Source organism: Macrosteles quadrilineatus, unplaced genomic scaffold (assembly GCF_028750875.1).
Source record: "Macrosteles quadrilineatus isolate MER2022 unplaced genomic scaffold, UCM_ALF_1.0 Scaffold_1__1_contigs__length_201487025, whole genome shotgun sequence".
Taxonomy (NCBI): Eukaryota; Metazoa; Arthropoda; class Insecta; order Hemiptera; family Cicadellidae; genus Macrosteles; species Macrosteles quadrilineatus.
In genome coordinates, this window is record NW_026542594.1 from 422,955 (window position 1) to 711,312 (window position 288,358).

Consider the following 288,358-nt stretch of genomic DNA (forward strand, 5'->3'; position numbering starts at 1 on the left):
GCATCCCCATCTCAATTATTGGTACAGGTTCATGGTTCAAAGATAAATTACGTATAACAATCGATTTTTGAATACTGAAGTGGACGTCTCACTATATGGACCAACTGAAGCAAATTTTTATACAGACATTAAACAGTTTAAAGAACCCCCCACAGATTGCACTATGTATTCATTATTGAAGCTATATTTCCCTTTCAGTTGTTGATACTACTATAGTTGGTAGTGAAGAAAAAGATACTTAAGGTTTCGATAAATTGGCTTTAATATTAGGTACGAACGTAAAGTCGGTGAATGAGTAAAGAAACGGCCTTTTACAATAGCGCATTGTAACATATGCATGTAACATTGTATGTATCATTGCAACAACACATTGTCTAAGACTGTAGCTCGTGACTCGATTGATCCAACGATTTTCTAATTATCAAATGCAACTCCAATATGGAAATAAATGTATCACCGTACTGTTTGGCTATAGCGCCGGAATCTGTGGTCTAAGATTACCAGTCATTTTCTAAGCAGGTATTTTATTAAAATGTGTATATGTAAAATTTTGTTTTCCTATTTTCGGGAATTTTCTCAACGGAACATAACGAACGCGTTTTCACTATCAACCGTAAGCCCCTTGTTCTATAGCGCAATTGTCATAATTTGCACAATTAACACGATTAATATCATAATTGATAGTGCCAATAATTTACATGAACAGTTTTACGATATTATAAATACGCAGCACATTATAAGCAAGCATTCTGATGATCGAACTTTATTTAAAAGGATACCAAGACAAATGAAAATAAATGTTAAAGTTAGGTTATTAGCATAAATTATTCCACCAGTCTATACCAGTTTTGTTTTTACAAGTTCCACTTAACGAGCCGCCAAAGCTGAGCTGTCAGTCAACTTATCTCATTACGTACTTCACATAGACTGTGACAAAAACCAGACTTGGCTATAATTCGAAGCACGTCCATACAGTACTTGTATACAGAGTACAAAGTACCACCCACATTGTCAGCACTCTGTATATTCATACACACTGAAACACATATCAAGCTAAACATATACAGCCATATGTTTTCTAGAAGGGTGGTTCTATTCTTCATTAAGGGCTTATGTCAGAGAAGTCTGCAGTTCCCAATTTGTTCTACAAGACTTTGTACATTGTAGTTGAGTATTACAAACAGCTGGATGGTACACACTTTACACTTTTAACATATTATCTATATCAACAATGTTTAAACCTACATTGCACCATCGATCTCTATTATTATAGAGATCTATGCATTGCACACATCAAAGCATATTGTATTACAAATCCTATAGTACATTCATAATTGTAATCAAATTGTTCCACCCTGAGTAAATGAAAAGAAACGCCACATCACAAATCAATTAAATGACTCAAAAACCTTATTAATTAAAAAATTAACTGACTACTGATATCATAAAAAAGTAAGGAATTACGAAACGTGTATGAACTAAGTGGTAACGGTGCTCACGGTAGATTTTATTTAAATGAATAGAAAGTAAGAGGCAAAGTAAATCGTTTTAGTAAGTGAAAGTCAGTCTATGTATATTCAAATTATAAGAAATTGTATTTTCAATATTTTAAGCCATCGAGGTAGACTTCTTTTAAACAAAATAAACAAACTTAAATTGTCCCAAATTCTGGAGATGACGTATTTAATTCCAAGTATACTGCATATTTTCAAACACCTCTGTGCTTGCAAATATAACGATCAGACACGGAGAAAACCAATATAAATACGCCCACTCATAAAGTTCATACATATTGACCTTATATCCCGAAATAAAATAAAGTTTTGATGGACTTCCGCGAAACAGATTTGATTAGTAATAAATGTAGCTAAACTGATCACAGTCACTGTACACTGTAAACGGTCCAGGGAGAGCGTGAACGCTGTTGTGGCTCAATTAGACCTGTGATTGGCGACTTAATGGGGTCCGGAATTGCAAATCACGGCGAGTGCGACAATTGGAGTGAGGACTTGGTTATAATAATGGTTGACACACGAGATATAACAAAGGGAATGTGACATCAAACACGAGTTACGTTTGTGACCAAATTGCGATCGTTATTCGACTCCAAGTGCATCAATCATTTGACTGTTTTTGGTTTAACATTGCTTGTTACTATTTCGGTTTTAGTGTAGATGTGTTACTCTAATTATTCAGATTTTGTACTAAAAATGTTAGTTCTATTACTAACTTCGCAATTTTTATTTCCCATTTGGCAAAGGCAAAGTTAATCCAAAAACCAACGCAAGTTACCTGCAATTGTATTATAACTTAAAAGACAACTGGACACTCGTTCTGGAATAATGATGTTCTACATTCTGGAACAAAACAAAAAGGTGTAAAACTAATTTGTAACTAAAGACGTAAAATTCTACATTCTTCAGGTGTAAAACAAAAAGGATTACAGGCATTTTTAAGAATGGTGCATTTTAATTTACTTTAATTTACTTGTAATTGGCAAAAGTTTGCTTGTAAAAGAGAACTTTGTATCTGATGTACGATGCATAAATAAATACGTTATTTATTGATTTATTTTACATTATAATTACAATTGATTTGAGACAGCTACACCACCTTTGCATGTTTTAAGCTGAGTGGGGAAAGGAATTTAGAATAGATGTGTATATTTGTTCTTGGATGAGGTTAGTTGCTTATTTAGCCAGTACTTTACTGAGATAGATTTTTAGTGCGTATTAGCAAATGGCAAGCTAAATGTAAATGAAGGATGAGTTTTTAATTGAGATGATCTTTGTGGCTTTTAACTGACTAAGACCAAGACCAGTCTTTTCCTTGTCAGGATCTTATTAAAAGTCCAATGATCAAGGAATGCTGGGTCCAGATACAAGCCAAGTGATTACCTTTCTTGGGATCAAGCTCGAACCGGAGAAGTCTTAATTGTCGGACTAGCAATAAAGCCACTACCCTACTCATCTTTATAATCAAAATTAATTCAACAGCGCTATTATTAGGCTCGAATTTCTATTGTTTTTAAAACAAAAAATAAATTATGGATATAGTCAATGGTTGAAATCTGTAGTTGTGTCAGGCAGGACAAAGGTTAAATTATATAATTCATTATTTCGTTATTTTTGATTAATTTAAACAGCATGAATAACCCCGCCACAGCAAACCTGAAGTATAAGCGAATTGAATTGGTCTGATTGGATTTTAACTAAAACATTTTCATATACAAGTCATACTCCTCACTTAAATCACTCGTTTTTACGAGTGCTTAGGTTTGCATCTACGGGGAAAGTAAAAAGTTGTTTTTATCAAATGTATATATCATAGGCTGAAATAAAAATAATTGACAAATTGTATCAAAACATAACCATAAATATGCAAATTACAACAGTTTACTTTCTTCCATGGTATGTGGGTTTTAAATGTACAGTTATTTTGGAATTTACTCAGTAACCTTAATTGTTCAACAATGCTTCAATATGCACAATTGTGTTTATTTAAAGCTGTACAATACAATCAAAGGCAATTCAGAATGCACACTCGTTCTCTAGCAAATAGCAAAGACCTAGTCCTAAACTTCACGTCATCAGATAAAAAATAAGTTTTAACTATATAAAACATGATGAAGATTTTTTATTTTTAAAGCATATCAATTTTATTTAAAAAATTACATAGAAAAGATTTTAATTTTAAAATACTAGCTACTTGGGATGTATAAAAAAATAAAATGAAAGCTCAATAGAGCAATGGGGGAATTGCGGCAACATCTTCAAATTGAATGCTTAGAATTTTACGTCTAGTTCCCCGTACTCGAATGATGGAAAGCTGGCTTTGGATCCTCAACCATCCGATAATTTGGGAGTATGGTTCTCTCCATTTTACAGCCAGTTTTCGCTTGTTCTCCTCCGAAACGCTTCATATTCTTTGTGGGGGACTCCTTCCGTGGAACATATTAATGGTGTGAAGCTTCCTCTGATGTCTTCGGCTGCTTTGTCATATTTATTGTGTTTCTGAACGGCATGGTTTCGAGATATTGTTCCCCATTCTTGGTCGGCGTAAGAGGGAGCGTCAGCATTAACAATGCGATTATCAAAAAACGCTACTCTCTCAGCCTCCCAAATACCATTAACTTTAAAATCAGCTTTTAAAGCAGGCACATTGTTTGCGGGGTCAGCTTCTCTCATAATAGGCTCGACTTCAACCCCTTTCCAGGCCATATTTGCTATCGCAGCACAGTGGTCTCGATGTTGATCATGCCCATGTTTGATCAATCCTCCTTTTTTACAATTTAAAGCATGTGTACGATTCATAGGTAGATCACAAAATGATTTGAAGATTTTTAAGCCAAGTTCTGCATTTTATCCAAAATTTGATAAATTTTTGTCTTTATGAATTCCTTGGATTTAGGTTATGTCAATGTATAATTTAATTTCTCTAAGCGATCCTAAGTAGTTCGCACATATTCATCACAATTGCCATTCGTCACCTGTCAACTTCCTGACCTTTCACCTTAACCTTCTCAACGAGTTGAGTCAACAAAATTTCCGTAATGGAAGTGGAGCCGGTAGAAAGTAGATTATCTCTGTGGCGGTGAGTGGTGGCGGTTGGCGGTATCTGAGGTGGTGATGGCAGTGGTGGCGCTCCACTGCCTGTAGTATCGTCAGTCCAGTGCTTGTCGACTCACTAGGTGGATCACAGCGAGATCAGGTAGGCAGATCTATCCGTACCTTGGTGTCGTTTGAGTCTGAATTCAATTGTTGATTTGAATGTACAAAACAATTTTACTAAATGAATTTTAAACTAAATGACGAATCTTTATTTTAAAATGAGTGTTTTGTGGTGCATCAAGGACTTGAGTCGTAAAAAGTAAAGTGTCAAAAATAACGTGGCAATTTTAGGTTATTCATTTACTAATAACATTATAATAGCTAATAAAATCCTGTGTTACTTTTCATGTAAATATAAATCATTGCTATGCATTAAATATTGAACTGGGTTAGAATGTTCTCGTTGTTTTAGGTTAGGCTTGCACTAATAGTGGTTTAACATTATTGTTTACTTTTGTGTGGTTCTCAAAAATCGTTCAAGTTGTCAAGATAAGACAAAACAGTACGACCATTATTCAGTTCAATGAGATGTTTTTCGTTGCGATGACATTTTCGAATGTTGAAACTTCATTAAACACATTAAATTAAATCACACACAAAACGGAACGTACATAGCCTACGTTAAACATTTAGATAGCGCTATCATGATACCGTAATGAGTCCGGTGCGGTAATATATTCTTTTTTGTGCTACGGTAATTTTTTTGTGTAAGCCAATTCAACTAAATTACCGTGGACTATTTGACCGAGATATTGCCAAACCTGTTTTTGTCTTAACAACAGATTCTAGGGACCAGAAGCATTAATTGATATAAAATATAATCCCCGTTGGGCTGTGTGAGGAAAATTTAATGGAATATATTTTTACTGAATGGAGCCATAGATTTATTTGCTAGATGTCAAAAACAGTAAAATAAATTTAATACGTTATGGTCATTGACAACATTTTTAATGGAGCTATTAAGTCCACAGAATCAATACATTTAAAATTCATTTTATACTGAGGTGTGGTAATAGTTTAAACTACTCAAAAAACCGTGTTTTTTTTTTAATTAATCTAAACTTAAAAATGTATCAACGAGTTCTGTAAAACCAATCACTAAATCAATTCAACACAATTTTTGTATTTGAATTACAACATCTAGTTTAATTGCTGTGCAAACAACGTGCATTGATAAGCTACTCAATGTAGTCTGTTTGTTGATCGCTACACTATAACTACGTGCTACGTTGTTTGTTGTTGCTAGTCGCTGATTTCAGTACTATGTTTGGTCAAGAGAAGATGAGGTAATTGGTGTCATTTCGCTGATTCACCAAAACACAGAATGTATCGAGTAAGTGAATTAATCCAGTGTCATGAGTGACATCAATTTGTGGGTTAATCGCTAAAACAAAACGATTTTCGCATTTAAAATACAACGTTTTGTGACCACATCCATGACCCAATATCCCCTAGAACATACTCTAGAATGGAGGCACTTTTTACACAAATACTTTAGACAGAATTAAAATTTATTATTAATCCATGCGAAAATTCATAAATTTCGTGTTATGCCTACCTAAGAAGTCTCCGTATACAATGTACGTTATCTATTCATGATTTGGAATACAATAGTGGCAACAGGTGTAGATATAATTGAAAAGAATGATTGTGGAAAAATAAAACCAAAAAACTTAAGTGAACATGTAACTAATAATTTATTTATATCAATTATTTCGAATAGAAATTATTCGAAAGTACGGTGTGAAAAAATAACCGCATAAGTATTTAAATACAAATACTTTCGACAAAATAAACATTACACCTAGACACTGTCTTTGTTACACTCAGTTAATGAGTAGGATGTTTACGATTGTTGATATAGAGAAATATGTTTGTATTGACCATACGTTTTAAACAAAATTTCTCTTTTAAAATATTACAGAAATATAGAGAACCAATGTACACATTAAGATATATATTTACATTTACCCATATATTAAACCAATGCTATTTATTTTAACGAAGTGTTAGTTTGTTTTCTTTTGAACGTTTAAAATAATAAACACCTAATTATAAAACAAAATTTAATAGGTCTATGATTAATTTTTGTAATTGTGATTTGTGTCATTGTAAAGTTAAAACTATTAGATCATCTAAATAAAAACTTGCTCATCAGCTTCTTGCCTCCCTTAAGGAAATTAGTTCTAGAACCAGTTTGATTTCGTGCCTGTACTTTTGTTGTTTTTGTTGGATTTTGCAAATTATCTAAACAACAATATCCACTAAACTATGATTATCGGACACCTAAATATATATATATACCACCTGCAAATCTTGGTTTGTAATTATTGTGCATGATTAAAGTACAAAGTGGAAAGTGCGCACACAAAATGTCGTGTGATAGAAGTTTGTCGGTGACGCAAGCAGTCTGTTCACTAAACACTGGTTTTACTGGTCACTCACTGATCATGTCGGAAGAGGCAACAACCAGTGAGTTATTTAAACCCGATAATAACAGAACAGGTGAAGGTGACCTTGGAAACTGCGGTGCGGCGTCTAGCAGGTCTGCTGCAGCAAATTATACGTCACTGCACAAACCAGGGTCTGGTCCACACATGTGACAGAACGGGCACGAGACTGATAGATAAATTGGCTAAAATTGCTAAACTCTTTGACATGATTATACAATTTACGAGTATTTTTACACATATCTGATCTGTATTATTCCTACCACACAAGTTTGGTCAAGTTAGGTAAGGATTGCATCGTTACATTGTAAAAAATGTATGGGTTAAGATAGCTTAAAAAGCACATTTTACCAGTAAAATTAAAATATAAAACTATTATGTAGTATACGTGGGATCCAGCTATCTGTAAAGTTTAAAGATTAATACATGTAATCATTGTATAATTATAGGAAGAGTAAGCACGCAGAATGTTGTAATACTGAATATTAAATATTTTACTCGACACAACACAAGATCTCTAATTATTTTTAAAAATCTTCCACGATTGTGGCGTTGACTTAAAACCGCAAAATCATGTCACAGCGTATATGTTTTTTTAACGAAATATTACAATATCCAACATCGATATTCGTGCTACTTTTAGAGCGCAAGATGTACGTCGGTTATCGTAGTACGTTTTCTGTGATCTAAGTTACATAAGTTATGATTTACGAAAGAGTGTCCATGATCTTTTTATCATTTCCATAAAACGGCTTTGTACAATATTCGTCAACAACAAAACGCATAAATTTTGTTTGGATTGTTTACAACGCAATTCAACGTTTACCTGTATGCGGTAAAAGAAGCAAGTAAGAATATACGATGAAGACTGTTCTAGAACTATTTCCATCAGGGTATTCACACTATAATTTACAAAGAATCGCTCCCTTGTGTAAAGAAAGCAGTAAGCTTGTTAATAACTACTGTATACCGAGCAAAGAAACAGAGCAAACCAGCTAGATATACATGACGTCACGGACTCGTCTTCAAAGAGTAGGTCTGAAACGTTGCTGATATACTTGACGCCGAAAATAAAACTGTTTGTGAGAGGAGTATAACCACAGCGGGTTTGTATGATCTGTTTGTGGTTCGTTTGTGTATTTGTGAAGAAATAATTCATGATACTGCGATTCTCTTTGACAATAGCGTTTAAATAATTCATAACAGAAATAGCATGTTCTGCTGGTGCCTCCAATACGAGCTAGTGTTTATACGGACGTTGATAAGAACTTGTACAAACAATGTCAGCACGAAATGTAAATCTAAGTATTTTATTTTTAAAATGTCAGGCAATGAGATATATGATGTATTTTATATTGTAACTAGTTAGTCTCAGTACGCCTTTAAATTTGTTTTTCATTTTTATAGGCATAGTTTTCTTGTATGACTGTTTATTATTTCATGTCTTCTCTTTTCACGTACCAGTATAAATAATATAGTCACATTAATTACCATTAATCGTAAAATTATTAATTCTTCTATGTCTTACATATATTTCTTTAGAACTTCTACGTCCGAAGTAACATGAAAAACATTTTTATATTCATTATACTTATTTCATATAATGTATACACAGACATTTGAGTTTCGTAGAACAAATTGTTTATCATCTTCACAGTAACTTATTTATTTTGTACATAAAGTATCTACAGTACATCCATATTAACGTACATAATGTTTTGTATACATGACCCCATAAGGTCGTCAAAAGGTACAGTTCAGTCACCGCCATCGCATATTAGCCTGGGCCCAGTAAATCTCAGATTGGCATTGTTCTTGTTCATCTTGGTACTGTATGTGAATCAAAATAAACGGATTAGATGATGGTAAAAAGGAAACACATGTGACGTCAAATTTTCGAAGGTTTTAGGGGGATTTACTCAGCTGTGGTTGTGAGTTCTGATTCGTGATTTCCTACCATACTGCATAACCGGTTCTTCCACGTTGCTTTACCACTGTACTACTGTACCTAGCAGCAACCCAACCACTGTGACTGTGGTCGTGGTCGTGGTGTTATGGTTATGGGAGTGAACGCCCGGATATCAAACAACCGGTTTAGTTTCGCAGCTATTATTCTGCAATACATTTGACAGAACCGGTCTATCACGTGACAGACGCCCTCCGACCGAGTCACCGTTAGTTTGTTAAGAAGGTCGTGAGTGATAAAGATGCAGCTGGGGTCGCTGCTGAAACTATTGAGTGGAGGTGGTCTCATTTCTAAGGGCACGGTATCTTCTAATGTAGAACGGCTAGGAGATAAATATATACAGTACCTACTATCTTACACATTGGCGAGACTGTACCCTGTACCTTAAGAATTGAAGATAATCTACTCTTAGGAAGCAGGTGCAGTCAATTAATACCATGTAATTAGAATTGCGGGTCTTGCACACAATCTTGAGGTATATTGCGGATTTCAGATTATCTGATGACTTGTAGGTTGGACTGGTTTGCATAGGTTTTGTGACGGTTTGTTGGGCTGGTTCAGTTCAGGAATTCGTCTACAATTTATTAAGTCTTATTCCGTAATTAACAACATCAAACTCATTTGGTTGGAGAACACGATGAATAGACGTTGGGAATAGCAGTCTAATTCGTAAGTTACTTCCATTCCCCAATGCAGTATCTTTAGAAGAAATACCATATATGTATAACATCAACTGCAACCGACCCACATCAAGCATCAAGGACGTGGACGTCACCTGTTTGTTCGGCTGTAGCGTCGCTAGAACGTAGATATAATACTCTCTAGTACAATACATGGTAGATTGAACGTTGACCTAGGCTATGTCCGCGGCCGCCGTCAGCGCCAGCGGTTGTTGAATAACGCAGCTTGTTCACACTTCAGGCGCGATTTACACGATTTACACCGTTACAGCAACGTTATATAACAATCCTCAGTTTTGGGACATTTGTTCAGTCACTTCAATATGAATTAATTGATACGGAATTATTCTCAAAATCTTAGAGTCGCCGACTCGAAACAAAAGACTTTGTCGAAATAACCCTAGACAGGTTGACTTAAATATGGTTAGCTGTTATTGCGTGATCCGATTACAACGTTTGCAGGTTCGGTCTCTTAGCTTCTGGTTCTGAGTTACCTCTCAGGAAGAAAATTATAAATTGCCAGTAGTGTCAATACACATCTAAGCAATATGTTTTAAAATGCATTACCATTCAAATTCCTGCTACCAAAATGCAAAGAACAATTAAATAAACTTCATGATTCCCATGTTTTATCGGGTCACCAAAAGTGTACGGTGGTCCCTCGCCGTGCATCTTGTGCTTTATAAAATTTATATTCGCACACTTGGCTTGTTCGGACCGGAATTTTACCGCTCTGGGTTTGTACCCTCTGGAATTCTATCACCTGCCAACATGAATCTATGTATGTACAGTTCCACCCCGTACATTGCCCAAATAAACGTTAGTTCTAGATGCAAAGGTGCCTTTCCCAGTATTGCACGTGAATACTTTTTCCTTCCGGTACTATGAATATTGTTACTTACCCCACCAAACTAAACAAGTAAATAAAGTGAAGTCAATTTAAATATTTGTAATTTTGTTTGTATTTTGCAACCATTTTGTACTTGTACTAATCCCAAATGTAAACTGCTTGAATGTTTAAGTCAAATGATAGCATTAGTTGTACGCCTATTTACATTTTAGGGATTGTGCTTTGATGTTTGTTTCAGTCATTGTAAATGTATCACAAATGGTTTATAACTAGATTAACGAAGTTTTCGTTATAAAGTAGTTCGGTATTTTTTTATAATGCATCTAAATTATTATATTTGTTCAAATAAGCGCTGTATTCCTGCTACACATGTAATAAGTGTAACCACCGTAAGTGATGCAGTGAAAGGTTCCAATTGACTTGAGGCGAGGAAAGTAAGTGCTTATTCATTATGCCAATTATTGCTCGGTACAGTTCAGTTCAGTTTATGATACGGCCATTGCATATCATTACGAGAGTCGAGAGTTATTCGTCCTGTAGCATTACTGGACTTGGATCATGGTTGCAAGTTACGAATCTCCATATCGCTTCATAAACTAATACATCTTCAAAATCCTTTATTTTCAAGGTTTCTACGATCACATTTATTTTGCTTTCCTCTTTCCCGAATTATCTGAGAAATTGAAGGACATCCTAGTTAATTTAAGTCCGAACATTAATTTTTATAAAAACTTTTAATCGCAAAATGCGTGCAACTTTACCATTCATTCTTGTTTTAAAGATAAACAACGATGTAGCCAAACTTGTTGGCGATGCGTTCATGTTGTGAAATAGTTATTTGTGCAACTAGTGAGAAAAGTGAGCAATTGACTCACTCGAGAGAAATCCTTACTCACGAGCCGTAGGCGAGTAAGGAATGGTTTCTCGAGTGAGACAATTGTACTTTGAACTCGAGTTGCACATTATACTTTTCCTACAATTACCATAAAACAAATAAATTGGTGAAGAAACATAACCTATTTTTACACAGAAGTGAACTTTTAATATAACATTTATTGTGAAGTGACAAATACAACAGTACAACAGCTGACCAGCTGATTTACAGCCAGTGCTGCCAACGTATTTCGCGCGCATACGACGTTGCCTGCTACGCGCTCACTTGCCTTTACGTTGAAAATCTGGAGTGAGACAAAGTAATTAGAGTGAGACAATGTTAACATTGTCTCACTGATGAGCGAATTGGCCACTTTGCTTTCTCAAATCAGTGAGAGAACATGTACATTGTTAGGTAACTGTAGGAAAAGATTCATTTCTGATCACTAATTAGTAAAACACAACTTTCAAGAGGATTCAGTATATCTGGTATCTTATTCAGCTTCAGGTGGTTCTGGAACATGAAAAGATTAGTACAGAAAAAGTTATGGACCTTGTGTTTAACATAACTCTCCCACAATTTGAGAGTGGTTATACAGTATTACGTGACGTGACCCAATGTATGGATCTCATTTGAACGTCACCGAGTCAATGGCTCCTTGGGGTCTAGTTTCTGGGGCTTCTCTGTTTGTTACCCAAATAATCAGCCCCAACCACAAGTTATCTCCAACTAATCAACTCTCACAGACTAATTAACTGGCCAACCACCCTAATTTACTCATACCATTGACTCACCGACGTATTTGACAATACACACACGCCGTTATCTTCACTATTAGGTTTCCAAACATTGTTATTAGTAATAGCGATTTAAAAGGTTATTATTTTTGCCAACTTTAATTTTACTCATATTCATACGTCCCTCCGCGTTACTTTTGTTGTGAACTTATGCACGTGCATGTTGTAAAGTTAATACTCGTATTGCAGTGGATGAATACGTTAAGTAACAAACCTATCCCTTCCAAATCCTTGATGAACCGAAACCATCATGGATTGGCAATCTACTCTCTTGTATAGAGAACACATTTCAGTGACAAGTGCCAATTAAGTGGCATTTACCAACTAATTTACAACAACATTTACCAATTAATTATACACTTTGTTTTTGGTCGTAAAATCAGAGCATGTTAATTAATCTACTTTGCTTACTTACATCCCACACGTACATGTTATTTATTTTTAGAATAATTACATATGCCACAACATAATTGATAGTTCTTTAACTAATATAAACGGTCATCGGGTTTCATGTGAGACACGTTAAATCAGTACTATGGATTTTACAGACTTTTTTTATCGGCCAAAAAGAATATGAGGGGTGGGTAGCACAGATTTGTTTCTTGTGCCACGGCAGGCTGTTGCCTATACACACCCGTGTTTCTTGTGCCACAGCAGGCTTTTGCCTATACACGCCCGTGTTTCTTTTGCCACGGCAGACTATTGCCGATACACGCCCGTATTTCTTGTGCCACGGCAGGCTATTGCCTATACACGCCCGTGTTTCTTGTGTCACAGTGTTGCCTATACACGCCCGTGTTGCGTGTGCCACAGTGTTGCCTATACACGCCCGTGTTGCGTGTGCCACGGCAGGCTATTGCCGATACACGCCCGTATTTCTTGTGCCACGGCAGGCTATTGCCTATATACGCCCGTGCGTTTTGCCTGTGCCACTGTAATGCCGACACTGGTCTCTCTAGGTCTCAAGGACCATATCCATGTGTGTTGCCAGTTTACGGATTGCTCCACATTCTTGGAGGATCAGGATTCTTAACTGCAGTTTCTCCTTATTACGATTAACCAGAACAGTCCATAGTTGCGTGTATCAATAAAAAATAAATATGTTACACTAGATGTTACCCACGGGCTTCACCCCGATTGACTTCATAAGTATTAATGAAATTATTGATTGGTTAAGTTAAGCTGAAATAAAAAAAAAAAACAGAATACAGTAATGAAACAGTATATTTCGTACCTAGGGCCAAAAATGAGGTATTGCCGACTCGAGACAGTTTTTAAGTTCGAGACGAAGTCGAGATATTATACTCTATTACCCCTATTCACCACAATATTAATGCACACTGATGTCAACACAACTAAAACTTTGAGGTTATGTGAAGAAATAATTTAAAGAATCAGCAAAAATAATAATAAATAGTTGCTAGGCAGCGGTGACAATAAAACAATTCTATTGCAATGCTATGGATTCTGATTGTGTATTTAAAGTAAGCGGGCAGCTGATTTTGCGGCCCTAGGGGGGTCGCCGGAATTGTACCCCCCGGTGATCGTTGACGTCATTTTGACGTCACGCCTAGGGGGGGTACAATTCCACCCCGTACACTTTGATTTTAACGAAATCTAATCTATTTAATGTGGGCAAGTGATCAGTGAACCGGATAATTATATTAAATATTAAAAAGAGCAGGAGATGTACGGCCCGGAATTGTACCCCCCTGGAATTGTACCCCCCGGAATTGTACCCCCTGCCAACATCTAAATATTTACGTACGGGGTGGAATTGTACCCCCCTGGAATTGTACCCCCCATCAGAAAGCCAAATGTGTACGAAGTGGAATTGTACCCCCCGGAATTGTACCCCCCTCTTGGACAGCTAGCTTGGCTTGTGCATGTACGGGCTGGAATTGTACCCCCCACCCACTCGATAAACTTAATTGGTATTATGAAAATGAAGTAGTAGAGAATGCCTTCTACAGTGACATATGTTTTATTTTCAAACCTGTACAGAATATAGTGATTGTACTAAGGAACTATAATTGTGAAGAGATTATCCAAAAATCTGGCTTCGCCACTTTACTTCGCCTCGGGCCATATGCCTATTTTATTAATTTTCTTTAAACCACGAACAACCTGATTAAATCTATCTATATATTTAATATGCGACATGAAACTTTGTATGGTTTTATATTTAATAAGGCTTTTTAAAACGTTTTTATTAGCTCGCTTTCTTGTCCGGTACAAACTTTGCAATCAATTTTATACTAACTTCCCGATGAGCTAGAGACTTGAAACTTGAAACATAGCTCACAAATGGAAGACAATGCAATATTATATAATTTAACTTTCATATTTCCCTTGGGCTACGCCCCATGGGCTTCCAAATGTTCCATAAATATATCAATTAATTTAAGTCAGCTGTAAATACTTAAATTTGACAGTTCGAAGACGAGAGGTTAAGAGGTAGAGGTTAGTCTAGTTAGGCCATAGTTAGTAGGTAGGCCATACATTCAATCTAATACATAATTACATGAAAAGAAACTCAAATAATCCTTAGATTTCCACATGCCTCTGTCTTAATCTGATATAGATGCTTGAAATAGATTTAACATCCGCACACATTAAAAACTAAAAAGTAGAAAATAATTTATAAATAAAAAACTTTTTCAAACAAACCGTTTTTAAACGCATTCAAAAGTAGAAAATAATTTTTAAATATGTGGAAAGTATAAATACTTGTAAGATTTAAAACGAAAAACGTGGGGTGCATGCAATTGATAATAATACATTAGTTCAATAGGTTAAGGTAATTGTAAATTATCAATTGCTGCACCCCACGTTTTTCGTTTTAAATCTTACAAGTATTTATACTCTCCACATATTTAAAAATTATTTCTACTTTTTAGTGAGTTTAAAAACGTTTTGTTTTAAAAAAGTTGTTTATTTATAAATTATTTATTTTAAGATTTAACCCCACATAGTATATACCAAAATGTTCGTCTAGGTGTGTAGATGTGCAAACAAGCTTTAGATTTTCGATATATATCTTTTTAAGGGCATGGGCTGCCCTCAAAGTTCCTTCCATAAGGATAACATTGTGATTGATTTGAATGTTATTATATTCTGAAACAGATGTCAGTAAATTAGTTTAAAGAAAAATAAATCCCAGCTGTTATGTTTGGTTTTGAAATGTTAACAGTTTGCATGTTTTTAAACATAATTATAAACCCTGCAAAGAAATTTTACCTATAGGACACGACGGGAGAAATGTTTTATTTTATAGTTTCTGTTATACATGCCAAGGACCCGACGGAAAAGAAATATTGCCGGTCGGACACGGCGAGTCAACATACGGCAAGCAATGCAAAACGCAAGGAGCCCAGACGAGGAGCTGGAACAGTTAGTGGCAACGTGTACTTACAAAATTGCACTGACTAATACAAGAATTCAGCAGCATTCACTTGGAGAGATGGCATTAAAATGTCAGAAATGTGGTGCGCTACATTTTAAAGAAGAAAAATGAGGACGAGGCGAAGGATTTTCATCCTGCTGCCATAAAGGAAAAGAGAATCTACCACCATACCGAGAAATCCGGTATATCCAGACAGGGTGTCCACCAGGCCAACCAAAAAAAAAATCATGAGTAATTCGTGAGTAAAAAAATCCAGTACCGGTAGTACAGAATACAGTTCGTACTTTTCAAACTAAAATTTCCAACGTGTTCTGCGCCAACTCTCGCATTGCTGTTTTAGCGCTAACACAGCTCGCTATTTTAGTTATCGGATAGAGCATTCTCAGTTAAAGAAACAAAATTGATGATTACTGTAATATTGCCTGACACAAGTATTCAACTTTTATATATTACTGTTTAAATCATCCGAAAATTAAAAACTAATGCTTAAACCTGCAATTAATCAATAACTTCTTAGAAATAGTGATATGTCGATATACAAAAATTATTTGAATCTCTGTACAGACACCTGAAAAATAGATTCTTAATACTGATCATTTCAATTTTACCAAATTTTCTGTAATGACTACTACACCAACCCCCCTGTCTTTAGATACTTTCATATAGTATGTAATCTTGGAGTTATAGGTTGTTTCTCAAGTGAACTACAGAAATAATTATCTCTGAATAATATAGTTTTAACGTAGCCGTTATTGTACAGAATGTCTTCTTCAAGTTTGTTTAGGAGTTTTTTTATTTATTATCCTGGCTTTCGTCCAAGTACACATCATACAGTTAATACTAGGCAGTAAACGCATCGTTGATTTAAGTATGCGTCCTTACTTCAGGAATAGACGTGGGTTTACATTTTGGATAGTTAACTTATTCAAAATATAATGTTAAGCTACGTTTTTACATGTTTACAGAGCCTCTTTGAAGACTGTGTTTTAAACAATATGGTCATATACGTTGTTTTAATGGCTTTGCTATTATACAGACATAGTTTTCACTGAAAAATTGCACCCAGCAAAGCCACAAACAACTTGTGTAAAACGAAACAGAGTCCGTCACGTACCACGGCCACCTTTAACTACAGGCCGCGGCCTGGTAGAATTGGTAACGTCGCAAGTGGTGTTGTTTAGTGACAGACGTCCCATAAGATAACATGGCGAACAGGTAACATCAGCTCATTAATTCGCGATTTATAGATTTAAATTTAAGAACATACAGTTATTAAAATATTGAAAATAAAACATACCCTACAGAATTGAAAAATGAAACAACATGAATAAAAAATCTATATCTGTACATTTTAAGCAGAGTCAATATTCTCATAGTCCAGTAATCAATATTTCGTAAAAACAAAAATACCATTAGCTGCTTCCAAACAAAACAGCTGTTATTGTTAATCCTAACAAACTTTGTTTTCAAGAGGAGTCGCAAGCAGCGAATTTCGGCTTAGTCATATATATTTGAAATACTTACCTTTTGATTACTGCACATAGGCCTAATAACTAAGCTAAACTAGTTTGTATACAATAACTATGCTATAAGAATGGAATGGTTATTTATTCACGTCGCTCTTTTCAACGTAATTTAATATGACCGCGAAAAGAAGTTAATGTATTTCATTTTTGTTCATTCAAACATATGCATTATTGTTCATTCGGTAACAAATTATGAACAGCTATTACTGGCAAAGGTGGACAAAATACCTGTTGTAAAATTTAGTTGTAGGTATCTGGTACAAAGTATTTCACGGTTTGTTATTAAGTTTTAACCTTTGTGAATTTAATCTAACCCATGAACAGCTAGTAGCCTTATTGGGAAGGTTAAGAAAATATTAATGAATAACGTACAAAGAAGTCTGTTAGGCCTCTCGCACTCGGAATGGCCTTAATTTGCAGTTTCTTAGAATATCCTTTCACAACAAGCAATTCATTAGGTGTCGGGTAACATGGTTCAGTTCACTTTCGTGTGATTCCCCTCTAATATCCAACATAACTATTGTTTTGATTTTGCTTGGTAATCATAATAGACAAGCTCCTGGGTGAAATGGGGGGTACAATTCCAGGGGGTACAATTCCGGGCCGTACATCTTCTTCTGCGGTCACCAGGGGGTACAATTCCAGGGGGGTACAATTCCGGTCCTATAAGAAGAGCTAGACTGCCGGGGGGTACAATTCCAGGGGGGTACAATTCCACCCCGTACACTAGCCAAATAAAAGTGAGTTCTAACTGAGGGGGTACAATTCCAGGGGGGTACAATTCCGGTCCGTACAGTTTTTTAGATGCCAGTGGATTTTATCAAACCACTCGTGCATAATAATATCAAAGTTTTATGAGGGGGGTACAATTCCAGCCCGTACACGCCGTTTTGGTAGAGAAAATGAGACGTCATCGTGACGTCACTAAACTGCAGGGGATACAATTCCAGGGGGGTACAATTCCGCCACCCCCCTAGGGATGTAAAAACCTTCGTTCCCAAATGACGATGACAGCTGGCATGGCCAGCAAAACGTAACTTTCAGCCACCAATTAAGTAAAACAGCTAAAAAAATCATAGTGTGGCGAAAACAAATAATCACACCTGAGTTTAATTAGGTAATTAAAATTAAAAGAATAACAAACAAATAAGTACGGCTGTGGTATTTTTAACATTAGGTAAATGGAAAGTTCACTTTAGAAATTAATTACGACCTTAAAGGTCAATTTATGAAAAAATGGATAGTTTTGCGCAAGGTTTCTCGTCATGACGAACATTTTAAGTATATGTTTTAGGAGGGTGTGGCTTGTAGTTTTCTCAAAAGTTCATGGGTACTTTGGGATTTATATATGGATATCGTTAAATACATATAACAAATTATATTTCAATTTGTCACAATGGATTGATCAATGACCCCTCGACTCAAACATTTCGATAAACAAATCATATTTTGGCTTGTTTATAAACTAAGTTTATACATGTATAGATAGCGTTTTTGGCCTCTGGGGATATCAAAATGGAAACAAAATTCAGATCCGGCTCTTGGTCTTTTCTTGCTGTATATGGTAATTTTCCCCCACTAACCGAAATTCCCTAAAAGAACAGTAGCCAAGCACATAACACTTGAAAATGTTATTCTTTTAACAAAACAGGTTAAAACTAAATTAAAACATACCTCGTCTTTCAGTTCAAATAAATAGTGTCTTTTTCAATCCACTACATGTTTCGCCATGTTGGCATTTTCAAGTGGTACACAGAAACATTGAGACTTGAAACATTATAATATCCGAATTGGACTCGTCAAATTGTAGAAATTTACATTTAAACACAAAACTGTACATACATTTGACACGTACGAACGAAACATTATCATGTAGGCCTACAACATTTATTGCAACCCGATCACGGCACTGACTGAGACAGAACAGAATCTAGAATATCTCTATCCGAATAAAAAATAACTAAAAACTAACATTTCGAACAGATTGTATAGTTACATTTTTAAATAGATTTTATACGTTAAAGAAATAGCTGAAAGTTAATCCCAATGAGTATAGCATTGGAACTTTAAAGGGCATCTCGGGCGCAACCCTTTGGCAAGACCAATTTGAAGACACTTAACTCATACTTAACTACAGAGGTATATAGCGATCCAGCCTTCTAGCGAGTCTGGAAGTTGGAGAATGAATAACAAAAAGAGTTATAAAGAAGAGGTGGTGTTTGTGTGTATGTATGAGATAAACTATAAGCTACTGAACCGATTGGACTCAAATTGGACAAAAATCAAGCTACCGCTCCGAGGCATATTAATGATAACATATTTATATTCATATAATAGGTTGCATATATTATATGAATGAGTCAGTGAGTGAGGCCATTGTTTTTTTGTGTTTACCTTTAGATTAAACAAAAATACTACATATAATAAATGAAATGTATTTTCAATGTCTTCATCGGTGCTTATAAACGTTTACAGCCAATAAAGCTCAGGTGACAGTCAACGCATGAAAAAGTTAGACAGTGCTTCTGACAGAGCCAACATGTATTACAGTAGTAAAGAACTCGGTTAATTCCTGATTAATTTATGAATGAATGAATGAATGAATGAATTGAATGAATGAATTATGAATTTATTCCACCACATATATAAAAATTACACAACCAAATGTACAACAGAAAAAAGTTCTTTATGCAAAACTAAACTAACTAACTATAACTAATTAACTATATACATGCGTAAAAGGTTGTTCCTATCTAATTAGTTCTGGAATTAGCAGACATAGGCTGTGCCTGTGCGTCTGCTAAGTTGCTATAAAGATTATGAAGTTAAGTGGCGCAATTTAGTTTTATTATTTTGTATGAGTGAAAAATAAAATTAAATGAAAAGTAAAATTAAATGAAAAATTAAATGAATTTCAGCAGTTAAGTAATACTGACTGAGTTATGTAATAAGTGACAGTACTCTACACGAAAAGAACATGCAATAGTAAAGAACATGCAATAAATATCAATATAAGCGTCGGAGAGAGAGCGCTAGGGTGTGCTGTCAACGTCGAGGTCAAAGTCAAGTCAATGGTCAAGTCAAGTCAATGGTCAAGTCAAAGGTCGCGGGCCGATCCCGTCGCGCCGGTAAGATGAAGTAATAATAAGATCAGCTTCGTCCGTATTTAAATTAAGTAGCCATTCTTTAACAAGACGTTTAAAAGAGACAATAGATGTGGCGTCAAATAAATTTAATTCAGAATAGTATTTACAAAAATTTCGAAACACTATGTGAGATATATAAAAAGAATTTGTTGTTGAAAAAGTGTTGTATACCTGAAGTGTAGTAATGTGGACTTGAGATGAGTATCTTGTGTTATGAGAATGTGAGGTTTCATTAAATATTCTAGTGCAATTCTTGAAAATGTTAATTAGTAAACATTTGATATATAGTTTGCGAACTGTAAGAATTGATGTTTCCTTAAATAGGGCGTCAGACGGAAATCGTTTAGATTTACCAAAACCAATCTTTAAAAGTGACCTATGAGCAATATTTAGAGGTTCCAGCAAACTTTTAAAACATCCTCCCCAGGCTATAATCCCAAATGAGAGCAAAGATTGTACGTAAGCAAAGTAGGCAATTTTAATTTCTTTTGAGGTTAGAATTCCATTCATTTGTCTAAAGGCAAACATGTATTTCCTGACCTTACTCCTTACACTTTGAATATGTTCAGCCCACTTCAGCCGACGGTCGAAAATTACTCCCAAGTATTTATATGAAGCTACCTCTTCAATAGCTTCGCAATTACAAGACAAGTTAAGGAAATCACTACAAGAATGAATTGTTAGGTTTTGTAAATTATAATCTGTGGTTTTACTAATAGAAATAGGCATAAATTTTGTTTTTGATATGTTTAGGGAAAGAATATTTTGGTCTAACCATTTTTTTATAACCATTAGATCATGTTGCGCTTTTTCTCGCACCTCGGGCCACGACTTCCCCTCCAGGAAAATTAGTGTATCGTCAGCAAACAAAAATAACTTTCCAAACATATTGATTCTCGATATATTATTAATATATATTAAGAAAAAGAATAGGCCCTAAATTACTACCCTGGACCACCCCATAATCGACAGGCATAGGATCACTGTCTGTACCACAAATTGTAACAAATTGAGCTCTGTTTGAAAGATAACTCTTGAACCATTCCAAAGCACTGCCGCAAACTCCAATTGTTTTTAACTTGTTGAGAAGTTTTAAACGATCTACAGAATCAAATGCTTTTTTAAGGTCAAGAAATATTAATATAGAACGTTTTTTGTTGGAAATGGTATCGTACAACTCTTTGTTTACATCAAAAAGAATATCTGAAATATTTTTGTCGTGACGGAAACCGTACTGATGCTCACTGAGAATGTTATTAGAATGAAGGTAGGCAACCAACTGATCTTTGACAGCCTTTTCAATTATCTTAGTAAAAATACTCAACAATGAGATTGGGCGAAAATTGTTTTTATTAGTGATTTCGTTGGATTTATATAATGGAAAGACTTTAGCCAATTTGTAACAATCAGGAAAAGTTCCTGAAGTTATGCTTAAATTAACAATGTGTAAAAGTGGAAAACAGAGGATATGAAAGTTTGCTTTAAGGACATCGGCCGATATACCATCGTAACCAGGCGCGGAACCACCCCGCAGGCCGCAGACGTAGCGTTGTAAGTCATGTGCAGTGATCGGTTGAAGCGTAAACGTCGTGTCGAGTTGATAGTCACAGTCGTCAACCAATAGGGCCCCACTTGGGTCTAGTTTACTGGCCACCTGGGACTTATGCAGTACCTGGGGACCGAGCTTTGCTCGGGAAAATCATTAGTTTGCTCTGAAAGCAGTCTTAGTATTGCAGAGATACATAAATCCATTCCCAAACACTGCTCGCCTTTACTACTTCCTTCAGCACTCCCTACGTCGTGGACCTGTTTCCCTCCCTTCCCATTGCATGTTAGATTGAAGACACATTAATGTAATTGCCACAGACAGTTCCCACGCTCAGCACTGCTAGCCTTACTACTTCCTTCACCACTTCCTACGTCGCGGACCTGTTTTCCTCCCTTCCCATTGCATTTAAAAATTGCAGATACCTTAACCTAATCGTCATAAACAGTTCCCACACTCCAGACAGCTCGGCTTGACTACTTCCTTCACCACTTCCTATGTCGCGAGCCTGTTTTTCTCCCTTCCCATAGCATTTTAGGATTGGAAATACCTTAATCTAATCGTCAAAAACAGTTCCCACACTCCGGACTACTCGCCTTGACTACTTCCTTCACCACTTCCTACATCGCGGACCTGTTTTCCTCCCTTCCCATAGCATTTTAGTATTGCCAATATCCTTAACTAATCGTCATAAACAGTTCCCACACTCCAGACAGCTCGCCTTGACTACTTCCTTCACCACTTCCCACGTCGCGGACCTGTTTTCATCCCTTCCCATAGCATTTTAGTATTGCCAATATCCTTATCTAATCGTCATAATCAGTTCCCACACTCCAGACAGCTCGCCTTGACTACTTCCTTCACCACTTCCTACGTCGCGGACCTGTTTTCCTCACTTTCCATAGCATTTTAGGATTGCAAATACCATAATCTAATCGTCATTAACAGTTCCCACACTCCAGACAGCTTGCCTTGACTACTTCCTTCACCACTTCCTACGTCGCGGACCTGTTTTCCTCCCTTCCCATAGAATTTTAGTATTGCCAATATCCTTATCTAATCGTCATAAACAGTTCCCACACTCCAGACAGCTCGCCTTGACTACTTCCTTCACCACTTCCTACGTCGCGGACCTGTTTTCCTCCCTTCCCATAGCATTTTTTGATTGCAAATACCTTAATCTAACTGTCATAAACAGATCCCACACTTCGTACTGCTTGCCTTTACTAGGCCTACAATGTATCGAGCAATCTTCAGTATAATCTTTGCTCAATAGTAGCAAGTGATACTTTCCCTTTTGTACTGTATTTGTAATTTGCTAGTATACTGTGGGTAGTTGGCTTATTATGAACACCTGCTACAACTTCAAGTCTTTTGTTTACTTTTTCCTTGTTATTTAATTCAACCAACATGGTTACTTAGCAACCCATAAGACTAATGTTAAAATACCCCCGCCGCAGCAAACCTGCAGACTTAGCGAATTTCCATCTGCCTGATTGGATTTTAACTAAAATGTCTCCTTAAAAATATCACCCCTATTTAAACAGAATTAGTTTAATGAGTACTTGGGTTTGCTGCAACAGGGAGGGTAAAAAAGTTTTTTTAATGTAAAATATTAACAGGTACTGTGGTTTAGTAAGAAATTAATGTATTTTCCAAATTTGATCAAAATATGTTCATAAACAAGCAAACTACAACAGTTGACTTATTCTCCATAAGAATAACATGGGAATTTTAAAATTACAATTTTTTTGAATTTTCTCTGTAACAATTAGGCACATAATAACGCTTCAATATACTAAATTATTTGTTTTTTTAAGCTCTACAAAATGATTTAAAAAGAAATTGTGAAATTTTGTGTTTTTAGGGTCAAAAATGGGAAAAACCTATTTTTACCCCATAAAACCCCCCATAAACCCCCGTTCCCATAGTCCGATCATGCTGGTTCGCAAACTCATTCAAGTTTATCCCGCCTTACACCTTCAAACCAAATTTCATCAAAATCGGACAAAAATTACTCAAGTTATCGTGCGGATGGACACATATATATATATATATCTATATATATATATATCTATATATAGATATATAAAAATTTGAACGAATGGTGTTTTTGGCCTCTGGGGACATCAAAATGAAAAAGTAAATCGGTCCCGGGCTTAGGTCTTACCATGAGACCTACGGTAATAGCTACTTCCCTATAGGGAAATTCGATAAAAATGTGACTTTCAGTTTCGTTTTTCTACGTAATTAGATTTTTGTTGGGAGTTCTTACTGCATGAAGCTCGTTTTTAGGCAAAAAATAAACTATTTACCAGATTTGAAGAAAATCGTCGGAGCCGTTTTCGAGATCTTTCTGCAAGCAAGCAAGCAAGCATACATACACGCAAACATTGCTCGTATTAGAGTATAGGATTATGCCAATTAACTTCCCAGACCCAGGTAGTTTACGAAACAACTTTCGTGGTGAGACGGGCGAATCACGATTATAATAAGTTTACATAATTAAGAGACTTGAGTCGTCATTATGTTGAATAACTACAGTAGAACCTTCATTTTTTGTTGACTACTAATTACCGAAGTTATCTGAGATTTATGAAGCCTAAACAATACTACTGATTCAGATATCGTGTAATGTTTATCAGCGCTTATCTGCCTGGCAGTGGCAGTGTGTTTACGTTTGGTTTATTGCGCTATTGCAACCTGCAGTGTGTAGCCACAATATAATGTACAGCACAGGAGTCGGTAGACGGTATCACTGTATCACTGGATTACCGAGATAATGGTGATAACAATGACGCATGTCTCTGCCCCCCGCGAAATATTCTCAAAATAACTTCGCGAACAAACGACTCTGGCGGCCTCGACTCAAAATACTCACTGACACGCCGCGCCGCGCCGGTAAACAACGCGCGACGCCGACCACTCCGCGTCCGTCGGGCCGTGCTAATTTATAAACTTGATAATTTATTATCATATAGGTACTAATTAATCATCATCTAATAATAATATGATCTATGTAGCATGATGTCGACAAAGTGTGTATCGTCAACGAAACCAGCACCATCTCGTGCAACAGTACCAGAAGGCAAGATGGTTTGTGAAGGTTTCACACACACGCACATTTCGCTCAAAAATCGTTTATAGTTCGGCCGCTTAGAAAGCGACCTCCTCCAGCATTGGTTTAGCATTAGCGCAGGTCGTTTTCTAAGCGGCCGAATTATAGAAGCCTTAGCTGGTTGGTTTACAAACATATGTTCAGCGAATTTTATCTTCAAACCATAAACATATGTATTCCATAATCCTTTTGGTCTTTTCCAACATAATATACTACGCAATAGCACAGACTTCTCTATGGCTATCTCCTAGATCTATCTATTTAATTATGACTGTTGTTCGTTTTGAAATAACACCTCTACCTACTTTGCAATTGCTCGAATTCGAGCAACAGTTGCACTAGTCCTTATGTATAATACATAAAGGCGATTTCTACGAAACACTACTCCTCCGTTAATAATTGACGGATTTTTACAAACAACGTGTCAAAATTAATTATTTATTGTGTAGACGCTCCCTTTCATAAATTCTTGTGATAAAAGTCTTCGGGCTTTGCCCCACAGGCCATCAAATCCCATTGTATTTTGTATTAAGAAAATATTTTGTTTACTTAAACAGACGAATAATATGTATTTCTATATATTAATAGGCAAGCATGTTTCTTTAAAACCTTTTTTCTCAGCTTGTGTGCATCGCAGGGAAAATCTACGCATACCGTTAGAAAGATATGTTCCTGTAGAAGTGCATAATCCCTTTAAAAAATAAAATATACTCAAATATAAGCACAAAAAATGATTTTTGAAATTTTAAAAATTTAACATGGGCTTTATGGGTTGCCATGCTGGTGACGAAATAACAACGAAATATAAACAGAAAATCAAAACAAATGGAAGAAACTCCAATCACATGTTTTATTTACAGTGTGGGGTGAAAATAGTGAAGTGAGTAACTACATTACATATTTTTGGTCGAGTTTCGACCACTGGACGACCTCTCGTATGTATTAATTACAGCTGTTCATAGTAAACACATGATACACAGAAGAGTGTTTTCAGAGTGAGTTCGTTTTCAGTTTCGTTAAATCTAAGGGAGTATGTTTTATCTATGGTTAAATGGAGTGGAGTGAGCGTTTGTTTTCAGAGTGAGTTCGTTTTCAGTTTTGATAACTGGAGTGGAGTGATTGATTACATTATCTTTGAGTTGACTCTTTTAAGTCAACGGAAATTGTGACTGTTATTCGTTAAAAAAACGCCTTTAATATTTTTTGCAATTGCTCGAATTCGAGCAACAGGTGCACTAGTAGATATATAAAATACGTAAATCCGTTTTATGTCATCACAACTCCTCCCTTTGTGGACCAATTTCAACGTTTAAGGTGTCAAAAGATTCGTCTCAATATGTAGTTTTGCAATAAGGTTTTAGATTTTAAAAACTGTGTTATAATCAGAGCAAGGAAGGCCACTTTTTTAGGGGACTGTTAGGAAAAAAGAATTTTAACTTTGAACAATTAGCATATTATCACAAATGATGGACCTAAAAAAAATAATAATAAATATCCAACAAGAAGAGCTATGTCTTATAAATGATACAGTCCCACCTTAGTCTATTAAATTTAAATAATATCTTCTTATGCCAGAAAAAAAACTCAGTTACACGGATTTCTTCCACTGTCACCGTTTTAATGCATTTTCTAACACATGGTCATAAACTTGGTACAATTTTTTGCACCTATTATCATTTTTGGACATTCCTATCGACTTTTTATCTATGAAAATAAGTTATCTGACAATGAAATCAGTTTCAGTATGTAGGCCTACTATTAGATTTGAGATACTGTAGAAAGTTCAGTTCAAAACGGCAGTTTACAAGGTCGTGGGTCTGTGATACTCTGCCAAGTGCGTTGTACACATAGTATCGTCTGTTTATTTGCGATGGTCGAGCCCCCGTCTCTGTTTCGCGAGTCCAGTAATAGATTCTGATTTGCCACTAGGGAACCGCGCCGCTTGCTCAACGACGCCGCTACGTTTCGCTACAGATACTGCGGACTTCCTCAAGTCAAGTGCGCAGGTAACTGACGTCGTCTTCTCGGTGAGAGGCTAACGTTATTTTTAAGGCTTTTTCTGTTCTATGTACTTGTACTGTACGGCAGTTAAACCTTTAGAAACGGAATGATTTCGAATTAAGTATTATTTACAATTAATGTCGACAAGTCATTTTTTCTGTTGGCCTTTTATAATAAAATTAAAATGGCAAGGTTTTTTGAAAAAATCGAAGTAAACCTAAGTATTAATGAATACATTTAGTACATTTGACAAATTCTATTCCAATACCTTTATAAATAGTCTAAAATATTTAGAGCTATTATTTTTGCGCTTAAATAAAACTATGGTTAAAAACGCGCTCGCAACACCAAAAATTGTAATCTAACGTTTGAAGCATATAGCTACTGGCTTTACAGTAGGTATACGACTAACTCATGTTAGAAGCATAGCAATGGCTTTACATAATACGACAAACTCACGTTTGAAGCATAGCAATGGCTTTACAGTATCCTACTAATATTATAAATGAGAAAGTTTGGATGGATGTATGGATGTATGTTTGTGACAAGTGAACGCATTAACCACTGGACGGATGTTGCTGAATTTTGGCATGATGATAGCTCACATTCCCGATTAACATATATAGGCATATTCTTATCTCAAAAATCCTTTCGGGCTCCGCCCCAGTGGCTCTATAGTTCCCCATGTTAACCTTATGAGTATCCATATTAAAAGGGAATTAACTAATTTAGTCAGCTGTTTCAACTAAAAAGTTGGTTCTATGATATGCAAAAGCATTAAAAACTTACAAGGATTACCAACAGGGTGCAGCACTATTATTTATTTATTTTTTTTTATTTATGACAACAGCTAATTTGCAACCAAAAAGTGAGTGAGCGTAGCGAACGAACTTCATCCTGGAGGCGAGTTAGCGTAGCGAACGAGCTAACCTGAAGGCAAGTGAGCGCAGCGAACGAGCTCCAACCTAAAGGTGAGTGAGCGTAGCGAACGAACTTCAACCAGGACGTGATTGAGCCATGCGAACGAGCTCACTTATGAAGTAAAACGGGGCAAAGCCCGCGGGTACAGCTAGTACTATATATATTAGAGCTATAGTTTTGTTTTATACGTTTTTGACGGGGCCAACACAAAACAACATAAAAATATATCTGCAAAGTGAGCCGCAATGGCATTTGCATCTCTTATAGGGTTGTTAATACTAGACTGTATTCTTTAGGACGTTGTAAGTACTTGCAAAATATGACTCTGACCACTTGTGGTATAAGAATGTCAAATGTCAGAATGAAAATTATTAGTTAATTCAATTCCATTGTCATTCATTGATGAAACTAAACTTATCATATCCAAATGTACTAAACATAGTTCTACCATAAATAATCCTTTTCAATCATATGACAAATTTTGGTTTAAAATGTATAACAAGTGGTAGAAATAAAGTAACACGGTCATTAATGACGATACAAATAATTGTACTGAAATGATTTGTTCCACTGTTTCTGTAGCCATAAGATCTGTCATTTCTCTGATAACAACAATAACATACACACAAACTATAATGTTTGGAGGATGACCTTTCTAGGTAAATACTGAAACGCATGCAAACTCTCCCAATCAAAACTCGTGTTTCTCACTCAATCACCTTTGGGCAGGGCTGCTCAGCGGGGACCTGCTACCAGTGCTAACGACAGACCTATTCATTCTGATACTTGACTTTTGCTGAAACATTAGCATTAGCAATGACAGTGACCCTGCCAGCAGTGCCACCGCCACGCCGCGGTCTGCTACACAGATGGGTCATCCCCTCTCTGCGTTGAAGGTTGCACTTTCAGCTTTCTTCAGACACGTTGCTTGTAAATGTCACAGACTCTCTTTACCGCAAACAACCCGAGAGTAAATACCAAAATATACAACAGAGGACGGTGTCACGAGTTGCTCTTTATCTTATCGTTCATAGAGTTTGACTATTCATGCGTCGTCAGAGATAAAATATCATTTTACAAGTTGTACCATACCCAACCCATCATGTATTATGGAGGATCGTGCCGTATCTCGCACCGCACAACAATGCTCAACACTGCGTCTCCGTCTCGGTGAGACACAAGCAACTCTCGCTGCAGTAATAAGTAGCCAATCAGTCACGCCGGAAGTTGTCGAAAACATTGCCTATTTGCGGAAACAGCTGTGCTGTGTCGTGGTCATTGATCATTCAGGCTGTGGCTCGGCTTGGACCACACTTCAGCCTTGACTTGACGTTGACAACGTGCTGTATTTTTAAACTGTGCGTGATGCTTACTGCAATTGCTGCTAGAGCGCTCCGCTGTCTTTGTGCTGTGCTAGCATTGACTATTGCTAGTGTGTAAGTGTACTACAGTCTATACTACAGAGTATTCAAATCCCTCCAAATCACCAATGGATTTAATCTAAGTCTAATACCGCAACCCCTAGGTCTAGCCTGAAGTAATGTGAAAAACTATCCCGGGCCAAAGCTTAGTGTCATAAAAAAAGTAGTGAAAACAAAATTTATTTCATCTCTTTAAAAGCCAAAAGCACATTTTCTACATAGATTGCAAGACAACTTAGGCATGAGGTCTTACTTTAGGATTATGTGTATTAGCGAATTTCCCCATAGGGAATGTATAGTTAGTACCGTAGGTGGCACGGTACGACCTAGACCCGGGACCTATATACTTAGTCATTTTTATGTCCCTAGAGGCCAAAAACACCATTCGTTCAAATTTGTATATATATATATATTCAATTCAATTCAATTTCATTCAATTCGATTATAAACGGCATAAACCAGTTTACAATATGACTTAAATTAATACAAGCAGTTTGCAATTGCCAGATATAAGATACATTTGACAGCAAGCAGGAGCAGTACAATAAAAAGAATTAAACCACTTGACTATTGCAGTATTTACAATCTGAAAATACAATCTGAGCAACATAGGAAGAGTTACATGAAGAGTGGCAAGAAAAACTAATACAGAGAGGAACAAAATTGCCTAAACTATTGGGCCAAACTATTCTTATGACTTATATACCGAGAACTATATAGATAACTTTTAAGTAATTTTTGTTCGATTTTGATGAAGTTTGGCTTGAAAGAGTAAGACCTGGAATGGGTTCGCGGGGACTGTGGTGTTATGGGTGGTTTTGTGAGGGAAAAATGGGTTTTCTCATTTTTGACCCTCAACACAAAAAATTTCCCGATTTCTCTTTACACTATTTTAACTAGGTGGCGTTCGCAGAGGCATCCACAAAATTGAGCGGAGTCATCAAGGGTTCATATTATATTGTTTTTGTCTTACTGCAGTAAAAACAGTATTTTTTCATGCATGCGCTGCGGGTCTAAAGTAGCATTTTTAATATTTAGGGAGTAAAAATTGTTTTTAGCCTCTATGGAGTAAAAATCAGCTGTTGTCAACTCAGTTGTAAATTTCGATTGTAAACGATTGCATGTATCGAAAATATGTATCGATTTGTGCTTCGTAATCATTTTAACATATTACAGTCTACAGTCTCTTCCCGTAGCATTTTAGCATCGCAGGTACATTAATCCATTCCCAAACTCAACACTGCTCACCTTTACTACTTCCTTCACCACACCCTACGTCGTGGACCTGTTTCCCTCTCTTCCCATAGCATTTTAGGATTGCAGATACATTAATTTAATTGCCAAAGACAGTTCCCACACTCTGCGCTGTTAGCCTTACTACTTCCTTCACCATTTACTACGTCATTGGCCTGTTTCCTTCCTTTCTCATAGCATTTAAGTATTACAAATTCATTTATCCATCTGCTCAAACGGTTCCCCCACTCTGCACTGCCAGCTTTTACTACTTCCTTCACCACTTACGTCGTGGACCTGTATTCATCGCTTTCCATAGCATTTTAGTATTTTAGATACGTTAATCTAATTGCAACAAACATCCCCACTGTCCGTACTGCTAGACTTTACTACTTCTTTCACAATTTCCTATGTCTTGGGCATGCTTCCATCCCTTCTCATAGCATTTCAGCATTGCAGATACATTAAAACTGCTACAAACGGTTTCCAGTTCCCACACTCCACACTGCTCACCTTACTACTTCTTTCACCTGTTTCTACGTCGCGGATCTGTTTCCCTCTCTTCCCATAGCATTTTAAGATTGCAGATACCTGAATCTAATCGTCATAAACAGATCCCACACTCCGAACAGCTCGCCTTTACTACTTCCTTCGCCACTTCCCACATCGCGGACCTGTTTCCCTCCCTTTCCGTAGCATTTTAGGAACGTTGTGACCTTAATCTAATCGTCATAAACAGTTTCCATACTCCAGACTGTTCACCTTTACTACTTCCTTAACCTCTTCATACGTCACGAACCTCAAGCTAGTGTCGTCATTTGATTATAGTACCTGGGGACCGAGCTTTGCTCGGGGAAAATCATTAATTCATTCTGAAAGCACCGTAGTATTGGAGATGCATAAATCCACACATCTACATCCTACACAATTTCCTACGTCATGGATCTGTTTCCCTCCATTCCATTGCATTTAAAGATTGCAGATACCTTAATCTAATTGTCATAAACAGTTCCCACACTCCAGACTACTCGCCTTGACTACTTCCTTCACCACTTCCTACGTCGCGGACCTGTTTTCCTCCCTTCCCATAGCATTTTAGGATTGCAAATACCTTAATCTAATCGTCATAAACAGTTCCCACACTCCGGACAGCTCACCTTGACTACTTCCTTCATCACTTCCTACGTTGCGGACCTGTTTTCCTCCCTTCCCGTAGCATTTTAGGTTTGCTGATACCATAATCTAATTGTCATAAACATTTCCAACACTCCGGACAACTCGCCTAGACTACTTCCTTCACCACTTCCTACGTCGCGGACCTATTTTCCTCCCTTTCCATAGCATTTTAGAATTGCAAATACCTTAATCTAATCGTCATAAACAGTCCCCACACTCCGGACAGCTCACCTTGACTACTTCCTTCATCACTTCCTACGTCGCGGACCTGTTTTCCTCCCTTCCCGTAGCATTTTAGGTTTGCTGATACCTTAATCTAATTTTCATAAACATTTCCAACACTCCGGACAACTCGCCTAGACTACTTCCTTCACCACTTCCTACGTCGCGGACCTATTTTCCTCCCTTTCCATAGCATTTTAGGATTGCAAATACCTTAATCTAATCATCATAAACAGTTCCCACGCTCCAGACAGCTCGCCTTGACTACTTCCTTCACCACTTCTTACGTCACGGACCTGTTTCCCTCCCTTCCCATAGCATTTTAGGATTGCCCATACCCTTATCTAATCGCCATAAACAGTTCCCTCACTCCTGACAGCTCGCCTTGACTACTTCCTTCACCACTTCCTACGTCGCGGACCTGTTTCCCTCCCTTCCTATTGTACTTAAAGATTGCAGATACCTTATTCTAATCGTCATAAACAGTTCCCGCACTCCGGACTACTCGCCTTGACTACTTCCTTCACCACTTCCTACGTCGCGGACCTGTTTTCCTCCCTTCCCATAGCATTTTAGGATTGCAGATACCCTAATCTTATCGTCATAAACAGTCCCCACACTCCGGACTGCTCGCATTTACTACTTCCTTCATCACTTCCTACGTCACGGACCTGTTTCCCTCTATTCCCATAGCATTTTATGATTGCCTATACTACTTCCTTCACTACTTCCTACGTCACGGACCTGTTTCCTTCCCTTCCCATAGCATTTTAGGATTGCAGATACCTTAATGTATTCGTCATAAACAGATCCTAGACTTCGCACTGCTACCCTTGACTACAATGTATCGAGTAATCTTAAGTATAATCTTCGCTCAATATTAACAAGTGATGTTTTTCCTTTTGTACTGTATTTGTAATTTCCTAGTATACTGTGGGTAGTTGGCTTATTATGAGCACACGCTAAAACTTCAAATCTTTTGTTTACTTTTTACTTGTTATTTAATTCAGCCAACATGGTTACCTAGCAACCCATAAGACTAATGTTAAAAAAATGTGATTTTCAGTTTCATTTTTCTACGGATTCCTGAGAGACTTTTTTAACGCTATATAGATGTTGGCACTCACCGATATGGTCTTTATCACCATGCAAAATTTGAAAACGATTGATTCAGCCGTCTAGGAGGAGTTTGCGTATTACGAAATGCATAAAAGTCGACGTATAAGAGCTTCGCTCGCTTCGCTCGCTCCGCTCAAAAAACCTCAAAAAATAAATAATTTAGCATATTGAAAACTTTTTACAGTTATTTTTTCAGAGAAAATTCAATAAATAATTGTAAATTTAACATTCCCACGTTATTCTTATGGAGAATAAGTAATCTCTATTGTAGTTTGCTTGTATATGGATATATCTTCATCAAACTTAGAAAATTTATTGATTTTATACCAAGCTATTTATAGTTTACTAAAAAACATGCGTTATCACCCTCCCTGTAGCAGCAAAACTAGGTACTTGTTAAACCTAATTTATTTAAATAGCTTTAATTTAAAATCCAATCAGTTAAATTAAATTCACCGAGACTATCTCTTAGGCTGGCGCCTAAGTCTACTTGACTCCCAAACCAACAATATTTAGGCGCGAGATTATCCCTGCACAAGTTAGGCGCGCGCCTTACTGATCCAGAGCTCACAAACCCGTTTTCAAGGCGGCAGCCTAAAATACCGGAAATATCCGGTTTTAGTCGCGGACTAGCGCTAATACCGAGCTCCCAAACCGCCCCTAATGTATTAGGGCTGTAATACCAAGTCTTTTGTATGTTGCAGAGTGTAACAGAAGAGGGAAGACTCTGTAGAACAAAATGGATGAGTCCAAAATAGGGATGAGTCACCAGACCCTAGTGTCCAACGCAGGTCAAGCCGCCAAATTTCCTCAATATCTCGCAGCAATCATTGGTATGTTAATGGCTCAATTTTGTTTGGATTGTTTATAGGAGTTTATCGAGAAGACAATGTACCTCTCCTGATAGTATTAGTTCTACAGGGAATTGAATGTACCACCCACAAGACCTTTAGCTCTCTGGTTCTAAGGTTGTCTAGAGCTCTCCTTAAGACCCTAGTTCCTTTTGAGTTCTTTTTGATTCCTTAGTGCAATTGTTTATTTAACATAGGACAGCAGATAGAAAAGTTGTAGTTTTTTAATATTATTGAAAAGAAAACCGATCAATATTTCCCACTCAAAGTCATACAATTTTGAAATCCCAGAATTTTGAATCCCAAGCGTAAATCTTTAAGTCCAGACATCAAAATGTCAACAGCCCCTTACACCATGTGCTATCTTTGTGTGAAATTGAAGTTTAGGCTGCTGCGGTTTTGTAGTAAAAATACAGATATTCATGTAAATACTAAACAATACAATGTTACTTAGTGACTATCGGTGGCTTCATCTCTGGCACTTGTCTTGGCTGGACCTCTCCCACCAGCAACCCACTGGTTGAAGAAAGCCAGTACAACTTCACCATCTCAAAGGATGACTTCTCATGGATCGGGTCCCTGATGCCAGTAGGAGCACTGGTTGCATGTCCGCTGGTGGGCTGGCTAGTGGACCGCATCGGACGCAAGAACACCATCCTCGTCCTGGTGTTCCCTGCGGTGGTAGGCTGGGCACTCATGATCTGGGCGGAGTCGGTGAGTAGCGGTTGTATTGGTATAAACTGTGTGGATGAGAATAAATGGTAGCTTTACATAAATCATAACATTCTGCTCATTGTTTTTAAACCTCCTGGTTAACAAATCTGGTTGTAGAAGACTGTATGGTCAATTATCTTAATTAGTTTAAAAGTTACATACAGAGTATCCCTATATTCTACTATTGAGGTTTTATGGCGAAGACAATAATGTTCCGTTCCTAGTTGGCTTTGCAGGGAAGTAATGCACTGCCACCTACAAGATCTACAGGGAGGTCCAAAAATAACTTACATAAGAGAAACGTTTATTTACTAAATTTTAACTACATGGTAACATTTACGTACAGATAGAAAAACTCAAATGCTTTTGGTGATATTCAATTAATCTCAATATGGCCACCGTTTAAGGACCTGCCGGCATTAAATAAAAATTTAGCACATTACACATCTTTGCTGCAGTTCTCGAGGTTGGAATTAACATTGCATGGGTAATTTTTTTATTGCCAGCTGTTATTCTCAGTTCTTAAATTAAATTGTTCAATCAGCTGTTTTTAAAATAGTGGTAAAAGTTGTTCTTTGGTAATTTATTGTTGTTTATATCGATCCATAACAATTCATCAGAGCTATGCATATGGCTATGTGGTTTACAGAATTTAGATCAATATAGTCTCAGTTCTAAGACATTTTAGATTTGAGTCTGTTGTTAATTACTCTCCTTTGCATAGCTAAATTAAGAACGGGTAAAGAAGTTTAAGGAAACAGACAGTGTTTTGAAGGGCAAGTCGTAAGGGAGGCCATGAACATCATAAGAGGACGTAGAGCGAATATGGCAGTCTGCTCTTTGAAGTCCAAAGAAGTCTGTAAGTAAACTGGCTTAGGGCTAGGACTTCCAAAAACGACAGTCCACAGGGTGTTACGTATGAGATTGTCTTTGCGTACAAAATTAGCTCTTACATGACATTAAACCATCAGATAAACCTAAAAGGGTAGAGTTTTGTAATGTTATGATAACAAACAATGAGGATGATGATTTCTGAAATAGTATATTTCGTACCTAGGGCCGAAAATGAGGTTTTGCCGGCTAGAGATAGTTTTTAAGTTCGAGACGAAGTCAAGAACTTAAATTGATCGAGAGCTGCAAAACCATTTCGGTCCATGGTACGAATGCTATTTTTCACCACACTATACCCTATTAACACTATTCACCACAATAATAATGTACACTGATAGTCAACACAACTACAACTTTAAGGTTATAGGAAGAAATAATTTGAGGAATCAGCAAAAATAATAATAAATAGTTGCTAGGCAGCGCTGACAATAAAACAATTCTATTGTAATGCTATGGATACTGATTGTGTATTTAATATGCATTCATATTTTAAAGAAAGTAAGCGGGCAGCTGATTTTGCGGCCCTAGGGATGTAAAAACCTGCTCGGTCCCCATCAAATGACGATGACAGCTGGCATGGCCAGCAAAACGTAACTTTCAGCCACCAATTAATGTTTGAAAAACAGGTTAAAATATCATAGTGTGGTGAAAAAGTTATTTTCAGATGAAGAAACCTTTCACATTAATGGTCATGTCAATCGTCATAACTGTAGGATTTTGGGGTCAGAACCTCCGTATAAGTTTGTTGAGCATGAACGCAACCATCCAAAAGCGATTGGTGTGTGTCAATGCACGATAGATGTTTTTGGACCATTTTTCTTTCCAGAAAATTCTGTACCGGTACGAGATATCTTGATATGCTGGAACTTTTTACATTCCCCCAAATAGACGAAATTGAAACTGAGGTAGGTCCAATCTACTTCCAGCAGGATGGTGCTCCACCACATTTCCACAACGGGATGTTACGGGATGTTCTGGATGACAGGTTTCAAGATTGATGGATTGGAAAGGGAGGACCGATACCATGGCCACCAAGGAGTCCAAACCTAGCTCCATTGAATTTTTTTTTGTCCTATATAAAGAACATTGTATATTCTCAGAAGATTAGAAACCTGAACCACCTGCGAGAGCGAATAAGAGATCCTATATTGCACATGTTACTCCAGAAATGCTGAGAAATGTTTGAGGGGGAGGTTGACTTTTGATTTGATGCTGGCAGAGCCTTGAATGGCACCATATTGAGATTTATTGATGAATGTCACCAAAAACTTTATAAGTTATTCTACCTATATGTAAATGTTACTATGTAGTTAAAATTTTGTCAATAAAAATTTATCTTAAAATGTGTCAGTTCTTTTTTTAGTTTATTTATCATTTAGCATATTTTATTTAGAATATGACCATTCAAGACATGCATCCTATCCTTATGCCCCAACAGTAGTGTAAGTAAGAGTCTATGGGAACACATGGTTGAGTTGAACTGACAGTAGAAAGCAACATAGAAAGTTGGGCTCTCTGTCGCACATTCTCACTGCAACCCGCACTGCAACCCTACCAGTTACACTTCCTAAATATATAGAGCGGTTCTGCAATCATCATTCACTCATATTCAGCTTTGTATACTATAATAACGAGGAGAGAATGTTACTAGCCAAAAGCAATCATCCAAATTGATACTACATTTTTTACAGCAGATTGTATCACTCAAACTTTAACCTAAACAGTAGTTTGTTTTTGTGTATTAAACAGTTGTTGTTGTACAGGTGACCATGTTCTGCATAGGAAGATTCATCTCTGGCATCGCAGGAGGTGGCTACACGATTGTCGTTCCTCTCTACACCAATGAATATGCTGAAACCAGCATCCGAGGCACTCTAGGCACATACTTCCAGCTGCAACTCAACCTTGGAATCTTGTTTACTTATGTCATTGGAACTATTGTAAGTAGTTTAGTTGCTGATTATCAATATTTTACAAATAACTTTTAACCTTATAGAAGTAACCACAGCTTCAAATTACATAAAATAAAACTTTATGTAACTTATTAAGTTCAATGAAGCGATGTTCTAACAGTCTTGCATTTGAATTATTTACTACATACATGTAAATGTTTGGTTAAAAGTAGCAAGTATAATAATAAGAATTATATTTATATAGTATACGTTTGTTAACTCGCCTTAAACACAAAATTTAAAAAAATTGTCTTTATCCTTAACTAAACGTTTTCCCCTTTTAGTCTAATGTAATACAATAAAAAATAAAAAAAAACAATTCCACATTTTTTGGTCAATGCATAAGAGTAAAAACAAAATGTAAACAAGGATGAATGAATTACAACCAAACTTGTTCACGGCAAAAATGGAAGAGGGAGTCTTGACAATCGTCAATGGAATGAGAATTAAGCAGCCCTTGGTTGTTGTAATTTGTACCACTATAGTGATGGATGAGTTTGTAACTAAGAATTACCTGTGATGTTGAGATTTACCTGTGAGTTCGTAACTGAGAAATTATATGTGTTGTTTATATTTTTGGTATACATTACATATTTCTCATGAACAACTATCTTCTTTAAAATGGTAATTTCCATGAGAAAAATAATAATGTTTTGACTCTTGGAGGATCAGAATTACAGTGATAACATTGTTGCAGACGACAGTATTCTGGTTGACAACAGCTTGTACCATTGTTCCGATTGTCTATGGAGGTATGGTTATGTTTCTGCCAGAGTCTCCCATCTACTACCTCAAAAACAAAAAAGTAGAAGAGGCACGCCAGGCCCTGCAGTGGTTCCGAGGAGGTAGCTACGACGTTGAGCCTGAGCTCTCTGGCATGCAGAAGAACATTGAGATTGTGAGTATGCATATACTGGTTATGAATCACAATATGCAGGTAATACCCTGTTGAAGCAATATAAAAATATATAAAAATATAATACACTAACTCAATTATTATTCTATGTTTAACTAAAGACTGTTTCATATGTTTATATAAGTTGTTGTTATGTTGGCATAGCAACTTCCTAGTTGGAGAAAACAATTTATGTGCTTATGAGTTGTACAAGTTTGTAAGTGTTCTGTTTTAAAGTTATAAAATAAAGTATTGTTTATTTGAAGAGTCAAGTATTATAATTTAAATAAGGTCCACAGATTTAACCTCAACAGGTTATGGGCCCAGACACTGATTGGTAAGCAATATTTTAATTTAAATTGATGAAAATGTCAGGTCATGTACTGTAGGACTAACAGCCTACTAAGTATATTGAAATGAAGGTTTGTGGTTGTGAAATATAGAGAAATGCATGTTGCATGTTTGATATCTTGCTAAACCAACGTTTATGCTTGATTAAATGTTAGTAATGGAGGCTACTCCTAATTGTGTTAAATTGTCCAACGACAATTGGAACATTTGGAAGTTTCAAACCACAGTAACCTTGAAAGCAAAAGGCTTGTACAATGTAGTAGTAAATGATGAGAAAATGCCTGAAGAAGGTGATGATAAGTATGATAAACTCCTTGCTGAGTATAATAGTAAAGATTGTAGAGCCCAAGACATAATAGTTTCTAGACTTGGTGAAAATGCCATATCCCATGTGTTAATGTGTAAAAACTCTTCTGAAATCTGGTCTAAACTTTTAACAGTATATGAAAGGAAAAGTGAGTTGAGTCTGCACCTTCTTCAACAGAAGTTTTTTAGTTTAAAATTTAATAGTAATGAAACTGTATCTCAGTACTTATCGAGAGTTGAAGAGATTGTCAATCAGATTAAACAGTTAGGTGAAGTTATTTCAGAAAATATGGTAATAACGAAAGTAATTATGTCCCTTCCTACGAATTATGCACATTTTGTAAGCGCTTGGGAATCTGTCCCAACTGAGAGTAAAACTTTAAGTAGGTAACTTAACTGCTAGGCTACTTGTAGAGGAAGAACGAATTGAATCCAAAACTAGTGACTTGGATAATGAAGCTAGTTCTGCATTTGCTGCAGGTAGTTTGAAGAGTGGGCGATTTTTAAATAAAAGTAGGTCTACACCTAAATGTTTTGAATGTGGTAAGATAGGTCATGTTAAATCTCAGTGTTTTAAATTGAAGTCTGCAGGAAGAGATATGTCAGAAATAAAATGTCATTTTTGTAACAAGACTGGACATATTAAGAAAAACTGCTATAGGTTCAAGGCTGAGCAAAATCAAAGGAGCAAAAGTGGTAAAAGTGATTCATCTAGAAAATCTGAAGCTTTTACAGTATTAGGCTTAAGTTCAACAGATTTTACTGATTTAGATTACAACACTTTTGAAGATTGGTTTCTTGATACAGGAGCATCAGAACATCTATGTTGTAATAAGGGATTGTTTGAAACTTTTAAATTACTCAAAGAAGACCGTTTTGTAATTTTTGGTGATGGAAAAATGTCCAAAGCTGAAGGTACCTATTGGTGATATTAAGTTGAAGTCAGTAATAAGTAATGAAGATAAAATTTCTGTAACTCTAAAAGATGTGTTATATGTACCGGAAATGAAAGTTAATCTCTTCTCTGTGAGCTCAACACTAGATAAGGGATATTTTATGAGCACAAATAAAATTGAAGCTAAAATCATGAACAAAGACAATGAAGTTTCTGCTGTGGCTAAACGTTATGGAAAACTGTATAAGATGCAATTTTCATTTGACAATAAGTCTGTACCTGCTTATGTACAATTAAGTGAAGATAACAGTCTAAAGTTATGGCATGAAAAAATGGCTCATCAAAATTGTCGTCAAGTAAAAGAAATACTGGAGGCAAGTAACGTTAAGGTTATAAATAAACCTAATGAAGAATTCTTTTGTGAACCGTGTGTCCTTGCTAAACAGAAACGCTCAAGTTTTAAGACTAGTCCAAACAAGTCAACAGAAATTGGACAGATAATTCATGCAGATCTTTGCGGACCAATGGAAGAAAATTCTATTGGTGGTTCCAAGTATTTTTTGTTGCTAAAAGATGATTTTTCACACTATCGATTTGTTTACTTTCTAAAGACAAAAGATGAGGTATTTGGCAAATTAAAAGAGTTAATTTGTCATGTTGAAAATCAAATAGGAAAAACATTCAAAGTGCTACGAACGGATTGTGGAACTGAGTTTGTAAATAGAGAAGTTGAAGATATGTTGTCAAGTTTAGGTATCAAGCATGAGAAGTCAGCTCCCTATTGTCCTGAACAAAATGGTTCTATTGAAAGAGAAATGCAAACCATAGTTAATTCTGCTAGGGCTATGATGTCAGCAAAAGGACTAAATAAGAAGTTTTGGGCAGAGGCAGTCAACACAGCTGTATACGTCCTAAACCGAGTTGGGAAGAGTAGTGTAAAGGACAGTACACCATATCAGTTGTGGATGGGCAGAGACTTTGACATCAAATCACTGAAGGTTTTTGGATGTGATGCATATATTCATGTGCCAAAACAAAAACGTAAGAAATGGGATCAAAAATCTAAGAAAGGTTTGTTTGTTGGATACTGTGAAACTACTAAAGGCTACCGTATATACATTCCTGAAGAAAACAAGGTTGAAATCAGCTGCAATGTTATATTCCATGAGCCTGTTGAAAATACAATGAAGACTAAAACTGACGCTGTATCGTCCCTGAAAGAAACAGAAGATACAGATTATCGACTTGATGTATTACATAATGATGAAGTAGACCAAAGTGAAAATGAATGTGAAGAAGACCTAGGTCCTGTAGAAGACAATCAAGAGCTTGAAGAAAATGTAAATATAGAAGAAAATACAACTAATATGAAACTAAGAAACCGAAACCAACTAAGAAGACCTGTAAAATTAGATAACTATGAAGTTAATTTTATGACTTCCGTAGAAGGAGATGAACCTGATTCATATGAAAGTGCAATGAATCGTGAAGATGCAGATAAATGGAAAGAAGCAATTAAGCAAGAGATTAATAATCTAAAAGAGCACAATACGTGGACTGAAGTTGAAGATCCTGGAAATATTTCAACCATAGATGCTAAATGGGTGTTTAAGTTAAAGAAAAATGATGATGGTCAACCAGTACAATATAAAGCAAGACTTGTTGCTCATGGATTTCAACAACAAGGATCTTTCGATACAACTGAAACCTATGCTTCAGTCGCTAAGATGACAACATTGCGAGTATTAATGGCTGTAGCTAATCAACAGAGTTTACCAGTACACCAAATGGATGTGACAGGTGCATTTTTACACGGTGACATGACAGAAGATGTATATTTATCTGTACCTCCTGGAATTGAACATATTGAAAGTAAAACTACTGTTTTAAAACTAAACAAGACAATCTACGGTTTGAAGAAATCTCCCAAAAATTGGAATGAAAAGTTCACTGAAATAATGACAAAAGAAGGTTTCTCAAGGTCTAATAGTGACTATTGTCTGTACACAAGACTGACTGATGAAAATAAACTGTATGTATTACTGTATGTGGATGATCTAATAATAGTGGGATCCTGTGAAAATGAAATTTTGAAATTCAAATCAAAACTGAGTCATTATTTCAAAATGAAGGATATGGGTCAAGTTTCAACTTACCTGGGAATAAAGATTGATCATGATTTGACAACCGGAGTAACAACGTTGAATCAAACAGCTTATTTAAAACAAGTGCTACAAAAATTTGGTATGCAGGATTGCAAACCAGTCTCTACTCCAATGGATCCTAATCTTAAAATAAATTTGAACAATTCAGTGTGTGACAAAGAACTAGAACACAAGTGCCGTAAACTAATAGGTTGTTTGATGTTTGCAATGATTGGGACAAGACCTGATCTTTGCTATCCGATTTCGTTTCTAAGTCGCTTCCAAAGTAATGCAAGCGAAGAATTGTGGACTGCTTTAAAACGAGTTTTACGATATGTCAAAGGTACAATTGACAAGAGTTTAACCTTCTATAAGAATAAAAGTGGAAACATTATATTGGAAGGTTTTGCGGATGCTGATTGGGCAGGCGATTTAACTGATCGTAAATCTACATCTGGCTATTTGTTTCTACTATCTGACTGTGTTGTATCCTGGACATCAAAGAAGCAAGTTTCAGTGGCGTTATCCTCAACCGAAGCAGAATATATTGCACTTAGTTTGGCAATAACAGAATCCCAATGTCTCAAACATCTGCTAGAAGATCTAAATGTATCAACCAGTGAAGCTGTGACCATCCATGAAGATAATCAATCAGCAATAGCTGTTGCAGGAAGTCTAGAAAACAAAAGACTTAAACACATTGATGTCAAATATCATTTTTTAAGGGAAGTTGTCAAAAAGGGAAGTGTTGTTTTAAAGTACATTAATTCTGAAAACCAATTGGCGGATATATTAACAAAAGCTCTGTGTAAACCAAAGTTCCAGACATTCAGAAATAAGATGAGTGTTGTTTAAAACTGTTTGTAAGAAGACAATATATTTTTATATTGAGGGAGGGTGTTGAAGCAATATAAAAATATATAAAAATATAATACACTAACTCAATTATTATTCTATGTTTAACTAAAGACTGTTTCATATGTTTATAAAAGTTGTTGTTATGTTGGCATAGCAACTTCCTAGTTGGAGAAAACAATTTATGTGCTTATGAGTTGTACAAGTTTGTAAGTGTTCTGTTTTAAAGTTATAAAATAAAGTATTGTTTATTTGAAGAGTCAAGTATTATAATTTAAATAAGGTCCACAGATTTAACCTCAATATACCCCCACCGCAGCAAACCTGCAGACCAAGCGAATTTCAACTTGTCTGATTACATTTTTACTCAAATATTTCCATAAATAAGACATATTTATTCCCAATTTAAATAACATTAGATTTAACAAGTGCTTAGGTTTGTTGCTACGGGTAAGGTAAAAAGTGTTTTTTGACCAAGTGTCAATAGTATAGGATGAAATAAATAAATTTGCCAAATGTTATCAACATATACGTTATCCATAAACAAGTAAACTACAACATCTTTTATTTTCTCCTTAAGAATAACATGGAAATTTAAAATTTACACTTTTTTGAATTTTTTTCATAACCATTAGACATAAAACAATGCTTCAATATACTAAATTACTTCTTTTTTTAAGCTCTACAAAGTTGTTGGAAAAGAAATTCTGAAATTTTATGTTTTAAGGGTCAAAAATGGGAAAAATCAATTTTTACCAAAAACCCCCCCATAAACCCCCGTTCCAATGGTCCAATCATACTGGTTTGCAAACTCGTTCGAATAAATGTAGGTTTACACGTTTATACTAACTTTCATCCAAATCAGATCATTTTTGTTTGAGTTGTTGTGCTAACGGACACACACACACACACACACACACACATATATATATATGAATTTGTACCGATGGTGTTTTGGCCTCTGAGGACCTCAAAACAAAAAGTAAATCGGTCCCGGGTACAGGTCTTATCATGAGACCTACGGTAATAGCTTATTCCCTATATGGGAAATTCGCTAAAAACAGCAATAGAGAATAACACACTCACACATTATGTGCTGCCAGAACTAAGAACTAAGGGGAGGACAAAGAATACACGTTTCTATTTACTATTGATCCCAGAACGCCGAATGTAGATCCACACTACCCTTGCTAGACACCAAAAACAATTGGCGGACTAAAACATTAAATGATGTCTTCAGATGGAGAGTGAGAGGGTTCCAATACTGGAGGCATTCTCCACAACACCAGCCAAGCGAGGACTCGTCATTGGTCTGGGAGTTATGGCCTTCCAACAGCTGAGCGGAGTCAACAGTGTCATCTTCTATGTCACGTCAATCTTTAAAGTGAGTATAACACTGCTCATTGCCAGCTCAATGTTCAACTATTCTAAATTCTCTTTTTACATCTGTGAATATTATTAGCAAAGTTTATTGTTTAGAGTCTTGATAATCTGATCTTTGGTTATCTATCCTTCCGTGTTATCTGGCCCTCCTTTTGGATGATCGAGTGCTGGGAAATCGTGCAATACAGTACCATTAATTGTGCAATATTGCACCATTTGGTATAACTGTATACTCTGTAGTGGGTAAGTTCATACAACCCCTTGTTTCACAGTCTGACTGTACACAGAACGTATACCTCAGGCTGTTTTAGTTGCGGCCTTGATGGCAACCTGTGCCTTGAAGAAGGTACAGAGGAAACACACTCATGGGTCAACCGTGCACTTTCAGCTCTGGTATGTTGGGGGGGAAATGTACCTGGTGACCAGCAAGGAAGAGCTGGAACGGTGAGCACTGTGTGCAAATTCCTGTAACACAGGGCTCAGGGTCATCCTCCACTGTGAGTGTTGTAGTACATGTGGGGGACAGTGCAGGACTTTGCCCTAGAAACAAGTACTAATGCCAAACACCACTTAAGTGCCCCCATATGCAGTGTATTCTCGGTTCCTTACTTCTCTGTGAGACCTGTGGCCATTGACTATTGGATACTGAAGTAGACATCCCATCTATATGGACCAGCTGTCGCCAAGCTTTTATTAAAAAAGAATGCAGTTGTGTGAGCCAGTCACATTATGCGCTATAGTGTCTATGTCTAAAATTCTATTTTCTACCTTATTTTTTGTTGCTGACAAAATTGATGGGTTATAACAGTTGCTATAGCTCATAATAAGTTGTTCCATAAGTTTGACTTGGTAAAAACATTGTGTATTAGAGATAAATTGGTCATTTAGATCAGCACAATCTGTCAGTGGCTCACATCAACTACGACAAATTTAATTTTAAAAACTGGTGACAACTTTAACATGGGGATGAAATGTCTAGTTGTATTAATAGTCAAAGCCTGTGACTTAGTGGAAGGGTACTGCTTTACTTCAAATATTACAGATGTTTTTGTTTGGTAGACGATGTCCTTTATTTACTCTAAAAGATTTAATTACGAAGGGTGATGTCGGGAAAACGTGAAATAAAGTATTTTGCCCAACTCATTGTAAACTGCATTGTATACTAGTTAAATTTTCAATTTAGGACACAATATCTATTCACAAGTACAAACTCGGCATATTAGTGAAAATACACTTTAGAATATGGCCGATACAACCAACACAGGTACAATACATCCTTTGTTGAAAAATAACAGTGTATGGCTAATGTATGAAACTGTACTAATCTTTTGTGGACACTGTGTGTTGCTAACAGGATGCTGGCAGCACGATGGACCCCAACATACAGACCATCATTGTGGGTGTTGTGGCCGTCGTGTTCACCTACATATCTACCCTGGTGGTGGATAGGATGGGTCGAAGACCACTACTACTGCTCTCTGACTTTGTCATGGCCATTTGTACTTTCTTCCTCGGTGTTTACTTCTACCTCAAGAACAAGACGGAGTTTGACACTGCCTCCATCAGCTGGCTTCCCATACTGTCTGTGTGTGCCTTCATGATTGTCTTTTCCCTCGGGTTTGGTCCCATCCCCTGGATGTTCATCAGTGAGGTGCTCCCACGCCAGATCTCTGGTTATGCGTCTTCTGTCTGCTGCTGTTTCAACTGGATCTGTGTGTTCTTAGTTACCAGATTCTTCGGAGACGTCAGTGCGGCCATCGGAGCTTATGGATCGTTCTGGCTGTTCACGGTCATATCGGGTATTGGAACAGCATTTGTATATTTTATTGTGCCAGAAACCAAAGGGAAAACTTTGGAAGAAGTACAGATTTTGCTCGGAGGTTCAACATAAACTAAAAATCAGTTATCTATTTGTATGATCAAACACATTCCTATTTCAGTAAATAGTTTTCTATTTTCACTCGGGTTTTATCGCTTGAATACTAGCAAAAGGTGTATAACAAATTAAGTTTGCACCTATGAAGGATTAGTAGGAGTTTCAAACTTATAAATGGTGTAAGTGAATGATTTGATTATTTTTGTTTACTTTATGATTTTGTTTCTAAAGAAATTTCTAGAGTATTTCCCTAGTCTTCATTATAACATTAAATATTGCACGAATATTCATATTCCAGTCATGAATTGAGAATAATCGTGTCTAGGCTGTGATTTAATAAACATTACTCACAATCATTCATAAATAACTGGCAAGCATTTACTTTTCTGTCGCATCATTGTACATATCCTATGTCATGTTGCATGAAGGTGTTTACTTGTAATTTCATCTTTCCTTACAAGTGGTAAACAAATGTTTTTAATTCCTAACTTTTAACTATTTGATTTAACAATCTCTCTAGGTGCAATACCAATTCTTTATAATTTTAAATAGGTAATTTATTAAACTGTAAATAGAGCATAGATGTTACAATTAATTGTAATTTAGCATTAAGTGTTGATATTTACTAAGATACGGTAGTTTAAGATTTGTTAAGGTGTTTAAATTGTAAGACAAAACCAGTTTAAAGTAAGTTTTGGAATATTAAAGTCGTTTTTAACAAGGTAAAAATGTTGAAAGTTTTCAATAGACATTTTAAAAAGTAGATAGGCCTACTGCACTGCATTTGTCTGGCATTTAAATACTTATATGCTTGTCTAGTTAAGGATCAAGCCATTATGCTCCATCGTGACAATAATAATTGATAAATTCATTTCTTAAACTATATAGTTTATAAACAAATACTAGATCAGATTTAAAATGGATTTACAGTTTTTTTTAAATTTTTTTAAATTAAGAGTAACAATTATAATTGTTACAAAAACCTCTAAAAAGATAAGCCAAATAGGAACGTACCATGTTCAACCACAATGTTCAAACAGGAATCCAAATTTCTATAAACAATAAATAATTAGTACCTATCATATTTCCAAAATTAAACTGGTTTTAAATAGTAGTTGTGTCAAAAAGCTTTAGTACAACTTTGTGATCATTGATATTTTGTATTATAATCATTGTTATATTAAACTTGTTTTTAAACTTTATTTATGTTTTTAACTCTTATTACCTGAAATTTGTTACGTCATATGCCTACAAGTCATGTTGTGTGTGTGCTAATTATACTTTTTTTTGTTATCTATGGTGACAAAAGCATGTGCCCATCCCCCAGGGTCAGAGGTGCAAAACCCCACCCCATTTCATACTGCCCCTTTATACAGCAATACATTGTCGGTCCCAAGCTCTCACAAAGACATCATCATCCTGTGATACGGACAATATCTTAACATTCCCCAAAAACGCAAAGATTTTGACATCCCTCCGAGGCCACAGAACATCATCGCCTCCTGTGACCTAGGAAATCCTTACGTATCACTGCGGTTGCAAATATACATCTTCATCACCCCCTGTGATCTTCGCAATCTTTAACTTTTTCCACGGCTATGAATACATCACCATCGCCTCCTATGATTGTGACAATATCTTGACATCCCTACACGGTCGTGAAGAAATCATCACCATCTCTTGGGATCACGGCATTATCTTGATATCCCTCCGTGGTTGTAGAGACATCACCATCATCTCTTGTGTTCGTGGCAGTAGCTTGACATTCTTCTGCGGTAGCAAAGATATCATCACCGCCTCCAGTAGTCGTGACAATTTCTTGACGTTTTCCCGCTGTCACAAAGACATATAGTTGTTGTGAAAAAAGATTTAAATAATAATAGCCAAATTAAGTGTAAATATGGCATAGGAATTCAACAAAAAATTATTTTAGGGGTACTCATAAAAAAACATAATTAATTAATAAAGTCAACATGAAAATAAAATCCTTTTAGAAATCCCCTCCTACGACGCCCCCTCCAAAATCCCAGTGGCGCCTCTCTGGGCACCCAGTAGACAACAGTAAATGTGTGAAGGTGAGGGTGTGAGGGTGGGAAGGTTCCCTCTCTGCTTCTTCTAAGAATCCTATTTATTAATCCTGAGCTCTATTCAGTTCTTAGTCCGCAGTGAGCGTTCAAAAAATGTATTACTTCACCACTGGTGTGAAACTTGGGACGAATCCAGCATCTGATAATATAAATATTTGTCAACTTCACTAACCTGGCATTTGTCTATGAAGGTATTTTACACTGACTAAGCCATCTGGGCGTCTGGAAGTGTTTGTGGACCATCAGTTGATGTTGGGGTAAAATATAAATGAAAATGTCATCAAAATCTCGGAATATTAGAAGAGATAGAGAACATAACAAGCCTTTATCAGCAGCAATAATACATCTGTTTATATCGTGAATGCATACAAAAAAGATTAACCCAACGTGGTCAAAAAAGGTCTGAGGTACTTTATCTGATATATATGTTTTTGAGTCGTGAACGGTGTGGGATTGGGGGGAGAGAGTGGTAGGGTAAGGTAAGGGGGGGGGGGCTTGATGGAGTGGAAGGGGGTAGGTGTTTGCTGAGTAAAATATTAAAAACCAGACCAAAAAAAAGCTTGCATTTTTTTTAAGTTGGAAAATAACAAATTTTTAATGTGCTCTAGCGGAGGTGATTTCTAATTGATTTTCAGGTGTGAATAGTGTGTTTTGAAGGAAATTTTGTCAACTTCCATTTTGTACAGGGGTTAGAATTCGCTATAATTTTATAGTTTTCGACTTATAACACGAAAACTGAAAAAAGTGCTAAGAATTTTCAATTCTTTGGGAATATCTTAGAATGATCAAGAAATTATTGTTGGACAACTTCAGATTTGGATTCAGCAACTCAAAAAACATAATTGCTAGACAAAATTCCTTTGAACGCCTTTTTTTGTCCCACAACAGATTGACGGGACTAATAGAATTTGTGTGAAACTTCCAAGATAGTATTGAGCCAACAGAAACTGTAATAGTAATCTGATTTTATCTTAAGTTCCTACATAAATATGATATGTTTCTGTAATTCTAACCACTATTTGTATTTGACATCTTCTGGAGTTTTTATGAAACTCCTAATACATAAGAAATAAACAATAATACTTCACTTAACTTACAAGTGACAGTGACATTTGAAATTAAAATCATAAAACAAACATCTGTCTGACACGTTATCATCTTGAAATGTTATCAAGGTGGAATGGCATAAAACTACAATTCCAACAACAGAGTCAGTAAGTTAATAATTATGAATTGGTTAGTTGCTGCTTCTTATTTGTTCGGTTTTTCAATGTTCGTACTCAATATTGATGGTTAGTTTATGTTTTGAAGACGTGTAAAACTTCATTAGTTTACTTTTTTTAGTTAGGTTAGTACCTACGTTTTTATATTTTTGAGGAAACTTTTCATTTACAATAGTGAGTGGTAAGTTGTCATATAATAAATGACAGTTATATTGTATATAAAAACACAATGGATGATCCTTATATTCACAAGGTAAGTAAAAAATTGTTTTAAAATTAATATGTATGTAAATTTAAAAATACGCCGCCGCAGCAAACCTGCAGACTAAGCAAATTTTGATTTGCCTGATTGGATGACACTAAATTCCGGACTAAGGAGATACCATGCAAACTCTTAGTAAAAAAACTTTATCTTTACTTGCATTGTAAAATGTCATCCATTGTTATATCAACTTTTCAAGTACCTGCATTAACAAGGGGTATCACTTGATGAGAACAACTCTTTGTCAGTGTAACCTCTCTCCATTCTTTGACTGGTAAATATTTTTATTGATCGAGTCTACAGTGATTTTTTAAGGTTTATGTTTGAGGTTTGTTTGAAAGGTATGTTTGAAAAGTTTGTTGCTTTGTAGCTAACAACGTTCTGATTATAGTACAGACACTGGACTATTTATTGCTATGACATAAATAATAATATGTATGTTGATGCCTTGAATGTTGCAAATGCTATTTTTTTATTCTGTTTGATTGTAATGTACCTGCCAATTATTGCAAAAATGCTAATAGTACCTAACTTTGTCATTGTAAATGGATTAAGCCGGAAATAAATTAATAATTTAATATCTGGTTTGTTAAAAGAACCCTATTTGTGTTTTTGAGTGCTGGCTTAAACCTTATTACTGAATATTCATATCAGCATCCAAGGCTAACCTGACATTGACATCAGTTAAACCTATTTATTACTCAGTCTCTCATACAGACTGCTTTCATTGAAGATTAGCTAAAAGTTCTAACAACTGTTTCTAAGTCTTAGATACCATACATAAGTGAAGTGCTTGCTTCAGTTTTATTAATCAACTGTAGTTTGATTTTATTCAATGTAATTTTACATTAAAACAGTGTAAAATGAAGGTAGGTCCCACAAATTCTATGACTATAAATTGTATTTTAAGATTTAAATTGTTAATTTATATCTAAATCTGAGTTTAAAATAACTGTGTTTCATTCTATTTTTTTCATTGCTGTTCACTGCTTCAATTGTATATTATTGTTACTTTTTTCATTGTTTATCAATAATATTGTTAAAATCTGTTAAATTCGGTGATAGTTTGTTATTTCGTTATATTATTATATTCTTATTATTATATTCAGCATATAATAATATAACTTTATAATATAACTAACTCATAGTTTATTCACAGAAAAATAAGGGAAACAAAAGACTGATTGAATAAAACAGCACTGTGAAAATAACTAAAATTCTAATAATTGCTGGAGACAAGCAATTAAACACCCTAAATGGCTTGTCTACCTAAATAGTATGAGTTTTGTGAAATTTTATTTTTGGAAATAAAAAAATTGTAAATCTTTTCACCACACTATGATGTTTTTAGCTGTTTTACATGTTAATTGGTGGCTGAAAGTTACGTTTTGCTGGCCAAGCCAGCTGTCATCGTCATTTGGGGACTGAGCAGATTTTTACATCCCTAGGGCCGCAATATCAGCTGCCCGCTTACTTTCTTAAAACATGAATGCATATTAAATACACAATCAGTATATATTTAAGTATATCCTATACTCTATATTACACAATAGTATGGCCATAGCATTGCAATAGAATTGTTTTATTGTCACCGCTGCCTAGCAACTATTTATTATTATTTTTGCTGATTCCTCAAATTATTTCTTCACACAACACCTTAAAGTTTAGTGTTGACTATCAATGTGCATTATTATTGTGGTGAAAATTGGCATTGACTTTCTACACTTTATATCTAGCATATAATTGGCATTGACTTTATATCTATCTGTGTATGTCAGTTCTCGACTTTGTCTCAAACTTAAAAACTATTTCGGACTGGCACTATTTAATTGTAATCGGGTTTAACCGCGTTATAGCTACATAAATATGCATGAACTTTAATATGATATGATTGATGATTATAAATTTTAAATCTTATGTTAACTTATAAACATTATGTCTCGCAATGAAAAGTTAAGGCCAGCAACTTAAATATATAAACTTAATAAATTTATAACTTTAAGCTTACAATAACACTGTTTTTGACTGTTTGCAGAGTCTTGATAGATTTTAGTTAGAAATAGGAATTAAGTCCCATAAAAGTTATAAGCTTTTTTAAGAACTGGTTATAAGTGCATGACAACAATTTAATAAAATACTAAATTATTGGTTTTTTAAGATCTACAAAATATGGTTTGGAAAAATAGCAAAATTTTATATTTGTAGGGTCAAAAATGAGGAAACCCCATTTTTTGCTCAATGAAATCACCCTTTAACCCCCTTTCCAATAGTCCAATCATGCTGGCTCGTGAACTCATTTGGATAAATAAAGGTTTACACGCTTATACCAAATTTCATTAAAATTGGACATGTATAATATATAGGCTACATATATATTAAATTTGAACGGATGGTGTTTTTGGCCTCTAGGGACATAACAAGGAAAAAGTAAATTATGGTCACGGGTCCAGGTCTTACTATGAGACCTACGGTAATAACTTAATCCCCATTGGAAATTAGCTAAAAGAACTTTTTCAAATTGAGCCATAGACAGAGTGGGCTTTATCCAGTGAAATACAGTTTTCATAATATTATACTAAGAGCCCCTAGGTTTTTAGTCATGCCAAACTGGAAGGGGCCTATGCAAACAGGTCCACTTTTTACATAGGCTGACTGGGCTAGAAAAGCATTTGGACTGTTTGCTTTCAAAACCTAAATGCCATTGGCGTAAAAACGCACAAAATTAAAAATAAGCCCAGAGAGACAAATTGTTTAGAGGCGCCGGCAAATAACAATTTTTGTCGCCACACTATGATGTTTCTGGCAGTATTACATATGTTAATTGGTGGCTGAAAGTTACGTTTTGCTGGCCATACCAGCTGTATTTTGGGGACCGAGCAGGTTTTTACATCCCGGGGCCGCAAAATCAGCTGTCCGCTTAATTTCTTAAAACATGAATGCATATGAAATACACAATTGAATTGTGTTTTATTGTCACCGCTGCCTAGCAACCATTTATTTTTTTTTTTGCTGATTCCTCAAATTATTTCTTCACAAAACCTTAAAAGTTGTAGTTCTGTTGACTATTAGTGTGCATTATTATTGTGTTGAATGTTAACAGTGTATAGTGTGGTGAAAAATTGTGTTCGTACCACGGACCGAAATGGTTTTGCAGCTCTCGATCATATTAAGTTCTCAACTTCGTCTCGAACTTAAAAACTATCTCGAGCCAGCAAAACATCATTTTCGGCCCTAGGTACAAAATATACTATTTCACAATATTTTTTTAATGGTTAACTAAAAATAAAATAAAAACACACAAATTATATCCAATTCATATGAAAATGTATACCTCCAAATAGCTTAAAATCTCGTTATCAACTAATTTATTTTGAACTTTATAGTAAAACAACTTACTTACAGCTTATTCAAACAAATTCTCTATGAGTACAGCAGTATAATCTTGCTAGGGCTGGTCTATGTAGATTCTCTACTTCAGTCCCTGAAATAAATTGGTCAAGTCTTAGTGAAAATAAATAGACAAATGGTGTTCAACCGTAGAAGAGCCATTAATTTGTACAATTTTTTCCAACCACACAAATGCGTATTAGGGTGCATCATCCCTCGCACAATTTTTTGTTCCCTGCTTATAAGGAAATGCAAAGAAAAAGTATTAATTTAAGTACAAATCAACAAAAATTGGATAGAAAACCTCAAAGAAAGGAATTACATTCAAATGTATGCCAAATCGGTGACACATGTGTATTGGTCATAATTAGCACTGGTTTGAACACCAGCAGTCCCCTCATACCAAGTGTGAACATTACATGTGTTTTGCAGTGCTATCTCTTTACAATACAACAACTTAATTAAACTTTGGATGGTTATAAAAATTACATTTTAACAATCAGTAAGTTAACTATTAAGTGGCTTAGAAAGAAATTTAAAAATTTGATTTTTTAAGGGTCTAAAATGGGAATATTCCTCCGTTGTAAACCTGTTAACTTAAGCCAATTTCCATTTGTCTGATAGGATTTTCACTAATATATTTCCTTAAAAATTTCAGATGTATTCCCTATTTAAATAACACTAGCAGGGTATCCGTTCTTCAAACGGGGTAAGCGTCTAAGTATAAAATGCTTATTTGCAGTTATACTCGTGCATTGCGTTTGCAATGGGGGAGGATAAGGTTTGAGAAAATTTGGTTCTTTATATTTACGGTATGATATAGTATTACACATCTACCATAGTCATATACTGTTCTACCACTGCACCTAAACAATAAAAAAAAGTACATTATTATCCAAACATTCGCACAATATCACAAATTATTTATTTAATTAAAAACATAAACATAACTGTAAACAATCCTACTTTGACAGTTATTTGTATATGCCAGCTTTTTGATGCTGCTTACTTCAAATTATACTCCGCGCCAAAGCTGGTGGCGGCTGAGGGATTAGGACGGCCAGGTAGGACTATATAGGTTGGACCTGCTCACCGACCTGGCCGTCCTAATCCCTCAGCCGCCACCAGCTTTGGCGCGGAGTATAGCTGTTATCATTATTGGAAAAAATTAATAGTTCTCCTTATAACTTTTTAATGCTATCGAATATTATCTTTGACTACCGTACTCATACAACTAGGCCCATGATAAAGTTGTCGCCAGTTTTTTAACAAAAATGGTTTTAGTAAAGACCCATTTACTCGACACCCAGTTATTTGACAGTCTGTGTAAATTGACAGTAAACAGCTGACAGGGAAGGTCAGCTGCCCCCCCCCCCCCCCCCCCAGTGGGTTCAACTTTTCAAGCATTTTTTTTTTTCAGAAAATTGAGTTTTAATTTTTGAATATTCATTAATATTAGACATTTCCTTGAAGAATATTTACTCAATTTATATAAAATACTCATGTAAGTAATAAATTTACATGTAAATCTGTACAATGTATTCATTTATTAAAACCCAATAAGTTTCAATGTTCTGGATAACTCCACAGGACAAGTCCACAAATTGTCGAGTTAGTGAGGTTTTACTGTATATGAATACCGTACAAGATATTTCATAAAATTTAAATTTTGTTGAATGACAGGAGATCTTTTGTTTACAGTTTGGTTTCAAGTGGTTTTTTGATGAATAGCTTACATATATCTTTACAATTGTAATCAATCGTAATCTACATAGCAATAAAGTGAAGCTCATCAAACTTGTTTACACGGGTTAAAGTGAGAAGGTCAAGAAGTTGTTACCTTTCATGTCATATTTTTCATGATTAGGTAGGTACTCACTTTTCCAAACATGTTCAAGTATACAACCGAAGAAATAATGAAATTTAAGTAGTGCTATGTCCACCCACAGGATTTAGATTTCCTAACCAAAGCAAAAGAATATTATGCAAAAAGTATCATATCTGGAAAATTTAAGGTATCGGTATAAGTGTATAACATATTTTACAAGATAATTTTGTTTGAGTTTTAAAAGTCCATGTATGGATATTTAAGTTTAAGTGCCATATAGGATTTTTTCTAAACCCTAGTTTTGTTATCTACCTCAACCCTTTGTTAGATAGCATCATTAACTGATAGCACATGACAGATAGCCTCGTAACTTTTTTATTTTTTGAGAACTAACGAAAACATTTGGGAACTATCGAGGACTAACGAAGAACTAACGATTGATATATAGATGTAAACATTTCTCATCAGAAAACGGCACGCGTTAGAACCCGGAAGTGTGAAGTTAGCGTACCCACTTATTATCGGCTATAACTTTTTTATTTTTTGAGAACTAACGAAAAAATTTGGGAACTATCGATGAACTAACGATTGGTATGATCAAAAGTGGATACGCTAATATGGGTACGCCAACTTCACGGACCTGCTTCTAAGAGTTGTGAGTAAGAAAGAGTGGCTACCCTAATGAATATTTTATATGATGTTACCTATACCAATTTCACTGAGGAAATAAAATCGATTTAAAGAAAACAATATTTAATGTGTTTATGTTTATTCAACACGAGGATTATTTCTTACTAGTGTACATGTTGCTCGAATTCGAGCAATTACAAAGTATTACAGGAGTTATTTAAGATTGAATAACAGTCATATTTACAATGAGTTTAAAAGAGTCAATTCAAATATTACCGTTGTGTAACTCAGACCCTGTTTATCTTCGTTATTGTTGATAAACCTAAAGCATTCCGGACGGTTCTCTCCTTCTCAAAATGCCTTGCTGTACAGGCAACACAGGTTATTAATAGAGGGCCAATTGAGAACGAAAAGTCGTTTTGGGGTAGTGTTAGGGCGCATTTGTAACCATCAAATAGTTGAAGTTGTCCAGGTTCAGGTTCAGACTGTGATGAGTTAAGCCTATTACGCGCCACTGTTCTGTAGCTGCGGTCGTTATCACGATTGCACCTCCTGTCTATGTTTCGTTGTCGTTGCGTCGGAGACATTTAAAAGAAATAAACCTAACCTAACAAATAATAAACAAATTATAGCTACACAAAACAACGATAAATGCACAAACTTAAGTTACAATCATGCTAACACAATCCATCATAGCGACACAAAACAACGATAAATACACAAATTTAAGATACAACCATACTAACAGAACACGATCCGTCTTGGGGGTTATGTTTACACAAACTCAAATAGTAAATAAATGTACTCAATGTGTTTCATTGAATTGAATAGTAAATAACAGCAATAAAATTATACAGCTGATCAAAATGTAAACAATTATGTTCTTCATAAGGATAACATGGGAACTTTCAAAGCCACTGGGGCAGAGCCCAAGGGACTTTAAAAAAAATGTAAGGTCAGTTTGCAAATCTACGCGACACGCTCTTTCCAATGAGACGTCAATGGATAAAATCGGTTAGGAAATGGCGGAGGAGTTCAACCGACAAACTTTCGTGTAGCGTATTAATTATATAGATTCTTTGTAAGAAAAATCAGTCAGCTGTTCATTCAAAAATCTTCTTAAGTGTGTAGCCCAAGGCCAGAGCCATCAAATTTGACAAGCAAAATGCTGTGAGTCTAAGAGATTCTTTCAAGTCTTATCAGTATACAGTTAAGTAGTTACTCATTTACACAGCTCTTGCTCCCATTGCCAAATCTTTATTGTTAAAGACTCTTAGATAACAAATGGGCTTGTTACTGACCTATATTTTTAAAGAATACAGAATACAGCCTGCTTTTATCACTAATAATGATCCAATGCTAACCAAGGACAATGCCATAATTTATTTTAATCAACTCATCCTGCGTTCATTTTCAACTTAAACCTATACTACATATTATCTGTATACTATACTATTATCAGTATATTATACTATTATCAGTATATAATACTAATCAGTATATTATACAGTACTATTATCGAATTTGTTGGCATTGGGGTAAGGTTTTGGTTCCTTGCTCAATAAACATGTAATTCTTAACATTTTAACACTTTTATTTAAACTTATAAATAATAGTTTACGACGCAACAATCGCTTAAATATAGAGTATTTACGACACAAAAGGCACGAAAAGTGCCTTAATCTTCTACAAGTTTCGTACACAAGCTGCTTACACTACTAACTTTAACTACGTTGGTTAGTAAGGTTTGTAAAATATTATAACCTATACTCTTTCTGTATAGGTTTATTTTCTTAGGGAATAGGTACTATGCTGGTAGAATTCTTACTATAAATGCTGTTTCAGGTACAAATAGACAAATGCAATACTGAATGTATAGTCATAGTCATAGTCATATTCATAGTTCTTTATTCATTTTTTTGTACATAGTTTATACAGTAAATAGCGTCATATATAATGCAATACTAAAACTAATGAAAATCTACTACGGTATTTACAATTTACCAAGCAAAAATGAAAAGTAATAATATTGGAACAGTTTTCTTACAAAATTTAAATCAAAACAAACAAAATTAAAGTCTCTCTTAACATATTACAAAGATTATTACAAACAGTTTAAGTCCTTACTTCTAAGTTTTCTTTTTCACTAGATCTGAGTTTCAAAAAACCTTCCTGGAACTGTTGGTTAGCAAATTGTTAGGTTCAATTTTTAGGTTAAGGAAAGAAAGTGTGTGTTTCCAGCAAAGTCAATGGGTCAAGAAATTAAGTTGGTCTTTATCAGCTGATAAGTTGACAGTTGAATCATTACAATTTTACTTATTTTCTCTCAATCCTTGAACCTCCTTTTGGTCCCTACTAATTTACTTCTTTACCTCACTAGTGCTGTGATGTAAAACAACAATGTGGTAAAGTAAGCAAACAATATGGAAAAATAATTGTTTTAATTCAAAAGAAACTGAATTAAAAAGGAGAGTTTAAAAAACATTTCTATGTCTTTACCTCCTCCTAGGTCTTAAATAATAACTTGCAACACTTCTCATATGCACGCAGCGCACACTGGTTGGTCTAATAATTGCTTGAATAATGCTGAAAAAAACACTAAGTAAGGTAAGAAATTCATCAGAATTTTCCCCAAATGGTCCTTATTCATAGATGATAATAGATTGTAGATTTTATTAATAGCTGAAAAAAATTATGTACCGGTATAGAAAACTTTGTTTGAATCAAAATAAATCATACTTTTTATTAATTAAAAGTTTAAAATTTGATGTTCTCCTCATTGAATTTGCACAGTTCATATTTCCAATAAATATTCCTTTGTAACAAATATGAGCGTTGGAATTGGACATGCTCAAAACATAGCACCAATCTATACTTATAAAAGGCAAAAATCACACTCTATAACTGATCATTATATCTCAAAAACTACAACCCATAACAACTCAGGGATTGGAATAGAGGTTCCATAATTAAGCTCTAGGCTGTAAAATAAGAAGTGTTTTTAAGAAATCCCACCAGGACCTGCCCCAGTGGCATTAAAAGTTCCAATGTCATCCTTATAGAGAAAACATTCAAAGATTTGTTTCCATTTGAACAGATAAATACATTTATTTCAATTCATCACTCTATTTTTTAAGGGAATAGCTGGTTTTATTAGATTGAAATGAAAATGTATGCATTATTTATGTGGCTTGAAGTTTGTGTTTTACTGCACAACAGTTTTTGTAAACGTTAATAGTAGTTTTCATCACTAGGAGCGAAAATGGCTTATTTAAGTACATAATTGCGCCTCGCTTGGAAATACGATTGAGTACTACCAAAAAGACACTTTTGCTCCGTGTGATGAACAACTATTTTCATCATATACCGTGGAAATAACCTTCTAATTGTTAAAAAATCAGACCACATAATTTGAGGTTATACAAAGTCGTCATTAATGTTTACATTTCTGTTGTCTTTTTACAAACATAAAACATAACTTTAAATTTTGTGTGATTAGCAGAGTTTTCATGTTGCACTGACAAGGTTTTGAGGTTAGCGAACCAAAGAATTTACCATATTATGTTTTTTGGGTTCCTTATTTGAAGTTAAGGGGGATTTCCTAGCTACGGGGTATACACCGTAGCGGGGTACGGCGTTCAATGCATTTTTAGACCGAACCGCAGACAATGACGGACTAGTGTTTTCCTAGACTTCGCGGAGTGTGGACTCGTTGCACAACAACACAAACTCCTTGCTATTCCGTTGCTGACTGTGACATAGACTCCTCTAGAATGAGTCAACGCGGCCCGCTGTCTGAAACCGCGCTGGCAGAGTGCAGTGAACGATTCCTAGGAAAACACTCTTATACGTATCACTGTGTATTGTGTGTTTTCTGCGGACTCCATAGGCTCAACACAGCACCCAGCTGCGGCCGTTACCCCGCAGCTAGGAAAACCCGTCTTTACCCAAAAATGATATTTTTGTGGAAGATTTAGAGAACTAAAAATTGCTGCTTTCCGAACAGAATGATGAAAATGATTTTAAAAATGAAGACATCTATAACTATAAAAGAGGAAGTATGTATGCATATACCCTATGGAATCGAAAACCACTCGACAGATATTGTAATGAAACCTTCAGGCATTATTAAACATTATTCAAGAATGGTTTGTGTGATGTTTGGTGTGGATCCGTCAAAAGCGCTCCGCCTCAGAGGGTGTTAAGGGTTCCAATGTTAGGCTTTTGGGACTACAATTTTACAAATAAATATAATTTAAAGGCAGATGTTTACTTTCACCAACTGTTTTTTAGGTTTGGTTTGAACAATCACAACATTCTGTATTAGTCATGATTTGAAATAGTAGGCTACAGAAAACTATTTTACTTTTGGATAAGTCCAACGATTTCTCTGTAACTAAATAACAATATATTATTAATGTGTTCTGAATATCAAGGTCAAAGGAACAATTATTTGCTATAGAGTTTCATATAATATTTTAAGGAATGGCACCTGCTGTCTCCTATCACTTTATGATTACCATATTTATAATAGAGAAGAGAAGAAGTTCTTGATGAGTACAATCCCCTCCACCCCAGGGACACTTTAAGTTAATGGTTAACAAAAAGATCGTAAGTTAAATGTAATAAGGTTCAACACCTCAACACAGTGATTTTATTGTGTGTACTAAGGTGTACCCTTCCTTTAAAACTACAAACATCCTTTAAAAAAAAATATCTTACTTTCAACATTAGTAACTTAAAACATCTCATTGGTAGTCTCCTAATTAAGAGACAGCAGTTTGTTGTTCACTTTAAGGTAGTCACTAGCCAATAACTTTGGTGTGTCATAGTTACTAGTTTTCCTTAGTTTTGTCTTCTTTGATTCCAGGCATTTATATTGGTGATAAGTTTAAAGGACAGCTAAGATGAGTTTTACAAATGTCCAAAGCACATCAAAGTGACAACATCTAGTAGAGGCAACATGGCAGCTTCACGGCTACCACAGTATATTGCTGCTCTTGTAGGTTGGTACTAATTCCTCATCTAACATAATATTAATTTATCTACTAACATGTATTTTATTCTAAACAGAGCAGACTAAAAATTTAATTTAATTGCAGCAAAAACAGCTGTTTTTAATACATGCGTTGAGGGTCTGAAGTAGCTCTTTTTAACACATTTTTAGTCCCTGAGGAGGTAAAAGTCAGCTGTTGTAAACACAGTTCTAAAAGTCATTTAAATGCAATCGCATGTTTCGAAAGTATACCTTATATTGCTAGTTTTAATTGGTTGTGGCTTATTGTTGCATTCTTGTTAACAGTTTTTTTTTTTTTTTTTGACATATCGGTATATCAAACAGTCGGGACCACGTAAGTTTTCAGTTGAGGGAGGAGCCTATTCACCATATGGATTTGAATGAACTAGAGAACTGCGCGGTATTGGTGTTGCCAAATCTAATAATACCAGCTGATTTGAAAATATTGCTTAGTATATTTTAATTAGTGTTGTCAACGGGCGATGTGGCAACGTCGCACTAGCCTTGTCTTGTGATTGGCTGCCACCAACTGCAAACTTACGTGGTCCCGACTTTTATATGATTGAATCACTTGCCAAACAGCTGCTGAGGTTATCTTTACATGACAGGTTCTTTTGTTTTCTAACTTTGTTTGCTTAAATAAATGCAATACGACAAAAAATATAGAGGTAGTTCTTTGCATGGGTAAAAATGTCATTTCAACCCTCATTAATTTTCCGACTTTGGCTTCGCTATGATCTCGGGTCAAAAAGATCCATTTTATGCTCTAGTGATGAAATATACTAGTATAGTATAGTACTACATAGTACTACCTTAACAATGAATACTAACTATCTAAATGCCATAAACGGTGAGAGCCCTGAGGGCTTAGGTCACATGTTGGCCTGACTTGAAGTAATGTGACAAAGAATTCCAGGTCTGTGTCCAACAGAGTAGAGGGGGTTTTTTAGTAAGTATACCCTAGTAGCACAAATATGTATTATATAAATATTTTATATATTTAAAGTTGTATTTGATAGAACTTCGAATAAAATATATAAATAATATATCTTTAATAATAGTTTGATATATTCAAATATATATTTTAAATATTACCAAAAAGTAATGCAAAATATAAATTAAATATAGGTTTTGAATATATAAAATAGATTCATAATATATATTAATAAAAAAAGTATAGAATCTATAATATACATATTTTATATGTATATTTGTCCTATTAAATATTAAAAAAAATTATGTGTTGAGAATATTTTAAATATATATATAAAATATTTTTCAAACTATATTATATATTTAAAGTATTTATAAATATATTTTGAAACACGTCAGATATTTTTAATAATAAAATAATAATATATTTGTAGAATATATAGCCTATAATCTATTATAATTAGCAAATAATTAATTGGCATCTTTTTGTTTTTTTTAGTGTCCATCAATTTATACATGCATTTTTTGTATGATAATTGCTATTGTGAAAGCGTTAAAATTAAGTAAATAATAATACAAACTCTGAATGGTGTCACTCTATCATGCACGTAAAGAAAAATTTAAGCATATAGTTAAGAGGCAGTATACATGTTCAACAGCTACATGTGGTCAAACGGAAAAAAAGTGTTGATGGGTTTTATTTTTTTAATTGCAATATGTGACAATGAATGTGATCATAGAAATCTCGAAAGATTGGCTAGAAAAGGGTGCTAGTGACTGGCGACCTTTTAAGAAACTAATTATTGTTGTATATGACGTTTTAAAAATTATAATTTGATTTACATATGCCATAAATTACATAATATTTGTCATAGTATTTAAATTAGTTTTTGTAGTTTACTGTATTTGTATTTGTGGAGACCACTCACTATTCACTACAGCACTATTTAACTCAACTAATTGATGTCAAAACAGATTAACAGAATCATATTATACTGTAGTACCGGTATCAAAAATATTTCAAGTATTGCAACCATTGCAACTGACGGCCAATCTTTCATCATTTGAAAACTTATTCTATCAACAGTCACAAATAGTTCAGAGGTAAGGTAAGAGGCTCATAAGGAGAAGGACCCAGGTTCGAGACCCATCCGAGCCGAAAAAATTGTATCCAGTAATTTTTTCAAAATTTGTTTTTGTGAACTATTTAATCAATTTACTCAACTGATAATTGTGCTTTTCATACTAAATCTTTATTATTTTGTGTTTTTATGTTTAGGCCCCATGGGATGTTTGGAAGTGATATTAAATACATTTTTTATTTTAATATTATTCACTAAAATATATTATTGGAACATATTTTTTTAATATTTAATATATTCAAAAACATATTTTTTATATATTTAATATATTTAAAATATTATATAAAATTGACAGTAATACACACTTGAGATATATAAAATAGATTTTTAATATATTGATTCATATGTATTTAATATATTTGTGCTACTAGGGAAGTCTGTGATAGTTTCAGGAGTCTCACACTACAGGCTGGCTACCTGTGTGCGTAAAAGCATTTTCCCTCCTCTCCCTTAAAAAATAAATAAATAAAAAAAACCTTAACAATGTACCGTACTACCTTCATTGTTTTATTGTAGCAAATTTCCCATATAGGGAGGCCAAAATCGATTTAATTTTTCGTTTTGAGGTCCCCAGAGGCCAAAAACACCCTCCATTCAAATTCATATATACAGGGTGACAAAAAAGTCTGGAAACGGTTTAATATCTTTTTAAACTAAATCCGTTATAAAATTCAAACCTTTCACATCAACTTACGTGTATGAAAACTACTTTTTCCAAGCATTGTAATTTTTTTACCTCTACCAGGGGACGACCCATGAGGAGTAGGTACATAATCTTTAATGTAAGCATAGGTTGATATGCACACCATTTTAAAGGGTTAGTCAAGTGGAGTTCATTGCCGGAAACCGCGTCCAAAAAGGTTCATCCGTTACAAAATGGCAGCTGTCCAAAGTTTTTGTGAAATATACCTGCACAGGCCTTAGTATGGGCAAATACTCGTATTAAACATTAGCTTGAGAGCTTAAACTGTATTTTAAAGTCAACTAGCTCATAGACTAATAGTATTCAATCATCAAAACAAATTTAACCGGGTTTCAGATTTCCCTGCTAATGTTGACTATGACTATGAGTATTTACCAATACTAAGGCCTCTGCAGGTATATTCCGCAAGAACTTTGAACTGCCGCCATTTTGTAACGGGTGAACCTTTTTTGACGCGGTTTCCGGTAATGAACTCCACTTAACCAGATCTTTAAAATTATGTGCATATGCATATCAACCTATGCTTACATTAAAGATTATGTACCTACTCCTCATGGGCCGTCCCCTGGTGAAGGTCAAATAATGGCAATGATTGCAAAAAGTAGTTTTCATACATATAAGTTGATATGTGAAAAGGTTTGAATTTTCTAACGAATTTAGTTAAAAAGATATTGAACCGTTTCCAGACTTTTTTGTCACCCTGTATATGTCCGTTAGCGCGATAACTCAAGCAAAAATGATCCGATTTTGATGAAATTTGGTAAAAACGTGTAAACCTACGTTTATTTAAAAGAGAACCAGCATGATCGGACTATGGGAACGGAGGTTTATGGGGGGGGTTTTATGGGGTAAAAGTTTGTTTTTTCCATTTTTGGTTTTTCCATACAATAAGGGTTTTCATGGGAAAATAACATAAGCAAAAATAACTTTTGAAACATACTTTTCACAGGAATCAGAGTAGTACCATTTTGTCCAGAATTTAAAGGACTATAACATACTAAATTTCTACCAAAAGCATCCATGCTGTTTTTGAGAAAATTTAATTTTTTAGTTATTTTATCGGTTTTTATGGAAAAAACTATTAAAAATCTAAATTTAAAAAATTTAAATTCACCTGGATGAATCATGGATTAGTAGTAAGTACCTACATACCAAATTTCATCAAAATCGCGGACTACAGGTGTGGTCTGCAGCTCTGTACACATCCATACATAGAGATAGACACACACACACACCAACACACGCACACACACACACACACACACACGGACAAATATCACTTCAAAAACAACATTTTGGGTTCAGGGTGACCCAAAACAGATACATCCACTCAAAACTCAAATTTTTGACAAAAACAATACTTTATCCATATAAGTTACTAGGAGAGAAAGTAAAAATGATAAACTAGAACAATTATTGGTACCGGTACCACAAGAAATTCAAAACAGTAACATATTTCAGGTTTTAATCTGGTGGCCGTGTTGTGATGATCTCTTAAATAACCAATACTCGCATTCACCAAAAGTGAAGGAAAAGTTTTCATTTTCTTACAAGTTTTACAGATTCTTAAAATGTTAAATATTTTCAGCGAACCTAGGAGCCCTAAACCTGGGTACCAATCTAGGCTGGACGTCCACAGCAGAGTATCATATCAAAAGGGAGCAGCAGTATGGGTTCCCAGTGTCAGACTCCCAGTTCTCTTGGGTCAGCTCGCTGATGCCCCTAGGAGCACTGATAGCTGCCCCAGCAGTAGGCTGGCTGGTCACCACCATCGGTCGCAAGTCATCCATGATTTTCCTGTGTGTTCCCTCTGTGATTGGCTATGGCCTCTTAGCCTGGGCTCAGAATGTAAGTTAAAGTAGGTAATCATGTATGACTAGATAGTTGCTTTATCAATGCTTCATAATATGATAAGAACATAACAGATACCGTAATATGTAGATCTTAAAATGAACCAGTAAACAATGATAAACCAACCACTTTTTATATTTTTGTTGCCATGGAGACCAATTGATGCTCACTTCCGGTAAACTTTGGACGGCCACAATGCATAGCCTGGGCTGGTATATTGAGGAGTTTCTTTACACAGCTACCTATGTGTTTAATATGCATATTTTTAATATACAATGTGTAAATCAAGTATTGAAACAAATCTTTATTTTTTAAACCGAAATAGATAGAAATATTCTGGTTGTAGCATTGATTCTTAACAAAGGTTCCGCAATGTTTTACACCAAAATAAGTTTTTAACCCCTTTCAAGGTAGGGGGTAGGGGTCGACTTATATTTTTTCAAATAGCAACCCCCTCATTTTGAAGGATTTGTGAAAAGAAACACAATGCAATGATGCAAATCCGAGGTAGATATTTCATCCCTAGCCTAAATGGTGGGTGTTCCAAAATTTGATTTATGTGAAAAAGCACCTATTTTGGAATACCTGCCATTTTAGCTAGGGGTGAGATATTCACTTCGGGTTTGCGTCATTGTGTTTCTTTTGACAAGCCCTTCAAAATGAGGGGTCACTCAATAGAGGTTGCTATTTGAAAAAAAAGTCACCCCCTACCCTGTAAAGGGTGGAAAATTTTGTTTTGTGTAAAGAATTGCGGAACCTTTGTAAGAATCGATGCTACAAACAGAATATTTCCTATCTATTTCGGTTTAAAAAATACAGATTTTTTACACACAGTATGAGATTACAAGTTGAGCATACAAATTTGCTGCTTTCAGTATAAAAATAAAGTAAACAATATGCTCGCAAGTCGCAATAATAATAGAACAATAATTTCTCAAACCTTTCAAGCAATGTTTTTTGTTTCTATTTTATTACGATCAGAACATGCTAACTTACCAGGACTTGCTGGTTTCTAAATGGAGTGTTTGTGCTCTGTATTGTTTGCAGGTTCCCATGCTGTATATAGGCAGACTACTGACAGGAATGAGTGGAGGAGGGTTTGGCATAGTTGTGCCTCTTTACGTTGGAGAGATTGCCGAGACCAACATTCGAGGAACTCTAGGAGTCTGCTTCCAACTGCTGTTAGATATTGGCATTTTGTTCACTTACATAATTGGAAGTCTTGTAAGTGTACTTTGGTTTTAGTTTTAAAACTCGAGGTAAATACAGCCTTAGAATAGGAATTTATATTAGTTTTAAAGATACAAGATTATATTAATATAATAAAGTTTCTTTATGAAGCTAATAAGGATCACAAACTTTTGAGAAAATCGTAAGCCCCATCTATCAACAACATACTAATGAAAGGTCTTAACTTCCAAAAATATTTGTTTTCTGATAAATCCTCTATACTAATGGCATGAACACCAAAAATAATTCTTAGGACGACTTTATAAATTTAAAACAAAGAGAGATATCACACAATAACTTGGCTTATCATTGTTGGTAATAATAGTAAGCTACTTTTTTTGTGTACATAGTGATCGGATGTCACCTATGGGGGACGGCCCATAGGGAGTAAGTTGAAAATCTTAAAGGGAAGCATAGGTTGATATGTACTGTACATCAAATTAAAGGTCTTTCTGAACTGAAAACAATGCCCCAAACCTGACCTCAAGTGGACAATCGAGTAAAAAAGACAGCTGTCCAAAGATTCATTGAATTTGCAATGCTTGTCGATTCCGCTAGAAAACGGAAGAAAATCATTTAAGCGTAAACATGAGTCGATATTCACATCAAATTAAAGGTAATTTATTAGTAGTAGAATACAATGTCACAATTTTGAGCTCAAAAGAACAACTGAGTAAATAATTGCAGCTGTTTAAGGCCGGCCACACACAGAACCAGGCAAGGCGGGGCGCGACAGGGCATTTTGCCCCGAGGCGTCTTGTGCGACGGGAATTGCACGGGCGCTTATGGAGCTCCACACACAGGACCGGGCGAGGCAGGGCACGTCGAAAAGACGCCCCCGGGCGCTCTCAAGGCAAAATGCGAAGGTCTCCAAAATTATGCCCCCGAGGCAAGACGCTGCTGGGCAGAACCTTCTGCGCATGCGCGGTCATGTGATTTATTCCCTTTCGGGCTAATTTTGATAAGGATTATTTTACAACTGATACAATTTACATACAAGACTGTAACAGTTTATACGACCAAATATTACACCCTTTGATAATACTATGCAGTGATGATATTACTACAGTGGTTGAATAACTAATAATTTATCTTGGTATTGATAACTGAGGAAAAAGAGGGCCAACGTTCATATCTTATGGGTTTCAAAAATCACTCCTCTGGAGGTATGACTTTGAATTTTGTTTTCTATTCTGCTTCCAAGTATAAAGTCAAATTTAAAAGTTGGCTAAATCGGCTCAAGGCTCAGAAATAAAAAAAATCCTATATTAATTTTCAGGTTTATGGGGGCTAAATATTTTACTTGACGTGCCCTGCCTCATTCTGTGTGTGACAGCAACAAGACAGGGCTTAAGTCAGGCGTCTCGTCGTGCCCTGTCGCGCCCCGACCCGCCTGGTTCTGTGTGTGGCCGGCCTAAAGATTCAAAATGACAGATTAAAAAATCTCCCTATGAGCCGCTCGCCATAGGTGACATCCATTTATCATCTACACAAAAATGCAGCTCACTATTACCAGTAATGATATGCCAAATTTGGTTGTGAGACCTCTTTTTGTTTTAAAAGTTATAAAGTCGTCCCAAGACTTAATTGACAATCTGAATATAGATTAAAGTTTTTCACATCTTAAAGTACTATAAAAGTGGTAGCTTTGACTAGTCAATGGTGCTAGGCTGTAGGAATAAAAAATTACAAACATTCTATTTTTGCAAAATTTTTAATTACATGTTTTTGCCAATTGCGCGGAATATGAACTCCGATTTCAAATTTTTTTCTCTTTTTTTTCCTATGTACCAATTGCAACATTTTCACACTATAGCAACTTAATTTTCACAACTTCAATACGCACCACCCTACACTCCACGTTCAGAAGTAATGATCAATGTTGATATTCTACCTCGGACTAGTTTAATGATAAGACATATCTTTGCAGGTGAGCGTGAAACTACTATCAATATTTTGTCTTTTGATTCCCGTAATTTGTGGTGTATCAGTGGTATTTATACCAGAATCTCCAATTTACTATCTGGAAAAGAGTAAAGACAGGGAAGCAGAAGAAGCCCTACAATGGTTCCGTGGAAGTGGGTACAACATTCAACACGACTTTACTGTCATGCAACAAAACATACAGGAGGTAGGAGCTTGAACTATTTGGTACGATATAGGCCTAAAGGTTAAATGACAGCAATAATTATAACCTTCAGTTAAACCAAAAAGTAATATAAATGACATCCATTTTGATTGAAACAAAAAAAAACGTTAATAGTATTTAACGTTTGATTTTTAGTTTACTTAATTAATTGTTGATGCGAGTTTTCCAATACAAATATTAACAGAGTATCAATGTTGTTAGATAGTTAATGTATTACTTAATAATATTAAATAGCCTACAGGCTATACAGTGTTAAAGAACCTAGTACAGTAGAAACCCCTCTTTTAAAACTGACCCTAATGGGACTGGACCAATGTCGGATAAGTCAAAAAGTCGGTTAAAACGGGCAATCCCTTAACTTAATAAAATTAAGTGCTATTTATTTGGAACTATTTAATCACTATTCTGAAGTCGTGCGTGCATTATTAACAAAATAAACTACACTCTTATCTAATTTTTTTTAAGTATTGACAATATAAATGTCACAAATAAACACAAAACACGGTAAAGTTAAATACTTTGACTTTCAGTGGAATAGATTGTAGTCTTAGGCAATAGTAATAGTCAATAAAAATTCTTATTTCAATACCCTTAGTAATATTAATAATTAATGTTCTCCAAATCCATTGTAATACACTACAGAACTTATTGTAGAAATTAAAGATACAAGCAAGCAACCATTGCGTAACAAGACAGGATGTTTATTTATAGCATGTAACATTCTGTAGAACTTAGCGTATTCCCTTAACTGAGCAAGAGAGTGGAAATGCCGTGCCGAGAGTCCTAGAAAGCGGCGGTTAAACCAAAGTGCTCACAAACTGTAATATTTTACGAGGGACGGCGGATAATCCCATTATTGGACAATGCAAGGTCGGTTAAGAGGTCTACTGTAATTTTTTTAAATAATCAAATTGAATTTTTTAAAAGATAAAATACAAAATGTTATTTACTTTCAGGTCAAAGATTCAAAGGTTACCTTTTTTGAAGCATTTTCATCAACAGCTGCCAAAAAAGGTTTGGTAATATGTTTAGGACTTATGTTATTCCAACAGTTTTGTGGAGTTAACAGCATTGTCTTCTACACAGATATCATTTTCAAGGTAAGTTTAATTACCGTACCTTAACAATGTGTAATAGTTTGGAAAGAAAATTTATCTTATTCAAAGTTAAATAGTATTTATGCATACAGTTTGAAGTAAGTTTAACAAAAGGGTGTTTTTTTTTATTTAGTAAGTGCCGTTTTTGTGTATAAATTGGTAAATCTATTTGTATGCCGCAATGAGGCTCCTCGCAACTTACTGGCATCATTTGTGAACAAAATGACATCATTTGCAGCTCTTTATCTGACATGTACAATTCGCTGTGATTTAAAAATTTTTTAAACTACAGAATCTCCCTCCGCATGCCTTATTTGAGATAAGGTCAGTGATAGGTTTATACCACAAGAAACACATATTCTATGCCGACATCCATCACCAGATGACTGAAATTTATGACCCTAATGTAATGATCGTGGTTGTGGTAGAGGGATTGATTATGATTCATGATACAGTAATACAAGTCTGAACAAGTCTCTTTGACTGAGGGATAAAGGGTAGATTGGCTTGCATGCTATATAGACGTTTAGCGCTACATGGCCAATCAGTATACTTGTCATTATGGTTGTTTCAAGTTGTGTAGAACATTATAAATTGTAACAATTTAAAAACTATTTTATTTACTTATTCAAGTATCTGGTATCTAGCTACTAGTGGCTAATATTCAGCCAGACACTAGATACAAATTGTCCAGATACCGGATTGTAAATGGATATACATTCCACCTCTAAAAAAATAGACAGAGTTTGAAAATATTTTGTCATCATACTGTCTGAAAAGCAGCCAATTTTTTTCTCTCAAAATAGTCAGTAAAATCATCGTTTTCAGGTAACTTCAAATAAGGAACAAAAAAAAAAACATATGGTAAATTTTTCAGTTCACATTTTACACATTTCAGAAGCACCTCAAAATGTTACCAGTGCATTATAAAAACAATGCTAAATGTACACAATATTTATACAACCCTAAAGTTATGTTTGCAAACAACAAAAATGTAAAAGTTGATGACGACTTTGTATTTGTTTTTCAACGAGAAGGTTATTTCCACAGTATGATGAAAATAGTTTTTTGATGAAAAGAGCCACTTTCGCCCCTGGTGATGAAAACTAAGTTATAAAATGCTTTATTCAAATTCAACCTCAACCTCAACCATCACTGGCGCCCCTGGGCATATGCCCAGTCTGCCCGTTTATAAAAGTGGGCCTGTGTCAATCCTATAAAAGCTCATTAGAAAAACAACTCTATAAAATATTTGGGAAACAAATACAATTTTATAAAAACAATAGCCTATATTATACTTTTACATATTAGTTGAAATATTTACATATATCTGGATCCGTTGTAAGCTGCTGATCCAAGGGATACACAATTTTATAATACATGATAATTTCTTAAGTTGTGTTTATCATAATGAGTGTAGTAACCCAAGCTGGTATGTGTTCAGGAGGCCGGCAGCAGCCTCGACTCTAACGTCCAGACCATAGTGACAGGTCTGGTGAATCTGGTCTTCACCTACGTGTCGTCCATTGCTGTGGACAGACTAGGACGCAGGCCCCTGCTGCTTGTCTCTGACATCGGGATGGCCATCTGCACATTCCTAATTGGGCTCTTCTTCTTCATGAAAGACAAAAGCTACGACATGGACTCTGTCACATGGGTTCCTATCACTGCAGTTTGTCTGTACCTAATCTCATTTGCCCTCGGTTATGGCCCATTACCTTGGGTGTTCCTAGCAGAAGTATTCCCTAGAAAGATTGCAGGATATGCGGCTTCGGTAGTTTGCATGTTCAACTACTTCTGTGTTTTTATCATAACAAACTTCTTTGATGATATCAGTTCGCTAGTGGGGAGAGGAGGTGCATTCTTCATTTTCACAGCATTTTCAATTGTCGGAACACTATTTGTAATCTTCATAGTGCCGGAAACAAAAAATAAGACCTTAGAGGAGATTTTAAAAGAGTTGGAAGATTGATAAGGAATAATTTGAATATGAAACCTGGACAATGTACTAAAACAAAATGAGTACAGTAGCTAAATTCTTAAAGTAAATAAATATATGACAGAAGAAATTTATGATTAGGAATTGGTGAGTGGGTTGTCATGAAAAGGATGAAAAACATTTTGAAGGCCAATTTAATAAAAGGACTTATCACTTTTGAATAAATTGAATATTATTATTATTTGTTTTTAATTTTTTTGATTTGATAAAAAAAAATACGACAATACCTTTTCAGAAGGAAAATAAGTTTCATGCAAATAAAACTATTTGCAACACAAAATGCCATGGAATTAGTAGTGCTAGATACATTTTTGAACAAATAAAATAAAAATAAGTTTGTTACTTTTTGTGCATGAACTGGACCTCGTCGACAAGTTTTACAAACTTGGCGAGGCCAAGCTGTAGTATTATTTTAAATAAATATATTTGAATTTTAGTTTTCAGATTTATAAATGTTATAATGTCAGTCCTCTAGTGTAAGATAGGTTAAGAAGTTAAAATATTGTAAAATGTGTTAGTATAAAATGCTGTCTAAATAATTAGTTTATGTATGTAAAAAGTGTTATTTGTTTATATTTTTTGTTATTATATTACTATCTATCTATATATTAATAGGCAAGCATGTTTCTTTGTAACCTTTTTTCTCAGGTCGTGTGCATTTCAGGGAAAATCTGCACATACTGTTAGAAAGATATTTGCCTGTAGATGTGCAAAATACCTCTATAAATTAAAATACAACAAAAATTAACACCAACAATTAATTTAAAATTCTAAAAAACTAACATGGGGCTTATGGGTTACCATGCTGACAAAAGAACAACGCAATATAAACAGAAGATCAAAACAAATGGAAGAATCAATTGTTCCAATCACATGTTTTATTAGCAACGCAGGGTGAAAATAGAGAAGTCTGTACACTACATATTTTTGGTTGAGTTTTCATTCACTAGACGACCTCTAGGTAGTTTTATTAAATTAAAACCGTACAGAGTAATGCAAACTGCCCTTTTATTAATACCTGGTATACCAAATAAAAATGTCCATTATTATAATTTGTAAACAATTTTATGTTTAAATCATTTGTTTATTGAGAGTTAAGTATATTACATGTTATAGTTGATTATATTATATTTGAGATGTTCATGTTTTAAATCAATACCCCTATGAAGAAAAGAAAATAGAGACCCAAACATATGACATCCACTCGCACTCTCATTACCTCTGTGGTAAACAATGTCTTCAACTCAACAATACTTGACTATTGTTTTAAGGTACCTATGTAATGAATGACAGACAGTTAAAGTATAAACAAAATATAAAAACTTCACTAGGACTGTTGTGATGAACCTAGTGCATACACTATCACCACATAAACAAGCATGAATAATAGAAATGCTATTGTTTTGCACTTTTGCATTGGTCTTTACTTTGGCAGTTAATTCATCAGCAAGTGAAGTTGTGAACCAGATCAGCTTTTGAAAAATAATAAGATATTTACAAGAAATGTGATTATATCGATCTGTTATGTACATCTTGAGTATTCCATTATCTTTGAGTCAAATCTTTTTTAAAGTCATCAAAAATTATGACTGTTATTCGTTTAAAATTAAAATAACGCCTGTAATACTTAGCAATTGCTCGATTTCGAGGAACAGGGACATTAGTTAATTTTATATCAAAACAGAATTTATACATTTTTTCAATTAAGCTTTAATTGTTGCTTTATCTGTGGATTATGAAAAAAGAGTATCTTTTCCTTACCATTTTCATTACTGTCCTTGAGACAAAAACTGTGTGGTGCTAAATCTCTGATACGGGATTAACACCTCTATTATAATAGTTATAAAATCATTTTTTAAAGAAATTAATTTATAAAAGCATTAAAAGTACAGTAACCAAAATTCTAGTTTCAACAGCTTTAACGTAAAAAGGTATGAACAAGTCCAGATTTCTTCATCAAGGCTTTATTTTCAATACAAAATAACTATTTATAAATGAAGCTACTTTTCATACACGAGACTCAGTTCAAAGCATAATATATTAGTCCTTAAAAAGATAACAAATATAGAACAAAACAGTTTTAAATTACATAATTATATTTAAATAATTCTATACACATTTGTATAACATCATGAGATTACAACTCTATGGATGGTCATTATTACAAATAATTGTTATTAATTGAAGTTAGAAAGGCAAGACAAGCATCAAGGATTAATATTTGTGAGTTTTACATCAATACCCATATTGTGGTACAAAAACACTGATAAATAGTACAATTAATTTTTAAATCTTATCTATAAAAGCAGTTGTTACTAACCAATTAGCAAACATTGTGGTAAAATTACAGTTTTAAAACTAAGTCAAAGTTATAAAAAAATAAAGTTTTTTTTTTTTACTTATGTAAAAGGGTTAATATCAAAAATTTGAAAAATAAATACATAAAAGTTATCGTTATAATATAAAAGACACGATGTTACTCTAAAATTTTCTTGTAAATAAACAGATAAGTATTAATTGGGTAATCAAAAAATCAAGAAAAAGGGGTAAATTATTTACAATAAACCATACTAAAGCATAACAGACAAATACCTAATGTGAATTTTAAATGTTATGCCTCAAGAAACAAAAACGACAGGTTGTAAAAAATAATTTATATACCAGACATACCACTTTATGAGCGATGCTTGTATCGCCTATTTTATAAGATTTATAATATGTCACAAGATTACCTTAGAAATACAACTTTAGGACTAGATAGGATAAAATTAGTGTAAACTTGCAACATAGTTACAGTAGAAAAATTTAACTTGCCAATTTTTCTGATACTCGTATTATAACCATCTCATACAAATAAATAAAATACAACTAAGGTTAAAAATGGACAGGTTGCATGACAAACTAAATGGCAGTGCACAAAAAACAAACTTGAGCAAATCCTCACTGACCCGAATGTTGATTCCAGCACCTACCAAGAGGAACAATGACTGGAGACAAAAATACCTCAGCAATCCTGTCAAACCTAAACACAACAGGAAATTTAAAATAAAAGTTTCTGAATAAAATTTAAGGAACAACTAAAGTGATTATTGATCATTAAAATACAGATGAATAATGTGAAGTTTGACTGTTTTAGTACATATCAATTTAAGCCAAATCATATACTTTTTGCGTTGGTTATAAGTTTCTTCCTTTTTTTATTAGTTAGACTGAAATAATGCTACACAATACATACTCTCTTATCAATACAATTAACTGTATGAAAACCAGTAGTTAAGCCTTAAATAGTTTAATCGAAAATATATTTATAAATTTAAAAGTTTGCTTTTTATGAAATTAATGTATGACACAATTTTAATACACATACACTACAGCTAATCTTCGGCTTTAAAAAATGGACATTAATAATATTGAATGATACAAATATGCAACTCTAATCAAAAGATACAATTTTATATGAAACATAATTTGTATACATATTAATACTTTCTTCAAAAACTTGTAGAATCATTCAATAACTCGCTATCTGAAAGTGTCCACCACAAAACATGATAAACTAAATAAAGCATAATACTAACACAAAAATAAAAAAGTAAAAAAAATATTTACTTAAAAGTAATGAATTACAGTCATAAGAGAATGTGTAACATTTATTGCTTCAACAAACATTACAAACGCAATACATAAGCCATTTTGGAGTGATGTACACACAGTAAATGACAATGAATCGTACAGCTACTACGTTCCAATCATACATAAAAAAGTATAAAACTTTGGTTACATCTTAAACATAAGTCAAAACATCAATAAACACATCCATATGATTTTGTTTGTTTTCACAGCCTATTCCTAACTCTTAAAGAGCCATTCAACAGAAGATGGTTACAATGTTGATTAAACGCCTCATTAAAAATTTACAAAAAAATATTTTATGAGAATGTTATTAGTTTTATAGTTATCTAACCAAAGCATAAGAGTTATAAATCTTAACATAAAATGGACCCATTGGATGTTCAAGTAGTAGAATGTCAATGTTAAAGTTATGATCATCTTAAGACTAAATTATATGTTTGTCATGTAGCTTAAAATAATAAGGTGTAAGATGAAGGGAAATAAGTTTTAGCCTGTTTTTTTTTTCAATAAACATAGCAAATGCCAGATCTTTAAATCTGCCTGACTTGGAGATGATTTAGCCAAGGAAACTACAGGAGAATCTTGATTATCTGGGGTGGATTAATAATGTGGTAGATTTACCAGGGGGGAAATGGTCAATAAATAATTATTCTAGAAAAGTTGTTGATACTATAAAACTTATGTTCACTATTAGATGTTATTAAGAAGGAATAAATTGTAAAAAAAAATGAAATTCATACCTTATAAATTCCAAAGACAGTAATAGGCCTAATCACCCTGTTTTTCATTAACTGTTTACGTACAGTCCATTAGATTGGCAGTGCTGGATTTAGGGTACTTGCGGCCTTAGGCCAAATTAATCCAAGTGGCACCCGCTCCTTGGATCGCGGCAAATTCGTTAAAATCTCCTTCAATCACAGAGACATCATCATTGTCATCCATGATTGCAGCTAAATCATGAAAATCGCCCACAATAGTTGAGAATTTATTAATGTTAAACTAAGCTTGATGCTAGTCAGCCTACAGGGAAATCCGGTACTGATGCTATTACAACACATGATTACCAAAACAACCTGCTGCGAGCATTGGGCACTGCACATTGTGAGGGCGGAGAGAAGAGAATGAGAACCACGGCAAAACTAAATGACTACAGAATATAACACAAACAAGTGAAATAGATAAGCCACCACACAAGTTTGCTTGGCACTTGATTTAGATTTAGGTAGTTTTATAATCAATGTTGCGCAAATTACCTGTTCTTTTATGTTCCCAAATTTAATTCTTTAACAGAATTTGCATTTCATGAAATTGTTTATTAAGCATTTGACCATATAATCCTTGCTTTAACTGTCTCTCCTTAGTGGGTTACATTTTGTTTTACTGGCACAGTATTATTTTCTTGATTCTGATTTACCGTGTTATCACTTAACTTAACAGCAATCCCTCTCCTAACGTTTACCTCAGATAATCAAGCTGCTACTGTACAACAAATCTAGGATAAATAAATTCATATAGTAACACATTTGGCAAGTGTGACCAGATGGTGTCTCATCTAGATAACAGATCAGTAGAGCGTTGGTGGGGCAGTAAAACTCAACTACATTACTGTTATTTGTGTTAGGAGGGATGGACAAGAACTTGATGATAACCTTATAGTATCTCAACATCCTAGCATATCCCTTCTATCTTCACAATCACCTTATGCTTATGTTAATTTGAAAAAAAAACCTATCATGTTGGTTAAAATAATAAATATATAGAATGGATAAATAAATGCTATGGAATTACAATAACCTTAAGTCCAAATAAATAAACTATCTTAATGAGAATTTCTTCAATTAGTACCTATAAGTTTTGACGATCTAACATAATAGATAAGAAAGTTTGAAATTCAGTCAACATCTTTCAAAAAACTTGAACAACAGAAACATATTGAGTCCTCTAACCTAAGCAAACAAATATGTTACAAAATAAATAATTATTTTACTTTTGAGATTCAACCTAAAATATAAAATTCTTAAATATCCATCAAATAAAGAGCTGCTCTTTTAACTGCTCTTTTATTTACAAATATTATTTTATATACAAAGGGAAGGAAACAACTATGTTGTGAAACGGACATTGTGTCTATGTATAAACACTGATGTTTGGTAAGAGCACAAAATGTATTTGGGTTTTGAAAAGCACTGGACACATTTATCCATAATTACTAGATTTACAAAAAAATATTAAAATATATGTAAAAAAGGTCACTTTTCTATAAAACAGTTAGAGAAAACATTTACTAAAAGCATAACAAAAAATGATTTGTTAATATCAAATGTAAATGCTCAAGGAGCATTCAGGGACATAATGAGTAATTAAATGCATAACAATGGTTCAGCATAGAGCTATTTATAAAATTTGTTATAGAACTAATTTGAATTATATTTTATCTAAGGCAAATACGTTATTAGCTAACTTGCTTATCTAGTCAACAAGATAAAAACTTGTACTTTAAATATATCTCTATATTATACCTGATCATTCATTAGAGTTATTGCAATACATATAATTTGTTCCATACCGTAAGGTTAATTTACAATTAAAATATATTATTATAATCATGGTGATAAAAGAGCCACAGTTAGCGTTTCAAAACTAATATGTTAATATCCAATAGTCGATGTTAATTCAAGTCTTCTATATTAAACTTGCAGACAAGCCACAGAAATCGTCAAATTAAATTTATTGGATTGCATAAAAACATAACGATTTATACTCAATTCTAGACAAATGCAAGATTTTATAAATTATTGAAAAAAAATATTTATATTCCAACACAAATAACAGGTATTGAAGATTTTTCACTTTATTTCTAAACAACAACATTTACAATAGAACAACTTAAACGTGTTGCAAAGCCGATTAAATATTTCCCAATGGAATCATTTTTGCAAGCATGTTTACAAAACTCAACCATCTAAAAAGTCAAAATAAAATTAAAAAACAAATGTTTAAATAAATGCATTTTTAGTGTCCAGTGCCTTTCTGCCCAACTAACTAGCTCTATTATATTTTATAAATGTACAACATATCGTACAGACTAGTATATACAAGGTTACATGCAACTGTCTGGGTGTTGACTGGAAAGTGATTTTCGACTTTTGGACTTGTCTGTCTTGGTTGTAGGATCTAGGCTTACTTTGCGAGGATTGCCTAGAGTCACTAGAGCAGAGGCGATCGCCAAACCAGCTGCTCAACACAACACAGAGGTTTAAAGAATGCAAAATCCTTGGCACTTAAACCCTTAAAGTTACAAAAGCTAATAAATATATCATAGTCCAGGCAACGAGGACATCCAAACAGAGGAAAAAACGCATGTATAAGCCAAATTTGTTATAGTTAAAGAATGGTCCTTAAACAACAAAAGTACTGACTGGTGGGAGTGGAGCTAAGGGGGCTAGGAGGCTCTAAAGGTCCAATTTTTTGTAAAAAACTGTGGGCTCCAGCAAAATATTTTTCATAATATGCTTAAATAATCTACGCAAGCTTATCTACAAGAAAGGTCTTATGCACTTAAACACGTCAATATAGCATGTAATGTTATATAGGCTACTCCCGCCACAGCAAACCTGCAGACTAAACAAATTTCCTATTGCCTGGTTGGATTTTCACAAAAACATTTCCTTGTCATATTTATTCCCTAATTAAATAATAGGGATGGACGAGATTGGATTTTTAGTTCAAGACGAGACGAGATTTTTTATTTCTCATAAAATTTCGAGACAAGATCGAGACGGGATTTCCCTTCTCATACACAACGGGAAATGCAAGTTCAAAATTTTTACCTGATTTTGTAACATTGTTAGATGACTGTTACAAAAATAATGATAATAGGCAAGAATATTTACAATCTTTTATTAAAAAACATCAGCATAACATTTTTTTATTAATCACGCCTAACTTATTAAAAATGCCTACGATTAGGAAACATAGTGATATCAGTTAGGATAGAGTTCAACTTATCCTAAAATAAAATAAATCATAAAATAAAAGCAATATTAATTTTTATAAAATAGTTAGGTACATTTTTTGACTTTTTATAGTAATAAAACATTCCTCACACTGCTTACACTTAAAAAAACTTCTCAAATGTTATTAAAGTAATATTATTAAAATAGTTAAAGTAATATTTACATTTAAAGAATTAATTAAATAAGAACGCCTTCGCAAAGGAAACACAACTACAACATGCTTCTGTATTGCGGGTATTGCATTGACTTTCTGCAGGCGTTTTTAATTTTTTTTTTTTTTTTTTTAATTCTCGTCTCGATAAAAATCTCGGCTAAAACAAAATCTCGTCTCCTGTAACGAGATTTAAAATTTCCCGAAATTTCGAGACTTGACCATCCCTATTAAATAACAATACATTTGATGAGTATCAAAGTCAGAAGGACGTCCAATACTCCTCCCCACCCCCCAAGACCACAGCAGGGCCCTATTCGGTTGTCAGGCACCACTGCGGCCAAGGGGGTGTTTACCGGATGATAGGACAGCCAGATTGCTGGTTAAGCTGACCCGGGACCCTGTACTATCCAGTGTTCTGGGATATGCAGGAAAACCCAGGTTTTAAGCTGTACCCTCTTCCTGAACGGATGTCCAACGCAGTGGGAGACAAAGGACAGGGAGCCATACACGAGAATAGACCAGAGTGATTTGGAAAAGACTGGTTTATTGAAATCAAACGGAAAATGATGGTATGTAGGGAGACGCTACAAGAATGGGTGCATTCCCCCCCCCCCCTCTTATGACAAGCAGGGGATACTGAGGTCTATTCTAAAGCCAGAGCCGCACGGTACAGTGTCTACTGTGTTGATGTTTCTTAAGTTAAAGATATTGTACAATAATTCTTTTAAATGTAAATCAATCCTGGGTCTTGATCTTTCTGTGCCACCTAGTTAATATGTACGTTAATAGGTTACCTGATTGGCCAGGTGGAGTGTACCTCTCCCCTCCAGTAGGCAGTCTCACCAGCAGTGACAACACAGCTGCTCTGTTACCACAACAAGGCTCTAGGGCGATGGGACTGGGCGAGTCCTATACATACAGAATAACAGTTTACCAGGACATCTAAGTTATACAGAATAAATGGTGTTGAATTATGTTAATTAATAACAGTGATTTATGTTATGCATCTTTAATGTAATTCCCAGTAATTATACATAATTATACAGGGTGTCTACCAGTCGGGAGTTCCGGGAAAGTCGGGAATTTTGAAATTTTGGGAAAAATTGTGAAAAAGTCAAGAGATTCGGCCGTAGGTCGGGAATAATCTAACTCTTAAAATTAGAGATGGATAGGGTCCTAAAAATGTAACACAATTTTTGGGATATTCTACTAATATTGTAAATGTGAAAGTATGGATGTTTGTGTATAACTCTGAAGTTTGATTATGTGAAAACTACTGGACCGATTGAGCTGACATTTAGCAGAGAGGTACTTGGTAGTCTTCAAAAACACACTGGCATATTTAAGATGTGAAAATCCTATAGGGCTATGCCCCACAGGGATCTAAGGACGGAATTCTTTAGGGACGGGATTCACTCCGATCATCAGTGATTTTACTGGGTCGCAAGTGACGATGATAATGTCTCTGTGATTGCAAGAGATGTTCACGACCCTTCTGCAAACACAGGAGACAATTATTATGTCTCCATGATCGCGGAGACACTTGCACCGTGACCGGGAAACAAGTTGCAAGATGGCGCCATGAACGTGGGACATGTTGACTGATGGTGCCGTGATCGCGGGAGATGTTCATGATAAGAGGTATATGAACTTGGGGAAGACAAATGATTAATCATATCTTTAGGTAATTGTTAACTGATATCACTAAAAATAGGCCTAAGCTTTGATGGAACTATGATTTCAGTAGAACTAGATATTTTTTCTAAAAACTACTGCCCCAACTACTCAACAAACAGTAACCATAGGAGTATGCAGGGGTTTTCTTGGGGCTTACACTAGAAGTAGTTAAAAAAAATTTTAAAGATAACTGGTCCAAAGTAGAGGTTTGGTAGCTCTGGTGTTCGGTTTAGTTCGGATACCATCCGTTAAATAGTCAACTTTTTCTGACATGCTGTATATTTTGAGTATTGGAGATATATTTTACATTTACCTCGGCTTCACACAATCATTAATTATTTAAATTACTTTTTATTCCCTATATTTTATAGGGAAATTGCTGATAAGCAATTTTGAAGCTTTTTATTGCATTACGGTTTCAGCTGCTACCGTAACGTTCCAAACACGGGGTAAAATTTGTTAAGTGCCCTATGTTTCTGATCTCTGTGAGAAACTATTAGTGATGGTCGGATCCGGATATCGGACTACCGGATCCGCCGGATCCGAGCTAGAACCGGCACCGGATCGGATCCAAAAAATTCCGGATCTTGGGCTGGATCCGGTTTTGATGGATCCGATTTTTTCAAATTTTTTTCCCGATTTTTTCCTAACACAAAGCTGTCTGTATCAATGTACAACACCGATTTTTTTACTAACACAAAGCTGTCTGTATCACTGTACAACACCGATTTTTTTACTAACACAATGCTGTCTGTATCACTCTACAACCCCGAATGTTTTTACTAGCATAAAGCTATCTGTATCACTGTACAACACCGATTTGTTTACTAAACACAAAGCTGTCTGTATCACTGTACAACACCGATTTTTTAACTAACACAAAGCTGTCTGTATCCCTGTACAACCCCGATTTTTTACTAAGACAAAAAGCTGTCTGTATCACTGTACAACACCGATTTGATTACTAAACACAAAGCTGTCTGTATCAATGTACAACACCGATTTTTTTACTAACACAAAGCTGTCTGTATCACTGTACAACACCGATTTTTTTACTAACACAAAGCTGTCTGTATCACTCTACAACCCCCGAATGTTTTTACTAGCATAAAGCTGTCTGTATCACTGTACAACACCGATTTGTTTATCTTCACACCTCTAGTTTTTAGTTTTGTACCTGGATGATAAGCTAACGGCCTATAATTTCGTCTCAAAAATATCCCGTTAGTATTTTAATCTCACCCGATGCTTCGTGATAAAAAATAATAAAAGTATGATTTAAATTGGCATTCTGTTAATTACGTTTTTTTTTAACCCGCCCTTATGACAGTGTGTATCTGGATCGGGATCCGAAGATCCGGATCCGAATTTTTCAAGATCCGGATCCGGATCCGGTACCGACATTTTCTTGGATCCGCCCATCACTGGAAACTATAATACTTTTTTAGAAACTATGTTGCTCCATACGTCTTTATAAGGTGTAGTACTTAAAGACATTACAAAATTGATTAAATAATTCAAAAAAGTAAAGTGAAAATTTAGTTAACTCTTAAAACTCTGTTTTATAGTAAAACTAGCCGCTATACCCGTGCTTTGCAGAATTCTGCGCCCACTGCGTGAGTTTGAGATGATGGACGATGTCCCACTCTTCACTCATGAGGAGCTGGAGACTGCCGTTTTATCCCTAAAAAACAACAAGGCTCCTGGACCTGATGGGGTACCTGGCGAGGCTCTTAAGAAGGTTTTTTCAATCAATCCCCTGATTCTTCTGAGCATGTACAACGCCTGCCTAGCAGAGGGGGTATTTCCGTTGTGCTGGAAAAAAGCTAGGCTCGTGCTCGTAGGGAAGGGGAAAGGAGACCCAGAATTGCCGTCCTCTTACAGACCCCTTTGCATGTTGGATACGGCTGGGAAAGTCCTAGAGAAGTTGATCCGTTCCCGACTGAATTCAGCTGTGGTTGCTGCGGGGGACCTGAGCCCTCGCCAATACGGCTTCAGGAAGGGGCGATCAACGGTCGACGCTATTGAGGAGGTGAAGCAAGCCGTGATGAGAGCTGAGGATTTTAATCACTACTCTCGTAGGGTTGTGCTGCTCGTTACACTCGATGTGCGAAACACATTTAATTCTGCAAGATGGTGCGATATGCTGGACGCTCTGGAGAACAACTTCCACGTCCCGGCATACCTCATGCGCATTATAGAGGATTACCTCCGGTTCCGCCTCCTCATGTATGATACTACAGAAGGCCCGCGGACGATGAGTGTCACTTCTGGTGCTGCCCAAGGTTCCATACTTGGCCCGGACCTCTGGAACGTTGCCTACGACAGCCTCCTTAGGTCTGAAATGCCTGAAGAAACCGTTTTAGTTGGGTACGCAGATGACATTGCAGCTTTAATAGCTGCTCGTAGTGTAGAGCTGGCCCAGCTAAAATTAAACCGAGTCATGCGAACTATAAACGCATGGATGGCAGATCACGGTCTCTCACTCGCGCTGAACAAAACTGAGATCGTGATTCTGACCAAAAAGCGGATTGACACCATTGTGCCGTTGAGGGTGGGGGACGTCGAAGTCCAGTCCGTTCGTGCCGCCAAGTATCTTGGTGTCATGGTGGACTCTAAGCTTAGCTGGCGGGACCAGATATTCCGAACAGCGGACAAGGCCGCTAAGGTGATCTCTTCTCTTAGCCGGTTAATGGCCAATGTCGGAGGTCCTCGTTCCAGTCGCAGAAGGCTGTTGATGTCTACAGTTCAGTCTGTGCTCCTGTATGGTGCGGAGGTGTGGGCAGACGCGCTCAATAAGGAGGTGTATAGGATGCGGCTTGCCAGAGTGCATCGTCAGGCAGCACTCAGGGTAGCATCCGCCTACCGAACAGTGTCTGAACCTGCCATCTTGGTGGTTGCTGGAGTAATCCCCGTCAAACTTTTGGCGGCGGAGAGGAAAGCGATTTATCAGCGGCGTGGAGAGGACCATGCAAAAATGGAGGAGCGCAACCGCACCTACCAGCTCTGGCAGGAGAGCTGGGAACAGGAGTCGCGGGGACGCTGGACCAGGAGACTGATTCAGCAAGTCCAACCATGGGTTGACCGACGGTATGGTGAGGTGGACTATTACCTTACCCAGTTTCTGACAGGTCACGGGTTTTTTCGGTCGTACCTGTTCAGGATGGGCAAAGCCGTGTCACCCGATTGCATCTACTGCCCAGGCACTCCCGACGACGCGGAGCACACCTTCTTCCGCTGCCAGCGTTGGGAAGGTTCCCGCCTGAAGGCTGAACAACATGTAGGGCAGTTGTTGGTGGACACGGTCATTCCGATGATGACGGAGGGTGAGGACAATTGGACCTGTATGTCACATTTCGTCCAGGATATTCTCCGCACAAAGAAGCTAGAGCTTGACCGAGATGCAGTCTAGGTCATAAAGAAATTGAATGCCAGAAACGGCGCGAGCCCTGAGGGCTTAGGTCACACGTTGACCTGACCTGAAGTAATGTGACAAACAATCCCAGGTCTGTGTCCAACAGAGTAGAGGGGGTTTTTTAGTGAGTAGTCTGACAAGCTCAGGAGTCTCACACTACAGGCTGGCTACCTGTGTGCGTAAAAGCATTTTTACCTCCTCTCCCTTATAAAAAAAAAAAAAAAAAAAAAAAATACCCGTGCTTTGCAACGAGGCTAGTATGCAAAAGAGACAATATTTGGTTCAGGTGAAAATATATTCAGGCAATTTACTTAGTCTGCACTCTGCAGGTTTGCTGTGGTTGGGGTGTTTTAACTGTTTCCACAAAAATATATGTAAAAATAATTGTCATAAAACAAAACTCAGGATAAAAGCCGAGGATACGGCGGTTATAGAATCAAAATTATTTCCTCAATGAATAATTTATTTTATCAATGACTTATTTAGCAGTATTGTGTTAGGTAGCAATATTCTTTAGACATGTCAAAATTTGGATTTATTAAGCTATACTGCTTTTCTAATCATAACCAATTCAGGCCATAAAACTCTACAGAGTTTTTTAAATGCAGTGAGTGATAGTCTGTTTCAATACCTCAATACCTGTAAGGTATTTTACTACGGGACTGATGTTTTACAGTTAAATTACACCAGATATGACACAACCTTTTTTCTATACCGTACCTGTAAATTTTTACCCATTATTGATTTTTTTGTCTGTTTGGTAACTGCAATACTCAATAGTTTTAAAACAAACCCTTTTTTGCACAAGAATAAAATCCTGTCCCGTCCCGTCCCGAACTGAAAATTCAATCCCGTCCATCCCTAGTACTAAGCCTTGGGAGTGAGCTGGCGTAGAGGTTAGAGCGCGGGACTTCGGTCTGAGGTCCCGGGTTTGATCCCGGCCAAGTCACCAATGGAAGTGATAATGCCGCAACCCCTAGGTCTAGCCTGAAGTAATGTGAAAAACAATCCCAGGCTCGTGCCTAGCGTCCTAGGAAAAAAAAGTACTAAGCCTTATGGTTTTTCTGTTTATAGGTATTATCTGTATGTCTTTTTACATCAAACACTATATATCACCTATAAACTCAGTTAATGGTTTGCACCTAACAAGTCAAACTTTACAATTAAGGAATTAAGTTCAAGTATAATAAGATTTTACCGTTTGGTGTACATTTTAATAAGTAAAAACATAGTTGTATAAAAATAATTTAATCTACTACATTACCAAAACGAAAACAATAATATAGAACCCTTACTAATTAATTAGATTGTATCTATGGTACTTGAATCAAATTCAAATTTAAATTCTAAAAACATGGACGTAGAAAAGGAAAACAACGCGAACAGCGCTGGTAGAATGTTTTTATAAAAGGGTAGTCCAACCAATGCCACAAAACTTTGGCTACGGAGGGAGATTGGTACCGCTTTCCCCCCGCACACACCGCTGGCAAACAAGTCGTATGCTTACAGTATGTATGATTATTGATTTTATATTTTTTATGAGTTATAAATTTGTTTATAATTAAAAATGATTTGTTTTCAGTTCAATGACTTAAAATTTCATGATTTCGCATAAATGCACTTTGTTGGTGTAAAATTAAAATCATGACATATATGTATATTTACACAGTACTACAGTGTTTTTATGGATTTGCTGCAAAATTTAAACTTATTAACCTTAACATGAATTTATTAAGTACCGGTACTTGAAGTCAAAACTATCCAAATGTGAAACTTTCATTATCAAATATAATCTGAACCAAGATTTAACTATCTGACCCAAATAGAAATTTTACCTCTAGTCCAAACTCCTTAAATTTTTGTGGATATGCCGGTTGATAAACCTTTTCCCCTCACAAAAACGTTTGAGACATTAACCACTAGGCAAGCAACACACTAAAGGGTTATATTGTGGCAAGTCTTTGTTGGTAGTGAAAGATCTTATTTCAACCTAATTCAGTAGCTAATATTTAACACTTACGATGTTTCCTTAAAAACAGTTTCCCTACATACTCATATCTGCAAAGGTGAAAACCTTCTGCATAACCATTACATTATAATTGTTTGTGGACTTCAAACTGAGGAAACATTTAGGTTGAGACTCATTACAACACTAAATAGGCCTAGTAATAAAAACCACAGACTTTCTAACTTACCTTTTTACGTCTTCTAAGAGTATTATTGACTGTGGTGCTTTCAGCAGAGGCATCCCTTTTCTCAATTTCAACTAGAACTTGAGAGAAAGGGCGACTTGCCATCTGTTCCATCTCCACAAACATTCTCTGAAAATTATTAGTTTTATCTGTTAATAAAAGATGTACATTAATAGAGTTTAGTATCAAACACCATCTGTAAACTCTGCTAAGCCTAAAAACTAAAACTAAAGCGGTTATTGGATATTTTATTTTACATCAAGTTCTCTGTCTGTCATTGTGTCTGTGATCCCAAAATACCAATTTACATGGCCTACTCCAAAAAAAATAAAGTACCGATCAAGATTTAAATAGTTTTCCTGTATTTATTGGACTGATGAGAATGTCTTTGCCCTTTTGAAATATAGCCTCACTACTTTGGAAACAAAATAACAAACATTAAAAAACAAGTTTTGTGCGATTACTGTCATATTTTTCCTACCTTTACTACCTATGTCATTTATCTCACACCAATCATCTGTTTAGTAGAGAATACGTTATCATCTATGAAATAAAAAACAAATATTTGGATTGGATACAGATTTTTTCTTAAAACTGTTACTGATATGTTTACATTAAAATTTGTTTACAAATACTGTAACTATTTCCGATAAAGTTTTGTAAACAAATCCAAAACCAAGTGTGATTAATACCTTTGGGACTAAAATAACGGTTTCAATTAATTAATTGCAAGTACAATAGTTTTTAATTTAACTGTTAATAGAGTAAAATGTACCATTTAGGTGGGGAAACAGAAGATTTCAAATTGTACTGTACTTTGATTAAAGGTGTTGATATTTTTATTTTTCAAAGTTGAATTACCTATATACTAACTGATATCTCCATGTTTCCTATGCCGAAGAGTTATCTATCTATATACTATTATAAAGAATAGGTGGTGTCTGTGTGTGTGTTTGTATGAGATAATCTCAAAAACTACTGGACCGACTGTGCTCAAATTGCACACAAATGAAGCTACAGCTTCGAGGATACATATAGAACTATTCCCGCTTCGATATTGTCCTAGGGCTCTGCCCCGTTGGCTTTCAAAAATTTGAGGTGAGAGATTTAAAAGTAAATATTGATTGATGGTATCCATAGTAACAAAGAACAAACCTACAATGTTTAAAAATGTAAAAAACCCTGTCAAAATGAATTTCGATTTCACAATTCCACACAGCTGGTTCAAACATCCTTATATATACAGTCCAACCTCAGTATAACGAATCTGAAGGGACCGAACTGAATATTCGTTATATCAAGGATTTCGTAAAAACGAGGTTCGTTATATAGAGGTTATGTTTGCAGGAATTTCGCTAAGACGAGGTTCAGAACCAGGGTCGGTCAATATAGGTCGGGATTAGTCATCATTAAAACACAATTAAAGTAGCATAGGCTACTATACTTTACAGTACAGTGTTTACATTGTACAGAAGAACCTAAATTATCCGGCATAATAAAGTGGAGGGATCTTGAATATTGCGCAATCATGACAATGGCATTGACCTTGGTACAGGTTAAGAAACTGTAAGTTTAAAATCATAGTCATAAATCATGTAAAGAATAAAACAAAACAGTAGTATGTAGAAAGTTTTGTAAGCTACTGCTCGTGATAGGCCAGTAGGCTACTTACAGTACAGTACCGGTACTGATTTATCACAACAGATGACAGGAATGTCAATAATAATCATTAACTATAGCATTGGTGTTGCTAGTTGAAACAAATCGTATTGAAAACAATACAGTAAATTATTAGATAAGTCATTATAAATGTGTATAATCAATAGCCAACTTAAAGATAATAAAAACACTCGAAAAAGGAATGTTAAAATAACGATGTTGCTATTCTTTCTCTTTGGTTTTGTTTTTATATTCTTTCTTAGGTTTCTCTTTATCCAAAAATTGTAAAATTCGCCATAGTTATCCCATATCGCCCAATCACAGCTTACTAAAACATTACGTCGTCATCAGTCCTCAGTGAATGAAATCAGTTCTCAGTTGCAACATAGCGCGCGCAGCGACAGCAGACAGCGATGTGTAAAACGGAGCAGACGAATGTTAGCGCAAGCAATGACGTCACCTTTCCATTGCATTTGATAAAGAAACAGATTTTTCAAAAACAATAATGGGGTGGGGGATTTGTTATATCGAGGGAAAGACGTAGACAATTCGTTATGCAGAGGTGAAATTCGCAATGTAGAGGTTCTGACAATGATAAATTCGCTATATTGAGGTGTCTTATTTTAGCCGAAATCACGAAAAATTCGTTAAATCAAGGTCGTTGTTATGGTTTGTTCGTTATGTAGAGGTAAAATATACATTGTGTCTTATGGAGAGTTCTAGGGGATTTAAAAAAATTCGTTATATCAAGGAATTCGTTGTATCGAGGTTCGTTATATCAAGGTTAGACTGTAATACGTGAAGGCGATTTCTACAAAACACTACTCCTCCGTTAATAATGGACGGATTTTTACAAACGACGTGTCAAAATAAAGTATTTTTTGTGTAGACGCCCCCTTTCACCAATTCATGTAATAAAAATCCTCGGGCTTTGCCCCACAGGCCATCAAAGTTGGAGTTTCTCCCATAAGATTAACATGGGGGAATCTAAATATTTAATTGGAAACTTTGTCCCCACTAATTTGAGAAAACGGCTGGGCGTAGAAACTTGGTAGAGGTGTCCAAAGAAAGGTCTTGGTCTGTAGATGAGTTATCAAAAGAAAAACTAACCAAAAGTCAATAGGACTCTGCCCCAGAAGCCTTTAAAGATCCCTCCACAGAGTTGTTTACATTTTGGCCATGTGAATAATACTTTTTAATGCAACAGCTGTTCATTTTTAAATTGTATTTCAAACAACACATATTTATTGGGAGTTACTGAATTCTACCAATAAGTATTTGCAATGTTTTGCAATATAACGTTCCATTACGAAATTAGTGGAAAATCCGTTTATCAAAGCAATTCTTAAAATATTTCTTATTGAACTATCATATATCTATTGTACGGGTTGGTGTCTGCCTTTTTCACCACTTTTGCCTACATTTTATCATATTATTCTTCACATATCAAATATTTATGCAGAAATATCTGCTCTTATCGTGTCTAATAAAATCCAAACACAGAAACCTTGACTAAAATGGTACCCATCTTGACAAATGATTTGCACCTGCCTATATTACGGACTTTGGCGCACTGGGTAGGTAACTTTATTGAAAATAACACAAAATTTTGGCTGTAAAAATTGGTACAAAGAGAAAATATTATTTAAGCAGCTATTGTCATGACAGAAAGGTCATATTCCTTTTAAACTAGATCACATAATCCTTTATAAGATACGTTGACTAACAATATGTAAACGTCAATATATACGTAACAGCAATAGTCAATGGTAACAGCCAATTTACAGTATTTTTGATTTTTGGAAATGTCCCATTGCTATGTCATTTGCATTATTTGTTGCCAATGAAGCCATAAGACCATATGAACTAGGAGGCCCCTAACAGTTCAAGAATAAAAGCCAACTTCACTTCAAGTATTCCACTACACCTAACATTCCGTAGAGATATTATATTGACAACTTTATTTTATTGATAAGGCTGAGACAACTAACTGACATCCCCCATGTCAAGGAATTCCAGCTTTAACAGTAACCCCACAATAAATTTCTCATAACTAGGCCTATGCTAGAGGGTTCATTCATTGGCACAGAAGTACGATATGAACTGACGCGACGTGACGAAGGAAAAATCAAACTTACACTGTAACAGGTATACCTCCCTTTGAAGTTAGAATATGTCTTCCCAAAAAATATTTTCTTTTCAAATAAAATCATATTACACTGATGAAATCGCGGAAGTGTTTAACTACAAAAGATCCACCAATACGATTTTAATACTATTAGAAGAACCTTTAGTTCTTCCAAAGGAAGAGATACCATATAACATACTAATAATAACTCCGATAACGTACGGTATAGGAATAGGAAATATTTTAATCATTGAATGATCAACCAAATTTGGCAACTAACGCAATTAATATCATAATTAATTTTACACTTATTACTCTTTAAACAATGCTAAATGCTCAAAATATGTATATTTCACCCAATTTATCGCAGTTACATGAATTAACGTAAGCCTTGAAAGTAACCGTCGATTTCGACGGGTTTCACCTAGTATTAAATACTAGCTGTAACCCGCGGGCTTTGCCCCGTTTAACTTCTTAATTTTCAAGATTATCTCGTTCGCATGGCTCAATCACGTCCTGGTTGAAGTTTGTTCGCTACGCTCACTCACCTTTAGGTTGGAGCTCGTTCGCTACGCTCACTCACCACAGCAACCCTACAGACTAAGCGAATTGCCATTTGCCTGATAATAATTTCAAAAATATGTTAGAACATTACACTATTGACAGGTTTGGAACAATTGTGATGGATTTTCGTTTACAGTACAAACCATTAAACATGTTATTTGACTGTACCTTAAAATCTATGATTGGTTTTGTATCCTAGGTAGCCCATGCCTAAAGTGTTCACAGTCTGAGTTAACAAAAACGTACTATTGTCAATGTAAACAGTTCAATTTCGTTTCTAATCAAATGGTAGGAGTGAAACCATTTATAAGGCATTTTCAAAGAACCAATATTGGCTCTTTTGCATACTGACCCCGTTGCAAGGCACGGTTATAGCTGCTAGTTTTTTATAAGTTAGGCCTTATTAATACTTTTTTTTATACTGATGTTTTTATAAATGTTTTTTTTAATTTTTTAATAAAAGAAATTTTTGTCTATTATTTAGGGATGGACGGGATTGAATTTTTAGTTCGGGACGGGACAGGACGGGATTTTTATTTCCTTCCCGATTTTCGTGACGGGACAGGACAGGATTTTTTTCTGTGCATAAAAAGAAAGTCTTGAGTATTGCAGTTACCAAAAACGACATACGAAATCAATTTTTACCATTTGTGGTACTGATCTACAAAAACCACAAAATGGGTAACAATTAACAGGTACCTATGACTTGTGACTTGCGGTCACGGTGTGATCGTCAAAATGACCGCGGTCACAGCATGATCGTTGGTATGACTCACGGTCACGGCGCGATCGTCGGTATGACCCCGCGGTCACGACGTGATTGTCGGTATGACTCGCAATCACAACACGATCGTCGGCATTACTCCGCGGTCACAGCGCGATCGTCAGTATGACTCGGGATCACGGCACCATTGTCGGCATGACTCCGCAGTCACGGCGTGATAGTCAGGATGACTCGTGATCACGGGGTGATCGTTGGTATGACTCGCCATCACGGCCTGATCGACTCCGCAGTCACGCCATGACTGACTGTATGACTCCGCGGTCACGGCGCAATCGTCGTAATGACTTTGTCTCCTGAGTTCGCGGACCTATCGCTCGCAATAGCGGCGTTATCGGCACTCGCGATGCGGAAAATATCGCCGACGATCGGACCAAATCCCGTCCAGAAAAATTCCCGAATCAAATGTAATCCCGTCTCGATAACCGAGAATATTTTTCTCCCAAAAATTCCCAAAATTTCGGGACTCGTCCATCCCTAATTATTATTTTTTTTGTATTTAACCAGTCTGTCATAAATCAGTAGGTATTTCAAAATGTTAAAAACAAATCTGGTTAAAATGTGGAACGTCCATTTCCCGTTATGTATGAGAAGTGAAATCCTGTCTCCATCTCGTCTCGAAATTTTATGAGAAATAAAAATTCCGTCTCGTCTTGTCTCGTACTAAAAATCCAATCTTGTCCATCCCTACTTTTCGGTTATGATCTCGTGCAACAAACTTTACGAAATTTGTGGAAAACCCATAGAGTTCTGTTATTGTGAACTTTCGAGTTTTACAGATATCGGCATAGACTTTTTTGACAAGTTCAGCAGTCACAATGCTGGGTCTTCCACTTCGCTCTTCGTCATGAATGTTAGTACGGCCATTTTTAATTTTGATGACCCACTGACGACTCCACCTTCAGTAATAATTTTTTCCCCATTAACTTCACAAAGTTGCCAATAGATTTATATCGGTTTAGTTTTTTGCAGTCAAAAACCTTATAACTGCACGCACTTTACAGTTCGCGGCATTTTCAATTAACACAGAAATTTTAAACTGTCACAGTAACTCAACGGAGAACAGCAAATACCTCTTACTAGCACGATGGTCACGCTAGCCCCGCCCCTAGTGGATACAGACAAAAACGTAATCTACTTTCTAGATGGATAGCTCTCGTACTTTCAAAAAGTTTGAATTTTAAGAATAAATAAGATTGCCAAAAGGTCTAAAATAATAGTCCTGCTATCTGTACATTGCTTAGAATCATCAAAAGTAAAACCAGAACTAAGCACAAGGTCTTTGTAACGAAACAACCAGGATATTAATATACTCACTTGTCTCCTGCGGTACATGTCATATCTTTGTTTTATTTTCCATAGTACAGCAGCCACAAGTAGCAATAATAAAAAGCACCTGTAACAAACCATTAAGAGTACAGATAGAGATAAGCTAGGATATAACAACACCATCAACTAATCATGCTAATCCATCTATCATATTATTTAATTATCCAGAAAGTAAATTAGTATGAAACTGGATAAGTATTCCACTCGGAGTACTACTCACCCTGTATGTTAGTTAGTTTAAATAAAATAATATGATGAACAAACTATCATCGGTTCTTTTTTAATACATTTATTTTCAACACCAAACCCAGCTGATCCAAAATTAATATTAAATTAGTTATAATCATTGTTCTATGCATAATTGATTTATATGACAGCTTAAAAAATCATACTATAAAAAAACTATATAACAGTATATATGAATGTTATGATGTTTAATTTTTTCCCCTTGTTGCACTGCTCACATCACGTTGGTGAGGTATGGCGCGGCGGTCTGGACCGTGCGAGGTCTCACAAAAATTGTTATATCAAAGTTGTTTATCAACCAATCTTTACAACTTAAATACCATTAGATTAGTAATAAAATTTCCTAAAAACGCATACTCTTGATAGTTTTTTGTATTATCACTTAGAAGTGATAGAAAGTTTTAAATGGCCGCCATTTTGGTTTAGTAAAATTAATAATTCTGATACTTTGTGCAAAGATTAGACTTACCTGTCACCAAGATTAATTACTAAGATTCAAGTTAATCACTCAAGGAGTTTGAAAGCTATGGATTTATTTGTGAAAATCGCATACAGACACACAGGCATTTTATACCCATGTATGATATTAGTGCACTGTTTTGACCTAAGGAACAAAATATACAAAATGGTTCCAGAGAGTTCCTGGATATCCCAGGATATAAAAATATATCTGTATGGGTATATTTTTATTGATAAAAATCTTTAAAATACTGTAAATTACAGCAATTTCAACAAAAACATTTAAAACTATTTGTTTGAAATATTTTTAATTAAAATAATGACCAAATAACTACCAATACAGCTACAACAACAAATGTTTTCTGGTTAGACTGAATTGTTTGTGTTTACATTTTATAGTTTTTAACATTGAGTGTATTACTTACGAAGAGAATGTGATGAAAAACTGTTGTAGGTTGAGTTTAGGATACTGAGAGAAGGAGATCTGAATCCACAGAGGTGGGTGAAAGTCATACACGTAGACATAGAATGTAGTGAGGGTCACATTGTCAGATACTCCAAAGTGGTGGTCAGTTTTGGTGAAACGGGATCGGAAGTTTGAACAGTTACCAGCAACCAGTAGTGGTCTCTCTGGGCTTGTTGCTGTGAAATAAATTTACACTTAACCTATAACCACCAAAAAGTTAAAACACAAAAGCCATAACAGTCTATAATTGGTTGACCAGCAACAATGGCAACTCGTTGAATGCACAATGCAAGCATGTAAGAATGAAGAGTAAGCATGACAATGGTTTTTGTCATTGTTATTCTTAAGTATGATTTAATCTTTCGGTATCTCATAGTTTTATATTTTTATATAGATTGTGTAATGCTTTTATCGTCTTTTGAGAAAAAAGTCAATAAACATATTTCATTTCATTTTATCAAGGGAAGGTAAAATTTAAGATCACTACCTCACTACTGAGTGAAGTGAGAGTAGCTTTCTTTTCCTCAATTTGTCACTTCATTGTAACGATATCATGCTGTGTAATGTCTTTATGGTTTAGTATGACATTTGACTGGCAGCTAGGTAATACTGAAGAAGACTGAAGACAAGGTTTGTTGATAGACCTTGGCAAAATTCCTCCTAAGCTATGCCCTACTGTTTTCAAGTTCACATGCAATTTCAATGGAATAAATATTGTATTGTTTTTATGTCAGAAAATGGCTTTAGCTGGCTTAATTTAAATGAAATAAACAGCTGTATAATTTGTTGAGATTGTTGCGGCTAGAGGGAGTAGGGTTCTCAAGTTGTCCACACACCTGAGAAACATAACCGTAATAGTTTAAATGTAAGTGGCAGTTTACCAGTTTTGATGGTGATGTTCATCTTAGCCATGACAGAGCAAGTGATGCTAAAGTCAGCATCTACATCAGGCTTGGGTGGACTGTTCTTGAAGTTGATCTGTGTGTAATGGCGGTCGTCCTTCTTGCTCAGGTTGAACGTGAACTGGTAGTCAATTGTCAAATCATCTACAATCACAATAATTGATAACTAATCAAAATAGTAAAAAAGCCACACAAAATAGCGGACCACACTTTGAGAAAGCCTGATTTGATATTGACACCTTTTTGTATGCCTAAGTAATGATTGACTCACAGAAACATTTTTAAAACTGTAAATTTAAAACTCATATTATTAGAATAAATAAACTGTTGTAGTTTTCCAGTTCTAAAGGATATCTTTTTGATCAAATTTGGCATATTTGTTTCTTTGAACTATGCTATTAACATTTAAATAATAAAACACATTTTATTACCTTTCCCGTAGCAGCAAACCTAAGTACAAATTAAAATTAATGTTATTTAAATAAAAACAAATCTGACCATTTTAAAGGAATATTTTAGTAAAACCCAAATAGGTAAATGGAGATTTGCTTTCTCCCCAGTTTCTGATTAACACAATTCTATTTTGCAAAACAGTTGGCCATTCTAAAAAAAAGTGCATAGCTTGCATTTTATGGTTTAAACTATTAAGACTGGGACGGGTGGCGTCGTCCTGTAATCCAGCTACTAGGAGGTCACGAATTGTGGATATTTATAGGCATGCACTGTGGATGCGATACTCCCTGGTGAGGATTAATGTCCGCATGAGTAAGTACTACGACTATCCGCAGTACTATCCTGATAATTAGACCAATTCGTATATACCAAGGCAAGAATGTGGTTCGGATTCCACAATAAACGGCAAGTCCCTTAGTTGCTTTTACAGGGTGGCTAGTGAAATCACATTGAAAAATTCCCTGACAATTCCATGATTTTTTTAAACTTTCCCTGATCGACAAATTAAAAATTACAATTTTAATACTATAGTCCTTCCATTTGGCTATGATACCCAGAGGATTAGGGACCTTCTCGGAACTCAACTCACCCTCTCGACCCACTGGTGTCTTCCATTTCGCGGTCAGTCCATTTACCGGTCAAGTGTGGGAGTGAGGAGGCTCTAGGGGGGGGGGGGAGGTTTTCCATTTTGCGGTCAGGTTTAGATTCCTAGAATACCTGACTATTTTGAATGAATAGGTTCCATGCACATAGAGCAGCAACTGCTTGATTGTTTGCAGATGTCGAGTTTAAGATCTTCACGAGGAGTTGTTGGCGGTGCCACTTTTATATTAACAGACAGATTCTTCTTAAATCACAAATCATGTCAGATGATATTATAAATGACCGTTTATTTCAACAAACTAGTCTATATTCAAACAAGTAGGCTATATACACATCAGTTAATCCCATCGTAGCACTTAATTAAAAACTCTTAAAAACAATAACACAAAATACAAAAATCCACTAACTATAAAATTCAAACTTAAATAATATAGTAATTATCCAACACGTAGGTGTTACCACCTTGCAGACAACAGGTAAACTAATTTTGCAGAAGAAATTTTTTAGTCAAAAATAAAGCAGGTGGGGGGGGGGGCATAGTTTTTGGTCACATACAATTGGTGCATTGGTGTACAACATACCGACACGTCAACGGGCCTGGCTTGCCGATCTGAGTAATCAACCTGGCTCACATGTTCTCGGGATTTCAGAAATATGTGACCGCAAAATGGAAAACTATTTTTGACCCACCCCTCTAGATTTTTGGGTTGACCGGTAAATGGACGATTTTACCCTTGACCGGTAAATGGACGACCGCAAAATGGACACAACCGACCCACTCGACGGGCTGGCCGGAGACAAACAGTGACTCACCCACTGTCACAGTCCCAAAGATCTGTAAGTAACTTTTTTTATTTTAAGTTCAAATACATTTTTCTTTGTATATTTGGGATTTGAGTTCTACATGAAATTCCAAAAATAATGAGACCAAACACGATGTGGATACTTAATATCTACGATCTGAAAGGAATCAAATTACTCTGTATCGTCACCAGCTTTGTCCGACTTTCAGATCGTAGATGATAAGTATACACATCGTGTTTGGACTCATTATTTTTGGAATTTCATGTAGAACTCAAATATACAAAGAAAAATTTATTTTAATTTAAAATTAAAAAGTTACAGATCTGTGGGACTGTGGCAGTAGGAAATCAGAAATCAGAAATCCTTTATTGTCCTTAAGCAAAACAATCTTGCAATAGACATAGTCACATATTATGGTAAAATAGGGTTACACAGTAACCCAGTCAGACTAGTTTAATACGTTTAGGTAAGTTAATTAAGTTTAGGTAGGTAAACTTTTTATCAACGGTCAGCCTGGCGATCGGGTCTGAAGGGTGAGTCGAGTTCCGAGAAGGTTCCTAATCCGCTGGGTATCATAGCCAAACGGACGGACTATAACTAATTCTTCAAAAGGACTAATCTTTATCTGAAGAATATATTATGTTTGTTTATATGAAAAACATACATAAAATCTATAGATACAGGCTAGCTTATATTCAAACTTTGCAACTTACCTTAATAAAATTAAACTGAGTTTGATAAGATATTTCTAAGTTTTCACCCACACGGCACACAAACTCTCACCAGATCGACCTTTCCTAACAATTATTAAAATTATTTTAAACCTTTTACAATTTTCCCTGACTTCTGACAAAATTCCCTGACTTTTCCAGATATTTAATATTCCCTGACATTTCCAGGTTTTCCAGGTCACTAGCCACCCTGCATTAGCTGTATGGGCTATTATCAAACTAGGGATGGACGAGATCGGATTTTTAGTTTGAGACGAGACGAGACGAGATTTTTTATTTCTCATAAAATTTTGAGACAAGATCGAGACGGGATTTCCCTTCTCATACACAACGGGAAATGCACGTGCGGAATTTTTACCAGATTTTGTAACATTGTTAGATGACTGTTTAAATACAAAAATAATGATAATAGGCAAGAATATTTACAATCTTTTATTAAAAAACATCAGCATAACATTTTTTTATTAATCACGCCTAACTTATTAAAAATGCCTACGATTAGGAAACATAGTGATATCAGTTAGGATAGAGTTCAACTCATCCTAAAATAAAATCAATCATAAAATAAAATATTAATTTTTATAAAATAGTTACTGGTTTTGACTTTTTTTATAGTAATAAAACATTCCTCACACTGCTAACAAACACTTAACAAAACTTCTCAAATGTTATTAAAATAATTAAAGTAATATTTACATTTGAAGAATTAATTCAATAAGAACGCCTTTGCAAAGGAAACGCAACTACAACACGCTCCTGTATTGCGGGTATTGCATTGACTTTCTGCAGGCGTTAATAATTTTTTTTTTTTTTTTTTTTTTTTTATTCTTGTCTCGATAAAAATCTCGGCCAAAAAGAAATCTCGTCTCGTGTAACGAAATTTAAAATTTCCCGAAAATTTCCCAAAATTTCGAGACTTGACCATCCCTACCAAACAGTGTTATGGTATGGGCTATTACCAACAGTGTTATGGCTATCATCAAACAGTGTTATGGCTATCATCAAACAGTGTTATGGCTATCATCAAATAGTGTTATGGCTATCATCAAACAGTGTTATGGCTATCATCAAACAGTGTTATGGCTATCATCAAACAGTGTTATGGCTATCATCAAACAGTGGTATGGGCTATTATCAATCACAGCTAATAACAGCTGTGTCTAAGGAATGTCGGCCTTAGTCACTAACAAGACTACAAGATCGCGCCACTCATATTACACTCATCTCCATTCATACTTGGCTTAAAATCCCTACTTTGTATGTTCGCCATTTAATAAGAAAGTATAAAAAAAGTATACACAGTATTATATGATCTTAACTAACCCTTCAAATTAGTTTAAAAAATGGTCTATCTGCAAGTTTTTTTTTTAAAGTAAGTTAATTTGATAAATTTGATTAAATTCCAATTAAATATAATCATAACTTAAGGACTTCAAATAAATGTTGCAACAGGGAGTGAATACTAAAAAAAGTAGTTAACTATTATGCACCACCTGTTGTGTAATTGTGCAAACAATAAAATTAATTTAAAAAATGACAGTTGCGGGGATGTGAGATTAATTTGTTAAAAATAACAATAATGAACTAATGAAAGTTACTAAGAGTAAAAGTTAAATACTTTGTTTTTCTTGTCTCAATACATGTTACATTAATTGTAAAGGTGATAACTCACAAAAACATGAGCCATGGTTGGTAGGGTCGCCATGGTAGTGGTTTTGTGCATCACAGCGCTCACAGTGATCTCCCACAATGCCCTTGGTCGTACAGTAGCACTTGCCTGTCTCATGGTCACAGAGGGAGCCGTGATCGTTGCACTCACACGCTGACAACAAACAACATTCGTCAGGCAACACTTATCACAACGCAAATGAGCCTGTAACTATTGGTTCCAAAATCACAATGAACTGTCTCTTTTTTAAATTGGGTTAGCTAATAGAAATAGAAATAGTAAACTTAAGAACAAGGAACAAGTAACTCTGAAAGATATCTTTATCCATTGTTTTGTTAAATTTGTTAAGAGATTTTCTCGAACCCAAAAGCAGAACGATTTTAAACTTTCTTCAGCGGACTTTAAAAAATCCAAAATTTTTCTTGATGTGATCCCCTCAGACAATGATTATGGCAACACGAACGAGGGAGATATTCAAGATTTTGCTGTGATCACCAAAGACCATGATGATGTCCACAAGACCGCAGGAGATATTCAAGATTTTGTCACAATCACGGATAATGATGATGATATTTCTGTAACCGCAGGAGATGATAATCATGTCTAATTGTTATTGCAACCATGACTGCGGTAGATGTTCACGATTTTGCGGCAATCCCAGCTTCTACCTTCTTAAATAACGATTGTTATTTTGTGCCTGTTATTATTAAAGTTTCAGGTTTTTAAAATTCTTTCTTAAACATTAATAAATAAATGGGCAAATGGTGATTCAGATAGTTGGAGTACTATTTTATTTAAGGTATTACTTTTCTATAGCATGAACTGGCCAAATCCAACCCTTAAAATGTTATGTTTATTACATGGAATAATATACTCACGTATGCAGCGGCCGCCGTTGACAGGGTTGCCATGGTAGCCAGGTACACATCTCTCACAGTGAGGACCTTGTGTGAGATTGGCGCAAGGCTGGTTACATACACTGCTGTTGTTTGAACATGTGCTGTGTCCGTTGCACTGGCAAGCTGAAACATAATACTCACTCAGTCACCTTCATCTTATACCTGAATTCATCTCATCAAATCATCCAAGAGCATTAGCTTTTAGCGAATTTCCCTATAGGGAAGTAGCTATTACCGTAGGTCTCATAGTAAGACCTAAGCCCGGGACCGATTTACTTTTTCATTTTGATGTCCCCGGAGGCCAAAAACACCATTCGATCAAATTTTTATATATCTATATATATATATTGTAAGAATATATATAGAGTCTTAAGTCTTATGTCTCATTAACCTAACACCTCTTCACTAAGCTAAGCGAGTGTAACATTTAGGAAACTTAAACTTAAAGTGAGGCATGGGACTCGCAATTAGGGATGGTCAAGTCTCGAAATTTCGGGAAATTTTCGGGAAATTTTAAATCTCGTTACACGAGACGAGATTTCTTTTTGGCCGAGATTTTTATCGAGACGAGAATAAAAAAAAATTAAAAAAATTAAAAACGCCTGCAGAAAGTCAATGCAATACCCGCAATACAGGAGCGTGTTGTAGTTGCGTTTCCTTTGCGAAGGCGTTCTTATATAACTAATTCTTTAAATGTAAATATTACTTTAATTATTTTAATAATATTACTTTAATAACATTTGAGAAGTTTTGTTAAGTGTAAGCAGTGTGAGGAATGTTTTATTACTATAAAAAGTCAAAACAAGTAATTATTTTATAAAAATTAATATTGCTTTTATTTTATGATTTATTTTATTTTAGGATAAGTTGAACTCTATCCTAACTGATATCACTATGTTTCCTAATCGTAGGCATTTTTAATAAGTTAGGCGTGATTAATAAAAAAATGTTATGCTGATGTTTTTTAATTAAAGATTGTAAATATTCTTGCCTATTATCATTATTTTTGTATTTAAACAGTCATCTAACAATGTTACAAAATCAGGTAAAAATTTTGAACGTGCATTTCCCGTTGTGTATGAGAAGGGAAATCCCGTCTCGATCTCGTCTCGAAATTTTATGAGAAATACAAAATCTCGTCTCGTCTCGTCTCGAACTAAAAATCCAATCTCGTCCATCCCTACTCGCAATATATATATATATATATATATATATATACACGGCCGCGCCCGGGAAGTCAGTCACATGGAATATACACTGGAAGTCAGTCAGTTGCACCCCCCAATATATTTCAAGACTATGATATATATATAATATATATTGGTAAATATCTTAAGCCTAGACATTTCTGAATGTATATATCTCTTTTTTTCTTAAAAATACTAAAATATAATTACGTAAAAACTGCTATGCTAATGCAGTCACCACCGCATTTGCACGGGAAAGCCAGTCACGTAAAATTTGTGCTGCTAAGCCAGTCACTATATATTTTACCGCATACCACTGGAATCCAGTCACTAAAAATCCACCGGGTATCCCGTCACTTCAGTCAATTTCACCCCTGACCTTCTACTTTGTAATATTTATTTGTTCTACAAGCTTGAAAATCCGCACCTCAAACAAACGGATAATGCTTCAAGCATTGAGCACTCTCATAACCCACCTTTCGCACTTCATTTTAATTAGTTGTCTTCCAGATTACTTAAAAATTACTATTCTACAGGTTAAATACCTAAATGCCAATGTAATCTTTAGTCGTCTTAATGGCGATCGTCCTGCCAACTGTGGATACAAATATGTACCGAGCTAATTAGCAAGCGCAAGGGGGGGAGTTATTGCTTTATAGTCGCACAAGTCGGCCTATTGTTGAGTCCTTGGAGACAAGCGGCCATCTTGGATAATTTCAAACAGTTGCAAAATTTATCGTCCAAAAATATTTTTTCAAACACCAAAGTGTTTATAATTTAAATATCTAGTATACTGTGGGATTAGAAATGTTCTGTGCAGTTTTGAATTATTCTCCAAGGGAGTGCATAAAAGCTAACGTTCACAGTTCTAATACGAAATCAATATCCTGTGTTGCGCGGGCCGTAGCACATAGATAGTTTTCCCGCCTCAAACAATCGAAGGCGGGGGGAACAAGGCAAAATTCTTGTCTCTCTTGCGGCGGGAGGCAGGGGCGAACCTAACGGGTTCCATTGATGGGCCGATACCGACCGACCTGGGGTAGCGACTAGCGAGCCACTATGGTTAAAGGTTCGGCCGGTTATTTCCAACTTATTGCTGGTTCTCGAGCTTTCTGAGCTCGTTGTACAGTGAAATCTTACTTCCCTATTATATATAGCCACAATCTAAGCGATTTTTACGTGAGAATGAAGATATAGACTCAGTGATGTGTGGTTACTTAATCAAATCATGTTTCGTGACTGTTTATCTCATAACGGCCAATAATCAATCAACTTATATTTTCTTTATTTTTCGATTTATTATCTATATAAATTCAAGAGGTAGCCCTGTACCTGGTTAACACATATAAAGATTTCTTTTAACGTGTTTTCTTTGAGTTACGCCCTATGGGATTTAAAATTTTCACAATGTTTACATTTTTGAAGAATGTAGATAACAGAATGATAAACGAAGTCAGCTGTAAATGCAGTGCTTTGATTTTACGGTCCAAAAGGTAAAAACTATTCGAATTGTGAAACTTTTAATTTTTGCTACGAGCCTGTTAATTGGAGATTGTGACTTTCTTAATTTAAGGAAGTAAACGTATTAACATGACGTGTTTGGAGTGGGATTTGATATATGTGACGTGTATCAAACTTTTTCTCTTCAAAATCCTCTCCGATGCAAAACACGGGTACAGCAGCTAGGTTTATTAGGATTCAAAAGTTTTTTATGATTAAAATTGTCCTCCAATGTTAAGAAATTGTTATCCGATCAAGTTGTTTAATGAATAAATAATTGTTTTGCCAAATTATGTTTCGAAACCAGGAACTCAAAATATATCAGAAAATAGATATTTTAGTTCAGAAAACAAGGCCAATCAAATAGGCCTACGTACTTTTTAAATAAAAACACTGGTCGGATGATTTGTAAATTGTTCTTTATTTACTTCAATAAATTTCTAATTAAAATCACCAGAGGTACAAATCTATATAAATAAAATTAAACTTTTGTCTGTACATTGCTCAGAATCATCAATTTTTAGGTTTTTTTTACGTTTTATACATTCAAGAATCCGAAACAAGTCTCATCTTAATTTCTGTCCTCTCATGAAAAACAAGAGTACCTATCAAAATCCAAATCATTTTAAGGTGTTAACTGGATTGGCGAAAGTGTCTACATATGGCCTCACTACTTTGTAAAAAAACTTACGGACGTTTAATAACCCAATTTTTCACCACACTATGATGTTTTTGGCTGTATTACATACGTAAATTGGTGGCTGAAAGTTACGTTTTGCTGGCAATGCCAGCTGTCGCCAATTTGGGGACCGAGCAGGTTTTTACAGGCCGGGGCCGCAAAATCAGTTGTCCGCTTACTTACTTAGAACATGAATGCGTTTTAAATACACAATCAAAATCCATAGCATTGCAATATAGAATTGTGTTATTGTCACCGTTGCCTAGCAACTATTTATTTATATTTTTGCTTATGCCTCAAGTTATTTCTTAACCTTAAAGTTGTAGTTGTGTTGACGATCAGTGTGCATTATTATAGTGGTGAATAGTGGTAATAGGGTATAGTGTGGTGAAAAATAGCGTTCGTACCACGGACCGAAATGGTTTTGCAGCTCTCGATCGATTTAAGTTCTCGACTTCGTCTCGAACTTAAAAACTGTCTCGAGCCGGCAAAACCTCATTTTCGGCCCTTGGTACGAAATATACTATTGTGTGATTTTTGTCAAGTTCTCTCACAATGTTTATCACATAATCATCTATGAAATAGCGAACAGCTGTTCGGATCAAGTTTAGTTTTCTATAGCTGTCACTGATATGTTTACATTGAATGTTGTTTACAAATACCGCAATTATTTCCGATCACGTTTCAAAAGCAAATCCAAACCAAGTTGGATTAAAACCGTCTTTCCTTACATAACGGATTTAATTAATCGCAAGTGCAATAATGTTTAGGGTAACCGTAAATGAAAAAATAGCTTCTTTGTGTATAACATTTTTATTGAGTTTTGATAACCGGGGAAAAGACCGTGAATCAGTGTTCTATATGGCTGGGAAACTTATATTTTTTACATAAGCGTTACCAATAGCTTACACAAAAGGTTTCAACTCATTGACGGCACTTGAATGGTGGTTGTGTAAAGTGTACAGTGGCAACTGCAGTGGGTGATTGTAACAGAGGTTTACGGATTATGCTCAAATCGCTTTTCCAATGTGTCTTCTCAACGCTATGTGCTGGTCGCTGGACAATACAGCCAATAGAGCAATTGCCCATCTCTTGGGTTTGTAGGCCTAAACAATTATTCATAAGTTGGTAGCGCATATTACTCAGTGTTCCGTACGGACAGGAAAAGAGCACCTTTGATAGTGAAATTTCCAACCTGAATGTTTAATGGCGAGGTTGAGGTATAGTTTTAACTTTATGTCGTTTGGTTAGGTTAACCTTACCTAACTAACCAAACGACATGTCAAATACAAATGATATATCGAATTAAACAATGGAATAATCATTTGGTTGTTTGTGCCGTCAGATATAACAGTGTACACCACATAGATCTATTACGCATTTTGTTTACTTGAAACTGTCAGATACTGTATTTGTTTCAATATAATGGTTTGGCCAGTATATCTGAAAATATGCAAACCAACTGCTGTTCTTTATATACTGTAGGAAGGTTTCTACTGACCACTATAAGATCCCCGTTCGTAGAACGGGCACACAGCTAGTAATCAATATTGAATTAATACATCTTATCTTACTAATCTTACTAATATTGTTTGTTTGAAGTTCAATTACGCATTAATTACTGGTCAGATTGAGCTGGAATTCGACATGAAGATAGCTCACATTCTAGATTAACATATATACATATTCTTATCTCAAAGATCCTTTCGGGCTCCACCCTAGTGGCACTGGGAATTCCCATGTTAACCTTATCAGTATTCATATTTGAAATCAATTAAAGAATTTTACCTGCTGTTTCAATTACACAAGTTGGTTCTATGATATTCAACAGCATAAAGGATTTATAGTGTTTACCATTAGAGTGCAGCACTATTATTATTTTTTTCATTTACGACAACAGCTAATTTGAACCAAGCCGCAACAAAAACCTTTGATACACAATTAGAAGAGACAAAATAGGATTGTTTACAGTTATGCTTATGTTTTTGATTTATAAATAATTTTTCATATTGTGCGAATCTTTGGTGATTTACTTTTTTCTGCTGTTTAGGTGCAGTGGTAGAACATTATTATGGATATGGTAGATGTTTATACTATAGCATACCGTAATCTAGTTTTCTCGGAATAGACAGCGTAAATTTACATTTTGTCGGTACATACAGAACGACAGAAAGACAGACAGACAGAAATTGAGATGATACTCGTTTCGGCTCTCTTAGGCTATGAAATGTAAAAATAACGAAAAACTGCATGATTCTACGCAATGGACATACAAAGCTGTAATTTTATTTCTATAGAAGATGACTGCTACTCTACTAGTCAAATTTGCACAGTTTCGAGCACTCGAACATTACACGAGCACACGACAAGCTGGTCGGTGTCTGACACCATTCATTGAATCACTGCAAGGGATGCGCAAAGGGGTAGACGAACATTCAGATGAGTTCTGAGAATTTCAACTTTCTCGTTTTGTAATGTGCCGTTATAGCCTTACTTGGAAGAGGGGGATTTTTGGGCCACAAATGAGTTTGTATTTGTTTAGTTTTAAATAAATCCGACCTGAATATAAAATAGCAAATGCAAGTCCGCAGTTTGCGTTTTTGATCAGTAACGTAATTAAAATAATTTTAATTATTTATATTTTAATTATTTTAATTAAATTATTTACCAAAATAAAGTAAAGTGTCTAAATCTAGTGCAACAAACCTAAATATTGACTACTGGTTTTGATTAACGTCAATTAGTAATACTTAACGTTATTTAAGGCTAATATTGTATGTTTGATAACTGACCTCCTGAATTTTATTTCAGTTCCTAAGTAGGCTACAATATTATTGTCAAACAATGCCATAATGTTATTTCATAAAATTTGTACCTGAGAAATTTAAAAATGGAAAATGTATTTCTCGTGTAAGAAAATCTTAAAACGATACGGTTCGTAATGATACGATCTTAAAACGAGCCATTCAGTATTCTTATTCAAAACACCAAACACCCGCCACTGGATAAAAATATGTCCGCTACAAAGCATTAAAACAGCAAAGTACAGTGTATGAAAGAGGTGTGATTTATTTCTTGGTACTAAATTAAGTCATTCTTCAAGTATAAGTAAAACTTCAGCATGGGCATACTCTCTAACGTACTATCATATGATGGATTAGCTGAAGGCAGATAAGTCCGATTCAAGCTTATTGCTTACTGTAAAGATTGTTGTAATACAATTATATTTAACTAGTGGTCGTCCAGTGGTCGAAAACTCGACCAAAAATATGTTATATACAGGTTTCAAATGATTTAGGCCCAAAATTCTTTAGCTGTTTGAGTAACTACGGACTTCTGGAAAATTTAAGTATGATATTTAGATATGTGCTTACTCAGGAACAATGCCGTTCCGGGACACTCTGTAAAAATGGATGTTAACGTGATTATAAATTTGCATTTTACATAGTCAAAATACAATAGGTATTGCGCAACCATGATATGTTATGTCATTAACCTTGGTTCAGTAATAAAAACTACACCGTGTGCTTTCTCAAACAAAACAAAACTTGCTTACTGTACAGCAATAAAACACGTAAAGAACAAAACAAAAGGAAATCTAGACTAGTAGACTACTGATACCGTAGTCATCATAGGCTACTACTACATGATGTTTCAGAACAAAAGTATGGTGATAAAAATATTAAATAACTCATAAAACATTATAAAATCATAGTACTGTACTTAAGTCTTTCTGGTAATAACAACAGTGATAAAAATAAGATAAAGATAACAATGTTGTAAAACACCTCTTATTATTTCTCTTTGTTCTATTCTTTCTTTGGTTTCTCTCCATCCACAAGTTGTCATGGTTACAATCACCCAACGACCCAACCACAAAATGTTGTAGTGTTGTGACAGCAGACAGGAACAGACGATTGTCAGTATGTCAGTGTCAGTGCAAGATTGTCAGTCTGTAGGTGCGAGCGTATAGCTTGACCTTGAAGCTACTGGTCAATATTTCTCCGTTTTGCTTCCATCTTATTTTTGTCAAATGAACTGTAATGTTTCAATAATGGGGAACCTACTGCAGATAAAAATTTCCGTAAATAGATATATAGTTCATATCGAAATATTAGACTGAAAAACACAATTCATAAAACATTTTCTTGGGATTTCTGAGGTTACCGTATATAATATATAGGCATCATATGATCCGATCCCAGTTGAGCGAGGTTCTAATGTATTTGCAAGTTAAAGTTACAAATAGAAAACCCCATTACATTATGGTTGGTATTCAATGACCGATGTATTATCAAAAAATAATTCATAACTTATTTTGATATTAATCAGAAGCATTCATTACAGCTTGCAGCACTTATTGGTATATATAAATATCCAAGTTACTATTACTAAAAAAAAAAATAAAACACGAAATTGTGAGGCCATTCAATTTTTATAAACACAGTGTTAAACATTTTACTCTGCAGGATACTGGATGGTAAAGAGTGTTTGTTTTCAAGAAAACAAAATAAAAAAATAGTTTAGCCAGCTTTACTATTTATTTTTAAAAAACAATAGAAAGGAAACCATAAGGATAGGTATAGGATTGAACTGAAATAATTGCAGGGAAACTTAAATAGTAAAGTCCACAAACTGTACATCGTTAGAGAGAGAGGGGGGGGAGTGAGAGAGAGAGAGGGGGGGGGGGAGTGAGAGAGAGAGAGGGGGGGGGGGAGGAAGAGAAAGAGAGAGAGAGATTTGATAAGGAATATGAAAAGTAAACAAATAATCGTTTCTGGCGTTTGTCATGGTTTACCCCCCCCCCCCCCCCCCCCCCCCGTATTTGTACTCGTGACCACTTTTTGTTGCTTCCTTATCTTTCATCCGTCCCAAAATAGAATTCCTGTAATGGTTTGTTTGTAAAATTAAAATTATTATAAACATCTTTATCTATCGAATGTAGTTTCGTGGTTATTCTTATCAGATAGATTAATATCGTTGCCACATGTAATAGTTCCTCCTTCGCGTTACGCAATAGAGTAAAAAAATAGTTTCCGTATCTCGCAGAAGATTCACGTGTATTTCCCGAGATAAAGAAAATCTGTATAATTCCCGATCTTCCCGGTCCGTGGACACACTGTAAATATTGTACGTCAATAAAGGAGATATTGACTAAAATTTCTACTGAAGGTGTAAAAAAGAAAACTTAAAATATGGGATGATGACCGGGTAGGTTTTTAAGATTCAACCATTTATAATTAATTAATATTCGTAGTTCCTTATTAGAGGTGCATTATCTTTATTTGGAATATGAACACGTTTAAACATTAACACGTAGTTAATGTTAATCACTATCCCAACATAAATAGTAACAAGGAGTAAGCGAAGGTTACCGACCGCTGGGTGTTACCGCTACAAAGTAGGCAAGGAGGGTGCCGTACTGGCTACACTACTCCACAATAGAACACACGATGAGACAGTCTCCGCATTGGTATTGCAGTTACGCTTATCGACACAGGCAGCAGCACCGGTTAAGCTGTTTTCAAACGTATAAAGTGCACGGGAAGCCATACCTGACTGGCTTATGGGAGAGCTGACTGGCTTTCGGGCGGGTGACTGCCACACCGAGTAAATTACCAGCGCAGTGACTGCCTCTCCGGGTGGGCACAAAAGTATATATGTCCATCCGCACGATAAATTGAGTAATTTTTGTCCGATTTTGATAAAATTTGGTTTGAAGGTGTAAGGCGGGATAAACTTGAATGAGTTTGCGAACCAGCATGATCGGACTATGGGAACGGGGGTTTATGGGGGGTTTTATGGGGTAAAAATAGGTTTTTCCCATTTTTGACCCTAAAAACACAAAAATTCACAATTTCTTTTTAAACCATTTTGTAGAGCTAAAAATAACAAATAATTTAGTATATTGAAGCATTATTATGCGCCTAATTGTTACGGAGAAAGAAAATAAAAAAACTCACTAGGACAGCAGGTGAAGAACCACTTGTCTGAGGGACAGGAGTGGGGTAGATGAGGTCCAGTGTTACCACCTGGTAGACAATCTCCTAGACCAGTACCACTTCCATCATCACACCATCCACACTCTGGGTCATCCCTACATTGGAAACATGTGCGAAAGAAGTTACACTGCGACCGACCTGAAACAATTACAAAATATTATACAACTGTTAATCCCCTAGATCTGTGATATTGCCTTCATTACATCATACACACTATTTGAATAATGTAGAGAGATAATATTTTGAATCAGTATGTTAAAAGAAATCGAATCGGGTACACTAGAACCAATTAGAAATAAAATGTGTGTATGGCTTTACAACAACCACCGACTGTACTTTACCTGCAGTTGCTCTGCACCGTGCCTGGTGGGTTGTCCATTCTCTACACTGTCCGTAGGGGAAGCTTGCAGTGTACGCTGTCTTGTCTACACATCTCTCTTCGTTCTGACACCAGATGCATTCCTCTACAGTACAGTTTAGACATGATGTTAGCTGGGCACAGCTACTGGGACAGATTGTTGGTTCCTACAATACAGTTAAACACAAATCAAACTAATTATTCCATGAATAAATTAGGAAATAAGATGTTTTTAGTTTTATTTAACCACATCTTGACCAGCTTAACACGTTCAATGCAAGGGGAGGGAATTCTCGCCCGCGGAACCGGCACCACTAGCGCGGGGCGGGAAATGTCGTCCTTCTCCAATGCCAAAAACCTTGCTTCAATGTGAGCTCAGCCATTGCCAGCGAATGTTATAATCGTTGCCAGCCTGTAGCTTAGAATGTAAGCTTTATTCTGGACATTCTGGTGTAGGTTAGTACTAAAATTTCCCGTCAAATCCCTTCTGGCAATGCTTTTGTCCTGTTTTCGGGGATTTTCTCTATTCGAGCCATATTACAAAGACTCTGGTTATTGATCCAGGCAGTGCTGCTACATTTGGGGGTTTCAGTGAACTACGTCCACTTTCGGGGTAACGCAGAACAACCACCACTGTTTTACTGTGATTCTTCACAACCATCACTGTGATTCGTCTTACTGAGATATTTCAATGCCAATAGCGATCAGATCACTGATTCAGTTAGCGCGCCGGGGCTCTGCCCGGGCCTCGCCGCAGTTTAGGAGCGCCTGTGTAAAGGTTTTCAGCAGTGAATGTGTTAAGCAAGAATAGTTTTACTGAAGTGAAGAATATTGCCTGAGGTGTTAACACTCAGGCTATATTAATTCTCTAAATACATACTAGATACTATTAATCTTCATGAATTTTATATTGATTTAATTATCTCATCTGTGACATTTTATAAAAACAATAGCCTTCATACCAAACAAAACTTTGCTAACAAGCTACGCTGGATGGGTAAAAAGTAGGAAACTGTCTAATCATAAGTATAACTCCCAAAGAATCTCCCCAGTTTGACAACTTCCGTCAGAGTCATCCTCCACTCAACTTAGGTCATCAACTCTGACACAGGCAAGTAAACTCCTCATGAGACGCACAACACTACTTTAGACTGAATTCAAACCTCAATTTTTAGAGTTGTCTCCTGGCTAGAGACAATGTCTTAACCTCATCCATCAGATATGTATAAGACACACTAGTGATTATTTATAGACATGTATCCTAGAATGCAGCACGAGTAAACCCTTTTGCTTTTAGCCATTTTGTTGGGTTTTGTTTGCATATAGTTAAGGGCTGGAGCTTTAGTACCTGTTGGTCCTCCAGGGTGAGGTTTGTCGCAGGTTTGCAAGGACCCCCGTAGTGCCAGTGACACAAAGGATGAGCTGCACAGGCCTGACAGGAGTGTAACTGACTACATATAGCCTCCTGGGACACAGCACCACACTCTTGCTCCGATGTCACCGGCTGAAATATTAACAGGAATCGAGTGTTGAGGAACAATCTGATCAAATTATTTTATCGGGAAAGAAACCACCAAAGCCAGATTTAAAATAGGGTCTGCAGGCCAGACATTTTTACTTTAAGTCAGGTCAACATTTTTGGCCCACTAATCTCAGGTCAAAATCGAGTAGTTTAGGAAATATTGATTAAAAAAATAATATTTGTAATATCAGTTTATACATTAAATCAGTTAATACATATAATCAGTTAATACATAAAATTGTACATTGTCTCTCCAATATTGCGGTAAAATCATGAACATCTTTTGAAGTCACAGAAAAATCGTGAACATCTTCCTTGGAGAAATCAAGTACATCTGCCACAGTCACAGCAAATTTGTGAACCTTTTTTCTTTTCATGCATTCAAAGCGAACTCATGAACATCATCTGTGGTCTTGACCAAAATCGTGAACATCTACCTCAGTCACGGCAAAATTGTGAACGTCTTCTGCGCTCACAGCAAAATTGTATGCATTACACGCAGTCGCTGAGGAATTGTCACTTTTTGAAAAATAAAGGCTCGACTTGACCCGGCCTGAGTTAAGCCCAAAAATTATTCCTGGCCCAAACCAATCCCTCGTGCTAACTGTTGGCTTGACCCCGACCTGAAAATATAAGGGTCCGTCAGATAGTTGGTTGACACATTAAGGTACCTAACATTTTAAAACTGGTCATAACTAAAAACCGATATTTCCAAGAAATAAGAGAAACAAAAGCGGACAGTGAAATATTCATACCCTAACAGTGGTGTATCCTGGGGTATTGGGGATGTGCTCTTTGCATCTCTCCTCATGAGTACAAGTGTTGGAGGCAGGGCACCAGCCACACATGAGGGAGGTGTGCACACAAGATGTACAATCACCCAGGGACTGACAGGTCAACAGTCCTGTGCGCACTGACTCTCTACCCACCTCTGGGCACTTGCTGTAACATTTCATACAAGATCATGAGTACAAGTGTTGGAGGCAGGGCACCAGCCACACATGAGGGAGGTGTGCACACAAGATGTACAATCACCCAGGGACTGACAGGTCAACAGTCCTGTGCGCACTGACTCTCTACCCACCTCTGGGCACTTGCTGTAACATTACATACCAGATCATGAGTACAAGTGTTGGAGGCAGGGCACCAGCCACACATGAGGGAGGTGTGCACACAAGATGTACAATCACCCAGGGACTGACAGGTCAACAGTCCTGTGCGCACTGACTCTCTACCCACCTCTGGGCACTTGCTGTAACATTACATACCAGATCATGAGTACAAGTGTTGGAGGCAGGGCATCAGCCACACATGAGGGAGGTGTGCACACAAGATGTACAATCACCCAGGGACTGACAGGTCAACAGTCCTGTGCGCACTGACTCTCTACCCACCTCTGGACACTTGCTGTAACATTACATACCAGATCATGAGTACAGAAGTAATATTAAGAAATCAGTAAGACATTTTAAAAGAGATAATACAATTTTAATTTAAGTAGCCACCCATTAACCTGGCATCTAATGATTAATTGAATACTTGGATGCTTTGTCTCTGACCATATAATATCAACACCACAGTGACCATACTACACAGCTTTCTAAGAAGGAAGACAACCCTTGACAGCTTCAGCCAACCTTGACAGGTTTGAGCTACGTGGTGGTCCCAGTTTAGCTTTTGATCCAACCAGGAATACAGCAGTTTTACCGGAAGGTTTTCTATGGATGAAATTCAACGTCCGAGAGTACAAATCAGGAGTTGAGTCTTGTTTTCAATTAGTTTTAACATCTTAGAAGCAAACCATTCAATTTTAGTTTCAAGCTGGGCACTTGTTTCTCTCTTTACATCCACTTGTCACCAATTTTGAGTCATCTGCGAATAGCAGCCCCTGACTATCAACCCCTACGTTATTGATGAGTATCAGGAAAAGTAGAGGCCCCCGACAAACACAGTGAATGGCCTCAATTCTTTCAGGATTTGCCCTTCCTCCCAGAGACACAATTCACCTTATGTTTAAAAGCTTAAACAATTTTTAAAAGCTCAATTCCTGTAACTCCATATGACTTCAGTTTACTGAGCAGGATGTCATGTGGACATAATCAAATGTGCAACTGAGATCACAGAAGGGAAGAGCGAATGATTTGCCAGATTTGAAACTAATTTCAAATTATCAGCCCTTATTGTTGCTTCCAACATTCTCAAAAATCTATGAGAGAGCCATGCACAAAAGGCTATTGGGATATTTTGAGACAAGGGGTTTGTTAGATGAATCTCAGCAGCAAAGGGAGATCAACTGGGACTGCAACAGCAGAATTTGTGGAAAACATTCTAAATTCAATAGATAAAGGTGAAACATGTATTGGCATCTTTATGGACCTTAAACAATCATTTGACAGTGTTTGCCACAGTAAGCTGTTGGAAATTCTAAAGAAAGTGGGAATTACCAAAATTGCTTATAATTGGTTTCTACTTTCAATCATATATAGAAAACAGAGCTCAATATGTAGAAATTACACACTCCCACAAAAACAGTACAACAAAAATAACAACATCAAAACTTAAATATAAAGAGGTGTACCTCAAGGGTCAATTTTGGGATCCTTATTGTTCACAATCTACATCAACGGTTTAAACCAAACACTAGTAATCAAAGGCATAGCAAAATAATTCTTTATGCAGATGACAAACTTAACCCTAGCAGTGGCCAATGTTAGAAGTGGGGAATGGCCAACCCATTTGGGCGATTTTGCAGACCGGTTGATGATCTTTACACCTAGCCAACCTCATATTCATTTTGTTCAGGAAGAACAGGATAATCTATAAATTAGTAATTAGGGATGGACGGGATTGAATTTTTAGTTCGGGACGGGACGGGACGGGATTTTTATTTCCTTCCCGATTTTCGGGACGGGACGGGACGGGATTTTTTCCTGTGCATAGAAAGAAAGTATTGAGTATTTCAGTTACCAAAAAAGACAAAAGAAATCAATTTTTACCGTTTGTGGCACTGATCATGAAAAACAAAAAAATGTTTGGTTACAACAATCTACAGGTACCTATAGAAACTTGTGACTCGCGGTCACGGTGCGATCGTCAAAATGACCGTGATCACAAGGTGATCGTCGGTATGACTCGCGGTCACAGCGCGATCATCGTTATAACTCCCCGCGGTCACGGCGTGATCGTCGGTATGACTCAGGGTCACGGCATGATCGTCGGTATGACGCCACGGCGCGATCGTCGTTTAGACTCCGCGGTCACGGGGTGATCGCCGGCATGACTCGCGATCACGGGGTAATCGTCAGTATGACTCAGCGGTCACGGCGCGATCGTCGGTATGACTCGCGATCACGGCATGAGCGTCGGTATGACTCCGCGGGCACGGCGCGATCGTCGTTTTGACTCCGCGGTCACGGGGTGATCGTCGGTATGACTCGCGATCACGGGGTAATCGTCGGTATGAATCGCGATCACAACATGATCGTCGGTATGACTCGCGATCACGGCATGACTCCGCGGTCACGGGGTAATCATCGGTATGACTCGCGATCACGGGGTAATCGTCGGTATGACTCGCGGCCACGGCGCGATCGTCGTGTAGACTCCGCGGTCACGGGGTGATCGTCGGTATGACTCGCGATCACGGGGTAATCGTCGGTATGAATCGCGTTCACGACATGATCATCGGTATGACTCGCGGCCACGGCGCGATCGTCGTTTAGACTCCGCGGTCACGGGGTGATCGTCGGTATGACTTGCGATCACGGCATGATCGTCGGCATGACTCCGCGGTCACAGCACGATTGTCGGTATGACTCCGCGGTCACGGGGTAATCGTCGGTATGACTCGCGATCACGGGGTAATCGTCGGTATGACTCGCGATCACGGGGTAATCGTCGGTATGACTCGCGATCACGGCATGATCGTCGGTATGACTCGCGATCACGGCATGATCGTCGGTATGACTCTCGATCACGGCATGATCGTCGGTATGACTCGCGATCACGGCATTATCGTCGGTATGACTCGCGATCACGGCATGATCGTCGGTATGACTCCGCGGTTACAGCACGATCGTCGGTATAACTCGCGGTCGCTGCGCGATCGTCGGTATGACTCCGCGGTCACGGCGCGATAGTCGGTATGACTCCGCGGTCACGGCGCGATCGTCGGTATGACTCCGCGGTCATGGCGCGATCGTCGGTATGACTACGCGGTCACGGCCCGATCGTCGAAATGACTTCGCCTCCTGCGTTCGCGGAACATCTCTCGCGATAGCGGCGTTATCGTCACTCGCGAAGCGGCAAAATCGCCGCCGATCGGACCAAATCCCGTTCCGAAAAATTCCCGAATCAAATGTAATCCCGTCCCGAAAATCGGGAATATTTTTTTCCCGAAAATTTCCCGAAATTTCGGGACCCGTCCATCCCTATTAGTAATAGAATAATGATTTAGATAGTGTATTTTTTCGGAAAAGTGAAAAAAATAAACTTTTTTTTTTAATTTCAAAAGCGGCCTCGGTATTTTTTTTTCTACAGATTTTTTATGGGAAATTCATTATATACATTTTGAAGACAATCTAATTGCCTACATAGAAAAATATAACATGTTAGGAAAATATTTTTTTTTATAAGTTTTTGGGGCAAATATAATAACAAACGGAGAACCGAAAAAATTTAAAACTGTACAGTATTAGTTTGTGTTGTAAAAAGTTATATAATATATGTGTATACTAGTGATGGGCGGATCCAAGAAAATGTCGGTACCGGATCCGGATCTTGAAAAATCCAGATACACACTGTCATAAGGGCTTGTTAAAAAAAATTTAATTAACAGAATGCCAATTTAAATCATACTGTTTAAAATTAAATTGGTAAAGTTTAAAGGTTAATATATCTTATATATAGAGTAATCTCCAGTTGAGCCAATAATCCCTAATTTTTAGGGACACTAAAACTTTTCCAAATCTTACAATAAAACTATTAGTTGATGATATTAGTTGGGCAATGTCACAGTACTATATATTACGACGTCAATAACCTGTATGGTGTCGAATCCGGATCTCGAATCAACCGAATCTTAAGTAAAGATTGGGATTTGAGAATATATTTTTTAGAATAGAATTATGAGGCATATACTGTAACATTGACTAACCATAGAGGTTATTGACGTCAATAACCTGTATGGATGGACAATGTCACAGTACTGTATATTAGGACGTCAATAACCTGTATGGTTAGGCAATGTCACAGTACTGTATATTACGACGTCAATAACCTGTATGGTTAGGCAATGTCACAGTACTGTATATTATGACGCCAATAACCTCTATGGTTGTGCAATATCACAGTACTGTATATTACGACATCAATAACCTGTATGGCTGGGCAATATCACAGTACTGTATATTATGACGTCAATAACCTGTATGGTTGGGCAATGTCACAGTACTGTATATTACAACGTCAATAACCTGTATGGATGGACAATGTCACAGTACTGTATATTACGATGTCAATAACCTCTATGGTTAGGCAATGTCACAGTACTGTATATTACGACGTCAATAACCTGTATGGTTAGGCAATGTCACAGTACTGTATATTACGACGTCAATAACCTGTATGGTTAGGCAATGTCACAGTACTGTATATTACGACATCAATTACCTGTTTGGTTAGGCAATGTCACAGTACTGTATATTATGATGTCAATAACCTCTATGGTTGGGCAATGTCACAGTACTATATATTACGACGTCAATAACCTGTATGGTTAGGCAATGTACCTGTATGGTTAGCATACAGGTTATTGACGTCGTAATATACAGTAGTAGAGTCCTGCAAACTCGGCGTAATGTGGACTGGAAGGATGCCGAGTTTGTGAAATGCCGGGTTATCAGGAACAAGGGTTTAAAATAAGAAAAATACAATTTTTTAAGCTTTTTAACCGCCTTTTTTATTTATATTTATAATACAAGTCAGTATTAAGTCATCAGATATAGTACAACAATTCCTTGGTATGAGTTGCGAATGATTTGCTTGAGCTGGCTTGAGTCCATTTTTAACACGGACTCAAAATATCACTAATTTTCTAAGCCAGGTGATGGCCGAGTTATCCAGACTGCCGGGTTATCGAGAGCCGAGTTTGCGGGACTCTACTGTACTGTGACATTGCCCAACCATACAGGTTATTAACGTCGAAATATACAGTACTGTGACATTGCCCAGCCATACAGGTTATTGATGTCGTAATATACAGTACTGTGACATTGCACAACCATAGAGGTTATTGGCGTCGTAATATACAGTACTGTGACATTGCCTAACTATAGAGGTTATTGACGTCGTAATATGCAGCACCGTGTTATTGAGTAAATAATTGGGAAAAAATCGGTATTTTACATGGATACAGACAGCTTTGTGTTAGTAAAAAAATCGGGGAAAATCGGAAAAAATCGGATCCATCGAAACCGGATCCAGCCCAAGATCCGGTATATTTTAAAATTAAAGTTTCTTTAATGTGGAGAAGATGCATTTGGGTACAAAGAAGAAAAAAAACTTTTTTTGAGAAGTTTATTTTCTGTTCACGCTATTGGAAAAAAACTTTTAAAAAGTAAAATCCAAGTTTTTTAAAAACCCTAAATTATTATCTTGATATTTTTAAAATTGTTATAGCAATATTCTTTTAATATGTAGTTTAAATTTAAGATTGTAAACAGAGCAACACCAACTATTTATCCTCTAGCAGTAATTTTTTGATCATTGTAGAATTATACTGGAACTGGAAGCTTCCCTCCCTACAACCTCTTGGATTTTGAATTTTGTAAAACCCTGGCTTATTGCATATCTACACCTTACGTGGACCCTTTATGTCAAATTTTATAATTCTAGGTTGTATATTTACTATTTAGTGAAATATAGTTCTTCTAGCCAGTCATTCAGTGAAAATTTGCAAATATATAATTGATTTACTAGATATTGCAATACAAAGCGGAATAAAACATCATTGGACCTCACTCATATCTTATTGATTTTGACCATACTTACATGATGATAGATTTGTCTAACTCATTGAGGATTAGTGGAGGGACAGAACTGAGAGGCACACAGCGGCTGTGCTCCTTGTGCCACACACACTTGACTCCCACAGTGGCCTTGACACACTGGGCAGGGTTGGTCAGAGCTGAGCACACTCCAGGGGTATACCTGTTAACAAAACCATACTCTTAGTTTGGGGTTTTTTGCTAAAAACCTGTAAAACAAGGGACTTTAAAAACTGACCCATACCTAAAAAAAAAGCTTTAACCTTTGTTATTATCTAACTACCATATTAATGCTAACCTAACCTTACCTCAACATATCATTCAGCATCTGTCCGTCGAACCCTCCGTAGATGTAGAGGCTGTTCTCAAATACAGCAGCAGACTGTCCGAACCTAGCCAGATCAGCCCTCAGCTCCGCAGGAACGGCCAGGGTGGACCATGAGTCACAGGTGACATCATACGCCAGGAAGTCATGGGAGTAACACTTGGCACCGTGGGAGTGAGCTGTGTCATTGTGTGTGTTGCCACCAAACACAAGCATGAGGCCATTGAGGAAACTGGCCGTGTGTAGGAACCTGGCACTAGTGGCTGGTGTCAGCATCCGCCTGAAAATATGAGCCTAATGGTTTAAATTCATTCCATTTTTAATTCTAGAATCAAAGATTGATTTCTCAATTAAAAATTACGTAAGGAGACAAAGGAATTAGCTGACTCTGGAACCTGCTAACTCGATTTTGTCCGGCGGCGGAATTCGCTAACACTGGAAGTCGCTAACCCGGCCGTGCCCACTGCACAGAGTGTTGCCAACCTTGTACGACAAAATAATCTTACACTAACTGCCGTATTTCAAAATGTCGGTGTCAATAAAGATATAGTAATTGTAATAGTTTTTTGTTATCAATTCCACTTTTAACAGCTACCTAGCCCAAAGTAATTAAAAGGTAATTACAAAATCATTAAAAGTGATTTTTTTATTTTTATTTAAGTCTACAATGGCCAATTGAATGTTTATGATTTCGATCTAAATATAAATGCCAGTAGGCGTATAGTGATTGAGGGAGAGCAGGTGTGGAGGAAGTCATATGCTACACCTCAATAAAAATATATTCTCCAACTGATACTGTAGTCTATTGCACTCACCAGACATGAGTGAAAGGTTCGTAGGCGTAGAGTGATTGCGAGAGAGCAGGTGTGGCATTGGAGTCATACACGAGACCTCCGTACACGTATATCCTCTGAGTGATAGAGTCCCAGGCTGCACTGTGTCCGTAGCCTCCCTTCACTGGGAACCCTGTAGTTTGTACGATGCTCCACACACGAGTACCTACATAATATAAGCGTTCAAAACATTGCTGATGTAGAGGGCCTTTATCCCAGAATAATGACATTTTTCCTAAACGAGAGTTTTCAAGCAATGCTTCTAAATTTTTGCACTTGACTTTAAGATAAATTACTTATGACTAACTAACACTCAGTATTGAGCAAAAATGAATCAGAGATAAAAATCTTAGTTAAAAAATAATTAATTACAAGTAAACAGATTGTAGTATAATATTTAATTAAAAGTAAGGTTTTGGAATTAAATTTTTTTAATAATATTGATGTAGTATAAATGTGATAACTTTCGATCAAACTCACCAAAGTGATATTCCTGCACAGTATTGAGGTAGCCGTAGATAGGAGAATGCCCAAAGATAACCACCATTCGCTCAGACTTCTTTTGTTTGTTTGTGACTAGAGTAGCTGTGTGACCAGCCGAATGCATGGGACCTGAAAAAAGTTTTCTTTAGTTGTAAATTTTACAAATATACAATGATTTAAATTAGCTAGCCGAAGAGTTATTTTTAATAAGTTAGGCCTTATTACTATTTTCTTTATATACTGATATTTTTATTAATGTTTTGAAATAAAAGATTTCAAATATTTTTGTCTGTTTTTTGCCAAGTTTTTAAAACTTGGTAAATATTTCTGAACTTAAAAAGTAGATATAAATTTTTTTTATAACTTTTCATAAAATCTCGTCTGAAAAAAATCCCGTCCCGCCGGAATTAAAAAAATCTTGTCTCGTCTTGAAGTGAAAAATCTAGTCTCGTCCATCACTAGAATTTTATTTCCTTCGCGATTTTCAGGACAGGATGATTTCTCCTTGCAAAAAACAGTTTGTTTCAAAAATCTTTCATAACATTATTGTAGATATACAATAAATAGCAAAAAATCAATTTTAAGCCTTTTTGGCACTGATTCACCAAAACCAATAATGGGTATAAAAAAAAACTTGTGACTATTAAGTTCTTATTTGGTGCATTTTAACTGTGAAAAATCAGTCCCATTATAAAATACATCTAACTATCCACTAACAGGTTTTTAAACGGACTATTAATGCATTAAGCTTGATAGAGTGTTAAGGCCTGACTTGGGTATCCATAGGAAAGCGGTTAAGCTTTAAAAAGCATACATTTTGTAATGTGTAAAACCTGTCCTGAGGTCACGACGCCATCGCTAACATGTCTCGCGGTCACGATTCCATCGTTGACATGTAATGCTTTCACAGCACCTTCTTATCATGTCATGCGTTTACAGCACCATCGCCGATATGACTCGCAATTTCCGAAGGGAAACTTTCGGGACCCATCCATTCCTAGTGCTCATTGTAGGAAATTACGGATTCTTATACCCTTTAGTGGTGAACAAGCAATGATACCCACCACACAGGTTGGTTGAGTTGGGTAGGCAGGGCTCAGCTTTCACTGTGATGTTCTCCCATGACTTGGCACTGACATCAAACGCCCAAAGCTCACGACACACTTCTCCTCCAAACTTCACTCCTCCATACATGTAGATCTTATCCTGAAACGCAATGCAGATTAAAGTGCATCATCAGCAATAGTATTTTTAAAAATGAACTTTTCAAGCTACAGTTTAACTCCTTATATTCAATTACAAGTATGTGCAGGGTGCAGGGAATCCAGTGTCCCATAAGAATAACATTTCAAGACAGGTAAAAAAGTTCTAGGACAAAACTTGTCGCTCAAAATAAGTAAACTTTATACAGAAAAAGTATAAGAAAGTACAGTGAAAACCATTCAACCATTTAATAAATAACTCAGATTGAAGAAGAAATGCATAAAACCATTTTAAAATAAGAAAGTTGATATGAATCAAACATACCTACTAAACAATAAAAAAAAATATATTAAACATGCTTCGTTATTTTATTTAATTGGATCCGGTATAAACAAAAAAAATTTACTAAAACCTAAACAATATTTTAAATAGTGTCATGAAGTAAGAGAAAGAAGTAAAATCCACCGATTACTATCCAATAACAAGAAAATAAATGTAAAATCTTTTATTTCTACCAAACGTTACAAATCTAGCAAAGTTGGGAAACATGTGAAATGGCCACAAACAATAAATATACATAACGGCTAGAATTTAAAATAAGCTAAGAAATCATACAAACACATAATTTAATAAATTGTTAACTTAAAAATACATTTTTTTAATAAGCAATTTTGTAAATTATTTTTGAATTTTTCAGAAGTTTCTTTTGACTTGATATCATTGAATAGTTTTTATGCATCTTTTTTCTAGACACTGTGGAAGCGTTTCAAGAGAGGCAAGCCTATGAATGGGCAGTTTTAAATCATTGTGAAGTCCCCTATAATCATTATTGTTACAGTTTTCATTCACAAAAAATTCAAGATTTTTGAAATTAAGAGTAATGTTTGCAAGGTGTGGTGTAAGTTGATGGGAGTGATAATATTTTTAGATCTTCAAAATAAATTGTCCGCTGTTTACCTCGTTTTGCATTATAAAATGGTGAGTTTTTAGTCAATTATTTTGCTTTTAGTTGGAAAAGCAAATAAAAATACAGAACAGATTATATCTTCAATCAAAAGTAATGTAAATAATGTCACACAAAGTACCTAGTATAAAATATGTGATTTAATCTTACATCTACTGCTCAGTAACATAGCTCATACCCCAAATAACACAGCTGAATGACCATAGCGAGGTCTTGGAATGTTTCGGCTTTCAAGATGTGGCGTCTCCCACACATTTCCTGGAAAATATTCATGATTTATTTCAAAGATTATAGATAATACCTCTTTATATTCCAATTATAGAATACCCTACCGCAGCAAACCTTTAGATTAAGCGAATTTCCAATCTTCTGATTGAATTTCCTGAAACATGTGAGACTTATTCCCATTTAAATATGATTAAGTTAAGTTTAACATTTACAATAAAAACCTCACTAACTCGACACCCAAAAATGTGAAAAACCAATTTTTACCTCATAAAACTTTGTTCCCAAGGTCCGATGATGCTGGTTTGCAAACTCGTTCTAACTTCTAATAAACGTAGGTTTACACAAATTTGATTAAAATCAGATAATTTTAACTCGAGTTATTGTTCTCACACACAAGTTTATGTACAGGGTTGGGCAAGAGTCTGGACTCCCCCTAATAATCTTTTAATTAGTTACACCAGAAAAGCCAAATTCTGCACACGTCTTATATGGCATGAAATTGCATTTTTTTATTACAATTTTCAATTTTGTCCGGAAAACCAAAATGGGGTATTTTGGGAGCAACTCAAAAATGTTTAACATTAAGACCCATCAAGTAACACTTAATTTTAAAGACCATAGTTAATCAAGACAAAACTATGCTGCTATTTGTTATAAGTTAGGGGATGAGTTATAAGTGTTTTGCAATCTTGTCTTTGTAGCTATAAGCCCTTCTCAGATAAGCTGACTCAACTCCTTTTTAATATGTTAGTCAAGAAAGCTACAAACAGATCTGACTTACTCCACACTCATCTCCCATTCATTTTTGGATTAAAATAAACCTTAGTAGTATCCCCATCTTATAAAAGTTATATAAATAATTAAAGAAAAACTCTTTTATCCAGGCCCGTTTTTGACCATGTCAGCGCCCTAGGCACAACTAAAATAGTAGCGCCCCTTTGCAATATACATATAACAGGGTGACCACCAACCGGGAAATCCGAGAATTAAGCGTGAAGTTTTTTGAACCGGGAATTATGTGTGAATTTTGTATTTCTATCTGGAATTGTCAATTTACCGCGATGGCGCATGACAACAGTGACGTTTCCGTGACCACGGGAGACGGGAGATGATAATATGTCTCCACAAGGCCGCGAGAGATGATCAGAACTTTGCCGCGATCGCATAAGACGACAATAATGTCTAAACGACCGCGGGATATGATCATGATTTTACTGCGATCGCGCAATACGATAATGAGATCTAAAGAGCCGTGAAGGATGATCAGAATATTGCATCGATCGCAAGAGACGATGATAATGTCTAAACGAACACGGGATATGATCATGATTTTACCGTGATCGACGTGATCGTGCGAGAGGATGATAATATCGACACGACCGCGGGATATAATCATGATTTTACCGCGATCGCGCAATACGACAATAAGAGCTACAGAGCAGCGAAGGATGATCAGAATATTGCCGCAATCACAGAAGACGAAGATAATGTCCACACAACCGCGGAAAATAGTCAGATATTTGCCGATAACGACGATAACGATCTCTACATCACTGCGGGATATTATTAACATTTTGCCGTAATAGCGGGAGACAATTACGATGTCTTCACGACCACGGGAGATGATTACGATGTCTTCACGACCGCGGGAGATGATTACGATGTCTTCATGACCGCGGGAGACGATTACGATGTCTCCACGACAGCGGGAGACGATTACGATCTCTTTACGACCGCGGGAGACGATTACGATGTCTTCACGACCGTGGTAGACTATTACTATGTCTACAGGATCGCGGGAGTTACAATAATGATGTCTACTCTACACGGCTGCGAGGGATGATCAGAATTTTACCGCAATCACAGAAGACGATGATAATGTCCACTCAACCACGGGAACGATAAGAATTTTTCCTCATTCGCGAAAGACAATGATGATCTCCAAACGACCGCGGGAGATGATTACCATTTGCCGCAATGGCGGGAGAGGATGACAATGCCTCACGACCGCAGGAGGCCATTATGTCTTCACGGCTGTGAGGGATTATCAGAATTTTATCGTGATCACGCAAGAAGATGATAATCTCATCACGACCTCGGGATGTGTTCATATATTGCCGCGATCAAGGAAGACGATAATTAATTATGTCCACACGTCCGCTGGAAATAGTCCGAATTTTGCCGCGATCGCAGGAGACGGACGATGATGACGTATACCTATACAACCGCAATTGTGGGGGACTGTTAAGCTGTCTACACGGCCGCAAGGGATTATCAGTTTACCGCGATTGCATGAAAAACGGCCACATTTTTTTCTTTTAACCCATTTTTTGGCGCCCCCAAAAAAAAACCAATTGCCTCGCGCCCTAGGCACGTGCCTACCTTGCCTATTCGGTAAATCGGCCCTGCTTTTATCAGTTAGAAGGTTTCCCTTCAAAGGTCAAATTTATTAGGACAGGCTTATTCAAATCTTGTACAATAACTTGATTTTTTACAGAAGTTTAAATTTTTTAAGAGGGTGGGAATCTTTTAGCAAGGAGTAGGGCAGAACAGTACAACATGAACTATACTGACAACTTTGATGCACAATAAGATTTGATTGACCTACCAGGACCCTGAGACATCTACTGACAGACTTTAGTCCTTATCGCTACCAAGTACCAACTGACCCATTGACTCACCACTAGACTACCACTAGATTGAGACTGTTCAGACTACTTTGGACACTCACCATTAAAATCGTATATATACATCATCTGCGAGCGGTTGTAAGATTCTCCTCCAACTATGTACAACGAGTCTCTCCACACAACGGCTGTATGAGAGGCAGAGCCGTCTGGTTGGAAGTCTTTAGGCTGGACCACTTCCCAGTAGCCAAACTCTGCTACCTGGCTGCAGTCTTCTCCTGCAATCAGCCAAAACCAGCCAGAAATTATTTCTAACTTGTTACCATAAAAGAAATAAATTGGTACAGAAATGTAACATATTTGTACACAGAAGTGAACTTTTAATATGACATTTAATGTGAAGTGACAAATACAACAGTACAACAGCTGACCAGCTGATTCACAGCCAGTGCTGCTAACGTATTTCGCGCGCATACGACACTGTCTGCATGTTACGTGCTCACTATTTCGTGCCTTAACGTTGCAAATCTGGAGTAAGACAAAGTAATTAGAGTGATAGACACTGATGAGCGAATTGGCAACTTTGCTTTCTCAAATCAGTGAGAGAACATTTACATTGTTAGGAAACTTAACTGTAGGAAAAATCATTTCTGATCTTTCAAAAGCAGTCTGGGTAAAATTTTTTCTACAGATTTTTTATGGGAAATTCATTGTATACATTTTGTAGACAATCTAATTCTCTACATAGAAATATATAACATGCTAGGAATTTTTTTTGTAAGTCTTTTGGGCGTAGTATACGAGCGTAATTAAGTATTACTTGACGGGGCTTAATGTTAAACAGCGGTGTTTTGGGCGTAAACGGAGAACCAAAAAAAATTGAAAATCGTACAGTGTTAGTTTGCATACTAACAATGATATTACATATTTGTAAAGCTAATGAAGTAAGGAACCCAAAAAAGTCATAAAGATTATGGTAAAAATAATTTTTATTTATAAATACTTGTAGGCTAAATAAATAAAATCATGTTTTTTATAATTTAGCAATTTGTGAAAAAAATCATAGTAGCCTTTAAAACTTTTGTACATATTTTTCAAACCATAATCATCTTGTAGTGTATTCATTACCTACATAAGTATAACACATTGGGTAACCATTTTTTTTTTTTTTGTAAATGTTAGGGGCATAATAATATAATAAGCAGAAAACCGCAAAAACAACCGCAAGAAAAATACAATCTTTTATAAACACTATTTCACACTATTCAGTAATATTCATGCATAATAAAATAATAATAACGAATTTAGTAATAGATAGCTAATAACACAAGAGCGAAAACTCATCAACAACAACACGCAATGGCGAATACAAGGCACTTAGTGTATGAGACCTTGACAGTAGTGACGCACTTCTGTCGTCTTCCTGAGAGCAACGGAAATAACCCTGAGGAAAGGGCTGCCACTCTCAATAGCTTTATTTTTATTTCTTCCTCCTCAAAATGACATATTATATGACTAGTAATAATAACTTACACTGTATATCATTCATATTTTCCGTACTATCATATTGTGATGATTGGCCATTTGTTATAAATTCCAAAAACAGCTGTTTTTATAAAATCATAACTGTTGTCCAATCAACATTTCTTTCTAAAAATCAATAACACAATGAAAATAAACTCAATGGCTATCCAGTGGTACCACATGTAATGTCCCAAGACGAAAATTGCCTGAGCAGGGTAATGCCAAACAAGTTGTGTTTTACATTTTCCGAGCGTTGACTGCAGGAATGGTGTAGCGACAAAATGTCATTGTAATTATAACCGTCGTGACATTGTTATACAACTTGTATACGGTTAATTTATGTAATAAAATTAAAGTTCAGAATGTGATCTTTTGAATGGTATAAATATTCTTCACTTCTGAGTTAATTATTAGTGGTTTTTTTACCATTACAAAAATTTTGGCCTGTTCTATCGCTTAACAATGGTGGCCATTATAGGCATCAGGGCAAACGATCGTATGAAGATCATTGGCCACTGCTAGGGTTAATTTTGATTCCCCAGAGGACAGAAACAAAATTTGTTCAAATTTGTATACATCTATAATATACGGTATATAGCTGAACACATTAACACTTAGTACTCTTTTAAAATTAATTTTTATTTATCAACAACTAGCTTCAACCTTTAGGTCATAATCATGTTGTCTTCATCATCTATTGTCTTCTTAAATTAATACGCCAACATGAAATTTGTCCTTTGAACTCCTCCGTAATTTCTTAACCGATTTTGACCATTCACGTCTTATTGGAAAGACCGTATCGTGAAGATTTGCAAACTGGCCTTAAATTTTTGAAAACGTCCCTCAAGCTATGCCCCAGTGGCTTTTCAAGTTCCCATGTTATCATTATGGAAAAAATGTTTACATTATGATCAACATGGACTAAACTTTGTGATCATTACAGAGGAAAAGCCTCTAAGGCTGAATAAAAATGGTACAGCCATGACATTAAACATATGTTACCAAAAACGTCGATTGATTTTAGAAGAGTGTATGACTACATCCAGTAAAAACTTAACTAAAACTTTCATTGAAGGATTAAATTATTATTCACAGTTAAGGGAAAAACATCAAGCCTTTTAACTTTAAATTTTCTCAGGTAAAAATTATTGACGTTATTACAGCAACTAACCAAAAGAATAGGAGTTGAAGATAATAAAATTGTGACAGGACTGAGAGTACTTTAAGATGGGTATGCAGGAAATCGGGTAGTTCTTAAGAAATGTGAAGAAATTTTATTGCTATAAAAAAAGACGAAATTTGAAAATATACTGGCAACAATGGTACCATGCATCATATTGCCTACATTATCAATGGCAAAACATGGAAAACCTAATGTGGTTATGAACCAAAATCAATTTATACTGTGCCATAATCATCCCAGTACTAGAGTATGGTTCAGAAAATTGGGTGTGCCCTATACACCAGCACTAGCGCTAGAAACCACCATTAAATGTTTCCTCTGTATCTTGCTTCACTGTGGGTAAGGTAAGACAAAATAGTATACAGAGGAAGGTGGTGTATACCTACTTAATACTAATACTTGAATACTTGATTCCCGTGCGTAGGACGAGACCACAGCTAGTTTTGAATTAATTGTTCATATAATTACGTACATTTTTTAAATAGGCTCTAGCACGGGATCGTTTTCATATTACTTCAGGCTAGGCATTATCACTTATATTTAAAATACATTGGTGATTGGCAGGATTTTAGCCTTAATACCTTAATACCTCCTTCTTTGTCTTTTACCCACAATGTGGGATTGACAGCGTCACTTTAAACACGATTACTAATACAAAAAAACAATATTTACAACTATTTACATACTTCCGGCAGGCAGTCTGGGACCTCAGAGACCGAACTCCTGTTCTCTACAACTAGACCGGCTCGCTACCTGAGTTTTTGGTATATTACCATTTGTTTTAAGTGACGAGTTGCCAACATTCATAATTTGTGACACAAGTTCAGCATTTGGAAAAATATTGTTTTTTATTTCATTTAGGCCCTACTATGCGTACTGACATAATTCATGTTATTTATTTTCGTCCGTTAAGAGGATGACCAATGATTTATATTTTTTAGATAGGCTAGATTTTTTACAAAAAAAATGGTAGTTAAACTACGCAAGCCTCTGCAACCTGGCAAATTGAAGAATAAAAGCAATTGACTAGTCACTTTACCTTTGTACTTGTCCTCACAGTCACAGCGGTGAGCCTCTCTGTTGCACACCCCATTGCTGTAGCTACAGTTGTTGGGACAGATCTCCTGGTCACAAGCCTCACCCATCCACATAGCATCACAAGTACACACTCCGTCTAGACACACCCCGTGACCCGAGCAGTTCACACTGGACTTGCTGCTGGGACACGAGTTAAGTCTGGAACACACAAACACACCAAATAAATAAAGTCAGTGACTTTGCAGTGAAAGAACAATTCTTTGTACTATGATTAATATTCATTTGTTTGTCTGTTTGTTTTATTTTTTTTTTTTTAGTTATGGCGGACTTTTATTTTGGATGAAAAAAATTAGGCTAGTGGCATTTTTGATTAGGCTATCATAAACTTTGTGAAGGAAATCAGTCTAAACACATGAAATTTGTTTGGATTTGCTAGGAATGAGCATCGTCTCTCTTCCACACTGATTACTAGGCTAGGATCAACCTAGTTAATTAACAATGTGTTCAAATTTTTATTGGTTTTCCTCTTGTAACAGCTTATAGCTAGCTAAGGAAATTTCACTATCAAATTTAATAGGGCCTAGCTGTATGTTACATTTTTTTTTATTTCAAGATTTATATAGGCTATTGATTTAGTGAAACTGACCTGTAGGATATATTGAAGCCAGTCATGTTATAAGCAACATCACTGTAGAAGTGCAGCAGAGCAGAGCCAGAATGCGCCACCACCTCTGGTATCCTACGAATTGCATATGAGTCCTTGTACATGAGTCCACTGTAACATTACAATAGTAGGTTAGAGGCAACTTACTGCACATCCTGCTGGTACAACAGATTGAACAATAGCAATGCATTTTAAAGCTTGTAATCGAGGGAACAGAACATTTAAAAGAATAAAATTATGAAAACAGAAGGAAAAGATCACTGATTTCCCAAACCTAAGAAGTGAAGCTAAATGTTAAACATGTCATTAAAATAACTGCTTATCTAAGGCCCACTCGATATTTTACAACACTATCGAGTTTGGAGTAAAGCAAGTATTTTAAACATTAAAATTAATTAGGCCTACTATTTATTATACATTATTGAAAGAGTATGGTTGTGACTTCATTGCACATAATTGTGTTGTTTGTAAAAATATATGCTACGAGCAGATGTGTGTGAAATTGTACATTTTAATAGAGTTAAAAACATGTTTTTGGGGGAAAACAAATAATGCAATAGGCCTACCCTTTTACCTTTCAAAGTGTATGTTTGTTTAACATAATAACAGTTATTAGGTGAATAAAACTGCTAATTGACAATGGACTAAATTTGGGTGGATCTATGCCTAACAGTTATTTGCCTACCTCAATAACGTTACAATTATCACAAAAAGTCATCGAACATTTTCATTTAGAGAAAATATAGATTTAGTTATGAATATAGATTTTTCAAAAAAGCCTAGGCTATTTAAAATCTATTTTCATGAACTGTTTCGTCTCTTGTCTACTACTCAACTGGAGGATCAGTTGTTATCAAATTACAATTCACATTTTAAACCGGTAAAAGGAAGATTGTTCAGCATCACTAGATCTTTGAAAGTGAACTTTAGAAATAAATCGAACACTATGGGGGGAAGCCCTGAATAAAATTATGCTTCAAGTTTTGTCCCTCCGTTAGTTCATAAGCTTTAAAATTACACCTAAATCGTAAAATTCAGTTCAGTAGGACAGGGAAAAAGGATGGGAGAAAACACTTAAGTTATTGTAGTAAGTACCCTATGTGGATATTTGGGTTTTCTATAAAATTGTCAGAGCAAGTTGTTTATAACAGGAAAATGAGAAAGGCAAAACCTGGAGAGAGATTAAATTGGAAAAGTGTTATATATTCCAAAAATATATCTTTGATTTTAATATTGATCATATGGCTGGAATAATTTCATATTGTAAATAATTCAATGTTTACCTTTTATTATTAAGAAATAAACATATATCAAGTTTTGCTCATATATTTTGTATAGTGCCTTGTTTTCCCCTTCGACAAAACTGGTGAGAACCTTTTCTGCGAAGGAGTGGGGGGCCTGACGTCACTCTACTCTTGAGGGAACACCATTACTATAACGTGACGTTTTGATTCCATCGGTGTTCGTGGCGTAGTTGATAGCGTCTCGGACTCGTGATCAAAGGGTCTGCATTTTGAATCTCGCCGGCGACACTAACTTTTTGTCCAAGATTTTGCTTATTTTTTTAATTTTAACTTTATTTTTTTAAGAACTATTTTTTTAAATTAGTAAACTTTCATTTGATATTCATCTTATATAGTTGTTATATTATTAGCAAGTTTGGTTGGTTCGGTTGGGTTATGTCAGTTTAATTTTATAATAAAAATTGTAAAATTAAGTTAATTTTATAATTAAAAATTATAAGTAGACCTTCATTAGATTTTTATCTTGTATCTTTTTATATCATCAGCAAGTTTAAATGGTTAGGATAGGTCATTACAGTTTAATTTTATAATTAAAATTTTTTAAATTAATTTTATATTAATATAAAACTGAACAGGCGCTGCCTAATCCTTGGAGGAAAGAAGAAGAAGATTAATTAAAAATTATAAGTAAACCTTCATTTGATTTTTATCTTATATCTTTTTTATATTATCAGCAAGTTTGGTTGGTTGGGTTAGGCTATGGCGGTTTAATTTTATGATTTAAAGATTTGCTTAAATTGACAAAATGGCTCTCCCACAATCCCCCACTCCGCGAGATTGTCCACCAGACCAAACAGAAAAAATTCATGAGTAAACAAAAAAATTCCAGGTAGTTCAGGTCGTACATCTATACTAAAATTTCCAACGTGTTTTGCGCCAACCCCCGCAATGCTGTTTTAGCGCTAACTTTATCAAACTCTGTACAGACACCTGAAAAATAGATTCTTAATACTGATAATTTCAATTTTACCAAATTTTCTGAAGGATTATCACACCAACCCCTGTCTTTATGTACTTTCATATAGTATTTAATTTTGGAGCTATAGGTTGTTTCTCAAGTGACCTACAGAAATAATTAATGTAGAAATTACAAAATTTCCACGTAGCCAATTTAAATTTTAAACCCTTATAAATAAATACCACGTTAAAGTTAAATGAAGATATTGCAAAATAAAAAAAAAACTTGTGCCATTTTGAATTGTTTGGTCAAGCCAAACTCGAGGTTATATCGTGATCATCTACCACTGTCATAGAGACTCCATCATCGTTTTCTGCAAAAATCCTGAATATTTCACTCAGTAACAGAAACATCACCACTGTCTTCCGTGGTCGTGACAAAATCCTGATATTGTTCTACGGTAACGGAAACATTATAATCGTCTCCCGCGATCACAGTAAAGTTATCATTATCTTTCTCGATCGTAGCTTAATTCAAATAATTTCCCGCGATCACCATCGTAAAGCAATATTTTTTGGACATCATCATCGTTTCCCGCGGTTGCGGAAACGTCATCGTCCGCATTCGCAAAGGTTTTTCTTTAATTCTGTTGTAAAAAATATTTACACATTCCCCTTTGGTTTTTCAGGAACATAACTCAATTGAAACTCTCAGTTTGAAAAAATATATTTCTTTAAGGCTAGGCAAACTTATAAGGCTACCTAGTGCGAAATGATCTACAGGAGTCAGTGGGATTAGCTAGTAAACATAAATGGAATGGAATAAAAAAGTGAGTAGTGTTTCACAATCAAAACTGTAGGTAAACTAGAATTGGTAAGGAATTAGATTGGTTTTAAACAAAATGACTAATATTTTTATCAACAGTAGATAGCCAATATATTTTTAAGTACATTCATTAATTACTTAAGTCAACACATTACAATGGTTTTAAAAAGCTAAACATATCAAACATTAGACCTACTATCAAACATAAAATTCTATTTATTTTTAACAAAAGAATAACCTAAACATACAATTTTATAATGCACAGTTACAAGGTGGGGAGGTGGACAGCGTAGGAGTTGCTTTTATTAGTATGCTAAGTGAGTGCCAAGGCCGATGTCATGATTTGTAATCATGCCGACACCTAATGAAGTCTTCAAGACTGCCCACCGTCTTACACCACCCTCTGCACGCTTCCGACCAAAACTTTACACTATACGTTTTACTCTTTTATTTCTATTTATACTGGAACTTATTTTCAGAAAATATTTTTGATGTCCTTCCTGAGAAGTGCATGAGTATAGAGTTAAAGCTAACGAAGAAAACTCAGCAAAGTTATGGATTACAAAAATGTTAAATTGTCCTTACATTTACATTATACTGTACTTACTTGATTAATTATATTAATATTACTTGCATTACCCCTTTTACCCCCCGTTATTATTCATTTAGCTATTTTCCCCCTCACATTTTGAAAACAAAAATTGTATCATTTTATCTGTAATTGGACTTACACACACAGTTATGGGTTACTTGGATAAAAAGAAACAATATGCCTGATATTCAGGTGCGTAAAAATTCCATCCGTTCTGTCACTTCCACTGGAGCCATTCACTTTTTATTTTAGGTGGACCTCCCCTACTAACTTTGCTATGGACACTGGACAGGTGAACTTAAGAGTTGCATAATAGATCTGACAAACAAAGAATACAGTAGACTCCCTTTATCTCAACTCATCGGGACCGAGGCCAGTCCAGATAACGGTTTTCCATTTAAACCAATATCCCATAATAACTCAAAAACTAACCTAAATATTTTATTTAAATTTGGGAGAGAATTGTATTTAGACAAGGATCAAGAGAAAAGTCATTTCAACACCCACTTAAAACAGTCTCCCACTTTCTTCCGATCCAGTCCGGTTAAACAGATGTGCTAATAAAAATTGTCTAAAGAGATGTCACTTCTGCTGAGTGTAGTCCAATTAAACGGTGTCTGCCTAAGAGGGAGTCTACTGTAGGCCTACTGGATAAACCCACAGGCCACAGAAGTTTCATACTTGACTCCCATGTAATACCATAATATATCAAATACAGCTTTAAGATGTAATCAACTTGTTTAAGTGAAGGTTTCCTTTGATGGCCGGATACAGTGAACTTAGAGGATACAAAGGTTAATATTTTTATAATAGTGTGTGACAAATCATAAGGGTAGTTTTGATTGTATCAGAACATTGTTATGTCTTTAAATTTAATTAAATATAATAGGTAGTAGTGGTGTGAGAGGGTAAATTGACCAGGCATTAATTATAAAAAGCCTACATCAGTAGTAAATCACCAGTAATGTCAAAGATAACAGTGACAAGCTCCAGCCATCTAGTACTAGTTAGTGATAAAACTGATGGAGGCCCTTAATAATGAACTGTTAATAAGTTTCCAACCTAACCTTCTAATTAAAATGCTATCATTTCTATCATTATCATCTCATAAGAAAATCACTCAAAATACTTGACTTTTAGTTGAGTACAATAATGTGAGAATTGTACACAGTTTATCAAAGAAAGCTATTTCACTGTGGTGTGAGTAGCCTCCGGATTGTGAATAATAACTAGTGAGAGTGGTTTAAATACCTTATTCTTGCAATCCGATTGTTGTCTTCAAAAATAAGTTTCGACCTGCTAGGAGGTCATCATCACGTGTGTACAAGGATGATACGAGGTGTGGCTAGAAAAAAACCTAACTGATGCTGAAAAATAAATGTATTTACAATTATTTACAATTTGATGTTATCTCCTTCAATGTACTCTCCTCCTTGGTCTCTACACCGCTCCATACGAATTTTCCACTGTTCATAGCAATGCTGCAGATCATTTTCGGTAAGTCCATACATTACTTCCGTCGCTTTTTCTTTTACTGCTTCAACACTCTCAAATCTAGTTCCTTTCAAAGCTGACTTGACTTTAGGGAAAAGAAAGAAGTCACAGGGGGCCAAATCAGGTGAGTAGGGTGGATGGTCCAAGATGGGAATGTTGTGATTGGCTAAAAACGTCTTCACTGACAACGCATTGTGAGCTGGGGCATTGTCTTGGTGCAGGATCCATGACTTTGTTTTCCACAAATTGTTCCGCTTTCTCCGTACTCGCTCACGTAAGGTAGTAAGGACACTAATGTAGTAATGCTGATTCACTGTTTGTCACTCTGGTACCCAATCAATGTGCACAATCCCTTTGATATCAAAAAAAACAATCATCATTGCCTTGAATTTTGATTTCGACATTCGTGCTTTTTTTTGTCGTGGAGAAGCAGGGGATTTCCAATGCATCGATTGGCGTTTGGTTTCGGGATCGTAAGTAAAAAACCACGATTCATCACAAGTAATAACATTTTGTAAGAATGTGGGATCACTTTCAATGTTTTCTAGGATGTCAGAACAAATCATTCTTCGGCGTTCTTTCTGTTCAATTGTGAGACACTTTGGAACCATTTTTGAACACACTTTGTTCATGTTGAAACTTTCATGAAGAATATGCCTAACACTTTCCTTGTCAATTCCTGTCAACTCAGACATTGCTCTGATTGTTAACCGGCGATCTTGTCGAACAAGTTTACCGATTTTTTCAATGTTTGCATCAGTTTTTGCTGACAATGGTCTGCCAGTACGAGTGTCGTCACTTGTGTCTTCGCGGCCATCTTTAAATCGCCTAAACCACTCAAACACTTGTGTTCGTGATAAACAATCATCGCCGTACACTTGTTGTAACATTACAAACGTTTCACTTGCAGATTTTCCAAGTTTGAAAAGAAATTTGATGTTATCACGCTGTTCTTTTTGTACACTCAACATTTTTCCGACGCACAGACAAAACGACAACTACTTAAAACAGACGCCACGGGCAGACTGAGTAAAGAAGGCGGATGAAACTCGAGCGGTAGGCGGGGCGAGAGTCACGTGACAGGCCACGCGACTTTCAGCCTTATTGCATTCGTTTTATTGTTGCACCGGGACTAGTCCGGTTTCTTTCTAGCCACACCTCGTATTACTTCATATGAAGGTCGTCAGTTTTTTACATTTACACAAACACATGACAAATAAACACATAGTGCACACACATATACGGCCGATAAAATATAACATCGAACTCGACAAGCGGACCCGTGTTGAAAATGCGGAAGTTGCGTCTAGACTGCGCTCTGAGTCTAGATGCAACTTCCGCATGGTGTGACCGTACTATTGAAATACACAAACATTGTGAATTATATCTCCTTATTTTTTAACACCATAGAAATTTGTAATGTAATGTTTACAAAAGTAACAATAAGAAGTGTCAACTTATTTACTAACAGCTGACTATTTAGAATAGAGTAGGCCTAATAAATCAAGATTATGACACCCTTCCTCACTTATTGAGAAGATCATAAACTATTTTTGAAGAACAAAAATGTGTTCTTGTGTGGATAGTAGACCTTGTGTCGAAGGTTAACCCTCCGAGTGTCATGCGTCGCTGCAGCGACTCACGAACACTGTTTACGGCGAAGGCTCTATGACTGACAAAATCGGATTGAACTGGATCGAGTTTGGTATCGTTCTTTTCATTATATTCTAAGCTTTCTCCAGAGGTCTGTCTCTAAGCGCTTTATGTTCTCCGAGCCGATCGTAATTGTAGCAGACAGCTTGACGTGCGTATTTGTAAACAGTTTAGTTAACCTCGGACCGATGACTGATGTGTTTTATTATGTTTATCATTGTTTTAGTGTTACAAATCAAAAGTAGTGATATACGTGGTGCATTATAAGAAGATTTAAGTGATTTTGAAGGGCTGGTTGATGATCCTGAAGAAGTAGGTAGTGATATTGATGTAAATTATCAGCCAGATTCCTAGCTATGGTTAGGCTATGCATTCTTAGCTAAACGCTATGTACTAAAATCTGTTTTTTGCCCATAACTTATTTATTTGCAAATCTACTTCCATATATTATTATATATTTGTAATCCTCATAAAATTTAGAATAAAGTGGCTATTTTCAAATATTTATAGGCCTATAATTTATACAACTTCATTGAGCGCGAACTTATTTTTTTGTTCAATTTTTCCAAAATAATTTTTATTTTTACCTAAAAAGTTTTTTTGAAACAAATATTCCTTAGGTTTTATGTATGATATTGAAGCCCATGATTTTCCAAACAAAATGGTATACCCTAGAACAGTAGAATTAACATTGTTTTAAGCTTTTCAGATCCGTTTTAATAAAACCTTGCAAATGCGCCAAAAATAGGCGGACATTAAGGCCTAAACTATGGACACTTGGAGGGTTGAAAAAAATGGGGAGGAGACGATGTTGTTGGAGAAGACCAGGCCTACAAATATTGTGGTAGAGGCGACAAACCATAAAAAAATCTGTCCTCAACACATTGTCAATTAGCAAAAAATTGTTCTAATAAAGAAACTGAGCTTACCTAAAAACAGCAAGAAGAGGGGAATGGACAGAATCACCATCAAATACGTATAAATGGTCCCAACCACATTCGGTGGCAAACTCCTCAATGTGCAGACGGATGGAAGCATTGTATGGCTTAGCATCCACCAACCAGCTGCACTTGACGTCGATGGAGTAGTTACCTGCTCCGTCATGGATGTGTCCAGAGAGCTGAGACAGTCTGCAACAAGGTAGGGCCTACCTAAGTTTACTGTACATTCTAGGTTAGGCATTTCGAGCTTGTTTACTATCATCAAATCACAAATATTTTAATGTGAATTTTATTTGGCACAACATTCTATGTTAAGTGACGGTTAGACTTAAAAGTTAAAAAAACAATAACCTCATCCCCCTGCATTGACAGTTGGTAGGCCTACAACTACAGCGGCCTTCATCGCTGTGTGCGCCACGCTGCTGCCTTTCCACCTATACCCACCAAACACCACTGAACACACCAGAAGCACAAAGCATTACACAGCAAACCGTGAATTTAGTCAAGTGGTTTCAGATAAAAAACTTATGTTGAGGACGGTCAACGCGATCGCCAAGAAAATAAACTGTTGACAAAGTGATTCTACTTTAAATTTGTTCACAATTTTATCAATAATTATTATCTATAGGCCTATTAATGTATTTTAAATTATTGTATCAATATGGTCGGCCAATCAATATAGGCCCCTAAATTAGAGACATTGATAGGCTTAAACCAGGTTTATCTAAGTTAATGTTCCAAAATTAATAAAAATATCTTACAATTTTAAATTGAAAAATATTCATTAAAAAAAAATATTAGCCGTTTCAGAAAATATGATCAGCCTACCTACCTACTGTTTTAATGGTAAACTAAAAATACCAGAACCAAAGATGAAAACAAAATAGTTTATCAGTTTGTTTATGTTTATTCGTATATCATGAATGATGATGAGGTCAAAGGACATTAGAGCAATCTGTTGTTGTGTAAGCTGTAAACATCAAATGTTAAAAAGGTATTATGTTGCTTATTGTCTCTATATCGTCCTTGTAAAGAAAAGCCTAACTTAAACAATTGTTTAAAATACCTACATTGATGGTTTGTAAACAAATCTTCATCACATTTTGTAAATTCATTTGTTTTACAAAAGCCTAGATTTTGCAAGGCCAAAAAAAAACCCTGTGAGTTGGTAATTTCTAAGTTTACTCTTAGATTTCTGGTAAGTTTACTCTCACGGAAGTTATTTCTAGTAGGCCTATAGCAATAAAACTAAGCTAAACTTTTAAGAGTAACTTAATAGGGCTGGTACACTTGGACAGTACTTTGGTTGCCTGCTCCCTCAACTTGGGATAACCTAGAGTCAATATCTCCCATGACAGAAGTTTGAAACTCCATGACTTCAGCCACTAAGTTAGGGTTGGCGACCAAAATATATATGTCATTCGTCAACAAATAGATACAAAAGGGCTGAACATAGTGATGTGGGCCGGGTAAATACCCAGTGGGTAGGTAAATATAAATTGGGTATTTACCCGGGAATTTACCCCAGGCCAGGGTAAATACCCAAAAACTGGGTATTTATAATTTGTATTAAAGTTAGAGAAGATTGAGATGTTTTTTTGCAATTATAACCCTGTAAGGATAGTAAAATGATGATAAAATGTGTTAAATAAAATTTCATATGGTCACTACTAGCATTTTACTTCTGGGTACAATCGCTATAAATACCCAGGTCTGAGCATAAAGCATAACCGGCATAAATACCCTGGTCGCATGGTTGCACTGCTCTTGACTTCGTATCATTTTTTAATTTCTATGATAGATAGATGAATTTATTTTATTGAAAGTGAAGAAAAATAATTTGCAAAGTAATAATTATCTATACTTATTTAATACGCAAGCAGGATTTTTGTGACAATTACTCCTCCGAAACTACTGAACCGATTGGCATGTTTTTGGTGTCATTGTAAAGAGCGTAACGTGAAGTTGTGCAGGAAACTTTCTTTTTAGGTAAATAATTAGAGAGTGAGGCCCTGGGGCCCTTTAAAGATTCGTATTTATCCATAAGATTAACATGGGAAACAAAATTTGTTATGAAACTCCAGCTGTTGTCAGAAATTAAAAGTGAAATATTTATTTATGGTATCCATGGTAACAAAGAACAAACCCACAAAATTTAAAAATGTAAACAATCAGAACTAACTGTCAAATTAATTTTGATTTCAAAATTCCACACAGCTGGTCCAAATATATTAAATACTGCATGATTATTAGAACAGGAACTGTATGGATCATAAACATAAATAAAATATGCCACTCGCCCGAATGTAAACATTTAACATTGATTAAATGGAACTACTGTCAAACTATATGTTAATGTCATTAGTATGGGATTCTTTCAGTTACGTCATTTGTTGACCGAGTCTGTCCAATATTTTTTAGCTGCTATTTTACATTTACAACAATATTTTACAGGAAATAATTGCTAGATAAACTCATGGATATAAGTAATAATTCAGATTCTTCAATCATTGCTGTTGTTGTTAAAACTGTGCATCCGCAGCAAACCAATATTTCCATTTACCTGGCTTAATTTCTACAAACATATTCCCTGAAAATGGTCATTGTTTCCTACATAAATAACAATAAGTTAATTTTAATATGAGTACCTAGGTTTGCTGCTACAGGGAAGGTAGGTGTGTTTTTGTTGAAATGTGGACAGCTTAGTATGATTGTTATTGGTTTGCAAATCCTAATTGCTCGAATTCGAGCAACATGTACACTAGTTATTTATAAATACATGAAAATTTAACCTAGTTGTGGCCTAGGCGTGTAAACAATTTAAGAAAATAATTAAAGTTCAATCTGTAGGATGGCAGTATTAAATAAATAATATTTTTGTTCTAGATCTTTTGTTGGTATCAATGGTATCAAAATAATAAAAAAAACTAATTTCATAAACTTGTGATACAAAACATTTAAATCTATAGCACAATAAATCTTTCAAAATTATATTAAGTTAGACCAAAAAACAGGAGATACATTTTTTTAGTAGGTTTATCCAAATATATTATTGTTTCCAACTAAGCGGTAACATAGAAAAGTTTAATTTCTTTTAGTATTCTGCCATTCTGCCTTAGGTCTGTCTAGCCTTCCATGCCATTTATACGATAAACATTTTAACTATCATAATTTAATAACAGTAGAAGTAGGTTTAGGTTCACTATTTCTCTGATGAGGTGTTGTCATGATAATAAACGAAACCCCATTCTTATTTAAAAACTTAATGTTTTATTTTAAAAAGTCCTAAATCATTAAATAAAAGTTGTTGTATTAATAGTCCAAGATAAAAGGTACTAGCAAAGCTTCAAGTTACAGTAAAAGATGTTATAGACTATCCTAATTTTTCATGTAATGATAACAATAACATATTTAGGGGTGAATATAAATGAATTCCTATCGATTTCATAAATACCCAAAAATACCCGGGTATTTATGGATTTTGGGTATTTACCCGGGTAAATATCCAGGGTATTTACCCTGAGTTTTAAATACCCGGGTATTTTACATCACTAGCTGAACATAAATGAGTTTGTGAACTTAGAAATTGAGTCAGCAATAGAGGCTGACTCCAGTACAATTGAATACAGCAAATCACTTAAAAGCAGCAGGTGCAACGTCTAATAACAGTGACGTAAACTACAGTATAAATAAAATACAAATTTAAGTTAACAGTGCAAAAAATACTAATTGTAAAAAGATAAAAACAAACAAGACAACAGATTCCGGACAGTGACCTTACATGCAGACACTTTAATCCAACTACCGGTACCGGTATAACAATCCCTAATAACTTAAACGAGAACCTTTTTTATGAACTTCAACTTGCATGTGAACAAATCTACATGTTGGCATGCTTGATTTTCAAGTGTGTGGAGCCGTGGCATTGTAACGTGGAAATTTGTTAGACAAAGTATTACAACTTCCAAGGAAATACAGTTCCGCATAAAAATCATGGAACAGTTTTATCAATAGAGAGAAGAAAACAAGTCTAAGTATTTTTTATTCTTGATAAGTTAGGCTACATGGATAATTTGATGTGGGTTCCATATCAAGCTGCCATAACTTATTCCAGCACAGGTCCAACTTCAGTCATACAGTACCAGTACATATAGAGTTTTCAGAGCATTAACTTCCAGTCCTTATCTACCATACAACATCTAACTTACTTAATGACAAACACAACTATTATCAGAGACCTTGTTTAGTGTTGGTTATGGCTTTAGATGCTATAGGCCCCTAAGTAACAGTATTGCAAATTGTAGGCATATTATGTGCAGGTCAGGGTTTAAATTCCAATATGTTATTTAAATTCCTAGATCGCGCATGTGGAACTCTTTGAGGCAGGACGGCATTATTTATTCTGTAGAAGTAACTTATTCAATGTGTCGCTTGGTACAGTACGGTAATTAAGATATAACAGCAGAATTGGAAACATGGATGTCAATGCAGTTTGCCAGGCATAAGTTATCAATTGAATGCTAAACATTGCTGAAGCGAGGAACCGTCAGCCTGAGACTTGATACACTTGAAAAAATTGCTATCATCAGCAAACAACAAGCACGAGAGTAAATACAATCCACAATGTTGAAGAAAAAATATGTATCCTGGAGGTGAGAACCTTGAGGGATTCCCAAGTCCGTAGGGGAAAGGAATTGACTTGGCTCCCGCAAACTTGACAGCTAAGGTACCGTACCCCATGGTCTTTGAGATGATTCAAACCATCAATTGATCAAACCATGTGTGGCTTTTGGATATAAACACTTTCTTCTCCAGTCAGCAACCTTAATAATAGCTTCCTACATTTTTCCCCCAGAAGCTAAGTAGCCTACTGCCACCAAGGTTATTAAGAAGAAGCTGCAGTTAAGTTTAACAGTATAAGTACTTGAGTACCAGTACAGTAAGTAAAATTATAGTTTTAGGGCAATTAACTTATTTAACTTAGATAGCCTGACTTGTTTCTTGAGATTGCCCTAAGTTATGCATGAACTAAGCTTAAAGTAAGTTAAATCAGTTGTTATTCACAAGTTTTTAGCTGTTGAACTTGGCTTACCAGTTTACCGGTTAACCAGTTGAATTAACATAAGTGTAGCCTAATTCAAGGGTTCTGAGTTTTACAAATGTTGTCTGTTAAAATATTACCTAACTTCTCTTAGCCAGTCCTACCTTATTATATTGCCTGAATTGTATAGGAATTGGCCTAGGCCTACTTAGTGTTTAGCTTAATATATTCTTACTCACTTAGGTAACTACTAAACTAAAGTTTTTGCATAGGCCTACTTAAACTTTACTGTTTTCTACTTACATTCTACATAAGTTACTTAGTTACATTACCTAGTTTCTAAGCAGTCTAAAATACTTTTTTGTAGGCTAGGCCTACCTAGGTTTAGAACACGACCTAACTTACTAGCCTATGTTAATTATTAAAAGGCATAAGTTAAGGCCTCTTACTAAAAAAGTAGGCTATGACAAGAATTCAGTTTCTTTTTTCTCATTTGAATACTTAACATTCTGCAAACTAACTTGGCTAAAATAGGAGTTCCAAATAGGCTTCACCTTTTCTGGGCAATGGAATAGTTTGTGTTAAGGTAACTTAAACACGTTTAAATTAACTTAATACAGCCTGTTTAGAGGTTTGGGTTGGTGCCATTCTTTACCACTGGCATTATTATTAAAACCGGAAACATATTTTTGTATGAATTAATACAGAATTCGGGATGGCATTGTAAATGGTCACAGAGTTCAAAAGGATCTATTTATTGATTAGGTCAGACAAAACCACCCAAATTCTAGCCTACTAATGCAATTTGTCTTAGTGGTCTTGGCTAGTGATAGGGTTGTTCTTGGAGAAAGTTTTCATAAGCATCCATATTTACAGCCATAAAAAGGCAAAACATAAAGCTTTGTTTAACACACTTATAACACATGTTTTATTGATTTTATATAGAACAGATAAGCATTATTACTTACCTTACTTTACCTCCACAAAATTGACAGGAAGGCCCTTGCCACCCATCAAAACAAACACAAGTTCCATTTATGCATTCACCATTCACACAATGTACATCACTGCACTTAGCACTACACATAACATTTAACACAGATGAATAAATAATAACTAAGCAGATAAAAATTTCTTGAATATTACATTTTCGGCGATATTTTGATTTGAATAGGAATAAAAACAACTGCAGATTAACTGCCATGTCGTCTGAACCATTTCCGCGATGGTACTGTACGATGACGTCACAATCTACTTACACCAACATAGAGCCACCACCTGGAAACTGGGACAAGATCTGGCAAACACAAAATTCCCTGAACATCAACAAAAAAACTAAAATCGCATACAGTATTATATAGTCCAGTCAATAAAGGGATTGTAGAGGACATGGAGAGGGGGAAATTTTTTTTCTGCGGGAATGTGTTCGGGGTAGTTAGAAGATAAAAATACCAAAAGTCCCCGCCCCTGGCCCTGCTGCTTCAGCGGGGGGAGGGGGGGAAAGACCCCATTTTTTAGTTTTTTACTTCTACACTGAAAACCGTTCATCGTACGGAAAAAATGTAAATTATAAAAAGAAAGATGATGAAATTCTCTACAAGAATGGTCATATACATTTCTTCCGTATATGCATTGGTTTAAAAGATATTCTCAATTTAATATAAAAATTCTTAAATAAATTAATTCTTCACACGTTTTTTATTAAATAAGTTTGTATAATCCATTAGCCTGTTGTTGTTTCACATCAATCAGGATAGAAAACAGGTTTTCGAACACTAACCTATATAATATAATATATCAATCGTATATATTGTGTTAAAAATAGTTATATAAATTTAAATAAGTCATGTATATTTGTCAAGGAAACAAGTAATTTTGGCATAATTATTACACTAAAAATTAAAAAGATTATGTTTGTAGCTATATTTGTCCAGGTTTATTCATAACAATTACCGAAACCAATATTATTGTTCATGGTCTGGCTCACTTGGAACGAGAGGGTCCGACTTCTGTCCCAAAAACTGGTGCCATCTGGAACTGAAAACCACCATCTAGGACATCTCCATCATTCAATTCTTGTTTATTAGACTCAATATTGGCTATTGAAGTGAGAATTCGGTGTAGGCCTGTATATTCTTTCTGTGGATTTGTATAAGTTAAAAAAGTTATCAAGATTTAAAGGATTGTTAACGATTCTCACGCATAAGGTTATTTGGCAAAGGGGATCTTGAGTGCGATATGTGATGGATAAGTGAGGTACGTGGATACCTATTACCTTGTAAGGTAATGCATTGTTGTTTTTGACGGATATAGCAGAAAACAACACGAAGATGGCAGACCAAGAAAGACGCTACAGATTGAAAAAAGTCAGTAGTAGCTCAGAGAAATAAAACAAAAGTAGAAGTGGTGGTCCCAGGATTTAATTTCCGGGGGGGCCTCCGGTGGTTAACCCCCCCCCCCCGGAAAAAATGTGGAATTTGAAGCACAATAACATATTTTTATATTCATTTGAGCTCTAAAATATCTTTAAGCTAATAGTATTTTTGTTAGCTAATAAAATATTTCGGAGAGGATATATACCTCCCCCCCACTAAGGGACCGCCACTGAACAGTAGATATTCATTTGAACAGAGGCACCGATATTATAGTAACCAGGAACAGTTAATCAAGTATTTTGCAAATGTACTAAAGATTATAACAGTGCCAGATGTGCAACTTGTGCATGCAAGAAAATGTCAAATAATTGTTCTCCGTTATGCCAGAACTGCTAAGGGAACTTTTTACATGAAATGCCCATTCTGATGAATGAGGAAGATGAAGAATATACAGGCCTACACCGAATTCTCACTTCGATAGCCAATATTGAGTCTAATAAACAAGAATTGAATGATGGAGATGTCCTAGATCAGATGGTGGTTTTCAGTTCCAGATGGCACCAGTTTTTGGGACAGAAGTCGGACCCTCTCGTCCCAAGTGAGCCAGACCATGAACAATAATATTGGTTTCGGTAATTGTTATAAATAAACCTGGACAAATATAGCTACAAACATAATCTTTTTAATTTTTGGTGTAATAATTATGCCAAAATTACTTGTTTCCATGACAAATATACATACTTATTTAAATTTATATAAACTATTTTTAACACAATATATACGATTGATATATTATATTATATAGGTTAGTGTTCGAAAACCTGTTTTCTATCCTGATTGATGTGAAACAACAACAGGCTAATGGATTATATAAACTTATTTGACAAAAAACGCGTGAAAATCAATTTATTTAAGAATTTTTATATTATTTTGAGAATATCTTTTAAACCAATGCATATACGGAAGAAATGAATATGACCATTCTTGTAGAGAATTTTATCATCTTTCTTTTTATAATTTACATTTTTTCCGTACGATGCACGGTTTTCAGTGTAGAAGTAAAAAACTAAAAAATGGGGTCTTTCCCCCCCTAGCCCCGCTGAAGCAGCAGGGCCAGGGGCGGGGACTTTTGGTATTTTTATCTTCTAACTACCCCGAACACATTCCCGCAGAAAAAAAATTTCCCCCTCTCCATGTCCTCTACACTCCCCTTTTGAGCATTCATTGACTGGACTATATAATGTATACCAAACTATCAAGCAAGATCAAACTATCGATATATTTCATCCAATATATCGTTGCTATCACTATTCACCGATGTTATACAAAACAAAACTGTGTTGTTTTTTGTAAATTATAGCTAGGCCTATGTTTGTCTTTCTGTATATTGGATGCTTGCCGTTAAATAAAAATATTGTCATAACCTTAGACTTCTTAAGGGAGTATGCATCACGGCCGCCTTTAACTATGATTATAACCAAGAGGCAAGTTTCCCTTAACACCTCTCAGAATTGTAAATTGGCGTTGAACAGTGGATGGATAAATAAATAAATGTACAAACGCGAGTTATATCACATTGCATGGGGAACGAAATACTGTACAATGCTACGTCCCGGAAAACGCTGGGTCACCGTCAAGGTGCCAGGTGCCACCCACGAATGGTGCCACCTCTACCTACATTCACGGCCACCTTTAACTCCAGGCCGCGGCCTTCGAAGTAGCAACATCGCATGGTGGAAGGAAAATCAACATCGCAAGTAGTGTTGTAACAGTGTTTTATTTGGAGGCAGCTAATGGTAATTGTGTTTGTTTAAAGAATACTAAAGCTCGGTTACTGGTCAATGTGTACTGGTCAATATTGACTCCACTTTAAAGTACAAAAATAGATTTTCAGTTAAAATATTGTTTTGGTTTTAAATTTCTTTATGTTTTATTTTCAATTTTTAAATAAATTTATGTTCATAAATATTAATTTTAATGAATAATACGTGAATTAATGAGCTGGTGTCACGTGTCTGCCATGTTATCTTTAATGAACATGGCACTAGATAAGACAACACTACTTGCAACGTTGGCAATTCTACCAGGTCACGGCCTGGAGTTAAGGGGACCGTGCTACAATATAATTGGGGTCGCCGGAATTTTAACCCCCTGGAATTTTACCCCCTGGTCAAAGCTGACCACTATGACGTACTAACCTGAGTGGCTAAAAGTTTGTTCGCGGCCGGAATTTTACCCCCGTGGATTTGGAAGTCTAATGAAAATAGCCAGAGCATGATTAATTAGATAAGCGATAAAAACCGGTATTTTACCCCCTGTCCATATAACTAGCGTTTAGACAACTGAAGATGTACGGGCCGGATTTTTACCCCCGGACTTTTACCCCCGGATTTTAACCCCCCGGAATTCTACCCCCGGATTTTTACCCCCGTATGTTAACCCCCGGAATTTTACCCCCTGGCCGATTTTATAAATTGAATGATCGATTATCTTATTTCTGTTTTTAATTAATTTTAAACATTTTATTATTTAGTAACCTATCTTTATTTATTTATTTTGTCAAGAAATGTTCGAAACAATTATCATGCAGGTGATTGTTTATACGTCATATATTAACCAACTGTTGGCTTCAAAGATCGAATTCTAATACTCGAATCTCAAAATTAAAATTAAAAACCTGTTCGATTAGTTAATGTTACAAATAAATTAATATGGACTACTTGATAGTAAAATGTTTACTATTAAATTAAAACATAATTAATGTAATTAATAATTCTCACTTATTTATATATCTGGCCAGGATGTAAAATTCCGGGGGTAAAAATGCGGGGGATAAAATTCCGGGGATAAAAATCCGGGGGTAAAAGTCCGGGCGTATAATTCCGGGAGTAAAAATCCGGGGGTAAAATTCTGGGGGTAAAAATCCGGGACTCTAGGTTTTTACTTTCTCCCCCTATACCATAGTATATGGAGAAAGTATTGTTTTCGTCAAAATTTTCGAGTTTGAGTTTTGAGTGGATATATTCGTTTTGGGTCCCCCTGGACCCAAAAAAGTGGTTTTCAAAGTGATGTCTGTGTGTGTGTGTGTGTGTGTGTGTGTGTGTGTGTGTGTGTGTGTGTGTGTGTGTGTGTGTGTCTGGATGTGTACAGAGCTAGAGACTACACCTGTGGTCCGATTTCGATGAAATTTGGTATGTATGTTCTAATGCATGGTATCTCCAGGCGTTTTTTTCATTTTTTTGAAATTTTGATTTTTAATGGGGATTTTCCCATAAAAACCCATAAAAAACCGGATTTTCTCGAAAATGGCCCTAACGATTTTGATAAAAATTTAGTATGTTGTAGCCCTTTCAATTCTGAACAAAATGGTACAAATCCCATTTCTGTAAAAATTACGGTTCAAAAGTTATGGTAAATTATGTTATTTTCCCATAAAACCCCATAAAATAACGAAAATAGGTTTTTAGACAAAAATCCGGTTTTGATTTAACATAGTATGTTATGGTCCTTACAATTTTGATAGTTTTTTTCATTTTTTAGAAATTTTTTTTAATGGGGATTTTCCCATAAAACCCCATAAAATAACGGGAAAATAGGATTTTCCCAAAAATGGCCCGAACGATTTTGAAAAAAATTTAGTATGTTATATTCTGAACAAAATGGTACAAATCCCATTTCTGTAAAAATTACGGTTCAAAAGTTATTGTAAATTATGTTATTTTCCCATAAAAACCCTATAAAATAACGGAAAATCAGATTTTCCCAAAATTGGCTCGAACGATTTTGATAAAAATTTAGTATGTTATTGTCCTTTAAAATCTGAAGAAAATTTTACAAATCCCATTTCCGTATATTTACTCTCACCGCTTACACATGATAAAGGTTGTTGACAAACTTATGGGAGAAAGTATGTGTCAGAATTCTGATACCGTTTATTATATTTGATGTGTTCTGATTAAATTCACAACCGTGAAAATATATGTTTTGTAATCAACCTTAAAGTTAAGAATATAACGGAAACTCCATGTGCAGTATCGAAACTTAAATTTATTTAATAAAAATACAAAATTGATGGTAAAAGAAAAGAAAGGGTTCACAATAAAGTTTACAAAGAGTGGGAATGAATTTACTAGTTAAAGCTTTAGGCTAAGCCTATTACAATAGTTCTAATTTAGGTTCAGGTGTTATAACTTATTACTTATTGCATGGATCTTTATCTCAGGTGGAGTGATCGAGCGGCATTTGAATTTAATCTTGTGATTATAATTAGCCCAATTAGTAGATAGCCTAATTAAATTTTGTTTTGAAATATAAATTATATTCTAATTATTTTCTGTGTGGTTGAATTAATTAAAGTTCTGAATAAGCTTCTATTAGTTTCTTGACTTTGAATGTTAGTATTTAAATGTTCCAAAAATTAGGCCTAAAATGTTCTAATGGCTTCCAAGGAAAGAAAATGTCTACTGGAGTGATCTCACCAAAAATTGATGTCTTCTTCACGGGAAATTTCTTGATGTTGTAATTATTAATGTTCTTAACAAGGACGGTTCTTCTTTAATCGAATTTCAATAATTTAGGTTCAAATATAGGCACTTTTTTATAAATTTTGATATTAAAATAGGCAGTTTACAATTGATATCTTCATACTAGCTCAGCTCTCTTGGAAGTGATGCAGGTTTGATGCATTGTTGCACTCACATATGTCAATGCTGAAATCACTGAGCATTGTAGCATTGTTCACACATATATTATAACAATTTTAATTTGCTAGAGAGCTAAAATTGAATTTTGAAAAGTTATTTAAGTAAACTTATGTTGAATTTGAAGCAATTTTGTTACAAAAAGTTATAGGCTATTATATATTTATTTACATGAAATTAGGTTATTTGAAATTTTTCTATATTATATTGTATTGATTCAATTACCTATTGGTCTGTTTGGCCATATTATACAAGATTTGATAAAGGGAGATGAATTGACATATAGATAAATACCCCCGCCGCAGCAAACCTGCCGTCTAAGCGAATTTCCATTTGGCTGAATTGATTTTCAATCGATCTATTTAAATAACATTAGGTTTAACGAGTACCTAGGTTTGCTGCTACAAGGAAACTAATAAAGTGTGTGTTTTAAGTAAAATAATTATTGCTTAGTATAAAATGAATATATTTGCCAAGTTTGATCAAAAGATATCCATAAACAAGCAAACTACAACATTTTACAATATTCTCCATATAATAAGAATTACAAGGGAATTTTAAATTTACAATGTTTTTACACCTTCAAACCAAATTTCATCAAAATCTGATAAAAATTACTCAAGTTATCGTGTTCACTGACACATATATATATAAAGACTGTGACCATGACCATGATGTTGAAATGCATCAGTCATTAAAAATAATTAAAAAAGGGTACTATGGTGTATTATTTATTAATATTAATTACAGTAGCCCTACACGTGAACAGTATCAAATATAATATATATATATATATATATATATATATATATATACATATACATATATACAAATTTGAACGAATGGTGTTTTTGGCCTCTTGGGACATCAAAATGAAAAAGTAAATCGGTCCCGGGTCGAAGTCTTACCATGAGACCTACGGTAATAGCTACTTCCCTATAGGGAAATTCGCTAAAAGGAAAAACATACAGTGAAAATTAAATTATTCTATTGAAAAATATCAGTGGAAATATTGAATTGTTACTGTTTAATTCCGCGTTTAATTTATCGAGCTGATGTCACGAAACTCAAAAGTTCGCGGCCGGAATTTTACCCCCTGGTTTGTGACGACACGTTTGCCCAGGGTGTAAAATTCCAGGGGGATAAAAATCCGCTACCCCCTCCAAACACCGCTCCGGCGTTTTGATCAGAGGCGACAACCAGCCACTCTGCGCCCAAAAAAGCAGGGTTGGATTGTCTCCAAAATCCAGGCCTAACTTCTTGTTTTTGGGAGCAGGTTTTTTTGTCGGATGGCCCCTTGAAGCGTCGCCGGGAAAAAACTACCCCCTCAAAACGTCACGAAACCTGACAACCAGTCCGTCCTTTAATACTTAAATGCAGTTGGAATACTAACTACCACTCCAGAAGGTACAGTACCACTCCTGCGGCTCATATTGTTTTAAGGTTCGGGCAAAACGCCCGTTCAATTGTCTTGGTCGTTCAATTTAAATTAGCTGTGTCCTTGCTTCAGTTAATTTTTTAGTTGATCAGGTTAGTTAGGATTGTAGAAAATTGGGTTATTCAGGACGAAAACTTGAGATGGATAGTCATATTGGTTTTTAGCGAATCAGTATGATAAAACCATTGGTGTATAGTCAATGATAAAACTAAACACTGGCTGGGCCTTGGCTAGATAAGAAAAAGTCAGTTTATATTCGAATAGTTATACCTATTGGGTGATTGGGTCTGATGATGAGGATTTAGGTTTCTTATAGGAATCGATCACCAATAACCCTCTTTTATATAGTTAATTATACTTACCATCTTGTATAAACAGTATAAGTGTAAAAATATGTTTCAAGTGTTACTAGACGTATTTTTATTTACTTTCCATTTCAAATAGGCCTAACAAAAAAAATCAATCCTGATAAGAATCGGTTTAATTTAATTCTATTTCTGTATTTAATGTTAACAAGTGTGGGGCGTTACCACTCAAATTATCGAGTACAATCACAGCTGTCTCTACACTGTATCCTCATTATACCTAAGTATGTATGAATTTTACCGGATGATGTTTTTGGCATTTGGAAACCTCAAAACTAAAAATAAATCGGTTGCGGAACCGGGTTTAGGTATATACAACAACAAGTAACACACAAGGTATGGGCAAGGGGTACTTTAATATAAGTGTGATTGAAAAGTCCCGGTTTTAGAACGGTTTTAGTCTATGGTTTAATATACTTTTTACGACAAAAGATTAAGTTGATGAAGCTGAATATCAATAATTGTCATAAATGTCTATACTATTTTAAGCTATTATTACAGTACTTTTATCACAGCTGTTAATACAGTACAGCCTATACAGCTAATGGCAACTAAGGGACCTAGAGTTTATATAGAGGAATCCGAACCACGTTTTCCTTGTACAGTAATTAACGAATTGGTCTAATTATCGGGATAGTACTGCGGATAGTCGTAGCACTCACTAGTGCGGACGTTAATCCACACCATGTAGATTAACTCAGTAGTAGACCGCGTGTTTTGTTGATAATGGCCAATTTACACAAACTTTAATTTAACAATATATGCTTTATTAGTTAAAAAAAGCTTATTAAAATAAGGTAAATGCACCAGTAGCTGACAGTGCTCCAGATGCTGACAGTTTGAGTTTCTTAACATTATAATGTGGTCTCTTATAAATATTTACACATGATTGCAATGGTTAGAAGAACATATGTTTATTCTTGATCTTATTTACAAACAAATCAGTGAAATTTAGCCCATACTCGCAAAATGGTGGTGGTTTGAAAACGACCCTGTCTGTACACATCACATTTAGTCGATTCCCTTAATGAAATTGTCAAGAAAGTAAGTTTGGTTTTTTGTCATTTCGCTAAATTTCTTAAATAGTATAAATGATTAGGCTCATTATTTTTTATCAATTATACCTTTGTTGACAATTTCATGATAAAATTGGGGTGTTAGGGGTTTTGGATTTAAAATTATATCAATGTCAGGCTTTGGTACACAAAAGCCATATAAGTTCCACTAGCTGACAGGGGATATTTGCTACTTGCACAATATTAAATTGGTTTTCCCCATCGAAATTTGCATGCTATTTATAATTAATGTGATCTCACATTTTTATAAAATTATTTTAACTTTTTAATTTATAAGCCAAATTATCTTAAAAAATGTATATTTTTTAATATATATATTATATATTTTTTTTTAATGTAATAAATATTATTTATTTTAAAATGTGTAAAATAAATTTTTTTAATAACGTTCTACATGATATTATAATTTAATTATTAAGTTAGATTTTATTCGTCTTATAAATTATAAAACCCTTAAGGTTTAGCAGCTATAACCCATTTATAGTTCCAGTGTCAGCTACTGGGACAACCGACAGTCAGCTACTGGTACAAGCACTTTTTTCACTGTCAGCCATTGGAACACGTACAAAGGTTGAATTAAGTTTAAAAATGTTATAAAATAAATTTAAAAAACCCTTTTTGTATGACAAATTAGAAAACTACACTAAATTTAGAATCACATAAAATCCGTAATATCTCTTTAGTTCCTATTTATTCAAAACCACGGATTATTAAGTGCGTATAGTTTCTTATACTGTCAGCTACTGGTGCGTTTACCTTAGTTTGTTTTACTCTTATTTACGTAAAATCAATATTATATCATTGCCATCAAACGCATGTGGTTATATTTAGTCGACATTTGGCACACTTAAACGTTTTCATGTTAAATTTTATAATAGGATAAGAAGTTTACATGCACCATTAAAGTAAATAAAAAGACCACATTTTCATTAATAGCCTATTATATGTAGATACAAATATTTATTTGTTTTTACCTAGTCATTTAAAACTGCTGATTCATGAAATTGTTTTAATTCCCAAACGCAAGATAAATATTATTTGTTATAACCTAATTTTGATTACATAAATAAAACATTTAAAATAGTATAAAGTACACCTATTTGATCAGTGGTATTCTTCAAATGGGGTATAATTCTCTGTTAGATCAGAGGCAAGGCCCCACTAGAAAAAACAGGCCATGCTGCAGGATCCATGACGCCACACTAGTGGAAAGATTTCATTGATAAACTAGCTGGCCCGACAGACGCACAGACGTCGTACTGCCCTAATGTGGTTTTATGTCAAATGCTCGTTCTATTTCAAGATGAGGTACCGTTAAATAAACAAGCTGGCTGTTTGTAAGATTTTAATGGTAAGAGTTTAGTACAACTATCCACCACTGTGACCTGTTGCGCTGCCCGTGCTGCAGCATGGCCTGTTTTTCTAGTGTGGCCTTGTCAGAGGTCATCATCATATACGATTGTTTATCCTTTGTTGTATTGTGTTTAGGTCATTGGCTTGATTTCAAACATATGCTATGATTCTTTGTTTTGCTTACATTTATTTACATTTTGTAACCGTCATTGCAACCCATATAAGGCCAAGATCAAAATTTAACTTTGAACTTTGAAAACTTTGATTTACTTTTAAATTATACAGGCATTATAGAACATTGAAATTGTTTCGTCTCAAACCTCCCAACCATTTGTTGATACAACCTTGGTAAGTTTTGGATAGAATATGTTCAACCGTTATTAAGTGATAGTGTTAAAAAGTTTGCATTGAAGCCGATCACATAAAAAGCTTCGCTTCGCTCCACTCAACTATCCCAGAAGTACTTTACGGTTCAAAAACTTGGACATGACCAGAGAATCGAAAAACCTTATAGCTGGGTTTGAAAATAGAGTGCAAAGAAAAATTATACGGACCATGTCAAGATAACGGATGTTGAGATACAAATTATTAGAGAGATAAAGTCTTTAAAATATTACTTTGAAATTTTGTATGATAAAATAACTGTAATAAAATAATATAACCTGTGGCTGGAGACTTTTGACTGATCTTACCATCAATCATTTTGTCAATTATTTCGAATGACGTATTGCCTCAACGGGGGCAGGGCAGCTAAACCAAAATTGTGAATTATATGATTAAAAATAACTTCATGTACTTTTCATGCTTTAATGTAGCTCTGAGTTAAATGGCAAGTCTCCTTTATGGCTTAATCTTTGAACAGTTACAATAAAATTACCCAATTTACAATGCATAGCTGCGCACCATTACAAGTATAATGTCACGTCTTCTATGGATGAACATGTTGTTATATTTATCTTCTACAAACTAATTATGTCAAATTCTTATAAGTTATTCTAAGTTAAAACACAACAAGAAACGTATATTTAATTCAGGAAGTTTTATATTATAAATTGAAGGAGTAGAAAAATTTAATCCACACATGAGTAAAACAAGTATACTAATTAATGTCAGCCTAGATCGGTAATTTAATTTAGTATTTAAACAACACATTTAGACTTATGGACTATGTATATGGACTAACGTTTTCCAATCTTTTGACACAAACCTATAATTACAACATATTACGTACACCGTGGACCGGGTGAAGTATTTCCACCCAACTGTGCAACTTTTACACCCGCTCCGATATAAGAACTGTTACATTTATCCGTCTTTATTCACACTTAAAGCTAAGTGCCAAAGGACCAAAGCATTGCTCGTGGAGTTTAATTTTCAGGAGACGTTAAAAAATAAACACAGGCCTACATAATGTAAAATTTTCATGGTATTATAAAATATACTGGAACTTTATCATGTCCACGTATTTGGTGATACTGTATCTGCACGACCCTGGACGTCTCGAGTCATTGAAAACCATTGTAGGCCTAAATAAACTCGTATTACTGACACAGTAAAAATACCAAAATGAAAATTCAGCATTTTAAAATAGTTGGTATCATCACAGCATTGCCATTTTTCAAAGTTGAGCCATTGTATAATAATTAGGTGTTATAATAGTTAATCCCATATTTAATAGTTTATTGGCACGTATTTGACATTGAGTTTCCTCTGCCAATAAATTGACTTTGATCAATTTATTGCTGTTAGACGTATCGTATAGTTTTTCCTACAGTTACCTAACAATGTACATGTTCTCTCACTGATTTGAGAAAGCAAAGTGGCCAGTTCGCTCATCAGTGAGACAATGTTAACATTGTCTCACTCTAATTACTTTGTCTCACTCCAGATTTGCAACGTGAAGGCACGAAATAGTGAGCGCGTAACATGCAGGCAACGTCGTATGCGCGCGAAATACGTTGGCAGCACTGGCTGTAAATCAGCTGGTCAGCTGTTGTACTGTTGTATTTGTCACTTCACATTAAATGATATATTAAAAGTTCACTTCTGTGTAAAAATAGGTTATGTTTCTTCACAAATTTATTTGTTTTATGGTAACTGTAGGAAAAGTATAATGTGCAACTCGAGTTCAAAGTACAATTGCCTCACTCGAGAAACCATTCCTCACTCGCCTACGGCTCGTGAGTAAGGATTTCTCTCGAGTGAGTCAATTGCTCACTTTTCTCACTAGTTGCACAAATAACTATTGTGCTAGGCCTAATAAAAATAGTTATTTGTGCAACTAGTGAGCAAAGTGAGCAATTGGTTGACTCACTCGAGAGAAATACTTACTCACGAGCCGTAGGCGAGTTTTGAGTTTTGGAGTGAGACAAAGTAATTAGAGTGAGACAATGTTAACATTGTCTCACTGATTTGGTCAGCGAATTGGCCACATTGCTTTCTCAAATCAGTGAGAGAACATGTACATTTTTAGGCAACTGTGGGAAAATGTTATTTTTATTCAAAACTAATGAATTCCACTAATGAACCTACTCTTAGAAATAAGTTAACGTGGACATAAAAACAGCAAAATAGTTAGTAAAAACTGCAAATGAACACCCCGAATACTCTGAATACCCAGAATACTATATGTGGTTTTCTGCTGTGTTTTTACTGTATTTCGTTATTTGTTATTACGTATATGAATTGTTATTAGAATAGGTAAGTTAAAATTAATTTATTTACATTTTTTAAGCTGTCTCTGGCCACCTAGCTTTCCATAGGACCAATGTTAAAATATTAAAATTGCATTCAGTTGTTAACGAAAAAAGAATTTTTCCAGAACAGTGGTTAGCATGGATATTGTTTTGTTTTTAGCCTGAAACTAAGATATTCCCAACAATTTAGAGGAAATCATAGGAGCCATTTATCATTGTGCGCATTTATCCTTTATCTATTTAAAGGATTTACAATAGGAGTCTCTTTTATTTATTTTACTTGGTTAGGACGGTGTTTTAAACTAGACTTTTCAGTTTAGTTCTTAGAATTTGAAACATTCACTTAACGTAATTTAGCATTGTTTTACTCAACAACATGAATAATGGACCAATGAGGTTAAAGGTTTGAGAGAAAAGAAGTAAAATTGTTAATGCTTTGAACTTCAACTTAACAACTGTTAAGACCAATTTAATTCTTAATACGGATTTGAATCTGATATCATATTATTCATATTGATGCTTAAATATGTAGGTCTAATAATGTGTAGGGTATGGTTTCATTATTTATTAAGCCATTTTTAATTATACATGTAAGTTATTATGGAACTGCAACTTTTACTCCCACTCCGAAATAAGATAGGATTTAATCTTATAAGTGTCTTTTACTTTATACTTTTATACTTTTCAATGAAATAGTGACCATACAAAGTAGGTATTTTAAGTATGAATGGAGATGAGTGTAGGATGAGTGGCGCGATCTTGTAGTCTTGTTGACTAAGGCTGACATATTCCTTTGACACAGCTGTTAATTAATAGCCCTTACAGCTCAACTAAGGGACCTACAGTTTATAGTGGAATCCGAACCACATTTTCGCCATGGTAATAACGAATTGGTCTATTTATCAGGATAGTACTGCTGACGGTCGTATTTACTTATTACTACATTATTTACCCATAAAGCGAATTCAAATACAAAGATGGCGAGACTGTTGGGTTACATGATACATATATATTACATTGCATTTGAAACTGAATTGACTTTTTTATTTAAAGTCCTGTATTTAAAGTGAGTTCTACGCACGTATGATGGAGCCTGTATCAATCAGATATCATCCAGTGACAGTGACAGTGCTGACAGTCCGTGTATTTCCCTGGGGTTTCTGGAGCATCCCTATTTTCCGCTCTGACACACCTCTTCATACATTGTTACGTCATTGGCGTTGTTACCCGCCATTGCGTTGCGTTGTGACGTGGATAATGACACGATGCTCAAAACTATACAGAATGTACGGTACCCAGCATCATAAGTTGTAAGTTATTATGACATATATTTGGGCAAAAGATAGACCTACTACTGAAATTACGATTCACTTCACTGAAAATAAAAACTAATACTTTATTACTTTACCTAAAACACAACTTGAGCACATGGTCATATAGTAAAAGGAACTTCGACATCACATCATACTGGATACATGAGACAAATCACATTTTGCCACCTGGTGCCTGCTACAGATCATCTCATATTTTAGGTTAGACCGGAAGAGACCGTAATAAGAACATTACTGTATCTCGTTAACACAACTTAACTGATAGAATAACAAATATATCAGTTTTCAAAATAGGCTGAGTCATTTATAAAAAAAAAAAAAACAATAGTGATATAATTTCTGTTCATTAAAAATATTTTCTTTGCAAAAGCAAGCTTTAGAATAGATTTTTAAAATATTCAAAAGACCTACAAAACATTTGTCTTTGTTTTAGTGTGCAAATTTTTGTAAGTATTTTAAAATGTTTTGGGATTACAACTACAAACAATACTAAAAATAAAATAAAAAAGATTACAAATAAATAATTGAAATTTGGATGTAACATGTTATCTAGGCTACATTTATGCGTCACAAACACAGAATATAGAAACTTTTGGTTTTATATTCTGTGGTCATAAACTATGAGGCAGCTGTCTTTGGTTGTCTCAAAGTTATCATTACTTCGCATTGGGAAATATCACTTACACGAATACAATACAATTATTAGCAATATAGTTAGTTAGAAATGGGATTTTAGGTACACTTTAATTATTGAGATAGAAAATGCAAGTGTTGTGGTGCTTAGCTTGATAGGTTTTGGTTATTGTACAGTATGCTGTTTTATTTGAGACCATTAATTTAACGCTCTATTATAGTGGTGATAGCAAAGGATTGTTTTTATGAGGGAGGGGATATCATATAAATTAACTAATTGAAACAATATATATAGGTACCTAACTGAATGTATTTCATTTGGATTTGGATTACTAACGAGTTAAAAACCTGGTTCATGTGCTGTGTGCTGCTCCTAGCGGCGAACTCCTGAACTGTGCCGAGCCTGGGCAACAAGAGAACATTACTACTGTTTCTTTAGTCGGGTCTTCCTCTTTTTTGTTAAATATTTTCTTTATTTGAACAAAAAAATTGTTAAAAATAGTATAACTTCTTTAGCACATAGAAAATTAGAAAACTTTAGCTTTAGAAAACTATAAAAGGGTCATTAATAATATAATGTGTACCTACTTTATACATGTTACACGTCCTTGGTGGGGATATGAATCAACAACTAAAATAACTATGGTAACTAGTGTAGCCCTCCAAATGGTAGCTTTTTTAGTTATTTATATAAGAGAGCGATTATATTTCTGTAACAAGTATGCCTACTGTAAAATTATGACATCAATAACTTCCCTCGCCACAGCAACCTGCAGACTAAGCGAATTTCCATTTGACAGGATTGATTTTCAATTCAATCAATTTAAATAACAACACATTTAATGAGTACCTAGGTCTGCTGCTACGGGGAGGCTAATAAAGTAGGTTTTTAGTAAAATATTAATAGCTCAGTATAAAATAATTAAATTAGCCAGGTTTTATAAAAATATACCCGTAAACAAGGAAACTTCAATATTCTCCATAAGAATAACATGGGAATTTTAAATTTACAGTTTTTTATAATTTTCTCCGCAACCAATAACATTACAAAAACATTTTGAAATACGTACTAAATTATTTATTTTTAAGGTCTTAAAAATGGTCTAGAGAGTAATTGGGATTTTTTTTAAAAGGTATTTTGAGGGTAAAAAATGAGAAAACCCAATTTTTTCCCTATAAAACCCCCGTAAAATCCCGTGCCCATGGCCGATCATGCTGGTTCGTGAACTCATTCAAGTTTATTCTGCCCTTTAAACCGAGTTTCATCAAAATCGGACAAAAATTACTTAAGTTATCGAACTATGTTTTATTATTTTATGGGGATCGAGCTATGTTTGGTGGTGTTTACTTTGTTTAAGAGGCTAACAATACTTAAGTTAATTATTTAAATGGTGACTTTTAATTTAAATAGCCACCATACGAATGTTATGATTTCATTAAAAATGATAATATTATAAAAGACTGTCTAAAATATAAACAAACGAATTTTGTCCAATCATTTGATCAAAAGTATGTATTGGTGCTATCTATGCAAAATTTTTTCACAATATTATTATCTCAAGTCATTAAAAACATTAATAAACTCGCATTACTTTCACAGTCAACAGCATACCAAAGGAAATAGTTTGCGAAAAGGCTGGCTAAAATTAGTTGTTCTATCAGATAGTGTATTTCTACGTCGATGGTGTTAAGATAATAAGTAATATAAAAATGTAAAATAATAAGCTATTTTAAATTAAAATGTACGATTACTAAGTCATTTAGTCAATTAGTCATAGTGTAATCAATAAAAATCTATTTTGGACACTTTCAACAAATCTTCCTCGGTTTCCTCGTAAGATCAATTTTAAGCTATACAATTTTAGTCTTCAGTCTTAAAAAATAGTCAGGGGATGAACTAGTTTCGGGTCAAATACCCATTATAAAATCCACATGAAAATTGAATAGTCTATAATCTGACGGAAGTCTTCATCGAAACTCATATAGTTCGGCACATAAAGTTCATATTTACACACGGATACGAGTACATTTAAATACATTTAACAAGCTGTAGGCTGGCCACAAGGGCCGGACTACACGAGCGTATGAAACGCCACCGACTGTCTGCTTTTTTTGCAGAGCCAATAGCTTTATATGATGTGGACTACATGAGCGTTTTGTCTGCCTGGCGAGGACGCGTAATTCAGGCGTTCGGCAGATCTAACGCCTCTGGATGCGTAAAATACGCGGGCAGATCGTCGGCTCGCCGGACTACACGTAGCGGCAACTAGCATTTCTCCTGCGCGTTGGTTGATACATCCATAGATTAAACATACTCCCTATACATCCCTCCCATCACTTTGGCAAGTCCAATTCTGCACTACTTGTTGTAATTGGAGTAGTTTTTTGATTGTTTTTTGTAACTTCTTGATCAGCATTGTACGTGTTATTAAATTTACGGAAAGTAGCCTAAATAAAAGAAACGTCTTATAACACTTAAAATGGGTTTTTGTGTCTCAATATTTGTATTTGTTTTGCTGAAAAAATTTCTGAGTACATTCTATGGAAACATTAATTGAAACTGCCCTGTTACTAAACAACTTGATAATGTTGGGTGTGACTACCAACGCCTCTTAGCACGACGTTTCTTCTTAACAGCCTGCAACAATATATCATACCAGCTACACATCCGACTTGTACAGTATCGTTTCCATATTGGAACGGTCCAAATGCAATGAATACACAAACTATAGTTACCAAACTACATAGTTACAAACTATAGTTACAAACTATATAGTTTGTGTATTCATTGCCAAATGTCAGTCGCATTGGGCGAGGACAGTCGGCGGCGTTCTATACGCTCGTGTAGTCAATGTTCTCGCGTTCAATACGCTGCTGATTGTCGGCTTCGTGTAGTCCTAGACATTTTTGAGCGTACTATCGGCGGCGTTTCATACGCTCGTGTAGTCCGACCCTTAATTCACGCACGGGACAAACCGACACCCGTGTGTAAATATGAATTATGTGTCGACTTGTATATATGTTTGATGAAGACTTCCGTCGGATTATAGACTATTAAATTTTCATGTGGATTTGATAATGGGTCTTTGACCCGAGAAACTAGTCATCCCTGACTATTTTTTTAAGACTGAAGACAGGCAGACGTGTGTAACCTTTATATTATTTCGTACAATCAGTCTTGGTGGAATAATGTTTAAAATACTAATATTATTCAATTTTATCACTGAATGATTGGCAATTCGTTCTGAAATGTATATTTATTTGCTCTCTTGAGAATGACATAAATTCAATAAACCGGTATTTTCATACACATCACATGTCGCGCTTGGATTGCACACAATTCACATGACAAGCAATCACAACTCCAAGGATCATCAGGAGAACGTTGATTATTCGCAATCAGTCTGGTTTAAGTCGGAAGATTATTCGCGGAGCTCGACGATGATCGAGTCGCTGGGGAAATCTCCGTCATCAACGGAGGTAAAAACTCCTCCATCGTCGCTTTTGATGCCTTTACTGTCAATCTGGGCGCAGTCGTCATTTAACGGCAATCTAGCAGACTCCACAATTTCAGCTCGGATTTCACTTTAATCTTTCCATTCAAGATGAAAATCTAGAATCTCTAGAAGACTATCGATTTTTACGAATTGCCGATTCATGCGATTGTTTGCTGCTAAATTGAGTGGCATAGACTATTTGGTAATAGCTTTGCACAATTATGTTAAACATGAGTTAATCTAGTTCCAATATATGAACGCTGTATTTGTATAGTTTGTGATTGATCCATGGGAAATTTAAGATAGGGTGATACTCGTGAAAATATTTTAACTCAAATACAAAGGAAAACAATATGAAATGGTTGGCAATTGGCATCCAACGATCCGAGCACGATCTTGAACACTAAAGGAGAAATCGGATTTGAGTGTACTCTATTAAGTTCATTCAAAAACCTATACTGTTTAAAAACAAAAATTGGCAATAGCCGGTTTATAAATATGACATAGTTTACTCCATTATCCAAAAGCTAATGGTTTCAGTTACTCTCGGGAAGGGGTTTATCCAATATCGATTCAATGCAACATATTTTGATCTCACTCACCAAAAATATCATGCTTCGACCATTAGAAAAATTATCTATCTGGTCCCTGAAATTATGAGGATTAATACGAGGAATCTGAAGCTCTATAAAACTGCGGGAGAAGACTGAAAGTGGAGGGAACTTCAAAGCTGCGGTCAAATATTAATATATCAGTTGTAAGCCATATGAGTGTTGAGCAGATCAGCTGTTAGCAGACGACGGGACTGCAGAGATTAGAGCCAATCACTCCGATGACTGATGTAGGGTGAGTTGGTGGGAGGGGGGGGGGGAGGATAATCAACTGTACACTTGGTCACCCCACGATAACAATCTACTGATGGCTCTTTGAGGTTCTGATTACCAAATTAGTTTGACACGACTACTAGTAAGAATGGAATATTAGGAAGAGCTGCTATACCCGTACTTCGCAACGGGAAGAGGACATGGACGAGAATAATGCGGTTCTTTTGGTCTGCAGTAAGAAATAGTAACACATCCACAATTCATTTTAAAAGAAAAAAATTCCTCGCCTATTTTGGTAAAACTTTTTTTAAACTCAGGTAAGGGGTTGTTATTTCCTAGGCAACATAGTAAGGTGTAAAATAGACACTCGTGAATTTTTGAAACTGCTATAACTGTAAGATTTAATTTTAAAAGATGCCCTTATGGCCATAATCCAGTGTACTTACATTTAAAACCTTACTTATATTTTTGAAGCTAATAAATCCGAATACGAAAGCATAAAACATGTTGAGTGTAGCAATACAATCAGTTACCGTACTTTATATTGAAGTATCATAGAAAGAGTCAAACTCACTAAATACATTTTACAGTAAATTATAAACTAAATTTTACAACACTTTTACTACTTTTTGTTAGTAAAAAAACACTCTTAATAATTCAACCCACATATGTCCGCAATCCATATATAAATCCCAAAGTACTCATACACTTTTGAGAAAACTACAAGTCACACCCCCATAGAACATATAATTAAATATACATGAATTGCCCTTTAAGGTAGTAATTCCTTTCCAAAGGGAACTTTCCATATACCTAATGTTAAAAAATACCTCAGCTGTACTTGTTTGTTTGTATGACTGTATTCTGTTTTGTTTATTTCAGCTTAACTTAACCAATCAATAATTGTATTAATACTTATGAAGTCAAACGGGGTGAATCCCGTGGGTAACAGTTAGTGTAGATAAAGCACAAAACACATGTTTAAATAGCTAGCATTACGACTGTAATAGCGAAATTCGATTAAATCACAAAAACGCATTTTAGGAAGAGTTACGGACAATATTTTTCATCACATTGTCATATATTATAGCGGAAAATACAAAATATAGCAAAACCCGTTTGATTAAAAAGGAACGTTTACGATTAAAAACAAACAAAGCTTGTTTATATATTGTTGAAGGATCAGAACAGCTGATCTGTTTGTTTTTGAGAGAAGCTTTGACATAATCATATGATTCGAGTCCGTAAAATTTTACGGACTAGTCCGCAAAAAGCTATCTTTAGGGACTCAAAACGATCCGTAAGACAGCTGTTTTTGAGACAGTATTATAAATAAACAAAACAGTTATTTATTGCATTGAACAGCTGTTTATCATTCAATTGATTATAGTTATTTGTGCAACTAGTGAGAAAAGTGAGCAATTGACTCACTCGAGAGAAATCCTTACTCACGAGCCGTAGGCGAGTGAGGAATGGTTTCTCGAGTGAGGCAATTGTACTTTGAACTCGAGTTGCACATTATACTTTTCCTACAGTTACCATAAAACAAAAACATTTGTGAAGAAACATGAAGAAACATAACCTATTTTTACACAGAAGTGAACTTTTAATATAAAATTTAATGTGAAGTGACAAATACAACAGTACAACAGCTAACCAGCTGATTTACAGCCAGTGCTGCCAACGTATTTCGCGCGCATACGACGTTGCCTGCATGTTAAGCGCTCACTATTTCGTGCCTTCACGTTGCAAATCTGGAGTGAGACAAAGTAATTAGAGTGAGACAATGTTAACATTGTCTCACTGGTGAGCGAATTGGCCACTTTGCTTTCTCAAATCAGTGAGAGAACATGTACATTGTTAGGTAACTGTAGGAAAAATAATGTAAACTTTAAAACCATAAGGTCAGCGCCCTTTGGATATTGGACAGAGTGGGGCGTTTATTTAGGAAATTAACTAAGCTTCATTTTGATGTGTCATATGCCTATATTTGCATTTGGTTGATTATGCAACTCTAATACGAGCCAACAATCTTGCTTGTGCAAATAAAAATGTAGGATTGATAAAACATTGATGCAAAGGGTGTAAAATGGGCTTTTTCAGGAGTCATACCTAGGTCCACCGCGGTCAATTTCCCCCGCGCTAGTTTCCGCAAGGTCTGCGGCCGGCGGAGCATGAGACCAACAATCCCTCCCACTTGCCTCTGAGTCGCACAGTTTGGTTTGGCCGACCTAACCAAACGGTGCGGCGGACAACTGGAGACTACTTCACTCGTAACTACGCCTGCAAAATGTAGGATACTTTACCAGAACACTGCTGTATTGCGGGCTGACTAATGGGACCGTTTTCTGTAAAGTAGTAATTGTACAAATTACCGTACACTTGCTTGGCTACGAAAAATAATTATTCAATTATCATATCTATTCCACGATTGTTAATGGTTTTGAAATCCATACACCACTTTACTCACTAATATTAATGGTACAGATTAAGCACATACCATTAGAATGATAATGCACTTTAAACACAAATGCAAATTGTTAACGACAACATTTAATTAAAGACAAATCAATCAAATAACAATGAGCCGTTTAATTATTAACACAAAAGGTTTCGTATGATTAGATTATGCATACTGATAAACCACCTATGGCCATCTATAATAATATTTGGGTTTTCTTTTCCGAGTCGGGTTAGCTCTTCTACTCGACCGATTTTCATAATTTTTGCCTCAAACTAAAGGTATGGACGCACTACAGTTTTGCAATCAAGAATCGGCATTCATTTTTATTTACGTATATTTCGAGTTATGCACAAAATGTGTCCCTGTACATTTCTTATGGGAGTTAAATTAGTTTTTTTTAAGTTCGTTTGGCTCTTCTGCCCATCCCATTTTCTTAATTTTGGTCTTAAAATAAAGTTATGCAAGCAAATATTTGTGATCAAACATAATCATTAATTTTTCTAATGTATTACCCAACGAAAAATTTTAATTTTTTTCACTTCAATTAAAGATGTATTTCAGCAGCTCTAACTAAATTACCCTATATGTTTTGGTTTAAAACCTTTAGTGAAATACCAGCTTTCATTTGAGCTATTAATTATTAAGATTCCGATCTTAATAATCGTACCTAAAGCACTGTTTTAATCAGTTAACTTCAAGATACTGTATCGCTCAATCAGAAAACATAAATTAAATTTGATTATATTTTGGATGTGGAATTTTAGTTTGTGATATTTTTACTCAATTCAAATTACGTTATTCTATTTGTTTTGACCTAAGAACCTTCAGTGAAATACCAGCTTCCATTTGATTTATTGAATATTAAGATCGGACGTACCTAAAGGGCACAGCTATATCACGAACAACACAAATTGTTAAAAAAAATAGAGTTATTTATCATCGATTTATAGTCAAACGATCTTGCTTGCAACCTCAACAGCAAATGTCGACTTTGACGGGTTTCATCTAGTCAATCTTTAAAAAATCAAACTTTCATAATTATTTGCAAATCTACACAAATTAGTCTTACCAATGACCTATTAATTAATAAAATCGGTTAAGTAGAACTGTAGATTTAAGTGTACAAAGTTTAACAACAACATCTTTCATTCAGTATTTTCTCACCACTATAAATTGGGAGGTTGCTTAACGTTTTTGAAAATAGAGTAACTTTTAAATGGCGAGGAAATCGACCAAAGTGGACGGTGATATTCTTGATAGAGAATAAAATTTCCTACAAATTACTATCATGAATGTATTTCCTGAAAATACTCATTAAAGACAGTCTAAAGTTGGCTACAAATATAAACTTGGAAAAAAGGCGTTATAAATGTATTATTGTTTATTTTCATTTTTTCTCCTCAAAAAGTAATAAAATCACACTTTCATAACTATTTGCAAATCTACACGAATTAGGCTTTCCAACGATTAAATAACAAAATCGGTCCGGCAGGAATTTTAAATGTTATGATTTTTAAAAAATTTGTTTTTCTAACAAAATATATGGATGAAGTATAATTTAAAATACCCCCGCCGCAGCAAACCTGCAGACTAAGCGAATTTCCATTTGACTGATTGGATTTATACTGAAATGTCTACTTAAAAATATAACATTTATTCTTGATTTAAATAGAATTAGTTTAACAAGTACTTAGGTTTGCTGCATCAGGGAGGGTAAAACTGTTTTTTTTTTTTTTTTTGTAAAATGTGAATAGTTAGTAAGAAATAAAAACATTTTCCAAATTTGATCAAAATATGTTCACAAACAAGCAAACTACAACAGTTTACTTATTCTCCATAAGAATAACATGGGAATTTTAAATTTACAATTTTTTGGAATTTTCTCCGTAACCATTAGGCGCATAATAACGCTTCAATATACTAAATTATTTGTTTTTTTAAGCTCTACAAAATGGTTTGGAAAGAAATTGCTAAATTTTATGTTTTTTGGGTCAAAAATGGGAAAAACCTATTTTTACCCCATAAAACCCCCCATAAACCCCCGTTCCCATGGTCCGATCATGCTGGATCGCGAACTCGTTCGAATAAACGTACGTTTACACGTTTGTACCAAATTTCATCAAAATCGGATCATTTTTGCTCGAGTTATCGTGCTGACGGACACATATATAAATATATAAATATATAAATATATAAATATATAAATATATAAATATATAAATATATAAATATATAAATATATAAATATATAAATATATATATATATATATGAATTTGAACGGATGGTGTTTTTGGCCTCTAGGGACCTCAAAATGAAAAAAAAAAAATCGGTCCCGCGTCCAGGTCTTACCATGAGTACTACGGTAATAGCTTATTCCCTATATGGGAAATTCGCTAACATGCTATGTAAATTAATGGTATGTTTCGGGAATAAATAGTTTTATTTTAAAACGAGCTGTTGGGCCGTCCTACGTACGGGAATCGAGCAGTCCATTAAAATTGTATATAGTTATATCAATATGTCTATTCCTAATTCAAGCTTAGTTTAAGCAGTTCAAAGTTAATTGTAAAGAAAAAGCTACCAAGATTAATTAAAACTTCTGGTCGTTGTTACTTTCCCAACCTGTCCTCAAAAATTCGGGTGGTAAAACAATTTTTATAAGCTTTCTTTTGAAGTCTCGTGAGCTTCGATTCGTATAAAGCAATGGTTATAGAATCTTACTTAATTTCTATAATCAATGGCAAAATCACAGAGTAAATAAACTAACCTCATAGTTCTTAGAATATTTGTATATTCAACCAGCTGTTAGTTATAACAAATTATATTGCACTAAAACAAACTAAAGATTTTATAGACTGTTGAAAAAATAAATTAGAACATCTATTATTTTAATTTTACTTTGTATATTTAAATTATCTCTCGTCCTCTAACCGAATAAATAAACGTATCAATTATTAAAGCATTATAAGTAGATATAATACCAGAATATGACCCCACTTTCGGCGTTTTAGAGGCACTTTTAGGGCACTTTTTATAGGGGAAAAATGAGAAAAAAATGGAAGAGCTTTTTTTGGCCACTTTTTTTAAAGACCCAGCTCTCGACCTATACACCCCTATATAAATTTTCTACTTTTGTTAATACTAAAAATCACGTCTGGAAATGGTGAGCTTTTTTTGGCCACTTTTTTTAAGACCTGGATCTCGTCCAATACAAGCCCATACAAATGTTCAAACTCCATTAAAATTTCAAATCCACATCCATTCCCATGTATATTCTCAAAATCATGTGAGGTTTGTGCGCGAACTTGGGCACGCTTATGGCTATGTGTAAACTATGCCTGACTCAAATGAATGACTGTGAGTGTAACCTAATGACCCCAATCAAAACCAATTGTCAACATTCTCTGCCTGTCTGGCGCCAGTCTGTCTGGGGCAGGTTTAGACAATTACCAAATATGTTTGATTGATTGACCTCAATTATTCAATTGTTCAATTTCAGTTTGTTCAATTTCCATTGTTAAGTTCTAAATTAATTTAGACAATTTTGTGGTATATAAGGGGGGCATTCTACGGAATCATCACTAACTCTTCCACCTGGATCTTCTTGTTTTGGTAAGTCTTTGACATCTAAGCTAGACTATTGTAATATGTTGTCGCGTGTCGGGTCATGGGATCAATTGGTGACGTAATTGATGCTTGTACTCATAGGCCTACTCTGTATTTCTTTTAACTTAGGAGTGTAGCTAATTTCCCGAGTCCATTTTTCAAAACTTAGCCGAATTGAGTCACTAAGGAACTTGTAAAAAATGTATATAAGTCTATTTTTAAACACTTAGAGTATTTTGAACAGTCACTAAGGAACTTAAAATGTATATAAGTCTATTTTAAAAAACTTAGCCAAATTCACTCATGACTTTGAGTCAAAAGTTTGCACAAGTTATTATTTAAAAACTTAGCCGAATTATACTCACTATATAATTTTGTCGAGTTCCTTTTAACATAGGTAACACTCACTCTGTATATATGTAGACTCAGCATTCTGAATTGCTAAAAAGTATTTTTACTTAAGATTTTGGATTTAGTTTTGATTTAAAAAATTGCAATTGCCAAATTTTATTGTATGAAATTGTTTTGAATATTAAAATTTAAAATTCTGATTTAAATTATTATTTCCCATTAATTGAAATTGTCTAAAATGTAATTTCCACCAATTGTTTTTTTAGTTACATGTCAACTGTGTGCTGCTTCTCTATTAAAAAAGTAACTTATTTTGTTATTACTATTTTTAAGTGAGTCAAAATTGTGCACAAGTTATTATTTAAAAACTTAGCCAAACTTCATGCACCGGGGGACTTTGAGTTAAAAGTGTGTACAAGTTATTATTTAAAAACTTAGCCAAATTCACTCACGGGGGGGGACTTTGAGTTAAAAGTGTGTACAAGTTATTATTTAAAAACTTAGCCAAATTCACTCACGGGGGGGGGGGGACTTTGAGTCAAAAGTGTGCACAAGTTATTATTTAAAAACTTAGCCAAACTTCATGCACCGGGGGACTTTGAGTTAAAAGTGTGTACAAGTTATTATTTAAAAACTTAGCCAAACTTCATGCACCGGGGGACTTTGAGTCAAAAGTGTGCACAAGTTATTATTTAAAAACTTAGCCGAATTATATTCACTATATAATTTTGTCAAGTCTCCTTTAAAATAGGTAACACTCACTCTGTATATATGTAGACTCAGCAATCTGAATTGCTAAAAAGTATTTTTTATTTAAGTTTTTGGATTTAGTTTTGATTTAGAAAATTACAATTGCTAAATCTTATTGTATGAAATTGTTTTGAATATTAAAATATAAAATTCTAATTCAAATTATTATTTCTCATTAATTGAAATTGTCAAAATGTAATTTCTACTATATAGAAGATTCCAACCTATTTTTTAATTACATATATAAAAATGAAGACTACATGTCAACATTGTTTTGCATCGCTCTCCAAAAAAAGCAACCTGATTCGCCACTACAAGGTAATACATAAAATGAAGGTGAAACTGTGCAAAGTTTGTGATATAATCTGTGATAATAACATGGCTCTAAAATCTCATATATTACAAACTCATAAGACTTGTAATTTCTGTAAAAGAAATGTTGTTGGTCATTTTAAAAGACATGTAAATTCTTGTAACAAATGTCCATATACAATGATTAAATTTGTTGGTGAATCGATTAAAACTGAACTTAAAAGTACTCTTCAGTCTTGTCCTCTACCAATAAAATGGACTTTAGTAAGGAGAATCAAATTTATAAAATATACAATAGATCAAAATGGAAAATTAGTTAATGAGAAAGAATGTATTGCAGATTTTAGAAGCCTTACTACCTTAACCATTGAGAAGAGAGATTTAAAGCCTCAAATTGAAAATGCCCTTTTAAAGATTGACGCTTCCATACACAAATATCAAGCCGAAGGCAGTGGATGGATTTATGACCATACTAAATATTGGCAGTTGCACGTTTACAAGTATAAGCCCCTAACTCCAAAGTCATATATCCCCACACCAAAAAGTATTAAATTGACAAAAGCAGTTTTAAATATAAAGAATGTTGATAATAAATGCTTCCTTTGGTCAATTTTAGCAGCTTTACATCCAAGGAATGCTAAACATGCTAATAGAGTCTCTAACTATGCACCCTACGTAGGTAAGTTGAACATGACAAATATAAAATATCCCGTAAAAATATCTGACATAGATCAATTTGAAAGAAAGAATAATATAAGTGTTAATGTATTTGGAGTTGAAGACCAAAAATTTATATATCCATTAAGAAGAACCAAACTGAATAGTAACACTCATATAGATCTATTATTATTACAACAAGGTCGTAAATCACATTACTGTTTAATTCGTGATTTTAATAGGTTAATGCTACGGTCAACAAAAGATAACAGTAAAAAGCATTTTTGCAAGTTTTGTTTACAACATTTTTACACCAAAGATAAATTGGAGTGTCATATAACATATTGTAAAAACTTTGATGTCCAACGAGTGGAAATGTCTAAACAAGATACATTACAATTTAAAAATTATAAATATCAACTTAAAGCCCCATTTGTAATTTATGCTGATTTTGAGTGCTTTATAAACTCTAACAACCATACTCCATCTGGATTTGCATTTGTCGTAGTAAAAGATTCTAAGATTATTTCTGAAGAGTTATATAGTGGCGAAAATGTTATGGATGTGTTTTTCGAAAGGTTGTTTGAGACTTATGACTTCATTAAAAATCAAATGGCAATATATATCCCCCTTGTAATGACTCCTGAGCAAGAGGCATCTTTCCAAAACTCAACACATTGTCATATTTGTGAAAAGCCTCTATATTTTGATAGGGTACGGGAACATTGTCATTCAAATGGCCAATACCGTGGAGCTGCCCACAATGATTGCAATTTAAACTATAAAGTAACAAAGAAAATACCAGTATTCTTTCATAACTTAAAAAATTACGATGGACATTTAATTATGCAACACTTGGGAAAGTTTAATCGTAAATTAAATTGCATAGCCAAAGATATGGAAAAGTACATTTCATTCTCTGTTGATGATTTAGTATTTTTAGATTCCTATAACTTTCTGTCCCTTCCATTATACAAATTAGCTTCCAATTTAAATACATTTAGATTCATAGACAATCCACTACTACAACGCAAAGGCGTATTTCCCTATGAATATATGACAGGACCAGATAAGTTTGCAGAGTCTCTACCTCCAATTGAAAAATTTTACAGTACTTTAACTAAAGAACATATCTCTCCCATTGAATATGAACATGCTAAAAATGTCTGGACCCATTTTAATATACATAATTTACAAGAATATCATGATTTATATCTTAAAACAGATGTATTGCTACTGGCTGATGTGTTTGAGACATTTAGAGACCTGTGTTTAAAGGATTACAAACTTGACCCCGTACATATGTATTCACTTCCAGGACTAACATGGGAAGCTTGTCTTAGAATGACTGGTATAAAATTACAATTATTTCAAGATATTGACATGCATTTGTTCATAGAAAGTGCAATCAGAGGAGGAGTCAGTATGATTTCTACACGTTACGCTAAAGCCAATAATAGATATATGGGCAAACATTATGATCCCAATCAAGAAAGTGTGTATTTAATATATTTAGATTGTAACTCGCTATACTCCACAGCTATGTGTGAGACACTACCCGTGGATGGATTTCGTTGGACGAATGAGATAGACTACAAAAACAATCAAAATGATGAGTTTGGATATATCTTAGAAGTTGATTTAAAATACGATAAAAGCTTACATGATTTACATAATGACTATCCATTAGCACCTGAGAAAATGAATGGCAAATTAATACCTAATTTAAATGACAAAACTAAATATATTTTACATTATAAAGCATTACAAAAATATGAGGAATTAGGTTTGGTTGCTACAAAATACTATAGAATTTTAAAATTTAGACAATCAAAATGGCTTGCACCCTATATTAATTTTAATATTGAAAAACGCAAATGTGCTAAAAATGATTTTGAAAAAGACTTTTACAAATTGTTAAATAATAGTCTCTTTGGTCGAACAATTATGAACCAACGCAAGTTTCGTGATATATATCTCAAGGATGAGTCACTATTAACAAAATATGTCACTAATCCAAGGTTTGACTGTAGCAAAAAGTTCGATAACAATTTACATGCTATACATTTAAATAAATTAGTTGTAAAGTTTAATAAGCCGATATATTTGGGAATGACCATTTTGGATATTAGTAAAGTAATAATGTATGATTTCCACTATAATTATATGTCAAAATTTAAGAACAAAAGATTTCTTATGACTGATACAGATTCTTTAATGTATTCTATAGTTACAGAGGACTTTTACAAGGAAATAGAAAGTGACTTGCACTATTTTGATACCTCTGGATATAGTAAAGACCATTTCTTATACTCTGATAAAAATAAAAAAGTCACAGGCAAGTTCAAAGACGAATTAGATGGTCATATTATGTATGAATATTGTGGTTTAAGACCAAAGTTATATTCTTATATTCCTCTAAAATGGTTATATGAAGAAGACAAGCAAGCTTTAGAGGTGAAGAAAGCTAAAGGAGCTGATGGTGCTACAGTTAAACATCTCCTTAGACATCAACATTATTTGAACTGTCTTGCAACTGGGCAAGATTACTATGAGAATGTGACAAGAATTAAATCTACAAATCATCATCTTCAAACCTTAACCATGAACAAGAAAGTACTATCATTTGACGATGACAAGAGGTTTATTCTAGAAGATGGCATCAAGCGCAAGCGTATTGATTTAAGTAAAAATACTTTTTAGCAATTCAGAATGCTGAGTCTACATATATACAGAGTGAGTGTTACCTATGTTAAAAGGAACTCGACAAAATTATATAGTGAGTATAATTCGGCTAAGTTTTTAAATAATAACTTGTGCAAACTTTTGACTCAAAGTCATGAGTGAATTTGGCTAAGTTTTTTAAAATAGACTTATATACATTTTAAGTTCCTTAGTGACTGTTCAAAATACTCTAAGTGTTTAAAAATAGACTTATATACATTTTTTACAAGTTCCTTAGTGACTCAATTCGGCTAAGTTTTGAAAAATGGACTCGGGAAATTAGCTACACTCCTAAGTTAAAAGAAATACAGAGTAGGCCTATGAGTACAAGCATCAATTACGTCACCAATTGATCCCATGACCCGACACACGACAACATATTACAATAGTCTAGCTTAGATGTCAAAGACTTACCAAAACAAGAAGATCCAGGTGGAAGAGTTAGTGATGATTCCGTAGAATGCCCCCCTTATATACCACAAAATTGTCTAAATTAATTTAGAACTTAACAATGGAAATTGAACAAACTGAAATTGAACAATTGAATAATTGAGGTCAATCAATCAAACATATTTGGTAATTGTCTAAACCTGCCCCAGACAGACTGGCGCCAGACAGGCAGAGAATGTTGACAATTGGTTTTGATTGGGGTCATTAGGTTACACTCACAGTCATTCATTTGAGTCAGGCATAGTTTACACATAGCCATAAGCGTGCCCAAGTTCGCGCACAAACCTCACATGATTTTGAAAATATACATGGGAATGGATGTGGATTTGAAATTTTAATGGAGTTTGAACATTTATATAGGCTTGTATTGGACGAGATCCAGGTCTTTAAAAAAGTGGCCAAAAAAAGCTCACCATTTCCAGACGTGATTTTTAGTATTAACAAAAGTATAAAATTTATATAGGGGTGTATAGGTCGAGAGCTGGGTCTTTAAAAAAAGTGGCCAAAAAAAGCTCTTCCATTTTTTTCTCATTTTTCCCCTATAAAAAGTGCCCTAAAAGTGCCTCTAAAACGCCGAAAGTGGGGTCATATTCTGGTATTATATCTACTATTATACATAGTATAGAAAGTCAACCCTACGTATGTCATTTCATTTTCATCCAAATGCTGAATTTGTGTCGAAAACGCTGATTGTTTACAGCTGTTACGTTAAGCAAATTGTATTATACCAAAACCTAGAGTAGAATGTTAGCGTCGGCTACTGGACTTTTTAAAATTTTAAACTTAATTTAAAAAAAACTGAAACCCTAAACTAAAATTGTGGCTTCGACATTCCCTAGTTCCCAAAATTGGCTTCTTTCAACGCAAAAATGATGAAAATCCGTCAAGTGGTTGATTCAGAATCGTGAAATAAACAAAAACATGTTAAGTTTTAATATAAGATAACGTACACATTTTTGTAATATTCCTGGAATTAGTTTGGGTTTTTATTACTCGATACTTAAATTATATAAATAGCCAAAGGCAAGACAACGTCTGCCGGCTTCAGCTAGTTTTTTGATAATCCTATCTCCTCTCTGGCATTATTTAATTCGAAAATGATTACATTGCATTATAAAGTGATTTCATACGTTGTAGGCCCACTTATTATGTCTTACAGTATACCCCTTCAATCACGGTTAAAAGATTAAATACACCTATAAAGAGTTATTAAACTGTGAGTGAAAATAGAATGATAAGTATTTGTTATTTAATTAGAAGAAGATTTACCTAAAAATGGGGCCCATTGGCTTCCTTATGGGCAAGAATAAGTGACCCAATGTCCCCAGTGTCAATAAGCAAACTTTTTTTACTTAAAAGAAAACTGCTTTTCGTGGTGGGCCCTCCATAATAGTAGGCTATTTTTAGGACGCATTCATCCCTTAGCCACCTTCCTAAGATAAATAAATTATTACATATGAGATTATGAATTTCAAAATGGAAAAGAGTGTTTCTTCAGCGTGTAGATTCTTAATATAATAATAATACGACATATTATAATAACGAATAATATGACAGATTAAAGTGTTTTCCGTACGTAAATGTGAGTGAGTGTATGTATAATTGAAATAACATAAATTATGGAAGCAGCCAGATTGGGTAAAATAAAATATGTAAAAACAACAATTCATTTAATTTAAATAACAACCCCTAATTATTCGGTCCACAATGGAATGACATGCCGGGCACGTTATCGGTACTCTTACTTGAGTAGCATCTCCATTAATAGAGAATAACTGTTGAGAGACAAATGCCCTCAAACACCAAACACCTACTACAAAACACGGGGTGGCCACAGGGGGTGCAAAGCCTCGTGGGCTGCATAACACCGCAGAAGCGGAGCGGCGCGGCGGTTCGATGACCAGAGGTTCCAGTTTTGCGAGCAAGAGAACAAAGAGTTTGCGTTCCTTGAAACCCAAACAAAGACTGTTGTGTTGGGGTGCGAGCTTTCTCTCGGCGGCAGGTAGCTACAGCCGCGAAAAGGGTCGCTGCAGTTGTAGCTAAATAATATCATCGACGCATTGACGGTGGTGGATAGATATTGTTAAAATAAAAATGAATTATAATAATTATCATAGTTCAATGTCCTAATTAAGAGCTTAATTTTTACGCAAAAACCTTATATCAGACAAATGTGCTTTATGGACAGATTTCACGTTTAAGTCCCTACCACGTGCAACACTTGGTTTTTTAGCAAATTTCCCTATAGGAAATCAATAGTTTCTTAGCAAACGTAATGACTGTTTACAATTTAACATATGTTCTTCTTCTCACTTTTAGTTTCTGCCAACAGTGGTTGGAATTTCATAACAGTGTTTGTTTCCCATGTTAATCTTATGGAGAAATACGAAACTTTAAAGGACCTCTGGGCCTCACTCTCTATTTATTTCCCTAAGCAGAAAGTTTCCTGCACAACTTCACGTTACGCTCTTTCCAATGATACCAAAAACATGCCAATCGGTTCAGTAGTTTCGGAGGAGTAATTGTCACAAAAAAACCTGCTTGCGTATTAAATAAGTAAATAGATATACTGTTATAGTGTCCCTGTTGCTGTTTTCTTTTTAGCATGTCAATTCATCCAGGCTCTCTCTCTTTTTTCTATTGTAATATTTGCGCCAACCCAAATTCAAATCTTTATAATTAATACGCTACATGAAACTTTGTCGGTTGAACTCCTCCGCCATTTCTTAACCGATTTTATCCATTGACGTCTCATTGGAAAGAGCGTGTCGAGTAGATTTGCAAACTGGCCTTACATTTATGAAAAAGTCCCTTGGGCTCTGCCCCAGTGGCTTTGAAGGTTCCCATGTTTTCCTTATGAATAACATAATTGTTTACATTTTGATCAGCTGTATAATTTAATTGCTGTTATTTATCTTTCAATTCAACGAAACGCATTGGGTTCATTTACTGATTTTGGTCGAATAGAAATTAAATAAATGTACTACTTTAATTTACAATTTAAATAATCGAGAAAGCCTTGGCAATTTGATATATTTTACCTCCTATATAATGAAGAACACCTACAGTATGAATATTCCCACAAAAAATGAACAAGGATGTTAGTCGAAGTGTTACTATGTTGTAGGAAACACGGACTTAACTTTATGATTATTGGCAAAGGAAAACATTCTAAGGCTGAATTAAACTGTTACGGCAAGGGCATTAAATATGTGTTTTATTAAAAGTCAAGAGATTTTAAAATAATATGACTACATCCAAAAAAACTTTAATAAAACTTTCATAGAAGGATTTGCATCATTCACATTTAAGGGAAACAAAAAAACCATCTGAACAATATTAGGCCTTTCAATCCTGCATTTTTTCAGGTAAATTTATCCATTGAGTATACACTATATAATTGAATGTACGTGTACTCAATTATATAACATACGTTATAACAGTAACTAGCCAAATTATTGCCAATTGAAGCAAATACAATTGTGATAGAGAGGTTATGCAGAAAATCAGGCAGTTCTTAAGTATTGTAAACAAAATGTTATCGTTGTAAAAAAATTACAGAAATTTGTAAACGTACTGGCAACAATGGGTAGTACCATCATTGACTATATAACACTACAGTAGTGTTATATAGTCAATGGTACCATGCAGACTACATTATCATTGACGAAGATCAACATGGACAACCTAATGCGGCTATAAGTGGGAAATATTTGTAGAATACACTAAAAAACTAGACCAGCTTTTGAAAAATGATAAAATATTTACAAGAAATGTTGATTATATGGAACTGTTAGGTACGTGATCTATGAGTTGAGTCTTTTAAACTCATCGGAAATTATGACTTTTATTAGGTTTTAAATAAGTTATTTGTTTTTAGACAACTACCGTACTTTACTTCTTCGCAATTGCTCGATTTCGAGCAACATGTACACTTGTAGTAAATGTTTCATTTCAACCAAGTGTTTGTAGCAAACTGTTAAACTGTCAAACTTCCATTACTATCCAAACTATCCATTATTTCGTAAATTGCCCTTTAAGGTCGTAATTCATTTCTAAAGCGAACTTTCCATATACCTAATGTTAAAAATACCTTAGCTGTACTTATTTGTTTGTTATTCTTTCAATTTATTTCCTTATTAAAATAAGTGTGATTTTTTTGTATTAGGTACTGTATTCTGTGTTAAGACATGTAGCACATGAAATGGTTGATATCACCCCATTTTTCAGGATTCTCTACGGAGAAAATTCGTTTGAGTAGGTTGGTGTATGTCTCAAATCAAAGAAATAAAATGACTCGACTTAAATTACTTAACACAGGTTATCAGTAAGGCATAAGTTCTCGATTCTGGAAACACTTTGTTGCAGCATGTTACCTCGAATTGAAGCAGATCGTTTAGCATTCATTAGAAGTCATAAGTTAAAACTGAGAGCAGAAATGCCGGTAATGTAAGTGAGCCTTGACGACGCAAATAGAGATATTTAAAATTAGTTTCTAATAAGTTTTCAAACAACTCTAAGATGTACCTAACTAAAACTATTCGAATTTAAGCTTAATGTTTTTCTTGGCGTTGCCGTTATGTTTCATACTATGTGGCTCATTGAGCCTCACGGGTTCTCTAGTACTATACAATAATAATTGAAAATATGATGTCATTTTGAAAAATTTTACAAAACTACAACATAGCAGCGCATAAATAAAATATTATTAAAAGCAACAAAGATTAACAATCCATTGATTAAATGAATGGAAAAGGCGTTCCTGTCATGCCACAAAACGGCGGAGTTTGCAAAAGGTATACTAGTTTTTGCAGGCGTTGTTTCGTATGGTACTCAGCCATACATATACAATAAGTGCCGGCTATGTATAACAAGCTTTATTTTTACATTGATTTCCTTGTAAAATCAAATAACTCAATTGTTAATATAAGTGTAGTAAGAAGATTCGTTCACTTCGCTCACTCATCTATTATTACAATTAATACAATAATAGCATTCCCCAAAAATTTAAGTTGCCTTTTTTAAAATAAAACTTATTATGATATCTTCTGGCCAAAAGTTTAATTATCGTTCTGATTTTAAAATATTTATTTAACATTACAAAGTTTAAAGTAAATTATTCACCTACTATAGGAGGGTTTCGAAAAGGGTAATTAACTTCAAAAAATACAAAAGGATTTTTTTATTTTAAGAAAATAAGCAGAAACCAGATTTATTTATCTTAGTAGCAAAAATGCTATACAAATATATAGCACGGGTTACTTTTGTATTAGTCTTACTCTTATCCCATTTAAATACTATAATAATGATAGGATCAATAAACAAATGCATATTAGTTATGTAAAGGAGACTTTGTCCTGACCGCACCAGCCTAACAGATGCGTTGGCCACTGGCAACAAGGTCTACCGGCAGCAAACACGACTACATCCCCTTCACCCGTCACGGAACTGGTTCAGCTCGGACATTTCGCACCACCAATCGTAGGTCAGGTTGGTGGTCGTAGACCTTGTTGGCCGCGGACCTTGGCGCATCCCCGCTTTTTCAACTACGGGGACGATGGTTGTGCAATGCGTGTTAGTGAATTAAAAAATATTTTAAAAGATGTGACACAACCTACCTCCGAATAGTTTATTCAACTACGTATGTTTGGTTACATATAGTTGGCAGCTGGTACCACAGTCTTTCATATAGGTACTTCAAAAGTTCCATATAATTATTTAATTGAAAACCGTAGCAATACATTTTTAGGTTTGCAAATCTCTCAATAATCCACCACCGTTTTACCTGTGTTTTATGTTTAAATTTAACTTATAAGCAAAATATTCTTTCGTAGCTGTTGGTTGATACGACTGGATTTTGCCTTACTTCGTACAGTAAAATATAAATAAGCCAATTATTATTGAGAAGATTTACAAAGTTTCAGTTTCTATCAAAGAACTTATTATTTACGTTTCTTTTATCAAATCTAATCTCCTTTGATACAAATGTTTATGCATGTACGATAACATACAGTTAACAATTTCCAACAAGTGATTTAATTAACTTTGTATTCTGAGTTTACGTTTACAACGATGTTCTTTGAAGAATTGAACTTTAATCATAGATAGGAGCCGTGGTAAGCAGAGATATGGATGGCCAGCAAGCAACCAATTACAAGATGATCACGTGACCTGTAAAGATTATCCGTGCTCATATGACTACTTCAAAGCCAAACATTAATACAGCGCCCTTAATAGTCAGCGACTACCCGCCTTTTTGAGATTTGATCTGCGGTAGACGAGTGGGCGGAATGTAGGGCGGAGTTTGGGCGGATTATTCCATCATAAATTAAAAATCAGCTCGGTTCTACAATAGATTAAATATATTAACTTTTCGATTTTTCATACTCAAGGATCATCTTAAAGCAGTTTTAAGGTATGTTTCTTTGTACTTTAAGTAAAAAAATTGCAAATTGTGTATTTTATGTTACATTTTTAAAATTAAATTAACGAAAAAAGATTAAACCAATGAAACTATTTATTTTTGAAATATTGCTCGCTCGACTTAATTATTTGTTTCTAAATGCCACACGATGCCTGAAATGAAAAATGGGAACTCTATCTTGTAAGGGTTTAAATTTGAATACCCTCGTTTCAAAAAAATTTAAAAAGTCCCATAGCATCTTGTTCTTAACCCGATCTAGCTGGTTCATGAACTGAATAACGTTTATCCGCCTCCACACATTCATACAAAATTTCATAAAAATCTGACCAAAACTACTGGAGTTATCGTGTTCACAGACACACATACACGAATAGTGTTTTTGGCCTCTAGGGACATGAAAACGAAAAAGCAATACCGTCCCATTATGTAGTTTGTTTGTAAACATAAGGTTAGATACTTCAAACACAGACTATTAGCGCCCCAACGATTTTAATAATATGGTGTTCTAATTTAACTATTCTACTACCAAGATATTTTTAGTTTAACATATTTTATTTATATTATTTTATAGCAATACAATATCTTGATTTGAAGGCTTGAAAATATTTGATATTTTATTTATTGATTCATCTCATTGAAACGTAAGAAATAGTTATGTCCAAAATATTCTGCTCTTGTTCTATGTGTATAAACTGGACTGAATTGGAAAATACTTAAACCGTCTCTAAGTTTGTGTATTTTCAATGCATTAATGTCTAACAACATAATAACTTTCAGCACAGAATTAATTGTACTGGTTTTTAAATGTTATCTTAAATTTATATATTGAAACGTATGGAATAACTGATAATTTCTAGATTTATAAATTAATCAATCCCTTTATTCTTGAGCGCTTCTCAGTTCAAAACTGCTTCACAAAATAACTCACGTTACTAACACAATAAACAAGTCAGTAATGGAAATACTGAACAAATTATACGGTGTGGCTGAAAAGTAACTTGCACCCCCCCCCCTTAACTTTTCAACCATTTGAGATATTTGAAATCGGTTGGCGGCAACCTTCTTAGATATGAGGGGCTACTCGAGTTAAAGAATCAAGTTAATGCAAAGATTAATTTGTACTACAATTTGTATACGATTCATAGGGGTAGCTTAAAATTTTCAAACAGGAAGTATGGTCGAGTTTGGTATCATTTTACAGGTCTTGATATAACTAAACAATGAACATAAAGAAAATAGAAATCAGACCATTAATAACAAAATGGCAGCTAAAAATGATTAAGAGAATGGTTATTAAAAGTAATGTTTAACTGCTATTTTGTTTTTAGTGGTCCGATTGCAATTTCCTTTATGTTAATTGTTTATTTATGTCAAGACCTGTAAAATGATACCAAACTCGACCATACTTCCTGTTTGAACATTTTAAGCTATCCCCAACCCCCACTACCCCTAAGGGTAACATTTTTTAAATTAACCATCATTATTGTAGCCATTCATATCCAAACAGGTTGCCGCAAACCGATTTCAAATATATCAAATAGTTAAAAAGATAAGGGGGGGGGGTGCAAGTTAATTTTCAGCCACCCTCACGGTTATTTGGATTTGATACGTTTTAGGGCACCGTTTTGTTATTAGTGGGCCGTTTTTCGTTTTCTTTATTTCAATTGTTTTGTTTCGTCAAGACCTGTAAAATGATCCCAAACTCGACTATACTTGTCATTTGAAAATTTTGACCTACCCCCTACCCCCGCTATCCCTAAGGGCAAATTTTTAAAAATTTACAATAATTATTGTAGCCCCTAATATCTAAGAAGGTTGCCGCAAACCGATTTCGAATATGGTTGAAATGGTTGAATGGTTTAAATGGTTGATTTTGTATATGGTCGATAATGGTTGAATAGTTAATGGGGGTGTAAGTTACTTTCTAGCCACCCTGTATACATGAACATATGTAAAAATGAAGGATACTGTATTAGGATACACTATACTAACTGTATCAGCTAAAGCGAACTGCAGCGCGATGGTCTAAATTAATCGTATACAAATTAATCTTTGCATTAACTTGATTCATTAACTCGATTATCACGCTTACTTAATATCTGTAGGTTTACAGAGGAAGTGTACTAATGATCCCACTTGTCACGTTGCACGAGCTTCACGAGTGAAGAATGAGGTTTTGTAGTTTGTAGTTAATCATCTACAGTAAATTAGGCACCCGGGTAGTCCGGTAGGAGCGTAATAACATTGATGTAGTGATAATATCACAGTATTTGAACACTAAAAACTGCGCATGATAAAATATATCCTGTGTGAGAGGGCAGGGTTCGATTGGCAGTATGTCCAAAAATAATGACGGAGTTTCGACAGCTTTCCAAAAAAAGTACTATCCTCAATTATTGAGCGGAGCGAGCGAAGCGAGCGAAGCTCTTTGAGATCGGACCTTATGCAAACTATGTAATCAATTAACTCAATAACGGCTGAACATATTGAATCCAAACTTACCAGGGGTATTTCGACAAATATTTTTGATGTTTCGAAACAAACAAATTTCAATTTGATGATACCTGTACAATTTAAGACTGACATAAAATTTGCAATATTTAACATGAGTCTTATGAGTTGCCATGATGGATACGAGATAACAACGTAGATGTAAACAAAGAATAGTAGCGTATGCGACTCGACATTCTGTACCCACGGGCACCTCAGCTTGCACATGCACATATGGCCAATTTACAAAAGACAGTACAAAAGAAAAGGAGTCCGATGAATACCATTAAGCGTTGATTAATAATACACCGATTCGCATAATTTCTGGCGGCCTTACTATTTCAAGCAGATTATTTCTTTTAATTGTTGTTATTGCTATTAGTTTTGTGGTATACAGGGTGATTGATATAAGTGTGCCAACGGTTTTATTCGAAAACTATAAGAGATATCAAAAAAAGTTAAATGGTAAGTGCCTTGGATTTTTTATTAAAAAAATTATGGTCAAGTCAAAAAAAATATTTTATCCGCCATTTTTTCAATATGGCCGCCAACTTTGATTTTTCTTATGGAACACCCTGTATTTTATGATGTATTCTGGTAGAACAAGTTATTTTAAGACGATTTTATTCTTGTGATTTTTTTTATAAACCTAACCGTTTTAAAGATAATAATGGTTAAAGTTGTGAAATTTTGAATGGTTTTCGAGCAAAACAGCTGGCATGCTTTCTTAGGCCTTTATCGAAACTCTTTCTCATGCAGAAATTTCAAAACTTTAACCATTATTATCTTTAAAACGGTAAGGTTTATGAAAAAAATCACAAGAATAAAATCGTCTTAAAATTACCTTTTCTACCAGAATACATCATAAAATACAGGGTGTTCCGTAAGAAAAATCAAAGTTGGCGGCCATATTGGAAAAATGGCGGCTAAAATAAATTTTTTGACTTGACTACAATTTTTTAAATAAAAAATCCAAGGCACTTACCATTTAACTTTTTTTGATATCTCTTATAGTTTTTGAATAAAACGGCTGGCACACTTATATCAATCACCCTGTATATTAGTCCGGAGTGTGGTAACTGTTTGTGACGATTAGGTATCTGTTATCCTAAAATGCTATGGGAAGGGAGGGAAATAGGTCCGCGACGTAGGAAATGGTGAAGGAAGTAGTAAAGATGAGTAGTCCGGAGTGTGGAAACTGTTTATGACGATTAGATTAAGATATCTACAATCCTAAAATGCTATGGGAAGGGAGGGAAATAGGTCCGCGACGTAGGAAATGGTGAAGGAAGTAGTAAAGGTGAGTAGTCCGGAGTGTGGAAACTGTTTATGACGATTAGATTAAGATATCTACAATCCTAAAATGCTATGGGAAGGGAGGGAAACAGGTCCGCGACGTAGGAAATGGTGAAGGAAGTAGTAAAGGTGAGTAGTCCGGAGTGTGGGAACTGTTTATGACGATTAGATTGAGGTATCTATAATCCTAAAATGCTATGGGAAGGGAGAGAAACAGGTCCGCGACGTAGGAAATGGTGAAGGAAGTAGTAAAGGTGAGTAGTCCGGAGTGTGGGAACTGTTTATGACGATTAGATTGAGGTATCTATAATCCTAAAATGCTATGGGAAGGGAGAGAAACAGGTCCGCGACGTAGGAAATGGTGAAGGAAGTAGTAAAGGTGAGTAGTCCGGAGTGTGGGAACTGTTTATGACGATTAGATTGAGGTATCTACAATCCTAAAATGCTATGGGAAGGGAGGGAAACAGGTCCCCGGCGTAGGAAGTCGTGAAGGAAGCAGTAAAGGTAAGCGGTCCGGAGTGTGGGAACTGCTTATGACGATTAGATTAAGGTATCTACAATCTTAAAATGCTATGGGAAGGGAGGGAAACAGGTCCGCGACGTAGGAAGTGGTGAAGGAAGTAGTAGAGGTGAGTAGTCCGGAGTGTGGGAACTGTTTATGACGATTAGATTAAGGTATCTACAATCTTAAAATGCTATGGGAAGGGAGGGAAACATGGTCCGCGACGAAGGAAGAGGTGAAGGAAGGAGTAAAGGTGAGTAGTCCGGAGTGTGGAAACTGTTTATGACGATTAGATTAAGATATCTACAATCCTAAAATGCTATGGGAAGGGAGGGAAATAGGTCCGCGACGTAGGAAATGTTGAAGGAAGTAGTAAAGGTGAGTAGTCCGGAGTGTGGAAACTGTTTACGACGATTAGATTAAGATATCTACAATCCTAAAATGCTATGGGAAGGGAGGGAAACAGGTCCGCGACGTAGGAAATGGTGAAGGAAGTAGTAAAGGTGAGTAGTCCGGAGTGTGGGAACTGTTTATGACGATTAGATTGAGGTATCTATAATCCTAAAATGCTATGGGAAGGGAGAGAAACAGGTCCGCGACGTAGGAAATGGTGAAGGAAGTAGTAAAGGTGAGTAGTCCGGAGTGTGGGAACTGTTTATGACGATTAGATTGAGGTATCTATAATCCTAAAATGCTATGGGAAGGGAGAGAAACAGGTCCGCGACGTAGGAAATGGTGAAGGAAGTAGTAAAGGTGAGTAGTCCGGAGTGTGGGAACTGTTTATGACGATTAGATTGAGGTATCTACAATCCTAAAATGCTATGGGAAGGGAGGGAAACAGGTCCCCGGCGTAGGAAGTGGTGAAGGAAGTAGTAAAGGAGGGTAGTCCGGAGTGTGGGAACTATTAATGACGATTAGATTAAGGTATCTGTTATCCTAAAATGCAATGGGAAGGGAGGGAAACAGGTCCGCGACGTAGGAAGTCGTGAAGGAAGCAGTAAAGGTGAGCGGTCCGGAGTGTGGGAACTGTTTATGACGATTAGATTAAGGTATCTATTATCCTAAAATGCTATGGGAAGGGAGGGAAACAGGTCCGCGACGTAGGAAGTCGTGAAGGAAGCAGTAAAGGTAAGCGGTCCGGAGTGTGGGAACTGCTTATGACGATTAGATTAAGGTATCTACAATCTTAAAATGCTATGGGAAGGGAGGGAAACAGGTCCGCGACGTAGGAAGTGGTGAAGGAAGTAGTAGAGGTGAGTAGTCCGGAGTGTGGGAACTGTTTATGACGATTAGATTAAGGTATCTACAATCTTAAAATGCTATGGGAAGGGAGGGAAACATGGTCCGCGACGAAGGAAGAGGTGAAGGAAGGAGTAAAGGTGAGTAGTCCGGAGTGTGGGAACTGTTTATGACGATTAGATTAAGGTATCTACAATTCTAAAATGCTATGGGAAGGGAGGGAAACTGGTCCGCGGCATAGGAAGTGGTGAAGGAAGTAGTAAAGGTGAGTAGTCCGGAGCGTGGGAACTGTTAACGACGATTAGATTAAGGTATCCACAATCTTAAAATGCTATGGGAAGGGAGGGAAATAGGTCCGCTGCGTAGGAAGTGGCGAAGGAAGTAGTAAAGGCGAGTAGTCCGGAGTGTGGGAACTGTTAACGACGATTAGATTGAGGTATCTTCAATCTTAAAATGCTATGGGAAGGGAAGAAAACAGGTCCGAAACGTAGGAAGTGGTAAAGGAAGTAGTCAAGGCGAGCAGTCCGGAGTGGGGGAACAGTTTATAAGGATTAGATTAAGGTATCTGCAATCTTAAAATTCAATGGGAAGGGAGGAAAACAGGTCCGCGATGTAGGAAGAGGTGAAGGAAGTAGTAAAGGCGAGCACTTTGGAGTCTGGGAACTGGAAACCAATTGTAATAGTTTGATTTCTGTATCTGAAATTGAAATACTGAAATGCTATGAGATGGGATGGAAAGATGTCCAAGACACAGGAAATGGTTAAAGAATTAGTAAATGCTAGCAGTGCGGAGTGTGGGAAATTTTGTTGGCAATTAGATTAATGTATTTAAAATACTAAAATGCAATGGAAAGAGATGACAACATGTCCATGACGTAGGAAGTAGTAAAGTTTAGCATCGCAGAGTGTGGGAACCGTTTGTGGCAGTTAGATTAATGTATCTGTAATACTAAAATGCTATGAGAAGGGAAGGAAACAATGACGTAGGAAATGGTGAAGGAAGTAGTAAAGGCTGGCATCGCAGAGTGGGGGAATGATTTTCCCCGAGCAAAGCTTGGTCTCCAGGTACTTAGTTTATAAACAGTAAAAGAGAGTATTCAAATTGAAAACTATAGAAACTGTACAGTATTTCCAAAACAGGAATTCAGTATTTTCAAATATTATTAATGGTAGCCTATCCTAAATAAATACAGTGATTTGCTGGGCTTGCACACTAAAGTCCAGTTGCGACTACAATAAATAAATAATTACCTAGGATTTTATAGAAGTCCACTTTAACTAAGGCGTGTAAATAATTGGTTAGGCTTGTACAGTTACGATTACGATGCGTAGGTCTAATGCATAGACTGCTAGGCCTATACAGAAGTTCAGTTATAGCTATTTATTATAATTAAATATTTAACTAAACTTGTTAACCAATCGCCAACTCGTTGTCCAATTTATAGCATATAAGTGTGGAAATAATTTTCTCTGTACAGAAATAGAGACACAGTTACAATAATGCCAATGTTGTAAATATATGTTCAGTATTTATGTCTGTTTGATTAAATGTGTATATCTTTTTTATTTGAAAGTCTGACGCCATCAATCCCTTTTGGGTAAAAAAATGAAGATAATAAGGTAATAATTACAAAAAGTAGAGCCTAGACTGCTTGGCCTGTACGGGAGTCCAGTTATAAAATAAGCTTAATATAATAATACCTATTTATTCCGTAATACTATAAGTGATGAATTATTACAGCTAACAGAACAGCATGTTGGCATTTTTATGTCAGGTTGAAAATTTAGTACAACCCAATAAATAGGCTTTACATCAACACAGTGCAGGTTTTCAAATTAAATTGCCATAGCCTAATATAAAAACGTCTTTTATATTTGATTTTAATAATTTTGTTGTACAGTAGCTTATTATGCTTATACAGTATTTTACTTAATCATGCTGTAATTAAGCATGAGGAATAAGTATAATGCTGTAATTTAGCATGAGGAATAAGTATATTCTTGTTTAATTCATCAATTCTCTATCCAGTGCCGTCTTTAAAATCTAATCTATTTATTGAGTACAGTAGGCCTATTTTGGCAACGGGGCGGAGCTAGCGCAAACGTCACCAATTCAATGCCACTAGCGTCGCGGCGACCACCATCTTTTTCAGGGTATCATCAGCTCGTGAAATTAGCCACGCCTTATTTTCTGTGGTGACCATTGACTATGGTATTGGTATATATATATATATATATATATATATATATATACACACATATATATATATACACACATATATACATATATATATACACACATATATACATATATATATATATATATATATATATAGTCACCTTCTTCTGCCATTCTGTTCGCTGAGCAAAGTTTACTAATTGGCTAAATGTTTTAGTTGGAGAAAATGAGAAGGAAGCCTATTATAGGCCTATTACATAAATGGGAGCTAAACAAACATTAGGATATTGACAAAATAATACTTATCTTTATGCTATTACAAACACACAGTTTTACTATTACTCATATATACAAGTAAAAATCAATGACCTAATAGAAACAGCTGACTGGATTCATATTTCCTTAAACTCTTCCAACCACGAGAATTCAATTGGATTGTTGCTATGGTGACGTCATCATGTATTCAATTTGAATCATGAAAACAAATTAAAGTTATTTGTTTATCAAAGCGTCCTTACTCCGCTCAATTGGCGGACCTGAGGCCGCATGCCTAGTATAATTACACTAGCGTTAGAGATATTCACATTCTTACTTACAAAACGTGCAAATTTCCAGTCACCATTTTTATCAATTAAAATAGTTTCTTTCGGATTAATTATTTTGATACTTTGGTAACTGTGTTAAAATGTGGTAGTTTATTACCAATAGTCTCAAAATTTAGTTTATTCAACAATTATTTTAAAGAAATAAGTGCTATAACAATATATATTGAACATTTAGCTCAAACTTCAAAAAGTTAAAACTCAGAATCCATCTATGTATTGTATACAATACCACAAACATTGTTTGCTTGAGCAAACTGAATGTTGTGGAAATACTTTAATACATTTATTATATTACTTTAATTAGATAATCAACGAAATACAATGTAAATTCTCTTGTTAAGTAAATGGGCGTTTACTAATTTAGGTGACGAGTTCAATCAATTTACACAAAAATAAAAAAAAACTTTCTTTTAATGTCAAATAGATTTCATCATGCATTTAAATTATATTTGTTTTTCGACAGATTATTTAATAAATAAAATTTCGATACAAAGGTCTCACAGTTATCTAAGTATTTAACTGTAGTGTTAAAGAATTTTGTTGTTAATCGTTAAAGACACTATGATCATTGTGACTACAACTTCTTTGCTACAAAAAATCATGATGATGGTGTTTTCATCACGGGCGCATCTACACATTTTCTAGGCTTCTGCGAAACTTTAAATGTATGATAAGGAGATTTTTACGGTTGTAGTTAAGAACAAAGAACTACCACTTAGGATCGATGATAAAATAATTCAACTGTGATTAAGCAATAAATCGTGTAAACCTAACTTAAAACTACCCATTACTCCTCCTAAAAGACGGGGAGGGGGAACTAAATTGGAAGGATAAAGTAAAGGCATCCCTACAATACATTGCATTACTCTTGATAACGTCGCTGGTGATGAATTAATGATCGGAAAGGCACTAAATAGTTGTCGAGGGCAAAACAAACGAGGGGAGGGTGGAGGGTAATTAAGGTGCGTGTCGTGATAGATAAACAGTTGGGCAGGGGCAGCAGTTGGGCGGGTAAAGTCGTCCGTCGCCGCCAGATGGTACTAGTAGAGAACTGCTCAGTTAATGGAGCGACAACCAATCATGACCATCTGATATCTGATCAATCATCGGCGATATGATAAGTCTATCAGGGGTTAAACTCCCGCCAATATGTCACCCCTTGGCACGACTATGCGGGATGGTTAGTGGCTTATGTGCGGTTATAGTGCGAGGGAATGATTGAGATGTTGTTTGGCACTTAAAAATTAAAAGAAGTAAACATTGTAGAAGGGTTGTTTTATTCGTAGTTAAATAAGTGTGAAAATAAATTGTATGAATACATGTTTTTTTTTTTTTTTTTTTTTTTTTCAGAGGAATAAGTACCTATAGTTTTATCTAGAAATCTTTGAGTTTATTTTTTACAAGAGTGTTGTTAATTTGAAAAGTTAAACTATTAAACCAATAAATACAACCCCGTCTCAGAAAACCTGCATACTAAGCGAATTGCGATTTATCCGGTTGGATTTTCAGTAAAATAATCCCACAAATTGTTAAATTTATTTCCCACCAACCGATATACCCAACACCCATGTTTAGCTTAGTTTAAAATAAACAAATTTTGGGGCTATATTAGGGCTATAAAAAAATAAATAAAACTGTTAAAATTCATTCTTTTAATTGTTTTACTGTATTTACTCCTTTTTTAGTTCGTACCGTTTCATTCTATGTTTACCTTTTGACGATGTTATCATCTTAAAGCAGTTTTAAGGTATGTTTATTTGCACTGTAAGTAAAAAATTTAATTCGGGGATTTTATGTTACATTTAAAAAATTAAATTGACGAAAAAAGATTAAACCAATGAATCTATTTATTTTTGAAATATTGCTCGCTTGACTTAATTATTTGTTTCTAAATTCATTCTTTTAAATGTTTTACTGTATTTATTCCTTTTTTAGTTCGTACCGGTTAGTTCTGTGTTTACCTTTTGACAATGTTAACTACTAACTAACTGTAAGCTAACTGTCAACTAACTGTGAACTATAACTATACCTACTAACTGTACTAACTGTACCTGAAACTGATGATGGCATTTTAACACCGAAACATGAATTTACACTTTTTATTGATCTGTGACGGGAACACGTAAGTAATTTAGTCTTACATTACAACAGTTAATTTATTCTCCATAAGAATAGCATTTTAAATTTACAGTTTTTAGAAATTTTCTTCGTAACAATTAGGCGTACAAAACACTTGAATTTATTAAATTATTTAGTTTATTAATCTCTATAAAATAGCTTGGACAGATATTGCAATATCTTGTGGGTTAAATATGGGAAGCACCAATGTTCACACCTTGCAACCCTGTTCCCCTGGTCTGATTATGTTGGTTTACAAACCCTTTCGAATAAATATAAGTTAACACGTTTGTACTGAATTATATAAAAATCCGATTATGTTTACTCGAGCGTGGCAATGGACACTCACATATACTGTTTATGAATAAATGTGCATATTAATGTTCAAACTTACTTTAACTTATATATTATACTATGAATTTGAACGGATATTATTTTTAGTCTTTAGTGACATCAAAACAAAAAAGTAAATCGGTCCCGGGTCTAGATCTTACCATGAGACCTGCGGTGATTGCTTTTGAGTGTCGAGTGATCCACGTTGACGATAGTGAAAGTTGACAGAGTGTAGTGACAATGACAGTGACGTCTCCCAATCTAGCAGTCAACGGTGATTGGTGCGATCCACCATTCGATAAATCCTTCACCGACTAATCGACTAATGGTTCGATTGCCTCGTTTAATCGCAGTTTGTTATATGGACGGATGAACAGCTAGCAGCGACCGCCATCTGTTCACTATGTACAGTGAGTATACAAGTGGACCAGTGGTGTGTGTAACAATGTCGATGTTAGGGTGTAAATCGGAAATAAGGTTTTAATATTACATCGTATTGTACCATTGACTTTGAAAAGTACAAGACTTCTCACCTTTTTGTAAAACCTGAAACCCGTTTTTGTGTGTATTGTATAATAATTAGATTCAAATCAAAAGATAGGTACATTATTTTATTCAATCCATTCTATTTACAAAATTGGTAAACATAAACAATCAATTAATGAACACATGTTTAAAACTATACAGTCCAAGTGAGTCCAGTGTCTGTCTTGACTTTAAACATAACATTTCCTGTTCTTGAAATTATTTTCCCTTCCTTCCACTTTACTTTTGAGGAATAATTTCTTACCAGTACTCTCTGTCCCACCTGAAAATTTCTTTTCAGCTTGTGTTCCGACATAGTCTTTTTATTCCATTCAACTTTATCTGTCATCACGTTAAGTTTCGTTCTTATGTCTCTGCCAAACATTAACACATAAGCGGAGAGTCCTGTAGAGTTTGGAGCTTTGCGTAACTGAGTTACGAGAAGATCTATTTTTATGCTGCAAGTCTCCCTTGTCTTCACTCATGGCAGCCAATGATTTCTTAACAGTTTGGACAAATCGTTCAGCTTGGCCATTGCTTGATGGGTGAAAAGGTGCACAAGTCCTATGGCAAATTCCATTATTGCTTAGAAACCTTTGAAAAAGTGCACTCGTAAATTGGGAGCCGTTGTCTGTTACTATCATAACTGGCAGTCCAAAAGTTGAAAATAAGTGACTTAAATTTCGAATGCACCAGTCTGAAGAAGTGTTTTTTGTATGTATAACCTCCAACCATTTTGTATGGGCGTCTATAATTATGAAGAAATAATTTCCATTTACGGGTCCACAAAAATCCAAATGTAAGCGATGCCAGGGAGCTGTAGGTTCTTCCCAAGGCTGATGGTTTAATTTAGATGGTTCATTTCTTTTCTGTTTGCATTTGTCACAGTTATTAACCAAGTTTTCAATATCATTATCCAAGTTTTTCCAATATACATAACTTCGCGCCATGGCCTTCATTTTCGACATGCCTAAATGCCCAATGTGTAGTTCCTTGAGAACTTCTTTCTGCAATGTGTTAGGTATTACAACTCGACTACCTCTAAAGATGCAACCTTTATGTAAACTTAAATCATTATTTCGGAAACCAACCTTTTCCAGATTTTCTCCATTTTCTAGTGCTGTAACTATTGTAGCTAGTACAGAGTCTTTCTTTGTATGCTCTGCAAGTGTACATTGTGTGAGAGGAAGAATTGCTATTTGATTCATTTGGAATTTGGAATACAAGTCTTCATCATCTTGAGTTTGTTCAACTGGAAAACGGGACAAGAAATCTGCGTTACAGTGGTCTGAAGTTCTTCTATACTCAATTGTATAATCAAACCCAGCAAGGAAAAGTGAGTAGTTCAATAAACGAGTAGCTGACATTGCCGGTAAGCATTTTGATGGATGGAATATGGAAACAAGAGGTTTGTGGTCCGTCTGAAGAACAAACTTTCGTCCATAGCAATAAGCAAAGAATTTCTTTACCCCCCAGTAAATTGCTGTAGCTTCTTTGTCTATTTGACTGTACTGTTTTTCACTTTTTGATAAAGATCGGGAAGCAAAAGCTATGGGTTGTTCCGACCCATCAGGAAACTTATGGGAAATTACTGCTCCCAATCCATAAGGAGATGCGTCAGTTGAGATTATTAGAGGAAGTTTTGGATTGTAGTGTGCTAGAGTGTTGTCATTGGCTATGTGCTTTTTAACATTGATAAAGCTGTTTTCACATTCTTGTGACCATTCAAATCGCTGTCCTTTCTGTAGTAACTTATTCAATGGATATAGCTTTTCGGCCAGTCTTGGTATGAATTTGTTGTAGTAATTGGCCATGCCAATGAAAGATCGTAGTTGATTCACATTTCTAGGTTTTTCTGCCTCGATAATTGCTTTGACCTTTTCTGAGTTTTTCTTCAGCCCGTTTTCATCAATTGTATGTCCCAAGTATGTTATTCTTTGTTGAAAGAATTTACATTTGTCAAAATTTAATTTCAAGTTATGCGCTCTAAGTTTTTCTAGGACAGTTTTTAATCTCTCTAGTGTACTCTTGTAATCTGTACCTTGAATGATTATATCATCGAAAAAGCACTTAACTCCATCAGTCCCTTGCAGTACCTTATCCATGAATCTTTGCCACAGTGCTGGTGCTACTTTCACTCCAAACATCAACCTGTTAACTTTATACAAACCTTTCTGAGTGCTTATTGTTTGTAGCAGAGCACTTTCAGAGTCCATTGGCATGTGTAAGTAAGCATTACTAACATCGAGTGTGCAGAAAAATTTACCTCCATTCATCTCTGCAAAGATGTCCTCAATTCTTTGTATTGGATACTTCTCATCACGTATAACTTTATTCAACGTAGTCTTGTAATCTGCACATATTCGTACCGAACCATTAGGTTTTACTACTGGCACAATTGGCGTTCCCCATTCTGAGTTTTCAATCTTTGTAATAATACCAGCTTTTTCCAGTCGATCGAGTTCTTCTTCCACCTTTTGTTTAATAGCATAGGGCACTTGCCTCGGCTTCACAAATATTGGACCACAGTCTTCTTTTAGATTCAGGTGTCCTTTTTCATTTGGAATGCAACCAATTTCCTTACTGAATATATCTGAATAACTGTCAAGAACTTGTGTCAACTCAGATGAGTTTTGATTCAACATTCTAATATCACCAATTTCTAAATTGACTTCTCTTATCCAGTCTCTACCAAATATTGGTTCAACATCTTGGTCGATAATAAATAGTTTTCCGAAGTAAATCTTTTCTTTGTACTGAAACCTAACATATACTACGCCCTTAGTTTGTATGATTTCACCTGTATATGTGTGAAGCTGTACATGTGATTTGAACATTCTTTTATTGATATCTAATCTCTTATAGTCCTCAAATGAGATTGAAGATAGCGCTGCTCCTGTATCAAGTTCCATAGATAATGGTTTTCCTTCAATTTCTATTTTAATAATGAACTTATCACTGTTATTTACTTGAAGTTTATAAGAATCGTAGGTAGTATGATCTAACTGTTTTTCAATCTCTCTGTCCTCTAGTTGGTCAATTCGTTGTTTTCTTGGTCCTCCCATACATACCTTTGCAATATGCTCTACTTTGTTACATAAATTGCAAAATTCATTTCTAAACTTACATGTATTTGCTCTATGGTCTTTATCTCCACACCGATAACACCGTCCTTGTAGACCTGAAAACTTTGAACGGGAAGGAGAATATTGGTCTTTGTTTGTTGCCTGTACAGCGTTCTTATTCCCAGAGTATCTGTCCCATTTTCTTGTCTGATTCTCTACAACCTTGAGCACTGGAACTGCTGGTGGTGCTGTGTGAGCAGTCATCATGCTGCTTTCAGTTCTCGAAGCTTCCAGTGATGTTGCAAGTTCAAGTGCTTCCTTAAAAGTAGTTACAATTTTCTTCTGTAAAAGTTGTCCTTTAATATCATGGTCGTGAAGTCCTCTTACCAATTGCATGCGTAATAACATATCAGTTACTGACTTTCCACAATCACAGTTTAACTGACAATCTTTAGACAGTTTCTTCAATTCCATAGCGAATTCGATGATTGACTCATTCGGTTGTTGTACTCTACACACAAAGCGATGTTGTAATGTTAATACACTTGGTAATTGTTCCAAATGGTCTTTTAAAACAGTAACAACATTTTCATAGTTCATCTTGTAAGGGTCATCAGGGGCAACTATGTCTAGAAGCCGTTCATGTAGTTTAGGTGAAAGTGCATGTAGTAAACTACAAAGCTTTGTTTTCTCTTCATTTACATCTTTAAGTACCAGAAAATTTTCAAATCTTTTAATGAAATTCCTAAAAGATTCCTCTTCGTCGTATGGAACAAAACTAATGTTTGATGTTGTGCTTGGTTCCTTGTTATGTGGATTTGCTGCTGTAGGCTCTGTATTATTGTGTCGTGTCTTTTCATTTCTCAATACTGCTTCTAAAACAATGTACATTTCTTCTGTCTCACTTCTGTACGAGGCTAGATCATCTTGTTCTTCATCTTCAGTGGCTAGTTCAATTTTGGTTTGTGCATCTTCAAATTGTTTCCAATACGATCTTAAACTGTCTAACCTCACCTCTATCTCTGCACTTGTCATTTTATCAGTTGCTTTATTTTCTATAATTAGTTTAAATGCTTTGGAAATTTGCCTTTTTGCAACTGATCTCAACTTCTTTATATTTCCTATTTCCGTCATCCTCGTCGCCATTTATTGTATAATAATTAGATTCAAATCAAAAGATAGGTACATTATTTTATTCAATCCATTCTATTTACAAAATTGGTAAACATAAACAATCAATTAATGAACACATGTTTAAAACTATACATCAGTGTGTTTCATCATTGACTATCTCGTTGTCTTCATAATTAAATTTACTACAATAAAAGCTATATACAATATTTTCATAACTTTAGTTTAATTGATACAATTTTAGAAATATGTACACTGTCATTCTGATTTTCCTACTTCATCTTCACTTCCTCCTCCTATACAAAGTATATGAAGAAATTACTGTTTCCGTCAAAACTTTTGAGTTTGAGTACTGGGTGAATATACCTTATTTTTAATTTATATATATTAAGTCCCCCTGAACAAAAAAAGTAATTTTGAAGTGAAACCCCCACGCTGTACAAATTACTGTCGAAAAGTTAATGTTATTTACGTGATTTGCCTATTTAAACCCATAAAATATAAAAAATCTGATTTAGAAAAATTGATTTTAGTTAACAATTTTTAGGTCTGGTCCTTATAATTCTTATCAACATTGTAGACCCATATTGCTGTAAGAAGTATTGTTCATAAGTTATTGCAGCTTTTTTGATCTTAGAAAAATTATCGTAGAATAGTTCATTCCACCACCAACTTTTAATTTAAGGTTATCGACAAGCTAATGAGAGAAAGTATGTGTCATATTGTTGATAGTCCTATCCTCATTTTTATTTGTGAAAATTTCAAAAAATAGTTCCTCTAAGGTTGTTGGACGTTTTCTTGTGAATACTTACATACAGTATATTTAAGTAGAGGATTCTGTTGTAAAATTAGACAGTAATGTAGGCTAAATAGACGATAGACCGAGCGATAGTTGGGCAACGCAGGTGAGCTGGTATATGACATTTTTTTATGGTATATATATAATTATATAGACAACGAGCTATTAATTTACTTAATAAAATAAATCGTATGGAAAGAAAACGCGTTTGAGCATACTATGCAATTTTTACTTTTGAGGGGTGGTGGGGGAAAAGGACTGGGGTGATTTTAGGGGACTTTGAGAATAAGTAGATCTAGTTGGGTACCAATGATTGGTACATAATCTTCATTGTCATATAATTTCTTCCAACATAGGCCATATTTTTTCTACATTGACTTGGCTATCATTTAATAATGTAGCTGTTACAAACAATGTAACGCTATCGCCGCTTTTATTCATTTTTTTTCGTTATGTTTAGGAGCGATCTAAAGCACTAAAGCCTAGTCTTGTTACTATTGAAGGAGAGTCATTAATTATATCACCATATTTTTGCAGCCAGATGATTTTAGCCTTGGAAATTAATAAGAGTTTATCCCAGTCGGGAACGAAGCAGTAACCTTTTGAATTGAAGTATAATTATGTTTAGTATAGGCTACATGATTTATTTGAATAAAAACTTACTAGAGCTGGTAAAAAACTGTCCTTAATATGTAATCAATACTGATAATTCAAATTTAAACCCTACACAATCCTGTTTAATGCGAACTCTTCCTCCTTGAGCCGTACGCTGTAGGCCTATTCTGTCACCTCATAATCCTCAGTCAAAGAGTAGACTATCCTCTATTATAAAAACTACTGCAGGTTTCACAGCACAACGTTTTCATAAATCGTCAAATAAGTTGGAAACCTCGCTAGTGAAACATTTGTATAGACCCATTGGATGGTGACACTAATCGCAGAGCTCTCCCGTCCCGGTGGCAAATGAAGACGAATGCATGTTTGATTAAGTCTGTACGAGGGAGCCGCGTTAATCTGGCGGGTGTCATTGTGGGGATGAAAGAAGTCGAGATGAATTGGCGCCAAAAAGCGACGCTCCATGTCGAAAGCTCATCATTGAACCCCTGCAAGTGTTCAGCGGCACGGTGTAGTTTAACTCAACCGCATCTTTCATTTAACCAGACCAGGACTCAGGACTCGTATGGAGATTGTATGTTTTACATGCTGTATGAATACTCTTTGATGCTACATGTCCTATTTTAATATATACGATGCACGATAATTATATACTCCAATTGAATCTTTAGACTCATATAAAATTGTTTTTGTTTAGTTTAAACTAGATACTTACTACTATTGTGAACATAATATTACTGCTTCTATCCTATTGTTGTTGTGTTATTATTGTTACCACTCTTGTTATTGTTTGACTTACTGCCAATGTTGAGGTAGTATTGTGTAGGCCTATGTATATTTTTTTAGTTGTGCTTACAGGATGGTCAACAGTTTTTACTAGCAAGCAATAAAATTAGTTGTCACAGTAAACTAATATAAAAAATATTTGGAATAATATACAGGATGTGTTTTTTTAACACAACCCAAATTACTATGACTACCGGGAGACGCTTTTAGACGACAAAACCAGCTCATATGTTGGTATCCTGTTTTTTTTATATATTTTTTTACTTAATTGCATCTTGATGAGTCTTAATCACAATACATTAATACATTCCTAATAAGTCTGAAACCCATAGATAACTTTGGAACAATACGTATCAGCTAAATGACAATGAAGTAAAGAAAACAGGGATACCAACATGTGAGCTTGTTTCGTCGTTAAAAAGTGTCTTACGGTATTTTTAATTTGGGGTGCGTGTTGAAAAACACCCTGTATATTAACGAGAAGCAGGTATAAAGAAGGGTGATAGAAAATCATGATATAGCATATTCTCCATTTATTTATGATTTGAGCTTAGGCCCACATAACACTTCACTTAAATTTGCCACAAATTTAATTATATCGGTAATTGCTTACAATTAATTGTAATTTGTAAATCATTTAGACCTTTGCAGACCTTTACTCAGATTGGCTTTTACCACTGCTGATATGTAATGTCTAAGGAGTAAGTACAGTATATCACTACAGTCAATCCAGTTCTAACATTTATAGTCCCACACTATTTAACCGAGCCCATCTGAAACCATGAAGAAACTGCCTCTTCTCATTAAAGAGCTTGGTTGGAAGGTGATTTATAGCAACACCTCTCAAATTCATGAAACTACCTAGGTTGTCTGAACGGGAGAGAAAATCTGATATCAATATGTCAACATTTTAACTTTTATTGGTAAGAGCCATTTCTAAGGGTAAGTTTCGATTTCTTAAAGGTGGGGTTTCTTTGGTCAATGTGTTAGTATTGGGTAATGATTATCCTTTAAGTCAAGCCACAAAACAGTAATTTACCTGAGATACACTTGAAACAGATCATTTTTGTTATTACTTCCTATCCTCCCACATCCACTCTGTTGTACCCGTCGGTTTGTACTGCTGTGGGGGGGGGGGAGCGTTTGTGTAAAACTATCGAGCAGCACGTTTAATCCCCCGAGGCCCGGGTCTTGACTGCGCGACGCCGCTCAACCTGCACACTGCACGGCGCTCCAACGTTAATCTTTGAAAAATCGCGCTTTTGATCTCGTAGACGTATTAATATCGCAACCACAAAAAGTGACTTTATGAAAAAGCTCCGCTGGGGGCAGCGATACCGTAATTACAACAGGACTCCGAAGCGCCGCTCTTTGTGCACTTATTTCGGAAAAATCTTTTCTTTTGTTCGCGATGTTAAAACATTTTCATTCCGGTGAATAGTTTTTGTTGAAGATAAAGAGCAGCCCTAAAAGCTTTGGCGAACGTTGCGAATTATTTCTGGTCATGTGAAGTCCGTCGGCGCTAATTGTCCCTTTACGTCGGTTGCTACATTTTTATATTCGCTCTTACTTAACGGTGCGCATTTTTGATCAATTCAGGCGGCTTGTATCTGATCGGTAAATGGACGTTAAAGCCTACTTTGGCCGCAACACTCATCAGTTTTAATGCTACTTTCGTTGATTTCGAGAAGAATCAAAGTATTTTCCCCCTTTTTTACGATAAACGGTAATCTTTTTCAAACCTCGCCCTCTTTGCCATCTGATATCCACCAGTGGCTTGTGTTTCAACACCGAAGGCAATCCCTAATGACTCTTCACATAATTTCGCAGGTTAAATTCACATACGTAAAAATTATTTGCAATGCAAGGGAGTAAGTTTGCTGTCAAAGAGCCCTCTTTTCTAATACAAAACTATTGATCTGGATAAATAAATTCGTAAAATTTAAAATTATGAAACAGTGTAATTATTATAACTAGTGTACATGTTGCTCGAATTCGAGCAATTGCAAAGTATTACAGAAGTTATTTCAAAACGAATAACATTCATATTTACAACGAGTTTAAAAAAGTCAACTCTAATATTGCCTCACGATTTGAACAAATGGTGTTTTTGGCCTCTGGGGACATCAAAATGAAAAAGTAAATCGGTCCCGGGCCTAGGTCTTACTGTGCCACCTACGGTAATAGGAAAATTCGCTAATAAGGATAACATGTGGACTTTAAAAGCCACTAAGTCAGAGCTTTTTAAAATTTTAACTTTATAAACATTTAAGGCCAGTTTGCAAATTTACGCGACCCGCTCTTTCTTTCAATGAGACGTCAATGGTCAATATCGGTGGAGAATTGGCGAAGGAGTTCAATGAACAAATTTCGTGTTGGCGTATCAATTAGGCCTATATAGAAGCTATTACTAAAGTACAAAGAGTGTTTGTTTTTTAATTGAATTATTGTCAAGGTGTACATATAATGTTGTTTTAATCAATATTTTTCAAGCAAAGGGTTAAATTATGCAAATAATTACCAGATTAAGTTAACATATTAACTAAAATATCGTATTATTGGATATAGATAGTCCATTGTTTAACCAACATAATATTTTGTTAGTATAAATAATATGGAAATGCCTACCCTGTTTAAATCAAGTGATTATGAAGTATTGCAGTAATTGAGTACATGTGTGTTTAAGAGCCCTATTAAGATATGTAGAATAGCTTAACAAAAAAAAAAGCAACAGCAAAATATAGTGTGGCATATAATAACTTATTTATTTCAATAATCAAAAGATCTTATAGGTTTGTCCTTATTTTTGTAGGTATCACATCAACATAATGTCCTATTAAGATCCCCTAGAATATAATTATACAAGACAGTAGTTAGATAACTAATGTTCAATCATATAAATTCTATAGTATATTTCATTTCATTATTATAAATAACAAGATTCGTTCAACTTATAGCAACTATCTAGACGGTGTATTAACTAAAATACCATTCTCATAATTAGCCTAAGACGGTTGGTAGTAATGATATCGATGACATATTAAAGTAAGGTAATACATTTTAACCAAAACTGATTTACAAAGCGAGTTTGCCCCATCAATATTATTAATGATCTTATAAAATCCGTGAAATAGTTAGTTATTTGTGTAACTAGTGTGCGAAAACGCACTCTGCACTCGCGCGGCCATTATATTTATCCTTCATATAATACATCACGTCTTTAAATTAATCTAAGCGTTAAAAAAATTGCGAACGCGGCACCATCTGATCATAGTCGTAGTCTTAAAGTGTTGTCAAATTATTTTCAAGCTTACACGTATTACGTGCCTTAATAAAAGCACACTGCTTTGTGTTGTTTGGTTGGAATACTGGAGTAAGGAAAAAATAATTTTGGTATAATTAAATGCAGCAATTAGCTGCTTGGCGTGCTATAAACAGTAGATCGAAGTCCAATTAGTCATGTAACCGTAGGACAAATGTTAAACCACACATAAAATAAATTAATAATGGGACTAATTGTAAAAATATTTACAACTTGCCGTCCTACCCGTGCTTTACGATTGAAAGAGAACGCGGAAGAGAATACGTGGTTCTACACATTGGTTATACACCCAACATTATTTTTTTAAACGAAACTTAAGGTTACTAATCAGATTGGTAAAATGTTTTTATTTTAATTCGCGTAAAAGGTTTAAAATTCTTAAGAAAATGTGTACTTACATACCCATATTATTTATTGAAGTCACTAGATACAAACGATCCAAAATCATACCGTACTGCAGCAATAACGTAATTTTGCAGTGTTAGTCAAGCCTATTGGCCTGTTCTAGCTTCATAAAATTTTACAGAAAACGATGAGCAAAATTCTATAAAACTCGAACTAACTCGTACGATAAATAACACGCACATCTAAAAAACCGTTTGAAACATAACAGCGAGTGGGCTTATGCTAATATCACATTGATGATATTAGTACGGCGATTCAATCATTAAATATAGGGCCTATTCATTAGAATAACATTGCAAAATTTGAAGTAAAAAAGGTGGAGAACTAGGAGAGTTTTAAAATAAAATTTGGCTACTTCTTTCGGTAATATATTGACTATTTGTATACGCATTGAGTGAGTTACAAATGTGGCTGTATAGTATTTAGATATCCCTGCAAAAGTGCAGCTCAATTGGTCTAGGGTTTGGGTATGTGCACAACCTTCTATAATATAATAGGTTCTATAATATAATATAGTAGGTTATGCTATGTGACGTGCTCACAAACCACAAACATCCAAACTTTATACTGTATTACTAATTTATATTAGTATTAATTTGCACATTTTGTTTCATATTGTTTGGATTCTGTAATAGAAAACAATTACAGTATATAAATATACACACTGAAGACCGTAGAACAGCGTCGTGTATCGCGACTGAGATTACCGCTTGAAACAAGACGTTACAAATGAAAACGGAAGATAATGAGAGTGGGAGAGGTTAGGTGTGATTTGGGTCTATTGTCGAACCGACCACAAAAGGATTTCATTTAAAAGGAAAATGACAACTTCTTGTGTAAATCGAGAAATGGGGGGGGGGATAGAAAGCAACTAAGCGAAAACGAATTCTTGGCGATAGAAGAAGTGATTGTAACTCGTTGTGCGATTGGTTGAGGGAGATTGCTATCGGGCGCTTTGAAGGGGCACCCCTCGCCCCCTACAATACTAGGGGGGGGGGGTTCGATCAAAGATGGAATCACAATCCTGAGCCGGCTTTGCGTCGATTCTTTATAGAAAGTATTTGACGTAGACGACATTTCTCACTTCAATTAAAAGGAGTTCTGTGAATCGGCAATGCTGCCACATCGATTTGAAAATCTACGCTGGAAAAGATCTTCGGTTGCTTGCCATATGTTTCTTGCTCTACCAATACCCCACTCCTGTAGATCCCAGAATCATTCAAGCACTGTATAATATATAACGAGTGGTGGTATTTGATAAATTGGTAATACTATTATGCTGTGTAGTAAATAATCAAATTAAAATGTCATAAACGACCAAAAAATCTGGTAGTTTTGGTTATAATATATACGTTTTACAAAATTAATCAAGAATAATTCTCACTGTAGCTTATTTTTTATTTAAAGCTAAGCCTTTTTATATAAAAAAGTTGATATCCAAGAAAGCAGCATAATGAACTACTAATTTCAGACTATTACTCATATTGTACTAGTTATTTATGGTAGATTAGTAGTCAAATAGAAACATTCCAACAGAAACACTTGTTACCTTTGTAAAGCTAAAAGTACTTACAAAATTTATAAACATCCATAATTAACTAAAAGCAAACCATTCTTAACCCCTCCCTTTCCAGGACACGTATTACTCAAGTTTACACATTCGAACAACAGTCAATAGTCAATATCTGTATAGTGTTACGTTACGTTAGACCATAGATAAAAGGAGTATGGTTAGACATACAGAAACGATAATTGGGTAAAATCAAATACGAAAACATATTTGTACTTTTGTGCTAAATTGATTTAAATTTACACACAACGAGTGGCAACAACAAGATTATAAGGTGGTTGTACTGTGGGACGTTTGTTTTACAATGTGTACCAAGTGTACAGGTGTGACGAGTGTACTTTGAACGCGTCATGCAGGTGTAAATTTAGAAGACTCTCCCGTCGGAATAAGGCTGATTCAGAAGTCTCAATGTTAAGAAGAAGGTCCAGGACCATTAAATATTTGATTGTTTTCTTGGCCACACAACAGAGAAGTAAACACATCTTTGTTTTTATTTGGAATATACACAAATCGTGCAATCTTATGACCAAACTTTGGCACGTTATTCAGCATGTCAAAGAAACAAAAAATGTATCATAACATGTGTCCTATATTATTCCATTTCGATCTATCTGTCTGTATGTGATTTTTACAAAAAAACATTTATAATTCCTTAACTGTTTAAGCTACAGCGTTGAAATTCTGTAAAAATGATTATCTTATTGACCACTATCTTTGTCCATACATGAATAAAAACTCATGAACCGTTTAAAAATGGCAGCTTGAAAAAATATTTATTCCAAATTCCATAAAACCCGTAAATTTTACAAAATATGTGCAAGAAATGTAAAATTAATTAAATGTTATGCATACTACAACTATATCTTATAAGCTTAGTTTGGACAAAGAATAACTGAGGAAAAATTGATTCTTTTCTTGCTATACCTTCAGGTTTCACTATTTAAACAAAGTTAAATTGATAAAACTACTTTTTAATATTGTTGAAATGGGGTAAAATGAAGATACAAACAAGGAAAATAATCATTTCTCAGTTATTCTTTGTATAACGAATATCATCTGATTCAAATAAAATTGGGATAAACATGTAATCAATAACTGAAACAGTTCCTTGGGCGGTCTAATATTTAGCATATAATTGGACATACATTAATTAATTAATTAATTCTGCTGTAAAATTATTTAAAACTAACATATTATCTGTAAACTGTCCTAGTCTGCAGATCAGTTGCAATCGGGGATTTAATACTTAGATTCTTCTAAGGTTAACCGGGGAACATAGGACGATGTACATAATTTATTATGCTGGTACTTCGTACACGTATTGAAAGCTGTAAAATGGTAAAGTCTTCTGTGGGAAATGCTTTGCAGTAGTTGTTTATGCCCCTTAACCTCTTTTGTATGAGATTAAAATCTCTTAAATATGTACCATACTGTATTGTAAAAATAAGTTTCTAATAATTACAAGTTATTTGTGTTATATTCCTAATGCATTATTATTTTCATAGTAGCCTACATTAAAAAAAGGCAAATATATATTTAAAATAGTATATTCAATAACCAGCTTTAATGCTAGAGTATTTTTTAATAATGTTTCTACAAAAAATGTATTAACGTTTATGCACTATAACATTTCTCATTAGAACTACAACAACAACTGTATTGCCAAACAAAATGTTTCCTCGCCGGCCGGGAATCGAACCCGGGTCTCCCGCGTGACAGGCGGGGATACTGACCACTATACTACCGAAGAATTGGTAATAACGTGTTTTATATCACTTAACACGATCTTAATAAAAGATCATTCTCACTTGGATCCACACATACATAATATAAGATAACATTATCTGTTTCTTTTATTCATTTTTTTATATGACAACAGTCATATAAGGATATAAATTCCATTTTTATTTAATCTTGAAACTCTAGGTAATATGAACAAACAGGGTGCTTTTGGCGTTATCCAAATTACAAGTAGTAGAGCAGTATATACTATATAGTCACTGTTTACAGACAAAGAAGCTCATAAACTATCAGATTTGCTTTATCTACTCCATTCTGATCTAGTGATTTAAATTTTTGTTTTATCATTGTTGAATCACGTCCAAACAACGGTTAAATGTTATTTAGAATTTATCGTAGATTCAACGTAGTTTTTTCTCTCAAAAGAAAGCTACATTTAACACGGGTGATGGGCCTACTTGAAAACAATAAGTATTGTGTCTTTAGAGTATTAATACAGTTGATTTGTAATCGCATACAACAACTTAATTGAATATATTTAATGGAATAAATTAATAAATGAAATATTTAATGACGTAAAAAACAATTTAATTTTAATGTTCTCCTACAGTATAGGCCTACACTCTTTAACCTTATGAAAATCTTATGCTGAGTCTTAATAACAATAATTCCCAATAACACAAATCCGTGTAGAGAGACACCAATGATAAAATGCATATCATCTGATCGTCAGTGAAGCAATGAATCTCCGTGCTTGTATTTTTTTTGCGTAAAAAACACCATGTATTTTCCAAACTTATGAAGAGTTATCCTTCCAAAATTAATTTACATTAACAGAAAATTATGAATTCATTTACAAGGATGATTATTAAAAATTCCGTAAAATCCACAAGCTTAACAATTTGCATCAAATATTTTGTTTTTGCTGAATCGAATGAAATAAATTCCGGCATAAAACATTCACTGTGTAAAATCACAGTAAAAATGTACGTACTTTGTAATATTTCATCGGTTGTAGGATGATTATATGTAAGTTTTGTATGTGATAACCTCATAAATTATACGTATAAAACATGATCATACTACAAATATCCTCATACCTTCATGGAGTCTACGTTGTTGGAATGTTGGTAAAAGTGGTCTTAAATTGGTCTGAAGAGCATTTAATTTACCAAATCAAACTAATGGACTGTATCATTGCGTGTGTGGGAGAGTGTGCGCTTACAATACAACTAATGTGGCTAATAAATACATCAGACACAACACACAACACGCTAGCCCACAATTCATCTGATTCGTATCACCGCTTGTATTGTAGGCCTACTGCTGTGGTGTGTGTCCACTGTGCAGTTGAACATGGACATCAAATATATATGAAATGTACAAAGATGATGCTTTTAGTTACACTTTAGTTGGTAAATAAATATATATTGAGAGAAAACTTATATAAAAATTTTGGTCTTACTAATTATGCTTTCTAAAATAAGCATTAACAGGTGAATGTCTTAAGTCAAAGTAAATGTTATAAGCATTCTTCTGAGGCTTTATAAATGTGATTGTCGAGAGCTTAGGACCACAGACAAAGATATTCTTCAAATTAATAAGCTTAACAAGTGCTGAGTCTCTGTAAAAAACGAAACAAGATTATATCGCGTATTTTTTATAAAAGTCTTACAACGGAAGGACCCCTTTTTGAATGTCTCTTTCGCTTTTAACTTAATATCATTTGACATTCGGCTGAGAAATGTTCCAGGAATAAGAAAAGCTCCGTTTTAATCCATTCGCAACACATACTTAGCGTTGATCACCAAAGAAACCCGCGTTCGTTCCGTATAATTAAAGGAAAGACTGATTTAGAACATCCGCTCATTCCTTTAATCCCGTCCAAGTAAGGCTTTCGAGACATATCTGTTTATTATAACCGGCGCCCTAACCCTTTGAAGATTCCGTTTTCTGATCCTTGTCCCCAAAGAAGGGAGACAAAGGCTCGCTGGCCCGGAGCTGCGAGTATTATTTCAGCGGTCTATGCATCGTTGTGCTGACGTTTTATTTGTCTTTGGTCCGTCATTGTGAAGGTGTGAAGGTTACTTTGGAGATGAGTTTGTCCGTCTCATCTCCAGATTATACCAGCTTTGTCTGCTGTGTAATGTTCACACTCAATGTACCCTAGACAACACACAACACTGCCTCCACTACCTCCACTACCCCTACTGCACCGACACCACCTCTTTGTTCAATTGTTTCATTTTTCATCATTTTAACTACCTTACCGTAAAAGGTGCCGTACAATTCGAATTGCGTGAATTACACTATATCAATGTTACAAAATTGAGATTTGTATAAGTGCTATAAAATGTTTTGTCGATCGCCTAAAGGTTATTGAGGTTTTATTCCGTTCTGCTCATAAATAAATCCTACATTTATACTTATGGCTTTAACCACCGATACGTAGAAAATTATATTAACTAAATACAATGGTGCAATAAACAAAATAATGTTATTCCTATCTGACCGTACACTTTTTTGACCTGTCGTCTTTAAAATATTAATAATTTAAAAACCAATCTCTATTATAAACTAACAATGGGTGGGGAGCGAGCTGGTAGAGCGCGGGAGGGACCCGGGTACAAATACCGCCAAATCACCAATGGATTTTATCTAAGTGATAATGCCGTAACCCCTAGGTCTAGCCTGAAGTAATGTGAATAACAATTCCGGGCTCGTGTCTAGCGTCCTAGGACAAAAAAAAATATAAACCAACAATGGTACCACATGCATTATTACGAATAAAACTACAGATATTCGCAAAAGACTATGTTGTCATAGAAAACATGTTAGTTATTTTAATTGCTAATGATAAATTCCAAAACCACCAAAATGTAAATACAATTATTGACATACAAAAACATATAACAGAAATTTAGTCAGATTTAAATTTAGCAACATTTAAAAAGTCATTGTTAACTGCGGTTCAATATTTTCTAAGAGTTTTCACTTTATCCCCACGATATGAGCTATCATTTAGTGAGTCTTCATCTCTTAAACAATGAAATCAATCAGTATAAATGGTTCCCTGGAATGCGTGACGCCGCGTTGGGAAAGGTTCCTTACACCGAGATATCGAGACCCACGAGGGATTCATTAGGTGCTCTTTGTCATTAACCTCGGCCGTATCAAACTTTGTGTTCCATTTAATATCACCGGGTAAGAACAAAAGCGCTGCAATCTTTTAGTGGCGGAAAAAGGAACAAACAGCATGGAAAGGGAAACAAAGAAATCGCAGATATGGAGATGGGGGAGGCGCACTCTTAAGAAATTAGAACGGATCATCTCCGGTGTCGCTGTGGGTGGAGGATCTTTGAACTTTGGTCCCCATTGTTGTCGACAATGTCGTATGAAGTTTAGCTGGTGCAATAGGGTACAAGTAGTACTACTGGTAGAAGACGTACAACCACCCTGTTGGAGATTGATAAAACTACCTCGTCTAAACAACAAATCAAGTATGACGATGGCAAGACCTGTCTAACAGTGAATACACTCAGAAACAACGTTCTGTCAATTCTCGTGTGTTTCAAAGCTAGAAGGAAAACACTCACGCAATTGCCACGATTGTAATCGCAATACACAAACGTCATTACAAGAAAAACGTTGATAACACAGAAATTGCCCACGCAAGTGGCATTTGACATTTTTAGCGAATTTCCCATATAGGGAATAAGCTATTACCGTAGTACTCATGGTAAGACCTGGACCCGGGACCGATTTTTTTTTTCGTTTTGAGGTCCCTAGAGGCCAAAAACACCATCCGTTCAAATTCATATATATATATATATATATATATATATATATATTTATATATGTGTCCGTTAGCGCGATAACTCGAGCAAAAACGATCCGATTTTGATGAAATTTGGTACAAACGTGTAAACCTACGTTTATTTGAACGAGTTCGCGAACCAGCATGATCGGACCATGGGAACGGGGGTTTTTGGGGGGTTTTATGGGGTAAAAATGGGTTTTTCCTACTTTTGACTCAAAAAACATAAAATTTAGCAATTTCTTTCCAAACTATTTTGTAGAGCTTAAAAAAACAAATAATTTAGTATATAAAGCGTTATAATGCACCTAATGGTTACGGAGAAAATTTCAAAAAATTGTAAATTTAAAATTCCCATGTTATTCTTATGGAGAATAAGTAAACTGTTGTAGTTTGCTTGTTTATTAACATTTTTTGCCCAAATTTAGAAAATGTTTTTATTTCTTACTAACTATTAACATTTTACATAAAAAACACTTTTACCCTCCCTGTTGCAGCAAACCTAAGTATGTGTTAAACTGATTCTATTTAAATAGGGAATAAATGTGATATTTTTAAGGAGACATTTTAGTGTAAATCCAATCAGGCAAATGGAAATTCGCTTAGTCTGCAGGTTTGCTGCGGCGGGGGTATGTTTTAATAATTCAATAATAAAAACAATGTTTATAGATATGGGTAATACAACTATTTCATCAATTAAGGCCTACTCATCAGTTTCTCTCAAAACTATAAACATTATATAACAAGTTTCATTAAGGAATGGTGTGAACATACATATTTATTCTGTATCGGTATTTTTTCCATGTTTGCTTGGTAATGTCATCCTGGTCAGCCAACAGTTCTGGTTGAACCCGACCAATCAACATTATTTTGTCAATCTTGGCCAAATTTGGCAAATGTGTTTTTTTTACATTTTCGTCCTTATGTTTTAACAATCATGGCAACCCATAAAGCCAATGTTAAAATTTATAAACTTTGAAATTATAGGCTAGGCATTATCAAAAATTGGAATTGTTTTTTCATAAACCTTCCTAACATTTTTCGAAACAACCTTAGTAAGTTTGGCTAAAATCTGTTCAGCCGTTATTTAGTGATAGTGATAGCCTTAGAACGTTTGCATTGCAGCCGATCCCAAAGAGCTTCGCTTCGCTCCGCAAAAAAAATATATACCTTATCAGGGGTTGATTCCAAAAATTGTGACTTAATTTGAAAATACACTGTATCTCTGTAATATTATACGTTCATCACTGTTGTCACAGATGATAACGTTTCCCCTTATTTTGTTTATAAAATACCCCCGCCGCAGCAAACCTGCAGACTAAGCGAATTTCCATATGTCTGATTGGATTTACACTAAAATGTCTACTTAAAAATTTAACATTTATTTCCTATTTAAATAGAATTATTTTTACAGGTACTTAGGTTTGCTGCATCAGGGAGGATAAAACTTCTTTTGTAAAATGTTAATAGTTAGTAAGAAATAAAAACATTTTCCAAATTTGATCAAAATATATTCATAAACAAGCAAACTACAACAGTTTACTCATTCTCCATAAGAATAACATGGGAATTTAAAATTTACATTTTTTTGGAATTTTCTCCGTAACCATTAGGCGCATAGTAACACTTCAATATACTAAATTATTTGTTTTTTTAAGCTCTACAAAATGGTTTGAAAAGATTTTGCAAAACTTTATTTTTTTTGGTAAAAAATGGGAAAAACCTATTTTTACCCCATAAAACCCCCCGTAAACCCCCGTTCCCATAGTCCGATCATGCTGGTTCGCGAACTCGTTCGAGTTTATCCCGCCTTACACCTTCAAACCAAATTTTATCAAAATCGGACAAAAATTACTCAAGTTATGGTGCGAATGGACACACACATATATATATATATATATATCTATATATAGATATATAAACATTTGAACGAATGGTGTTTTTGGCCTCTGGGGACATCAAAATGAAAAAGTAAATCGGTCCCGGGCCTAGGTCTTACCATGAGACCTACGGTAATAGCTACTTCCCTATAGGGAAATTCGCTAAAAAAGATATTTTGTTTATAATATTATGTTTTTTTAAATAAGCATATTTGATTTTTTATTCTAACATTTTGATCTGCTTCTATATTTTCAGATGAATTTGATGGGGAAAATGTTGGAAAAATCATGAAAAAGTCTATAAATAGAAGAAATAAGAACAACGAGTCTACAGAACAAAATAATGGAAATGAAGCATATAAAGAAAAAGATGAGAATAAACCAAAGCTCAGCAGTAACCACGATGGAAAATCTGAATCTCCACATAAAACTAAAGGAAGAAATAAATCTGTAGGAAATAAATCTAAAAATAGGTCAATGAACAAAAATAGAAAATTTGGTAAATCTATCACCCAAAATAATCTTACGGCAAACACACAAAAGCACACTCAGAATATTGAAGATCAACAAATTCAAGACAAATTAGAAAATTTTAACAACACCATTGCCTCTAAAACGAAATTAGAGACTAAAAAAATAGAAAAAGAAAATCAAATCATAAGTATTTTACCCTTATCTGAAGGGGTTAAAAATGGGTGAGTTAAACCAAACTAAAGACAAGGTAGTAATGCTTTTAAGAATATTTCCCAAATTGGGAATAAGCTATACAGTAGGTCTCATTGTAAGACTTGGACCCGGAACCGATTTATTTCTCGTTTTATTTCTCCCCTTCAGTGATTGCCTGTCTGTTTGGATATTTTTCGTAAGTTGAGCTACAGTAGATATTGTGCAATCGGCCCTTGGTACGAACGCTATTTTTCACCACATTATACGAAAGTGAGAAAATATATTCAATAAATGCACACATCTACAATTTTAAGGTTAGGGAATGACGTGCTAACACCACCACCCTTACTAAAGATCATAAACCACAACAGAAACCCAAGAAACGTTTTCAACGTTTTTTTTTTTTGGAAAAGATTGTATGGATATCTTTCCATTTTTTTCAATTGTATGGAATTTTAGTGATTCCATTTAGAGGAATCAGGAAAAATAATAAATACTGTAGTTGGTAGTCAGCTGTGACAAAAACAGGTCTATTCAAGGTTTTTTTAGTGTGGCCATGGTCTATTGCAATGCATGATGTGGATACTACACTAATGTTTTGAGTATTTTAGCATATTAGACTTCTCTAAATGATTAATACAGTAATTGTGTAATTTAAAAAGGTGTGGCAATTGTCATCAAAATTACCGCCACGCCGACGGTTGTGTAAATATTTACACGCTGCGGGCGTGCGATCACGCGTGTTATACACGGTCACGTCATCTTGTTCCTCCTTTGTTTAAATACGTATTTAAGCTCGCGTGTAACAGCCCTCCACTTTCCTTGTATTTTTTTAATTCGTTTGATTGTTGCTTTATCTCGTTTGACACGCATTTTTGCCAGAGGAATTGAGTTTATAAATGAACAATGCTGGCGTAACAATACTTTACAAACATGTGTATACTATTTAACATCGTAAGCTATATCCGTTTTGGTACATTGTTTGTTTATGGAAGGTTGCATTATTATGTATCCTGTGGTACAGTAGCATATGAATAGAACTACCAATTGTTACCTTGACTGAATACTTACATTAGTTACACATAATACAGGGTTATTCTAAATGATGGACCCATTTTTAATGCTTTATAATTTTTATACTATTAAACTTACCGCTATAAAATACACATCAAACGAAAAAGCAACTCAAAGAGTTTATGCCTTCCAAAGACACATCATTTAACAATATCGATCCAACAGAACTGTAGATTTAATTGTACGAAGTTAAAAAGTAATCTCCAACTTTTTTTTCCACTAAAAATTTGGAGGTTACTTGACGTTTTTGCAAACAACTTTTAAATGGTGAGGAAATCAACCAAAGTGGAAGGTAATATTACGAAAGAGAATAAAATTTCCTACAATCTACTACTACGCATGTCTTGAAAATACTCAATAAATGTAGCCTAAATTTGGCTTAAAATAAAAATGTGTGAAATTTAATGTTTGCTATGTTTATTGTCTACAATTGAAGACGAGGAATTTAAATTTTTTTCATTTTGAGGCAATTTTCGGTACTTTTCTTGAGTATTTTCAAAAAATGCATTGCAGTAGATTGTAGGAAATTTTATTCTCTTTCGGAATAATACCTTCCACTTTGGTCGATTTCCTCACCATTTAAAAGTTATTTGCAAAAACGTCAAGTAACCTCCAAATTTCTAGTGGTAAAAAAAGTTGGAGATTACTTTTTAACTTTGTACAATTAAATCTACAGTTCTGTTGGATCGATATTGTTAAATGATGTGTCTTTGGAAGACATAAACTCTTTGAGTTGCTTTTTCGTTTAATGTGTATTTTATAGCGGTAAGTTTAATAGTATAAAAGTTATAAAGCATTAAAAATGGGTCCATCATTTAGAATAACCCTGTATAAACCACACGATACGTAACACAACAATTGTAGAAATAAAAATTAAATATGACTCCCAGTGTAAAAGTAGGTAAATATGACTTGCTGTGTAATAGCTTTGACTTAGGCAATGGTAATAGTAAGTAAAATAAGAGTTGATTTAACAGTCTACGTCATGAACCAATAATAGGCTACACATATTGGTGTAATGTGTGGAGTTTGCATTAACGTTTATCGTTTTTACGACGCCAGCATTGAAGGATAGACGAGTATTTTTGACGATATAATATCAAACACACCACTTGTTAATTAAATGGACTCGCTACTGTGTGAGTGGCACTTTTACCGAACACGATGGTTTGAAATAAATGAGTTATTGGCTTAATTTTGGAGAGTGAAACAGGATTGGTCGGTGTGTGATAGGTTTTATTGAGACTCAACCGATACAACACTGCCATTCTCCAAAGTGGTTATTTTATTTTCATACGAGTGCCTTTTACATTTCATTCTAAAAAAATCTAATAAACTAATATTTGTTCTGTTCAAACCTATTTACAAAATGTTCTTAAAAGTTTCATTCAAATTTACGAATATTATTGAAATATTAATGAATTACTAGTGTTATTGTAATTTTTTTCTTAGTGCTTGTTTACTCAGGGCATTCCAACTCTTTTGGGATAATTGATTCTATTGAAATACAAATTGAATATCAATTAATAAACATCTCTGGTTAGCTGAGTAGTTACCGTGCTTACCTTTGAATCTGAAGGATGCTGGTTCGATCCAAGTGAAACATTCGAGTACTCTTAGAACCAGAGAGCACAGTATTTAGAACCCAGATGACACGTTAATGTCGATTTAAGAACATCAGGAATTGCAATATATTGATGAGAATGGCTATGTGAAGTTTCATTGATTTTAATGTAGCGTTTGTGTTTTATGTTGCATTTTAAGATTGCGTTTTGTAAAAAAAAAAATAATAAATAACAAAACTGTGTCAAGCTTATAAACTAATTAGATTTTTGCCCCTTGTATATTGTATAAGATATATGTAAAGGAACCCCTAATCAGGCATGTGTCTTAGGGGCCCTATTTTTATCAAAACGTTTTTATTAGCTCGCTTTCTTGTCCGGTACAAATTTTGTAATCAATTTTATACCAACTTCCCGATGAGCTAGAGACTTGAAACTTGAAACATAGCTCACAAATGGAAGACAATTCAATATTATATCATTTAATTTTCATATTTCCCTTGGGCTACGCCCCATAGGCTTGTTTTATTAACTCCCTTTCTTGCAAATTTTGATACTTCCCGATGAGCTAGAGACTTGAAATTTGGAACATAGCTCACAAATGGATGACAATGCAATATTATATAATTTAATTTTCATATTTCCCTAGGGCTACGCCCCATGGGCTTCCAAATTGTCCATGTTTACATTTTGAAAGAATGTAAATATACCAATTAATTTAAGTCAGCTGTAAATACTGAAATTTGACAGTTCGAAGAGCAGAGGTTAAGAGGTACAGGTTATGCTCCCAAGAGATTCTTTATACAAACAAACATTTCAAAATAAAGATAAACAATCTGATTGCAGATATAAAGGTGTTTGTTAATAATAACAATTGTTATTTATTTAGCGTTAATAAAGTATACAATAAAGTAACCAATAATGCATGCAATTGAATATAATACATTAGTTCAATAGGGGAAGGTAATTGTAAATTATCTATTGCATGCACCCCACGTTTTTCGTTTTAAATCTTACAAGTATTTATACTCTCCTCATATTTATAAATTATTTTCTGCTTTTTAGTTCGTTTAAAAACGTTTTGTTTTAAAAATGTTTTTTATTTATAAATTATTTTATCGTTTTGTTAGTTAAAATCTTGAAATTGGTCAGCCTGAGATAATGTATAGTTATATCTTATGTAATACTTTCATGTAAAACGAACTCAACAAAGAAAAATATAGATGTGGCTATTTATTTTATTTAAATTTGTTATTGGTTATATCTAAGAAAAAGATTGACATTAGATAGTAACAGGTCTAGGATTTCTACCACTATCATAAAAAATAGAAAAAATTCCATCGACGTAAACACACGAAATAAAATACAAAGTCTGCACTCGATAACGTGTCAGCTTGTTGCATAATTGGGGTCCACTTGCATAACCGGTTTACAACATTGTGCACACAAACTTCTCAAGTGGCAACGTTGATGGCCACTTAACGAATGCTACATTAAATCAATGTTGCGCGGCATGCTGCATGTTCAACAGCTGGCGCGTCGTCAACGCGGCGTGTAATAGACTCGTTGAATTAGCGGCGACCGACAGCCACACGACCATACCGTGCCGCGTGCGAGGGACACGGGCACTCTAGGGAGCACAAGGATAACGTTAGAGAGGGACATTTGCAAAACCATGTGTGGGTCAATGTATCGAGTTTTTTCAAGAGTTTGGAGTATGGCTGTAGTATGTGTGTATGTTTGTGAGATTTTTCTGTAGTCCTGTAGATACGCATCCTGTACCTTGTAGTGTGAAACAGGTACGCACCAGAGTTAACAGCAAAATTTGTAGGTTAAACTTTTGTAGTAAACAATTGTCTCCAACAAAATGTTTTAAATATGCAGTCTAAAATTGGCTAAAAACAGGTGCTGTAAATAAAAAAAAAATGCTTTCGGCTCCTCTTATACTCTCCTCTTATACTACCACAAAGTATATAAAGGTCCTTAATCGTTGTTGTATACTATACTTTAATAATAAAATTTAATAAAATAAGCAGAACAAATACCTTTTACTTTTGGTTTGCATATTTAGGTCCAATGGTTATAAAATATTTACTTTGGATTGCCACTCAGAATTGGAATCCAACTTTACGTAGTGCAATCCAATGCATAGTAAAAATCTAAATGTCTACTGTCTGTTGAAGTGAACAATTCAACTACAAAAAGAGTTATAAGTATTTATTCATTATATTAAAAAATCAATGTTTTAATAACATAAACAAACATAACAAAAACATAGTGTGTGTAGGAGTTCAGTTTTACTGTACTATGATAATCATTCGTATTTTCACGATGATTGGAAGTTAAATGAACAAAAGTAGCCATTTTATGACAACGGCAGGAAAGTTCCAATTACTGTACAGGCAAAAATAAAATTAACCAATTCACAAAAAAGCCCGTCGATTTATATCAAAACGAACCTAGCTCAACTGTTTTAATGGACTGCCAGTTTTTGAAAGCAAAGAGCGGGTTAGTGCACTAAATGGCCGTATCCACCAATGAATCGATAAATTTAACCATCGCGGACTAATTAAATGTTTTTTTATGGCTGCGGAGTAGCTTTTATCGGGATCGCTGACTCGAAATAAATGAGTTATTGGCTTAATTTGTGAGAGTGAAACAGGATTGGTCGTGGTTTGATTGGTTTTGTTCAACTGCGCCAGTTTATCGACAAATGACAGCCAGTTCCAGCGAACCTCCGATACAGAGGACAGATACAGTGATTAATCTAAGCGAATCGCTGTAATTATACATCAATCGCATTACACTGTCCTACCACAGCATCGGTTAAACCGATAGTGATAATGTATAGCGCTGCGCTATAAGATTACATTAGAAATGGCTATTTAACACCTTGCGAAAAATATATAAATATACTGGATACTTTAAACTTTTCATAGAGTGATGAGATACCACTACGTAGGCTACATATCATGCCCCCACCACAGGAAACCTGCAGACTAAGCGAATTTACATTTACATTTACACGTTGCTGGAAGTCCACTAAATTATTCCCATAAAATTGTCAGATTTATTTCCTATTTAATTTTAATGAGTACTTAGGTTTGCTGCTACAGGGAATATGTGTGTTTTTAATTGAAACATTAATAGCTTAGTATGAAGTTAACACATTTTCCAAATTTCATTAAAATATGTCCATTGACAAGCAAGCTACAACAGTTTGTTTTCTCCATAAGAATAACATCGTAATTTTAAATTTACATTTTTAATTTTTCCGTAACTGCATCTCAGAACAAAAAATGTTGAATAAAAATAAATATATGTCATAATTTGCTGTCAAAGAAATCGCTTGTGTCATTAAATTAGGTACAGTACCTAGAATAGCGTAGGTTTAGGTGCTGTAACGGTTTAAATATACAGGGTATTTCCAAATTGTCTGGACATATTTTGTTAACTTGTTCCTTGGGCTAAGATAAACATAAAAAGCCATATAAGTATGGGTCTAAAATGCCTGGATTTCTGTTTGTCGGTCTGTTTGTGATTTTTAAGAATTATTTTATATCTTGGGCATTTTTCAAGATATAAACTTTAAAATTTGTATAAATGTGTATTTTAGTAGGTAAAACAAGCTTACAAATTTTCGTTCCAATACCTCAAACCGTTTCAATACGGCGGCCTTTTAAAATCTTTAATGCAAAATTCCATGAAAACTGTAAATGTTAAGAACATTGTTTTTCGAATCAAAAAGATAGAAAATTTAAATTCTAATCAAATGACACCTTGTTTGTTAAAATCAGATGGCAAACAACCGAGTTATCATATCTCTTCTACATTTGGTTACACAATTTAATAGGACTTTCATTTTGTTTATTATATTTGTTATTTTACAGTGCAGTATGGTAGTCCTATTAAATTGCGTAACCGAATGTAGAAAACAACTAATAACTCGGTTGTTATTCATCCGATTTTAACAAACAAGGTCTCATTTGATTTGGATTTAAATTATCTATCTTTTTTATATGAACAACAATTTTCTTAACATTTACGGTTTTCATGAAATTTGGCATTAAAGATTTTAAATGGCCGCCATATTGAAACGGATTGAGATATTGGAAAGAAACTTTGTAAGCTCTTTTTACCCACTAAAATACACATTTACACAAATAGTGAAATTTCTATCTTGAAAAATGCCCAAGATTTCTGTTTGTTGGTCCGTTTGTGATTTTTAAGAGTTATTTTATATCTTGGGCATTTTTCAAGATAGAATTTTCACAATTGGTATAAACGTGTATTTTAGTAGGTAAAAAGAACTTCCAAAGTTTCGTTCCAATATCTCAAGCCGTTTCAATATGGCGGCCATTTAAAATCTGTAATGCAAAATTTCATGAAAACCGTAAATGTTATGAATATTTTTTCCAGATAAAAAAAGAGAATTTAAATTCAAATCAAATGAGAGATGTTTGTTTGTCATCTGATTTTAACAACCATTGCCCAAGAAACAAGTCCACAAAATATGTCCAGGCAATTTGGAAACACCCTGTATATACAATATTAGTTTTTTCCATTGTTATTTTACTCCAACAGACGAGTTGAGGTGGAGAGAGGTGGTGAGGTATTGGCTAGGGAGAGTCGCAATGGCATCAAGAGATTAGATGAGGGGAGCCACGAGGGGAGACACAGTAATTCCCAAACTTGGGGTCTCATAACCAAACTATATTTGATTCTAGATCTCATGTCATAAAATCTGTTTACTCGAAAGGATGTAGCTGGTCTGTGGGCAAAAACTATTGTTAGTAGAGTAAGTAATACCTTTGACTATTAATACAACATACCTATGTTTCTTTCGTATCCTACACTATAGTACGAGTAAGTTTTGCATGCACAATGATCCCAAAAATGGATCTAACGATTTCCTCTAAATGTTAAAATGTCTTAGTTTTAGCCTAAAAACAAGATGTATGCCAAACTTTGTTCTGGGAACATTCGTGACCCTTTAAAAACGTTAAATGAAATTTTAATTGTTTAAAATTAGTATTTTTTTAGATTCTTTTATAATCTAATGTTCTGTTCAAGTAATGTATTGACACAATTTTAATCTTTACACATATTCTATCGCACATGAATAATTGTTAGACATTGCATTTATCAAAGCCATATTTTCCCGCCCAAAACCAGACTCAGAGTATTTAAAGTGTTGAGAGTATGCAGTGTTAAATAAAATATTTTGTATTTTTTGTATACTAAATTTCAATGTATTTATAACACTCGGACAGTTTATCATGTGGACGTAGCACAATACTTCTGTACGCTTGGACAATTGACAGAGGTAACTCGATGGCATTATAGGCCTATAAACTATAAAATAGGCATGAGATTAACAGTTATAATACCAAGCCTTGCATAATAGCCCAGCTTTTTGTAAATAAATATTTAATTTGTTTAATAAATTATATAGTTACTAGCTGTTAACCGTTTGAATTCATAAGTATTAATAAAACTATTGATTGCCATGGTTCGGGTGGAATTCCGAGTGGCTTTTCATGTTTGCTTCGAAGAACAACAGTGGACTTAATAAGCTGTCAAGGCTGAGCCCTAAGAGAGAATAGTAAAATAAAAGATTACTATGACCATTAAGCCGGCGGTTGTATTGGCTCTATTAATGAAAAAATCAGCTTATTTACCATTTACCATTTACCATCCGAAGTCCTCGCCACTATCCAAGGAAAGGGGAGTCGTCATCTTCATCTATCTTCATTTCAATTTCTTCACTCCTTTGTGTAGGCTAATTGTGTGTTAGGCAATGTGAGCTCTTAGATGTTGAAAGGTGTGTTCTTCGATGAATTCAGTAATGGTGTAATATGGTCTGTCAAGTAGGTACTGTTTTAGTTTGTTGGAAAATTTTTTGTTGTTGTTTAAGGATTTGAGGTGGTCTGGAAGTAGGTTGAAGAAACGTGACCCTGTATGTAGTGGAGTGTTATTAGATTTTTTAAGACGGTGTTGCGGTAGGTCAATGTCGGATCTATGTCTGGTGAAGTGGGTATGTTGATTTTGGCGGAGAAGTGGTGAGGAGTTTTTTGCTAGGATAACTGTTTCGAGGATGTAGGTTGAGATTATGGTGAGGATATGGTGTTTTTGAAAATGTGGCTTGCAGTGTTCCTGGGGGTTCTCTAGTCTCAGTATAGATCTTATAGCCTCTTTCTGTAAAACAAGAATTTTGTTGATGTTGGCTGCTGATGCTGCTCCCCATGCGGTGATTCCGTATCTGATGTGCGATGCAAAGATCGAATGATAAGCTATGAAAGCAGTTTCTTCATTTGTCAGTGTTCTTATTCTCCTTATGACATGTAGTGAGGAATTTAACTTTTTACATAGAAATTCTATATGTTCTTGCCAATTCAGGTGATTGTCTAAGATGATTCCAAGAAATTTTGTGGAGTTAGCTGTTGGTACTTCCAGATCTTTCCAGTTATTGTCGTTTTCCTGTCTAATTTTGTTTGATGGAGTGAAGTTTATGTGTGTTGTTTTATTTTTGTTAATCTTGAGGTCTATTGATTGACAGATTGATGTTGCGTTTTCCAGGGTTGAATTTACTATTGTGTTTTTGTTGAGAAGATTTGTGTGGGGGATTAAGATTGTTGTGTCATCTGCAAATTGAATGCACCTTTGTTGATTTTCAAGTTGTTCTGGGAAACTGTTTATGTATAGTAGGAAGAGAAGAGGCCCAAGTATTGAGCCTTGGGGAACTCCTTTCGTGGACTGTTTTAAGGAAGAGCTTGTCTTTATAATTGCATTGTTTTTCATTTGTTCGACTACAACAAATTGAAATCTGTCAGTTAGGTAGTGTTTAATCCAGTCTAATGCTTTGTCCTTTATATTAAAGTAGGTCATTTTTTGAATTAATATTTCCCAATTTATAGTGTCGAAGGCCTTTTGCATATCAAGAAATAGGCCTGAGGCAGATTTTTTGTCTTCCCATATTTTTGTAATTGCATGACAAAGTTGACTTATAGCGGTGTTGGTGCTTCTACCTTTCCTGAACCCATGCTGTTGTTCTGCAATCAAGTTGTAGGTTTCAAGGTGGTGGACTAATTGGTTGTAAACAATACGTTCCAGTAGTTTAGATATTGTTGGTAGATTACTTATAGGCCTGTAGTATCCAGGGTCGTGTGTGTCACCTTTTTTGTATTTAGGGTATATCTTGGCAATTTTTAGTTTTCTAGGAATTTCTGCTTGAAGAAGTGATGTGTTTAGAAGGTGGAGAAGAGGTTTTTTCAATGCTTCCTTGCAGTGTTTCAGAATTTTTCCAGATATATCATCAAAACCTGCTGAATTTTTTGAAGGTATTTTGGCTAGAAGGTTGTCCAATTCATTAAGCGATATTGTTTTGAAAGTTGTGAAGGCTGGTGTACTGTTGGGAGTTTGTTTTATAGGGAAATGTTTGTCTATAGTCTGTTGATCAAAGGTTGGTCCATTAAGAAAAAAATCATTAAAAATGTTGCTGGTTTGTTGTGGATCCTGTATTAATTTGTTGTCATAGGTGAGGTTTATTTCCTTGATGTTGTTGGTGTGTTTATTCCTTTCTGTGTTAATAAATCTCCAAACTTCTCTACTTTTGTTGTCCGCTTGCGTAATTTTGTCGGATATTTGCTTTTTCCGTTTATTTCTGATGTTGGTGTCGTAGTCATGCTTAAGTTCAGTGTAGGCATTTTTGTCCTCTACTCTTCCTGTCTTATTATATTTATTTTTGGCATTCTTCATGGTCTCCTTCAGTGAAAGGGTTTCCCTGTCCCAGAATATTTTGTTGCCTGTAATGTTTATTTTTTTCGGGGTACTAGGCATTGTTTGGTCCATATTAAGTAGAATGGTGGTCAGGAAGTTGTTGTATTTATCTTCTATGGATGTAGGCTTGTAGACACTGGTCCAATCTGCCTCGTCTAGTTGTTGTTTTAGTGTATCCAAGTTTCTTTTTGAGATGTTTCTTGTGTACTTGTAAATTGCTTTTTGATGTGTTATAGAATAGGATAACTTGCAGATAAGGTAATGATGGTCAGAGATGGAGTTTTCTATTGCATTTATTACTATTTCAGATTCGCTTATGTTGGTATAGCAGCCATCGATGCTTGTTCTTGTGGTAGGGGTGATTCTTGTAGCTGGTATGTCTACTATGCGACATCCATGTCCAGTAAGCATGTTCTTAAGTTTTTTTATGCATTGTTCTTCCGGTTTTAGTATGTTAAAGTTGGCATCGCCCAAAATTATGATTTTGTGTTTTTTTGAGGAAAATTTGTTTAACAAGTGGCCTAGTTTATCAATGTAAGTTTCTTCAGTTTCTTTATTTGGAGATCTATATGTTCCTATGAGAATAAGGTGTTGTTTCTTTAGCTTTATTTTAAGGGCAATGGTTTCGAAACTCATTTCTTCTGGTTTGTCTGGTTCTTCAAATATAATTTCTTCGAAGTTAGTTTTGAGGTTCTGTTTAGTGAAAAAAGCTATGCCTCCCCAGTGATGAGTGTTTCTGCAGAAATTTGCACTCAGATTGTAGCCAGGTATGTGTGTATTTTTCAGATCGCATTCATTTAACCCTATTTCAGAGAGTACAAGAATGTCGGGTTTATAATTTTCTATTTCGATTAGTAGTGGATCGATTTTCTTTTGCATACCTCTTTGCATATTTAGATGAAAGATCGAGATTGTTTTGTTTACTTCAAATGTGTTGCGGTTAGGGTTCCGGTTTATGTTGTTCCTTTTTTTGATGTTGTTACATCGTTTGGGGACTTTTGCGTGTTGGTGTTGATTTTTTCCAGGGGTTGTTTGGGTATTACACCCAGACTGGCTGACTGGGTTGTCGGTGTTTTTCCAATCATTGGTTGTTGTTCATGTTCCTCTGATGGTGTGACTTTCGCTTCGTCAGGGTAATGGCGGGGTTTGATGACTTGCTCAATGCTTTCGGCTAGTTTCTTGCTGCCCGCTGTGGTGAGGTGAACTCCGTCCCAGCCTATGTGTTCTTTGCCGAGTCGCTCTCTATTGTCAAGAAAATTTACTTTGAGTTGTGAGCACATAAATTCAAGAGATTTATTTGTTTCAATAATGAGCCGTTCATTGCAGTCATCCCTGTGGGGTATCGATGCTATGTACCAATTTGTGTTCGGAAAACGTTTAGCGTTGGCCTCGACTGTGAGCCAGAGTGGCCGCATCACGTGATTGGGAGTCTTGGCAGAGTTGAGATTGTTCGAGCCAATGTTGATAACAACTGTATCAGGTAAAGTGTCTTGGTTGGCAAAAAATCTACTTATGTCTTGAATCCTACCTCCTGGTATGACCTTAAGATGAGCCCGTTCGATGAATTCAGACTTGTCGATTGTTTTGGTTAGGTCTCTAATGAGTGAGTCTCCGATGATAAGTGGTGGGAGCGGTTTAGTGATGTCTTGAGAAGTATCTTGAGAAGTAGGCCTATGCCTAGGTTTGTCGTTAGGTTTGCGTATCAAATCCTGTCTTTTGTCGTTTGGTTTGTCCGTGTCATTGAGCTTGGCAGTGTTGACATCTCCATTTGCAGTAGGGGATCTAGTCTTTCTTGTATGGTTCTGATCTATAGAGTTAAGTTTAGAATTTGTTTGATTGGGTAGGCTTAGGTGTTCTGGGTTCATAGCAAAATCCTGAATAATACTTTCTAGTTTAAAGATTACCTCTGTCTTTCTGGCAATGGTTTCAGATAGCCTTATGTTCTCTGTTTTATACGAGTCTACTTCACTTTTCAGTACTGCTATGTCTTCAAGTAGAATTTTGGTTATTTCTTCAAATTGTTTGTTTTTGCCTAATTTACTATTTGGCCTGATTGAGAGTTGCTTACATCTAGTGCATACCCAGGTCATGTTAAAGCTGTCATTATTTATCATTACATTATATTGCTCGTCACTAATATAGGCACAATTAATGTGGTACCAGTTGTCAACTTCACAGTCGCAGGCGACTGCTTTGTCATTATCATTTATAGCTATCTTACATATTGTACACTTACAATTATTATCATCACTGGGCAAAGGCCTTGGTTCCATTATATCTAGGGTTAAGTCAGTGGTTACAGACTGTGAAATTGTCTGTTGGTCAATTTCTTTTTTTTCTTTTTGTTGTCTCGGTTTGTAGGCATTTTTATAGGTTGCCTTCGTTCTTCAGGTGGGGGAGGGGGAATAGGGGGATAGGGGGGATTGGGTAGGTAAGTCTTTGGTGAATATTAAGTCCTGGGATGTTGGATGGACTAAATGAATGTCTTTGGATTTGGGTGTTTAGGCCTAGTCTGTAGATTTTGTGTCCTATTTCCCCTGTTTAGTGTATTGTGTTATGTTATATATTAAAACTATGATTTTTGGTGCTAGTATTCAATGTAATGTATTGTATGGATATGTTTATTACTTGTAAGACGAATGTGGTTTGACAAATTGCAGAAGTATGGAGCTGTAAACTTATTCTGATTGGTTGCAGAGCAGAAGTTGGGTTGCAGGTTTGAGATGGCTTAGCTACTCGAAAATCAAAATGGCCGTGCACTATTTCATATTTGATGTTAAGAATTGTTTTAGAAATTCACAAGATAGGCTATCACCAGAATCACAATGTTAATTGAGAGTTTATTGCTAATAGAGTTTGTGTGAGCTTTAATTTTCAAGTTTGAATAAATAATATTGTTGCTACTTGTAGATAAAAAGTTCAAGTGGCACTACTAGGTTTGAGAATGGCTCGATCTTACCAAGTGTGATGAGAAGTCCTTTTCAGATATAAAAAACTATTTACTGATAGAGTTTAATTGTTTCACTGATTCTATGCACTTTAAAAACTATTTTTATGAGGTTTGATCGGATAAAATGTAGCAAAAACTATTAAAAATGAGTTAAAAACCGATGAGCTACTCCGGAGTAAACTTGCTCAGTTCCAAAGACCACCAAAAGACTCCCAGCTTAAGCTTATTGCTTTCACTTTATTGACATAATCCAAACATTCATATCTATAATATTAGTTCATTCCATCCAAGTCATTGGCTTGATCAGTAATGCACTAAAACGATGAACTCGCCACTTCGTTTCCCAGACATTATTCTTGGGGAAAACATACACGATACTTTAAAAAAAATTTAAAAAAGCCAATAAGTTGATGAATTATGTACTTAAAAATAAAATTACCCTTGCGAATGCACAATAGCACAACAGTTTAGTATTTGACAGTTCTAGTGTATCACAGTTTTGTTGCTGCTTTGTTCAAATTAGCTGTTTTAATAAACTAGCTGTTACCCACGGGCTTCACCCCGTTTGACTTCATAAGTACTATTAAAATTAACTAACTATCTATTTCAATGATGTCAAAATTTAGAAAATCAACCCCAGTGCTAAATAAAAGGACTTTATTTTGTTAATTAATGCTAACTCGGATTCGAATTAAGTTTAAGAACTTATTAATTTCTAAACAGTTCTGCAAACAAAGTTGGAAGCTCGCGAGCGATAAAAGTGCGAGTTGCTGGTTGATGTCAGCGGGAATAATAAAGTTATTCAATCCCGATGGATGCGGGGGAAGGGGTGAGAAGTTAATTTTCAATAAAGATAATTAAAGACGAGACAAAAAGCTGCAAGTTTCCAATAATTGGGAGGAAACAGAAGACGCTCGTTAGGGCGTCGAGTCGATTACCGCCATCTTGGATGTAACGCGACGCCGCGCTACAATTGCCGTCTAATTCCCGCCACTTTTAGGTAGTTTCCCGCGCGGGGTGGGGGTGGGGTGGTATCTTACGGCAGTAATTGCCCGTGCGGCTGCTGGGCTGACAATACCGCTGCTGCTCCGATGCTGCGGTCGACTTCAACTTCTTGACGATCGATACCTCGAGAAGATTGTAACTTGAGTGTTCTCTACATACAGTTCCTCACGTGCAGACAAATCTCGTGGAGAGGGGTTCACTATTTACATGTGTCACAGGATTTATAAAAAATCCTCTTACATTGATTGGTTTTTAATTTAAACTCTGAAACACTTTGGAAAAGATGACTTAAATATGAAGGAATTAATTTATTAAAAATATTTGTACGACCATCTTTAATGTTTGAACTTAGATATTACCTGGAAATTGCAAATAACATTAAATATTTATACACGTGGTAAAAGTATGTAAAACAATCAAACAACTAGAAAGGAATTAAAATCCATTGTTGTAGTCCCGGAACTGTAATATATAAAATATTTGGTTTTAAAATACCTTTATCAGTTCCAAAAACTAAAAGTCAGTTATCAAACTAAAAGTATTTATTTTTATGTCGTACGTGTCGTGTGTAAATGTTATTTGTCGTGTAATGTGTTGTGAGAACGAAGCTATTCAAGCGGATCTACATATTCCTGTAATGAAGTGTTTGACAATGGCAGCTCGCCGAAACGTGTAACACGTTGACGAAGGTTACTTTTGGAACTGATAAAGGTATTGTAAAACCAAATATTTTAGAAAGAAATTATGAAATACATGGAGCCATACTTAGCACTTGCCTTTGTGAAGGTGCTTTAGATTGTGGTGAACAATTCTTTCACGATGGCCATTGGCACTGAAAACTATTATTTTATTGTTATTTTATGTTAGATAGTTTTTTAACTTGTATAGCCTATATTTAGTGAAATACCCTATTGGAAAGAAGCTATTACCTTAGGTGGCGTAGAAAGAACTACCTATACCTGAGACCGATTAACTATTTCACTTTGATATCCTCAGAGGCGAAAAACTGTTCTTTCAAAGCTGTAAATATTCATATGTATGTGCATAAATGTTTAGAGCTGGAAAGCTTGATTCAGTTCGCGAACCAGCAAGATCGCCTCATGGGAAAGGGATGTTATGGGGTTTTGAAGTTTTTAAACAAATGATTTTTTCACATTTTTACCCTTAAAACATGGAATTTTCCAATTTTTATTACAGCCATCATATATCGGATTGGATGCTCGACTATGTCTTTGAATACATATGCTCAGACATTTCTATATGTATTGCTCTAAATACATATAGAGCTTACAACACAAACCATTTGTTATTGAAGGATTGTTCTAAAATATTAAAGGTACTGTAAATGGTAAAATTCCCAAAAAATTATACATTTGAAATTCCCATATTATTCTCAAGGAGAAAAATAAAGTTTTTGTAGTTTGCTTGATTGTTGATTTATTAGTTGAATAGGATATATTTTTAGTAAATTTGTCAAATTTATTTATTTAATCCTATACTATTAACACTTTATAAAAAATCCTTTTTTCCTTCCCCGTAGCAGCAAACATAAGCACTGGTTTAATCTAATGTTACATGAATGGGAAATAAATGGAAATCTTTGAGTTAAAATCAGAAATGAGTTAAAATTAGACAAATTGAAAACCGCTTGGTCTATAGGTTCGCTGCAGCTGGGTTATTTTATTTTTTATTTTGACATAACAATATGTGAATTTATGGTACCTGTCATAAGTCCAACATAATTATTTTATTGATTGTATCCGAGGAGGTATATTTAAAGACTTTTAGTTCAGACGGTACACTTCTTTTCCAAACATTTTATAAATGCAACGTTTCCTACATTAATGTTGGCAAACAATAAACCACGTTCACGTGGCTTTAAAATAAAAAATAATACAACTGTTTGTCTTGTTGGATCAAGCATATTTTGCTTGTAACAACTAAAGGAATTTGTTAAAACCCGCTTAAGGATTTTGTGTTCTATTATTTTAATTTTAAAACCTGAATCACTAACGTCACTCACATTATTCACAACACTATTTAGGCTTAAATTGTTTAGTAAAATAATTTTTAAACCTTGCTTACTAGTTCGTATATTAGTCGTTTGTGCCTTGTGGGTTATAATTGCCTCGTTCACATCTGCTATGGACAGAACAACAGTTATTTACGCCATAATTTGTATGATAATCGTACTGTCCATCTGCAACCGTATATTCAAGCTGAACAATGAAATTGTGGTATGGATAAACATAAGTTTTGGGCGTGCTGCTGGCCTAGTAGTTGTTAGCGTCTCAAACTAGGTGTGAAGAGACGAATTTTCATTGGCTACACAATATGAAGTAAATTATATTGTACATACACAAATCCTCCGTTACAAACATGCATACCGAGCAAATATCTACATTTTTTCTTGACGTTTTTATACTAAAGAATTTGATAGGGTTACAATTAACTTTCGAAAAACCTTTGCAAGGTTTTACATAACGAAATATCTTATAACAATTTTTCCTTACAGTGTGTGTACAGTAAACTATGTACTGCTATGTACTGCCAGTCCGGCACTCCAGTAATCCGGTGTATTGTATTAACATCGAATGAAGACCAAAGATGGAAACAAACCTCTGCGATTACTCAGCAGTTGCAATGAGAGCACATATAGTTTTATCATGCGACCTGCAAAGCAACGCAAGTAGGTCTTATTAAAATATAGCGTTTTGTGCATACCTGTATGGTTTCAATTTGGCCCCACTGGTAATCTGCTGTTTGGACTTATCCGACAAAGCCCTAGTCTATTGAGCCTAATGGAACTTTCCTGTTAAAGGGAACATTCATTATTATCGATGATTTATTTTCGATATATCGATATTTTTGTTTTACTTCACGATTGGTATTCCTTCTGTTTTAATATCTTCAAACGCATTTAAATTATAAATTAAGAACTAACCTTGTCTAGGCAAAAATAATAGCCTATATATTGGATTTTTTAACTTTATTTTATTTTACAATCTGTTCAGTACAACTGTGAACAATTAGTAAAAGGCATAATATAAGTAAGTGACTTGAGGACATGAAACTATTCTAAACTAACCTAACATAATTAACCAAACTTGCTGTATAGGCTAAGTTACCGTTTCAAAATTCCATTTGATAACAGAAAAGGCATATGGGGAATAGGCTATCAAACGGATTTTTGAAATGTTACAGCAAGTTTGGTTGGTTAGGTTAGTTTAGAACAGTTTCATTTCAATATAAATTTTTTTTTAATTGTTTGTTGATACTTAACAATATTTATTTACTGTATCCTATATCGTACTTGTCAGCTGATATGTTTCAATTTGTTACTATCAATATATCGGATGGAAAACAAAACTATCGATATATCGAAAATAAATCATCGATAATAATGAATGTTCCCTTTAACAGGAAAGTACCAATAAACCATCGGTACATTTTCCAACTGTTCACTCTAATGGTAGACTACTAAAACAAAGAAACTATGAATTTAAAAACTATTCCGTTTAAACAAGTGATCATCTTAGGGGGTTGAAGAGAAATACACTCAATGTAAGTTCAAATGCCAGAACACTTAATTCCTCATAAAATGTTCGCCCTCGCTGTCCATCGATCACGGATCCCCAAACCGCGGAAACGTCAATCATTGCGACTCCTGCACGCACGGAAGTGGCATAAAAACTAACACCCTAATTAAGGTTAAACGCACTGTTAAAACTACCCTTGTTAGTCGCCGAGTGTTGGTATACGTGGCCACGCGACCCAGACCGCCCCTAGCCGGCTGTGGCCTTATCTGGCATCTCGGGCATTAGGGCGCCTAATAACACACCCCGTCTCTAATTGAAAACCCAAGACGAAGGAAATTGTTTATTAATTACGCCACATTTGTAACAGTTGTAAATAACGGGTAGTTATCATATTTGTTATTAATTCTTGAGCAGTTAATCATAGCTCGGCTCCATTAGGCTAATTGTAAGCGTCTGCAGCTCAGGGGTTGTTTGTTTTGTGTGAGCCGTTACACGGCAAGCATTTATAGGATACGCGTTTACTCGCTAAGCTGTTAATGAACTTAGATCTGAGGAATTAGTTGGGTAAATACATTTTAATAATCTTGTGTACATTTGAACGAAATACGTAGTGATACGGTTGTAGATTTTTTTTGTGAGCAAGATAAAATTGTAAAGCCATTCCTGCGTATAGAAGATATGGCCATTAACTTTTGGATACTTAATGGATACTGGAGTAGCCATCCCAGATATACAAACCAAATGTAGCCAATGTCCTTTTAATGTTAAGAATATCACTCAAAAACCCCTAACAATGTGTGCAGTCTGTGACATTATTTACCCCCCCCCCCTCTATTTATGTTGTTATGATACATAACTGATGTTACATAAGATTCTATAGCTTACAATAAGTATCATTTTCGTTTGGCTTGGTTATAAAGTCAGCGTATTCAACATAGGCGCACTCTGTTCACTCAATTCAACTACGTACGTTTTGATTTTAAAATTGGCTACCACTTTAACATAGGTATACAAACCAAATGTAGCCAATGCCCTTTTAATGTTAAGAATATCACTCAAAAACCCCTAACAATGTGTGCAGTCTGTGACATTATTTACCCCCCCCCCCTCTATTTATGTTGTTATGATACATAACTGATGTTACATAAGATTCTATAGCTTACAATAAGTATCATTTTCGTTTGGCTTGGTTATAAAGTCAGCGTATTCAACATAGGCGCACTCTGTTCACTCAATTCAACTACGTACGTTTTGATTTTAAAATTGGCTACCACTTTAACATAGGTATACAAACCAAATGTAGCCAATGCCCTTTTAATGTTAAGAATATCACTCAAAAACCCCTAACAATGTGTGCAGTCTGTGACATTATTTACCCCCCCCCTCTATTTATGTTGTTATGATACATAACTGATGTTACATAAGATTCTATAGCTTACAATAAGTATAATTTTCGTTTGGCTTGGTTATAAAGTCAGCGTATTCAACATAGGCGCACTCTGTTCACTTAATTCAACTACGTACGTTTTGATTTTAAAATTGTCTACCACTTTAACATAGGAATTGAATTTTCAGTTCTATCCATATATAGTCCAACGTAGCACACTATACTATGGCTGATGCGCTGCTGCAAAATGCTCAATTTGTTACGCAAACAAATGTTTAGACTCGTCCCAAACTAGAGTCAATTGGCAACGTCTTGTAAACCTTATCATATTTTATGTCCACATTTACTGTAACACTTGTACTATGAAAAGCGAAGTAATAGGCTACAATAGAGCCTGAATATTATCATAATCTACTATAAGATGTTCATTGGAATAAAATCGCTTCGAGTAAAATTGGCTTATAAAGCTGACTTTAGTAACCAAAGTTAATGGCTGTATAGCAACCAGAACTAAAGATGATCCATGATAAATTATCTGGAGTGGAGAAAAAATGCGAAATTGATCATTGATTTATAAATTAGACCAAAGTTGTCGGATTTGTTTATAAAAGTTATGCCAACATTTTGTCTAGTTAGTTAGATTGGGTTTAGATGGAAGTTGGATGAGTTGGGTTGGATGGAAGTTAGATGGAATATATCGCCATAAAATTAACGATATACACTTTCTAAAACGGGGATGTATAATCTTTCAAATTGGAGCCTACCAGAAGTTATAGAATATGTTGTTATATAGAAAGTATGGTTGCTTAGTAAAACTAGATATTTAGTTTATTTTTCTCTAAATATACATTTAGCTCCATGTACATTTAGGGGTTTGAGTTACATTTAGCTCGTTATGTATTGAGGGTAAAACTTTTTAAATACCCTTTTACAAACTCCATTATTACATTTATGAAAAAATCTACAAAAATAGATATAAGCTTATTCCGAAGTAAAATTATAAATTAAAATCTAGTCTATATTACATATTATAGAAAACGTGGCATCAATTTGATTAGTAAACAAATGATGAATCATTTATTTTTCTAGTATGCAGTGGAAGACTGATGAGGGGCCGTCCCTGATGATGGCTTCTGCACCTGCTAATGACTGCTGACTGCTGATGATGACTGCTGCTGTTCTGACGCCTGGTGATTTGTCTAGGACCGTCAACAGTGGGCGATGGACAATGTCAGCTATGGGCCGCGGTATTTAACAACTATCATTGCGGTTTGAAGAGTCTTCTGTTGAATCACTTATTAATTGATTAATTGTTACAATTTAGCGTAGTTATATGTGTTTTTTACGCTTGTTGTTAAAATAAGATAGTTGCATTTTTTTAGGCTTGAAAACTTTTGTTTTACTGCATACAACTTTTTCAAATCGTTGATTTCAAAAATCTAGGTATTTTTTATTGTGGGTTTTAAGATCTGTGTTTCTCTGCAGCTAAATAACAGTATATTATTTAATGTGTTCGGAAACCCAATGCCAAAGGAACAATTATTTGCTATTGAGTTTCATCTAGGGATGGCACCTGCCTTCTCCGGATCACTTTGTGATTATTTTTAATTGGTGCTCAACATAAAAGATTAGAAGTTATTGTTAAATACAATCCCGGAGTCCCTACTTATAGGCTAAAACAACGTCATAAATGAGTTTAAAGGTTTAATTTTTACTTTCTCCTCGTACGGTATTACCTACGTAGAAAAGCATTGTTTTCGTTAAACATTTCAAGTTTAGTTATTTCTGTCTGTGTGCGTGTGTGTGTAGGTCTATTTGTCCAATTTTGATTAAATTTTGTATGTAGGTACTAATCCATGGTATCTCAAGGTTTTTTTTTCATTTTTTTAAATTTTGATTTTTAGTTGTGATATCTACTTAAAACCCCATAAAATAACGGGAAAAAACTAATTTTCTAGAAAATGGCCCAAACGATTTCGATAAAAAATTTGTAGATTGAGGACCTTTATATTCTGAACAAAATAGTTTAAATCCCATTGCTGTATAAATCATGGTTCAAAGGTTAATGCAACCTCTGTTATTTCTCCATAAAATCCATAAAATAACAGAACACCGGGTTTTTGAAAAATCCGGTTTTGATTAAAATTAGAAAGTTATCGTTCTTATAATTCTAAACAAAAGAGTGCAACCTCCCATGCTGTAAACGTATGTGTCAGATTGCTGATACCGTTTTTTTATTCGTTAAATGTTCGAAATTTCAGCATAGCATAAATAAATATTTTGAATGTACAGACACATCTGCAAAATAATTTTGGTGTGACGATTTCATTCTAAGAAAAAAAGAGAAAGAGAAAGACGCTAATGTAGGCCTACATACATCCGTAATTATGCAGCTTCTACTTAAATCAGTCGTAAAATCTAGGCTTTTTTACAAACGATGAGTAGAAGTTTTGATCCAGAATAAATATGTATTCCATTGTATAGCACTGAAAGATTAGATTAATTGGGCTACCGACTGTAGGCTTACTGTGCTACTGTAAAAGAGGTTTTCTGAGTTAAACACAAACGTTTGATACGTGAAAATGTCAGAATCAAAAACATGTTTAGAAGAGTAAGATTTATTTTTCGCCATCAAAAGCGGTGAGAACTTAACGTAAAAATATTTTGTAATTTTGAGACTGTTAAGTAATCTTAGACAAACTGGTCAAAACTTCTGTAAAATCAATATTTTATATATTTTTACCACACAATACACTTAACTAAAATATCAGAGTAGATTTTAGCCTAATACAAGTCACCTTACGTTAATACATTGACACAACTACGCAGCGATCGCTTCACAAACATGAATGGCAGTTCTCGATGGTCTGATGGTTTGATGGCTTGATCTCCAATTGAAGTGATTGACGTTTGCTGGAGTCGCTATTGTAGCTATTGTAGGCCTTCAATCAGCTCAGCCTACTTGATTGATTCGTCTTGATTCTGTACATGCGCATCGGCCTTGTTGTCTAATAGATTACCATACCTACAACAGTCTCTAGTCAGGTAATGTAATTAGAATGAATGAATGAAATGCTCTTTATTGTACAATAGAATATAAATACATTTTGTATTCATACACATACACAAACCTATGGTTAACCTTAAAGATATTTTTCAAACTAAGAGTTTCAATTGTGTTATGTTCCTGAAACCAAAGGGGAATGTGGAACTATTTTATACAACACAATCCAAGATCAATTTTTTTTCGCTTCAGTGTCCTCTCCGTTGCAAATCACGGGTAAAACAGCTAGTTTATAATAAATGTAACTCGTTCCATAGTTCAAAACGTGTCTGCATTTACATTAATTTACATCATTATTTAAAACATCGAGTAAAAAAACATAATTACGTTACAGATTTTCATTGATTTTAGATACAAAAGTTAATTTCGTGCAGCTTAGTTTTGTGATATTATACATTGTAATGATCCTTCTGTTCCATAAAAATACGTATATTTTCATAAATATTTTAATCAAACTCATATTTATAAAACTTTAGAATCTTGGGAGCAGAACCTGTATCTCTTTTAACCTCTGCTGTTTGAACTGTCAAATTATAGTATTTACAGCTTACTTCAATTAATACTTTTTACTATTTACATTCTTCCAAAATGTAAACATTGAAACTTTGGAAGCCCATGGGGCGTAGCCCAAGGGAAATATAATAATAGGCTTATATGTTAACCAGGTATATAAGCTACATTCATACAAAATGTTATTTCAATCGGTTCAGTGGTTCTTGCATTGTAAAGTAACAGACAGACAGACACACACACAAACACACACCATCTCATTTTTAAATATTAGTATAGATGTATGCTTGGCGTAAACATACTCTTGGATAAAAACCTATGTAACCATAAAATATTGAAGAGTTATTCCAACAAGATAAAATACTACAATACGTCAAGTAACGTATCAAACGTTACGTACTGTATGGTGATCTTCTAAATTATTGAAATACTGACCAAAATCGTGACCTTTACTTGTGAAAAGAAAAACATTAGCCTATATTTCTATTCATATTTGATACCAGCCAGCCTATTCATTGTACAAATAACAATATTTTGAAGTGCAGTATTATACACTTATTATTTTTTGAATTTTTAGATAACAAACTCAATCTGCTGTATAATTTAAAAATGCAAAAAATAAAAATACAAAATGCCTCAAGTATTACTACCACTTTTCATCAATTCGTTTTCGTAACCAGGAACTGAAAGGATAATTGACAATGAGTCACAGTGCGTTACAGTACTGTATACATGAGCCAGTACACAGGATGTGAGGGCCACTTACACGATTGCAGTATCATCAATTAATTAGTGGATGAGATGGGCGCAGGCCTGGGGCCACATCTGAGGATACTGAGTGCTCAGCCCCGGCCTTAGGCCAATCAGCACACAAGCTCAGTTGCTAATCACAATCTGGACATCCATTAATTAACAGTTTATCACGTTTAGTAAACTATGACGTCGATTGCTAGAATGCTATGCGAAACATGTTTGTGTTTAATTGTTATGGGCTTTGCACACAACATTAAACTACTTTGCAATGCACTGCGCTTGGTGATATGTTCCTACCCAAAATATTTATTCTTGAAAACTATAATGAATATTTTAATTTTCTAAAATATGTAACTAAACTAAAATGTGGTTTTTGAAGAGAAATATTTAAAGAAGGTTACAAATTTTATTTTTAATGTGAGTAAAAGTGTTGGTTTGAATAAGTTGTTGGTTTGATACAATTAATTGTCAAAAAAAGTTTTGCCAGAGCAGTTAAGGAGTGTAATCAAACATTTTCAAGGGGTCTAGGGGATACACCCTTAAAAAGTGAACCCATTAAACCGACGATTAATTTTTTTATATTACTGTACGTTGTAAATATCCATTGTAAAAGCCCACAATCGCGAAACTTTAGTTTTGTACATTGCTGGTCTGCTGTATCTTTTGAATGTAAATTACTCACTTTCCTCATCCATATCGATAGTTCCATTACAGTATGATAGATGCGAGATGTTCTTAAAATGCCATACTTATATGCCAAATACTTATCTGACTACTCTCAGAGTCAGTTTGATAAATAAGTTTTGCTATAAATAAACTTAATAAATGTAACAGGTTTAATTTCGACAACACTTTTTTCTTTCCTTCGATGACGTAGTAATGAAGCGATTTCCAGATACACTTGTCCTATTATAGATGACCTAAAGCCTTACATTAATCACCTATACGATGTCAATTACTCCATAATCAAGTTCCGTTGAGTTCGCAAGAGTGGATAAACACTGTGTTGCTATAAAAAGTGAAAGCAATAAAACACAATTAGGCGGAATTAGCTTGGACGGCTACAAACTACAAAGTCTGCGTCGTTATAGTCGGCCACAATTATTTGGCGCTATAAACACGAGTAAACAGGTGAGCGGCATGCGCGGGACATATCATTTACTGGGGAATGCCGGGACATTAGCATAATCAGCTGATCATCAGCTGGACCCTGACAATTACGAGATTCCGTCACAGCCAAAACAGCTGATCGCGAGAGGAAAGTCCGGCAAGAAACGGGAAGGTGATTATAAGTACCGGATGATACTGTGGCGTCCTAATTATATAGGAGCCAGGGAAAATTCGTTAAAGTAAATAAATACTAAGTGGGTGAAGAAGCTGGCAACTTTCTATTGGACAGTTTGATACAAAAACGCAATACTGTACAACAATCGAAGAGGTTTTCTTCAGTGACCAAATGCAGCAGTGCTATCGTAAACGTAATAAACTTAAAAATTAATTTAAATCGCAAGGCACATCCATTAACTAAAATATTGTTATTGTGTGACTGCTGTGTGGATTAAATGTATGTATAAATGACTTGTCGTACTGTTGCAGCATCTGATTGTTTACATTGTGTTTTGTACTGTCAAACTGTAGCGTTTGCACGCACATTTGAACAGTTGAGTTTGTGTAGCGACAATCACGTAATGTGACAAAGCGATTGCTGTTGATTACTTTGTGTCTGTTAAACATAAGATAGCGCTAGATCGATCCCGAACATTGAACACACGGTCTATCCGACCCCGTCCGTACAACAGCAATCGGAGCCCCTTTCAAAAGCGGCGTTTAATTTCAATGAAAGCGTTTGAAAAGGTGCCCTCCCTCGTCACGGCTAAACGGGATGTAATTGGTTTTTGACAAACAACTGCCACCAGAGGCTTTTCTTTTCTCCGATTGAAGCCGAAATAATGCCCGGACTCGTAAACGCGGAGGGACGCCTTTTTATGCGGGACTACAAAAACAACGGCGAAATCGAATTTATAAACAAATAAATGAGCCTTTCATTGTCCACCGATGGTTTTGGGTTACCTGCTTTCGAATTGGCTCAATTAAAGAAGCGAAGGACTTCCACAATGGTTGTCAGGTGTCACGTGGTAAGACTTAATTGGAACGAGGCTTATTCAAATGTCGGGACACAATGCGTTCCGGGCCCGGACTCAGTCTTCCGCATACTCACCTATATTGTCTGATTCTGGTTTGATTAATCAGATAAATTACCGCGTGGCATTTCTCGTTCTGCTTGTTAAGTGGTCCGGCACACCCCTGTAAATATCGTTTTGGAATCAATTATTAATTGTTTAGACACACTGAGAAGCATAACCGGCTTATTGAATCATCCACAAACGTGGTTACGCACTCATATTTTAACGGTCTAGCTAGAATTTGACCAAACACGAGTTAATACTCCTAAATATGTAAATATTTATTTTTTATCTGCTTCAAACATATGTTGGGGTTTGTTAATGGTTTGCAGTAGCTTCATAATAATTCATAAGAACCCCAGGGGGGATTAGCATTAATTAGGGTATAGTTATTTCTGCATATAGATTTGTTACAAGTAAATCTCGTGATGTTATACGCAATATGTAAAGTTCGAATCATATACAGTATAGCCCACTGTTTGGGCCAACCGTTCTTGTTTTGTTTAGGTAGGGATCTGTTATGCAGATGTAACGTAACTTTATTAATTATTTGTCGATATCCATTGAGGATATACTTTTTAATTGGATTTGTATACAACTTTCACTAGTGATGAATCAAGCTCACAACCCTTGTTATGTAATTTAATTACAACGCAGTAATGTGTCATTTAAATACAGATGATTGACACTTGGACACAGCTGATGTTGTAAGGGTCTCAGCTGACCACAAGTGGGAGTTTGAAGTTCATTGTAGCGCGATTGTGTGAGTGTGAGTGGACGACGACTAGTGACGCAAAACACAACTGAGCTGTTTACCAGAGCATTGTGTGCTCGGCTCGGGGCTGGTACCATGTGTTCACGGGAATTAAAAGCCCACCCCTCTCTGACGACTCCGCCCCAAAAAACAAGGGAATAAAGCTCTCCGAAGGGGAGCAATCATTAACAACTCAAATTTCAATAAGCCGAAAATTAGGTGACATTCGAACTAACACATGGGTGCACAAAGGCTCGGAAGCGGAGGCCTCGGGTTCGATTCAGTGATTTATTCCGAGACGTTTTTCTGCCCCCGAGGTGTCGAGATCGAGTTGTCGCCAAACGGAAATATCCTTTTGAGGGTTTTTAAAAACTACCGCGCCCATTGAGGAGCCGGTCTGTGGATTAGCTCCTGTCACTTTTTACCACTCACAATCGTAACGAGTTTACATAACAGTTTGGTCCCTCTTCCCCCCAAGCATAGTGGTGTGTGATTGTAATGTGTATACCCGGGGATATACGGCTCACATTATATGCTACGGAATCTGACGATGGTAGTAGTACTTAATAATGTATTATTTAAATTAGTAAAAATTAAACTTATGTGCATGAAATAAACTCGACGTTCATAAACACTAAAATTATTAAACATGTGTAAGCATATTAAGTATAGAGAAGCATAAAAAATCGCATTTTATGTTCAACGTATTATTAGATTATTAATTGCATGTTCAAATAAAGAGCGTAAAGCAAATTTTTTACTTATTACAGATTTTGATCAACTTATCCATTATATTTTATGTTGGCAAAACGAACAACTCATCCGTATTTATATTTATTGAACAAACGCTAGCCTATCTATTCGAATTAAAAGTACAAGAGGGTTTAACTCCGCGATACTATGCAATTGACTAAGTATCGACTAAATAGTATTAATTACATTTTAAACCTAAGTCCGTATAGTATTGGTAATACACACCTTGCTTTCATATCTCAAAAAGATTTTGCATCTCTATAAATTGGAAATAATCTAAAATCTAGTGAACGATCATAAAATGATTATGAGTGAACTTTTTAAACTAATACCACAGACAAAATAGCTAATGCCATCACAACGAAATATGTTTAAATAAAACGGTATCATTATTAATAATCATTAATAAGTAATCATTATTAATCAAGTGATAAAATACTAAAGTAATCCACTTAAAATATAAACACAGGCACTAATCTGAAGGTTTAAGGCCGAAAGATACCACTCCAAAACACGCCTTTCCGTACACATTCTATCGAAGCAGTGTCTCAGGGGTATTTTTTCGAAGCAGTGTGTTTCGGAGTATGTTTTTTGGGAGCAGTGATGACAAACTTCCTGGATCTATTTCTAAGTAAAGCCTTTCGCAGTAGTGCTTGACCATGTGTGGTTTGTCAGAGCAGTGCCTTGAATAATGAATTTCAGAGCAATAACTCATGTCGCTTAGAATAACGTACTACTGTACGAACGTTCCGCGCCATTGTTTTAAGTAATTTACAGTTCTCCAGGCAGATGATTGATCAGCTGATGATTGAATGTTAAGAGGTGAGAGTGATGTGGAGTGGGAGGAGAAGGATAAGTCCCGTCACCCCCAGGTTATCCCGGTCCTGAGGGACTCTACCCTGACGTTTACGGCTCCAATCTCCAATCTTTCGATCCAATCACATTCCTCCGTGTTCTCAACACTTCAGATTTTCTGTTGCTTTTCTTAAATGGATTTTATATAAGAAATTTTCTCTAAAAAAACTATCTTCCATTCTTGATTTCTTGGAGCAATTAGTGTACAAGGTATAGTATAGTGTACAAGACAATTATGTACAGGTATATTAGAAGTTTTGTTCGTTTAAAAGTAAATGTATTATAAATACTTAGCCGCTTAAATATCAGCTAAGTTGGGAAATGTAATGTATATTACTACTAGCAGAGTACCCGTCCTTCGTACGGGGTTGGTGTATAAGTATAAAGTGCTTATTGCAGTTATAATCGTGCTTTGCGTTTGCTATTGGAGAAAACACGGTTTAAGAAAGTTGTCTTCTTTTAATTTACGGTATGCTTTAGTATAGCACATATACCATTGCCATAATGTTCTACCACTGCATCAAAACAATGAAAAGTGAAATTCTCATTTTTCACAGCTTTTTGTTACTATTTGGTTAAAATTAGATGTTGGCATAAATGCAAAAATAACCATGTCCTCTCCCATTGCAAACGCAAAGTAGAACGACTATAACAGCAATAAGCATATACAGTACGCAAACTTGGTCTTATGTGATCGTTGACGCCAACCCCGTACGAAGGACGGGTACTCTACTAGTAACAGTATAAAACTTACCAATTTCTTTTCTGTTTATAGTTTGACTTATTAATTGTTTTAACAATTATTTGAGAACAAAAATCCCTCCTCATAAATATCAATTTTTTACCTTTAGGTGTTTAACCATTGAAAAACTTGAGAATGTTAACCCATTATTTTTTAACTAAATCATAACCTGTTATACTGTTTAAAGTCAACTTTGAAAACCGAAGAAAATCTTTGAAATAGTGAATATTAACTTCTACAATAATTAACTTGCCACTGCTAGTTTAGGGTAATCATACTGTGGTAAAGAATGCACTTATGTAACATCGAATGACATTTGGACCAAGGTGGTCAGTGCTTATCTTTATATCAAAGTAACGATCAAATACGATGAAACTGTTTATCTGTTCGAGATAATTTTAACGGATTCAAGATCTTATTCTAACTCAGTGGACCAGCAGCTCAGTGTCTCGGCAATATCACGTTGGTGATTGGCGTGAACTGTACAATATTCCTCACCAGATCTGGCGCGCACCACCTTAGATAATGTAACATGTTAGCATAAGTTTTAAATTACTAAAAATAAATAAGCTAGTAATTTTTAGAAAATAGTAAATGTATGTTAAAAATATTATGTAGTATTTTGAAGAACCTAATTTATTATGCTGGTAGAATTAGTATTGTCGTAGAAAAATAATGTTTTATATCGTTGTTTTAGTTATTTGATATTATTATTATCATGTACATGCTGTAGCCCAGTAATCTATTTCTTAAACATTTTAAAGAACACCTAGTGTAGACCTTCGTATAATTTACACCTATTGTACACCTTAATATAATTTACACCTATAAGTTATGTCAATATTAGTTATAGCCTGAATTGGATTCAGAAATTATGTTAATGTAAACTCAATATAATGTGTACTATGTATGTTTAAAATTTTAAAATGTTTTTCTTGTGAAATAAACTGCAGTTAGAATTATATAGTTCGAATTTATATTTGGTACCTTTGTTTAAAAATCGAAGTATAAATAATTTATTCATGTATTGTGTTATACTTGTCATAGGACACACCTCTACCGCGCGCTGAGTGTACGATCTGGTAATTTCTCTTATGTAACTTCATGGTAGGGTCTAATTATACATGAGTACCTGTCACATCGGCTGCATTCCTTCGCAGGCGGTTTGATTGTTGGCGATGACAAAGATGTGGAAAACGTCCGTTGACGAAAACGCTCGTTCCTACGGCTTATCTTGTTTGGAATAAACAAACACCTGTAGGCCCGTTAGTAAATTGGGACCATTAATCGGTCCCTGGTTAGAAGGGCATTTAATTGGAATGGGTGCTGGCCCTCAGCCCTATAAATCCAATGCACCTGCGCGCGAATCCGTTAGTCCAAATTAATAACCACTCTTCGATCTTCAATTATTTCTTCAGCTCTAATGTGTCGACCCAAAGACAACCTTAATTGTAGCATTGGATAATTACTACCCTACTATCTAAGTGTGAAGATGATGAAACTGTTACAAATCAAAAGTTGGATCGCAGTATTCTATAGTGTTCAAAATATTAATTATAATAATCTAACCTTTTAAAAATCGCTACAACATATTATTGACGAACTTTTTGTAAGTCAAATTATAATGTACTATTCATGACATCTATTGTTATAGAGTCAAATTTACCACAAATAGGGACAATCAAGGTCATGAATCAAAATTAATTTTATCTTTGTTTTTGTATATCATGGTTTTGGTCCAAAGTTAGTGTAGTTTTTATCAACTCGACAGTATCTCAAGTAAGAGATGAAAAGGCGATGTTTAAATACTGTTCACTGTTAAAGCGAAAAGATAGGAGAAAGGTAGGACCTATGATAACGCTACGAGCGACTTTGAAACCTATGTCTACTAAGTAAACAAGTTGGATCTAAGGTAAGCCTTACATTTTAACAAAAATTTTTCTCCTACTTAGAACTAAATACTTAACCTGGATTCATTTCATCATTGATTGCTTGGAGATACTTCCTTATAGATTATAACTTGTATTCCATTAGTTAAAGGTATATGTAAAGCGAGTTTTTACGTTAGCTATTCACCTGTTGTTTTTCTAACTTTTAAACTATTCTAAGTAAGCATATTTAAATATGTTTTGGCATTTGGTATAATAATCAATTAATAATGTCCACACTACAAATTACACCCTGAACTAATAAAAAAATATTAGAGATCAGTCCACTCAAAGTAACAGGATATGAAAATGGATACTAAACCAGGCTTCACTTCTCACGTTAAGATGGGAAGACTACTTGCAACATCCAAAGTCAATGTGTTACTTAGCCATGTTATTATCATGCAATTATCGGTTCCAAGCATTAACACTGGAGGTTTACCAATTGATTCTTGGTTTGTGTTTCCTTATTACAAAAAATATCAATCCGTTGTGGAATATTAATAAATACGATTGTTACATTTAAATTGTTGCATTTATTTGAAAATGTACATAACACGTATGAAGCAAAGGTCTACGACAACATCGAACATGGTACATTTTACATGGTAACCGTATTTAATATATTTACAACAGTTTGTAATTTCATTTTAGATCCAAGAATATTTTGTGAAGTGGAAGTACTGCACAGTAACTTGTCAATTTACAAATCACTTAAGATTGTGTAAACGCAGGTTGTCATATTCCAATTGAGAAAATAAATGTCAAGGTTTTGTACAATGCTTAGTGAAACGTAATTCTCTCAAGGGACCTTTGTTTTAAAGTTAAATGTTAATGTTCATAAAGGTACTCAATGACAATTCTTTACAAATAAATAAACTTACTTCCTAAACCTATCTATATAATACATTACTATCACAAATCTTTAATACTAACTACTATTTTGTACATAATTAGGTACATTTATTACAAAACGAGATCGACAAATTCAACACTGACTAGTCCTTACATATTTGTACATAAAACACCTTCCTCTCACTTTTCATCGAATATGGAAAAGAAATCAATTATTTTGTTACAAGTTTCAAGTTAGTACATTATGAGATTCAAGCATGAAAACCATCAATTTATAAGGAAATGTTATGTAAATGTAAATTCCTAATATTTGGTCTATAGACAGAGCAAAACAATAGTTTTCATTCATAGTTGCAATTCGGATCTTGATGGGAAATTATAAAATAAAATAACAGTGAATCACTCTATCTCTCATGTATGTTAGGTATGAAATGTTGTTTTTTACTTAAGTCTTATTGTTATAAAATAGTTAGCAAATTCATAACTAAAATAACTTAATATAAATCGCAATTTCCACATTTAAATGACTATTACCAAACGAAATTGTAATTATTTGCGGAATACTTAGGTCATAGCACAGCCTAATGGGTGAGAGTTACCCAAATTTAATTTAGTAATACATACATTAATAAGGTTAATAGTTTTATTTTCAGTAAATGATACAGACTTTCAATGGCCAGTTTGTATCATTGTCCGAGCATGAGATCATAATAGGTTTGGTTCCTGAATATTGAAAATATAACTAAACTATTAATAGAGAATGAATTATTAAACAATGTACTTTACAACAAGTGACGAAAATGAATAATTTTGCTAGCACCAAGTACCAGTGTAAGTGTAGGATTGTCGATGTATTGCGAAATTAATGTTAGAGTTCTTTGCTAGGTGTGTAACAGAAATTGTCAGAGCCCGTTGGTAGGGTTACTCTGTAAGGATGGAAGGAAAAAGTGGTCGGCTCCTCCACAGGGTAAACGTGAGGTAAACTTCAGACTAGGCTAGGCAAGGGCGCACGAGGAGGTGAGGACTGCGAGGAGGACGGGGGAGTGTGATGGTGGTGATGGTGGTAGTAGAGGGAAGGGTACGCGGAGGAGGCGGAGGTGACAGGGACGGACAAGTGATGCTGTAGTCCAGGAGTAGACGATGCCTCGTGGTACAAGATGGGAACTCTCACCAGTCTCTGTGCTGCCTGGGCCATGTTCGCGGCCTCCAGCTCGGCCGCCAGCTGCCTCTTCCACTTGTTCCGCCTGTTCTGGAACCATATCTTCACTTGAGTTTCTGTCAAATGCAAAGACGCGGCTAACCCCGCTCTCTCTGAGCTCGACAGATATCTCTTCATGTCGAAGGTAGATTCTAACTGGAAGACTTGACTTCTAGAAAAAACCGTCCTCGTTTTCTTTTTCCTCTTGTTATTGTTGCTCATCAAGCCTCCGTCCTTCTTGTCGTCCTTGGAGTCGAAATCGTCGTCTCCTTCCTCCACTTCATCACCGTCCACAACCATGTCGTCGTCGTGCCGTCGCTCCGACATGTAACTGTGCATGTTCTTCTGACTGGCGGCCGCGAGCTGCAGGTAGGAGTCGTGCTGATGGAGGAAGCTGGGCCCGAGGAGAGAGCTGAGGTGATGGTTACCCAGAGGTTGCCTCGGGGACGTCGCTTCCTCACCTAGAGAGCTCGCAGGGCTGTGGCTGCGTCGGTGAGGGTCAGCCCCAACAGAATGTCCATGGTCCTTGGATTGGCTGCTGGAGGGTGGTAGAGGAGATCCACTCCGAGGCCCGACACTGTGAGGAGTGCTCGGCCTACTGGTCTCTTCGTTTGTCGTCGTCGAGCCACCTGCAAGAAAATATGAATATAGAGAACGTGCGAAACTGAGGTATTTAAATACTTTGAGCGTTTCATGCGGCTCTTGTTATTGAATCGAGTTAGCAACATTATAAGGACAAGGAAATATAAGCTAATATATAAGCAACAACAGGTGTTTCGAGGAACGGACCCAACGATGTTATGATTAACGACTATTTCATTATTCTGCAGTTGTGTATCCAAGACCATACAAGTCTGACACTGGAGCGAAGCTGATAAATGGTATTCTTTGATCTAGATACCGCAACACTCAATCAAGTCACGGCGGGGTTTCAAGGTGCTTCCGGCCGAACTAAAACTGGGTGCAAGATTAATCGATTGTTGTTTATAATGACGTAAATTAACTATTTAATCGAGATAAAGATGAGTATTTATTACCCTCTCAAAGCTGTTAGCTAATGTTTGAAGTCTAGTGCCCAATTCTATGTCCGGATTAATTAAGTGGTAAAACAGGGAGATTCTAAAAGAAATAAACATCTTTGACTGTCTAATACTGCTATGTTTTAAATACAAGGAGAATGCAGCCTATGTTTTAAGAAATTAAAAAAAAATCCATATAGTTTTTCCATATATTACAAACGTTTAATGTGAGCATTTTGGTTCACATAGCATAAGACAATCATTTTTTAGTTTTGTCCAAACTCCCAGAAGAGTGATCTGATCAATACTCTTTACTGCAGTGACAATCCTTTCTTTTTAGCTGCAAAAGGTTTGACATTAGAGACTGTACAAACACTTTATATTTCACATAATCCTACACATATGCAACGAGGAAATAACTCAGGGCTTTGCGGAGAACATCCCAACATTAGGTCGATGTCAGCTGCACGGCCAGATCCAGGGCAGGGCGTCTTGAGATTCTCATCTAGATATTCAAATTACGTATAGCTTTATAAAAACATGTTCAGCTGTTTTTTTTCATATAAGCTTTTAACCGTTTTTCGTAGAATTTAAAGTTATAAACTCACCTCCCTTACCGATTTCTTCGGAGAAAGTGCAATAGTTACAAGATATGACCCGAGTTAGCTTTATCAACTTTTACCGCAGCCCTCTCAGTGCTTTATTATTTGTTCAAACAACCTTTAATGCTGTGCTTCTTATGTACTTCGTAGCTAACTTTATAACAGGATGGTATTTACTACATCTGGTGCTAAATCAACGTTATAGGCCAGTCAATAACAGCATTCAACATCGCAAACGCGCATGTATCTACGATTTTTTTATATGTTGTTAGGTCCCCTAAGAGTAGTTTATACCCAAGTTTGCAACCCTGAAAACCCTGTGCTACTCCCATAATACTTGAAAAACTGTAAAATTCTGGCTATTTTTTTGTTTTATTGGAAAAAACGAACTGTAGGAAGCGTTTATCAGGTATATGTGTCCTATACTTTTTTTAAGATAACTAAATTTGTAACAATTGGAACCCAGTTAGAGCCCATTAAGTCCTTTTTTTGCGGATATACAGTTAGTAAAAAAAGGAAAATTTTTTCAAACATTGAAAGATTATCGGTAGGCTCATTTGCTATGATGCGTAAAGGCTGAAGTAATGATCATAGAGTGAAGTCTTTGGGAAGCGTTTTGTAGAGAATTTAATAAGCTTTAATTCAATTCCAAAGTTGTGTGTCTTTTGTCTTACAGTTTCACACAACAATTTAAAACATAAAAATATCATAATTTGCGTAAATGTTGTATTTGGATCCTTCACAAAACGTCGCTCTGATAAGTTCTGGTCTGGTTTGTGGACAGATTCGACCATGGAACACGTACTGATGAGGTCCATGAAAAGCCAGGGTGGGCTAACTCAAGGTCGGGGAATATCAAGCAGTGTGTTGGCGCGCTGGTCAGTAGGGTTGGTTTCCATGCTCAACATTTGCGAGGAGGTGGAACGTTTCACTGAAACTATGACTCTAACATCAGAACAGCACGTTGATATGAGGGCATCCCAAATTGCGAGAGACACTGCAGATACCAAAAAAATAAAGATCTGGTTCAACACCCACCCTCCATTCCCGGTCAGCGATCGCCTATTTTCCATCCACAGTGGTATCATCGGAGGCCCTGATATAAACTGGCACTTATCTTAAGAACTGGGAGCAGGAGGAGTAAAACAAATTGTTGGTAACAACTTTGGTAAAGTGACTTTCAAACGAAAGGACAAAGTGAAGACCTTGACGTCAGGCACCATGTCTGTAAAAGTATTCAACAAGAGAGTTGATGTTGATCTCCTTACCATATTCCAGAGGGTCTGCGTCACAAAACAATCAGATGAACAATTGAAGCAGCATTTTGCGTATGAGCTATCACCGTATCCACTGTCCTTATTCATTGAAGAAGGAATGCACAAGGGCACAAAATCTTCCTTCTATTCAGCATTTACACCAAAACCACTAAAACCTCATCCACTAAAACATCATCCCAGGAAACGAAGCGTTCATAGTGATTGATGGTGGTTACATCTTGCACAAGGTTATCTGGCATCGAAATGATTCAGTCAGATCAATTGTGGTGGATCAGCTGAACGCCTGTGACGCTCTACTTCTCTCTCATGCCAAACGTTTTGTTTGATGAACCAGCACCCATCAAAGTGTCCCAAGTAAAAATGCTCTCAAATGAATCTAACAAACACCGACCGATCACCATGTTGTGTACCGAATTTGAGATGCATGGTATTTAAATACATCAATCTCAAGAGGACGCCGATGCTGATATAGTGAGGACTGCCCTCTCCAAGAGTTCATCGTTCGATCAGGATTTTATCATTGGGGAGGATGACGACCTACTGTTGCTCCTCAACGGATTAAGCTCTGGAGTCTGGACAGACGAACGTGTACTTCCAGAAAGGCGGGAGAAGTGGATCAGAGTGTGCCCAATATCCAGCAAATTCTTTCACATGTGGAGAAATGCATGTTCCATGGGAGATGGTTTTGTTCCTGCATGCTATTAGTAGGTGTGACACCACATCTGCCTTTTCTGGCAAAACAAGATGAAGTGTCATAAAATACATCTATAAAATGTCAATTTCACATTCTTGCACTCTTTAAAGAAATAAATAATAACTGTAGTCAATGTTCCTACATTGATGACATCATTAACGGAAAGTCTATTTTAATATTTTAATATTTTTTTTTTAGGAATCTATAAGGCCTAGACACGCCACTTTGGAATTAAATTAAAGCTTATGAAATTCTCTACAAAATCTTGCCTAAAGACGTTTCTCTATGACCTTTACTTCAACCGATACGCATCTTGGCAAATGAGCCTATATTCGATAATCTTTCAATGTTTGAAAAAATATTCCTATTGTTTACCAACTGTATATCCGCAAGAAATGGACTTAATGGGCTCAAACTGGGTTCCAATTGTTGCAAATTTAGTTAACTTTAAAAAAGTACAGGACACATATACCTGATAAACGCTTCCTTCAGTTAGTTTTTTTCAATAAAACAAAAAAATAGCCAGAATTTTACAGTTTTTCAAGTATCATAGGAGTAGCACAGGGTTTTCAGGGTTGCAAACTTGGGTATAAACTACTCTTAGGGGGCCTAACAACATATAAAAAAATCGTAGATACATGCGCGTTTGCGATGTTTGCCTTTTTTCCTGTATATATTGACTGGCCTATTAAGCAATAGTAGCTGATTAAAATGTCTTTAAACTCAAGCACACAAAACTATTTCATTAAAATTATAAGGACCATTTTCTTTCCAATCACTTAACTTTGAAACTGTATACAATGCTTGCGTTGTTGGTGACAATGAGCTGTTTTTATGAAAACATGAAATATTTTACTATCCATTAACACCAACTACACTGACAATAACAACGTAACTATTAGTTTTAAGACGTATATATTGTATTTTAGATTTAAAATTTATACAGTAACTGGGCCTTTGTGTGGACAAAACATGTTCCATTTTTATTGTATCCAACCTAAAGTACAATACTTTCAATATATAAGAAACCACAAGACGTTCTCAATTGTTACTTCCGAAATTAAAAGCTCCCATTCCACGTTGTTACTCCTTCGCATGTTAACGCTCGTAGGATCAGCTGACGATCAGCTGCTGAAGGTGGAGGAATGTCCACATGGCTTCTGGTGATTGTCCTGAGAGGCTTCATCGATTGTTATTGGAGATATCCCGGTGTGGTTTGTGTTCCGAATAATTGCGTTACGACATCGTCTACCATAATACTGTGTTCATTCTTTCGGAACCCCAGCTACGTGTACATATTCCCGCACTACAATGATACACTGACGTTTACTTAATAACTATGTATGAACACATTTTAAGGGATGTGTAGTATTACGTTTATTGCCAGTTAAGTCGCTAATTTGGTTCCTATATTTTCGTAATGGTATTCGTAAATATTCTCTTACCAAAATACAAGTTTACAGTTTAATAATTTTAAAAACTGGAATTTAAGTAAGATACATCATAATATGAAAGATAAAAAATTAGAGATCAAATGAACTGTTATCACAAAAAATAACCTTATCCATCAGTATTATAATTTCATCACTAGGGCGCAAAGTTACACTTTTCGATTCGAGTACGAGCTTTACAATCAAGGCGAAGACGAGGTCGGGAAGTAAGCGAGGTTTGAAAGGATATGCCTACTTTTTGCCCGTGCGATGAACTATATTTTTCGTCATATTATTAGAGCTAACTAAGCTAGAAAACTATTTAACTTTTCATGTTAAGACATCTCAAAACGACGTTGAATTTTGTAGGCCTATTGATATCAATCTTAGGCCTCATCCTTGTTAACACTTAATTGTTTGTTTTGATATTACAATTATTTAGCCAAATCATTCATTTTTTACCAATTTTATAGTTAAACTCAAATGTTACTTTTCCAGGTATCTCGTAGACTAATAAAACTGAAAGGAAGTTTTTTTTAATAAGAATGAAAACTCACATTCTATGGTCTAATGGTAGGATTAGTGTATCTCTACAAACAGTTTTCGAAAACTCACATATTCTATGGTCTAATGTTATGATTAGCGTACCTCTACCAATAGTTTTCCCCTTTGATTTCTTGACCCGTTTACAGGCACTACAATAAAAAATATTTTAAAACCCCCACCACAATAGGCTACATCTTAGTTACTGGTAATTTTATAATTTGTCCAAGAGGTTGGCCATTTTGAAACGACTTGTTTCCCCACTTTAAAACTGATCGAAAGACACTTGACGGTGATTTTAGCAAAACAAGAGAGAGAGGAGCTGATCCTTCGGGAGAGGTTCGCCGGAAACGCCTTGGAAATGATCTTAAGTGCCATGTCAATGTTTAATGAAGCAGAAACTCAAAACTCAAGACATGTCGATATTGAGCAGCACAAGACTTACGATATTGCTTCAACATTGGGAATTCATAGCTCATGGTTGGGGGTTGGGAATGTTTCATCGAGTTTTTAACGTCGCATAATCAAGTAACTCAATAAAATATGTATGTAAATTATTAATAAAGTTATTTAAATATTTTAAAGAATAGCTAGTAAAATGTCAGTCGTATGAATATTTATTTGCCATACTTTGCCAATTAACTACACAAATGACATTTTATCAATAGACCATCACTGTATAGTACAATTTGTTATGCCAAAGGATTTTTTCAGTGTTAATCCAAGTAAAAAGTATTTTTTAGAGTATGCCAGTTATTTGTTAATCTTAATTAAAAGTAGAAATGTAAGGTAAGTAAGAATTTTTATTCTGACAAGAAAATGTAAATCTGCTGTATACAGTCTATCACAAGTGTTTCTTCATACTATGAGAATCAGCAGTTAAAACTCAGGTACCTCAATAACTGCCCATAAACATCATACTATTGACCAATCGAAATAAACAAATAATATACTGAAAATGTCCTTTTCCAACGTTATTATTTCTTAATGTTAGTAATATTTCTTAATGTTGTCAAACATACAACATAGAGATGTATTTGTTTTGTTAGTCCCAACTCAAATTAATAGCTACGCTTTTTAGCTACAATATTAATAACTACAAACAATGTTTTTTTTATTTTGTTCATATAATATTTCAACATTTGTACTTTAGGATTGGTCTCCATCTAGCAAAAGCTCAGTTCCAATTTTACCTTTTTTTAACTGTACCTAAATGAATGTTTAAGGTTTAAAATTTTAAACTCTTTTTTTTAAACAAACCATTTACAAAGTATTCTCAAGTCTATTCTTATAAACGTTCAAGGTAATTTTACATAGATCCTAGAAGTATTTTCATTGAAGAATGAACTTGATACAAATCCGAAATGAAGTGTCTGCTGACAAAGCAAGGGCGGGATGTTTAAAAACAGCGAAAGACAAACTGTCAACAAAGTGAAAACCAATAAGCAGTGGACACTTGAAGGGCTCCTAAGCCGGCGGAGAGAGAAGTGCTTAAAACGGCTTCGCTGTTTATTTAAAATCTAATTAACTGGAGCTTACAGTGAAAATGTGTGAGTGGGCACAAATTGGCTATAAGCCGAGACCTTACTAGTGCAGGGCAACGGTTAACAGCGAACGAGTACTTACTGGGGTAGCTATCTAATAGCCTACTTTATATTAAAGTTAACAGTTAATGGCGACCTAGAGTTAGGGTAGGTATTTAATAGCCTACTGTATCAACCCTCGAAGCAACAATTCACACTGGGTTATTAATCTAATAAACTATAATGACTTTGGGTCACCACAGTGTGATCGTTCTATACAATTATCAACGCACTAGGACATCTACATAATGTCGTATCCTAGTAGTGGAGAACTACCGGTTTTACCTCACTTTAGACACGTTTTTCCCATGTTATTCTTATGGGGATTATTTTTGGCCACCAAATCTAAAATCCTGATCTTTGCCTGCAAATCCCTATATAATTGTCAAACCTTATTTTTTACTTATTCTATATATATATATATTCGGTATTAAGCTAAAAAAGCTAATTATTTCATTTATTGACTCATACATGTGTACATGTATAGTAGTGTAAAAACGCTATTCACTGGATCAGGACGAGCAACCCCCAATTGTACCATAGCACCCTATCATGTGTACAGTTTATTGTGTATCTGTTTTGGTTTAAATATATATATTTCTATGTAATAACACTATTCAATGAACCAGGAGCATGTGCACCCCTCCAACTGTCCCATAGTATAGTAGTGTAAAAACGCTATTCACTGCAGCAGGAGCAGTAGTAGTGTAAAAACGCTATTCACTGGAGCAGGATCAGGTGCAACCCCCAATTGTACCATAGCACCCCATCATGTGTACACGATATTTTACTCGATTGTTTTGGTTTTAATATATATTTGATGGAGCAGGAGCAACACCGTGTTGAATTTCAATAATCAGGTTGTTGCTGCCGTTTTATTTGAGGCGTGGGGGTTTTTGGGCTAACTCCCCCCCCTCCCCCCTCACCACTCTCCTCTGCCCCATGCACAATTGCTAGTACATCTACCATTCCCCTTTCCAGTTGATATATTATATTTCATGTATGTGCGAGGTTTGTACGCGAACTCGGCTCATGGCGTGGGTGTGCTCTCGGCTCATGGCGTGGGCGCGCTCCTGATTCATGGTTGTTTCTTGCCTCTAGTGGTGACGTGGTGAAAACGTCACTCACTTGGGCTTGCTCCTTGCTAGTCTTGGATCTGTTGAAGTAATTTTTACAAATTTTTAATTTCTAGCTGAAAATTTTTAAAATTTCTAAAATTTTGAAATTTTCGAAAAGTCTATAAATAGAAGTGACACAAATTTTTTTTGTTATATATAAAAATGAGGCCCACCTGTCAACACTGCTCCGTGTCGCTCTCCACCAAAAGTAATATGATTCGTCACTACAAGGCAATTCATCAAATGAATGTGTGCAAAGTTTGTGATTTAATCTGTGAAAATAACATGACTCTAAAATCGCATATATTACAAAGTCACAAGAGTTGTAATTTCTGTAAAATGAATATTGTTGGACATTTCAAAAGACATGTTAATTCTTGCATGAAATGTCCATACACAATGATTAAATTTGTTGGTGAATCGATTAGAACTGACCTTGAAAATACTCTGAAGTCTTGTCCTCTACCGATAAAATGGACTTTAGTTAGGAGAATCAAATTTATAAAATATTCAATGGATCAAAATGGAAAATTAGTTAATGAGAAAGAATGTATTGCGGATTTTAGAAGCCTTACTACCTTAACTATTGAGAAGAGAGATTTAAAGCCTCAAATTGAAAATGCACTTTTAAAGATTGATGCTTCCATACACAAATATCAAGCCAAAGGCAGTGGATGGATATATGATCATACTAAATATTGGCAGTTGCATGTTTACAAGTATAAACCCCTAACTCCAAAGTCATATATCCCCACACCAAAAAGTATTCAATCAAAACATGCTGTTTTAAATATAAAGAATTCTGACAATAGATGCTTTCTTTGGTCGATTTTAGCAGCTTTACATCCAAGGAATGCAAACAATGCTGAAAGGGTTTCTAATTATGTACCCTATGAAAGTCAGTTGAATATGACAAACATAAAGTATCCTGTGAAAATATCTGATATAGATAAATTTGAAACACAGAATGATATAAGTATTAATGTATTTGGGGTTGAATATGATAAATTTATATATCCATTAAGAACAACCAAAGTAAATAGTAATATTCACATTGATTTATTATTATTACAAGAAGGTCGTAAATCACATTACTGTTTAATTCGTGATTTTGATAAGTTAATGTTCCACTCTACAAAAGATGACCATAAGAAGCATTTTTGTAAGTTGTGTTTGCAACATTTTTACACTAATGATATATTAGAACGTCATGCAACATATTGTAAAAACTTTGATGCCCAACGAGTGGAAATGTCTAAACAAGATACATTACAATTTAAAAATTATAAATATCAACTTAAAGCCCCATATGTAATTTATGCAGATTTTGAATGCTTTATAAACTCTAATATACATATTCCATCGGGATTTGCATTTGTCGTAGTAAAAGATTCAAAAATTATTTCTGAAGAGTTGTACAGTGGCACAAATGTTATGGATGTGTTTTTTGAAAGATTATTTCAGACTTATGATTATATTAAAAATCAAATGGCAATATATATTCCTCTTCAAATGACTCCTGAGCAAGAGGTATCTTTCCAAAACTCATCACACTGTAACATTTGTGAAAAGCCCCTATATTTTGATAGGGTGAGAGATCATTGCCATTCCTCTGGCCAATACCGTGGAGCTGCCCACAATGATTGTAATTTAAAATATAAAGTAACAAAGAAAATACCAGTATTCTTCCATAACTTGAAAAATTATGATGGTCACATAATAATGCAACATTTGGGAAAGTTTAATAAACGTAAATTAAATTGTATAGCTAAAGATATGGAAAAATATATATCATTCTCTGTTGATGATTTAGTATTTTTAGATTCATACAACTTTCTGTCCCTTCCATTATATAAATTGGCTTCCAATTTGAACACATTTAGATTCATACAAAATCCACTACTACAACGTAAAGGTGTATATCCCTATGAATATATGACGGGACCAGATAAGTTCGCAGAGTCTCTACCTCCAATTGAAAAATTTTACAGTTCTATAACTAAAGAACATATCTCTCCCAATGAATATGAACATGCTAAAAATGTATGGACCCATTTTAATATAAATAATTTACAAGAATATCATGATTTATATCTTAAAACAGATGTATTGCTACTGGCTGATGTGTTTGAGACATTTAGAGACCTGTGTTTAAAAGATTACAAACTTGACCCTGTACATATGTATTCACTTCCTGGACTTACATGGGAGGCCTGTCTTAGAATGACAGGAATAAAATTACAATTATTCAAAGATATTGACATGCATTTGTTCATAGAAAGTGCGATTCGAGGAGGAGTCAGTATGATTTCTACACGTTACGCTAAAGCAAATAATAGATATATGGGTGAACACTATGATCCCAATCAAGAGAGTGTCTATTTAATATATTTAGATTGTAACTCGCTATACTCAACAGCGATGTGTGAGCCGCTACCTATGGATGGATTTTGTTGGTCGAATGAGATAGACTACAAATATAATCAAAATGATGAGTTTGGATACATTTTAGAAGTTGATTTAAAATATGATAAAAGCTTACATGATTTACATAATGACTATCCATTAGCACCAGAGAAAATGAATGGCAAATTAATGCCAAATTTAAATGAAAAAACTAAATATATTTTACATTATAAAGCATTACAAAAATATGAGGAATTGGGTTTGATTGTTACAAAATACCATAGAATTTTAAAATTTAGACAGTCTAAATGGCTTGCACCCTACATTAATTTTAATATTGAAAAACGAAAATGGGCTAAAAATGATTTCGAAAAAGACTTTTATAAATTGTTAAATAATAGTCTCTTTGGTCGAACAATTATGAATCAACGAAAGTTTCGTGATATATATCTCAAGGATGAGTCACTATTAACAAAATATGTCACTAATCCAAGATTTGATTGTAGTAAAAAGTTTGATAACAATTTACATGCTATACATTTAAATAAATTAGTTGTAAAGTTTAATAAACCAATATATTTAGGAATGACCATTTTGGATATAAGTAAAGTAATAATGTATGATTTCCACTATAATTATATGTCAAAATTTAAGAATAAAAGATTTCTAATGACAGATACAGATTCATTAATGTATGCTATAGTTACAGAGGACTTTTACAAGGAAATAGAATGTGACTTACACTATTTTGATACCTCTGGATATAGTAAAGACCATTTCTTATACTCTGATAAAAATAAAAAAGTCACTGGAAAGTTTAAAGATGAATTAGGTGGTCATATTATGTATGAATATTGTGGTTTAAGACCAAAGTTATATTCTTACATTCCTCTAAAATGGTTATATGAAGAAGACAAGCAAGCTTTAGAGGTGAAGAAAGCTAAAGGAGCTGATGGTGCCACTGTTAAACATCTCCTCAGACATCAACATTATTTGAACTGCCTTGCAACTGGGCAAGATGAGATGAGAATGTGACAAGAATTAAATCTATAAATCATCATCTTCAAACCTTAACCATGAATAAAAAAGTACTATCCTTTGACGATGACAAGAGGTTTATTCTGGAAGATGGGATCAACACTCTTGCATTTGGTCATTATAAAATTGATGTTCAAAATGTGTAGATATATAATAAATACAAATGTTAAAAAACTCCAATCTTTCATTTATTTACCCTTACCATCCTCTTGATAGAATTGGTCAAACATAAATCTATATTTGCCATTATTCTTTGACCTTTCTTTGTCTATTACGAAAAAGCCATATTTAGTTTTATCCCAACATTGGTGGCAGAGATTTTTAAATTGGTCAAATGAAAAGTCATTACCAACATGATTGTGATATACATGTTTTAAATTTAAATCATCTTGTTTAAATAATATTAGGAAATTTACATTATCACGTAAATGTTTGTGTACTTTGCTGTAAGATTGACACAAGTAAAAACAGTTAATATTTTTATGTCGACCCATTGAGAAAAATTGTGTAATATTTGGACTATTTATGTCATCAAATACAACAACTGACTGTGATTTTACATCATTTGGTGTGATTTCACAGTCAGTAAACGTGTGTAATTTCACTTCATCACACAAACTAAATATTTCAATTATTTTTTTATATTTTTCTTGTTCTAAAGATTTAGATATTAAATATAAGTTTGTAAATTTTAATCCTTCCTTTCTTACAATTAAATTGTAAATTACAACCGTCTTCCCACTTCCACTTGGACCGCAAATAACACATCGAATATTGGTAGGAAATAGACCCAACTTCTTTGGTATATTTTCCTTAGTATGTACTATTTTAAATTTGTGTTTTTGTTGAATAAAAGACATTTTTTATATAATAAAAATGGTAAAAAATGATAATAAGAAAACATGTAAAAAGGGCAAAGGTTTATTCCTAAAGCCTTACAGGGGTCGAGGGTTATTGAATACTCTTATAAATAACCTTCCATTCCCACTTCACATACCATCATATCGATACTGTGGACCTGGAACGAATATACGTGAGAATCTAGCTAAAAATGTACCTCCAAAAAATAAACTAGACTCTTATTGTAAAGAGCATGACATATTCTACATGAATAATCCCGATACCGCTGCTCGGAACAAAGCAGACATGAGATTAGCAGACTTAGCTTGGACTAGAGTTACAGCCAATGATGCAAGTCTTGCTGAAAAAGCTGCTGCTTATGCAGTGACAAATTTGATGAAGGCAAAAGCAAAAATGGGAATGGGATTAAAATTTAATAAAAAAGATGGACAACTACCAGCTGTTAGAGGCCACAAAAGACGTGCCTCACTTCAGAGGGGTGTACCTAAAAAGCGAGCTAAAAAATCTAACACCAAGAGTAAAAGAGTGCGGAATAGTTAATTTAGACAGTTCATCTGGCACACATTGGACAGCATATCGTAAAAATAAAGATATTGTAATTTATTTTGACCCATTTGGAATCCAACCTCCAAAAGAAGTAATTAAATATTTTGAGGGATATAAAATCTACTATACAACCGATCAAATACAAGATTTAAATAGTTCTATTTGTGGAATTTTATGTTTATCATTCATAAAAAATATTTCTTTATAAAAATGGATTCATTTACTATAACATTTTCGGGTACAGAGTCAGAGCTAAAGTCAGTGTTCTTTCCTCCCATAGAATTAAATGATGATTATGTAATTGGATTAGTAGATTTTCAAAGTTATAATTCTATATTTAATGTTAAAAAACCTCTAAATACTTTAACATATTACAAAGTAGAGAAAATAACATTACCAAAAGGAGAGATCTCTGTCGATGATTTAAACCAGTTATTAAATGGCAAACTTAAAGTTATAATAGATAAAAATGGAGAAGCATTAATTAATACTAAATCCAAACTTTTATTTAAAGGGCTTATTCCAAAATTAAATCAACTTAAAGGAAAAAAATTAACCATTAGTGAAGGTGATGATGTTTTCTATTATGACCACAATACTCCAGTTACAATAGAAATTTCTGAAGGAACATATGAGGTGGTTGAGCTTGCAAAGGAAATTCAAAAGCAAGTCCCAGACTTTTTCCTTACAGCTAATAATAAAACTATGAAATTTACACTACTTTCTAGCCATGTGTTTGATTTTACAAAACCATGTTTAGGGTCTGTTTTATTGGGATTTAAAGGTGTTTCTACTCCTGGTGTTCAGTTTGAATCTACAAATAAAATAAACATTAATAATGTAAATGTGATTAGAGTAAAATGTAATATTGCAAACGGGTCCTATTTAAATGGCAACAAATCACACACCATACATAGCTTTTATCCAGAAGCTCCTCCTGGCTACAAAATTATTGAAGTTCCAAGAAATATTATATATTTTCCTGTAAATAAGAGAAGTTTAGATGTTGTCAGTATAACATTTGCCGATCAGCACGACAAGGCAATTGACTTTAACGGAGAAGAAACTACAATTACTTGTCATATAAAAAAGATATGAGAATTTATAAGAATTTATCTATAAGTGTACAAAATGCTAGGTTCCTAAAGTCAATAGGACTAAAGTTAAAATTTTCTATTAATAAAAATGGAAGATTTTCTAGATGTAACAGGGAAATCCCAATTCGACGATAGTGTGGTTAAAATTACAAATCACTCCTATGTTCCCCACAACACTTTGGCAATAAATAATTCTGATGAAATTCGAATATGTATTAATAATCAAGACTTGCTAACTCTCCCATGTAGGAGTTATCTGTATATTAAGGGAGGAATTGAAAATCATGATAAAGGTCATTTTATAAATAATGCATTTGCGTTCTTATTTGATGAAATTAGATATGAAGTCGCAGGTAAAGAAATAGACATTGTAAGAAACCCAGGAATTTCTAGTCTTATGAAAATATTGAGCTCTTACAATAAAACTACTAAATTGTCAAATGTGGCATTTGATTCTGATACAAATTTAAAAGAGTTCCATAAAGGTGGTAAGTTTAGTACATGTTTGCCATTAGAGCTGTTAATGGGTGTATTTGAGGATTTTAATAAGGTATTAGTAAATGTCAAACAAGAATTGGTGTTGAAAAGATCCAAAAATGATTTGAATTGTATATTAACAACCGCTAGTGTTCCAGCCAGTGGCACTGCTGATACGATTCCCAAAATTACACTTAACTCAATTCAATGGGTGATGCCACATGTGATACCATCAGATGGAGAGAAGTTACAATTACAAAAGATGTTATTGCAAAATAAAAATTTGCAAATTGCATTTAGAAGCTTAGAGCTGCATGAACTTCCATCACATCCCAATACTACAAGACATACATGGTCAGTAAAGACATCTTCAAGTTTGGAGAAGCCTAGGTATATTATATTTGGTTTCCAAACAGCTAGGGATAATAGTGCACGAAAAAGAACTGATGAATTTGATCACTGTAAATTAAAAAATCTCAAAGTATTTCTAAACTCTGAATATTATCCTTATAGTGATTTAAATCTCGACTTTGAAAATGGAGATGTCTCTAAAGCTTATGAGATGTTTATGAGGTTTAGAGAGACTTACTACAATACTATCCCAGATCCTATGATTAGTAGGGCTGAGTTTATGAAGAAATATCCACTAATTGTAATAGACTGTTCTAGACAGAACGAAACAGTGAAGGAAGGAATTGTTGATATTAAATTAGAGATTGAAACTGCAGAAAATGTGCCAGCAAATACATCTGCATATTGTTTGATAATACATGATAAAGTGTTTGAGTACAATCCTTTGTCAAATGAGATAAATAAAATGTAAATAAAAGATGAAAAACATTCAACAAGAATTGGTTGACTCTGCAAATCAAATACGAGAGAAATATAGAGCTTTAAAACGTGGCAAGTTTCTAGAGGCTGAAGAGAGGTTCCAGACATTCCAAACTTTACTAGAGCCATTACAAGAATTAAAGAAAATCACATCAGAGAGGCCTCGAATAGAGATACTCCCAATGACTCCATCTAGAATATCAATGATACCAAGATTACAACCATTACAACCATTACAACCATCCACTCCACAGAAATTAGATTTTGGTCTTTTAGCATCAGACTATTTAGGAAATTACCTCAGTAAAAGTAGTATGACAGACACTACATATGGTATTAGACGAGAAGCAAATAAATTTTTTATTGGAAATAAGGAAGTTGATATTGCCAATGATGATGTTACAGTTGCAAATAAAACCTACAAGGGGACAAAAGGTTTGTGGCAGTTGTTAACGTTAAAAGAACCTGAGAACTATACTCAGGCTGATTTGCAAAATTATAAAGAGATTTTAGAAGCTACAAATGGACATTTAAAGAGTTACAAAGATGGTGCACCAATTTCAAGTAATAGACATACTAAATATCTTAATATAATTAAACCTCTATTTAAATGTGTTGGTGAAGGTTTGAGACAAGTGACTGGTAATAAAATAGACTATATTTATTGGGATGATCCTAATGAGCTTGTAGATAGGTTAAGACTTCTTTGGCTAAGTCGCCAAGCTGGTAACTCAGGAGTGGATAATGAAATAGATTTCATTATTGAGGAATTGAGAGAAAGTGGAATTATTTATTAAATAAAAATATGTTTATAGATATATTTTATCGTTTATATAATCCATATAATAAGCCTGCAGAACCCAGGGCTAGTGGTGAACCTACTTTAAATTTACAAGACGATAGTTGGAATTGTTTAAACCGTAAAATTGGTAATGTTAAAGATGGGGAGTTTGTAGATGATGTATCAACTTTGGGACAGACATTAACTAGAAAAGGTGATGTCTTTTTACAAGGTAAAACTAAATATGAGTTTTTAGAATCTAAGAATAAAAATTGGAATGCTAAAAAACAGAAAATTACTAATGTGAAAAAGGGTGAAAGTTTAGATGATGTGCCCACTTTACAACAGACTTTAATACGAACAGATGGTGGTACATTTGTACAAGACAATAATAATTATGAATTTTTAGAATCAGAGAATGGTGTTTGGAATGCTAAGAAACGGAAAATTACTAATGTAGAAAAGGGTGAGAGTTTAGATGATGTGCCCACTTTACAACAGACTTTAATACGAAAAGAAGATGGTAAATTTATACAAGATGATAATAATTATGAATTTTTAGAATCAGAGAATGGTGTTTGGAATGCTTAGAAACAGAAACTTAGCAATTTGATGGAAGGTACAGATAGTAAAGATGCTGTGAATGTTTCACAAGTTCCAAAAATGGAAGCAGGCTATTGGAGTTTTTATAATAAAAGGTTAGTACGTGTTAAACCTGCCATTGATGAAACTGACTGTGTTATAAAAGAACAGACTATAACTTTTGATAAAAAAGAAAAATGTTGGGATGCCAAAAAACAATTTATAAGGAATCTACCAGAGGGAGAACATTCGGATGATATTTGTCTAATGTCACAAGCTATGCATTACGATGGATCAAAATTTGTATATGGAGAAAAAATTTTTAATTTGATGGAATATAATCCTGATTTATTAGTTGCTGACCCCACATCTTTGAGTGGATTTAAGTATATAGATAATAGACGATATATACCAGAAAACTATGTATTTAAAAGAATGGAAGATAATCTATTGATTGGGGCTAATGGTGATGTATTTAGAGTTACAGGAAAGGATGATGTTATAAAAAATGAATGAAATTGCATACGAACTTCATAAGCCTGCAAGAAAGAATTTCATTAGAAGGTCTTTTAAAGTATTGGGTATAAACGAAACCATACAAATAGATTTAATTGATATGCAAAACTATGCTAGAGAGAATTCTGGCAATAAATATATTTTAACTTTAATAGATACATTTTCTAAAAAAGCTTATGCTGCTCCACTAAAGAATAAGACAGGGTTGGTGGTTACAGAAGCCATTAAAACCATTCTACCAAAGGGGGTTAAAAACATTCAATCCGACAATGGAAAAGAATTTTTTAATCAATATTTTAGCAAACTAATGAAAAAATTAAATATTAATCACTATCACACATTTTCTACAACTAAGGCTGCAATTGTGGAGAGGTTTCAGAGAACTTTAAAGAATTGGTTATATAGAGAATTTAGTGCTCAGGGGAGTTATAAATGGTTGGATTTACTTCCAAAGTTAATTCGAAAATATAATAATAAGGTGCATAGATCTATAGGAATGAAGCCTAACCAAGTGAATATTAAGAATAGTAAATATGTGCATGAGAGGTTGCATGAAAGGACTTCTAAAGTAGTGCAAGTTAAAAAGCCAAGATATAAGGTAGGTGATAGCGTAAGGATTTCCAAGTATAAACATGTTTTTAGTAAAGGTTATACTCCAAATTGGACAGGGGAGTTATTTACAATAGCAGAAGTAAAGAATACAAAGCCTGTGACTTATATCTTGAAAGATGAAAAAGGTAATATAATCAGAGGAGGATTCTATACAGAGGAGTTGTTAAAGACCAAGTATAAAGACATGTATTTAGTAGAAAAGGTAATTAGGAGGAAGGGTGATTTATTGTATGTCAAATGGCTTGGGTTCCCAAGTAGCCAGAACTCATGGATTTCCACTAAGGATGTCCAAGGGAGCATGCCCACGCCATGAGCCGAGTTCGCGTGCAAACCACGCACATACATGATTTTGAAATAGAAATATAATATATCAACTGGAAAGGGGAATGGTAGATGTACTAGCAATTGTGCATGGGGCAGAGGGGAGTGGTGAGGGGGTGAGGGGGGGGGAGTTGGCCCAAAAACCCCGCACCTCAAAAAAAAAACGGCAGCAACAATCTGATTATTGAAATTCAACACGGTGTTGCTCCTGCTCCATCGAATATATATTAAAACCAAAACAATCGAGTAAAATATCGTGTACACATGGTGGGGTTCTATGGTACAATTGGGGGTTGCACCTGATCCTGCTGCAGTGAATAGCGTTTTTACACTACTACTGCTCCTGCTGCAGTGAATAGCGTTTTTACACTACTATACTATGGGACAGTTGGAGGGGTGCACATGCTCCTGGTTCATTGAATAGTGTTATTACATAGAAATATATATATTTAAACCAAAACAGATACACAATAAACTGTACACATGATAGGGTGCTATGGTACAATTGGGGGTTGCTCGTCCTGATCCAGTGAATAGCGTTTTTACACTACTATACATATACACATGCATGGGTCAATAAATGAAATAATTAGTTTTTTTTTTATTTTTGCTTAATATCGAATATATTTATGAGGAATAACTAAGAAATAAGGTTTGACAATTATATAGGGATTTGCAGGCAAAGATCAGGATTTTTGGAATTGGTGGCCAAAAAATGATCCCCATGTTATTCTTATGGGAAAAAACGCCTAAAGTGAGGTAAAACCGGTAGTTCTCCACTACTTATCCTTCTTAGGCAATGAATGCCTATGTTCAGACAGCTACCTTGCTGTACCATATTACTCTTCTCTTGTTTGCATAATATACTAATCATCGTCATATCTTATCCAAACGTTTTTTAGATACTCAAGGAATTTTTAAGAATAAGTTACATAAAAGTTAAACAAAATACAAACTTGAGTGGTTCAGGGTGTTTGTCCCTGTAGAATGTTTTTTAATCACTGCATGGCCCATTCGTTGAATAAAGACTGTGTATGTTACAAAATCTAATGTAGCCACTGATTCAATTAGAGTTTGGCGTAAATTGTCAAAGCATAAAGACATTGAATCGCCATTCCACATGCAGTGTTCTATAAAGTCGGGGTTTTGTAGGTATTTGGATGTGGTACAAATACTTTTTCCTAAATATATGAGCAAGACAGAAATACAATAATTGTATTTTTATTTTTTTGTACCAGAGATGAAACTCTAACGTTTCATGGTTTTAACGGAACTCAACTCTATCAGTGATGACTGATGCTGGGGGCCGTGGATTGTGTTAAGTAAACAGTTGTTATAGAGAGTCGGAGAAGCCCCGAACACGAGCACCGGGGCGTTACATTCAAACTGCGACGCCCCACAAGTGAGGCCCTAGTGGCCGACCCAGTTCTGGCGTCGACACCTCCTTAATCGGCTCTCAGTCTCAACTATACAACACAACTTTGCTAAACTAAGAACTGACACCTCCAATATAATCTACAACTACAACCAACATCGGTTCTGTTGACATGACGCCATCAATATACTTCTTGAAAGCTCGTTGATCAAAGAGCTTCGTTTGGGTAATTTCAAATCAAAAATCGTCAAGCAATTCTTATTAGTGAGCTTTCAGATCGAAAAAAAGTCTTTTGGAGTACTATTATTCTCTAGTAACCCAGCAAAGCATAAGCAGCAAGCCATAGTTCGCTCACTACATTGTTCATATCTGTTCCGAGGTAGCATAATAAAATTTTTACCCTGAAAACATATACTCACAGTTTTGGGGAGCATTCTAAGGAGTTATGCGATAACAAACTTGAACCTCTGAGATAACTCAATGTAGGAGGACCAGTACTACAGCTGTAACAAGTTTGTTTGTTTGCAAAGCTCACCTGTAGGGCTGGTGGTGGGAGGTGGCTGATGCAGTCTGGCCCAGGCAGCGTACCACGGCTTGTCCGAGGGAGTGCCCGGGGGTGGGTGAGGGTAGACAGCGATGAAGGGACTGCGACCACTGGCGGCGGCGGCCAGGGCGTTGAAATGGGACATCAGCCCCAGTCTGAAACATACAAACATAAGGTTACACGAGAACATACATACATTTAGAAGTGGGTAAAGCCTCATAGGGAACGTGCTTAACTAAAAGTATACAGAGCTACAAATGATTCAACGAGCCCTTTTTCGTTCCTGAGAATAAATTACAGACGTTCTGATATTTTTTTTTCTCAGGGGAGTTTGCAAGTCGATATGTTGATGGATTCACGTGTAGTGGGACAACGTATCCATTGGATTGATTGATATAACTACACCACAGTTTGTGCAGTTACCAAATGTCGTGAAAATATCCTTCAGTCATTTGGTGTGGACATAACAAAATTGAACTCATTTACAGTGGGACCTCGATAACAAAGAAGCTTGATAACAATAGTGTATTTTTCAACTCTCCTACAATTTATTTTACTTCCAATCATATGGTTCTGAAAACCTTGATAAGAAGTCAACGTTGATAACAAGTTTTAATTAATGATCCCCATGAGAGTCTTGTTATCAAGGTTCTGCTGTTTTTTTTTGTGCCAGCGATATACAGTACTTAACAATCGAAGTTACATTTTGATGGCAATGTGATGTGTACAAGTCCACAGTACATTTTAAATTTCGTAATAATAATAAATCGTTTGATTATGTTTAAAACGAACAAACTGCGATCGCTGGGACCTTCGGTTTTCCATTTCTGTTTCGTAATTGTCGCAGCCACAGTAACCAATTGATTATTTAGTAATCAGCAGTAAATCAAAACTGAACATTTCTACTCAATATTATGTCCTCAGCTGGCATTTTGTTATTCATTCCTGTACCGGGATGGATGTTACAGGAACTTGTCAATGTCATGTCAAGGTGTATTGTCAGGACAATGTGATGGTAAATTACCACCTGGAGATAACTCCATGTGAAATGAGTTACATCACTAGACTGTAATGTGACATTGCCATTGGACCTTCCTTGCCAATTACAGTACCTGAATGTGAAGGAAATAATGATAACAAACAGCAGACAGTGTCGTTAAGAAAGATGGACAGCTGACAAGAAAATTGAACAATCGGTTATTCTGTTGATACCATCGATATAGCGAGGTTGTTATTGGAGAGGTAGGAGACTTTGGTATTGGAAAGGTGTGACAAAAATAAAATAAAAAAACAATTAGCCTATAGTTTCTTTCAAATTGTAATCATCAAAAGCAACGACAGGCTGTAAAGAGCTCAGGCGTCCAATATAACGATGAAGTTCCATGGAAAATTTAACTTTAAGGATTAATCTGTTTCATGTAGTTTCTCATGGTCTTGTCTGTTTGTTTCAGTAGGCATATACGTTATATCAAGTTAGCACAGTACAAATAAGGTAAATAACCTTTTGTTTGTAGGCCTATACGTTATTCATGCGAGGACAAGTATTCTACTATACTGTTCTTCCAAGTGGTCATTAATAACGGTAATATTTAACTAACTCAGTTAAAATTTTAAATGACCCAATACATTTCGCAAAATACATTGGGTGAACACAAAATATGAACATCGAAATAAAAATCTGTTTTTTTATTTACAGCTTTATAGGATTAATATTTTTTTCCTAAGCGAGTGAATAAGCTCTAAAACACAAAATGATAATACAGCGTGCAGTATATAGCCTGTACAGCGGGATCCAAGTACAGCGCTTTTTAAGCTCAGCGCTCTCTAAGTGCAACCCACTTACAATAATCGTTAATGTTAATACCCTCCGCTCATAACTTTTGTTTATCACACTTGAGGTAAATGCTTAAAAGGTTTTTGCGATTAGGAACTTAAATGCTCACTTTGCTAAGCCTTGATTATAAATTATAACAATTTTTACGAGCTGGGGGAAACATTTAGTTAACTTGAATAGCTATATTATATTTGAAAAATATTTGTAAAAAATAGATAAAAACTGTTTTTACATCCTATTTCTTGTGAGATTGCCACTGTTATTGATGAGGATGAAAGACCAAAAGTTAACTTTATCGCCGTTTCAGAAACACTCAAAGCGACTTGTGGAAGGGTTGGGGAAACTTGGCCCAGGTGGGAATATGCATAAGAGAGGTTCGACGTTCTATTGAAATGGATGCCTGAACACGGCACTTGAACTTAAGTGTTGGGCCGCTTGGGGCGCCAAAGTGCTTTCCCTGCTCTCCAGTCAAGTGCCACTCAATCCAAGTGTCGCCGTTTACAGCTCTCTACATCTAAATAAACATTTGCAAACTCCCCCCCCACCCCCCCTCCACAACCAAACCCACAACCCATTCAACCAATAACAAGTACCTTACCTTCAGCGGCCCAACCACACGATCATTGCTCATTCCGTTTAACATGAAAGAGAGTTTCTCAACTGGCATCGCTTTTCAGTTAAAACTGTTAAAGGAATTTGTTTTACAGTGACTTAACGTTGGGCTTTCGTCGATATACTTGATAGTTTAACTATAATTTTTTGTTGAAATAAGTCAGGAAACATATTCGTGTTGGGTGTTGGTCTATTACATATACACTTTATTTCAATTCAAAACAAAATCGCGTGCTTGAAATAGCTCCTGTTAAGCTTAAAATGAAACCGTTTAAAAATTATAATGAATACGTACGAGGGAGTAATAGGTTTAAAGTATTTTTATGTCCAATCTTTGGTATCCTTATAATGACAATCTCTTGGCGTATATTTTTAAAGCAGTAAATTTTTTTGAAAATCATTTGACAGGTAACATCCTTATTACCTATCAATAATTGTTCAAATAGGTATGTGTTTATTCGTCGAAGAGGTATCCTTCATATTAGTATGTATAACAATAAATGTACGAAGAAATTTGGGCGTTACAAATAGTTTTCTTATGTGTTAGAGATTTTTTTAAAATAATTAGTTTCAAATAACACACGTCAGCAGTTGAGTAGTTTTTTTCGGCTGACTTAAAATCTTTAACTGATTTGTAAGAATCACTCCAATCCAAAGTTGATCTCTCCTCTAGACTCCAAGTTTTGAACAATCTCACGTCGACGTCACGGTAATGAATTAGGAGCTGAGGCGAATAAAGCCAAGTTGCGAGGCGAAACAATGAACTTTTGTCGAAACTGTACATCATCTTACCTCTAAGTTCTGCCTCTTAAGTGTTCCTGCAAATTTAATACGCTTAGGGGCTGCAGCGTGGGGGGGAGGGGGCAAAGAGTGTTATTTACAGGCGGCTTATCGATTAACTCACTACTTAGCGGAGCAGCTTCGCGACCGACTTGTTAACTAAGTAAGCAGGATCGTCTTGGTTAACTTCCTTCCACTCCTTGGTACTTGCTCCTCACCTTCAACTTGGCGGTCTTCACTTCAAAACTTCTCCGACAACGTCTAACGTATGGCTAATCTGGTGTTAGAAGTATTACAACTCAATTGTGTGGATATAATTGAATTATAGATTTGTCGATTTTATTTGATGATTTGACTATCGAATTTCCCGTACCCGGGACCAATTTACTTTTTCGTTTTGAGATCCCCAGAGGCCAAAAACACCATCCGTTCAAATTCATATATGTATAAGTGTCCCTTAACGCGATAACTTTAACAAAAATAATACGATTTTGATTAAATTTGCTACAAACGTGTAAACGTACGTTTATTCAAACGAATTCGCGAACCAGCATAATCAGACAATGGGAACATTGTTTGCTTGTTTATGGATATATTTTAACCAAATTTGGAAATTTTGTTTATTTCATACTAAGCTATCAACATTGCAATAAAAAACACACCTCAATACCTTCCCTGTAGCAGCAAACCTAAGTACTCAATAAAATTAATGTTATTAAAATAGGAAATAAATCTGACAATGTTTAGGGAATATCTTAGTAGAAATGCAGCCAGGTAAATGGAAATTCGCTTAATCTGCAGGTTTGCTGTGGCGGGGGTATTTTACTTTGCTTTACTAGTTTTACTTTTATGTTGGCTGGATTTTCATCTTAAAATACATAATCGTAAAGGGCGAGAAAACAACAGTGGTCGTACAATCAGCTGTTTTTAGTATTATAAAGACGAGATGGTAACTATCTGTGTCTGTCTGTCTGTTCGTCTGTACTGAACCGATTAGGTTTAATTTTTATAAAAAATATATTTACCGCACCAATAACTCACTTTCTATTCTTGCCTTGATATTGACCTGGGACCATGCCTCTTGTGCTATCAAAGTTCTTAGGTGAGATTGGAAGAACTAAATATTGATGTGTCTCCATTGTAAAAAAGCAATGTTTCCGTTCGCGTCCACATTTCAATATAAACTTATCGAACCATTGAATTCGCTTTATTTTAGAATCCCACCTAGCTTATTTCACAAATTTAATATAAAATTCTGTAATGCCATGTGGTGGGTGTATTTATCCCAAGATTGTGTCATTGATTTGTGCAATAAGTAGATTCTAGAGACGTTGCTGTATTAACCTACGGTAGGTGGCGTCTCCATCTCATACTGTTAATAATGATAATAATAAGTGCCTGGGGACCGAGGCATGGCTCGGTGGTTTGTTTCCATTGTATATTTTTGTTTACAATTATCTTGAATTCTTACCAAATCTTTGAATAAGATCCAAAAATATCGAGATTTTTTAACGATAGGATGATAATTGTACAGAGTAATTATATTCAAAAGATAGGTAACCTTTACACTATTTCTTTGTTATATCGTTCTTTAATCATGAATTTTAACTACTACCACAAATTCGAAGGGTTTTTGCCCAGAGGTGGCTACTATTCAACTTTTCTTTTATTCTTGACTTTGGATAGTGAAAATAAACATGCCATTTTAACAATACTTAACTTCATTTACACTTACCTGAATCCAAAAATTACATTTTTATCAAAAAAGATGGGATTGAATTTTGTTTCTAAAAACTATGACGGATGCGCAACTATTTCATAGGTTTGGACTAAATAGTTCTCTCCCGCGCTCTCCTCCCGATGCAAAGCACGGCCATAGTGGCTAAAGTATTAATGTTTGTAAAAACTAAGAACAAAAGTTCACACATGTATGGATGTGTTTATTTCATCATCAATACAGTATTCTTAGGGCAAATAGTAAATGTTGGGAGAATTGCATATGTATGTAATTACTAATTTGTGCAAAGATGTTCGTAATGTAAGATTGCATTTTAAACAGAGATTGACTAGTGAATGGCTATTCAGATGATTCTATGTTTAAAATTAATGTATCATAACTTTAATTTGTTGATGTTAAACGATGCCAACACAATTATTTATCAATGTTAAAACATGTCTTGTCAACCAAAGACTTGCTAAATCAAGAAAAATGAAAAAGTCACTTTCTATCAAAACATTTGTCTCAAACCGCTTTTGTCCTAAGGGCGTTTAAGATATACAAAACTGGGATAAACTCGAGAGGATTGTAACAGTTAATAGCTGTTTGGTTTATCAGAATATTGCTGAGAGCTATTAATGATTGCCATCGGGGCTAGAGTATTGTTGTCTGCATAATTGAACACTTGCGAGAATAGGGAAGGAAATAGTGAAAAGAGAGAGGATAAGGGAGAGAGAAAGAGAGAGAGAGAGAGATGGAAGCGATTGGTCTAAGTGCTGGGGCAAGACATTAAAGATTAAGAAGACGTCTCCGATCGGTCTTATGAGCTGAAAATAAGACAAAGCAGTCTATTCTTCGTAAAGTTTGCGTTTTTGCATGACTTTATAATATTATTTAATTTATTTATGTTTTCTAACTCAAATGTTATAAATGTAAAAAAAAATTATTGCCTAAATATGCGGGTTTTGAAAATTGTATTGGGTATTTACGTAAAGATTTTGCGGATAATATACAAGTCTCTAGGTTAAATTCAATTTAGGAAAGCATTTTAACAAATGTCCGTAAGTATTTTTCTAACTTAAGTGTTAATAACTGCAAAAATAAATTGAGTGTAATTGAAATTGATTTGAAATAAACTCCAAAAACGTATAATTATATAGGTTACTTCTTCGCAATCCTGATCAAGTTATAGCACTACGGCCGTTTCGGGGAATACTCCATCGTCGGTCGTCAGTATTATAACCGTGCATGTGCTTAAATGTTTTCGTGTCTTGTCTTGTGTTGTATATGTAGTATTTCATTGACAACAATGAACTGAAACAATTGACGCAATGAAAATGAAGAAATCTCATAAAAAATCTAAATATCAGAGTATTATAGTTTAGTGTACGAATACACCCGACGATGGAGTAATCTCCGAAACAGCCGTAGTAGTCTAGGCATATTAGGAAAGTTAGCGGAAAGTTTAGGTACAGTCCTAATCATCACTTTTCTTTATGTTTTTTGGGTCGCTGAACACGAATATGAGGTTTGCTGATAGATATTTTGCCCGGAACATTGGTTATTTTGTGAAAAACCTTAAAATTTGGGCACTTTTTTTGGTTTTTCGGGCAAATCTCGGTAAGTATGGGTTTTTGATAAAATCCTGCTTTATAAAATTAAAGATGACAAAATTTACTACAAGTTTCCTATATAATGTTTGTTTCTACGACGAACCGTTTCGCCACTAGAGCACACTAAAAAAGGCCAGAAGTACAAAAAATTAAAAACATTGCTAAATGCTGCCGTTTTACATTACGTTTCCATGGAAACAACCCATGTTACGATAATTTTAACTATTTATTCATGATAACAAACTGAAACACACTTAAAAATACCCCCACCGCAGCAAACCTGCTGACTCAGCGAATTTCCATTTCCCTGATTGGATTTACACTAAAATGTTTGCTTAGAAATATCATATTTATTCCCTATTTAAATAAAAGTTTAACGAGTACTTAGGTTTGCTGCAAAAGGGAGGGTAAAAAGGTGTTTTCTTTTAAATGTAATAATATAGTATGAAATGAATGCATTTTCCAAACTTTATCAAAACATGTTCATAAACAAGCAAACTACAACAGTTTACTTAGTCTCCATAAGAATAACATGGGCATTTTAAATTTACAGATTTTTGGAATTTTCTCCGTAACCATTAGGCGCATAACAACGCTTTAATATACTAAACAATTTTTTTTAGCTCTACAAAATGGCATGGAAATAAATCGCTAAATTTTAAGTTTATATGGTCAAAAATAGGAAAAGCCAATTTTTACCCCATAAAACCCCCCATAAATCCCTGTTCCCATTGTCCGATCATGCTGGGCAAAACGAAAAATGAAAATAAACCCTAACCGTTTACAAAGGTTTTACAATGGGTTTCCATGGAAACAACCCATGTTACGATAAATTGAACTATTTATTCATGATAATGAACTGAAACACACTTGATAAATCTATGCCAAGATGTATGACTGACTGCTGGAACATTTCCCGTTCCCACAAATCCCCCATTTATTTTCTCAGCACAGGGATGTTGCTGGCCACAGGTTTGACTGCTATAGTGGGTGAGAAAAAAGGATTAAATACATTAAAAGAGTTGTAGATAACTTTTAACTTTGGTAACGTCAAATTCAGACGAGTAGACCGTGTCCAGCCACTTGCCATAGTAAATAACGCGATGAAAGTAGAGAATTCTTACCCGTAAACCCCAACACATTGTTTCAACGTATCAGCATCGCTAAGAATTCTGATGAAGAACTAAAACACTTCTTGTCCTTCTTACGGAGAAAATTCCAAAAATCTGTAAATTTAAAATGCCCATGTTATTCTTATGGAGACTAAGTAAACTGTTGTAGTTTGCTTGTTTATGAACATGTTTTAACCAAATTTGGAAAATGCATTCATTTCATACTAAATTATTACATTTAAAAAAACACCTTTTTACCCTCCCTTTTGCAGCAAACCTAAGTACTCGTTAAACATTTATTTAAATAGGGAATAAATGTGATATTTCTAAGGAAACATTTTAGTGTAAATCCAATCAGGGAAATGGAAATTCGCTTAGTCTGCAGGTTTGCTGCGGCGGGGGTATATTTAAGTGTGTTTCAGTTTGTTATCATGAATAAATAGTTAAAATTATCGTAACATGGGTTGTTTCCATGGAAACGTAATGTAAAACGGCAGCATTTAGCAATGTTTTTAATTTTTTGTACTTCTGGCCTTTTTTAGTGTGCTCTAGTGGCGAAACGGTTCGTCGTAGAAACAAACATTATATAGGAAACTTGTAGTAAATTTTGTCATCTTTAATTTTATAAAGCAGGATTTTATCAAAAACCCATACTTACCGAGATTTGCCCGAAAAACCAAAAAAAGTGCCCAAATTTTAAGGTTTTTCACAAAATAACCAATGTTCCGGGCAAAATATCTGTCAGCAAACCTCATATTCGTGTTCAGCGACCCAAAAAACATAAAGAAAAGTGATGATTAGGACTGTACCTAAACTTTCTGCTAACTGTCACTTATATTCCTAATATGCCTAGCCTATAGTGTTATAACTAAATCGGAATTGCAAAAACAGTAAGTAACCTATATATTTATACAGTGTGTAAATTAAGTATCGAAACAATTTTTTTTACAGAAATAGATAAAAATATTCTGTTTGTTGCATCGATTGTTAACAAAGGTTTGCAGTTTTTTACATTAAAAATATTGTTTAACCCCCCTAACAGCGTAGGGGGTAGGGGGGGCTTATTTTTTTCAAATAGCAACCCCTATTAAGTGACCCCTAAAGGTTTGTCAAAAGAAATACTATGACGCAAACGAGGTGAATATATCACCCCTAGCCAAAATGGCGGGTATTCCAAAATGGGTGTTTTTTCACATAAGTCAAATTTTGGAATAACCACCATTTAGGTGAAATATCTACCTCGGGTTGGCGTCATTGTATTTCTTTTGACAAACCTTTCAAAATGAGGGGTCACTCAATGGGGGTTGTTATTTGAATAAATATTTTTGATGTAAAAGAGTGTGGAACTTTTGTAAACAATCAATGCCACAAACAGAATATGTTTATCAATTTCGGTTTAAAAATACAGATTTGTTTCTATACTTGTGGATTGGTGTTTTTCACATAGGCCTAAATCAAATTTTGGAATACCCGCCATTTTGGCTAAGGGTGATATATCAACCCCGGGTTTACGTCATTGCGTTTCTTTTGACAACCCCTTCAAAATGAGGGGCCACTCAATAGGTGTTGCTATTTCAAAAAATAAGTCACCCCCTACCCACTACGTGATAGGGGGGTTAAACAATTTTGATGTAAACAATTGCGAAACCTTTGTTAAAAATCAATGCCACAAATAGAATATTTCTATCTATTTCTGTTTAGAAAATACAGTTAAATACAGTAGATTTGTTTCAATACTTAATTTACACACTGTTACAGTGTGTAAATTAAGTATTGAAACAAATCTGTATTTTCTAAACAGAAATAGATAGAAATATTATCTACACGCAATTTGCCACACTGAAAAATAAAAAAATAAACTTTCTCGTTAGATGGAATTTGAGCCAAAGAATAACCAAAGAACTAAGCTATTGAATTTGATAAGTTTGACTGATTCTCTGTTCAATTTGGGACTCGGATACATTTTAGACCGCAACAATGTTTCAGGAAAATGTGGTGGTAATCTCCGACCACATAACTGTCGGAGTTAATTTAGACACAAATCATCAAAGTTATCGTCTCGGCCAATTTCTTGTTTAGCATATTCAAGATTTATGCGCCGCAGAGTAGCTAGGGAGATTGCCGCGTGGTCCTATCTGGCGGTGGGATCGTGCGCCACGCGCGCATAACTAGAAATCAATTACAATAATTAATCGTATGCGTGGCCGTTAGTTTCGCGAATCGTCATCCGGTAACGAGGGACACGCTACAATTGACTCCCAATTAGGCGATGGGACAGACTGATAAGAAGCTATCAATTATCGCGGGTAGGCGCGGGCGCGGAGCTTCGTCGCGTGTCGCGCGCCACAGACATCTGGTCTCGGTACAACACTCGCATTACATATACGACTCGTCATTGGCCACCTGGGCAGATACTGTAATTAAATATATCGCGGAAATGGCGGACGACGCATGTGCTGCAAAATGGCGGTATGAACGCCTTGTGCCATCAGTGTGTACTTGTAGTTCCTGCTCTTGTCAGATGCTAATGTGGGCCGTTCTCATGCAAATCGAGGAAGGATGAGCAGAGGGTCGCTTGTGTACAGGAGCGAGAGGAAGAAGACAGACGTGGAAGATACGTTACTGTTACAGCTATAGGACTGGTGGCTTGGAAATTGAATTGATAACAAAGAAAATTACTATCAGTAAATCCCATGAGAAAATAAGGTTGTGTACCACATGCTGCCTTATAAGTGTATCATAACAAGTTGTACATATTATTTCGTGGTCCTGCAGGGTCACATGATAAATATGGTTCTAGAAAGGAGTAATTCTTGATTTCATTTTCCAATTTTCTTCATTAACATCGTAAAAACAATGCAAATGTATTACCAAAGACTGCTAAGCAGATTGCAGCAAAAAATCTGAGACTTGGAATGTCAAGTCATGTCAATCAACTTATTACTATCATAATGTTTACAATCGTCTAATCTTACCAAGGTACGTCTATAATATCACAGCCTGCAAAATATTAAAATAAATGTTACGTAAAAGCGACTTTATTGGGACACATAGTCGCATGACTATTTTTTCACAAGGTGCAATACCAACTAGCCTGGCAACTTGACAAACATGACATGACACAATTCATGCTTTTAAGTACGGGTCTGCACTTTAAGTAACTACACGACCTCCGATGCCTCAAAATCACCCGTACTCTCCAAAATTTAAGAACACATAAAGTTTTTTAATCTCTAATTAGTATGGATGGATACACCACGGATGTTACTGCTAGGTAATATATTCTAGTGCTAAAGTAGGTCTAGAGATTCTCTAATCTTGTCGAAGATATAATGAAGGCATTTGTTTTCAATAATTATCTCCCGGGGCTTCCACAGACACACACAACCACAAACACCGACACTCCACTAAACTCTTCCACTACTAGACTAGCGAAATTAGTCAACATAGTTCCGGTTTTATTAATTGGAATTTGACAACATGGCAATCGAGATAGGCTGGCTCGTTATCCCACCTCGACGCCAAAACAAGTTCTCTAAAATGCAAATTTTGACAAAAACACTTAATTCTCCATCAACGATCCTACAGGGAACTGATGCGAGAGTTTTCGGACTGGACTTTTGAAAAGTTAGAAAAAAAGTAATCTATTAGTTTCGAGGAACTAAAATATCCATCACATTCACATTTTTGTATAACTGTTGGTTACAGCTTGGATGCTGAGGTACAGATTCCACCTATACAGTAATGTAGAGACCAGCTGTACTGAATGAGTCTTTTATAGAGTGTACGTACTGAATATAAATTCTATTTATCTATTATATTATTAAAGTGATACAATCAAATTTTATGTAATGGTTAAGGTCATTTACCAAATAAAAATATAGGCATATGGCACATCAAAATGAAGCTTAGAGTGTGTAGATTTGCCAAAAAGTATTGATATGGACGAATTTTCTAAGGGCTCTGTCCCACAGGCTGATTTCCAAAGGGCTACGCCTGGCATGCTTTCAATGTTTAAATGATTTAATTTAATTTAGTTAATGAAACAGCTGGTCAGTACAAGGAACTGGTGTTAGTTTATTTACTCGAAAAAGATGTTCGTGGCGCTTTATGTAGATTGAGAAGGGTTGTGTTTGGTTTTAAAGTGAGGTTGTATACGTTTTGTAAAGTATTGCTCAATGTTTCATTTTTTAATTAAAATAGTAAGCTACATGTGAAGAGGCTTGACTAAAATTGAAGAAATCTGGTAAAACATACCAGTCGATTCATGAAGCATCAATATGAAGTAATTGATGTTATTGCTACACTCAGGTATGTTGTCATATTCTTATGGATTAATATCAAAAGTAGGGGTTTGAAAGAACGTAGGTTTACGCTTTTAAATCAGTTTATATTTTCAAACTAAATCATAGAGTTGTTGTATTTTAAAACACACATCAGCACCACTTTAATAGCTCTCTAGGTCACATTTTCTTCCCGTTGTAAAGCACGGGTATAGCAGCTTGTTCCCTTATATTTTGATACTTTAGTGGTTAATAACAAATAATATAATACAGTTTACAGAAAATTGTACTTTAAGTTGGGTTTGGTGAGCAAGTTAGCGCCTTTGACAGAAACGAGTACAATTGGCATCAGCACACTCGATATCTTAATACAACAACTACCTTCATTTTTATTCTATTACATTAGGAGAATGTAGCTAATATATTTATAACTATATACGTTTGTATTCTAGTATGAAACCTTAACAAAAGCTATGTTTTGCATGGTCCATAATAAAACTAAATTCAATAATCTTTATCATTAAAATGCTTTCATGTAATTAGCTTAAAAAAGATTGTTGGTTATGTTTACATAGGACTCGTCCTCAATACGTGATAGAGGAGGTGCAGCAACAGATGAGACAAGACTTATAACAATGAGCTTAGCGTTCGGTGGTTATAAGAGATCTTTGCATGTTTAAATAAAACAAACATTCTTTTATATGACTTACTGTGTATTCAATCTCATTTGAAAAATTAATTGACAATCTAAAAAAAGGGAAAGCTTGATTTATTTTTTATGGTTGTACGAAGTACATCTAATAATCAAACATTAAAAAAATATTACAAATGCTGTGAATTAAAATCAGAGTAGCATCTTTCAAATTCTAAAAAAATTATTATAATTAGATAATACAATAGTAGATATAAATTCTATATTTGAGCTCTGATGAATTTACCATTTGCAGAGCAGAAGTTGAGTTGGCCTAATTTGAATACCATTTAATTAATACAAATTTTATCGTTCTTCCGTATTTTATCTTAAACCCCACCAACCGCATCTGTCTAAATGGATATTTCGAAGCCTTCTTTCACCCAATGCTCACAGGTAAAAAACACACATTTACTCGAGGGTTTTACAACAAAAACCAAATTGGCACCCATAAAACCACCCACTCGTCAGTTGTAAACGTCATGGAAATAATACAGCGGTGAACAGTCGTCATAACTCAAGGGGAAGGGTGATTACGTTGTATGAATTAGCAACCTGGAGATCATCTTTGTTTCTAATTATTTCGCAGCAATAAAACTGTTGGAGCGGGCGCTTGGAGATGTGGCGAAGATAAATGAGTCAGCTGCTCTCGGTTCCAAAAACATGTTTGGACAGCGGCTTTTGGCTTTATTGGATTTGTAAACGTCCAAGGGGGTAAGAGACAACTGTGTCGGCCGTCGCCGTTAACGGTTACAAAATTGCGGTTTTGGTTACCGTCTAGCTTTGTGCGTATTACGTTTATTTAAGGCTTCACAAAATACTTTCAGAGATCTATTTAGTAAAATACAATACCTTAAAGTTTACGGGGTTAACCTAAGACTTCATAATAATATAACTTATTAAATTAAGGCTTGTTATAATAATAATAAAACTTTTGTTTGTGATTTCGGGAATTATCATGATTCTGGACAAAGAGTATGTATCTTTTTCAAATTATTTCGTGAAGGAGGACTTTGAAAAAATTAAAAAATCTAATTAAAAATATCGATCAAATGTTCAAACCAAACCAAATCAAATCAAATCACCAACAACAGATTTAACAAACAGATCTACTTTTAACAAACCGTCCCATTGTTTTGTCTCCAACATAACTTCATGCTAAATAAAAGATCATATTATTATAATTTACATAGACATTCACAGATCAAACTATTTAAGTTAAATAATGCATTCGGTGAAATATAGGTTTAAAAATGTATTATATTTAGTATTTTATATTTTTTTATAATTATTTTTATTATTATATATTATTATTTATATTATTTTTTTAATTTTATATATTTAGTATTTTAAACTTACTATGAATTTCGACAGATATTTCCAAGAAGTAGATCTTTTATACAGAGTCAATTATTCTGCCTACGACTCCTCTTTTTTTATAGATGAACTTTTGGCTCAAGTTTGACTCTCACATATTAGATCATGACATTTTCTTATTTATAAAATAACTTAATAACCGTGCGAAGTGCGAAGATAGAAACCTAGCCTCCAGAACCAAAGTTCCATGGGCTTGCCGCTGGATAAATAGATACTATATCCGCCCTTTAATTTTATAGAATAATGAATAATGAGAATATAAAAATTCCATCCGCATGATAGGAGATTTAATGAATCCGTAGTAATGTTAAACTACTCCCTCGCCACTCAGTGTTCGTTATTTCACTAACCCCGAGGCCTAATTAGTTGATAGTTGTAGAAAAATAGTGGAAAGCAAACCGCATTCGAATGACAAAGCCACATGACAGCGACGAATCTCAGTTAATTAAATAATCAAACAAAAATGGTTCAAGGCGACGTCCAAACAAAAGAGAGGCATTTTACAATAGATGAAAGTAATTTTTAACTACCTCTAGGGAAGATAATGGTGCAATAGGCATTGTTTGTAACTACACACTTGCACAGTTCCGGTACAACAAATACACACCACTCGCTTCAGGCAAGGACCATGTTTTAATATTTTTAATTGAGGTCGGAAACTATGAGTGAATACAAACTCTTTGTGGCAAAAGCGTTTAATCACAGATACCAGTATTGCAATTATAAAAACTGATTAATTCTGAGTGTTTAGGTTTTTTTTATTTGAAGAGTAGAATGTGAATCTTTACAATAATCTGTCATTAAGGTGGTAAAAAATTAGGATGGAAAAATATAGGGCCATGTGATGTGTTACTTCTTCTGTATGGTAAGGCTCAAATATGTACTACCCTTAACAAAAATAAATTTACTGTATTTTTTTTGTATTTCCTTATTACGGAGTGAGTATATGATTTCATCAATAATAGAGTACATGGTACAACAATTTTGTTGACTATTTATTTTTACTATCTTGTTCATTCATACATTCAAGTAAGCCTTGTGACGATATTATAGAGATTTTCCGTGTGAAATAAATGATTTACACCGATTTCACTGACTCGATTTGGCTCGAGTTGCAATCTACTTCTCAACTATTGGTAAGATTTTACCATAAATTATTTATTAAGTCATATGTTTCTAATTATTAAAATGTTAGTGTTTATAAAAAAATATATATATATATATAAATACAATATGAGTTGAGTGAGTAAATCAATGTGAAACCAAGTCCACTTTTTCTGAGTTAATATCTATATTTTCTTTAACTATCTTAGTATCTAGTAATAAAATTAAAAAAAAACTGCTTCATCATAATCGTTTTTTGGATTCAAGCACTTTATTAAATACAGTATAACCTTGATAAGAAAACCCTCGATATCAAGTCACCCTTGATAAAAAGTGAAATTTCCAAATCCCCTATTTTACCCCTAATTACATGTTAATTACAAACCTCAATAAGAAGTCCTCCTTGATAACAAGTCTAGTTTAATAATCCCCATGAGAGTCTTGTTGTCGAGGTTCTACTGTATAATCATTGAATCTACCCAAAATATTTATTTTATTTCATGTAAACTCATCGCACTCATTTAACACGATTTAGTAAATGGTATCAGTCTATTTTTCCACTTAAGTGTGAATTTAAACTCATCCATAAAACTGATTTAGTGTATAAGTTACGGAAAAACAGATTTAAAAACAATCGTTCTTGTAAAATTATTTTGTATAAATCCTTTTCAAAACGTCCAAAGTGTTTCCTTGTGAAGCACTTTAGCGCCAAGCTCTAGTATTATAATCGTGGTGCATTTATCCAATAAGAGATCAGATTCCCAGTAATAGATAATCCTGGCATGCAGTAGCGGGTAATGGAGTTTGTGTGTTGATTACTTCATGGCTAATCTATTGGTGATGCCTGTTCCATTAACAAGGCCTAAGTGCGCGTTCAGCCACTATTATACTCTATGGCGCTTACATTGTTCATCGCTCTCGCCGTGTACTCTGTGTACTGTACACAGCTAGCCGGTTGTTACTCTATGTAGTACATCTACAGGGCCTAGCTGCTAGCTCCAGCGGATAATCGGATCATCAAATACCATTATGACGTATTAATGCTCAAATGCCTTTTATTAGATGGACATAACTTAATCCTGGGAATTTAACGTGTTAATTCTACACAGTACTTATTTGGGAGAAATAGTTATGGTACTAAAGAGCCTAAACGCGGGAGATTCCATGCGTTGTGTTTATCAATATACAATATATATTTTTAAGATGTATTAGGCTTGGATGCGACTTTTTCATTAGTTTCTAAACTCACTGTGTGAAGTATTTTGATAGAAACTTTTACTTAAGACTAAGAATTAGGGAATTCATCTCCATGTATTCAAAACTAATACTAATTTACTTTTTACAGTTTAGTTATGGGTATCACATCATAAAAAAAAGTAAAAATAAGAAAATTATTTATTTAAGATTATGATTTAAGTAGAAAAAATAGTAAGATTGAGAAAAATACTCTACTTACGAAGATAGTTTCGTAACCTTGTCCGTGCAAATATCAGTTTGTTTTATAAAAAAGTGAACAGATTTGTTATATTAATTGAACTGTTAAAATGCCCACTTAATGTATAATAAAGAGTATAATGTTAATAAAGAGTAGTTTGACTCTTTACAGGTGTATGAAACTGGGTTCCAAACGGAATTTCCATAAGGGTTCTTTTACCTGGTCCCGCGACCAACATACTTACAATTTAGGCAATCCAATACGTAAAATTCCCGTTAGTTCATTTATAGTATGGGATATGTTCATATAACGCTAGTATACAATTTCCGATTTGAAGGAAATCTGGATAAAACGTTTCAAGTAACGTAACTAAGTCCGTAGAAAAGTAATTTAAGAAAGGGGTATTGTACTTATAAAAATGGTAATTTTAGCACTGTACACGTCACTCAAAAAGTATAAAATTATGTTATTACTAACCTATCTATATATCCTTAGGAACATGTTAGCGTTGCGGCTAATGTTATTATAGAGGCCCCAAGTCAATCCCGCCGAGCATGTTTTCTTTACCTGTGTATTATGCTATGTATTGTATTATGTATAATGTTGTAACTCAGCAAGCACAAGGTCTTCCTTTCAAGTAAAAGATAGACGACTTAGCCGAGGAGGATTGTTTCTGCATTGGTAGAGGAAATGTCAAAGAGTTATCCAAACAATTAACTGTATTTTTATGTTTAGCATCTATATAGATAAGCGTTTTGATTTGATTTTGATTCTTTGATTATAGGCTACAGTAACAGCCATCACTGTCATGAATATTGTGATATGACTATATGGGCCTTTTACGTATAGGGTATGTAAAAAATTATTATTTTTATTTATTTATAAAGTTACTGCATAAATTAATATTAATTTGATTGACCATTTTAATAAAAAAATATAAACAAAATCTGTATTTACAGGTTGTGATTAGTTTGGAACCCTCATTATTTCCAAATTCAATTAATACTTTCTGTTTCGTTTTAGAGCATACACCTTATGTGTAACAACTTAAGCTTCAGGCATATTTGGGAAAGCTGTTTTACAAGTTCGCGTATACTCTTTCAATTCAAGTTGAGTAGGAGATTAGGTATTCTTTTTTAAATAGAGGTACATAGTTGAAACTTCGTGACAAATACATTTTTAAATTACAAAAAAGAATTTGAACGGATTCTGAAATGTTCACAGCGGCAGCGGCATCGTGTAGATGTTGAGAATTATTTCGTAGATTTTCACTTGAAGACATTAATATATTATTTTTTTATTTGATTTACTTAAAGAAGAGTTTACAATCATCCTTACTGTAAGTCACGTATACTTAGTTTTGATTTAATACTTTGCTAATAACACATTTTTTTTCATTTTAATTTTTACGGGTAAAATGCTTGGAGCAAAAGTTTTTGGTAATGTTTCAGGTATTTAGGCTATCACATTAATTATGATGATTATAATTTTAAATTTGTATACTTTTGGTTTCTCCTCTAGTACTACTATAAAGACAATTTTAAAATATAGACCCTACTCATTAAGATCAAATATCTTCGCCTAAATAAAATGTTTTAACACAATGTATAGCTTACGTTAGCTAATATTAGCCTATATCTATCAATGAACTAATTTCCTTTTTAAATATAATTCAAAATGTATTCCAAATGTGTTCAAAGTATTGAAATCATTTGAGTTTTTTTTATCAACGCACTTACTCCAGACCCACTTTTTCTCCTATATAACGTTACACTGTATGACTCACATATAGAATACGAAGTTTAATCTACTGATCTACATTATGATGTACCGTATATATAATATTTTAATCTAAAATAAATAAGTAAAGAAAATACCTTCCACAATGTCAACCATGAAAGTAAATGTTTTATACTAAAATTAATCCGTAGTTCACTATTTGGTAATTAATTATGAAGTCGAACATCGAATAGCTGTACAGAACCGAGGCCTCGCCGAGGAGGAAACTCTCGTGGAACTCGTTATCAGCTGACAACTACGGTGTTTACGTATAATAACAGCTGTGGAATCACCTCTGTCGCGGTCTTGTGTATTACCTCAGCTACAATGTAGTGGTTTAGCAAACTCGCTCCGTGTCGTCAGGCATAATACTTATTGATAATCATCGATCGTTAGCAGAAAGCGAAAAAACCTGCATGCAATAATTACCTTGATCAACATTGTCTTTGTATATCTCCAGTAGCCTCTCATCCTATTGTTAAGTCTCACGCCTGTGTTGATCTGTGATTGATACCGGGTTATGTTTTACACGCAACTAGCTGTTGCCGACTAATTTTTTTTTTTTTTTTTTGCTGTTAGGTTTTACTCTGCTCATTTTATTCTTCGATTACGATATAGCAGTAATTTATAAGTTAATAGGTACTTTGCTTTAATCAGTTTTAAAGCTGGTAAAACAAGAATAAATATCACACTTGAAATCGCAAACATGGGTCTATACCAGAAAGAAAAATGACTTCACTGTGGTCAGTTGACAAGGATGGCATGAGTAATGTAATAGGAGGGTCAAATATAAGGGTTCTAGCTTTGCAGGGGATTATGTTTAATCCACGGTATTTTAGATTATCTTATAAGTGCAGTTGTTTTTTTACATAACAATATAATAAAATGCATATATTAAGGGTTCAGCGGATTTCCCCATAAGGAAGAATCTATTACCGTAATTGGCACTGAAAGATTTTGACTCGGGACCGATTTACTTATTCATTTTGATGTTCCTATATGTCGAAAAAACAATTCGTTTAAATATATATATAAGTGTCAAATAATTTTGAGCAAATCACACATTCGACACATAATGAAAAAAACTTTCTCCAAAAGCTAAAATTAAGATAATCTGCATTGTGTTTTATAATCTATATTATTTATAACTAAAATAACCAAATAATAAAATGTAACACCCGTATGATAGTCAGATATTAGCGTGAGTTGGTTTTGGTCACTCAATTGGTAGTCGTCACCCAGATTGACTCGTGTGACATGTGGCTCCGCGACGACGATATTGGTTATTTGTCAAATTTATTTTTTCATTTAAATGTTGTGTAATGACAGTTTTGTGTTAAATTCATTCAAGACGAGGCTATTGTGGATACCTAAAGATGTTACTGTATTGACGCGTCGCAAATTAGCAGCGAATAGCAACGCCAGAAGGGAAACGGTAAACCCAGCAGTAGTAGTGGGAAATGAATTCTAAGAATTAAAATCTTCACATAGGAACCAAGCTTTACCATATTGGTTATATTGCATGGGAGGGTAATTTTAAATGAGTGTTCTGTGTAAGGAGCCTCGTTATACTGACAACAACTAAAATACCTCCAATTACGTAGACTATTTATAGCTTGGAATTCTTAAATTTAGGTCTACAATTTGTAGTAGCTATAAGTATTTATGTGTACCGGTACCTAATTGTTTAGTAACAGATATCGTAATGTATTATCTTAAAAGTTAATTCAATAGGTTTTTTTGTTAAGCAATAAATACAACCTATAGTTAAACTTTTTGGTTATCACAATCTGGGACTAATAAAATGGATATGTTATATGGATGTTACTTAGGTTTATAAAGTTTCTTGATTTTATGTATACCAGAATATTTTTACTTTGGATGTACATATCCAATAGCAATTCCAATACATTTTAATCTTATCGTTTATAATCGTATGGAATCTACTAGATGTTACTTTGGCATCGTAAACATATTTTAAAAGTATGTACCGTACTAACGATATTTAAACTGGCAGGACGGTTCACTGACCTGGACAGCATGGCGGGGTCTGAGTGGCAGGGATGGAGCGCCGCTGCGGCAGCGAGGTGAGCGACGTCCAGAGAGTCGCGGTCTCGTCGGTCCCGGTCGTCACCACGAGACAAGATACTACTGATGCTGAACGACGTGAACCCCGGCCCGGAGCCCTTGGAGTCGGCGACCTTGGGAGAGTGACGGTCCGAGGTCTTGGAGGGGCAGCAGCGCAGAGGCGACGACGGCCGCTCCGGGGATGAGCACACATCTATCTGTGGCGAGGAACTCATAGTCGCATCACCAGTCACTGGTACTAGTAGAGTTTCGTTAAATTGATGTACTTTTTAAAACATTAAAATATTATAAATAATGTCCACAACGTTATAAAGAATTAAATAAAAAAAGATTAAAACTATTACTATCACTGTCACTTATCACAAGTGGATCGCTAGTCTGTGTTCGCCGGCCAAAGTGTTAAGTTAAACTGAACAACTTCTAGATGTGTATAACACAAATTGACGCCCCTCCCTCCCTAGCCGCGAATATCCATTTCGGGGTGGGGTTAGAAGTTCTTTGTCGCTGTCGTCGGTAGCCACCGTAAAATCGGAACAACCCCCTTTCGAGTCGGAGAATTACAAACCTCCCCTCGGCGATGTTACCCTAGAAAATAACATAATTTTAGAAACCCCCGCACGTCGAAAACCCCGAAACGGAAGTGTCAACGGTGTGAAATCGAGACACCGTAGGTATCCCCTCCGTCCCTCCCGGCGAGCGAATCTCGACCTAATCCGGGCTGATGTAAGGGTGATTTTAGTTTGAACGATGCGACATATCATTCGTGTCGTTTCTCGGCGATACACGTGAAGCTATCGAAGCCTTTCGGACGAAAAAGAGCCTTATTTCGCCCCACGTTCGGACGAGTTTCCTGCGCCGCGCCGGTGTTAAGTCCGACATAAAAATTCCTCCCCTTCATCGCTATAACCCCTGTTTTATCGGTCTAATAAAACTCTACCCCTATTTATGATCGACATGGTGGTGCGCAGAACTAGGCCTTATTTCAGGGGGTGTAAGGTCCAATTTCCCTCGCGCCGCTCATCGCACCTCCCCAGTTGGAGTGCGGGGGGAGGGGTAGCTGTGCTCTCATTGGTGCAGCTCATAATTTGATCGTCGGGGTTGGTGAGAATCGATAGCGCTCTCCGTCGCTCCTACTGCACAGTGCACAGTCGTCAGTCGTCCAGCCGTCGCCGTCAGACACACAACACACCCACAACACGACACACCACACTGGCTCGGTAGTCGGTCTGTATGTTCCATGTACGACCATACTGTCACTTAAAATTGTGTTCAATTATCTGGCAACACAACATTTATACCAAAATAACTCTTTTGATTATTTCTATTTTAAGTGGTATAACTTTCTTAATTCATTTCCAAATACTAAGTAGTTATAAATTCAGCAATACATTTTAACAATAAGTGTAAAAGTATTTGCTTAAGGTTCTAAATTAAATCTCCGCTAAATAGTTAAATAGCTAAATAAGATATGACCTTAATAGGTTTATTGATTGTTATTATAAAATAAAAATCTCTATTTCACCGTTTCCCAAACATAAAATGACCAATGATAATGAAAAAAGATACTAAGCCTAGATTCGACTCTCATATTGAACTTTCCATTGTTAACCTGAAATATCAAAAGTGGAATTGATACACACGGCTTTTATTTCATAATAAATTCTAGACGAAGTTTTTATAAAACATTCAGAGTTACAAAGCTAGTAAACATAATATTAACATTTAAGATTAGTTCGGGCAAAATACGCTATATACCCCATCTGAAGATGTTAATTAATTAAACTATGTATTGATGTTTAAAATTACCATTTTAGAACAAATACACTTTGCACCACCCTAATCCCCGCTACAGAGACACAGGAGATCGCCAATACTGTACAATAATCCAAAGCAGCTGCAGCTCAACAAACAACTGCAACGTCTCAATAGAGCAAACAACTGGGAACTGCAGCGGTCAAAATACTAAAGGGAAAGGGTTAGTTAGCCCATTCAGTCACGGCCACAAATCTAAAGTTGGCGTTCACGTATTATAAATGACACGTTAAAGAACTGTAACAGCTAACTCCATATTCATAAAAACGTTTTTTAACAAGAGTGTGCCTTTTTAACATCAGTACCAGTAGTTCACGTTATAACACTAACGGATCAACGTATCTTAATCGTAGTTATTTTATTTGCCTATTTTGTAGCGCTTGAAGTAGATTGAATCTGAATCGATTGTTTCTACAAGAGTGTATTCCAACCAATTCCAACATACAGGTCGAAAGTTTTTCAGTGTTGTTCATATTAGTTCCCCTCTTGTACACAATATCACACAGTGGACAAAGTAAACTATAACAAAGAAAAGGCCAACGAGATTTATTGCCAGTAATGAATTAATGGAACTGGTGGAAATGAAAAAGCAAGAAGAGACGCAACCGAATGAAATGTCCAGTTGTAGAATTAAGTAGCTCTTTGTAGGCGACTTTGGACACTTTGATGGCTCAGGCGGAATTAAAAAGTCGAGGGAATTTAGAGGGATGAGGTTTTTACAAAATTAAACAAAGTACCCGTGTAATTTTTGCAGTTCCAGCGAAGTCCACACAGATCTCCAGGCTAATCTTTGCGGTGAACGCTTTTAATAAAACCAGTAGTAAATGTATTCACCAAGGCAAAGCTTTTTGACTTCAGAGATTTACCTCATTAATACATTTTAAATTTAAGGGACAGTGGTAGGTCTTTGAATAGACTTCATCGTACTTTGTAAGTTGTGTGGACGATGCATAGTGGTATATTGTAGTGTAAATACTGAAGATAAAACCTTCATGTCATGGTTAGCTTGGTTAAATAATAACTTTTTCTACAATTAAAACTTTGGATATAATAAATAAAAGTAAATTTGGATAAATTTGCCGTATTATTTGATATTATAAACTAGAATGACTTCCAAGCATCATTCTGAAATACCTCTACGGCGAACATTAACTGGCCGGGTAGAAAGAAGAAACCGTCTCTATAATAGGACTATGAGAGTTAATCAACATGATGCAGTTATTATACCGAATTTGATGGATAGTTTTAAATGTGCCTAAG

At 35.0% G+C, this 288,358-nt stretch overlaps 4 protein-coding genes and 1 non-coding gene across 9 annotated transcripts; 2 read left to right on the forward strand and 3 right to left on the reverse strand.

The window, feature by feature from the left end:
- The first annotated feature begins 4,585 nt into the window (after window positions 1–4,585).
- LOC128982404 (facilitated trehalose transporter Tret1-like) lies at window positions 4,586–47,377 on the forward strand. Its single transcript, XM_054401365.1, has 7 exons — window positions 4,586–4,710; window positions 33,767–33,895; window positions 34,368–34,627; window positions 37,282–37,458; window positions 38,168–38,368; window positions 44,157–44,300; window positions 45,654–47,377. Exons 2-7 carry the CDS (start codon window positions 33,802–33,804, stop codon window positions 46,188–46,190), a joined length of 1,413 nt encoding a protein of 470 aa, XP_054257340.1. The 5' UTR covers window positions 4,586–4,710; window positions 33,767–33,801; the 3' UTR covers window positions 46,191–47,377.
- Window positions 47,378–49,455: 2,078 nt separating this feature from the next.
- Window positions 49,456–72,325, forward strand: LOC128986719 (facilitated trehalose transporter Tret1-2 homolog). Of its 5 annotated transcripts, none has more exons than XM_054407576.1 (7): window positions 49,456–49,476; window positions 60,463–60,598; window positions 64,976–65,235; window positions 66,286–66,462; window positions 68,399–68,599; window positions 69,574–69,717; window positions 71,159–72,325. In XM_054407576.1, exons 2-7 carry the CDS (start codon window positions 60,556–60,558, stop codon window positions 71,684–71,686), a joined length of 1,353 nt encoding a protein of 450 aa, XP_054263551.1. In that variant the 5' UTR covers window positions 49,456–49,476; window positions 60,463–60,555; the 3' UTR covers window positions 71,687–72,325. The 5 variants fall into 5 exon arrangements, with proteins under 5 accessions (XP_054263551.1, XP_054263229.1, XP_054263389.1 ...); XM_054407254.1 differs by lacking the exon at window positions 49,456–49,476 and adding an exon at window positions 49,619–49,738; XM_054407414.1 differs by lacking the exon at window positions 49,456–49,476 and adding an exon at window positions 49,935–50,021.
- A 1,355-nt stretch (window positions 72,326–73,680) lies between these two features.
- On the reverse strand, window positions 73,681–143,823 carry LOC128983564 (attractin-like protein 1). The gene is made up of 24 exons (XM_054402880.1): window positions 143,576–143,823; window positions 137,555–137,755; window positions 129,842–129,970; window positions 129,197–129,393; window positions 125,555–125,728; window positions 122,774–122,853; window positions 121,493–121,634; window positions 120,426–120,557; window positions 119,928–120,111; window positions 119,096–119,392; window positions 118,792–118,950; window positions 112,826–112,993; window positions 112,497–112,683; window positions 111,568–111,723; window positions 110,203–110,386; window positions 109,823–109,999; window positions 100,473–100,616; window positions 99,598–99,747; window positions 95,314–95,478; window positions 94,392–94,608; window positions 93,250–93,328; window positions 86,804–86,929; window positions 80,311–80,425; window positions 73,681–78,580 (listed from the first exon to the last, which is right to left on the reverse strand). Exons 1-24 carry the CDS (start codon window positions 143,809–143,811, stop codon window positions 78,447–78,449), a joined length of 3,933 nt encoding a protein of 1,310 aa, XP_054258855.1. The 5' UTR covers window positions 143,812–143,823; the 3' UTR covers window positions 73,681–78,446.
- A 61,469-nt stretch (window positions 143,824–205,292) lies between these two features.
- On the reverse strand, window positions 205,293–205,364 carry Trnad-guc (transfer RNA aspartic acid (anticodon GUC)). The gene has a single exon. It is a non-coding gene; the product is annotated as a tRNA-Asp (tRNA).
- Window positions 205,365–243,095: 37,731 nt separating this feature from the next.
- LOC128983571 (homeobox protein Hmx-like) lies at window positions 243,096–285,829 on the reverse strand. The gene is made up of 3 exons (XM_054402892.1): window positions 285,230–285,829; window positions 264,853–265,016; window positions 243,096–245,237 (listed from the first exon to the last, which is right to left on the reverse strand). The coding sequence occupies exons 1-3, from the start codon at window positions 285,499–285,501 to the stop codon at window positions 244,396–244,398; spliced, it is 1,278 nt and encodes a 425-aa protein (XP_054258867.1). The 5' UTR covers window positions 285,502–285,829; the 3' UTR covers window positions 243,096–244,395.
- Window positions 285,830–288,358: the final 2,529 nt, after the last annotated feature.

Excerpts from the sequence above, each read along its gene's own strand:
- LOC128983564 (XM_054402880.1), bottom strand. The coding sequence starts at position 143,811 with ATGGCAGTTAATCTGCAGTTGTTTTTATTCCTATTCAAATCAAAATAT. Across the intron at positions 122,854-125,554 it reads GTATATATACGATTTTAATG|GAAATGTGTGGGAGACGCCA; the intron begins GTGAGTGTCCAA and ends AATATTTTCCAG. Across the intron at positions 118,951-119,095 it reads ATGCTGAATGATATGTTGAG|GTATACCCCTGGAGTGTGCT; the intron begins GTAAGGTTAGGT and ends TTTTGTTAACAG.
- LOC128983571 (XM_054402892.1), bottom strand. The coding sequence starts at position 285,501 with ATGAGTTCCTCGCCACAGATAGATGTGTGCTCATCCCCGGAGCGGCCG. Across the intron at positions 265,017-285,229 it reads GACCCCGCCATGCTGTCCAG|ACTGGGGCTGATGTCCCATT; the intron begins GTCAGTGAACCG and ends TGTATGTTTCAG. Across the intron at positions 245,238-264,852 it reads TCCCACCACCAGCCCTACAG|GTGGCTCGACGACGACAAAC; the intron begins GTGAGCTTTGCA and ends ATTTTCTTGCAG.
- LOC128982404 (XM_054401365.1), top strand. The coding sequence starts at position 33,802 with ATGGATGAGTCCAAAATAGGGATGAGTCACCAGACCCTAGTGTCCAAC. Across the intron at positions 37,459-38,167 it reads CTTATGTCATTGGAACTATT|ACGACAGTATTCTGGTTGAC; the intron begins GTAAGTAGTTTA and ends ACATTGTTGCAG. Across the intron at positions 38,369-44,156 it reads TGCAGAAGAACATTGAGATT|ATGGAGAGTGAGAGGGTTCC; the intron begins GTGAGTATGCAT and ends TGATGTCTTCAG.
- LOC128986719 (XM_054407576.1), top strand. The coding sequence starts at position 60,556 with ATGGCAGCTTCACGGCTACCACAGTATATTGCTGCTCTTGTAG. Across the intron at positions 60,599-64,975 it reads GTATATTGCTGCTCTTGTAG|CGAACCTAGGAGCCCTAAAC; the intron begins GTTGGTACTAAT and ends AAATATTTTCAG. Across the intron at positions 68,600-69,573 it reads TGCAACAAAACATACAGGAG|GTCAAAGATTCAAAGGTTAC; the intron begins GTAGGAGCTTGA and ends ATTTACTTTCAG.